Source organism: Dendrobates tinctorius, unplaced genomic scaffold, assembly GCF_039654945.1.
Source record: "Dendrobates tinctorius isolate UK_male_01 unplaced genomic scaffold, ASM3965494v1 ptg000177l, whole genome shotgun sequence".
Classification (NCBI taxonomy): domain Eukaryota; kingdom Metazoa; phylum Chordata; class Amphibia; order Anura; family Dendrobatidae; genus Dendrobates; species Dendrobates tinctorius.
In genome coordinates, this window is record NW_027361844.1 from 1430915 (window position 1) to 1719272 (window position 288358).

General features: G+C 45.0%; 1 protein-coding gene and 1 long non-coding RNA gene across 4 annotated transcripts; one reads left to right on the forward strand and one right to left on the reverse strand.

The window, feature by feature from the left end:
- The first annotated feature begins 2014 nt into the window (after positions 1–2014).
- On the forward strand, positions 2015–236825 carry LOC141054217 (aldehyde oxidase-like). 2 transcript variants are annotated; one of them, XM_073551448.1, is made up of 35 exons: positions 2015–2166; positions 13776–13833; positions 16975–17071; positions 17970–18078; positions 27144–27270; positions 31023–31084; positions 37972–38085; positions 39111–39191; positions 45846–45987; positions 49071–49163; positions 49245–49396; positions 50297–50390; positions 53001–53110; positions 53265–53449; positions 53643–53805; positions 53889–53963; positions 85442–85611; positions 87465–87591; positions 99501–99623; positions 107664–107760; positions 137360–137484; positions 183188–183321; positions 185896–185983; positions 189364–189450; positions 192915–193106; positions 199083–199310; positions 199712–199807; positions 199973–200101; positions 200230–200304; positions 225579–225631; positions 226222–226336; positions 226622–226687; positions 228436–228624; positions 229375–229542; positions 236444–236825. In XM_073551448.1, the coding sequence occupies exons 1-35, from the start codon at positions 2113–2115 to the stop codon at positions 236492–236494; spliced, it is 4029 nt and encodes a 1342-aa protein (XP_073407549.1). In that variant the 5' UTR covers positions 2015–2112; the 3' UTR covers positions 236495–236825. The 2 variants fall into 2 exon arrangements, with proteins under 2 accessions (XP_073407549.1, XP_073407548.1); XM_073551447.1 differs by having other exon boundaries at positions 49071–49396.
- Positions 189483–191947, reverse strand: LOC141054218 (uncharacterized). Of its 2 annotated transcripts, none has more exons than XR_012221382.1 (2): positions 191793–191947; positions 189483–190275 (listed from the first exon to the last, which is right to left on the reverse strand). It is a non-coding gene; the product is annotated as an uncharacterized lncRNA (long non-coding RNA). The 2 variants fall into 2 exon arrangements; XR_012221381.1 differs by having other exon boundaries at positions 191508–191947.
- Positions 236826–288358: the final 51533 nt, after the last annotated feature.

Here is a 288358-nt window from a genome sequence, read left to right on the forward strand (position 1 = left end):
GGTACTCCATGCAGGGAGGAGAAGGGATAAACAGAGGTATAGCAGATGATATTAGCACAAAGGGTGTGCTGGTTGAGGTAACAATTATAATAAGCAAAGCAACCGTTCATTAAGGGTTAATGTATCAGTCCGACGGTTTCCTAACTGCAGAGTCCTAGGTTCAAACGGTGGTGCCAACGCATTTGAGTCTGATGTCATCCTGAAGGCGTTGATGATCCGGTTCCTGGCGGGGATGGTGAGTCCTTGATGTCTTGTATGGGGTCCTGAGTCCAGGATTTGTCGTGCGGAGTGAAGTGCAGTCTCCAACATTGCTGGAGCTTAATGTAGCTCGACAGATGAATGCAGGTGAGAAAGGGCACAGTTCACGGTGAGTCACCCGGTCCTTCTTAAGCTGCACGCGTGCGGTACTTACTGGCCTGGAGCGTTTGGCAACTTCAGTTGCGGGAGCCAACGGGCCCATGGCACGTCTCTGGTCACAGTCTTTGTACTTGGTCACAGAGCCTCTGTAGCGCGGGCCTGCGCTGTCACAGTGCTCAGAGGATGGAGCCCCAAACATTGTCTGCTGCACGCTGCGTGCTCCCACCAAGTCCCTCTGCTCTTTTGCACGCTCAGGCTTTTTTTTTTTTTTTAACTTAGCCACGTCCCCTGCTGTCGAGTGCAAAGGTTAGTCCGGATTCCTAAGCTTTCCCCCGGACAACAAAGGTGACTGTTCCGTACCCGGCGCAAGAATGTTATCCCCGGTCCGGTTCTTCCTCTTACATATACACAAGAAAGAGACCTGTGAATCTGTAAAGCTGATTCTTCAAACTATATTTTCCCTGAAATGTACAAGCTTTCCAGAGTAAAACATATCTGGCTGCAATCATTCAGGCAGGCTCTGACTCATACAGCACATGGTTAGATAGCACATTCGATTGTCAGGTTCCCTTTAAATTATACGTCAGGAAAAGCTGCCAAAGTATAATTTAGACTATGCAGGAATAACAGGCATATCGCCTAAGGCCTCATTCAGACATCAGTGATTTTTCACATACACAAAAAAGCAGTCCTGAGTTTCATCTATGATTTTATCTGAGGTTCATCAGTGTTAGTGCATCAGTTTTTACTATCAGTATTTCATCTGTGATTTTCAGGCATGAAAATAAAAGCTTCTACATGTTGCAACGTTAATCACAGACAAGCACACGGACTGCACAGTGATGCCATACCTCTGGTCTCTGAAGTTTTACAAACCAGTAGACTTGTATGAGTAACTTTGTCTGTAATAGAAACAGACACGACTTTGTGATTTTTTTCGCGAACACGCGGTCTGCAAAAAGACTGGGACATGTGAATTGCTGAATAGGCTATAATAAGTATGTGTTTTATTTATGAAAATGATGTATAGAACACGTATGTGATTCATGGACGCCATACTATATACTTAATTCTATGTAACAAAAGAAAATAAGTAAAACATCAATACAACTATAAAGTTATCAAAATGATTTGTCCTTTTGAGGGCACAAATTATAAAAAAAGCAAAAATAAAATAAAAAACAATGGCAAAAGAATGATTACATGCCTCCAATCATATTCAAGCTTCTTTCCTCCTGACACCTAGGGCATGTCATTTATCATAAAATCTGAAAAAAATGCAGCTTATATTTTTCAGTTCTTATCTCCTTCTAAAAACAAAAACTTGAACATGAAAAAATGTTTTGTTTCTTTTTTTTCCCACCAAGTAATAGATCACAATTGGTAAAGAAAAGCAACTAATATTTGGTAAAATATGAATCTCTATTTGTTACAAAATAAAAAAAAATGTAAAAATTGCTGTAATATCCTAAAAGAATAAAAGGAAAAGGAAGGCTGGAAGACCAGTATATGCAAAACATATGAAAAAATGGCTCTGGTCATTATTGACCAAAACAGGTTGTGGATAAGTGGTTAAAGCAGCAATATATATGTATATCACCTTTCATTTTGTGTTGTTTCTTTAACTGAGGAATGTCCAGGACACTCCTGCCAATGGAAACAAGGGGGAGGCATCTAGCTGTTTTCCTTTATTTGCTCAGTTCCCGAAATGAAACTTCTAGTTGAACTCAGACACTCGGAGAAAACTCTGAAAACATGACAGGCCTTGCTGAATCCGACCAACTACTATTCTATGTCAATGGGAGGAAGGTAAGCCGAGGGTCCTATTACATGGGATGTTTTTTCTTCTCTTACATAGAGATTAATCATTAGTTGCAAAATCAAAGCTAGTTTCTTCCATACAATAAGAATACATATGTTGTGTACTGTAATGAGAATAGGGGTAAATCACAAGACTTCCCAGTATTAGACCAGTTTCAGAAAAGTATTTTACAGGTGTGTTTGTTCCGAATTACAGATACAAGTGCCGTCTTGCCCGCAGGTCTAGGGACCCATACTGAAAGCTTCATAGAACCTTCATAGATTCTTAGACCCACGGTTGAGATGAGATCTGCAAATGCTAGTGCCGAAAACCTATTTTACACATGAACCAATGGTCTGCGTTGAAAAAAAATCGCACCATGTACCAATCTGGTTTATATTATGGATCACAACAGTGCACGAAATCCAATGACCTCCTACACCAGCACATAGAGCTTCACATTGAGACAAGCTATCTTATTGCCCAGAGAACCTCAAATGCCCATCTTTCGTCAATAATGGTCCTTAATAGAGTTGAGCGATACCGTCCGATACTTCAAAGTATCGTATCGGATGGTATCGGCCGATCTTTAAAAAAAGTATCGGTATCGCCGATTCCGATACCGGAAGTCCCATTCAAGTCTATGGGACTTCCGGTATCGGAATAAGAAAAACCCTTTCCTGCCCTTGTACAGCCTCTCTGGGGTCTGTACGGGCCTTTCGGGGGGCTGTGCCGGCCTGCCAGGGGGTCTGTGCAGGCTCCGGTGGTCTGTGCCGGCCTGCCGGTGGTCTGTGCAGGCTCCGGGGGGCTGTGCCGGCCTGCCGGGGGGCTGTGCCGGCCTGCCGGGGGGCTGTGCCGGCCTGCCGGTGGTCTGTGCAGGCTCCGGGGGGCTGTGCCGGCCTGCCGGGGGGCTGTGCCGGCCTGCCGGGGGGCTGTGCCGGCCTGCCGGGGGGCTGTGCAGGCTCCGGGGGGCTGTGCCGGCCTGCCGGGGGGCTGTGCCGGCCTGCCGGTGGTCTGTGCAGGCTCCGGGGGTCTGTGCAGGCATCGTCCGATGGGACTACAAGTCCCATCGGGCGATGCCTGCTACCATGACAGTGATTGACACATTAGCCAATGATGGGACAGTAGTAGTCCCATCATCCGGCTAATGTGTTAAATGTAAAAAAAAAAAAAAAAAAAAAAAATTACATGCTACATACATACAACATGCATACTACATACATGCTACATTCATACTACATACTACATACATGCTACATTCATACTACATAAATACTACATGCAACATACATACTACATATATACTACATGCATGCTACATACATACTGCATGCTACATACATACCACATATATACTACATACATACTACATGCATGCTACATGCATGCTACATGCTACATACATAACACATATATACTACATGCATGCTACATACATACTACATGCTACATACTACATATATACTACATGCATGCTACATACATACTACATGCTATATACTACATATATACTACATGCATGCTACATACATACTACATGCTACATACATACTACATATATACTACATGCATGCTACATACATACTACATGCTACATACATACCATATACATACTACATGCATGCTACATACATACTACATGCATGCTACATACATACTACATGCATGCTACATACATACTACATGCTACATATATACTACATGCATGCTACATACATACTACATGCTACATACATACATATATACTACATGCATGCTACATACTACATGCTACATACATACTACATATATACTACATGCATGCTACATACTTACTACATGCATGCTACATACATACTACATGCTACATACATACCACATACATACTACATATATACTACATGCATGCTACATACATACTGCATGCTACATGCATGCTACATACATACTACATACATACTACATGCTACATACATACCACATATATACTACATACATACAATACATTCATACAATACATACATAGACATACAGTACATATAACATAGAGTAACATACTTACCAATACTTGTCACATTGTTCCCCGAAGCCATTGTCTTTTCCGGAATAAATATTAACATAACAAACCACAAAAATACTCACCCACGATCCGAAGCAGTCCACGAGTGTGTCCCACGACGATCTTGGGTAGAGAACTGCAGCATCAGCTGTTGCTGCCGTTCTCTACGGGCTGCAGGAATCCAATGACGGAAGGTAGGTATCCTTCCGCACTGTATTCCTCCGCCACTTAAAAAAAAAAAAGTCCCTAGTCTCACTTTATGCCATTGCTGTGTGGGAATTTCCCACGCAGCAATGGCATAAAGTGAGACTAGGGACTTTTTTTTTTTTTAAGTGGCGGAGGAATACAGTGCGGAAGGATACCTACCTTCCGTCATTGGATTCCTGCAGCCCGTAGAGAACGGCAGCAACAGCTGATGCTGCAGTTCTCTACCCAAGATCATCGTGGGACACACTCGTGGACTGCTTCGGATCGTGGGTGAGTATTTTTGTGGTTTGCTATGTTAATATTTATTCCGGAAAAGACAATGGCTTCGGGGAACAATGTGACAAGTATTGGTAAGTATGTTACTCTGTTATATGTACTGTATGTCTATGTATGTATTGTATGAATGTATTGTATGTATGTAGTATATATGTGGTATGTATGTAGCATGTAGTATGTATGTAGTATGTATGTAGCATGCATGTAGCATGTAGTATGTATGTAGCATGCATGTAGCATGTAGTATGTATGTAGCATGCATGTAGTATATATGTAGTATGTATGTAGCATGCATGTAGTATATATGTAGCATGTATGTAGTATGTATGTGGTATGTATGTAGCATGTAGTATGTATGTAGCATGCATGTAGTATATATGTAGTATGTATGTAGCATGTAGTATGTATGTAGTATGTATGTAGTATGTATGTGGCATGTAGTATGTATGTAGCATGCATGTAGTATGTATGTAGCATGCATGTAGTATGTATGTAGTATGTATGTAGTATGTAGCATGTATGTAGTATGTATGTGGTATGTATGTAGCATGTAGTATGTATGTAGCATGCATGTAGTATATATGTAGTATGTAGTATGTATGTAGTATGTATGTGGTATGTATGTGGCATGTAGTATGTATGTAGCATGCATGTAGCATGCATGTAGTATGTATGTAGCATGCATGTAGTATGTATGTAGCATGCATGTAGTATGTATGTAGTATGTATGTAGTATGTATGTAGCATGCAGTATGTATGTAGTATGTATGTAGCATGCATGTAGTATGTATGTAGCATGTAGTATGTATGTAGCATGCATGTAGTATGTATGTAGCATGCATGTAGTATGTATGTAGCATGTATGTAGTATGTATGTAGTATATATGTAGTATGTATGTAGCATGTAGTATGTATGTAGCATGCATGTAGTATGTATGTAGTATTTTTTTTTTTTTTTTAACATTTAACACATTAGCCGGATGATGGGACTACTACTGTCCCATCATTGGCTAATGTGTCAATCACTGTCATGGTAGCAGGCATCGCCCGATGGGACTTGTAGTCCCATCGGACGATGCTTGCACAGACCCCCGGACATCAGCACAGCCCCCCGGCAGGCCGGCACAGCCCCCCGGCAGGCCGGTACAGACCCCCACAGGGTGCACAGACCACCGGCAGGCCGGCACAGCCCCCCGGCAGGCCGGTACAGACCCCCACAGGGTGCACAGACCACCGGCAGGCCGGCACAGCCCCCCGGCAGGCCGGTACAGACCCCGGGCAGGCCGGTACAGACCCCGGGCAGTCAACACAGCCCCCCGGCAGGCCGGCACAGCCCCCCGGCAGGCCGGTACAGACGCCGGGCAGTCCACACAGCCCCCCGGCAGGCCGGCAGAGACCCCCGGAAGGCCCGAAATGACGGCGCATCATGATGCGCACACACAGCGCATCATGATGACGTCAGGCTGTCAATCAACTTTGAACTTCCGATTCCGATGCCGAATTCCGATATTGAAAAAATATCGGAAGTCGGTATCGGAATTCCGATACAGCAAGTATCGGCCGATACCCGATACTTGCGGTATCGGAATGCTCAACACTAGTCCTTAATAAATAACGATAAAGAAAACCATTTGCATACCAGATTCTATCACAGCTAATCAGGTTGATTAATTGATATTACGATGAATGTATTTAGATGGTGCGTCTGCAATGTCCACGACCACCGACAACTGGTGCAGCAGAACCAATTATAAAACCTAAACTACATGCCCCTCTCCCCCAACATACTTGGACTGTACCCGGTGTTCTCTATGGGTTCATGTGTAACAACATAGGACACTTTATGCCATTTATAACATCCAACATCCCTCCCTGTCAGATGTGGCCAGTCCCATTTCCTTCTTAGTTCTTGTTGCCCCAAGAGCATTCACAATGATGTTGATGCATGAACTACTAACCTGATGAGCAGCGAGTGATGACGGCTTCTATATAATTAATAAACAGTTGGGAACCCAATTTTTTAAATATTGTCTGTAGTGTACATTAATTACCAGTTTTAATAAAATATAATAAAAGTGGAGTTGCATTCAAACGTTTCGTGGATAGTGAGAGATTGGAATGTGATAACTTCGGACAATAAGTTTGGTATATGTACATCTTATCACTATCTTCAGGTCCACAATTTGATGCCTGAATGGAAACAATTTTGTGTACAATTTCAGATATGACTTGTCTGATTTTTAATACTAAACATAGAAAGTCAGTTCAGCACATCCATAAAATCCAGATTTTATTGAAGCATCTCGATTGATGCATTTCGAACTTTAAAAATTGTTTTAGTCACAGCTGTGATAAAAAATCTTTTTAAGCTATTCTGAACATCATAGAAGGTCTCTATCTGTGTATATATAAGAGGCATCGTGATTACTCGCTAATCCCGCCCCTGCACAGTAGCTCCGCCCCACCACATTACCACACATAATCCCGCCCACCACTCCATTACCACACACAATCCCGCTCCACCACATTACCACACACAATCCCGCCCCCCCACCACATTACCACACACAATCCGGCCCCCACCACATCACCACACACAATACCGCCCCCCCACCACATCACCACACACAATCCCACCCCCCACAACATCACCACACACAATCCCACCCCCCACAACATCACCACACACAATCCCGGCCCCCCACCACATCACCACACATAATCCCGCCCCCACCACATTACCACACGAGGCTCCCACCTCCCACCACATCACCACACCCAATTCTGCCCCCCACCACACCCAATTCTGCCCCCCACCACATCACCACACACAATTCTGGCCCCCCACCACATCACCACACATAATCCCGCCCCCCCACCACATTACCACACATAATCCCGCCCCCCCACCACATTACCACACATAATCCTGCCCCCCACCACATTAGCACACATAATCCTGCCCCCCACCACATCACCACACATAATCCCGCCCCCATCACATTACCACACATAATCCCGCCCCCCACCACATTACCACACAAAATCCTGCCCCCCACCACATTGCCACACATAATCCCTTCCCTCACCACATTACCACACATAATCCCGCCCCCACCACATTACCACACATAATCCCACCCCCCACATTACCACACGAGGCTCCATCCCCCCACATTACCACATGAGGCTCCGTCCCCACACATTAGCACACGAGGCTCCATCCCCACACATTACCACATGAGGCTCCGTCCCCCCACATTACCACACGAGGCTCCATCCCCACACATTACCACACGAAGCTCCGTCCCCACACATTACCACACGAGGCTCCATCCCCACACATTACCACACGAGGCTCCGTCCCCCCACATTACCACATGAGGCTCCGTCCCCACACATTACCACATGAGGCTCCGTCCCCACACATTACCACACGAAGCTCTGTCCCCACACATTACCACACGAGGCTCCGTCCCCGCACATTATCACACGAGGCTCCATCCCCACACATTACCACACGAGGCTCCGTCCCCCCACATTACCACACGAGGCTCCGTCCCCACACATTACCACACGAGGCTCCGTCCCCCCACATTACCACACGAGGCTCTGTCCCCCCACATTACCACACGAGGCTCCGTCCCCACACATTACCACACGAGGCTGCGTCCCCACACATTACCACACCAGGCCCTGGCCCCACAGATTACCACATGAGGCTCCGTCCTCACACATTACCACATTAGGCTCTGTCCCCACACATTACCACACTAGGCTCCGTCCCCACACATTACCACACGAGGCTCCGTCCCCACACATTACCACACGAGGCTCCGTCCCCACACATTACCACACGAGGCTCCGTCCCCACACATTACCACACGAGGCTCCGTCCCCACACATTACCACACGAGGCTCTGCCCCCCCCCCACATTACCACACGCAGAACTTTTTTCTATGTAATTCAACCACTTCAGCCAAGGTAAACGTACATTTAATTGCATCCGCATAGTATTATTCAGATTTTTAATGATTATTATTGTTATTAACTTCATTTTAATTTAATTTACTTTAGTTTAATCACAAGCAGCGTTAATTAGATAGCAATGAGCGTGCCGAGCGTTAGCTGGCTTCAAACAGCTAGTGTATTCATATTCAGTCAATTTGTTGTAAGAAAGACTGGGTCTTATGGATGTGCTGGAGTGAAGTCCTGTTTAATAAAGATGTCTTAGAAGTCACGGTGGAGCCTGTACGCTCCAAAGATTGCAAGTAACAATTTAAAGGAGTTGGTTGAGCACTTTACGATAGTTTGTGTGACAGCCCAAGGGGTGTTTTTGGTCAACGTGCACATTGACCAATGTTATTTACTGTGCAAGTGCGTATAAGCAATTTTCCACACGCATGTTAAAATGTGACAAACACATGACCATAAGCATTAACATAAACAAAGTAAAAACCTTTTTTTTCTTACAAATTTATGTTTTTTTCTACTAAAATAAAAAAAAAAATAGACAAGTTTGGTATTGGTATTGCCGAAATTTTATTGAGCTGGTGAATCATGATTCAAGGTCATTTTTACAGTTCATTAAAAAAGAAACCTGGAATCTGTCACCCCCAGGAGGTATATGACCTATTAATATGGGCATACAGGAAAATAGAAATGTTACACTAGTCCCACCTGTATGCCTCATAAGAATGGTATTGTTGCTGAGCAATCTTATATTCTGTCTTTATGTAAATGATTTCTTCCAGGCTCTGGAGCATGCAGTGCCTGGAAGAAATGAATGCCTCCTGTCTATGTCTACATTGTAATACTACCTCCCTCCCATCAGCGTCAATTATGGCCCCGAAATTCCGCGCCTGTACCCTGCATTCCCTGAGAAATATATACCTCATCCTCCCTTCTGTGGGTACTGCATTCAGGGATCTTCTGCGCAGGCGCCGGCAACTTTTGCTTCAGTGACCTCTGGTGTGTGCCCCGATAAGATGCTCTCCCCACAGTCATCACCATGTACACATGGTTCCTAGAAATGACTGTGCAGGGAGGAAGTGGGGAGAGCAGCTTATCGATGCGCACACCAGAGGTCACTGGAGGAGAAGTCTTTGGTGCCTGCGTAGAAGATCCCTGAATGCAGTGCCCACAGAAGGGAGGATGAGGTATGTATTTCTGAGGGAGCGCAGGCGTGGGATTCCGGGGCCATAACTGATGCTGATGGGAAGGGGGTAGTATTACAATTAGGGGAGGATGCAGGGATTTCTTCCAGAGCCTGAAAGAAATCATTAACATACAGAAAGAATATAATATTTCTCAGTATGCGCGCATCTAGGTATAAAAAGTAGCTGAGATTTTCAGCCAGAAAAGTTTGAGAGTGTCAGGCGAATGTCATGCGTTTTTTTTCTCATGTAGTCTCACCTAGCATCCATATGTCATGTGAGTGTGGAGCGCCCTCCCACGCCAGGGCTGTGGGGTACTCGGTACCGGGCCGGTTGATCTTCTCAACGGGAGTTGTCACGGCAGCAGTGACCCGGTCCGTGGCCCGGGGGCTCCATTGCAAAAGCCCTTATGGTGGTGAAAGTTTATAAGTGATTCGTGACGCCACCTTTGGTGTTCGGCAAGGAAGATGTTAAGCCGACGCTGCAAACAGCTCCTCTGGGACAGATGGTGTGGTGCAGCAATGATGTTATAGCCCTCCACAGGCAGGGCTGTAGTCCCAGGGCAGAGTAGGTTGTTATGAATGAGTCACCGTAGGAGGCAAAAGCAGAAATACAAGGTAAGTCCAGAAAACCAGAGAAGTTGGCAACTATCAGATTGCAGACCCCTGAACCTATCAACACAACTAGCAGTAGCCGTGGGGGGTTCCTACGATGCCCTAGACCCCTCGATCACAGCCGGAGAATTACATAGGCCTAAAGAAAGAAAGGGGAAATCTAAACTGCCCCAGAGCAGACCCCAAAGCAATAGGCAGCCCCCAACATATAATGACGGTGAAGCAAGATGAAAATACTAACACAGACAGAAAGATAGACTGAGCAAAGACGGGGCCCAAAACTACCTAGATAGGAAAGGACAGGAAGGCTGCTGTCTGCAATCTGCCAAAACCCTATCAAAGACATAAGCCAACAAGCTGATATGAAAAAGGCCCTGAAGCAGCTAGGCTTCAAAAACTAAATCAGCACTCAGGTATTTTCAGAAGACAGAGCTAAATGAATTCAGCACACCCCAGAAGGGAATGGCAGAAATCCAGAAAAACAAAGCAAAACAAAGTCAAAGCACCAAAGCAAAAGGCCGAGCAGCAAACTTAGCTTTAGAGGAGCAGGAATTCAGACTGGTCTCCAAGGATCCCACAGAGAAATCACCTGCAGGGCAGAAGGGCGTCGGCAGCCTTATATCCAGTCAGTAACTCCACTCAGCCTGTCATCATCATCAGCCTCAGGTGTTTGATAATCAGGCTCACTACCTTTCTTTACCAGAAGAGGGAGTTCCTCGGGCCTCAGTAATGAAGGGGAAAATGAACTCACAACAGTAGGTGAAGTGACACTTAAATGGTGTAGTGTCAGGCGCAGGAGTGATGTAGCAGTGCCAGGCAGGTTGACGCAGGAATAAGTGGAGGACACCAGGGTATGTAGTTCCAAAGCTTTACTCACAGTCTGTTGTGGTACAGGTGCCCGCATGAGTGCCGTGTCCTCCGGGTCAGGAGCTCCGCCAACTTCCAGGCAAGATGAAGTACTCCTTTCCAACACTCCGTCAGCATATGTGCCTTTTCTGAACGTCTCCCTCTTAGCGCCTTTTAGTGAAGTACTCACAGTACTTAGTTACACTGGAGTTCCTCCTGTCAGATGTTCCTAAGAATTCTACTTGTATGGCAGACAGCTGTAGCCTACTTCGGGGACTCCTTCTACCTAGTCCTGGCTCACACACGTTGCTGTTGTGCCCCCAAGTCTGGTGTGGGAATAAAGTGGTCACTACTTCTATTCCTCCGGTGTCTGCTACAGGACCATTAGTATCCATACAAACTCGGGGACCAGACCCCGGCCTTGCGCTTAGAACTTGGGAAGGGTTCTCCTCTAACCCTGGTCCTTGTTCTCTTCTTCTCCTCATGTTCTGTACTAATTCTCCCCTTCTTATGGAGTGTTAGGCTTTCTATCAATGTTCCTTTCTTGTGCCAGCGGACCCAGATCACTGAGGTCGGCTGCAGCACTTCCTTCATCCATCCCACTCAGGGGATCTCCTTTCACAGACTGACCTCGTCAGACTCCTGTGACTAACTGACTAAATCCTATCCTCTTCCCGCTCTTTTAGTGCAAACTAAACTCCACCCGCCTCCCAGCATGCTTCGTGTTCCAAGCAGGGAGCCACCAAAGGGTGCTTTGCTACACTACTATGTTGTGTGGTATGCAGGTGTTGGAGTGTGGTCAGGAGTCTCCACCTTACCTGAATGGTGGGTCACCACACCTCAGGAGGAGGTGCAGTACCTCTGTGGCGACCGAACCCTCAGGGGCGCCACAAGTGCAAGGTGAGTGTGCGTTTTTCTCTCAAATGGCATCAGCATGACATGCGTATGCAATCCATATGCAATGCTTTTTTAACATCAGATTTTGCATTCAGTAATTCTTTGTCATTTTAAGCTAGTTTTTGAACTAATAAAACAATCCTATATACAGATATAGATAGAAATATGTCAGTGATGTATATAATTTGTGCAGTGCGTGTGTAGATTACCGTACATGTATTTAGCTACTAATTAAAAAATTACGGTAAATAAAAGTGGCCTGGGGTCCCCCTTAATTCTTTTAACCAGTTGAGGGAAAGCCAACAGATGGGGACTTATCTATATAGTCTGTAAAGGGGGTAATGAAAAAATGAAGCTTCCCAGGCCATTAATATCAAGTCACAGCTGTGAACTTAGCCTTTACTGGTTATTAACAAGAGGTGACACCCAAAAAATGATGTGCGGTTCCCCCTATCATTAATAACCAGCAAAGGCTAGGCAGACAACTGCGGGCTGATATTAGTAGCACATGAAGGGGCCATTGATATTGGTTGTTCCCAGAATAAGAACATCAGCCCTCAGCCACCCTACAAATGGCAGATCCATTAGATGCGCCAATTCTGGCACTTTGCCTCCGCTCTTCCCACTTGCCCGGGTGTGGTGGCAAGTAGAGTAATAGTATTGGGGTTGATATCAGCTTTGTAATGTCAGATGACATCTAATACTATTGCTCCACTTGCCACCATACCAGGGCAAGTGGGAAGAGCAGATGTTAAGTGCCAGAATTATCACACCTAATAGTTGCTCCATTTCTGGGGCGGCTGAGGGCTGATGTTTTTATTCTGGGAGGGGGCCAATATCAATGGCCCCTTCCTAGGCTATTAATATCAGCCCACAGCTGTCTGTCTAGCCTTTGCTGGTTATTAATAATAGGGGAACCCCATATCATTGTTTTGGGGTGTTACATCTTGTTAATTACTATTAAAGACTAAGTAGACAGCTGTGAGCTGAAAAGAAAAAGCCTGGGAAGCACCATTTTTATTACCCTTTTCCCAGACTATAAACATCAGCTCCCATCTGTTGGCTTTCCCTCAACTGGTTAAGAAAATTAAGGGGGACCCCACACCATTTTTTCTTTTATTCTATCAATATAACTATTCTATTCTGATGTTTCACACTGTTAATTTATTGTACTTAATTGGATAAATTTTGGGTTTCCTATGAGATGGATATGTAAAAATCCCATGACACACATAGTCCGTGTGAGGTGCAATTGTTTTTCTCGCACCCATTGTTTTTGATTGCTGAGTCTCGGGTGTTTTATGCTGCAAATTTTTCCTCACCCCAATTCCAGGTGAGGAAAAACTTTCAGATGAGCACTGCCTAATTGAATAACATTGTAGCGAGTGCAATGCAAGGCTTTCTCACATTATGCTTGCTGAGTTTAAACTCTGATGAGAGCAAACCCTTAACATCATTTACAGCCAGTTATTAGGAAAAATATTTTTTTCCTGTTTTGAGTTTTTTTTAAATGCATCCAAAAAGATGCTGCACAACTTTACTGAAACATATTTTTCACGTAATATTAAACTGTTTTCCATAGATTCTTGAGAAAAATGCTGATCCAGAAGTCATGCTTTTGCCATATCTTCGTAAGAAACGTATCCTTCTAAAGCAAAATATATTTGTTATTTTTTTTGTATATTTATATATCTATTGGTCAAAAGCTACTGGTGTGGGTGAGGTGGAGTCACAGAGTCCTAATCTATAAATGCTGTTAATTTAAGGCTTCTTTAGTATGAATTCAGCTAAGTGCAGCTTCTTTAGTATGAATTCAGCTAAGTGCACACTACATGCATTAAGCTGAATTCATACTAACATTTTCAAAGGCTACATTCACCAAATGGAAGCTAAAAGAGTGTTATTTTGGCCTCTGGCTATAAAGTGCATATAATTTATTCAAATGTATAGGTGTATAGAGAAGAGAGCCACCACAAAAAAGTATACCGTGTGTTATACACTCACTGGCCACTTTATTAGGTACACCTGTCCAACTGTGTGTTAAGACTTAATTTCTAATCAGCCAATCACATGGCGGCAACTCAGTGCATTTAGGCATGTAGACATGGTCAAGACAATCTCCTGCAGTTCAAACCGAGCATCAGTATGGGGAAGAAAGGTGATTTGAGTGCCTTTGAACGTGGCATGATTGTTGGTGCCAGAAGGGCTGGTCTGAGAATTTCAGAAACTGCTGATCTACTGGGATTTTCACACACAACCATCTCTAGGGTTTACAGAGAATGGTCCGAAAAAGAAAAAAAATCCAGTGAGCGGCAGTTCTGTGGCCGGAAATGCCATGTTGATGCCAGAGGTGAGAGGAGAATGGGCAGACTGGTTCGAGCTGATAGAAAGGCAACAGTGACTCAAATTGCCACCCGTTACAACCAAGGTAGGCAGAAGAGCATCTCTGAACGCACAGTGCGTTGAACTTTGAGGCAGATGGGCTACAGCAGCAGAAGACCACACTGGGTACCACTCCTCTCAGCTAAGAACAGGAAACTGAGGCTACAATTTGCACAAGCTCATCGAAATTGGACAGTAGAAGATTGGAAAAACGTTGCCTGGTCTGATGAGTCTCGATTTCTGCTGCGACATTCGGATGGTAGGGTCAGAATTTGGCGTAAACAACATGAAAGCATGGATCCATCCTGCCTTGTATCAACGGTTCAGGCTGGTGGTGGTGGTGTCATGGTGTGGGGAATTTTTTCTGGGCACTCTTTGGGCCCCTTGGTACCAATTGAGCATCGTTGCAACGCCACAGCCTACCTGAGTATTGTTGCTGACCATGTCCATCCCTTTATGACCACAATGTACCCAACATCTGATGGCTACTTTCAGCAGGATAATGCGCCATGTCATAAAGCTCGAATCATCTCAGATTGGTTTCTTGAACATGACAATGAGTTTACTGTACTCAAATGGCCTCCTCAGTCACCAGATCTCAATCCAATAGAGCATCTTTGGGATGTGGTGGAACGGGAGATTCGCATCAGGGATGTGCAGCCGACAAATCTGCGCCAACTGTGTGATGCCATCATGTCAATATGGTCCAAAATCTCTGAGGAATGCTTCCAGCACCTTGTTGAATCTCTGCCACGAAGAATTGAGGCAGTTCTGAAGGCAAAAGGGGCTCCAACCCCTTACTAGCATGGTGTACCTAATAAAGTGGCCAGTGAGTGTATGTGTTTTACAATAAGCCCTATGGTGGCTCTTTGCCAAGGAATCTATCCACACTGTGTCTACTGTCAGCAGTGCCCTACTGGTAATATTTCAATTCTTCCCTGGAGGAAGATCTGGCTAGTCCCGTGTTTGAGACTCTTAAATGAGGCTCCACGGACTTTATTTGCATATTCGTATTTCCCAGGGAGCAATGCACCTAGGATTTCACTGACTGAGCGCCTTTGCCGGCTGCCGCAGTGTTTTCTTTGACTGGTCTCCCTGATGTCAGTGATTGTTTCGCGATATATTTAGAGGTGACGGTTGTGTTGATTTATAACCACTGTGACCAGGATTGCCATAATGCATAATTGCAGAGTCACATAATGCCGGGCCCTCAACCATCTAACCTGCACATATTGGTTCCTAATTTGGCAGTCTGATCGTAGCCATTAAATGACTTCTGATCAGAGATTCAGCGGTCGTTTTTTTCCCTGTTTCCCTGTTTAGACTTGCAGAATACACTTCCATACTTGTTAATAATATCTTTCTGTCCCCATTGAACATCATGTTCTCTGCATCACATGTCCTGTTTACACAGGACAATGTGCTGTCCAGATTAATAATTTTTAAGCAAGGTTAAAATTCATTTCACCCTGTGAGCGAATGTTTTGTAGGATTGAGAGATACCTCAGAATGCTGCCTGAGGCTGAATGTTTATCTCTCCACAATGGCAGATGCGGCCCTGATGGTCATTTATGGTCGGCACTGTAATGTTACTAACTGACTGGCATACGAGTGAATATGCACCAAATGTGATGTCTGTATCTTTGGTATATAATATTTATAGATTCTGATACATTTCGAGTTGCATTACATTTATATATTTACTCAGTGATGTAGGCGCTTTAGCAAATTGTCATCCATATCGCAGAGATTTGTTTTATACTTTATTTGATTTAAAACATGATAAAATGGTGCGAATGCTTGGACCTTTATCGATTTACTTTCTATACGCCATAACTGTGTATTGATTCTTATAATCATTTACTAAAACTATTACGATTGCTGAATATATCAAGTTTTCTTCAATTCTTCATTAGTGAGATATGTCTTGGGTACTATTAGCCAACCATTGTTGGATACCGCACTCTCCAAACCAATGTAGCCTGAGTGCCCCATGCGTGTGACCACAAGGATGGAACACATCTTCAAAGGTCGGCCAAGAGATGGCAGCACCATGATCTTCAAGTGCAAAATGGTACGTGGTTTATTTGAAAATCACGTTGTTCCCTATGTTTCGGCTCTACAATGAGCATATCACAATCTTAGGAAAGGTTCACTGAAGAGTCGAAACATCAGGCCCTTTGTGGTGTTAAATTAACCAGGCACAGTTTTGTTGTTGCCTCTTTTAATGCTCTTGGGCACTAATACATACTGTACTTATTCTAGGCACCGGTCTACAGGTTTAGCTATTACCATAGCATCTATACAATATAAATAATGTCAAATAATATCAATGATATCAATAAAAAAGTCAGTTTTCTATCATGTCCTCTGTTATTTCCTTAATTGATCTCTAACAGTCCTTCTTACTGGAACAAAATACGGTTGTGGCGGAGGAGGATGTGGTGCGTGTACTGTAATGGTATCTACAATTAATCCTGTTACCAAGAAGATTATGTATCCTTAGTTTCAAAACATCTATGAAAATTAAAACCTTAAAATAAACCTATTTTTAAGCTGCTGCTGACATAATATATTAAGAAGCAATAGTGTATGATTTTGACAAGTATATAATACAAATAATTCATCATAGTGCAAAAACATATAAAATATGTCCAAGTCATAAACATTTGATTTCAGTGTTGTAATAATGTAGAAGAAGACAATGAAGGCAACACAGAGCTCCTGTCAAGCTTGTGCTGCTTTGTCATTCTCAATGGTAGTGCCGGAGATAGCACAAAAGCAGCAGAGTGGAAATATCCAAGAACGGCCACTTTTAGCTCCATTCACTGTTTTCATCCAGATGCTGAAGGAGCTGCAAATAGAAAAAGAAATCTTGTTGAGTTGCTGGAGGACTGGATTGGCCACCCTGCTCTACGTGATTCAGGTGTTTCATATCTTTTCCTATTACTCTATGGCTTTAAACTGCACCACAAATAGAAAAATAAAAATTGAATTGGGTGGATATCTTGTATCAGGTCAAACAATCTTAAAACCCCAAAACTAGGAGATCCTCTATTTCTTATTAAGACATTTAAGTGGTTTTCTAATCTTCAATACTCTGTGCTAATGTTTGGCAGTGCCAACGTCACCAGTGCCAACGTCACTCCATTGGCCCAAGCTTTGCCTCTGCATCGGAGGAGCGCAGGGGCACTTTATGAAGACTGGAGTGTTTTTTTTTTTTAATAACAAATACATTGCAAAGATTACTATATTTATTGTAGTTTTAATGGTATAAGATGATGACAGCCCATTAAGTGACCTGATATGATTGCTGTTTAGTCAATCCTCCATTTCCAAGCTTCTTTATATGTGTGATTACACTTCTCTTCAGTTAATGTCTTAACATATCAAGCCATTACTCGGCCAATGCTTGCCTGCTTCCAGTATGCTGTCTTCACGGAGCTGCTATCACCACTGTGGAAGGAATTGGGAGCACAACCAGCAGGCTGCACCCAGTACAGGTAATTCATCACATTGTTTTTTACAAACACAAATTTGCAAATGAAAGAACTTCTCTCCTTATTGCATACTTGCTCTTTATCTGTGTAGGTTATACATGTAATGCATATTGTTTATGGCTGGAATTATACAGCTCTGGCAAAAAATAAGAGACCACTACCAAATGTTCAGTTTGACTGATTTTTCTCTTTATAGGTATATATTTGAGTAAAATATAAATTGTTCTTTTAGTCTATAAACTTCTGACAACATGTCTCCGAATTTCCAAGCAATACATTTTGTTGTTTTTTTTTCTGAAAAGGAGAAATGGTCAAATTTAAAAAAAACTCAGTGCTTTCAGACCTCAAATAATGCAAAGAAAACAAGTTTATAATCATTTAGAAACAACAATACTAATGTTTTAACTCAGGAAGAGTTCAGAAATCAATATTTTGTGGAATAGCCATGATTTCAGCTTTCATGCGTCTTGGCATGCTTTCCACCAGTCTTTCCCACTGCTTCTGGCTCAAAAATTTAAGCAGTTCTTCTTTGTTTGATGGCTTGTGACTATCCATCATCCTCTTGATTACATTCTAGAGGTTTTTAATAGGGTTCAGGTCTGGAGAATGGGCTGGCCACGGCAAGGGTTTTGATGTGGTGGTCTCTTAATTTTTGCCAGAGCAGTACATACGTGTGTGTATATATATATATATATATATATATATATACACACAGTGGGGCAAAAAAGTATTTAGTCAGTCAGCAATAGTGCAAGTTCCACCACTTAAAAAGATGAGAGGCGTCTGTAATTTACATCATAGGTAGACCTCAACTATGGGAGACGAACTGAGAAAAAAAAATCCAGAAAATCACATTGTCTGTTTTTTTTTTCATTTTATTTGCATATTATGGTGGAAAATAAGTATTTGGTCAGAAACAAAATTTCATCTCAATACTTTGTGATATATCCTTTGTTGGCAATGACAGAGGTCAAACGTTTTCTGCAAGTCTTCACAAGGTTGCCACACACTGTTGTTGGTATGTTGGCCCATTCCTCCATGCAGATCTCCTCTAGAGCAGTGATGATTTTGGCTTTTCGCTTGGCAACACGGACTTTCAACTCCCTCCAAAGGTTTTCTATAGGGTTGAGATCTGGAGACTGGCTAGGCCACTCCAGGACCTTGAAATGCTTCTTACGAAGCCACTCCTTCGTTGCCCTGGCGGTGTGCTTTGGATCATTGTCATGTTGAAAGACCCAGCCACGTTTCATATTCAATGCCCTTGCTGATGGAAGGAGGTTTGCACTCAAAATCTCACGATACATGGCCCCATTCATTCTTTCATGTACCCGGATCAGTCGTCCTGGCCCCTTTGCAGAGAAACAGCCCCAAAGCATGATTTTTCCACCACCATGCTTTGCAGTAGGTATGGTGTTTGATGGATGCAACTCAGTATTCTTTTTCCTCCAAACACGACAAGTTGTGTTTCTACCAAACAGTTCCAGTTTGGTTTTATCAGACCATAGGACATTCTCCCAAAACTCCTCTGGATCATCCAAATGCTCTCTAGCAAACTTCAGACGGGCCCGGACATGTACAGGCTTAAGCAGTGGGACACGTCTGGCACTGCAGGATCTGAGTCCATGGTGGCGTAGTGTGTTACTTATGGTAGGCCTTGTTACATTGGTCCCAGCTCTCTGCAGTTCATTCACTAGGTCCCCCCGCGTGGTTCTGGGATTTTTGCTCACCGTTCTTGTGATCATTCTGACCCCACGGGGTGGGATTTTGCGTGGAGCACCAGATCGAGGGAGATTATCAGTGGTCTTGTATGTCTTCCATTTTCTAATTATTGCTCCCACAGTTGATTTCTTCACTCCAAGCTGGTTGGCTATTGCAGATTCAGTCTTCCCAGCCTGGTGCAGGGCTACAATTTTGTTTCTGGTGTCGTTTGCCAGCTCTTTGGTCTTCACCATAGTGGAGTTTGGAGTCAGACTGTTTGAGGGTGTGCACAGGTGTCTTTTTATACTGATAACAAGTTTAAACAGGTGCCATTACTACAGGTAATGAGTGGAGGAAAGAGGAGACTCTTAAAGAAGAAGTTACAGGTCTGTGAGAGCCAGAAATCTTGATTGCTTGTTTCTGACCAAATACTTATTTTCCACCATAATATGCAAATAAAATGAAAAAAAAACAGACAATGTGATTTTCTGGATTTTTTTTTCTCAGTTTGTCTCCCATAGTTGAGGTCTACCTATGATGTAAATTACAGACGCCTCTCATCTTTTTAAGTGGTGGAACTTGCACTATTGCTGACTGACTAAATACTTTTTTGCCCCACTGTATATACAATCCACAGAAGTGGCAGCACAGCTTCTGTGGGTGCCAGATTGTCAAGGGTAAGGGTAAAGATAACCGGCTCACTGCTCTCGCCACAAATATCCAGAAGAAAATTTATTCAGCACATCCAGTTAGTGAAAAAAAGCCATTTTTAACTCTCCATGCATATAATACCACACCTATTAATGATAATTAGTTAGAACTGATTTTCCTGAGCACGTTGCATGTTCTAGCTAGACTGGCTTTAAAGTTACTGGAAGCGCTCCATCACATAGGTATTTCTTGATGTCTAAAAAAAATATGAAAGTACAGAATGACATTCCATTTCAAAATTCACTACCTACATCAACAAAAATAAATCTTCTTGAATTTCTATCCATTTTTAATTTCTTTCAATATTCTGTGGCAGAAAGTGCTATAGAGGACTAGTAATTTTTCAGATGTATCTATTCCATGACTTGGGTCAATACATGAGCAATGTGTGATTTGCTTCACTCTAGGTCTACGTTTTAGTACAAATGCATAGCTCAATTTGCAGCAATAAAATATTTGTACTTTATTACTTTCTTTACCTGTGCCCTGTCCATGGGTAAAGAGCAAGTCACTACATCATGTGGAAATCTTTAGAGCCAGTTAATCATTACTCACTGTTGTATTCAAGAAGCCCTATAGCAAATATGTGCATTGTATTTATAAAGATGAATGACTTATGGCCCCGTTACACATAACGATGTCCCAGCGATCCCACCAACGATCCGACATGGATGGGATCGCTGGGACATCGTTAGACTGATCGCTGGTGAGCTGTCACATAGACAGCCCCTCCAGTGATCAGGACCAGCGAGCAAGCTGGTTTCCAATGTAAACAGCGAGTATTTAAGAGCCGCGCGGCTCTTGAATACCCGCTGTTTACCCTAGATACCAACGTGCCCTGGTATCTAGGGTAAACAGCGGTATCCAAGAGCCGCGCAGCTCTTAGTTACCTGATGTTTATGTTGGACACCAGCGTCCAGCGTCGCTGATTGCTGGTCTCTCGCTGCCACACGCAGCGATGCGCGCTGGCCAGCGGGAGACCAACGATCAAAAAATGGCCCAGGATGATCCTGTACGATCAGCGATACCCGGAAGGGGGGCCAGTCGCTGATACATGTCACACACAGCGATATCGACGGAGAGATCGCTGATGCGTCACAAAATCAGCGATGTCGCTAGCGATCTCGCTGTGTGTGATGGGGCCCTTAGGCCTTCTCAGTATGGAGGTATCACATACACATTTCCCCAGGACATAAGAGGGCAAATGTAAGGGGTTACTTTCAGTGATGTAACTAGCGTCTGATGGGCCTTGATGCAAGATTTAGGCAGACCCCCCCTTCCTGAATAAATATAAAACTAATATATATATTTACACTGTGTTCCAAATTATTATGCAAAAAATATTTCCTCATATTTTCTCTAAATTACCTATATGAATTGCAGTCATTGTTATTTTCCAGTCATCTACTATTCTAGTATAATTGCAATGTTTTTGAACAAACTGCCTATGAAAACAGTATATTTTTAAAAATAAGAAACACTCAAAATGCATGTTCCAAATTATTATGCACAGCAGAGTTTTCAACCTTTATATTTTTATTTTGAACAAAAAAATGGTCAATTGTGAAATTATAAGCATTATCAGCTTATTACAAAATTAAATCAAACAGTTTTCAAGTCAAAACTTTATTCTAGGTGATGTTACATTTGCACATAGGACCCCTTGTTCGAAAGAAGCTTCTGAACTCTCTCGTCCATTGAATTTGTCAGTTTTTGGATGGTTTTTGCTTCAATTGTTTTGCATGTGGACAGAATACCCTCCCAGAGCTGTTGCTTAGATGTGAACTGCCTCCCGCCATCATAGACACTCCTTTTGATGATGCTCCAGAGGTTCTCAATGGGGTTGAGGTCAGGGAAGATGGTGGCCACACCATAACTTTGTCCTCTTTTATGCCCATAGCAGCCAGAGATGCAGATGTGTTATTTGCAGCATGAGACGGTGCATTATCATGCATGAAAATGATCTTGCTGCGGAAAGAACGGTTCTTCCTCTTGAACCATAGCAGGAAGTGCTGTTTTAGAAACTCCACATACTGTAGATTATGGAGTTCATCTTTACCCCTTCAGGGATCCTAAAGGGGCCGACAATCTCTCTCCCCATGATTCCAGCCCAAAACATTACTCCACCTCCTCCTTGTTGGCGCCTTAGCCGTGTTTTCATGGGGTGTCCATCAACCAGCCATCCTCCACTCCATCCATCTGGACCATCGAGCGTTGCACGACACTCATCGGTGAGCAAAACAGTTTGGAAGTCAGTCTTCATGTATCGTTTGGCCCACTGGAGTCGTTTCTGCTTGTGTGCAGTGGATAGAGGTGGTCGACAGGATGGCTTACGTACAGCTGCAAACCTCTGAAGGACCCTGCATCTTGTTGTTCGGGGGACGTTGGAGGCACCAGCAGCTTCAAAAACTTGTCTGCTGCTATGACAAGGCATTTTTGCAGCTGCTCTTTTAACCTGACGCAATTGCCTGTTGGAAAGAGTTCTCAATTTTTCCTTATCAGCACGCACACGTGTGTGCTGGGAATCAGCTACATACTACTTGATTGTGCAATGATCACGATGAAGTGTCTTGGCAATGTTGATTGTAGTCATGCCTTGACCTAAATACTCCACAATTTGTTGCTTCTCAGCAGCCGACACATCCTTTTTCTTTCCCATTTTGGCAAAAAATGTAGGCTGCTTAATAATGTGGAACAGCCTTCTTAAGTAGTCTTGCCTTTATTTGGACACACCTGCCAAACTAATTTGCACAGGTATCTGCAATTGCTTTCAGTGCTATAAAGAGCCCTGACACACGTCACCATCAATGAGTTTAAATGACAAACAAAAAGATTCTAACCTTATCACTCCTAAACTCTTTTTGCATAATAATTTGGAACACAGTTTATACATACAGTGTGTGTGTGTGTATATATGTATATATATATATATATATATATACGCACACAATTGAAACCAGAAGTTTACATACACTATATGACATGTGCTTTTCTCGATATATGACATGAAGTCAGAATAAACCTTTCCCGTTTTAGGTAAATTAGGATTGCCATAATTATTAATATTTACCAAATGCCAAAATAGTGAGAAGGAGGGAATATTTTCAGGCATTTTTCTTGCTGAAAGGTCAAAAGTTTACATACATTTCATTAGTATTTGGCACCTTCGCCCTTAAACTGAATGACTTGGGTCAAAAGTTTGGGGTCTCCTTCCACAAGCTTCTCATAATAGTTGTTCAAAAATTGGGCCCATTCCTCCTGACAAAACTGGTGTAGCTGATCCAGGTTTGTAGGTCGCCTTGCTCACACCGGCCTTTTCAGCTTTGCCCATATATTTTCAATAGGAATGAGATCAGGGCTTTGTGATGGCCTCTGCAAAACATTGACTTTGATATCCTGAAGCCACTTTGTTACCATTTTGGCAGTATGCTTCTGGTCATTGTCCATTTAGAAGACCCATTTCTGCCCAAGCTTTAACTTCCTGGCTGATCTTGAGATGTTGCTTCAGTATTGCCACATAATCTTGAAGTAAAAAAAAAATACAGCACTGTGAAGATTAAAATATATTCCTCTTTTTAATAATCCATTAAAAATTAGTAAGCGGACATTCTTCACTCCATTGACTTTGGTCTGATTGACCTTTACCCTTACTTTGTGTGTACTGTAGAATGTCAGTTTACTAATTTTTAATAGATTTTTTAAAAAGTTCTTTTTTGCCCTGTATGGCACTATACTGTAGGTTTAAAGATTTAAGTGTCACAGAATACATGAGTGTGAATGTTACTGAGGATGACAGTGACTCATCAGAAGAGGAGGCTATACCTGCAGACATACTCCAACCTTTATGTAGATTACAGTTAAACTATAACATTTGGTTCAAAGGTGAACGAGGAGTAAAATCTGAGACAATAAATGTGTAGTAAATGTCACAAGGTTCTTTTTACAACTGTATTTGCATTAGGTTAAAGGGGTTGTCTTGGGCTTTTTTTGTTGGTTTTTAATAACTTTATATCCTAATATTATTGTTTTTTATTATTATTATTATTATTATTTCTTATTAAGTTATCTAATAATAAGTATGTTATGTAGTATAAAGGACTCAAAGTGAAATCATTCAATGGACAAACTAAGACAGTAACTGACCCTGTATTTGTCAGCTACTAGTGCTTGATTTAGGGGTGGCAGTTTGCTATTAATATATTGCACGCTGCTGCTTCTACAATTTTTCATTACTTGTTGTCCTCTTCTTCGGTAGTCAGGAGAGACATGTAATAGATGAGAACTATCACAGATACAGAAGCGATTTCTAGATAGTTTAAAGAGAACCAGTCAGCTGCCTCATAACCGTTAGAGTATTAGTCAGGGCAAATCAACACCCCCACCACTACTCACCCACTTATTAGCATATCGCAAGCACATTTTTAAAATGTATTTTATTGTAAATCATGAAACAATAAAGCCATGAAAAGGGGCTTTTACAAAGTAGATATAGGGTTCAATAAAAGATGGTGATGATTTTGGGGGAATTAGAGCAGCTGAAAGCCTTTCCTTAGATAAGTTTTTCATTCAATGCCATTATTATCATTAGGAGCTTGGCATGCATCTATCTGTGTATCTTTCTACTAGCTAGCTCCATGTGGGGTGAGCCATGCTCTTGCTTTACAGAGGAACTTTCACCAAATTGTTCCTGTTGAACTGAACACACAATGTAACAGTGGCTGCAGAGCAGAATAGAATGTTTTGATTGTGTTTTTTTTTAAATTTTGCCTCTCTGTTGCAGAGCTACAGTATTAGCAATCAAAGTATTTGGCACCTAATCAGTTAACTTTTTTTAAAGACCAGGTAGGTATTATCAGACAGTTTTCACTGTACTTCTTCTCCCTGTATGATGTAGACCAATCATAAGCAGGTGGCAACACTCAAGGAAATAAGAACAATCCCCCACCATAGATTAACGTTTTACATGAGTCAGTATGGGGGGAGAGGAGGTGCAGCTGAGTTTAGCAGTGTCACATTCCAAACACTTATACCAGCTCTCCTGATCACTTATGTCTGCTGTGCTAAAGCAACTCTGGAGTGAGATATGGGCTGTCATTACATCTCACACAAGAGTGACCCGACTGATCTGGACTACTCCTGTTTGAGATATAATGACACCAAGCTCTTATCTCACTTCAGAGTGATTACAAGTTGAGCAGATATAAGTGTGCTACTGACACTTTGAGCTTTTATCTTCAAACAAGAAGTGTTGGGGAGGGTAAGTACAGTAGAGTTGACAATGTTATGAGAAGAGGAGAGCTAATAAAAAGGTTTGTAATGTGACACAGCTAAACTCAGCAGCTGTTCTGCCTTTCTTCCCACAGGGACCTTATCTGAAAATTGTTAGGCATCTGTGCTTTCTAATCATGCCTAAGGTTAGATGAGCTGATCAGGGCTGTCTGTCATGTATACAATACACTGAGAAATTTGATGTAAGATATGATGGGGGTATGTTCTTTTTCTGCTGTGTCATTGCCTGCTTTTGATTGGTCAAGATCATATTGGGAGAAGAAGTACACGCCCCCAGTGAAACTGTCTGCTAACACCAACTTGGACATTAAAAAAGTGAACTTATTAGGTGCCAAATACTTTGATGGCTAATATCTCCACAATGGAAAGGCAGGAAAAAATGGTGAAAGGTCCTCTTTAAAGCTGTGGATCCGTTCCACTGTGCACTATTCATCCAGTCACAGATACAGGAAGGAGAGCACATAAAGTAGAACTGAGGTGTTGTCCCAGTTTGAGTCACTCATTGGAAAACTCTCTGTATAATGGTTTGTCTGAGACTGAGCGTCACATGAGAGTATATACTGATAATGGTCGATCCATGAGGGCATAATTAATTAGGTGTATTAAATAAATACTACAGGGTGGGCCATTTATATGTGTACACCTGGGTGGGCCATGTGTATTGATACACCTAAATTAAATGGGAATAGTTGGTGACCAATGGGTGGTGATCATCGTGGCCATTTTGAAGTCGGCCATTTTGGATCCAACTTTATAAATGGCCCACACAGATGTATCCATATAAATGGCCCATCTTATAATCTTAGGCTATAAAGTGATTTAAATAACTTAGGTCCACTGATTCTTTTTTTATATAAAAATTAGTATACGGTGGTATTAAAACAACAAAGAACAGACACCAACCTACCAGGATTGCCAACATATTTTTTTTATTATATCAGGACACGTTCTCAAAAAATCACGGACAGCCCACATGTTGTTTCAGACACATTAGAAAAGCCATCATAAATCGTTAGTATTTTAAATGATATGTCTACAAGCCAAAGTTCTTATATAATGACATTAGCTGCATTCACTGTGAGCTATAAAATGAAAGTATCAAAATTATTTTTTGGACAGGGAAAGAAAGTGTTCATTTTTATGGACTATCCAGAAATGTCTGAATGGGTTGGCAACCCTGCCACCTACCGACCAGACAGGGGTCTGGTATCTGATTATTTCTTATTTATTGTTTTAATATCCTCACAATCACATTTTTTTTTAAATAAATCTATATAAAATGTAATGGTTAGCTTATGTAAATTAAGTATTGTGCATTTCTGTCTGATCACCTTCATTGTTGTTGATATCAAAGTAAATATTACCTACAGGAAAGAATAGCAAAAGCTCATGGTTCACAGTGCGGTTTCTGTACTCCTGGGATGGTGATGTCTATGTACAGCTTGCTGAGGAACCATCCACAGCCCACCATGCAGCAGATAAATGAAGCACTCGGAGGTATGACAATGGTAGCTTCTGACTTATGTTCCTATTAGGTAAAGCTCAATAATTGCTATAGGGACTCGCTCACATGACTTATTCATCGGACTATCTGATGTTTTATCGGATAGCATTCCGACCAATGTTATTCTATGGGGCAGTGCAGATCTTGTGTCTTTTTCTCATGCTGACTTGGCTCCGCAAATCAGACCATGTGCACCAATTCAAGTCTGAGTCATGAGTTCACTTGTAGGTGTGTGGATATCATCGGACTGCTCTCGGACATCATTTGAGTGCAGGACTATTTCCGCTGACTCACACAATGGAGAAGATGGAGACATTTTGTCCTCCATCTTCTCTTCACCTGTTCTACAATTCTCTCATCTGAGGTAATGAAATCACACTAAGGCCTCTTTCACACTTCAGTTTTTTACAATCAGTCACAAACCGCCGGGTTTTGAAAAAAATGGATCCTCAATTTTCTTTTGAGGATCCGTTTTTTTCCCCATTGAATTTCATTAATGGCGGATTGTGATGGATTGCCGTCCGTTGCATCCGTTTTTTTTGAGGATCCGCCAAAAGTTGCTGTCCGTCACCATCCTCAAAGATTTCAAAACGGAGCTTGCAACGTTTTTTTCTCTGGCGGATCCTCCAGACACTCATTTAACCCGAAATTCTTTCTGGGTGCCGGACAAAAAAAATCTCCCTCTCTCTCTCTCTCTTTCTCTCTTTTCCAGGCTGCGATTCCTTTCAAATTCTTCATTTGTCGGATCCGTCAAAAAAACGGACAGGTGGCATCGGATCCGTCATTTTGACTGATGCAAAAAACTGAAGTGTGAAAGAGGCCTAAGCTGGCACTACAAGCAAAGTCTGATCAGAGTTTGATTAGAGTGTCATTAACATAATCAATCTGATTGTCTTGGTGGAGAGAACATACGACCACGTGGTACCAGCCTATGACTGATCCTCGTATGTTGTGCGGACTACTAAACGGAAGTGGGGATGGGGAGGGGAGGCTTGATCATCGGGTAAACCCCTTCTTTATATCTCATGTTCAGGCTCAGTTGGTTGAAATACTAAGCCAGACCTGGCTCATTATACTTGTGCTATGACTTTTGGTGATCAGCATAAGCTCTGTGGTATACCACCAGCTCAGATGTAGACAGAAGATAACTGCTGCTCTTAGTTGACTAATTACACAAGTTCAGCCAGTTAAGTGAAAAGTTAAGTATAAATCAGAACAAGAAATTCTACCTACTTATAGTTCTCACTTATATAGCGCCATTAACTCCACAGCACTTTACAGACATCATTATCACTGTCCACATTGGGACGCACAATCTACATTCCCTATCATCGTGTCTTTAGAGTATGGGAGGAAACCCAAGCAAACACAGGGAGAACATACAAACTCATTGTAGATGTTGAACTTGATGGGATTTTAACACAGGACCCCAGCACTGCAATGCTAACATATCAGACTCTCACCTACCATCGAAACCTTCAAAAAGAGCCTGAAGACCCACCTCTTCCGACAAGCCTATAACCTGCAGTAACCACCGATCGACCAAACCGCTGCACGACCAGCTCTACCCTCGCCTACTGTATTATCACCCATCCCTTGAAGATTGTGAGCCCTCGCGGGCAGGGTCCTCTCTCCTCCTGTACCAGTTATGACTTGTATTGTTTAAGATTATTGTACTTGTTTTTATGTATACCCCTCCTCACATGTAAAGCGCCATGGAATAAATGGCGCTATAACAATAAAAAATAATAATAATAATAATAATAACCACTGAGACACCGTGCTGCCCTATGCTCCACATCAGTATAAAATACAAGATACATCCTGAGGTGATTTTTTACAATGTCATGTTGCTTATTACATTGTTCTCTCAAGAGGTTGATAATGACAAAGGAATCTTGGTTACATAATAGCAGATTAGTAATTCCTTCTACTTAAAGGAATCTGTTATTAGGTTTTGGCCTCCTAATCTGAGAGCAGCATAATGTAGAGACAGTAATTCCAGAGATGTGTCACTTACTGAGCTGCTTGATGTAGTTTTGATAAAATCAGTGGAGATATTACTCAAAGACTAGTAAACCTGCTGCCATGTAGTCCTCCACATTCTTGAGCTCTGTATAACCCCGCCCCCTCCACTGATTGGCAGGTTTTTGATTATACACAGTGTACACAGTGTAAAGCTGCCAATCAGAGGTGTGGGCGGGGTTATACAAAGCTCAGCTTTTTGTGAACTGGCACATCTGCGACAGATTAAGCAGGGATCTTATGAAAACTTGGGGTCTCTGCTGATCTGAGATTACATATCAAAAACTGACATGTCTCTGTGATTTTTGCACTGACACATGGTCTGTGGAAAAACACGGACAAGTTAATAGCACCATAAATTATAATCGGTACATATATCTGTGGAAAAAATGGATATAACACATATTGGAAACATAGACATCTTAATGAGACTTTTTTTAAATCTCTTCCCCATCCCTACTGTTCAAAGCTAACACCATGGCATTGTGCCCAGAGAAGCGCAGGCCTGCTCTAAGATCTGCTTGGTATAGAATTTGCTGTTATGTCACACTGGGTGCTGCCTGTACAAAACAAATCTGTTAGATAACAATCAGCTGCTTGTAAAGACAAGAATGCTGGCAGACATTGATCTCTTAAGGGGCAAACATCAGCTTCTTTTTAATGTTGTACTGACAATATTCCAACTACAGAGAGGTTTATACTTTTTGTCTTTAACCCCTAGTTTGAAAGTTATCCTCTATTCACATTATAGGGGAGAAATTTCTGTTTTTCGGGGATCCAAGTGCAGTGGCTTCTAGTCATCCCGAGATCCATCCAGTGCCCCGGCTGAATGGAGCGGTGGTTGAACATGTGCACTACCTCTTCATTCATTCTTAGTGGTGCACATGAACCACCTCCGATCCATTCAGAATCGCTGGGGATACAGGGTCGGACACCCTGTATATATGGATAACTTTCACACTTGAGAATACACCTCTAAGGATTTTTTTCCTCCTTCTTCTAAGCCTAACTTTCTAAATTTTCCCACCGACATTCCTATGTGAGAACTTTTTTTTTGCGGGATGAGTTGTAGTTTTGAATGATGCAATTAATTTTACCATACAGTGTAACAGAAAATGGGAAAAAATGACAATCACTTATGATCTGAAACGAGTTGCATATTTTGCACTTGTGTGATGTTCTTCTTTTTAAGTGGAATTCTGAATAAAGCCTTTTTTACTGGATTGTGGGAGCAGGATTTCCATTACGCTTCTAAATATAGCCGGCATCTATCGCATGTTGAGGGAGTTCTGTTCTTGAGCCCCATACACACATGGGAATTCTAGCAATGACGTACAGTTATGCCATATTTTGTTAAGGGGTTAAAATCACCCACCGTTCTTAGACTAAAAAGTGAATATATATCTCATGTATGGTCACCATACCTGGTGCCCTCCATCTGCCTCCCACTGCCTCCACCTCTCAGATTGGCGTTCCAATTGTCCTGATTGTAAGATCTTGCTCAACCTGGGGATTTCAGCAGTCACTCTAAACCACTCCTCCATTGCTTCTCCTGTCCTGTGAGGAGATGGAAAAGGTGGTGAAATGTGATCACCTTATAATTAGGAGAAATGGAGGGCATCAGGTATGATGATTTTACACAAGAAATTTGTAGTTATTTTTCAGTCAAAGGGGTGAAGGTTAATTTTACCTTTTGCTTACTCATGTATTTTGTTATTAGGTAATCTGTGCCGCTGTACTGGATATCGACCAATAGTTGATGGATGCAGAACTTTCTGTAATGTAAGTAAACAATTGAACAGAACATACATGAAGGAGTTTCTGCACTCCTCATAGAGCTTTCGCTTACTTATGTGTCCAAACATTGGCACGTCACTGGCTTATGTGATACCTTACGTAAAGATCAGTGACCCTGTTAAATACACCTTCGCATAATAAAGAATATAAGTATTTACTAAAGCAGACATGATTGGTATGGGCATACATAGAAATCATGGGGCCCAATAGCAGAAATTCTAATTGCCCCACCTCCCCCTCACCCAACAACAAAAAGTAATTAATATTCGGCAGGGTCACAGAAGAGTACATCTCATAACTTTGCAGCCTTTACAAAGTAATTTTCCTCCTACTGAAGTCCTAGATTCCCCCATTCATTGCACCCAAAATAGCCACACAAACTCTGTATGATACCTCCACGGTGAATTCCTCCGCAGTGCCATCCACACGCACAGTGTGATGACCCTATTGTACAGCACCTCAACTCCTCCTGCTAAGTATGGTGATTCCAACTCAGTATGATCCCCTCAACTGTGACCCCCACACATCCCTCCATGCAGTATAATGGATCTAAATGCAGCATAATGACCTCACACCTCACCACACTGTATAATAACCCCCACTAGTTCTCCAAACAGTATAATGGCTCCTCTAAGCCATGCATACAGTAAGATGGACCCCACACAAACCTTCACACTGTATAATTGCTTGCATACAGTATAATGGCCCACACATTGCCCTCCATAAAGTATAAAGGCCAACACATAGTTCTCCAAATATTAACAATGGCCCCTCATAGCCCTCCAAATATTATAATGCCCCCCATAGTACTCTATGTATTATATTAGCCCCCACATAGCACTACAAATAGTATATTGGCCCCGTATTTCCCCATACAGTATAATACACTCCCCATAGTCCTCCACACAGTATACTGAACTCCCCATAGTCCTCCATAGAGTAAACTGCACTCCCCTTAGTCATCCATATAGTATAATGCACTCTCCATAGTACTCCATTTATTATAATGCATTCCGCATAGACCTCCATATATTATAACACGTTCCCCATAGTCCTCTATATATTATAATCCAACCCATAGTCCTCTGTATATTATAATGCACCACATACTCCCCCATATAGTATAAAGCACTCCCCATAGCTCTCTATACAGTATGTCACACTCAGCATAGTCATCCATGCAGTATAATGCACTCCCCATAGTCCTACAGTATACTGCACTCCTAAAAGTCTTCCACACAGTATAATGCAGTCCCCATAGTCCTCCATACAGTATACTGCACTCCCCATAGTCTTCCATACAGTATAATGCACTCCCCATAGTCATTCATAGAATATAATGCACCCCATATTCCTCCATGTAGGATAATTCACTCCAATGTCCTTCATAGAGTATAATGCATTCCCCATAGACCTTCATATAGTATAATCCACTCCCCATACAATATGCCACAGTCCCCCATAGTACTCCATACTGTATTATGGCCACCACAATACAAAAAAAATACAATACTCACCTCTCCTGCTCGATCCCCCATATAGTGATGTCGATGTCATTGTGCCCACTGGGCTAAGATATCAGACGCCGAGGAAGAATGGTGGATTACCAGCTGTTGCTTCTTCCTCCATAATTTCTTTCAACTGTATCGGCAGGATGCCAAATGTGTGATGATGGGTGTGGGGGCCTGGTGGCGGCGCTCACGAGCCCCACAGCAGGCGCGTGACCTGCTGCCATTGGGGGTGTGCCACTCATGTCAGGGGTGGTGCCAGTTCCTTGCTAAGGTCATAATAATGGCCACAGTGAAAAATAGATTTTTTTTAAATAACATTTTTTTTGCTTTATGTAAATACTTTTATGTATTAGTATTCTAGGATATGAATGATATTTTCATTGGCAAACCAGAAAAATATATTTGCAGGGGTGTATATAGAAATCATGGGGCTCCATAGCAAAAGTCCAAATTAAGACCCCCAAACCCTCCCCCCCAAATAAGTCATCAGGGTCATAGTGCAGGAGAGGTTGGTTGGAAGCTTCATCAGACTCAGATACTTACAGTATCAGGTTTAGTGTAGTCAGGTGATGGGGCAATTCAGCAGCTGCATGCTCACCTCCATTGGAGATACGGCACTGCCCATGGTCTTCTACTGGCGGAAGGTGTGGCAATTCTATTGGCGCTTACAGATCGTCTACTGGCACTGAGTATGGATCTTCTACTTTTGCTGCTTACAAATTTCTACTGGTGTTGGGTGTGGATCTTCTACTGGCGCTGGTTGTGGTTCATCTTCACAGCTCTGACCTTCTCCGGCATCTGACTGCTCTCGGACCCTTCTGTGGCGATAGTGGCTTACAGCCACCAATCAGTCACACGACCTGTCCTGGTACAGGTTTTGGAGCCAACTGCCTCTTCTCGGCCCGGCCAGGCATTTTATAATTAGTACCTGCAACACAGCTGTCACCTGATCTGGTGTCATATTTTATCTCTTCCTGTGGGAACATAGGTTGCAACTAATCGGTTCCTACTACAGTAATTCTTTCTTTACTATCATTTTCACCTTTGATCAGCATATGGCAGTGTTAACTTACAATTACTCAGCTAGGCATCAACTTCAGCTGTAATCTTCTCTCTTGTCCACTTCCTTACATACACACATGCTACAATTATGGTATTCAAATACACTGCTCTGCTTTGTCCATAGCATACAATACGCAAAGACCTCTGCTGCAGGTGGATGAATTGGAGACATGTCACTGTAAAATAAACATGAAGCCGATCCCTCTATACACATGTGAGTGTCACATGGTCATAACTTCTCAGATCCTTTAGCAGGACAGCACACATAGCATGTGGAATTATTATTGCTGACATTCTGCTTTCCTGCTGCAGTAAGATCACTGATGGACATACAGTTGTGCTCAAAAGTAAACATACCCGGGCAGAATTTTTGCTTTCTTGGCCTTTTTCCAGAGAATATGAATGATAACATCAAAACTTTATCGCCACTCATGGTTAGTGGTTGAGTGAAGCCATTTATTGTCAAACTATTGTGTTTTCTCTTTTTAAATCATAATGACAACCCAAAACATCCATTAATATTCTCTGAAAAAAGGCCAATAAAGCAAAAATTCTGCTGGGGTATGTAAACTTTTGAGCACAACTGTATGTGCTAGCATTGCAGGTTGATGCTGTTACACATTACAAATAAGGCACAATGCTGTCACGCTGTGACTGTACATGATTCAGAAAGGAGCATTGAACCGTTATGACGGACTCAGCTTCTGCTGAGCCCATCTTCCTTTTTAGAGTGGGCCTTCTGGGCCGTGGCACCCACCCACCTAGGGCAAGCTGACCTAGTGAGAACCCACCCCCTGTACAGGGAGTGTCAGGGGCAAGACCAAGGGGGTGAGCCACCACGACTGCTGGGACCAGACGGCCGGCTCAGGGGTCCCTATTAAGTGTCTGGCAACAGGATGAGCAAGAAGCAAGACAAGACAAGACGTAGGTGCAAGGTATCTTCATTAGGATAACTTCAGAATCACATTCAGTGTAAAAACGTGAGAACAAGCAAAACGTGCAAAGTGCGCGGGCACACCAAGGTCCATAGCATGGTACGTGCCAGGTGGCACGCCTGGGTTCAGGTAAAGGCACAATGGCATCAGACTCCGGACCGCTGGCAACGATCGACATGATCAAGGCATCAGGCTGCGGACATCAGCTCCGGACATCAGGCCGCAGTCATCCAGCTTATGATTTCTGGCAGCGATTGGCAGGTTCTGGGCATCCGGCAGGCAAACCAGGGTTCAGGCAAGGAGGCACGTCAGATATCCAGGTATGGTGCGTGTTAGGGAACACGCCAAGGTCCAAGGCTAGGTGCAAGGCTAGGTGTGTGTGTGTAGGGGACACGCCAGGGTTCAAGGCTAGGTGCAAGGCAAGGTGCGTGTGTAGGGGACACGCCAGGGTTCACAAAATGAGACAGGGTGCATGTGTAGAGACATGCCAAAGCACAAGATAAGACAGAGTGCGTGTGTAGAGACACGCCAGGGTTCACAAAACGAGACAGGGTGCGTGTGTAGAGACACGCCAAAGCACAAGGTAAGACAGAGTGCGTGTGTAGAGACACGCCAAGGCACAAGGTACTAGACAGAGTCCTGCGCGTGCAAAGGGGCACGCCAGGGTCAGGCAAGGCAGAGTCCTGCGCATGCAGAGAGGCACGCTAGGGTCAGAGTTCCAGGACAGGGTTAGGGCCTGTGCGTGCAAGAGGGCACGACAGGGGACATGGCAAGGCCTGCGCGTACTTTTACAGAAGCACGGAGAGGTATGCCATGGGCAGGCGAGGGCCTGCGCGTGCTTTAGAGAGCACGCAGAGAACAGTGCGGAAACAGCGTGAAGTGCAAGGGAGCACAGAGGGCATGGCTGGGGCACTGGCTAGCTGATCGGGCTGCGGCACTGACAGCTGGGCAAGACTCCAGTGAACCCGGCTGAGGCATGGCAGGCGACACAGCTGTCACTGACCGACGAGCGCGGCTGAGGCACAAGCAGGCGGGCACGGCTAGGGCGGCACGGCTGAGGCGCAAACAGGAGGCTAGGAAGGCCAGGCGCATGCAAAGGGCACATGAAGAAACAGAGCAAGGAAGACAAGACGAGAAACAAGGCAGAGCTTAAACAGAGTACAAAACCAGGGACGGAAAAATAGGCAGAAACACGGAATCAGGTCAGAGCAAGAACAGAGCTAGCAGCGGAGCGGGCCAAGGGAGAACCTTGGGACTAGCCTAGAAACGTGCAAGAGAGCATAATAGGAAAGAGTCTAGCAGCGGAGCGTAGGCCGAAGCCCAGAGCTGGGCCAAGGCAGAGCCTTGGGACTAGACATCGAAAAGAGCACAAAAGGAAAGAAAGGAGGGATGGTGCGTGTGCCAGGGAGCACTACAGAGCACCATAGGAGAGAGCGAGGCAGAGCAAGCAAAGACTGAGACCATAGGGAGGAACAAGGCAGAGCAAGGCAAGGTACGAAACAAGGCATAGCGAAAACAGGCAAGGCAGAGAATAACAGAAGGACTACAAGTCCAAGCAGGACAAAGACGAACATGGCACAACGGACAAACATAAGACAAGGCACCGGACGAGAGATGGAGTACGAGCACGGAGCGTGTGCAGAGATGCACAACAGAGCAGAGTGCAAAGGCACAGAATAGAGGGAGCGCCCCACAGAACAAGCAGCCATGCAGGGACACCACACAATACTCATGCCCTGAGCATAGGAAGGGGAGGTCTAATATAGGGCATAGTACCTCCTCTTCCGGGTCAGGACCAGGGGAGAACTTCCTAGTTCAGAAGCTCCAGGATCACAGAGCGCAGTCACATGATCAGGGTTTCAGACATGACGAGATGATCACAGAACCAGACAGTGCAGGATCTTAGGAAACGTCACATGATCAAGGTTTCAGACATGACGAGATGATTGCAGAACCAGACAGTGCAGGATCTTAGGAAACGTCACATGATCAGAGTTTCAGACATGACGAGATGATTGCAGAACCAGACAGTGCAGGATCTTAGGAAACGTCACATGATCAAGGTTTCAGACATGATGAGATGATTGCAGAACCAGACAGTGCAGGATCCTAGGAAAGACATGATCAGGGATTCTAGACATGACGAGAAGATCACAGAAGGCAAAGCAGAAACGCAGGCATCTTGCAGCTCAGCAGACATGTGGTGAGTGTGCACACTGCTCTAGGGAACAAGCAGGATAGCAGACATGAGATGCACGTGCACACCGCTTCAGGGTCATGAGGCAAAACAGACATGGTGGACATAACAGACATGGCGAGCATGACAACCGTCCCTAGGACTGGGGCCCTAACTATCCCTGCTCCCGAAGGTACCTCTGAAGGTCAGGAAGGTTGGGCCACCAGCCTTACTATTCTCCTGTTATTCCTTAAGCTGTCCCCACCCCTACCCTAGGGGGCCTGGGACATATATGCTAGTGTATAAACACATAAGACAAACAGGTATAGCAAAAAAAACTAACATACAAAACACTCACTCAAGAATGTACAAACCCAATGGGAATAGGGCAATGAAGAAAGCATACACCCAAAAGCAGGATGCAACAATCTTCAGTCTCCAGCAGGAACAACGATCTCCAACTCAGCATAGTGACTCCAAGGAGTTAGGAAGCAAAACTTTCACTGGCAAGGAAGAGAAGGTCTGGCCAGTTTTTATACCAATAAGAAATGACCAGGTAAGTTTCTAACCAGCATAGAAAGAGTTGTTAACCTCTTCAGCACCAAAGAAAACAAAATCCATTTAATATGAAGCACAAACACCCAGGCTATATGGAATATCTGCAATTCACAATATGTAGTGATCTTCTAACCCCGGATCTCCCAGGAGGATGTGACCCACTTGTGACACGTGCCCCCCTAAACCACAAGCCCAATAGCAGCTGCTGTTGGTGATACACCACTATTTGTAAGTCAATAAAGATAATATTCTTAGAATACTTTTGTCTTTTTGAACATTAATGTGTTTTACAATAATTTTTCTAGCTAACAAAATAACATGAGATTTTTTGGTACTTTATTGGTTTTACAAATTGTTTGGTAGTTACAAACATAAAAGTCACAATCCCAAATTACATGAAACTCTTCTAGGGTATATGGCTATTCAGTGACACACATTGGAGCATCTGTTGGAAGGATACGTCAGGGAAGGCTTTCACATAACATGAACAGAGCCTAATCATAAAGCAAACCTTGGGATCAAAATCATCGGTATTATTAGTAAAACCTAGGCACATGCATCAGAAGTTATCAAAATATTATTACAATATCTATTTTTCATTTTGTAAGTTACATGAATTTGATTTTAAAGAGAGAAGATTGCTGTCAACTGAAAGAGAACGGAGCTTGTTACGTCAATGGCAACACAAACAAGAGTAATGGAGTCAATGGCCTCAATGAAGATCATGATTCAGGTTCAGCAGATGTAAGTTTTGTTCATTATTTAAACACCTTATAATAATAATAATTTTTATTTCTATAGCACCAACATATTCCGCAGCACTTTACATTTTAGAGGGGACTTGTACAATAAAGACATTTCCAAAAAATACATAAAATCAACAGATGCCAAAAGGAGCAAGGACCATGCTCACAAGGTACAATCTATGAGAAAATAAGTGAGACACGAAAAAGGAATGGTAAAACCTTCACAATATAATGAAGTTACCATTGATGTTTTAATTATCTTTATTTTGAGTCATTATTCCTTGTAACTTAAGCCCCCGTCACACATAGCGATCTCGCTAGCGAGATTGCTGCTGAGTCACAAGTTTTGAGACGCAACAGCGATCTCACCAGCGAAATCGCTGTGTGTGACACTGACCAGCGACCGGCCCCTCTGCCGGTTATCGCTGATCATCCTGGAATGGCCAGGACATTTTTTTGATCGCTGGTCTCCCGCTGGCCAGCACGCATCGCTGCATGTGACAGGCGGGAGATCAGCGAGCAGGAGCTGGTAACTAAGGTGCAGCGCTTAGAAACCCAATGTGTACCTTAGTTACCAGCGCGCTGGTGCAGGGAGCTGGTAACTAAGGTACACATCGGGTTTCTAAGTGCCGTGCGCTGCTTAGAAACCCGATGTGTACCTTGGCTACCAGCTCCCTGCACCAGCGCGCTGGTAACTAAGGTACACAGTGGGTAACTAAGCGACGTGCGTCGCTTGTTACCCTCCTGTCGCTGGTGCTGATCGCTGGTGAAGCTGCCTGTTTGGCAGCTCACCAGCGATCCTGACAAGGTAATATCGTTGTTGGGATTGCTGGTGCGTCGCTATGTGTGACGGGGCCCTTAGAGGAATATTTTCATTCCTGTACTTCAGTTCAGAAGATTAAATGCCACCATAGACAGTGAGAAGTAACAATGGAACAGGTTGTTCTTGTTCTTGATGAGCAGAGAACTTCGGGAAATCTGGGACTCGGCCATAATTTGTGTTTGTGTGCTTTTTTACTTAAGGTTTGTACAGGATTGTTTAAAGAAGACAACTTCCTGCCTTTTGACCCAAGCCAAGAACTGATCTTTCCACCTGAACTAATAGTAAGAAGTATTCTTACCGTTCGCAGTGACTTCTGTAGTTTACACTTGTCATACTGAGGAAAAAAGGAAAGGACCTTACCATCTGTGTAATATTTTGGTTAATGTTATAAGTGCTGTGTGATGTCATAGTTATTATTCTGCATGCATAGTCTATTGTCTATTTTCCACAATATCCTATTGTCTATTGCCAAATCTTTACTGGCATCCATCTTGAAATGTGAATATTCTCTCTTAATATAGTCTATATCCTTAGGGCCCGATTCATTATTGCTTTTGCTCTTTCTTTTCTGCTTATTGGTGTTTTTCGCCTGTTTGTCCTTTGCGTTTAATTCTTTTTTTTTTAATTTACACTTTTCTTAAAAGCCTGTTTTATTACTGCCCCCCTCTTTTAGTTTTAATGATTGCCATTGTGGGAAGTTTTTTGTTTCCAAATATTTGTCCCTGATTCATGAATTGCAACTTTTTAAAAAGACCCCCTGAAATGATTTTATATAGGTCTGTTATTTTGGAAATATTTTTGCAGCCACAAAAAGTTGCAGAACAGCGTAAAGAAGAAAATCAAATGAATTTTTTATTTTGCTACAAATGCTTGAACCGCATGTGCCATTTTGATGAATTTGGTACCAAAAACGTCAGTAAATACCACAAGGCTAAAACAGAAAAGTGACTTAAAAAATGGCAAATGAATTGGACCCTTAGTTTATGTTTATGTAGACATATTCTTAAAACAGCTATCCATGAAGGTGTTTTAAAAAAAGTTCAAAATACAATCAACGCTTATTATTCAGCAGCCTGTAGGTATTACATGGAAAAAATGTGAACATTTCGATACTCCTATATCCTCATTTAATGGTGACTTTTACATTTGTGCCTTATTCTTTATTTAAATTGTTCTTTTTTAAGTTTACTTTAATTGGCTTTGTCTGTTTTTTTATCGTTCAACAATGTGGGCATGGTTTTGTTTATTTAGATATTTTAGCTTAATACATTATTTTAGAAATGTAGCAAAATTTTTGTGCAGTTATTAGTGTTGAGCATTCCAATACTGCAAATATCGGGTATCGGCCGATATTCGCGGTATCGGAATTCCGATACTGAGTTCCGATACTTTTTGCATATCGAATACCGGAATCATAGAATAGAATCATAGAATCATAGAATCGTAGAGTTGGAAGGGACCTCCTGGGCCATCTGGTCCAACCCCCTGCTCAAAGCAGGATTCGCTAAATCATCCCAGTCAGATGTCTGTCCAGCCTCTGTTTGAAGACTTCCTTTGAAGGAGAACTCACCACTTCTCGTGGCAGCCTGTTCCACTCATTGATCACTCTAACTGTCAAAAAGTTTTTTCTAATATCTAATCTGTGTCTCCTCCCATTCAGTTTCATCCCATTGCTTCTAGTCTTTCCTTGTGCAAATGAGAATAAAGTTGATCCTTCTACAATGTGACAGCCCTTTAGATATTTGTAGACAGCAATTAAGTCAATTAAGAATCGGAAGTTCCCATAATGTTATGAGCCAGTTTGATTTGATTCAGCCAAAGAGGAATCCTAAGAAGTGTGGGCACATCCTGTTAGGCATGTAGGCATGTTAACTAATGGCATGGCTGTGATTGGCTGTGAGCAGACCACCCAGCTGCTCCTCCCCCAGACACACGCTGAACAGTGATCTATGGAAAGTCAAACTAGTGAGGAAGGAGGAAACAACAAGTTCTCATTTCAATGCCAGAACACCCCCCCCCCCTGGACGTTTATCTTAGAAGCAAGAGATGATATCTTGGAAACCGTGCAGACTAGCCACAGAAGGTAAATTACTTATTGTCAGCATTCTGCAGCCTAGATATGCACTGAGATTATGTGAAAAGCCCGGACAACCTGTTCTGTTATGTATTCCTGCCAAGTTGGATCGCCCGCCAGGGCTGGTGGGGTACTCGGTACCGGGCCCGTTGGTTTCAATGGGAGATGTCACTGTAGCTGTGACCCGGTCCGTGGCCCTGGGCGTCCATTGTAAAAGGGAAATGTTGAACGTGTGGATGATGATTAAAGTTTATGAGTGAATGATTCGTGACGCCACCTGTGGTGTTCGGCAATGAAGATGTTAAGCCGACACTGCAGACAGATCCTCTGGGACAGATGGTGTGGTGCAGCAATGATGTTGTGGCCCTCCACAGGTAGGGCTGTAGTCCCAGGGCAGTGTAGATGGAGAGATAGTGAAGAGACGTAGATGGTGCAGTGCAGGCACAGAGATGTAGCAGTGCTGAGTGTGTTGGCGCAGGAATAACTGGAGGACACCAGGGCACGTAGTTCCAAAGCTTTACTCACAGTCTGTTGTGCATACAGGTGCCCGCATCCATGCCGTGTCCTCCGGGTCAGGGGCTCAGTCAACCTCCAACTAGATGAAGCACTCCGTTCCAACACTCCGCCAACATGTGCCTTTTCTGAACGTCTCCCTCTATTGCTACACAACCCCTTTAATATACTCAATATCTTTGTAACTCAGAACGTCTTAAAAAAAATAAATTCCTGCTATTCCATTTGATTGGGCTAAACCTCTATGCCTTTAATGTCTCCTCCACCTCCCCCAATACATTCTACATTATTCTTAGTTGTTTTTCCTCATGTAGAATTAACCTACAAGGAAAGAAAGGGATTATTTTAATTCCGATATTTCTGTCCCATTGACTTGCATTGGTTTCCGGTATCGGAATCGGCGATATCCGATACTTTTTGGGTATCGGTCCGATCCCATCCAATCCGATATTTCCCGATATCGGAAGGTATCGCTCAACACTAGCAGTTATACTTCAGTTCCCCTTTGGAGATCAAAATCTGTCTAATTTTTCTGTATTTGATAAGTAATGTGCAAAATTTGATCATGTGAAATTAAAACATAAAAAGTTTCAAAGAAGCTAAAAGACAAAAATATGAGTGTCTTTGATTTTTGTGCAAAATTCATCAGCCCACATATATAATTCTGAAGAAAACAGCAACAAATATTACAAGATAAAAAACACAAATGATGAGTTTGGGCTTTAGTTTTTATCCCATGCTATTATACCCAACATCCTCCAGTTTTCCTGGCATCACTGTTGTCTCACCTTTCCAGATCTTAAAGGGAATCTATCATCAGGTTTTTGCTGCCTCATGTGAAAGGAGCATAGTGTAGAGGGAGAGATCCTGATTCCAGTTATGTGTCTTTGCTGGTTGCTGTAGTTTTGATAAAATCTCTGTTTTATCTGCTACGGATCCACCAGTTTTCTGAATGCTGAGCTTTGTATAACCCCGCCCACATCACTGATTGGAAGCTTTATGTGTATACTGTGCATAGGCAGAAAATTCCCAATCTGTGGTGGAGCGGAATCTTAAAGAGCTCATGAATATGGAGGACTACATGGAAGCAAGTTTGCTAGTCTTTTAGTAATATCTCCTGCTGATAAAGTAAAGACAGTCTCCTGTCCTTTATTTATGGGATGTCAGCAATCATATGAATCTTTCATTCATATCAATGATGGCACTCCAAATGTGACTAAGTCAGGCTCGCAGCCCTTCATTACCTGGTGCTGCACTAATATCCAAAAAGTTTGTGAAAACAGCCTCATCATGCAATAGGTCTGCCCTTACAAGATCTTTGATCATGTGTGTTAACTACTAAGTGCGTTTTTTTACATAAATTAATACATTGGACAGTATTATGGCGCCACAAACAACCCCTTTAATAGATTATTCACAAAATGGCAATTTTTTTTTTTTACAAAGTACATGCGTGACTATTTGTAATATACAGTACAAGCCCAACTTAAAGTTTATTTCTTGTACCTTGTTGTCTTTTTTCTACTTTGTATCCCCCCCAATACATCCTGCTTGACAGAGCTGAATCAGCCGTTCTACTCTTTCCTGCTCAAACTACGTTTCCCAGGGGTGCACTGCTTCTCCTCAATGCTTCAGCCCCCTCCCTCTGCTATTACATGTGCTTCTTGATATAGCGAGATAAGACTCAATATATAAATAGATGATAGAGGTAGAGAAAGAAAAAGAAAGAACAAGTGAAAGAAATAATGATCAACAACAGATCGACAGAGAGAGAGCCAGAATGAAAGAGCAAAAAAAGAAATGCTCTAAAGATGAGAGGAGGGCAGAGAAGAATGAGAGGAAAAGATGGGAAAGAGAAAAGTTGTGTAGTGGATCATGTTATTGTAATAGGTTACCATTATTAGTACAAACACGATTTTATTCAAATGTACTGATGCTACTTTTGCTAAAAATAAATATCCAGATTAAATAATCACTATGATGGGTAATCAAAGTGAAGGTTTGGTGTACAAACTTTGTATTAATATTTTCCTACTTACAATGTGCCCTTGGATGGTCCAGTAGTTAGTAAACAGGGAGAAAGGACTGGAACATGGCCAAGTTTTATTGATATGAATAAGGTGACCATTGATACTTTTGAATGTTGTGACTATGACCTGCTATATTACATTACTATTTGCAAACAACACATTCTTTGTTGGCTTATTTAGATTTTCCCAGCATTATCATGTTTTCTTCTGCATACAAGGCTCGAGCTGTGCTACTACCTGGCAGTCGGAGCAATGAGGATATAGAGGGATTGAGAATGTCTAGGGGCAGTGTTATTAGACACACTAATTAGGTGTATCTGTTTTTGAATACATTGTCTCTCCAGTGGGATCTTCAAGAGTACGATTATGCTCATTCGTCCAGGTGTGAAAAATGAGGATGAATGAACTCATGGAGATCAACATCCAACACTGCGGAGACACCATCACATGTTTCTCAACGCAGTGATTCTAGAGCACTGCCCCCATCCCTTATGGGAAATATGTAAAACATGCAAAACACAAGCCGCGGAGACACCATCACATGTTTCTCAACGCAAGCAATGACTAGCCAGGTCTTTCCCCGGGAAGGAACAACCACGGGAAGGGCAGTCTCCAATGAAGGAAACCACCTATGCCAAAACATGGTATCCATCCACAGACAGCTGTTTCGGGGTATTGCCCCTCATCAGTGTGGAGTAGGAAACTGGCTAGTAGGAGACTGCCCTTCCCGTGGTTGTTCCTTCCCGGGGAAAGACCTGGCTAGTCATTGCTTGCATTGAGAAACATGTGATGGTGTCTCCGCGGCTTGTGTTTTGCATTCGTCCAGGTGTAACAGAGCCGAGCATTGCATAGAGGATCTGATCAACAAGGGTGCAGTGAGAGTATCTGGGGCTCTTTTACTAGATAGGGTCAGTAGATGAATATGTTTTTCATGAATTAGGCAAGGCCCATAGTTTCATTTGTAGATGATAAATGCCTATAAGAAATCCCACTGGTGACCATCAACCCTGTAGTGAATTATCAACAAAACACCAACAAACCTGGTGAGTATTGGAATATGTAAAAATGGAAATCTAATCTTCATTGAAAAAAAAATTACATAAAATAGATTAAAGCTGGACAAACGGTAAGAATATGTATCTGGAGATAAGACAAGAATGTGCATTATAAAAAAGAGGAGGACCTCGTATATGTAGAAATCTTCTGTGCAAAAATGTCATAATATAGACCAAAGATAAACCAATGCAGTACCAATGTGAACCAATAGGATATACGATAAATCAGTCAGATAGTAAGGAAAGTGACAAAGGAGAATAACAAAAGGCAAAATTGTGATGGCATAAATCAAAATACTGAAAAGGAAGCACAAGAGGGATGCAAGATAAATATGGTGGCTGTAAAATACAACCTGCTGTAGAAAGCATTGAAAATCCAAACAAAGTAATATCCCCAGCGCAGTGGATCAGATAGAAGACATGATGTCCGCCTCTATCTGACTAACTAAGCTTCGTGCTAATCTTACTATTTGGCTAATTTATACACTATTCATTGACATTGGTACTGCAGTGTTTTTCTTTGGTCTTTGTTTTTGTACTTCTGCACAGATAATTTACACATTTTTGTTGCACTCCTTTTTATGTGGAAATTCTTGTCTCATCTCTAGTTATACAATCTTGATCTTTTTCAAGTTCAATGTATCCTACTGTATTTTTTTTTCTTTAATAAATATTGTCTTTGCAATTCTAAATCTTTCAGTACTCAGTAGTTTTGTTGCGGTTTTGGTATCAGTTGGATCCTCAGAGCCTAAATCATGCTCCCTCCCACTGGTATAACAGAGCTGAGTATAGCATAGCTGAGCTGTGCTACCACCCGGCTGTCACATTAATGAAAATACCATGTGAGTGTTTGGGGTCTCTTATTAGTGTTATTAGGTGCATCTGCACATGCTCAAACGACAGCATCAGAGCTACTGGAGGACTGATCCAGTGTCAACAGAGGGTAAAGAAAGCCCCGAGGGGGCATCAATAGAGAGTCGATAACTGCAAGTCAGTGCAGATTAAAAAATAGTTTGTATTAGGCCTCATTCTTACATTCTCATTGGCCTCACATATAATATTACGCTAGATGAGTGCAAGGGAATTCAATCATTTATTTGTAGATTTAAACTGCTCCTGTAGATTTAATGTTCATTTAAAGACTACAAATTATAGTATATGGTTCTAGTAAAGTAATAGGAAAGCTGCATAAAGTACAACACTTGTGATAAAAAAGTGAACATTATAATATATATGTTATATACTGTGTTTTCTGATCTGCAGTTAATGGGCAATGAGATCAAGAAGGAGCTGATATTCCGAGGCGAACGTATAACCTGGTTTTCACCGGCCAATCTCCAGGAGTTACTACACTTAAAAGTACAATATCCAAATGCTCCACTTGTTGTGGGGAATACAACAGTAGGTAGGAAGCATAAAAAAGTAAAAACAGCTGAATATGTAATGGTTATGGAATGGGGACCATAGAAAAGCAAAAGCACTTAATCACATTATCACACTAAATGTCTAAAGAAAGTGTCATTGCCCTCGGAAAATTCACTCCTCAACATAGAAATTGCAATACCAGGATGGAAAAGCTATAGAAATAACAGCATCAATAGACATGTTTCTGATAGGCAAATGATGAGAAAAAAACAGAAACAACTTTTTCAGAACATCTTGACTTATCCAGTATGAAGTATGAGCATCATCTGCAGAAATCTCCGCAATTATATGCCTTGGCATGATGTCAACAAGGTTGTTAATGATTGACAAATATTCTACCACGCTAATTGCATTTGGGCAACGGTTCATCAAGAGCCGCTGCTGGCAGCTCCATTTAAAAATGCTGACAAATAACGTCCCAGGTGTGTTTGATGGAAGACAAGTCCAGAGAAGCCTGCAAGCCATGGTAGAATGTTTAGGCCATGCAGGCTGCTCACAGCAGCATGAGCAATTTGCAGCATTGTTGTGCGCCAACGTATGCCACAGCATGTTGAAAAACTGCCCCAGGACACTTTGGAGAAATGACCTTACCACTGGTTCCACCTCCAAATTAATGTTACGCCAAGGTGTTAGTGTACCTGGAATGAAGACAATACGGGTCCAACTACCTACTTTATGCCATTCCACTCTATGATCCTGCAATAGGACTGGATTGACATTCCCTTGTGACGGCATCAGCAGACAAATTTATGGCTTTCATTGCAAGCAAGTGAAAACTGGGACTCATAGCTGATGTGATTAGACCTCCATCCATTGCCGTCATTCTCTGCACCATAATAGCCTTTTATAGTGGTGGTATGATATCAATGGAAAACCTGAAGCTTTATATCTGGCTCGTAGGCTATTGTCTTGCAAACGCATTCTGAAGATTTGTGTTGACACTGTTGCCTTAGGCTTGATATGCAGTACATAATGGATCTATCAAGGATCCAGTGGTACATCTATTTTTACAAAATGTTCCAGGAACTGTTTTTAAACACTACAACACCAATCTGCATGCAGGTTTTGCTACTGTGACCAGCCTGCATAGCCTACATGTGCTACTATGGTCTGCATTATCTCCGGACTTGTCTCCTTTGAGCACATCTGGAATGTGTGGTGTAGTGACCACTGTGTCTGCTAGGGGGCATCTGAGAGAGATGGGGCTGTCTTCCTGACAGCAAGTAAATGCTGTGTTTAATGGCTGCACGTGCCTGATAGTTCCCTGGAGGGAATGGACGTCTGTGGTGAGCTGAAGCAGCCATGAGAAGGGAACCCTGACGGGGTGAGATAACTGAGGCTGAAGAGCCTGCTTATAGAACATTGCATAACCTGTGTGACCACAGGCTGGACAGAGTGAGACTCTGTCATGGACACTATGCTGTTTTCTATTGCTTTGATGGTTTATGATGCATGAATAAACCGCATGGACTGAGATTGTTTTATGGAAAACCTGTGCCGGATTTGATTATTTGGCTGCCAAACAAGTGTCCCCTATCTGAATGACAGCACTACCTTACAAATGTAATTGGTCAACAATTTCAAAGGTAGCTGCCTGCAGGGAATTTTGATTATTTGCGAGCCTATATGCATTCAATGTGGCAGAACATTGCTAAGACAACCATTCATATCCTCATTGGTAGCAACCAAGGTGTGTATGTGCATTTATAAGTACATGTGGAGCTCATATTCTATACTAAATAAATCAAGTTATTTTATTTCCATTTTTTCATTATTTGCATACCAATAACATGTGTATTGATTCTGTGATTTTCATAACTCAATAACTTTTCCTTCTTTATTTCTTTTATTTCTTTTTATTTAATTTTAAATAAAGGTAACATAATAATCTACTCTATGATCTTCACCTGAGAAAACTTGTCACTCGGTCCGTTTTGCTAAGAGACTACAACTTCCAATTTAACAATTTACTGCAGTAAAATTAAAATGAATATGACGAGTATGAAGGTCTTTTATTCTGGGTCATATAAAAAATTACTTCTGTTTTCTGGGGAATAAATGTGGGTGATAACTATTTGGTTACTTTATTCTGACGCTGTAATTGTACTGCCAATATATACAAATTATCGCAGACAGAGCGTTTTATACCACTCCAGATTTCTTGGGCTCCATTTGACCTTTGTTGGTACAGGATGTTAATATTCACTAGATTTGTGTCCAATATCCAAAAGTCTGTTTATGTAGGTGAATCCTTTGATTTACCTCCAGTTATTTTTTTCCCTTTGGTTTAATCTGACGGTTTTGTGATTGAAACAACTTTTCATCCACAAAAGCAAAGATGTTATTAGCCATGTAGTATCCTTACCAATAGTAGTCAATTACTGAAAAAAATTTGTGTTAAACTTAGTTGTTCTTTGATTCAGGCAAGTGTACCGAACCATTCAGAGTCCCTACAGCCCTTTGCTTAGGAAGAAACTGTTTTGGTCACGGCTAGGCCATAGACATAACTCAGCAGAAAAATCTACCTATTAAATAGAATCTATCAGCAGATTTTTGCTATGGAATCTAAGAGTAGCAAGATTTAGGCACAGAGAGCCTGATTCCAGAGATGTATGACTTACTGGATGGCTTGGTGCAGTTTTGATAGAATACTTGTTTTCTCTGCTGTAGATCTGAGCTGTATATAACCCCGCCCACAGCACTGATTGGCAGCTTCCCGTGTACACTGTACATTGTCAGCTGCCAATCAATGATCGGGACTGGATTGCACAGATTAGCTGGACTGCTTGGCATGAGATGCCTAGTCCTACAGGTATAACACTGATTTTATTGAAACTACAGCAAGATACTTAGTTAGTGACACATCACTGGATCATGCTGCTCTCAGATTAAAACGCAAAAACCTGCTGACAGATCCCCTTTAAATAATGCAGCGATATTCCAAAACAGATATTACTAGGGTATGCTAAAGTCAGAATAAAATCACATTAGGTGCCAATGAGAGGTGTATGTCATGTGTGACTGAGAATACATTTTATTACATATTTTTTTATGTTTAATTAGGCCCAGAAATGAAGTTTAGAGGAGTATTTCATCCGGTAATTATCTTCCCTGCAAGAATTGTGGAACTCCACCTTGTGAGCGAGAGTGACACGGGTAAGGCCATACTCTGTATTATAGATGCAGTATTTTTTCCGTGCGTTTTTGTTAATCATTTCACTTTTTTTGTCTTTATAGGAATAACAGTGGGAGCAGCCTGCAGTCTGACAGTCCTGAAAGACACATTAAATAATGCAGTTTTGCGCCTGCCAGAGGAGAAGACCAAACTTTACCGAGCCCTCTTACAGCAGCTCAAAACTCTGGGAGGTGCCCAGATTAGGAACACCGCTGTAAGTGTCAGAGTCAGATATTCCACATTATATTTTACAGCAGGGACATTAAGACTAAGGGCACGACTCCGCAAAAAAGAAAAAAAAACTAAAAAAGACTTTTTATTAACAATAATTATAAACTAGAATAGTATAAAGACACACAAAAATGAGGCACTAAAGGGGAACAATGGGAAAAATCTTGAGGGGTAAGTAGGTAGAAATGATGCCTATATTGCCCTGAAATGCCCTATAGGTTGATGTCCTACCTATCAGCGGAGGTTGGCATGTGGCGCCCCCAATTCACCATTTGCATGTTTTTTAAGTTACTTTTTTCTCTCGTGGCATTCATTGATGTTTTTTGCACAAAATTCTTATAAATGGCGCACATTTTTCATGAATTTTTCACAAGATCAAAAATGCTCTTCTTTTTTGCCATTGACCTGTTTTGCAGCACTTTAGCACAAAGTCACACATTTCGTAAAATGGAAAAAAATGCTTCAAAATAACTGGAAGACATTAACCTCTTCACGACATGCTCTGTACATGCACTGTGCATGTCGTGTCTCTCCCTTTGATGTGGGCTCCAGCGCTGAGCCCACATCTTTTTCGGCACATGTCAGTGGTTTTGAACAGCTGACATGTGCCCCTAACAGCCACGACATGTTACCCTAAAAGCCACGGGTGGAATCGTGAACCATCTGTTGCTGTTAACATGTTAAGTGCCGCTGTCAATGCATTTAATGGCAAAGCCACAATGTTGTAAAAATCAGAAAGCTAACTAAACCCTAAAAGACACTACCCAAATTATTTGATGAATTTGTCGCTAATCAAAAAGCCACCAATTAAGAGGTATTTACACCAAAACATTGGCAAAATGACTTAATGAATTGAGCTCTAAATCTCTACTATTTCTTCTAGTCTATGGGAGGAAACATCATTAGCCGGGCTACAACATCTGATCTAAACCCAGTTCTGGCTGCAGGAGGCTGCGTACTAAACCTAGCATCCAAAGGTACATCAGCACATGAAATTCTATGGGGCTCTGATTACATTCCTGTAGTATGCTGTCATTACAGTTAAACCTGACACCTCTGACATGTCTACATTAGTAAATGCTCTTATAACCTTTATTAAGTACAACACGTAAATTCACATGATAAAAAGTGCTTAAAAAGGTGGAGAATTATACCTAAAAGTGAAGCTAGAAATAGATGGGAGAAATAAATCTAGGATCAGTGGTTAGCAGCTTACATATACCTTTTTTAATTATACAAGGGAAGACATATTGAATATTTTTATATACAAGTGGTAATGGCACAGAGCACTATGATGTTCAAATTATACATTAACCAGTCAAATATAGTCATGTTCAAATATGCAAAAAGGAGTAAAAGGTAACCAAGAATTGCCTAGAGGAAAACTGATATATCACCCTCATGTGGGAAAAGAGTAATAATATATAAAGTGTCAATCATTTACTTGAAAGTAATTTGCCCCTTTTGGAGAAACCATGGCGAAACGGGCATTGAGTGATTTATTGATTGTTTTACAATATGTAATTTGCACTTTCCTTATAAATGAGAGACCAATTATCTCACATAAGATTCACTGATATTTGACTTTGCTTGAAGGCTTTTACTCGGTGGCACATATCCGCCATTCATGACCTTACCTTCTGCTTTCTTGCGCACTTTAGATGTTATTTAGCGCCCAACGTGTTTCACCATTGGTTCTTCCAAGGGACGATTTTCTTTCAAGTAAATCATTGAAACTTTATATACTAAATCTCTTTTCCCACACATGGGTGAAATATCAGTTTTCAAAACCCATATGTATGCTGCTAATCACTGATCCTAGATGTATTACCTCCATCTCTTCTTATCTTCTCTGGTCCTTTTTTTAGATGTAGTCATTCACTTTTTGAAGCACTTTTTATCATGTATATTTAAATGTTGTGATTTGTAAAGTTTATTGTTATTATACATTGTGTGTGCAGACATTTTGATGGTTTTGATTAATTGTTGCTTATGACTGCATCAAAAGTAATTGCATTGTATATAGGTCCATTGACTTGCAGCCAAAATTTGTAGGTTTAAAATGCTTTTAAATTTTGCACAAATATTATTATTTCCTACTTATTTTTAGAACCAAGTCTTGTCTTGTTCCTTTTTTCACTTCCTAGAAATGAAAAAAAAATTGACAACTTGGCATTAGTATTTCCCTACTTTCAATAAGGTGTGTCTCTACACAGGAGTTGGGAGAGATATGTCTCTGTTATCAATTATTTGTCATTTTCATGCAACATATTAGGAGAATGGCACATTGTATAGTTTTTAAATTTTTTTTCATAGTTATTTTTCATGAAAAATAAAAGTATGTTTATTAAAACGGAAATATTGAGAGTTTTGATATGTTGCCTTTAAGTATCTGGTAATTTTTAGCATGAAGATCGCAATGGCTAAATGTAAATAGGGTTGTGTTACTAACAGCAGGCATCGCCAAGATCCCAGTCACCTGCCTCCATAGATTTCAGTGTGAATCATGTGCCAGGTGCTGTTTTCATGCTACCTGTTTGCAGTTTGACTGTGTTTTGTCAGCCAGATCGCTGCTTTAGCTTGTCTTGGGCCTCGTTCACACTATCAGTATTTGGTCAGCATTTTACATCAGTAATTCTAAACCAATATCAGGAGAGGAACAATCAGCGAAAAGTATAATAGAAACACGTCACCACTTCTGTATTTATCACCCACTCCTGGTTTTGGCTTACAATTACTGATGTGAAATACTGACCAAATACTGAACGTGTGAACGTGGTCTACGAGTTGCTGTTGCACAGCCATAGTCACCATGTAGCACCAGCTTTAGGATATGTACACATGGCATCTTTAAGACACCAGTATACCCACTGAGTTTTTCCTGCAAAAGACGCTTCAGGAAAAAACACTGTAGCATCGTTTCTGACAACTTTTGTGGCAGCTTTGCCTCCATAGTTTTTTTTTTAATAAATTTTATTTACGGTATTAATAATATTAATAATGAGTGATTTCCAAGCAGATGTTGCCAGAAGAATGGACCAGTCACTTAAGGCGGAATCAACCTTAAAAAGACATTGTGTGCACATGCTCTGAGAAATACTCATTGCAACAGTGCAGCCACTCACACGGTCTCTGATGGTTTTTCACTTGTCCAGCAGTGATGACTATGCTTATGCATGGCAGTCACTGCACTCAGCTGTGATGGTAGTACCATTGGCACAAGACCACTGAGGCCAGTGATTGGCTGCAGTGGTCATGTGGCATAGTTGGAATGTCATCACTGCAGGTTGAATGACACACTGTGGAGAATTGACAGTGTGAGTTCTTTTTTTTATATTCGGCCACTTGGTACTGCCTTCTGCACATTTGTTTATGTGCTTGGCAACTCCTTTAAACTCAGACATCTCTATCAAACACCATAAATCATTTAATATTTATTTCACAATATATTTTCTAGGCTTATAAAGTGTGAACAAAGCAGGAATTGTTTACCCCTGATTCAGCTGCTCAATATTATTAGCCGAAAAGACTTTTTTAATTTAATTTTGCATCCTAAATAAATGTATAAACCATGTCTTTTCTAACAGATGGTACCAGACAAGTTCCTTTAGATGAGTCTTTTTTTGCGACATCAGGAACCTCTTTCCCTAAGCCTGAAGAAATCTTGCTGTCTGTGCATATACCATATTCTAGGAAAGTATGTTCAATTTCTTTTTCTTTTAGACTTTTCTTTATATATGAGTTTGTTACAAAGTGAAGAAACCCAGCAAGTCCTACTACTTTGCCAGTTGTTATCAACAAATATCAATGTAACTTGACTTCCATATTGCACTAATATTTTGTTATATCAGGGGGATCATGTGCTGGCCATAAGACAAGCCCAACGTCAAGAAAATGCCTTGCCCATTGTCGTTGCCGGAATGAAAGTTCAGTTTGAAGAAAACACTGACATTATTAAAAACATTTGTCTGTTCTATGGAGGAGTGGGGGCAACGACTGTGAGTGCAAAAGAAACATGTCAACGGCTACTTGGAAAGTAAGTACGGTACTTGTAAATGTGCCCCAGTTGTAAAATTAGTGAAAATGTAATATTTGATTACTCCTGACGTGTCCTGATTAAGTGGGCCCTGCAGATCTGCAAATCAGACACTGCTTCAGTGATACAGATTACAGTCACAATTAAGACTAAAATACTCCTATGTCATACTCATGATTGTGGCATATTCTAGGCACTGGGATGAGGATATGCTGGGTGAGGCCTCCAAGTCTATTCTGGATGAGGTTCGCCTAAATCCGTCTGCTCCTGGTGGGATGGTTGAGTATAAGAGAACATTGACTATCAGCTTCCTTTTCAAGTTATACCTGGAGGTGCGGCAGGCACTGAACCCATTGGTATGAGTGTTTTCATTTACTATTAGATCAGCATTTTTTGCCAATTCATCAATCTTACCTAGTTCATGAATGATCTCTTACAGGATCCTAATAATCCAGATATTAGTGCTTTAAGAAAGTTTGATTCGCCACCTTCTGAACACATTCAGACTTACCAGGTAAATATGTGTGAGAAATAAAGAGGATTATTGTGGAATCTGAAGAAATTGTAAAGAAACACAGGATTAGCTAATAAGACGATTACGTATTCTATGGCGATAGTTAGGTATTTTCTCATTGCCGGTGGCTTAAACATATCATGTTCAATTCTTGGTTAATCCGATTAGATTCACAAAGGCACAGAACAGTTCAGATTTTACTATATATTATTATTATTATTATTATTATTATTATTATTATTATTATTATTATTAATAATGGTCTTCAGCTCGATTTCTAGCCATAGCGACTTGATGGATGAACGCTCTGTAGGAAGATCGATCTCGTGCAAGCCTAGATACGTCCACCAGGGTCTTCTCCACCGTTAATTACTGTAAATAGGGCTTCCTAAAAAAACACACACACAATTTTCAGGTGATTTTTTTATTTGAAGGATTTTTCAGACGATTTTTTTTAACAAGACATTTTATTTGAGAAGTACGTGGGAATAGACATATATACACGTGGTCAAAATTGTTGGTACCCCTCATTTATAATGACAGAAAAACCCACAATGGTGACAGAAATAACTTGAATCTGACAAATGTAATAATAAATAAAAAATCTATGAAAATGAACAAATGAAAGTCAGACATTGCTTTTCAACCATGCTTCCGCAGAATTCTACAATTTTTGAAAAAATAAAACTCATGAAATAGGCCTGGACAGAAATGATGGTACCCTTAGCCAAATATTATGATGCACAACCTTTTGAGGCAATCACTGCAATCAAATGTTTCCTGTAACTGTCAATGAGACTTCTGCACCTCTCAACAGGTATTTTGGCCCACTCCTCAAGAGCAAACTGCTCCAGTTGTCTTGTGTTTGAAGTTTGCCTTTTCCAGATGGCATGTTTCAGCTCTTTCCAAAGATGCTCAATAGGATATAGGTCAGGGCTCATAGAAGGCCACTTCAGAATAGTCCAATGTTTTCCTCATAGCTATCATGGGTGTTTTTAGCTCCGTGTTTTGGGTCATTATCCTGTTGCAAGACCCATGACCTGCAACTGAGACCAAACTTTCTGACACTGGGCAGCACATTTCTCTCTAGATTCCCTTGATAGTCTTGAGATTTCATTATACCCTGCACAGATCCTAGACACCCTGTGCCAGATACAGCAAAGCAGCCCCAGAACATAACAGAGCCTCCTCAATGTTTCACAGTAGGGGCCATGTTCTTTTCTTGATATGCTTCATTTTTCCATCTGTGAACATAGAGCTGATGTGCCTTGCCAAAAAGTTCTATTTTTGTCTCATCTGTCCATAGGACATTCTCCCAGAAGCTTTGTAGCTTGTCAACATGTAGTTTGGCAGATTTCAGTCTGGCTTTTTTATGATTTTTTTTAACAATGGTGTCCTCCTTGGTTGTCTCCCATGAAGTCCACTTTGGCTCATACAACGACGGATGGTGCGATCTGACACTGATGTTTCTTGAGCTTGAAGTTCATCTTTAATCTCTTTAGAAGTTTTTCGGGGCTCTTTTGTTACCATTCGTATTATCCATCTCTTTGATTTGTCATCAATTTTCCTATTGCGGACATGTCCATGAAGGTTGGCTACAGTCCCATGGAGCTTAAATTTCTGAATATTATGTGCAACTGTAGTAACAGGAACATCAAGCAGCTGGTAGATGGTCTTATATCTTTTACCTTTAACATGTTTGTCTATAATTTTTGTTCTAATGTCCTGAGACAACTCTTTCCTTCGCTTCTTCTGGTTCATGCTGAGAGTGATACACAACATGTCACTAAACAGCACAGCGAGTATCTGTAGCCCTCTATACAGGCCCACTCACTGATTCCAAGATTGTAGACACCTGTGATGCTAATTAGTGGACACACCTTGATTTAACATGTCCCTTTTGTCACATTATTACCAGGGGTACCATCATTTTTGTCCAGGCCTATTTCATGAGTTTTATTTTTTTAATTCTGTAGAGGCATGGTTGAAAAACAATGTCTAACTTTAATTTGTTCATTTTCATAGACTTTTTATATATTATTACTTTTGTCAGATTCAAGTTATTTCTGTCACCATTGTGGGTTTTTCTGTCATTAAACAATGGGTACCAACAATTTTGACCACGTGTGTAAAAAAGCCATTGACCCCAAAATGCACTAAGTGTGTATAAATGGCATAAAGACCATAAGCATTCTGGGTCATAATTATTAAGCTAAATTCTCTCATTTATTGCATCATATTATCTTGTGCTTTAGACAGTTTTTGTAACTTGTTCGATAAGGGGCAGATTTATGAATTTAGAGTAGACAGTTTTAAAATGCAGCAGATACAAGGTACATCATATATAGTGGTTCATGCTCTTTGATAAGTGCCCAATTAATCATTTGTAATTTCTTGAAGTCACTTTTATTTTTTTGTCTTGTGGTTTTTGCTGCCTTTATTTGCACCAAATTCTTCAACAGAATGTATAAGATTAATATATTTTGCCCAAAATCACAAATGCTTTTTATTTTTGTTCACAATTACTTTTTGCGATTTTCAGCAAAAATTCTTTAAAAAGTCTTATGTTTGTCTAAAATTGCAGCAAATTGAAAACTCCACCTGAAACTTTACTCCAGGGGGAAACTAGAGTGAGTTGCACCAAAAAATTTGATATTTGGTAAAAGTCGCATGTCATGAATCTGTCTAAATCAGGGAAGTCAAACTCAAATACACAGAGGGCCAAAATAAAAATCTTCGACTAAGTCACAAACCAACCTTGCTTTATGGCCAATATGAACATGCATTTATGTGCTGCATGTGCACCAACTCAAGCCAAGCTCAATTTTGGTGTTTTTTCTTTGTATTTTTGCATTCTGTGCAAGCCGGGGTGTGCCCTCCCTCTTTTGATCTGGAAATTGTATTTAAGGCTTCCCAAAACTCGTGTTCCACTGGTTGGGATCAGGTTCTTTTGTCTACCTTATTCACACACTGACATCAACTTTGACACATGGTAAGGTTTTTAATATTAGACAGTGTCGGACTCTCTCTGAGTCACCTTGTCGTTCGTGGGATGGCTTTTGTGCTATCTTTGATCAAAAACAGTATTACTAAGATCTCTGTGTTATTTAAATGCACTTTTGCTTTTTCCTTATTTATTTACAGCAGGGTTTTTGCTCATTTTGTCTCTTGTAGGATTTATAGTTCTCAATACAGTATAATGTCCACGCATAATCCTGCGTACAGTTAAATGGACCCTACATAGTCCTCCATGTACAATAAGGGCCCCACATTAAAAAAAAAAAATACTCACCTCTCCTAGTTGCCCCGCTGCTTCAGTCTTGTCAGCAAGGCTGTGAATCTCTTCACTGCTCGGCACGGCGGGCGGGCGTGAAATAGTGATGGCATCATGCCCGTTGACGACAGATGCAGAGAGAGAATAATGGAGGAGGAAATGTCAGTTGACGGTTTCCTCTTCCTTCATTACTTTCAACTGTGTCGGCATCCAGGATGCAGATACAGTTGAAAGTGCGATGCAGTTGAAAGTGCGAAACAGGCTGGGGGTTGGGAGTGGGGGTGCGTTGGCAGCATTGTAGGCGAAATATAATAACCCTGCGATCCAGATTAGGCCTACATGTCAGAGTTTGACATGTGTGGTCTAAATCATCTTCCAAATTTGTCACGGAAAAAAGTAAAAAAACACATTAAAAAGGACAACGTAAGAAGGGGTGCAAAGCATACAGAAAAAAAGGTGTTGATACTAAAGCGAATAAAAAGGAGAAACATGCTCCAGAAAATGATGAATCAAGGTCAAAATATCCAATTGATGTATATTAAGCGACCACCCAATACATTACACAAGAGGACTACAATTGTAAGAAATAATATAGTAAAATCATACTAATTGACTAATATATTTACACTTTAAAAAAATGTAACTGATGTTCTGCTTCTAAAGAAGATAAAAAAGTGTAACGTGCAAAGCAGTAGCACACACTAGTGACAACCTTAATGTATACACAGCTGTTATAAAAATTGAAAGTGCATTAGCCAGTAGTAACACAATGAGTTAATAATAATAATAATAATTATTATTATTTATATAGCGCTAACATATTCCGCAGCACTTTACAGTTAAGCGGGGACAATACAAACAATACAATGGATCACATTTTAAAGGGAACCTGTCAACAGTTTTTGAGCCTATGAACAAATGCCACCACCTTTAATTCCACAAACGTGTCTGTCAGCTCCTGACCCCTGTATGCCCCCAAAATACCCTTTGATATGCTCCCGCGATGTATGTAGATAAGAGTGGTCTGGTCCGATGGGCGTCTTTGCTGTGGCGTATGTCCCTCCTCTCTGCCCCTAATCGTGTCCTGCTTTGATTGATGTGATGCGTCATCCACATAACGAATTTGAGCTTGTGCAGTAGCCTCACAGGACCGGGCAGGCGCACTCTGCTCTGCCCAACTGTGAGCAGAGCATTAAACAGCACTGTGAAAGTGCATTGCGACATCATTTGAATGAGGCTACTGCACAGGCACAAGATCTCGGTTCGCCATTCACATCAATCACGACTATGCGCTTGTAAATTGCTATTTTATGCTCTGTTCACAGTAGGGCAGAGCAGAGTGCACCTGTGCGGTCCTATGAGGCTACTGCGCAGGCGCGAGCTCTAGGTTTGCTATGTAGATGACGCATCATATCAATCAAAGCAGGAGGACGCGATTAGAAGCAGAGAGGAGGACGTACGCCACAGCAAAGACGCCCATCGGACCGGGCCATTCTTATTTACTTACAGCGAGGGAGCATATCAAATGGTATTTTTGGGGGCATACAGGAGGGGGAGTCAGGAGCTGACAGACACAATTGCGGAATGCAGCGCAGGAGCAGTTAAAGGTGGTAGCATTTGTTCATAGGCTCAAAAACTAGTGACAGGTTCCCTTTAACATCTACAGGAGGAGTGAGGGTTCTGTTTGCAAGCTTACAATATATAAGGAAATAGGGGGACACAATAGGTAGAATGCACTTGTTATAATAATGATGGCTATACCATACATAATAGGGTTTTCATATTAAGCTGCATGATCCGGTCACCAGCCAGGATCTGTCTAGGCACAGTTACCAAGTGGTATTGAGTGCATGGAGGAAGTAGAAACAGATGAATAGGAAGGAGCAGATTATATTATCATTTATAAGGTGGGAACAGGGGAGAGTTAGGTTAGTGAGTTGAAGTGGTAGGCTTGTCTAAACAAATGTGTTTTTAAGGCATGGTGGCTAGATATCAGTCGGATCGTTTGGGGTAATGAATTCCAGTAGACTGGTGCAGCACGAGAGATGTCTTAGAGATGGAGGTGCGGGTTTCGGATTAAGGATGATGTTAGTCTTAGATCAGTTGCAGAACCGAGGTCATGTGTAGGGCAATAGATAGAAATGAGGGAGGAGATATAGGGTGGTGCAGAACTGTGGAGAGCTTTGTAGGTGAGAGAGATGAGTTTACAGTATGTTGAACTCTGTAGCGAATGGGTAACGAGTGCAGTGACTGGCACAGGGTCAAGGCATTGGTGAAGCGGCAGACAGAAATACAACCCTGGCTACTGGTTTCAGGATGGATTGTAGAGGAGAAAGTTTGGTTAGAGGTAGACCAATCAGAAGAGAGTTGCAGTAGTCCAGATGAGAGTGAATAAGAGCAACAGTAAGAGTTTTTTCGGTTTCAAAGGTGAGAAAAGGTCGAATTCTGTATTTAAACATTTTTATTAAAGTTTTTATAAAACTGGGAGGTGGACAGGGAGGGGGAACAAGAAAAAGGGAGGGGAAATGGGTAAATGTACATAGGAAAGGTAAGGGTCATAAAAAATAGAGAACCCTTGTAACAAAGTATACATTAATAAGTATACAGAATACTAATGTCAATAAGAGGTAAAATAATGCTGAACCTTTAATGAGGAGATGCAAGAAGGCGGTCTAGTCCAATCACTTAAGGAGGTGCATGAGAGAAATTTAAACTCGTCCAAATTTACTGTTCCAGAGTTTGTATTTAAATATTTTTATTAAAGTTTTTATAAAGAAAAGGTCGGATTCTGGAGATGTTAAGATGAAGGTGACATGAACGAGTGAGTGATCGGATATAGGGAATAAAGGAAAGTTGCGTGTCAAATGTGAACCCAAAACAGTGAGCTTGCTGCTTGAGAGTTATGATAGCACCACCCAAGGAAAATGAAATGTCGGGTATAGGTATGTTAGTTGAGGAAGGAAACACAAGGAGTTCAGTTATGGAAAAATTCAGTTTCAAATAGAAGGACAACATGATTTTAGAGACAATAGACAGATAATACCTGGTATTTTATATTAAAGTGAGGGAGATGTCAGGTGAAAAGGTGTATATTTGGGTGTCATCAGCATAGAGATACTGGAAACTAAATCTGATGGTTTGTCCAATGGGGCAGTATATTAGGAGAGGTGGAGAGGGGCCTAGGATTGAACCTCGAGGAACCCCGATAACAAAGGGAAGATTAGAGGATGAAGAACAAGCAAAAGATATTGTGAAGGAGCTTTTAAAGAGATAGAAGGAAAACCAGGAGAGAACAATGTCTTTGAGGCCTATAGAGTGGAGCATGGTGAGGAGGAGCTTGTGATCCACAGTGTCAAATACTGCAGAGAGATCCAGGAGAATCTGCAGGGATACTTTAGTGAGGGCAGTTTCAGTAGAGTATGAAGGGTGTAAACCAGATTGTAAAGGATCGAGAAGAGAATTATCTGAGAGATAGAAAGCAGATGAGACGGGAGTGGACCAAGCATTCTAGGAGTTTGGAGGTAAAGGGAAGATTTGACACTGGTCTGTAGATAGCTGCACAGTTCTTGTCCAGGGATGGCTTTTGAAGTAAAGGGGATATGATGGCGTGTTTGAGAGAAGAGAAAAAGATACCCAAAGAAAAAGAGAGGTTAAATATTTTAGTTAGGTGGTGTGGTGTAGTGACCACTGTGTCTGCTAGGGGGCGCTGTGTGGGTGTCCCAGGACAGGCGTATAAGCATTTCCAGTGTCCGGATAGGAGTAGGATGCTGAATGATTGTGATGTATCTCAAGGTGGGTGGCCTTGAGATAAAGGCTTGCTTATGTGCTGATCAGCAGAGCTGATGTTTCGTTCCAGTGTGTCAGGGAGAAGTCTTCAGGTAGCTGGAGAGACGGGCAGAACCAGCTACCTACAAATCCACCCAGGGGTGTGTCTAGAATGCCATACTAAAGAATGTATGAATGCTTGTAGGACCTGTGATGAGGTCATAGCCATGTGACCTGGTGGGCGTGGCTTTGGACCATATAAGGTGGCCAGGGTAGGTCACATGAGTGAATGCTTGGACCCAGTTGGTCCATTGTGGAAGGTCCCGCTGGGAGATGGGGCTTCCTGCCTGACAGCACGTGAATACTGTGAGTAATGGCTGCAAGTGTCTGACAGTTCCCAGGGGAGAGGGAATGAACGTCTGCAGTGAGCTGAAGCAGCCATGAGGTAAACCCTGACGGGTGAGATATCTGTGAGGCTGAAGAGCCTGAGTACTGGACATTGCGTAACCTGTGTGACCACAGGGATAACAGAGGGAAGCTCTGTCATGAACGCTATGCTGATTATATGAACTTTATGTTGCTGCTGTGTGTTTATGATGCCTGAATAAACCGCATGGATTTTTATTGTTTTATGGAAAACCCGAGCCGGACGTGATTATTTGGCTGCCAATCATAGAATCATAGAATCATAGAATCGTAGAGTTGGAAGGGACCTCCTGGGCCATCTGGTCCAACCCCCTGCTCAAAGCAGGATTCGCTAAATCATCCCAGTCAGATGTCTGTCCAGCCTCTGTTTGAAGACTTCCATTGAAGGAGAACTCACCACTTCTCGTGGCAGCCTGTTCCACTCATTGATCACTCTAACTGTCAAAAAGTTTTTTCTAATATCTAATCTGTGTCTCCTCCCATTCAGTTTCATCCCATTGCTTCTAGTCTTTCCTTGTGCAAATGAGAATAAAGTTGATCCTTCTACAATGTGACAGCCCTTTAGATATTTGTAGACAGCTATTAAGTCTCCTCTCAGTCTTCTCTTTTGCAAACTAAACATTCCCAAATCCTGCAACCTTTCCTCATAAGACAGGGTTTGCAGACCGGTCACCATTCTGGTCGCTCTTTTCTGAACTTGCTCCAGTTTGTTGATGTCTTTTTTAAAATGTGGTGCCCAAAACTGGACACATTCCAGATGAGGTCTGACCAAAGAGGAGTAGAGGGAAATAATGACTTCACGTGATCTAGACTGTATGCTTCTGTTAATACATCCTAGAATTGCATTTGCCTTTTTTGCTGCTGCATCACACTGTTGACTTGAAGCGAGTGTCCCCAACCTTGAATGACAGCGCTACCTTACAATTGGTGGAGAACACTATGGGCAGTGTTGTAGCCTTGTTGCTAGGAGCAACGGAAGAGGACTGCAAAATTCGGTTGCTAAGGGCAACGGTTTCCAAAGGCACATGGTGCAGTGCTGGCAACGCTGAGCCATGAGGGCTGACGGTAGTGAAAACAGTGTGATGTGCTGACCGGGGTCAGAGAAAGAGACTGTGGATTATGATAGGGTGCCTCTGTGGATATGAGGTACCCAAGGACCTGTGTGGCCGACACAGGTAACGGACAGGTGTTCGTGTTGTACTGACTGGGGTCAGTGAGAAAGACTTTGTACCTGGAGGGTTCAGTGAGCAAGGTCCTGGAGGGTCAGTGTTGGTAGGTCCTGAGAGAAGAATCAGATCCCTGGAGCATGTGGTATGACCTTGGACCTGGTGAGGTGTGAGTGTTGGGCAGTCTCAGGCGGAGATGGATGTCCTGAATAGCACCCGCTGAGCCCCTGGACCTGATGAGGCCGGTGTGTTGAGAGACCCTGGGAGGAGGGTCGGCTACCTGAATAGCACCCAGTGTGCCCTGTGTGTTGGACGGTCTCAGGAGAGGAGACTGATGTCCTGAAGAGCACACAGACAGGACACGTGAGTTTTGTGTTGCATGTGTTTTTTTTTATTTTCCCTTTCAAGTCAGCCTGCGGTGGCTTAGTGGGGGTCAAGAAGGTGACAAGCGGCTTGCTGTAACTTGGGGGTTACGAAGGTGACAAGCAGCTTGCTGTAACTCAGCGGGGTTTTGAAGGGGACAAGTGGCTTCCTGTAACTTGGCAGAGTTACGAAGGTGACACCAGTAGCTGTGTGAGAACGGCAGCCGGAGGTGTCAGAGATCGATGACAGCAGGAGCTGTGGTGGTGCCAGCAAGGACTTGTGTGGTATTGTAAAAGACATAGACTGTTTTGGTGTGAACTGCAGTCTAAGGAGACCGGTAAAACGGACATGGGGAAATCCCGAAAGGGAGCGGTGGCCCAAATTGGGGTGGTAGCCCAAAAGGGGGTGGAGTCCCAGAAGGGGGCGGTGACCCAAATCGGGGTGGTAGCTCAATAGGGGGTGGAGTCCCAGAAAGGGAGCACAGAATAGAAGAGCTAGAGAAAGAAGTCTCTGAGCTCAAAGTTCACCTGTCAACGTGGCAAAACTTGAACAAGACCCTTAGGGAAGAGATGGAAGAACTCAGAGGAGTAGTAAAAGGTCTTCTGCGGGAGAAGAGCTTGGATGGAGATGTACAGCGGCCGGGTCTGACTGCTGGTGGGACGGAGCTGCCGGTGCCCGTCTTGGCAGAGGGTCGTGAAGAGAGGAGATCTCGTGAAGTTGGGGAGCTAAGAACTGAAGAAGACAGTCATCCGGTCGGGTCAACTGTAGTGAGGGAAGTGTCCGTGGTAAAGCCAGAGCCTCCTGGCCAGGAAGAGAGCAAGGCCACGACCTTCAAGTCTGTGATTGACGTGCCCGAGGACATGCAAGAAGCCTGTGCTGAGGAAAGTGTGCATGAGGCTTTTAAAGAGGCAGTCAAGGCGTGTAAGGTGCACTGGACATCTAAGACTCGGCAGTTGGTGATAGTATCAGCCAGGGAAGACACAGCAAAGAGGGTAGCTGTCCTGAAAAACATGCATCTGCAATGTCTTCACACCAAAAAGTTGGTCAGGTGGAGAAATATGAAAGCTGCTCGACGCCTAGAGTTAGCAAGGGAGGCTATGGATCGGCTGGGTTTGCGGAAAGATGTAGTTCCGGTACCCAAAGGTCTGATTGGGAGAATCATTGGAAGATTCGGGAAGGTAATGCAAGACCTTGTGAATATCTCCGGTGTGGTGAGGGTGAGGATCCCTCCTGATGATGAAGACCAGGTATCCAGTGAAGAGGGTAGGATTCCCATCATGGTGGCTGGCTCCGTGGAAAGCCTGAGAAACTTTCGGATGCTCTTGGAGTATCGAGTGGGGTACCTGCAAGAGATTGAGCAGTTGAGGCTGGACCGTTGGCGGATCAATAAAGAGGTACGGAACACCAGGTAGCGGCTGCCTTCAACCCAAGATGTAAGGACCCGAAGGGTTCCTCCAAGTAGTGACATGGCAGGTGGCTGAAGAATGTCAGCAAGTGGCAGTTCGACGGGCCGTACGAGGCTGAGAGACCTTAGTTCCTGTGAGACGGTGAATGGGTCAGACTCAGGCCAGACAGTAGGCTCGATTAAGACTTATGACTGCACCAACCGGGAGAGCCGGTCAGTGAGAGAAAGGAGTGTGGTGACTAAACAGTGTCTGATGACGCAGACAGACTGTGACTGGAGGGCCAAAGATCAGGGCCGATATTCTGACCGCTGAGGGAGGGGGAGGCCTAACGTAGAGATAAGGCCGTATGACAGACGGAGACGGTTCTCTCGACCTGTGGGGCAAGGTGTAATGAGTGCCCGGTCTCGAGATCCCGGGGTAATGCTGAATGATCATAATATATCTCAAGGTGGGTGGCCTTGAGACGAAGGCTTGCTTATGTGCTGATCAGCAGAGCTGATCTTTCATTCCAATGTGTCAGGGAGAAGTCTTCAGGTAGCTGGAGAGACGGGCAGAACCAGCTACCTACAAATCCACCCAGGGGTGTATCTAGAACGCCATACTAAAGAATGTATGAATGCTTGTAGGACCTGTGATGAGGTCATAGCCATGTGACCCGGTGGCCGTGGCTACGGACCATATAAGGTGGCCAGGGTAGGTCACATGAGTGAATGCTTGGACCCAGTTGGTGCATTGTGGAAGGTCCCGCTAGGAGATGGGGCTTCCTGCCTGACAGCACATGAATGCTGTGAGTAATGGCTGCAAGTGTCTGACAGTTCCCAGGGGAGAGGGAATGAACGTCTGCAGTGAGCTGAAGCAGCCATGAGTTAAACCCTGATGGGGTGAGATATCTGTGAGGCTGAAGAGCCTGAGTACTGGACATTGCATAACCTGTCTGACCACAGGGATAACAGAGGGAAGCTCTGTCATGAACGCTATGCTGATTATATGAACTTTATGTTGCTGCTGTGTGTTTATGATGCCTGAATAAACCGCATGGATTGTTATTGTTTTATGGAAAACCCGTGCCGGAAGTGATTATTTGGCTGCCAAGCGAGTGTCCCCAACCTTGAATGACAGCGCTACCTTACAGTGGGTATTGACAGCTGAGAAGAGGGACTGACGGAGATGTGAGGGAATAAGGTCACTGGTTGTAGGATGAGAAGAAACAAGCAGCCTGGTCACTTCTTCGGTGACAGGCTTGAGATGGAAAGCAAACTTGAAGTGCGGGTGGGAAGGGGATTCAGACACTGAGGGGATTGAGCAAAAATGTCTAGACAGATTTGATTGATTTTATGTGGTAAATAAGTGGCCAGATCATCAGGACTGAGGTTGGTAATGGGGGCTTGTACTTTAGGGCTCAGGAGGGAGTGAAAGGTTTTAAAAAGTTGTTTTGGAAAGTAGGCTAGTGATGTGATGACTGTGGGGAAGTAGACTTGTTTAGCCAGAAGGAGTACAAAGTAATAATTTTTGAAAATTAGGAAGGGGAAAGGGAAATTTGTGCTCACCAAAATAGTCCTGTAAGCCAGTCGTGCCTAGGGATCAAATGGCTGACCACCATGTGTTGCAAACATGAAGAGAGAAGGAAGATCCGGCACTGGAGACTTGATAAAATCCACGATAAGTTTTATTCACATAATTTCATGATAAAACCATAAAGGGGAAAACAGACCCCCCACGCCTGACGCGTTTCGAACCTTACACCAGGTTCTTCCTCAGAGACATGAAACAAAACAGTTCACAAAATGATTATAAACATTCATAATCAGCAGAGGGACTCCACACATGTGTATAATCAAAGAGGCAGACAACTAAGCCCTCAAATCACTGGTGGAGTCACTCCCTTGCAAGAAGAAAGAAAAAAAAAAAAAAAAAGGAAAAGACCTATACAACAATGGACAAGACATAGAATAAATACAAACATGTGCAATACACACGTATAAATGCATAAATACATAGCAACTATCAAATGACAAACAAAAAAAAAAAAAAAACCCCCCAAAAAAAAAAAAAATATAAAAAACACCAAAAATCTCAGCACTCAATAGAAATACATAAGATCATTTCTATAATTTAGACCTTGCGGATATCGTGCATCAAGCGCAAGTATCCAGAAGGCTTCCCGACAGTGTAGTAAATGTTCCCAGTCACCCCCTCTGGGGGGTTTCAATACCGGTTCTATTCCCTTAACTTTAAGACTGCATAAATTACCCTTGTGTATTTCAAGGAAATGTTTGGACAAGCCAGACACATTCCTACGACTGGACATAGACTCTGGATTAGAAGCGGTGATGTGCTCACTTAGTCTCCTCTTCAGGCTGCGTGTGGTGCAGCCAATGTAATATAAACTGCACAATGTGCACTCTGCCATATACACTAAGTGTGTGGTGTTGCAATTCATGTAGGTTTTAATTTTGTAGGTTTGTTGTGTACTAAAATTAACAAATTTATCTGTAATATCCATATAGCGGCACAAACCACACAATTTTTCACCACACTTATAATTGCCCAGGTAATTTAACCACGTAGGTTTAGTGCAATCAGACAAATACAATGAGGGGGACAAAAAATGACTCAAATTTTTAGCTCTCTTTGGAACACACCTATGTCCACCAGCCAATATCTGCGATAAGACTGGATCTTGATGCAGTAAGGGAAGATGTTTATTTATAATTTTAATAACACCCTTGTAATCTGAACTGAAAGCGGTAGAAAAAGTGGGAATATTTTTATTTTGATTAGTGTGTACCATGTCATTCTGCAATAAACTACTCCTAGTTTTGTTATCCACTTTCTTAATAGCCCTATTTAACATCCAGTTCTTATAACCCCTTTTTGATAGCCTGGTGCAAATTTTACGACGCTCGGATTCATAAAGAGCGTCATTAGAGCATGATCTTTTGGCACGGATTAATTCACCCAACGGTAAATTTCGTATCACATGTGGCGGGTGACAACTATCCGCATGCAATATGGCATTACCACTGGTATCTTTTCTATATAGGGAAGTATATATATTCCCCGTTTTGACATCTCCCTTAATTTTAACATCCAGATATGTGGCACAAATGCCATGTATTTCGTGGGTGAATTTAATATTCAAAGAATTAGTCCCAATATACTCAAAAAACTTAAGCATGCCAGGAGAGGGAGATACATCACAACGATCAAACCACAATAGGATCACGTCATCAATGTATCTCCCCCACCACAATACATTGTCTAAATAGGGATTATCCATAGTATATATATATTTGTTCTCCCAAAAGGACATATATAAGTTGGCCAGAGTAGGAGAGAATTTTGACCCCATCGGGCAGCCACACACCTGAAGATAGTACTTAGTGTCAAATTTGAAAAAATTGGTGTTCAAAAGATGTTGTAATGCCATAATGATAAATTTTTTAAGATCAGAACTGAAATTACTTTCTTCAGTCAAAATGGTGGAAACAGCAGATAATGCCAAATCATGAGGTATACATGAATATAGAGCAACAACATCACATGTTATCCATGTGTGGTGAGGCCCCCATGCAACCTCCTGAAGTGCCTGCAGAAGCTGTTTGGTGTCTCTAATGTGACCTGGTGTTTTCAAAACCAAAGGTTGTAATTTTCTGTCTATCCACTCGGAGAGTTTTTCATTAACCCCTCCAATACCGGCCACTATGGGCCTGAAAGGTGGAGGAAACACGCCTTTATGAATTTTGGGTAAGGCGTGAAATACAGGACACACTGGTTTATCCACATATAAAAAATCAGCCATACGCTTGTCCAATACTCCCAAAGCAAGACCCTCCTGCAAAATCACAGATAAACCCTGCTGAATACAGCTTGTAGGATCATTGTTGAGAGGATGATATGTATTAATATCAGATAACATGGATAAAATTTCATTGCGATATAGTAGTGAGTCTAGAATCACCACTGACCCCCCCTTGTCTGATTGGCGGACCACTATATGTTTGTTCTTACTTAGTAAATGAAGCGCATGCTGCTCAATTGCAGATAAATTCATACAAGACTGCACATCTGAATCCAACAGAGATTTAACATCACGTTCTATTGCCCTCTGGAAAGTATCCATAATGGGCACTCTAGATATCAGGGGATAAAAAGTGGGGTTAGATATCTGTACATTTGTGTCACATTGTACTGCTGTATGTTGATTTGTGTTCTCCAAACTAGACAACATGTCAAACAAAATTTGATCTCTAACAGGAGCAGCAAGTGGCAACAAATCAACATTGTTTGAACTCAAGGATGATATATCAGAAAATTGATTACCAATACCAGAATCAGGAGTAAAGAAATGTCTCTTAACTGTTAATAATCGCACGAATCGATTGACATCACATAATGTTTGAAACAAATCCCCTCTACATGTAGGAACAAAGGAAAGTCCTCTCTTGGCATTACCAAGTCCAAGAAAAATAAGTTCCTGCGTGATCGCAGGGACTATGACTCTAATATGGTTTATGCTTGGAAACAATTCACTCCTTATAAGCCTAGATCTATTCTCAAGAGGAATCAATCATTCCGTAGTAACAACGTCAGTTTTTCCTCATGTGAACAGTCTTTTAATTCACCTACTACTTCTGAGGGTTCAATGGACTCTAATCGGGTGTTACCTTTAACATCACATGCAAAAAACGATCAAAGAAAACAAGGCGAGGTGGACGTCGACGTAAGAAGAAAGCATCATTATGGTCTGCGGAATGTGAATCATTGGAGGAAATAAACGGTAACATTGCTGCGTCTGATGAGTTTACAGTTATAAACATTTCAGCTACCATACTGAGTGAAGCTCAGCTGAGCGTTTTGAAGAGAGGACTTTCCTTTGTTCCTACATGTAGAGGGGATTTGTTTCAAACATTATGTGATGTCAATCGATTCGTGCGATTATTAACAGTTAAGAGACATTTCTTTACTCCTGATTCTGGTATTGGTAATCAATTTTCTGATATATCATCCTTGAGTTCAAACAATGTTGATTTGTTGCCACTTGCTGCTCCTGTTAGACATCAAATTTTGTTTGACATGTTGTCTAGTTTGGAGAACACAAATCAACATACAGCAGTACAATGTGACACAAATGTACAGATATCTAACCCCACTTTTTATCCCCTGATATCTAGAGTGCCCATTATGGATACTTTCCAGAGGGCAATAGAACGTGATGTTAAATCTCTGTTGGATTCAGATGTGCAGTCTTGTATGAATTTATCTGCAATTGAGCAGCATGCGCTTCATTTACTAAGTAAGAACAAACATATAGTGGTCCGCCAATCAGACAAGGGGGGGTCAGTGGTGATTCTAGACTCACTACTATATCGCAATGAAATTTTATCCATGTTATCTGATATTAATACATATCATCCTCTCAACAATGATCCTACAAGCTGTATTCAGCAGGGTTTATCTGTGATTTTGCAGGAGGGTCTTGCTTTGGGAGTATTGGACAAGCGTATGGCTGATTTTTTATATGTGGATAAACCAGTGTGTCCTGTATTTCACGCCTTACCCAAAATTCATAAAGGCGTGTTTCCTCCACCTTTCAGGCCCATAGTGGCCGGTATTGGAGGGGTTAATGAAAAACTCTCCGAGTGGATAGACAGAAAATTACAACCTTTGGTTTTGAAAACACCAGGTCACATTAGAGACACCAAACAGCTTCTGCAGGCACTTCAGGAGGTTGCATGGGGGCCTCACCACACATGGATAACATGTGATGTTGTTGCTCTATATTCATGTATACCTCATGATTTGGCATTATCTGCTGTTTCCACCATTTTGACTGAAGAAAGTAATTTCAGTTCTGATCTTAAAAAATTTATCATTATGGCGTTACAACATCTTTTGAACACCAATTTTTTCAAATTTGACACTAAGTACTATCTTCAGGTGTGTGGCTGCCCGATGGGGTCAAAATTCTCTCCTACTCTGGCCAACTTATATATGTCCTTTTGGGAGAACAAATATATATATACTATGGATAATCCCTATTTAGACAATGTATTGTGGTGGGGGAGATACATTGATGACGTGATCCTATTGTGGTTTGATCGTTGTGATGTATCTCCCTCTCCTGGCATGCTTAAGTTTTTTGAGTATATTGGGACTAATTCTTTGAATATTAAATTCACCCACGAAATACATGGCATTTGTGCCACATATCTGGATGTTAAAATTATGGGAGATGTCAAAACGGGGAATATATATACTTCCCTATATAGAAAAGATACCAGTGGTAATGCCATATTGCATGCGGATAGTTGTCACCCGCCACATGTGATACGAAATTTACCGTTGGGTGAATTAATCCGTGCCAAAAGATCGTGCTCTAATGACGCTCTTTATGAATCCGAGCGTCGTAAAATTTGCACCAGGCTATCAAAAAGGGGTTATAAGAACTGGATGTTAAATAGGGCTATTAAGAAAGTGGATAACAAAACTAGGAGTAGTTTATTGCAGAATGACATGGTACACACTAATCAAAATAAAAATATTCCCACTTTTTCTACCGCTTTCAGTTCAGATTACAAGGGTGTTATTAAAATCATAAATAAACATCTTCCCTTACTGCATCAAGATCCAGTCTTATCGCAGATATTGGCTGGTGGACATAGGTGTGTTCCAAAGAGAGCTAAAAATTTGAGTCATTTTTTGTCCCCCTCATTGTATTTGTCTGATTGCACTAAACCTACGTGGTTAAATTACCTGGGCAATTATAAGTGTGGTGAAAAATTGTGTGGTTTGTGCCGCTATATGGATATTACAGATAAATTTGTTAATTTTAGTACACAACAAACCTACAAAATTAAAACCTACATGAATTGCAACACCACACACTTAGTGTATATGGCAGAGTGCACATTGTGCAGTTTATATTACATTGGCTGCACCACACGCAGCCTGAAGAGGAGACTAAGTGAGCACATCACCGCTTCTAATCCAGAGTCTATGTCCAGTCGTAGGAATGTGTCTGGCTTGTCCAAACATTTCCTTGAAATACACAAGGGTAATTTATGCAGTCTTAAAGTTAAGGGAATAGAACGGGTATTGAAACCCCCCAGAGGGGGTGACTGGGAACATTTACTACACTGTCGGGAAGCCTTCTGGATACTTGCGCTTGATGCACGATATCCGCAAGGTCTAAATTATAGAAATGATCTTAAGTATTTCTATTGAGTGCTGAGATTTTTGGTGTTTTTTATATTTTTTTTTTTTTTTTTTTGTTTGTCATTTGATAGTTGCTATGTATTTATGCATTTATACGTGTGTATTGCACATGTTTGTATTTATTCTATGTCTTGTCCATTGTTGTATAGGTCTTTTCCTTTTTTTTTTTTTTTTTTTCTTTCTTCTTGCAAGGGAGTGACTCCACCAGTGATTTGAGGGCTTAGTTGTCTGCCTCTTTGATTATACACATGTGTGGAGTCCCTCTGCTGATTAGGAATGTTTATAATCATTTTGTGAACTGTTTTGTTTCATGTCTCTGAGGAAGAACATGGTGTAAGGTTCGAAACGCGTCAGGCGTGGGGGGTCTGTTTTCCCCTTTATGGTTTTATCATGAAATTATGTGAATAAAACTTATCGTGGATTTTATCAAGTCTCCAGTGCCGGATCTTCCTTCTCTCTTCATGTAATAATTTTTGAGCATGAAATTATAGGGGAAGAAGTCTTCTGCTGAAAGTGATTTTCTCCACAGATGCTTGGCACTATCTGAGCAGCACTGTAGAAAACATGCTTGTAGCGTGTGCCAGGGCTGTCGTCATCTGTGCTGGGTCGTTCTGCGTGTAGCAGGTGCTGCTTCATCCAGGGTGCTCTGAAATGTTTTGTTATAATGTGACAATGCTGAGTCTGGACAGGAGAGGGTGGAGATAGGAGCTAAAGATTACTGTATGATGTTCATAAGCTGCTGGGTATTGATGATACATAGATTTCTGTATGTGCGTTAAGTGGGGGTGTCATGGATATTTTGACAGTTCTTGACAGAGAAGGAAAGAAGGTTGTGGTAAGAGAGTGGAAGAAGAAAGTTAATAAAACCACTCAGTGAGCAGAGGCGGGAGACGACCAGGTCCAGAATATTCCAATCTTCATGTGTAGGAGAGTTGGAAAGCTGTGAAAGGCCTAAAGGAGGAAGTTAAAGAAAGAAGATGAGAGTTAGATGGGGAGAGCGAATCATCAATGGGATGTTAAAATCCGCCATGATGAGAGTGGGAGTATCACAGGATAGGAAGTGTGGAAGCCAGATGGCAAAGTGATCCAGAAACTGACAGGAGGAGTCCGGAGGGCGATACTCAACCGCCACTCGCAGGGAGAGGGGTCTGAAGAGTCTGCACTTCAAAGGAAGGAAACATAAGTGAGGGAACTGGGGTGATGACCTGGAAATCTAATTGTGATGACAGGAGCAGACCAACACCTTCATTTTTATCTATTCTCAGGTCTGGGGGTTTGTGATAACTGCAGTAAGATCCAGAACGTTAATGGAGTTAGAAAGGAAGACATTTTTAATGTAGGGGAGTTTGTTGCACGCTCACCGTGAGTTCCAAATCAGACAATTAAAAGAGACAGGAGAAGACAAGCAACAAATGTTGACTGGATTAGCAGGGTTTCCATATGCAGCAGGATGAAAGTTATGTGTAATAGTGGATGGAGGCCTAGGGTTGGGAGAGATGTTGCCAGCGACTAGGAGAAGGAGACAGATGGGAAAGTGCAGGTGGTTCAATGATTTGTGTGTTTAGTGCGCTCTGTGATGGTAGTGAATGGTTTGAAGTGATTGAGAAAAGTCAATAAGGCCTCAAAGCTGTACATGGGAGAGGGGAGCAGAGAGGGACTTATGTAGAGAGACTATAGAATATGTAAAAGGGCGGTAGAGGTGAAGGGAGGCAGCATCTAAAACATATATGTGTGAGATTGGGGACCTCCGGAGTGAACCCTCAGGACCACGACGACGAACCTCCCTCGGGCGAGCTGAACCAGGTGGACCACCCCCTATACAGGGAGCGTTAGGGGCAGACCCAAGGGAGACTATCGCCGTGGAAGCTGATACCTGGGAACAGCCGGGTAAGTAAGCAGGCAGGGAAATACAGGCGACCAGATGAGAGATGATGACGGCCACAGGGATGGCTGCTGAGACTACGGGAATGGTGGTGGATGGCAGACGAGACTGGCAATGGCGGGAGGCAGGAACCGGTACAGGACAAGACACGGGAGCAGGAGGATGGAAGCAGGAACGGACTGGATCTTGGAGGGAACACAGGAAAGTCACAAACAGGAAGAACAGCGGAGGCCACGGAGAGGTAGACAGCGCAGGAACGAAGAGGAACGCAGGAGCGCGTGGACCAGATACCACAAATGATAGTCAGGCAGTGAGCATAGGGTGAGACTGCCTGATCTAGGACATGCTAGAGAACTTCCGGGTCAGAGTGCAGCTGAACCATGGGACCAGGAGATAGGACGCCAAGTCTAGGGGGCGTATCTAGCAGTACGCCTGTGTGAAGGAGCAGGAGCCGGCCGCAGGAAGGATGATTGACAGGTGCCAGCAGAGGGGGCGGAGTGAGAGGAGCGGACGCGCTGGAGAGGCCCAGACGGCGTGGAGGCATGGGAGGCGGCGGGGACCGAAGGCGCCGCAAGCGGTGGAGCTGCGGCATCGGCAGATGGAGAGACCCGGGCAGAGGTAGCACAGACAGCGGCGGTCGGGACAGCGGCCGCAGAGCGGACCAGAGCCGGGGAGGTGAGCGTGCCAGGCGCCGGAGAGGAGGTGAGTGTGACAGTACCCCCCTCCTTACGCCCCCTCTTCTTAAGACCAGAAAGGAATCTGGCCAAGATACGAGGAGCCTGAATGTTTTCCCGAGGCTCCCAAGATCTCTCCTCAGGACCGAAACCCTTCCAATCAATTAAGACAAGGGTCTTACCTCTGGACTTTTTCATTGCGAGAATGTCTTTGACTTCAAAGACATCTTGTGCAGATACAGGCAGAGGAGGACAACCGGTGGTGGGGTGAAAGGTATGACAGGCTTTAAGAGAGAGACATGGAAAGAATTTGGAATCCTGAGCGAAGCGGGAAGTTTCAGCTTGTAGGCCACATCGTTGATACGAGCCGAGACTTCAAACGGACCTATATACCGAGGACCCAGTTTATACGAGGATTACGTCAGGCGGACGAACTTAGAAGACAGCCATACTTTATCTCCGGGCTGGTACCATGGGGAATCCAGGCGTCTCTTATCGGCATGTCTCTTGATCCGGCCTTGAGCCTGATCAAGCGCGGTTTTGGTCTCCTGCCAGACCCTGGAGAACTCCTCGGTCAGAAGATCGGCCGCCGGCACACCCGAGACAGGACATACCAGCAAAGGAACACCTGGATGTTGTCCGTAGACAATAAAGAAGGGTGACTTGGAGGAGGACTCACTGTAATGATTGTTGTAGGTGAATTTGGCCCATGGGAGCAGATTGGACCCGTCGTTCTGGTGAGCATTGGAAAAATGCCGAAGATAGGTCACGAGAATTTGATTTGTTCGTTCTGCCTGGCCGTTAGTCTGAGGATGGTAGGAAGAGGAGAAATCCAACGTTACCTCCATCATACGGCATAGGGCCCTCCAAAACCGCGAGGTGAACTGCACCCCTCTGTCGGAAACGATATGCTTGGGGAAGCCATGAATCCGGAAGATATGGGTGACGAAAATCCTTGCTAATTCAGGTGCGGAGGGTAACCCTAGCAACGGAATAAAATTGGCCATTTTGGAAAATCGATCCACCACAACCAAGATGACGGTGTGACCAGAAGATCGTGGCAGATCAGTAACAAAGTCCATTGCGATGTGTTGCCACGGGACCGAAGGAATCGGAAGCGGGTGTAAGAGACAAGACGGTAGATGCCGAGGAACTTTGTTTCTGGCACACGACGGGCAGGAGGCGATAAAACTTCAGACATCCTGAAGAAGAGATGGCCACCAATAGAAACGAGAGATGAGAAGGAGTGTCTTCTTGAGATCCACGTGGCCGGCCAACTTGGAGGCATGACCCCAGTGTAACACTCGCTTTCTCTCGCTCTCTTGCACAAAGGTCTTACAGGATGGCAAAGAAGTCAGGTTAATGGGTGCAACCATGATGACTTTACCAGGATCTACGATGTGTGATGGCTCTTCCTCAGTATCGGAGACCAGAAAAGACCTGGATAGAGCGTCAGCTTTCAGATTCTTGTCACCGGGACGGAAATGAAGCTCAAAATCGAACCGGGAAAAGAACAGCGACCATCTGGCTTGTCAGGGGTTAAGTCTTTGTGCTGACTGGATGTATGCCAGATTCTTGTGGTCGGTGTAGATCTTAAACGGATGAACAGCTCCTTCCAGGAGATACCGCCACTCCTCCAAAGTAGCTCTCTGTCACCAATAGTGTAGTTCCTCTCGGCGGTGGAAAACATTTTAGAGAAAATACTGCAGGTGAGTAGCCGACCGGAGGAAGATTTCTGGGAAAGAACTGCCCCGGCTCCTATTGCTGACGCGTCCACCTCGAGAATGAATGGATTGTTAATTTCAGGACGATGTAGGACGGGAGCGGAAGCGAAAGCTTGTCTCAGCGACAGAAAAGCATCTTCGGCCTCCAAGGACCAGAGGTGAGTGTTGGCTCCTTTACTGGTCAAGGCGGAGATAGGAGCGGTCAGAGAAGAAAAGTGTGGGATGAATTGCCGGTAATAATTAGCAAACCCAAGGAATCGTTGGATCACCTTGACTCCCTGAAGACGTGGCCATTTGAGCACGGCGGACACTTTTTCAGGGTCCATGCGGAGACCTGAGTCGGAAATGATGTATCCCAAGAATGGCAGGGATGACTGCTCGAAGGCGCACTTCTTGAGTTTGGCGTAGAGACGCTGCTTTCTTAAGTAAAAGTTGGCGAACGTCTTTTCTGTGGGAAGCCAGGTCCACGGAGAACACAAGGATATCGTCCAAATACACCACCACACAGGAGTAGAGAAGGTCTCGAAAGACGTTGTTGACGAACTCCTGGAATACCGCGGGAGCATTACACAGGCCAAAGGGCATGACTAAATATTCATAGTGGCCGTCTCGGGTATTGAAGGTGGTCTTCCATTCATCTCCGGGGCAAATGCGGATCAGATTATACGCCCCTCGGAGATCCACTTTAGTGAAGACTCGTGCTCCGCGTAGACGGTCGAATAGCTCCGGAATGAGAGGCAATGGATATTTGTTTTTGATGGTGATATTGTTGAGACCCCGGTAATCAATGCAGGGACGAAGGGAACCATCCTTCTTCTTGACGAAAAAGAACCCTGCTTCTGCCGGTGAAGATGATTTGCGAATAAATCCTCTGGCCAGGTTCTCTTGGATGTATTCTGTCACGGCCAGGGTCTCGGAGGGAGACAGAGGATAGATCCGACCACGGGGTGGAGTAGAACCAGAGACCAGGTCGATCGGGCAATCATAGGGCCGATGCGGGGGTAGAGCCTCCGCCTCCTTCTTGTTGAAGACGTCCGCGAAGGCCCAATAGGCCGAAGGTAATCCTATAGGGACTGGAGTGGAAGGCTTGACGTTCTTTGGTTGAATGGCAGACAGACATTCGGCTGGACCCGACTGTCCCCAACGCAGGATGTCCCCAGAGCGCCAATCCAAAACAGGCTCATGAGTTCTTAACCAGGGCAGGCCCAAGAGGATGGTGTGAGATAAAGAAGGCAGAACATAAAAGACTATCCTCTCACGGTGTAAGGCTCCAATCTGCAGTTCCACTTCTTCAGTGACCTGAGTGATGGACATCCGCAGGGGTCGACCGTCGACCGAAGCAATCTGCCGAGTATTCTCCAGGGATTGGACAGGGATCCGAAGTCTTTTACCCGCCTCAAACTGAATAAAATTTCCGGCAGCACCCGAATCAATGTAGGCCCACTCAGAGGAGCGTTTGGAGCCTACATGCAAAAGAACAGAAAGAATCAGGGGTAGAGAGGAATCACAATCACCTAGGGAGGCCTCTCTTACCTGACCTAGGCGGAGGCGTTTCCCGGGCGTATGGGACATGAACGGAGGAAGTGGGATGCACTCCCACAATAGAAACAGAGCCCCTGATCAATCCTCTCTCTCCGACGCTCCTCCATCGGCTTGAGACGATCCACTTGCATGGGTTCCGGTGCAGAAGCCGCCGAGGACGTCACTGAGCGGGAGCGAGGTGGACTTCGAGCGGCTGGCAGGACGCGAGGCCTCCTCTCTCTAGCAGCCTCTCGGGACCGCTCCTGAAAGCGGAGGTCGATACGGGTGGCCAAGGAGATCAAATCCTCCAAGGAGGCTGGAGTATCTCGTCCCGCCAGCTTGTCTTAGATTCGGCCAGAGAGCCCCCGCCAAAAAGCTCCTACCAAGGCCTCGTTATTCCACCCCAGTTCAGAGGATAGGGTGCGAAAGCGTATGGTGTACTGGCCTACCGAGAGCGTGCCCTGTTGGAGATTAAACAACGCTTCGGTAGTGAAGACCAAACGTCCCGGTTCATCAAACACCTTCCGAAAGGTGTCCAAAAAATTGGAGAGTTAGGAGACAATCGGGTTGTCTCGCTCCCAGAGAGGATTTACCCAGGCTAGAGCCTCCCCCTCCAAATGAGATACAACAAAGGCCACCTTGGCCTGATCCGTAGGGTACTGCAGGGAAGACAGCTCGAAGTGGAGCAGGCATTGGTTTAGGAACCCTCTGCATAATTTGGGATCCCCATTACACCGTGGAGGTCTTGCCAAACAGGGTAAGGGCTGGGGGGTTACCGCCTGGACCGGAGCAGAGGCTGCGGACTGGAGGGCCAGGAGATGGTTATCCACCGAGGCCATATAATTTAAAATATGGGCCTGAGTGTCGCACTGCTGAGCAAGCTCCTGCTGGAGACCTGCCATTTGGGAAGCGCTGGTGGGATCTGAGGACTGAAGGGAGGACAGACGAGACTCCATAGACTTAAGGAAGGACATTTTCCTCGTCTGATTCTCTCGCAGGAACAGGAGTTCCTTTTGAGTCGGGGTCGGGGTACCAGCGGGGTCCATGGACTGACTATACTGTGAGATTGGGGACCTCCGGAGTGAACCCTCAGGACCGCGACGACAAACCTCCCTCAGGTGAGCTGAACCAGGTGGTCCACCCCCTATACAGGGAGCGTTAGGGGCAGACCCAAGGGAGACTATCGCCGCGGAAGCTGATACCTGGGAACACCCGGGTAAGTAAGCAGGCAGGGAAATACAGGCGACCAGATGAGAGATGATGACGGCCACAGGGATGGCTGCTGAGACTGCGGGAATGGTGGTGAACGGCAGACGAGACTGGCAATGGCGGGAGGCAGGAACCGGTACAGGACAAGACACGGGAGCAGGAGGATGGAAGCAGGAACGTACTGGATCTAGGAGGGAACACAGGAAAGTCACAAACGGGAAGAACAGCGGAGGCCACGGAGAGGTAGACAGCGCAGGAACGAAGAGGAACGCAGGAGCGCGTGTGTTATGATTGAGTCACCGAGGAGGAAAAAACAAAACACAAGCTCAGCCCAGAAAATCAGAGGGGTTGGAAACTAGCGGATTGCAGACCCCTAATCCTATCACACAACTAGCAGTAGCCGTGGAGTGTTCCTACGGTGATCCTAGACACCTCGTCACAGCCGGAGATCTACATAAGCCTAAAGAGAGAAAAGGGAAAAACTGACTGCCCCAGAGCAGACCCCAAAGCAATAGGCTCGATGAAAAGCACGCACCAATCTTTCGGCATGAATATCTGAGGCAGAGACCCAGGAATTATCCTCCTGACCATAACCCTTCCACTTAACCAAATACTGGAGTCTCCGTCTAGCCAGACGGGAATCCAGTATCTTCTCTACCTCATATTCCATGTTACCTTCAACCAACACAGGGTCAGGAGGTGCCACCATAGGAACCACTGGTTCAACAAACCTCTTCAACAAGGACTTATGAAACACATTATGAATCTTAAATGTGCCAGGAAGAGCCAACCGAAAAGAGAAAATAATCTCCAAAATCTTGTAAGGTCCAATAAATCTAGGTTTAAACATTGGAGAAGCCACTTTCATAGAGATATTCTTTGATGACAACCACATCATATCACCCACCTTAAACCGGGGACCAATGGTCCTATGCCGGTTAGAAAACCACTGGGCCTTTTCCTGGGAAAGAGACAACTTATCCACCACTTGGTCCCAAATCTGCTGCATTCTTTCCACCACAGTGTCAACCCCTGGATAGGCAGAGGACTCCACCTGCCCTTTAGAAAATCGAGGATGACACCCAAAGTTACAGAAAAAAGGTGACATCAAAGTGGCAGAACTAGCTCTATTATTTAAAGCAAATTCGGCCAAGGGTAAAAATGAGACCCAATCATCCTGATCAACAGATAGAAAACATCTCAAATAAGCCTCCATAGTCTGGTTTGTTCTCTCCGTCTGCCCATTGGTCTGAGGGTGAAATGCAGAGGAGAAGGACAACTGAATTCCCAACTTGGAACAAAAGGTCCTCCAGAATCTAGAGACAAGCTGAACTCCTCTGTCCGATACAATGTTCTCAGGAATCCCGTGCAAGTGAACCACCTGTTGCAAAAACAAGGGCACCAACTCTGAGGAAGATGGCAACTTAGGGAGTGGTACAAGATGGACCATGTTAGAGAATCTATCACAAATCACCCAGATAACAGTCATCCTCTGAGAGACAGGCAGATCAGAAATAAAATCCATTGAAATATGGGTCCATGGCCTCCTGGGCACCGGCAAAGGCATCAACAACCCACTAGAACGAGAACAAGGCTTAGATAGGGAGCAAGTCCCACAGGACTGCACAAAATTTCTGATATCACGAGACAAGGCAGGCCACCAAAAAGACCGACTCACCAAATCTCTAGTACCAAAAATACCTGGATGACCAGCCAACGCGGAGCAATGAACCTGAGACATCACTTTCCTCCTCCACTGGTCTGGAACATATAACCTACCACTGGGACAACGCTCAGGCTTATCCTCCTGAATCTTCTCCAGAGCACGTCTCATATCAGGCGAGATGGCAGAAAGAACCACCCCCTCACCTAAGATGGTAGCAGGCTTGGTCACAATAGGAGAATCGGCCAAAAAAACTCTTAGAGAGGGCATCAGCCATAACGTTCTTAGTGCCGGGGAGAAAGGAGACCACAAAATCAAAAGGTGTGAAAAACAAGGCCCACCTGGCCTGTCTCGGACTCAAGCGTTTAGCCGACTCAAGGTAGATCAAATTCTTGTGGTCAGTGAGGACCACAACTTGATGTCTAGCTCCCTCCAATCAATGTCTCCACTCCTCAAATGCCCACTTCATGGCCAACAGTTCTCGATTCCCCACATCATAGTTGCGCTCCGAAGGAGAGAACTTTCGGGAAAAGAAGGCACAGGGGTTCATTTTAGATGTTACAGGATCTTTTTGGGACAAAACAGCTCCTGCACCAGTCTCTGAAGCATCCACCTCCACCTGAAATGGAAGTGAGACATCGGGTTGTCGCAAAACCGGAGAAGAAGTGAACCTCCGCTTCAGCTCCTGAAAAGAAGAAACAGCCTCTGGAGACCAATTCAGCAAATCAGCGCCCTTCTTAGTCAAATCAGTCAATGGTTTGGCAATAACAGAAAAATTGGCTATAAACTTACGATAAAAATTAGCAAAACCTAAAAACTTCTGGAGAGCCTTCAAAGAAGTGGGCTGCACCCAATCATAAATGGCCTGTACCTTGGCTGGGTCCATTTCAATAGTTGAAGGAGACAAAATAAATCCCAAAAATGAAATCCTCTGTACACCAAAAAGACATTTTGATCCCTTAACATACAGGGAGTTTTCCCTCAAAATCCGGAACACAGTCCGAACATGTTCCACATGAGAGTCCCAATCCCTGGAAAAGATCAAAATATCATCCAAATAGATGATCAGAAACTTATCCACAAAGTCCCGGAAAATATCATTCATGAAGCACTGGAAGACAGAAGGGGCGTTAGTGAGCCCAAAAGGCATCACCAGGTACTTAAAATGTCCCTCCAGAGTATTAAACGCTGTCTTCCATTCATCCCCATGCTTAATGCGAATAAGATTATACGCCCCCCTGAGGTCAAACTTAGTAAACCAGCAAGCACCTTCAACTCTAGAAAATAGGTCAGAAATCAGGGGTAACGGATACTGATATTTAACAGTAATTTTGTTAAGGGAGCGATAGTCAATACAGGGTCTTAATGAACCATCCTTCTTGGCCACAAAAAAAACAAACCAGCACCCAAGGGTGAAGAGGATGGTCTAATATGACCCTTCTCCAACGACTCCTTAATATAAGAACGCATAGCCTCATGTTCGGGTACAGATAAATTAAAAAGTCGACCCTTGGGAAATTTACACCCCGGACTCAGCTCAATTGCACAGTCATAACTCCTATGAGGAGGCAAAGACAGAGACTTACTCTCACTAAACACATCATAAAAATCAGCCAACTAGTCAGGAACCTCATGCGACTGGGGAGAGGTGGAGAAAACAGGAGTGTCACTAAGAGCACACCGACAACCCCAACTCACCACAGACAGTAGTATCTTTTACGGTTTCTGACAAACCCTTCCGAAAGAGAGCTGCCAAGGCACCATCATTCCAAGTGGTGAGGACTGCCCACTTTCGGAATTTTTGACAGTACAGTTCTGCAGAATCTTGACCCTGGCTCAATGCCAACAGGGTCTTTTCAGCTTGATCAATCGCATTAGGTTCATCATACAACAACCCCAAGGCCTGGAAAAATGCGTCCACATTAGTTAGAATAGGATCATCTGGTACTAAAGAAAATGCCCAATCCTGGGGATCGCCGCGCAGCAAGGAGATGACAATTTTAACCTGCTGAGCAGAGCTCCCCGATGAGTTGGGCTTCAAGGCAAGAAATAATTTACAATTATTCTTAAAATTCAAAAATTTAGACCGATCCCCAAAAAACACATCAGGAGTGGGGATTTTTGGTTCAGCAACGTGTGAATGAGCAAGATAGGCGGAAATTCCTTGCACTTCAGCAGCAAGCTGCTCCACACGATCAGACAATTGCTTAAACTCCATCAGAAAAAAAAAATATTCCTCCTATGGCCTCAGAGAAAAAGAGGAAAAAATATACACCAAAAAAAATAAATTCTGACACCTTTTTTTTTTAAACAAATCCTTCCTGCTATTGAGTACCCTAGAATCTGCGGTATGGCTGGTGATTCTGTTATGATTGAGTCACCGAGGAGGGAAAAACAAAACACAAGCTCAGCCCAGAAAATCAGAGAGGTTGGAAACTAGCAGATTGCAGACCCCTAATCCTATCACACAACTAGCAGTAGCCGTGGAGTGTTCCTATGGTGATCCTAGACACCTCGTCACAGCCGGAGATCTACATAAGCCTAAAGAGAGAAAAGGGAAAAACTGACTGCCCCAGAGCAGACCCCAAAGCAATAGGCAGCCCCCAACATATAATGACGGTGAAGCAAGATGAAAACACTAACACAGATAGAAAGAGAGGTTGAGCAAACAATGGGGCCCAAGCTAACTAAAAAGGACAGGACAAAAAAGCTGCTGTCTGCAATCCGAGAAAACCCTGTTAAAAATATTACCAACACAACTGATAAGCAAAAAGGACCCTGAAGTCACTAGACTTCAAACCCTATATCAGCACTCAGATTATTCTGGAAGCAGAGCAAAAGAGAACACTGATCAAGGAAAAAGAATCCAGCACACCCCCGGCCGGGGATGGCTGAACTCCAAAAAACAAAGTAAACAAAACCAAAACTAATAAGTTCAATAGCAGAGCAAAAACTTATCTTTGGGAAGCAGGAATCAGACTGGTCTCCAAGAATCCAGCAGAGAAATCACCAGCAACTCAGAAGGGCGTCGGCTGCCTTATATCAAGTCTGAAGTTCCCGTTACCCAGTCACCATCCACCTGATCAGGTGTTTGGTTTCTTTCATCTAAATCAGCCTTCCTTCACCAGAAGAGGGAGATCCTCAGACACAAAAGATGAATGAACAGATGAGCTCACAACACGCGTGGACCGGATACCACAAATGATAGTTAGGCAGTGAGCATAGGGTGAGACTGCCTGATATAGGACATGCTAGAGAACTTCCAGGTCAGAGTGCAGCTGAACCATGGGACCAGGAGATAGGACGCCAGGTCTAGGGGGCACATCTAGCAGTACGCCTGTGTGAAGGAGTAGGAGCCGGCCGCAGGAAGGATGATTGACAGGTGCCAGCAAAGGGGGCGGAGCGAGAGGAGCGGACGCGCCGGAGAGGCCCAGACGGCGTGGAGGCACGGGAGGTGGCGGGGACCGAGGGTGCCGCAAGCGGTGGAGCCGCGGCATCGGCAGATGGAGAGACCCGGGCAGAGGTAGCAGAGACAGCGGCGGTCGGGACAGCGGCCGCAGAGCGGACCAGAGCCGGGGAGGTGAGCACGCCGGGGAGGAGGTGAGCGCGACAATATGAAGCAGAGAGGTATGAAACTTAGATGGTGTAGTGCAACTGAATGAGAAGCATGTTTGTTTGAACATGTGGCACAGCTTACCTGTTTCCTGCCCTGTCCATCTGTCATGTTTAACTGGCAAGACACTTTGAAAATATTACACTTATAAATAAATTTCACATGTACCCCAACGCACACATGCTTTTGAAGCCAGATCTGGATATATTGGAAGTTTCTGCTGGGATGTAGGACCAGTTGGCCTTGTTGAATATTTAGGCAATTAGACTATAGCAAGCATTACTATACAAGATACACAAACATCCACACTGGACAAAAAAAGCATAAAACATAAAGTGAAAGAGAAAGATGAACATTCAGAAGCAAGCATAGGAACAAGTAGTAAATAGCGAGGTAGAAATCTTGTGACGTCAAGGGCGATGTTCACACTTGAGAGATGTAACCCAATCACATTAGTGAATGTTAATTAGTGAGTTAATGTGAGTAAACGGATCTCAATGTGCCACTAAATTTAAGACTCCCTAGTCTATGTTAACACCAATTTTGGTTTCCATATATTGTACCAAAAATGTGTGCCAAAATCGTAGAACATTTTTCGGTGCATTGTGTCCTCATGATAGTCCACTACCCTAAAGGAGAGATCTGTCAATCAGATGCAGCAGCGCTGTGAATAGTGGGCCAGGGGCAAAGCCCAACTAGTCAGGTCTCTGGTTATGTTTCCCAGCCGGATCTTCAAAGCCAGAGCGTTTCAGAGAATAATTTACTTGGCTGTAAATGTGCAGACAGGCTGTGATTGTTGCTGCCTGTAGTTGGGGCAGCATGACTCAATTGACAAGTTCCTTTTAAACTCGCTTAATCCTGTATATTTTATTTCATACATTTAGATACATCACTTAGCAACTATTTGTGGCCTGAAGCTTTTTCATTAGGCACAGTTCTCCTAACCTTATTTTTCTTATGTTATACATGTATTAAACCCGCACTCCCATCAAAGTTTTCATCCTATATATTAATATTGCAATCATCATATTATATAGCACTGCGCACTTACAATTAGCTATTTTGCCTTTATACTCTGCTGGAAGTTCTTCTTTAATTATTTCATTACTTGATTTATTATGTTTTGCTTATATAGCGCTTTCATATTCCACCACGCTTTACAGACATTATCATCACTGCCCCATTGGGGCTCACAATCTAAATTCCCTATCACTATGTCTTTGGAAAGTGTACGAAAACTGGAGAACCCAGAAGAAACCCACGCAAACATGGGGAGAACATACAAACTCCTTGCAGATGTTGTCCTTGGTGGGATTTCAATTCAGGACCCCAGCGCTGCAAGGCTGCAGTGCTAACCACTAAGCCACAATGCTGCCCATGAGTTTTTTTACAATGTGTTTATAATGAAAACTTTATTTATGTAAAATGTTGCATTTCTTATTATATAGTACCATGAATTATGTTTTTTTTTTAAATGGTTTACAATCTTATGTTTAATTTTTAATTGCTTTAATTTAACTTGATATAAAATTTACATATTATAAAGTTTAGGAAACTTTTTTCAATTTTACCAGAATGTACCTGAAGATCAGCCTGATCGTGACCCTGTTGGACGACCTATTGTGCATAGATCTGGGCTCAAGCATGCCACAGGGGAAGCCATTTACACAGATGACATGCCCGCTGTTGATGGTGAATTGTATTTGAGATTAGTCACCAGCTCTAGAGCTCACGCAAAGATTGTGTAAGTTAGAAAGTCCATGAAGTTTGGTGTTATACATACGTGTGTATGGTTTAGATTATTGGGAGACCACATTATAAAGTTGTAAGTTGGAAATGTGGAAGTTTTATGCAAATAATATTAATTTTTCTAATTATTTACATTGTTTATTATTAAAAAAAACTCCATTTCATGCTCACATTTGTTAAAATACATATGGACCGTAGCTCTCAAATGTACTCTGGTCTCTGCACTGCAAAGTGCTCCACTGACCGCATGGTCAAAGCTGCTGACGGATTCTCTTAAGAAGACAAATTACAAAACATGTTTTGTTTGATGTTTTAAATATTGATTTCCAAACAATCTGATTTGTTCTCATTTGATAACAAGTCAAATCTTGCAAATCTGGAATTGGTGTAAAGGTACTGTCACACTTAGCAATGTACCAGCGATCCCGACCAGCGATATGACGCGGTCAAGATCGCTGGTACATTGCTAAGTGGTCGCTAGTGAGCTGCCAAACAGGCAGATCTCACCAGCGACATCGCAGGGGTCAGGGGTCGCTATTTACCTGTCACTCTAGGCGAACCTGACGTCCTCCCACCCGCATCCACGCTGGTCGCTCGTCTCTCCACAGGAAGCCCAGCAGGAAGCTGACGACGAGATACAGTCCAGGACGTTCTTGCGCGATCAGCGATAACCAGCGGGGGAGCGGGTCGGAAGTAAGTATCAGACATAGCGATATCGCTAGCAATATCGCTATAACGTCACAAAAATCAGTGACGTTATAGCGATATTGCTAGCAATATCGCTTAGTGTGACAGGCCCTTTAATTTCGAACTGAACAATGTCCATGCCCAAGAGTCATAGGAGCTCTTGATACAGTGGTGGATTTTTTATGATGCTATTAAATAGAAATGGTGTTAGCAATTGTGAATTTCCTAACTTTAGCATTTGTCTACACTATTGCCCCTGTGAGGCCTAAAGGTGGCCACTAGTGATAGCGTCTTATCCGAGCATGCTCGGCTGTTATCTGAGTATCTGGGAGCACTCATATATTATGTTCGAGTCCCTGTGGCTGCATGATTTGTGACTGTTAAGGTACTGTCACACTAAGCGATATCGCTAGCAATATCGCTATAACTTGTGACGTTATAGCGATATTGCTAGCGACATCGCTGTGTCTGATACTTACCTACGACCGCTCCCCCACTAGTTATCGCTGATCGCGCGAGAATGTCCTGGACTGTTTCTCGTCGTCAGCTTCCTGCGGCGCTTCCTGTGGAGAGACGAGCGACGAGCGTGGATGCAGGCGGGAGGACATCAGGATCGCCTAGTGTGACAGGTAAGATGTCGCTGGTGAGATCTGCCTGTGTGACAGCTCACTAGCGACCACTTAGCGATGTACCAGCGATCCTGACCGTGTCATATCGCTGGTCGGGATCGCTGGTACATCGTTAAGTGTGACAGTACCTATAGACAACCTGAACACATGTAGGGGTTTCCTGTTTGTTACATCATCCCCACATGTGTTGTGCCTGTATAACAGCCGCAGATTATGCAGTCACAGGGACTCGAACATAATATAGGAGCACACCCAGATAAATCTGCATTTTGAGGTAGATTACAGCAGATTATCTAGATTGGTTGATTACCTAATATGTATGAATGATCCCTGATTATCCCCTGATGACAGATGTTGGAGGGTGAAGAAGTTCAAGACATGTTGTATTTCAGCATGCTAATCCCCTGTTCTTGAGGGACAGGAGTAATACTAGATGGCTCTCGTTCGTAATTCACATTGAAATAATATGCTCCATTATGATGGATTCTAAAAAAAACTGCACCTGAACATGCTTTTTTTTTTTAACTTGTAGTTCTATGGATTTTTCGGAAGCTCTAGCCCAGCCAGGGGTAGTAGATATTATAACAGCAGATGATTTTCCTGGCACCAATGAGTGTACAGTTGATGATGGGACAATTTCAATAATGGCGCGTGGAGAGGTAAAATGTTTCAGGTTTTTTTTTAATAACTCTAATTTTTATTGAGATTTATAAAGTTTAACACATCATAAACACAATGCAATCACATATTATATATATATATATATATATATATATATTGTAAGGTAGCGCTTGTTATTAAGGTTGGGGATACTCGCTTTGCAGCCAAATAACCAGATCCGGCACGGGTTTTCCATAAAACAATAACAGTCCATGCGGTTTATTCAGGCATCATAAACCAAAAGCAATAGAAAGTTCATATCAAACAGCATAGCGTCCATGACAGAGCTCCACTCTGTTAGCTCTGTAGTCACACAGGTTTATGTAATGTCCAATACGCAGGCTCTCTAGCCTCACAGTTATCTCATCCCGTAGCCAGGTTACCTCATGGTTGCTTCACCACACGGCAGACGTCCATTCCATCCTCTGGGAACTCTCAGACACGTGCAGCCATTACACACAGGCACTTCAGGAAGGCAGACACATCTTCCAGCGAGACCTTCCAAACGGACCAACCGGGTCCAAGCATTCACTCATGTGACCTACCCTGGCCACCATATATGGTCGGTAGCCATGCCCACCGGATCACATGGCTATGACCTCATCACAGGTCCTACAAGCACACTCACATAGTCTTCACTATAGGCATTTTTAATCACAAACCCCTGGGTGGATTTGTAGGTAGCTGGTCACACCCGTCTCACCAGCTACTTGGAAAGCTCTCCCTGACACAGTGTAGCAAAAGCTCAGCAGTACCTCTGCTGATCAACACACATATCCAAGCTTCCATCCCAAGGCCACCTACCTTGGGATACATAACGATCATTCAGCATCCTGCCACTCATCCTCTCTCCTAGGACACCCACACAGCGTCACTACACCACAATATATATATATATATATATATATATATATATATTTGGAATAGAGTACATTAAGACTTATCTCAAGGACCCTAGGGCCCTCTAGTAGCCCCTATACATTTTGCATGGAAAATCTGCAATGGAAAATTGAAGGTCTACTCAACTCTCGTATGAGAGTTATCCACTGAGCCATTTAAACCAGACCCCATCCAGTTAATCGAAACAGAGTATTCTTTATAACATTTGACAGACAAAAGGCACACACACATTGAAGAAATGAAAGGGAGGAATCAATAAACATGGAGATCTTAATTATTAAGTTGAGCCCAGAAATAATCCCAGGGAGCCCAAATGGATTCAAAAAGGTCTACCTTTGTATTCAGTAAAGCTATCAAATATTCCATTGTTCATATGTCATAAATTCTGTTTAACAAGTTCTGATAGGAAGGTGGGTTGGACTGTTTCCACTGAAGAGTAATCAGGCACCTAGTAGTCATTAATATATGAAATTACCATTTAGATTAGGTTTTCCCCATCTCTCTAGGGGTAATGTTGAGAATATATATTGCAGGATCTAGCAAGTTCTGCTGAGATCTAAGGGTGAACCATCGCTGGCTCCAAAGTATTTGGGATTAAAGGTTGATAAATGAAGGACATCACTAGAGATTTGTCATAAATGGCTGTGTTGTCATAAATGGCTGCACATCCACTTGGAAGAATGTCTCAAGTGGGGTAACACATGGCTCTGTTCTGGGCCCTGTATTGTTCAACATCTTTATCAATGATTTAAATGAAGAAATTGAGGGTAAACTGATTAAATTTGCTGATGACACAAAGCTAGGAGTGATAGCTAATACTAGAGAAGAGAGAAAGGATTCAAAAAGATATAAACAAACTGGAGCGGTGGGCAGCAACTATCAGAATGGTTTTTAACATGGAAAAATAAAAAAGTACTACCTCTGAGCAATAAAAATGAAAAAAGCATATACAGAATGAGAGGATTAAGGCTAAGCAACAGCACATGTGAAAAAGACTTGGGTATACTAATACATCATAAGCTAAACATGAGTCAACAGTGTGATGCAGCAGCAAATAAGGCAAATGCAATTCTGGGATGTATTAGCAGAAGCTTACAGTCTAGATCACGTGAAGTCATTATACCCCTCTACTCCTCTTTGGTCAGACCTCATCTGGAATACTGTGTCCAGTTTTGGGCACCACATTTTAAAAAAGACATCAACAAGCTGGAGCAAGTTCAGAGAAGAGCGACCAGAATGGTGACCGGTCTGCAAACCATGTCCTATGAGAAATGTGTAAGGTAACAAGCAGGATTGCAGGATGCAGTGATGGGACGCAGGCACAGCAAGGATTAACAGGTTTATTTACAGGGGAATACTCCATGCAGGGAGGTAAAGGGTTAAACAGCATGAATGGGAGACAAAAGGTTATACAGGGGAGACAAACAGTACGTTAAATCAAAGCATAATTTTAAGGTGAAGAACAAGGGTTCAAAATAACGGCAGTACAGTAGCACAGATGTCAGGAAGTCCTTAAACTGCTGCTCTTGCTGCGAACTCAATGGTGCCGGCAATGGCCGACGCGGTGTCCTTATTAATGGGGTCCAGCAAGCCCTTCTTCTGGTAACAGTGGTCGGTCTCCGGTACCTTCCACTGCCCCTAGTTCATATACTGTAGATGCCTACAAGGGTACGGGCCACGGTACTGTCTAAGCCCGACGTGACTCTTGCACAACTCTCAGTCAAGCGGGCACAAGTGTCTGATGGTAATACGGGTCATGGTCTTGTACGAGCCCAATGTGGCTTGGCAGGTGTTTAATGGCTCAGTCAGGGTGCAAGTGTCTGTCCTGTCCCCGGTCACTCTTATGGGGCATGTGTGTTATACTCACGGACACGGAGTGTTCTGCGCCTTGCTTTCTGGCAGCCACTGGGCTTACACTGCACGTCACCTTCTCTTTGATCCCCGTTGTTGGCGGCGGGCGACAATGGGCACTGGCTTGCACACTGCTGGTGCTCCCAGCTGACGCACTCCTCTCTGTGGCTGCTGCATCACCCCGCTCAGCTCTCTTCTGTGTGTATGGCTCTGCTCTGAATTGCTGCTGGGCACATTGCTTCCCTCACTGCAGCAGTCCCTGTCCGTCTGGTCGACTGCTGCACAGCCAGTTGCAGCGCCGATACTCCGTGTCAGGATGGGGAGTGGAGCGCACTGCTCACCACACTGCGAGCTGCTCTAACCTGGTGCCAAACTCTCCTCCTTCGTGCGCTTTTCCTTCTCATACTCCTGTGGCTGCGTGCTCTTTATAGGTTCTCCCCGCCCCCTCCTGTCAGCAGAAAGCTCTGTCTCTCTCTTCCTTCCCTCCTGCAGCAGGGAAAGGTCCTCCTCTCTCAGGTTCCCCCCCGGGAACAGAGGATGCAACCTTCCTAGTTCCGGACCTGGCATGCAGGTACTCGTAGTCCGGTCTATTTCCTTACAAATGGTTATAGGATTTGGGAATGTTTAGCTTGCAAAAAAGAAGACTGAGAGGAAACTTAAGGTCCCGTTACACACAGGGACACTCCAGCGATCCCGACAACGATACGACCTGGAAAAGATTGCTGGTACGTCGCTACATGGTCGCTAGTAAGCTGTTAAACAGGCAGATCTACTCAACAACGCAGCAACGATACGACGATCCGTATAACGACCTCAGCGATCGTTGGGAACTTGTCAAACAGCAGCTATTATGACGACTGACGCCTGCGTCCCTGAGTTCTGCGTCACAAATGAGGTCGCTCCTCGGCGTCAAACACAGTGATGCATCCTGGCCAGTGGGACGCCAACGATCAAAAAATGGCCTAGGACATTCGAGCACGATCAACGATATCCAGAGGGGGGGCAGTCGCCGCTATGTGTCACATGTAGCGAGATCACTGACGAGGTTGCTGTTGCGTCACAAAACCTGTGACGTTTCAGCGATCACGCTAACGATCTCGCTATGTGTGACGGGGCCTTTAATAGCTGTCTACAAATATCTCAAGGGCTGTCACATTGTAGAAAGATCATCTTTATTCTCATTTGCGCAAGTAAAGACTAGAAGCAATGGGGTGAAACTGAATGTGAGGATACACAGATTAGATATTAGAAAAAATGTTTTGACAAGGTGATCAGTGAGTGGAACAGGCAGCCACAAGAGGTGGTGAGTTCTCCTTCAAAGGAAGTCTTCAAACAGAGGCTGGACAGACAACTGTCTGGGATGATTTAGTGAATCCTGCTTTGAGCAGGGGGTTGGACCAGATGACCCAGGAGGTCCCTTCCAACTCTGCGATTCTATGATTCTATGAGATTTGAGGGAAGCCAAACCAAAATGTCTCATGCAGGTGAGCCAGATTTCTCATGTAAACTGCATAGGCACCAAAAGAGAGTATGATAATTTGTTAGGCCGAGTTGACCACAAAAGGGAGCTTGGATGTACAGGGGCCAGCCACAGCTTTCCAATCTCTGTTCATTTATAATATGCCCATAATGTTGCCCACAAAGATATAATTCTTTAGTGAGTTGCCCAGTAATATTTAATGATATCTGGGACTGAGAAGACCCCCTGTAGTTTATGAGTAGTGAGAATTTGTTTGGAAATTCTTTGAATCTCATTATAGCAGCTTGCAAAGATTTAAGTTCCCTCAGAGGAGCCCTGACAGGGAAAACCTCAAAGTAGTAGATTAGCTTAGGGATGAGAGACATTTTCGCCAAGGCTAAACAGAGAGAGAGAGAGAGAGAGAGAGAGAGAGAGGGGTTTTTTTTTGTCCGGCACCCAGAAAGAGTTTTGGGTTAAATGAGTGTCTGGAGGATCCGCGAGAGAAAAAAACGTTGCAAGCTCCGTTTTCAAATCTTTGAGGATGGTGACGGACATCAACTTTTGGCGGATCCTGAAAAAAAACGGATGCAACGGACGGCAATCCGTCACAATCCGCCACTAATGGAAGTCAATGGGGAAAAAAACGGATCCTCAAAAGAAAATTGAGGATCCGTTTTTTTTCAAAACCTGCCCGATTGTGACTGATTGCAAAAAACTGAAGTGTGAAAGAGGCCTTAGGGGAAATATTCAAAGGTAATGCTTCAGTGTATCCATAAGGTTAGGGACAGTTATCTGAGGTTTAGTAAGGGTTAGTAAGATATCATCCGCAAATAATGAAATTTTTAATATCCTATTTTTAATTTCCAGCGCTGAGATGTTAATGTTCTGACTGATCATTGCTGTCAAGGGTTTAATACACATTCCAAATAAAAGAGGAGAGAGGGGACACCCTTGTCTCATGCCATTAAAGGTGTTAAAACTAGGTGAAATATGAAAGGGAAGATTTATAGAAGCCAAGGGGGATTTGTATAGGGCCCATAAGACTGTAAGAAAAGCGCCTGAGACAATCCATCATCCTGAACAGAAAGAACCAGTTAAGGTGATCAAAAGCCTTCTCTGCATCCAGGCTCAAGACAAGGGCCTATCTTTTGCTTCTGTTGGACTGGTCTATCAAGTCTATCATCCTTCTAGTGTTATCCTACCCTGATAAAAAGGCCCAAAACCCACCGGTTGAGGCAGCTAATAATTAGATCTGTTAAGGTACTGTCACACTTAGCGATGTACCAGCGATCCCGACCAGCGATATGACGCGGTCAGGATCGCTGGTACATCGCTAAGTGGTCGCTAGTGAGCTGCCACACAGGCAGATCTCACTAGCGACATCGCTGGGGACGGGGGTCGCTACTTACCTGTCACACCAGGCGATCCTGCGTCCTCCCACCCGGCTCCACGCTTCGCTCGTCGTCACAGCAGGAAGCGCCGCAGGAAGCTGACGACGAGAAAAAGTCCAGCCTGTTCTCGGCGATCAGCGATAAGCAGCGGGGGAGCGGGTTGTAGGTAAGTATCACACATAGCGATATCGCTAGCAATATCGCTATAACGTCACTAGTTATAGCGATATTGCTAGCGATATCTCTTAGTGTGACAGGCCCTTTAGCCAAAGGGCACTGTAATATTTTCAAATCCGAGTTTAGTAATTTTTTTTGGTCTCTAATTAGAGCAATCTAAAGGGTCCCTGCCTGGTTTAGGAATGAGAATTAGATAAGAATGTGATAAAGAGTTTGGTATGGGTGAGCCTTCCCTAACTGAGTTAAACAATCTAGTCATATATAGGGTAAGCACCTCAGCAATTGTTTTGTAATACAGGTATGTCAGGACATCTGACCCTGGGCTCTTACTCAAAGGCAGATCTTTCAGAATGTCTGTTATCTTTTCCTGAGTAATCAGTAGTTTAGAGATTAAGTAATTTTTCAATAAAGTGTCTAACGTTTCTGACTCGAACAAAGCATCTCTTGGAGATTGTATAATTTTTTTGTAAAAGTTGTAAAATATATTCATTATATTCGTGGAATTTTATTGGACTGAGCTCTCCACCTCCTGATATCTCGAGGCTATAGTGCGTTCTTTAAGCTGATGGGCCGGTAGAGTGTGAGCCCTTTTGCCTTTTTATTAATATTTTTGTTGAGAGTAGAGGAGCTATCTCTCAATCATTCGTATAGATAAATCTTTCAGTATATCTCTGGTCACTATCACGTTTCTTAGTTTTCTCTTACATGGAGAAGTGGTTAATTGACGTTCCAATATTTTAAGTTGGGAGTTGAGTTTGTAAGGAGATAGACCGGACCGCGGGTACCTGCATGCATGCCGGGTCGGGAACTGAAGAGGCTGCATCCATTGTTCCCGGGGGAAAGCCTGAGTTGGATGGACCTTCCCCTGCTGCATGAGGGAAGCATGAGAGAGACGGGGCTTCCTGCTGACAGGATGGGGCGGGAAGAGCCAGAAAAGGGCGCACAGCAGCAGGGAGATAAAAGGAAAAAAAGCGCTCGAAGCAGAGCAGTTTGGCGCCAGGGCAGAGCAGCGTGCAGAGCAGTGAGTGGCGCGCTCTGCTTCCCTTGTCCCTTGAATGAAGCACCGACACTGCGAGGGGTCGCATAGAAAGGGCCCCGTCACCTACAGAGCCAAGCGTGTATAGTAGCACGCCAGAGAGAGAGACCGCTGCCAAGCAGTGTAAAGCGGAGCCGAGCTGTGTTCATAGAGCTGAGACATGCACACTGAGTAGAGCTGAGCCAGCCGTGCAGCAGCCAGAGAGAGAAGTGCCAAGCCCTGAGAACATCGACAGTGTGCAAGCTAGTGCCCGACGTCACCCATCGCCAACAGCGGGGAACAGAGAGAAAGGGACGTACAGCGTGAGTCTGGTTACTGTCATAAAACAAGGCACAGAATGCTCCGTGTCCGTGAGTATAACACACGTGCCCCATACAAGTGACCGAGGACAGGACAGATCCTTGTACCTTGACCGTGCCGTTAACTTCTGAGCCACGTGGGGCCCGTACCAGATTATTACTCCTCTTACCATCAGCCAATTTGGGCTTGCTTGACCGAGACTGTGAGGAGAGTTGTGCAGGAGTCTCGTCGAGCTTAGACAGTAGTCGTGGCCCTTACCTTTGTAGGAAACTACAGTATATGGACTAGGGGCAGTGGAAGATACTGGAGATCGACCACTGTCACCAGAAGACAGGAATATTGTTGTCTGCTTGACCCCATTAATGAGGACACTGCGTTAGTCGTTGCCGGCATCATTGAGTTCGCAGCAGGAGCTGCTGTATTGACTTCCTTAGGCCTGTTTCACACTTTAGTTTTTTCTGTCAGTTAAAATCCGCCAAAATAGTGGAAAACGGATCCGCAGGCGGACTGACAGAAACGGGGGTCAGCGGATCGGCGGATGTACGGATTCGCCGAAGGGAAAAATTTAAAGGAACCGTGCCTGGGGAAAGGAGGAGAGAGAGAGAGTTAGTTTTGTCAATTTTGTCCAGCAGCCAGACATAAACGTGGGTTAAATCGGCAAATAGCGGATCCGGACACGAAAAAAACGTTACATGCTCCATCCGGGCCGTTGAGCGGACGCCAAAATCTTGGCAGATCCGTACAAAAACGGATCAAATGGACAACCATCCATCAAGATCCGCCGATAATGCACGTCTATGAGGAAAAAAACGGATCCGCCAAGAAAAATGGTGGATCCGTTTTTTTTCCAAATCGGCGGATCTTGACTGATGGTCACAAACGGAAGTGTTAAACAGGTCTTATACGTTTGCTAATATTTGAACTGTTGTATTGTACTGTGCCTTTAATACTGTTTTCTTTAATACTGTTTAATAATTTACCTCCCTGCATGGAGTATTTCCCCTGTAAATAAACCTGTTAACCCTTGCTCTGCCTGCGTCCCGTCACTGCATCCCATGTTCCTGCTTGTTACTCTTACAAGTTTAGTATATAAAAGGTTAGCATTTTTTTTTAAATTCTAGTCCACTCCTTAATACAGTGATCTCTCATCACTGCGTTATAAGCTTCCCATAGGATGTAGGGTTGGACACCAACCCATCGTTAGGTTGGAAAAAAATCAGAAAGAGGATTAAAGTTTTCTTAGCATTAGGGTCCTTGACCAAGAATTCATTCAAGCCCCAATGACAGCGAGTTGAAGAGTGAGAAGTAGTGTTGAGCATTCCGATACCGCAAGTATCGGGTATCGGCCGATACTTGCTGTATCGGAATTCCGATACCGACTTCCGATATTTTTTCAATATCTGAATTCGGCATCGGAATCGGAAGTTCAGTTGATTGACGGCCTGACGTCATCATGATGCGCGGTGTGTGCGCATCATGATGCGCCGTCATTTCGGGCCTTCCGGGGGTCTCTGCCGGCCTGCCGGGGGGCTGTGTGGACTGCCCGGGGTCTGTACCGGCCTGCCGGGGGTCTGTGCCGGCCTGCCGGTGGTCTGTGCACCCTGTGGGGGTCTGTACCGGCCTGCCGGGGGGCTGTGCCGGCCTGCCGGGGGGCTGTGCCGGCCTGCCGGGGGGCTGTGCTGATGTCCGGGGGTCTGTGCAAGCATCGTCCGATGGGACTACAAGTCCCATCTGGCGATGCCTGCTACCATGACAGTGATTGACACATTAGCCAATGATGGGACAGTAGTAGTCCCATCATCCGGCTAATGTGTTAAATGTTAAAAAAAAAAAAATACTACATACATACTACATACATGCTACATACATACTACATGCTACATACATACTACATATATACTACATACATACTACATACATGCTACATACATACTACATATATACTACATACATGCTACATACATACTGCATGCTACATACATACTACATGCATGCTACATACATACTACATATATACTACATGCATGCTACATACATACTACATACTACATACATACTACATACATACTACATACATACTACATACATACTACATGCTACATACATACCACATACATACTACATACATACTACATACTACATATATACTACATGCATGCTACATACATACTACATGCTACATACATACCACATATATACTACATACATACAATACATACTACATACATACTACATATATACTACATGCATGCTACATACATACTACATGCTACATACATACCACATACATACTACATACATACTACATACATACTACATGCTACATACATACTACATGCATGCTACATACATACTACATATATACTACATGCATGCTACATACATACTACATGCATGCTACATACATACTACATACATACTACATGCTACATACATACCACATATATACTACATACATACAATACATTCATACAATACATACATAGACATACAGTACATATAACATAGAGTAACATACTTACCAATACTTGTCACATTGTTCCCCGAAGCCATTGTCGTCTACGGAATAAATATTAACATAACAAACCACAAAAATACTCACCCACGATCCGAAGCAGTCCACGAGTGTGTCCCACGACGATCTTGGGTAGAGAACTGCAGCATCAGATGATGCTGCCGTTCTCTACGGGCTGCAGGAATCCAATGACGGAAGGTAGGTATCCTTCCGCACTGTATTCCTCCGCCACTTAAAAAAAAAAAAGTCCCTAGTCTCACTTTATGCCATTGCTGCGTGGGAATTTCCCACACAGCAATGGCATAAAGTGAGACTAGGGACTTTTTTTTTTAAGTGGCGGAGGAATACAGTGCGGAAGGATACCTACCTTCCGTCATTGGATTCCTGCAGCCCGTAGAGAACGGCAGCAACAGCTGATGCTGCAGTTCTCTACCCAAGATCGTCGTGGGACACACTCGTGGACTGCTTCGGATCGTGGGTGAGTATTTTTGTGGTTTGTTATGTTAATATTTATTCCGTAGACGACAATGGCTTCGGGGAACAATGTGACAAGTATTGGTAAGTATGTTACTCTATGTTATATGTACTGTATGTCTATGTATGTATTGTATGAATGTATTGTATGTATGTAGTATATATGTGGTATGTATGTAGCATGTAGTATGTATGTAGTATGTATGTAGCATGCATGTAGCATGCAGTATGTATGTAGCATGCATGTAGTATATATGTAGTATGTATGTAGCATGCATGTAGTATATATGTAGCATGTATGTGGTATGTATGTAGCATGTAGTATGTATGTAGCATGCATGTAGTATATATGTAGTATGTATGTAGCATGCATGTAGTATATATGTAGTATGTATGTGGTATGTATGTAGCATGTAGTATGTATGTAGCATGCATGTAGTATATATGTAGTATGTATGTAGCATGTAGTATGTAGCATGCATGTAGTATGTATGTAGCATGCATGTAGTATATATGTAGTATGTATGTAGCATGTAGTATGTATGTAGCATGCATGTAGTATATATGTGTTATGTATGTGGTATGTATGTAGCATGCATGTAGCATGCATGTAGTATATATGTAGTATGTATGTAGCATGTAGTATGTATGTAGTATGTATGTAGCATGCATGTAGCATGCAGTATGTATGTAGCATGCATGTAGTATATATGTAGTATGTATGTAGCATGTAGTATGTAGCATGCATGTAGTATATATGTAGTATGTAGCATGTAGTATGTATGTAGCATGCATGTAGTATATATGTGTTATGTATGTAGCATGTAGCATGCATGTAGCATGCATGTAGTATGTATGTAGTATATATGTGGTATGTATGTAGCATGCAGTATGTATGTAGCATGCATGTAGTATATATGTAGTATGTATGTTGCATGTAGTATTTATGTAGTATGAATGTAGCATGTATGTAGTATGCATGTTGTATGTATGTAGCATGTAATTTTTTTTTTTTTTTTTTACATTTAACACATTAGCCGGATGATGGGACTACTACTGTCCCATCATTGGCTAATGTGTCAATCACTGTCATGGTAGCAGGCATCGCCCGATGGGACTTGTAGTCCCATCGGACGATGCCTGCACAGACCCCCGGAGCCTGCACAGACCACCGGCAGGCCGGCACAGCCCCCCGGCAGGCCGGCACAGCCCCCCGGCAGGCCGGCACAGCCCCCCGGCAGGCCGGCACAGCCCCCCGGAGCCTGCACAGACCACCGGCAGGCCGGCACAGACCACCGGAGCCTGCACAGCCCCCCTGGCAGGCCGGCACAGCCCCCCGAAAGGCCCGTACAGACCCCAGAGAGGCTGTACAAGGGCAGGAAAGGGATTTTCTTATTCCGATACCGGAAGTCCCATAGACTTGAATGGGACTTCCGGTATCGGAATCGGCGATACCGATACTTTTTTTAAAGATCGGCCGATACCATCCGATACGATACTTTGAAGTATCGGACGGTATCGCTCAACTCTAGTGAGAAGATTTCAGATTTATCAGTAACTCAGTTTTTTAAAAAAATAACTGTCCCCAGCATCTACCAGAAGCAACCATATTGTAAGCTGGACTATCATACATCTGTATAGGTAGCCAGTCAAAGAAAAAGTTGCATAACGGAACAATGAAACTTTAAAAAATTAATTCACTTCACTTATGAATTGTGTTTTAAATGTACCATTTGTACTTTTTTCCATTCTAAGAAATAAATTGAGACTTTCACATTTACCTTAAACTTCTTTCTGCCTCGCAGGTGCTGTGCGTGGGTCAGATTATCTGTGCAGTATTGGCCGACACTCCGGCTCAAGCTAAGAAAGCAGCGGCCAAAGTCAATATTGTCTATGAGAATTTGAAGCCAGTTATTCTGACTATTGAGGTGTGTTGTTGTAATCTTTCAGGGTTTGAATACTAGAAATGAAAAAACAACTGTAGGCTAGAAAATATTAGCCAAATGGTGGCCACACTCCTGTCGGTCATACAAAAGGAACGATAGGACCTTACACAGAATACAGCAGACTCATGGTTCACTGTATTCACGAGGGGAGCACTGATCCCCGTTCTACCCCTTCCCAGCTGTGTATTCGGCAGCATATTATGGTGAAATATCTACTTTAAAAAATCAAGAATACATTTTTTTTTTGGCATAGAATCAAGAAAACTAGCCTTCTATCATTAGCCAATCTGCTAAAGAATTCTCATAGATATTTAAAACTGGATTTTGTATTTTTAACATGTCAGTAATAACTGTCACTTTTATATCTGGCCATTGTAATTGATTCATGGAAGTTAAAAATCTGAAGTGTGTTATACAATCAAGGGTACTGCAATAAATATCTCATGTAGAATATGATAACAGTAAGGCTATGTGCGCACGTTGCGGATTTACTTGCAGAAATTTCTGCCTCTCTTGGCAAAAAATGCTGTAGAAATTCCACTCGCTTTTTATGCGGATTTTATGCGTTTTTTATGCGGATTTACATGTGCATTGATATATGGATTTGCTTGCGGATTTTTGTTTTTGCTAAATAAAGATATATTATTTAAAAAGTAAAAAACTGATATCATTTTCATGTCCAATCTCCATTGTTGATGTGCTTCAACCAAGATGGGCACTAGATTCTCCGCCCACAAACTCTTCCTGCCTCTGACATAATTTCCTTTGCCAAATCTGCGTTTTTGGCGCCAAGTCAGCAGGAAATCCGCAAACTTTTTTACACCTGCGTTTTTGCTGCAGATTTGAGTGACTCAATGTAAGTCAATGGGTGAAAAACACTGCAGAGCCACAAAAAGAATTGACATGCTGCAGAAAATAAAACGCTGCGAATCAGGATGGAATTTTCCGCATGTGCACAACAATTCTGGATTCCCATTGATTAACCTTGCTTTAGTAATCCTTTGCATTTTTGGTGCATTTCCATGCTGAACAAAGCGCTGCGGAAAAACAACCAATCCGCATCATGTGCACATAGCCTTAAATGGTTGTACTACCATCATATTTACATTTATTATCAAGAAAACTGTATTTTTTGAACTTTTTTCAGTATACGTATATTAAAATTAATACAAGATTATAAATATATTCATGCTTCATCATAAGAATGATTCCAGAGAGTGATAGTAATAATATTAATAATGCCTGCAAAGTGATTCTGTTCACGTATATGTTCACGTATATGACATTTTCCTGGCTGGCTCTCTGAGTGCAGTAAAAAGCCGCGGGTAATATGTACATGTGGCTGAGCATGCGCAGTCAATCATTATTTATCACTTTTATTGTGGTCAACTGAAAAGTACATTTTCCATCCTGGCTGGCTCTTTTCTGGTGCAGTAAAAAGCTGGAGGTTGTACGTACAGATCCGAACGAGATGGAGGAATCCAGTTGAGTGCAGCTACCATGAGAGATTGACTGCGCATGCTTAGCCAAGTCTACATACTACCCGCGGCTTTTTCATGCACTATAGAGAGCAAGCCAGGAAAATGTCACAACTGCAGTGACTGAGGAATGATTGACTGTGCATGCTCGGCCACCTAACAGTTACATACATAGAACCACATTGCAGACATTATTAGTAACACCATAGAAATATCTGTGAAACAATTCATTAATTCGAATAAGTAAAAAAGGCAAAACCAAAACAGAGAAATTATGCCAGGACAATAATTTTTGAAATGATTAAAAAGAATCAATTTTATTAGATATAATCTAAAAACATATAAAATTCCAAGAAACCCAATTGGATAGTGATGACCCTGAGAGTTTTTTTAATGCATGATTATAAATTGACAAATTGTATACTTAGTATAGAGAGATATCTCCAAATGACTAAAATAAGGAAGAGGAACAGCATCCGGTCTGGGTGAAAAATTGTATCAAAGATTTATTCTGCCAGTAACGTTTCGGCCATATTGTGGCCTTTTTCAATATGGCCGAAACGTTACTGGCAGAATAAATCTTTGATACAATTTTTCACCCAGACCGGATGCTGTTCCTCTTCCTTATTTTGGACTATTGTTCATTTGGGTCCATGAACCTTTGAACTGGCATCCATTCCTCCGTTGTGCTGTCGGCTGCTTTTTGCTATCTCCAAATGACTAGTCATATGTTCACCATAAAAGTTATACTTATCAACATCAGAAAAGTAAAAAGTAAATCCCACAAACACAGATGGTATGGTACATTACTTTACTGAGTATGTAAAATGCAAGGAATCATGATTTAAAAGGATACAGATGCCCAAATATATCAGTTGCAGAGTATATTGAATGTAAATTATCCCTGCTTATGCTTTTAATCTGGCATAAAAAAAACTCCCAGGGTCCCCACTAATGAAATAGGTTTTCTCACCCACCGGGCTGTTTTTTATGTGTGTAATTCTTGGAATTGTTATGTTTTTTTAGTCAATAAAATTGATACTTTTTGATAATTTCTTAAATTATTCTCTTGGCATAATTTCTCTGTTTTGGTTTTGCTATGGTTGTTAGTACTATATATAATATATATTATATAGAGAGAGAATAGAAAAAGTACAAAAAGATCAAAAAAGTAGACTTTATTATTATTTAATAAAGTCCACTTTTTTCAGTTTTTTCATCTTTTTGTGCTGTTTTCCTTTTTTATTCTATCACTAGAAACCATTGCATTACTGGTTGGGAAAACTTTATATATATATATATGTATATATATATATATATATATATACAGTATATATACTGTGTGTGTGTGTGTATATATATATATATCTACAGTATGTGTGTATATATATATATATATATATATATATATATATATATATATATATATATTAGCTGAAGAGCCCGGCGTTGCCTGAGCATAGTAACCAACTGTGGTTAGTTATAACAAATTATAATGATTATATTGCACATAAAAACATTTCACATCATATATTCAACGCTACAGATTTGCAACACAAATTAACTAAACGATTACCCAAGTATTGATAGTATTTTATTTTCAACTCATTCAAGACACTTTTAATAATAATAATAATAATATAATAATAAATTTTATTTTTATAGCGCCGACATATTCCGCAGCACTTTACATTTCAGAGGGGATTTGTACAGACAATAGACATTACAGCATAACAATAATCACATACAGTAGATTATAACAAATACCAAGAGGAATGAGGGCCCTGCTCGCAAGCTTACAGTCTATGAGGAAAGAGGTAGACACGAAAGGTGGGTGGTAACAGTTGCCCTGATTGTATGGACCAGCCATAATGTTAAGTGTGTAACAGTACAGACACAAAGGGCTAATGGATGCATAAAGCATGTGGGAACATGATGCTGGGAACCTGGTTATGGTAAAACTTTTGGCTCTGCCACACAGGGATAGGTTAGGTTAATGTGTTGAGGCGATAGGCCAGTCTGAATAAATGCGTTTTCAGGACACGCTTAAAATTGTGGGGATTGGGGACTAATCGTATTGACCTGGGAAGTGCATTCCAAAGAATTGGCGCGGCACGTGTAAAGTCTTGGAGACGGGAGTGGGAGGTTCTGACTATTGAGGATACTAACCTCAGGTCATCAGCAGAACGGAGGGCGCGGGTAGGGTGGTATACTGAAACAAGGGAGGAGATGTAGGGTGGTGCTGAGCCATGGAGGGCTTTGTGGGTGAGGGTAATAAGTTTATACTGAATTCTGGAGTGGATGGGTAGCCAGTGTAATGACTGGCACAAGGTAGAGGCATCGGTGTAACGATTGGTGAGGAATATGATCCTGGCTGCAGCATTCAAGACAGATTGGAAAGGGGAGAGTTTTGTAAGAGGGAGACCGATTAGAAGAGAGTTACAATAGTCGAGACGAGAATGAATAAGAGAAACAGTAAGAGTTTTTGCAGAGTCAAAAGTAAGAAAAGGTCGAATTCTAGAAATGTTTTTGAGGTGCAGATGACAAGAGCGAGCCAGTGATCGAATGTGGGGGGCAAAGGAAAGCTCGGAATCAAGTATGACCCCAAGACAGCGGGCATGTTGCTGGGGAGTAATAGTGGAACCACAGACGGAAATGGCAATGTCGGGTGTAGGTACATTAGTAGCGGGAGGAAACACAAGGAGTTCAGTCTTTGACAGGTTCAGTTTCAGATATAGTGAGGACATGATATTAGACACAGCGTTTAGACAATCGCCAGTGTTTTCTAGAAAGGCTGGCGTGATGTCAGGAGAAGAAGCGTATAATTGGGTGTCATCAGCATAGAGATGGTAATGGAAACCAAATCTACTGATTGTTTGACCAATAGGGGCAGTGTACAAGGAGAAGAGGAGGGGGCCTAGAACCGATCCTTGAGGAACCCCAACAGTAAGGGGAAGGTGAGAGGAGGAGGAACCGGCAAAAGAAACAGTAAAGGAGCGGTCGGAGAGATAGGAGGAGAACCAGGAGAGAACGGTGTCCTTGAGGCCAATGGAATGGAGCATAGTGAGGAGGAGCTGATGATCCACAGTGTCGAATGCTGCAGAGAGATCCAAGAGAATTAGCATGGAGTAATGACCATTTGTTTTAGCTGTTAGCAGATCATTAGAGACTTTAGTGAGGGCAGTTTCAGTGGAGTGTAAAGAGCGGAAACCGGATTGGAGAGGGTCGAGAACAGAGTTTTCTGAGAGATAGCGGATAAGACGGGAGTGGACCAGGCGTTCCAGGAGTTTAGAGATGAAGGGAAGATTAGAGACAGGTCTATAGTTAGCGGCACAGTTTTGTTCGAGGGATGGTTTTTTAAGTAGTGGATGTATGATGGCATGCTTAAATGAGGAGGGAAAAATACCAGAAGAGAGAGAGAGGTTAAATATTTTAGTTAGGTGAGGGGTGACAGCAGGGGAAAGGGACTGGAGGAAATGTGACGGAAATGGGTCACTGGTGCAAGTAGTTGGGCGAGAAGATGCAAGGAGCCTGCTTACTTCTTCTTCTGTGACTGGTTCAAAATCAGAGAGTGAGTTAGATGCAGTGGGGGAGGGAGGACAGTGCATGGTATGAGGGGATTTGGAGATAATTTCCTGTCGGATCTGGTCAATTTTTTCTTTGAAGTAAGTGGCCAGATCGTCAGCTCGGAGCTCCGTGGTTGGGGCCTGTACTCTTGGATTGAGTAGGGAATGAAAAGTGTCAAAGAGACGTTTCGGGTTATTGGACAGTGAGGTGATGAGGGTGTTGAAATAGGTTTGTTTTGAGAGGTGAAGGGCAGTGTTGTATGTTCTAAGCATAAACTTAAAATGGATGAAATCTTCGTGTAGATTGGATTTTCACTTTTGATAAACAACATGTGTATCTGTGTATCTAACCCTATCCTGTGTGATAATGTCTGCTGAGCTGTGTACCTAATCCTCTCCTGTGTGATACTTTCTGCTCAGCCGTGTATCTAATACTATTCTGTGTGATACTGTGTGCTGAGCTGTGCACCTAAACCTTTCCTGTGTGATACTTTCTGCTCAGCCGTGTATCTAATCCTATCATGTGTGATACTGACTACTGAGCCGTGTACCTAATCCTATTCTGTGTGATACTGACTGCAGAGCCGTGTATCTAATCCTATTCTGTGTGATACTGTCTGCTGAGCCGTGTATCTAATACTAATCTGTATGATACTGTGTGCTGAGCTGTGTATCTAATCCTATCCTGTGTGATACTGTCTGCTGAGCCGTGCATCTATTCCTATCCTGTGTTATACTGACTGCTGAGCTATGTATCTAATCCTATCCTGTGTGATACTGACTGCTGAGCTGTGTATCTAATCATATCCTGTGTGATACTGGGCTCCCCCTGCAGTCTGTGTCAGAGGGTGGTCTGAGTTGGCACGGTAATAAATTGTGTTATTTCCAGCTTTACAGAAGGACGATAACACCATAGAAATGATAAGAATAATAGGCAAAATTTTTGATGAATTGGAACGCGAGCTGTGTATCTAATCCTATTCTGTGTGATAATGTCTGCTGAGCTGTGTAACTAACCCTTTCCTGTGTGATACTTTCTGCTCAGCCGTGTATCTAATCCTATCTTGTGTGATACTGACTGCTGAGCCATGTATCTAATCCTATCCTGTGTGATACTGACTGCAGAGCCGTGTATCTAATCCTATTCTGTGTGATACTGTCTGCTGAGCCGTGTATCTATTCCTATCCTGTGTGATACTGACTGCTGAGCTGTGTATCTAATCCTATCCTGTGTGATACTGACTGCTGAGCTGTGTATCTAATCCTATCCTGTGTGATACTGACTGCTGAGCCATGTGTCTAATCCTCTCCTGTCTGATACTGACTGCTAAGCTGTGTATCTAATCCTATCCTGTGTGATACTGGGCTCCCTGTTATGAGCTCATTTTCTGCTCCACCAGTTCAGAGTTCTCCTTCCGTTCTCCCTCTGGTGGTGACAGGCGGTAGTGAGGTTGGTTTAATTGGTAGTGATCTGCCACCTGGTGAGGAGGATAATGATTGGATCTCTGGAGTATCAGACTGGATATAAGACAGCTGACGCCCTATGCTGGTGCTGGTGATTCAGTCTGCTTCTCAGGTCTTAGACTCAGCTCTGTTCCAGTCTTCTCAAGTTAAGTTTGTTTTTGCTAATGTTTACACTTGCTCTTGTTGTTCAGTTCAGTTGTTTGTGTGGTCAGCCAGCCCGGCTGGGTTGTGCTGAATTTCCACTTTTATTTATCTGTATTTGCCAGTTTGCTTTTTTTTGTCCCATATTAGATTGGTCTCTTTTTGCTCTGTCTCAGAATATTTCAGAGTGCTGATATAGTGGGAGAAGTCTAGTGACTTCAGGGTTAATTTTGCTATCAGATGTGTTGGACACTATTTTTGGTAGGGTTTTTGGCAGATTGCAGACAGTATCTATCCTTTCCTGTCCTTTCTAGTTAGTTTGGCCCCATCGTTTGCTCAGCCTATTTTCCTGCCTTTGTATGTGTTTTCATCTTGTTTCACCGTCAATACATGTGGGGGGCTGTCTTTCCTTTGGGGTCTGCTCTGGGGCAGTTAGTTTTCCTCTTTTCCTGCTTTAGGCTTATTTAGCTCTCCGGTTGTGACGAGGCGTCTAGGACCAAAGTAGGAACGCTCCACGACTGCTGCTAGTTGCGTGGTTAGAATCAGGGATCTGCAGTCTGCATAGTTACCAACCTCTCTGGTTTTCTGAGACTTGGCTTGTGTTGTTTTTTTTCCTCGGCGACCCATTCATAACAGCTCCCCCTGCAGTCTGTGTCAGAGGGTGGTCTGTGTTGGCACGGTAATAAATTGTGCTATTTCCAGCTTTACAGAAGGACGATGACACCATAGAAATGATAAGAATAATAGGCAAAATTGTTTGGTGAATTGGAACGCGCGGGGTTAAAATTTCGCCTCACAACATAACCTATGCCGCTGTCGGGGTCCAGACGTGTGACTGCAAAATTTTGTGGCTGTAGCTGCGACGGTGCAGATGCCAATCCCGGACACACAGACACATACATACACACACACATTGAGCTTTATATATTAGATATATATACTCACCCAGCAGTGCCAACCCTCGCTCTCTCAAAGCTGTCGCTATCCCTGCAGCCACTCATCACTGGCTTCATTCTCCTCTCTTACGGATGTAATTGACATCCGGAAGACATGATAGGGCATTGTCTCTAGATGTCTTGATTTGTCCGAAGGCGAGGAGAGTGAAACGAGCACTGATTGGCCACATGGATCACTTGACATAACAATGTTATGCAAGCTTCGGAAGAGTGAGTGCTGCCACCGCTGGAATGACGTCAGCATTTTCATCCAGTAAAATATGTGCTGTTATTTTACTGGATGAAACATAGGCATTCCGAAGGGGTTGTCCGAGTAGGGAACAACCCTTTAAACATAGTATATAGCTTGTTAGTTCAAATTTAGCTGTAGATGTTCTATTTATAGAGGTACTTTTTTTTATTTTTTTTTTAATGCAGGAAGCCATTAATAACAATTCATTCTATCAACCAAAAAGACAATTGGAGATGGGAAACGTGGAAGAAGCATTTCAGACAGCTGATCATGTGCATGAAGGTAAGGCCTTTGACACCATTAATACAGTAGCTTCTGTACTGTGCAACTTCTGTTTAGCAATGAGTCTCCTGAGATAAAGCATCAGGCAGGTATATGTATTGTAAATGTAAGTGTATTGTAAATCTGTCATTTAGATCACTGACAGATTTTATTATCAGCTTTCTATGCTTTAGTAAAATCAGCTTTCTATGCTTTAGAAGTACTGACCAAACCTGAGTGCTGATGCAGAATAAACTAGTCTTTATAGCAATGATAAAGAAAATGTATTTGCAAGTACAGTAAAATCCCTTTTGCAGAGGAACCGTTATCTACGGGTGTTGGGATGTGGATATTCTTGCCTTCATAGAAGTTCATCGCTCAGCCGGTTTCAAACAAAGCTCATATTTATTTTGCGCAAAAAAAACATACAACACAAAAGCAAAATAAATATTCTGCCCACATGCACACTGATGACAGCCATGTTTCATCAGCGTGACAGGTACCGGCACCTGGGAAGAAGTGGTACAGTTCTCGCTGATCCCAGGCGCCGGTTGCTGAGCTTTCATCATTGTTGCTGGGTCTCCCTGAAATCAGTGCAACCAGGTGACAATGATGGGAGTTGTATTCAGCACCTGCTGTGTCCCTCCTGTCAAAAATAAAGAATTACATTTTTTTAAAAATGGCATGGGCTCCCTGCTGAATACAACGGCATCATTGTTGCCTGGTTGCGCTGATCTCAGGGACACCAAGTGACAATGATGAGCACTGCCGTCAGCGGCTGGTGCCTGGGATCAGTGCGAACTGTACTGCTTCTTCCCAGGCGCCGGTATGTGTCACACAGACAGCACATGGGTGTGAAACACAGACACACGGATGTCACATACATACATACAGATGGCACACGAAAAAGGGCCACAGATCTCACCAGTATTGGTTTTTAATCTACACGAATCATCAAGACGTGTGAAGGAGACCTAGCTTGACCAAGTCCACCACATTTTCTCCCACATGCCCTTAAATACAGATTATTCCATTATCCAGAATCACATTGTCTGAAAGGCAGTCAGCAGTACTTACTGGCGTCCGCGGTTGCGACGCCGTATGCACGGTAGGTCTAGAAGGACGCTGACCCTGTGTCTTGAGCCCGAGTCCTGTGACCATATACCGTGCATGCATTCCGCTGGGACCTGTGAGCTTCCAAGCTGAAGTGGCCTGATAAGACACTCGTCCCTGTGTTCTGGAGGGGTTTGGCAGAGCATGTCAAAGATGCTCTAGCTACCAGGGAGGTTCCGGTAACTGGAGGAGCTGATTGCTATCTCCACCCGCATTGATCTGTGTTATACTGAGCGCGGGCTAGAGCGAGCTCAATCCAGACAGAAGGTTAGGTTGCCTCCCACCTTCTCTGAACCTCTTGAACCCATGGAGGTGTCTTGCACCGGTCCCAAGTCGAGCCCGGTGCGAAGCTCCACACGCTGTTACCAGTGTCAACAGTCTGGTCACCCGGCTAACAAGTGTCCGCAGTGGTTGAAAAAACAATCATGTACAGTGGTAGTAGGGGGGTCTATCTGATATGAAACCTTTCTCCCCCAAACCGGTATTCTGAGGGACGTTAGATAGCGGTGCTTCCACCTGGGAGGTAGAGGTCATGGTGGACTCCGGAGCAGAAGGAAACTTCATGTCCTCGGCCTTCGCCCAAAAGCAAGCAAAACCGCTGGTGCTACTGCCCCACCCCGTGACCATCAGGGTGGTCAACGGTTCGGCCTTACCATCCCAGATTACCCACCAGACAGCACCCCTTGGACTCTCAATCCCACCATCTCACCACGAGACGTTGTCCCTGCTCATTATGCCAGAGGGCATTGACCAGGTGCTTCTCGGAGTTACGTGGCTCCATTGCCACTCCCCTCATATAGAGTGGTCTTCGGGGAGTATACTGGGTTGGAGCAAGGACTGTGAGGGAAGGTGCATGAGGGGCAGCGTTCAAGTAGCTTCCATGGAAGTGCTCGCGGATCTCTCCGCGCTTCTCAGACACTACCAGCAGTACGCGGATGTCTTTTCCAAAAAATCAGCAGAGACGCTTCCGCCGCACCGTCCTTACGACTGTCCGATAGACCTTTTGCCAGGCGCGGAACCTCCTAGAGGCCGCGTGTATCCTCTATCTCTCCCGGAGACGGAGGCCATGTCACAATATATCCAGGAGAACCTGGCAAGAGGTTTTATCAGAAAGTCAATGTCGCCAGCTGGTGCAGGGTTCTTCTTCGTGCAGAAGAAGAGTGGAGAGCTGCATTGACTACAGAGGTCTCAATGCCATTACAGTAAAAAAACCAAATACCCTCTTCCTTTGATCTCTGAGTTGTTTGACAGGTTGCGAGGGGCCTGGATCTTCACTAAGTTGGATCTACGGGGGGCGTACAACCTGATCCGCATACGTAAAGGAGATGAGTGGAAGACAGCCTTTAATACCAGGGATGGCCACTATGAGTACCTGGTCATGCCCTTCGGCTTCTGTAATGCGCCTGCTGTCTTCTAAGACTTTCTAAACAACGTCTTTCATGATATGCTCTCCACCTCGGTGGTGGTCTATCTGAATGACATCCTCATCTTTTCTCCAGATTTGGCCACTCACCGGAGAGACGTCTGCAAGGTCTTTGACCGTTTGCGGGCAAATTCTCTCTTCGCCAAGTTGGCGAAGTGCCAATTTGAGCAGGAGTCCTTGCCATTCCTGGGTTATATCATCTCGGCCCAGGAGTTGGCTATGGATCCTGCCAAACTGCAGGCGGTAATGGACTGGCAGAAGCCCCATTCTCTTAAAGCGGTGCAGCGCTTTTTGGGGTTTGTTAATTACTACCGCCAGTTCATTCCCCACTTCTCCACACTGGTAGCTCCTTTGGTGGCCCTCACCAAAAAAGGAGCTAATCCCAAGGTTTGGTCAGAACAGGTCTCCATGGCCTTCTCGTCTCTGAAAAACCATTTTGCTGGCACTCCTATTCTACACCGTCCCGATGTGGATAAACCTTTTATCCTAGAGGTGGATGCCTCATGCGTCGGTGCAGGAGCAGTCCTTTTCCAGAAGGATGCTCAAGGTCGGAAGCACCTCTGCTTCTTCTTCTCTAAGACCTTCTCACCGGTGGAGAAAAACTACTCCATTGGGGACAGGGAGTTGCTGGCAATGAAATTGGCCTTTTCCGAGTGGAGACATCTCCTGGAGGGAGCCCGGTTCCCCTTTCAGGTGTACACTGACCATAAAAACTTGGTCTATTTACAAACGGCCCAGTGCTTGAACTCTCATCAAGCTAAGTGGTCGCTCTTCTTCTCCCGCTTCCGCTTCACCTTGCACTATCTGTCCGGTGAGACAAACGTCCATGCTGATGCCCTCTCTCGCTCGGTGGTCTTGGCGGAGGAGGAGGCTGAGCCTCGGCTAATCGTCCCCACTGAGAGTCTGAGGACCATGGCCCCGGCTGCTCTCGAGTCAGTGCCGCTGGGCAAGACCTTTGTCCCTCCTCGCCTGTGGCCGGAGGTTCTCACGTGGGCACACGCGTGCAGGGTAGGTGGGCACTTTGGCAATAAGCTGACCACAGAACTCCTGGCAAGGTTTTATTGGTGGCCGCACATGGCTCGGGACACGAAAGAATACATTCAGGCATGCGTCTCTTGTGCTCGGAACAGGTCCTCTAGGCAGAGGCCGGCTGGGTTACTGTATCCCCTGCCAGTGGCAGACAGACCCTGGGAGATGGCCTGCATGGATTTTGTGGTCGGCCTGCCCAAGTCCGGTGGCAGCACTGTCATCTGGGTGGTCACCGACCATTTTTCTAAAATGGTGCATCTGGTGCCACTCGCGCGGCTGCCTTCCGCTCGAGGTCTCGCTGCACTGTTCATAAAGCATGTATTTCGTTTGCACGGTATGCCGGACAAAATAGTTAGTGACTGAGGTCCCCAATTTGTGTCTCGGTTTTGGAGGGAGCTCTGCAGTCTACTCAGTATCGAGCTAAACTTGTCCTCCGCCTATCATCCCGAGACGAACGGGTTGGTTGAGAGAGCCAACCAAACTCTGGTCACGTACCTGCGACATTTTGTCTCTGCCAGGCAGGATGACTGGGCATCCTTACTACCATGGGCCGAATTTGCCCTGAATAATGCAGTGGCTGATTCCACTGGTCAGACTCCGTTCCTTCTTAATTACGGCCAGCATCCACGTGTTCCCGTCCCGATGCCAGTGTCTTCCACTGATTCCTGGGTGGTAGACTGGGCAGTGGAGGCTCGCGACATTTGGGATCGCACCCAGGTTGCCATTCGAGCCTCTAAGGAGAGAATGAGGGCATCCGCCGACAGACATCGGCGCCCCGCTCCAACTTTTGCCCCTGGCGACTTGGTGTGGCTTTCTGCCCGAAATATCAGGCTGCGGGCCGAGTCCACCAACTTCGCGCCGTGATACATTGGTCCCGTCAAAATCCTCGAGCGGATCAGCTCAGTGGTCTACCGTCTGGCTCTTCCACCACACTTGGCCATCTATGATGTCTTCCACGTGACCCTTCTCAAACCTAACATAGTAACATACAGTGGGGAAAAAAAGTATTTAGTCAGTCAGCAATAGTGCAAGTTCCACCACTTAAAAAGATGAGAGGCGTCTGTAATTTACATCATAGGTAGACCTCAACTATGGGAGACAAACTGAGAAAAAAAAATCCAGAAAATCACATTGTCTGTTTTTTTTTCATTTTATTTGCATATTATGGTGGAAAATAAGTATTTGGTCAGAAACAAGCAATCAAGATTTCTGGCTCTCACAGACCTGTAACTTCTTCTTTAAGAGTCTCCTCTTTCCTCCACTCATTATCTGTAGTAATGGCACCTGTTTAAACTTGTTATCAGTATAAAAAGACACCTGTGCACACCCTCAAACAGTCTGACTCCAAACTCCACTATGGTGAAGACCAAAGAGCTGTAAAAGGACACCAGAAACAAAATTGTAGCCCTGCACCAGGCTGGGAAGACTGAATCTGCAATAGCCAACCAGCTTGGAGTGAAGAAATCAACTGTGGGAGCAATAATTAGAAAATGGAAGACATACAAGACCATTGATAATCTCCCTCGATCTGGTGCTCCACGCAAAATCCCACCCCGTGGGGTCAGAATGATCACAAGAACGGTGAGCAAAAATCCCAGAACCACGCGGGGGGACCTAGTGAATGAACTGCACAGAGCTGGGACCAATGTAACAAGGCCTACCATAAGTAACACACTACGCCACCATGGACTCAGATCCTGCAGTGCCAGACATGTCCCACTGCTTAAGCCTGTACATGTCCGGGCCCGTCTGAAGTTTGCTGGAGAGCATTTGGATGATCCAGAGGAGTTTTGGGAGAATGTCCTATGGTCTGATGAAACCAAACTGGAACTGTTTGGTAGAAACACAACTTGTCGTGTTTGGAGGAAAAAGAATACTGAGTTGCATCCATCAAACACCATACCTACTGTAAAGCATGGTGGTGGAAACATCATGCTTTGGGGCTGTTTCTCTGTAAATTACAGACGCCTCTCATCTTTTTAAGTGGTGGAACTTGCACTATTGCTGACTGACTAAATACTTTTTTTCCCCACTGTAGTAATTAAGGTTGAAGGGAGACTTCACATGTCCCGGTTTTCCGAGTCATCTGACGGGACATCAGACTGGTTTTCGGACGAGTTTGAGGTCAACGCCATTGTGGGACGCAGGTTGTGCGTGGCAAAAATTATTTTTGGTGGGTTGGAAAGGTCATGGTCCAGAGGCCCGGACCTGGGAACCAGTGGAGAACATCCACGCCCCTTATCGCGACATTTGAGCGTAGCGAGGTTCAGAGGGGAGGGGGCCCTAGGAGGGGGGTAATGTTAGGCGTCGGGTTCCTGCAATTGCACAGCAGGGATCCAGAGCCTCACATTCAGTGGTCTCCCATTCTCCATCAACCGCAGAGGAGCCTGATTAGCAGTTCCATCATTCCTACGCTCTGCTCAGACCAGCTCTGTAGGTCAGGTTGTTGCTGCCACCTCTGGGCCAGCAATAGCAATGCAGGCTGCTCAGCAGCAAGCCGCGCCAGAGGCTAAGTCCTTCCGTCGCTCCACCGAGCATGCTCACGAGATGATCTCCCATTGGAGATCGGGAGTCACATGCACAGGTCCTTCTCCAGATCTGATTGGTCCATCTCAGGGATCTGGAAGCTTCCGGAAGGTCCTGGCTATAAAAGGTTCGCATGGCCGAGCGGCCATGCGCTAGTATAGACTCTAGTTGCTACCTGTGTGAATGATGACGGATGCATGGATTTGCAAATGGCTCATTAAGATTCCCCTCCCTCTGATGTTACGTGTGTGGATAGGGAACTAGTGATAGAGTCAGCGCCAGTCAGTGGCAAGCTACAGGCCACAGTGCATATCTTCCACGGTACTAGCGTCCGACAGTGTGCCTGCTACCGGGCATTGTCGTCTTGCGGCAGTGTCTGTCGCCACGCTGCAGTCAGCAGTACTTACTGGCGTCCGCGGTTGCGACGCCGTATGCACGGTAGGTCTAGAAGGACGCTGACCCTGTGTCTTGGGCCCGAGTCCTGTGACCATATACCGTGCGTGCATTCCGCTGAGACCTGTGAGTTAACAGGCTCAGCATTTGTGTTTAACGCCTTGGCGTCTCTGTGAATTAACAGAGTCCACCCAGCGCACTCCGGGTGACGTTCAACCCGTGTGCGCAATATCGCCATATTGTGCGTCAGCCATTACATAGCAGCAGTGTAACACCTCAGAACGGTGGACCCCGGGCGGCGAACGCACTTTCTATTATTTATTATTTAGTGCATTCCGCCGTCCGTAACACTCTTCTCCTTAGCATACCTGCATCTCTAGATCTATCTTCACCCGGGCACTTTCCAGGCCATAACGGTCCCTCTTCTAGGTGACCCCCATCAATGGAGACACAGTCCGAGACAACTTTAACACTTTCTTTGTTTAGGATTTGGCACGTTACATCCACAGTTGGTACATTATGACATTTGCTTGCTTCCTCATCTTGCCCTTGTTTGTTGCCACTTCTGTGCAGTAGACGCCCGGACCGGACTGTCCTAGATTGCTTCCCAGTTCCTTCCTGGCCTGACCTCAATATAATGACATTTCCTTCAGCCTGTTTCACCCCAGACACGAATTCATCAATCACTACGTTTGGTGGCCCCTGGTGAAGCATCTGGCCTGTCTGCACCAATCTCATTGAAGCTCCAACTCCTTTCACCTCCTTAGTCCAGCCAACTATAGACCTAAAAGCACTGGCCCAGGCAGTAAGACGCAACATCTTCCTTTTCCTGTTCTGACCCACTACTAAGACATGCAGTGGCCGTGGGTAATGTGGGCTATAATGACTTAACGTTACGTGACTGCCGAGCAGTCCTGGCCTATAGCCCGGGCCTATAGCCCATGTGGACACTTGGGCACCCTGGCCCCTTCTCACTAAACCACTCTTCATCACTAACCTTAACTCTCAGCAGCCCCTCCTACAATTAACCCTCTATGAACATCCTATCAGGCCCCACTAGTATCCCCCCATCTAGTGGCTCGCAACATAATTACATCTGGTCTATGGGGGAACTATATACTAAAAGTGCCCTCCTCTAATGTCCCAAGAAGGATACACTAACTTTCCCTGACTGTACATGTACAAAGGACACATAATATATATGCAATACTATAATAAAAGAATACAAGACAAGATATTACAGTTTTCTATATAATGGTAACACATTCAAGTGGCAATACCATAAGCAATGAGCGGTAATACATAGTTATACATGTAGCAGTACCGCAGGCAATTATCATAAAACACATCTGCAAACATCAAGAACCTGAAGACAATCAGAGGGAAGGGAAGCATGAAAGACATTATATCTTACCCCCTTACATCGGTGTGCAATACTGGATCAGTTTCTCTGAAGCAAATATTAGCAACAAGCCTGAGTCCAAAATATATAACAAGAGGAATGTACTCTAGAATACAGGACTGTACATTAAGGTTAAGCACCATAATAAACAAAGGCAAATAAAAATGAGTGCAAAAAAAAAAAGATAAATAAATAATTTTTAATATTAAAAATAAGCAGTATGTAGTTCATTTCACCTCATGATTGTCATTTGATGTGACATGTACTGTGAGCTTTTATATAGACAGGTGTGTGCCTTTACAAATCAAGTCCTATCAGTTTTATTAAACACAGCTGGACTCCAATGAAGGAGTACAACCATCTCAAGGAGGATCACAAGGAAATGGACAGCATGTGACTTAAATATGAGTGTCTGAGCTAAAGGTCTGAATACTTATGACCATGTGATATTTCAGTTTTTCTTTTTTAATAAATTTGCAAACATTTCTTCATTTCTGTTTTTTTAGTCAAGATGGGGTGCAGAATGTACATTAACCCCTTAAGCCCCAATGGTGGTTTGCACGTTCATGACCGGTCTAATTTTTACAATTCTGACCACTGTCCCTTTATGAGGTAATAACTCTGAAACGCTTCCATGGATCCCGGTGATTCTGACATTGTTTTCTCGTGACTAGTGTTGAGCGATACCGTTCGATACCCAAAAATATCGTATTGGATGGTATCGCCCGATACGAAAAAAATATTGGATATCGCCGATTCCGATACCGGAAGTCCCATTCAAGTCAATGGGACTTCTGGTATCAGAATTTAAAAAAACCCTTTATTTCCTTGTTGGCTAATTCTACGTAATTGAAAACAAATAAGAATCATGTAGAATATATTGTGGGAGGTGGAGGAGACATTAAAGGCATAGTGGTTTATTCAAACCACATGGCATAGCATTAATTCCAATTTTTTTTTTTCAAGACGTTTGGAGTTAAAAAGATATTGACTATGTTAACTTTTTTATATTTTGTCAGATATGTATGTTTCACAACTTCCATGCTCTTCACCTTCTTTTGTACTTCTCCCACACTTTCTCCTTCATGATCCGCAGCAGTAGCATTTTTTCATCAACTTTTTCTTCACCTTATTCATCTTCTTCACCTTCTTCCCATTAATTTTTTTTTTCCATTCTTCATATTCTTCTTATTCAGCTATTATTAATTTTCATATGCTATTTCTTCATCTTCTTCCTATTCTTCTTTTTCTTCATTTTCTTATGGTGACAGGCATTCCTGTAGTACTTATCTATAAAAGTTATAAGATTACAACTTACGTTCTGCCTGTCACAAAAGATTTACAACAGGATTTGTCCGCGTTCAGTTTGGCCTGCAGCAGCAGGCATTTTCCAGGGGCACCACGAGGAGGAACGGACTCACCCCCATTTACTGCTTAGTCGTCTTCTGCTTATAATTTTGATTTTTTCTATGCTGATTTTTTGTCTTATGCTTAATGTTCTTCTGCTTTCTGTTCTTCTGCTTTTGCTTCTTTTGCTTCTTGTTCTTCTGTCTTTTGTTCTGTATCTTGGTGGTTGTCTTCATGTTCTTTGTCCTCTTGGTCTTATTATTTAGGGTCATATTTCTGGTCGTCTTTGGTGTGGTCTTCAGGGTCGTCGTCATGGAGATCAATAAGGATTACCAAAGACAATCCACCAAGGACAACATCTGCAAGGAGTTTGTATGTTCTCCCCGTGTTTGCGTGGGTTTCCTCCGGGCACTCCGGTTTCCTCCCACACTCCAAAAACATACTGATAGGGAATTTAGATTGTGAGCCCCATCAGGGACAGTGATGAAAATATGTGCAAAACTGTAAAGCGCTGCAGAATATGTTAGCGCTATATAAAAATAAAAGATTATAAAAAGCTTGATCTTGGAAATGTAGCAGAAGGTACAAGAAGGCTGAGAAACTGGCGAGAACCAGCTGACAGTACTGGATCCCCTAGTGGCAGCAGAAGGAACAATAGCCAATGGCACTACAGAGGAACAGCTGACGGTGCTGGACCCTGGTTACTATGCAGGAGGTACCTGTGCTAGAAACCACTACCAAGGACCAGCTGACATTGCTGGACCTCGGATACCGAGATGGAGGCACCTAGGCCAAAGGCTCTGGCGAGAACCAGCAGACAGTGCTGGAACCCGGATGGGTAGCAGAAGGAACAAGAGCCAATGGCACTACCGAGGACCAACTGACGGTGCTGGATCACGGTTACTAAGCAGAAGGTACCTGTGCTAAAAAGCACTACCAAGGACCAGCTGACGGTGCTGGACTTCGGATACCGAGATGGAGGCACCTAGGCCAAAGGCTCTGGTGAGAACCAGCTGACAGTGCTGGCACCCGGATGGGTAGCAGAAGGAACAAGAGCCAATGGCACTACCGAGGACCAACTGACGGTGCTGGACCACGGTTACTAAGCAGAAGGTACCTGTGCTAAAAAGCACTACCTAGGACCAGCTGACGGTGCTGGACCTCGGATACTGAGATGGAGTCACCTAGGCCAAAGGCTCTGGCGAGAACCAGCTGACAGTGCTGGCACCCGGATGGGTAGCAGAAGTAACAAGAGCCAATAGCACTACCGAGGACCAACTGACGGTGCTGGACCACGGTTACTAAGCAGAAGGTACCTGTGCTAAAAAGCACTACCAAGGACCAGCTTACGGTGCTGGACCTCGGATACCGAGATGGAGGCACCTAGGCCAAAGGCTCTGGCGAGAACCAGCTGACAGTGCTGGAACCCGAATGGGTAGCAGAAGGAACAAGAGCCAATGGCACTACCGAGGACCAACTGACGGTACTGGATCACGGTTACTAAGCAGAAGGTACCTGTGCTTAAAAGCACTACCAAGGACCAGCTGACGGTGCTGGACCTCGAATACCGAGATGGAGGCACCTAGGCCAAAGGCTCTGGCGAGAACCAGCTGACAGTGCTTGAACCCGGGTGGGTAGCAGAAGGTACCCATCCAAAGCAAAGTAGCCAGCCGGCCGCAGTTACCGAAACCCACAGTCCTACAGGGGGTCCATGTCCCATTGGCACTACGGATCCAGCCTTCAGTGCCAGTTCCCGCAGCCCACATAGGAGTCACCTAAACTGCAGGCACTGACAGTGCTGGAACCCGGTGTCTCCACTCTGTTTCCAGGATTTCACGTGACCACCAACACCGCCAGTTTATGCGTACAGTAGCCGTCTGCCCAATCCACACGTGTTCCTGTGTTACTGGGGTTCTGTAATGTCAGCAGATCCCCTGATGTGTGTCTGCCACTGTCTCCTGCTCTGTCCACATTCCCACCACTTGTAGTGGGAAGGTGGACAGCGCAGGAGACAGTGCCGGACACACATTGGGGGATCTGCTCACGTAACAGAACACCAGGAACACAGGAACAAGTGTGGAATGCGTGGACGGCAACTGTGAGCAGGAACTGGCGGTGATGGAGATCAGGGGAGATACTAGAGACAGAGTGGAGACAGAGGCCAAATCAGAGAATGTTTAAATCTGAAGTAGCTACAATTTGGAGGCAGCAGCAGTTTGCCCTCCACACAGCAGGGGATCAGCTGATGTTACCGAACCCCACTTTCACATGAACGAGTGTTTTTTTCTGTGTGGACAGCACTTCCGAGCAACAACTGACGATGTTGGAGCCCAGGGATAGTCATTTTGTAGGCTGAGACCTACTTGGAGGCAGTTTAAGATAAGACGTTGTTTGAATTTGGAGGCAGCAGGAGAGTTTGCCGTACACACGGCAGGGGATCAGCAGACGTTACCGAACCCCACTTTCACATGAACGAGTGTTTTTTTCTGTGTGGACAGCACTTCCGAGCACCAACTGGCGTTGTTGGAGCCCAGGGACAATCATGGTGCAGGCCGAGGCCTACTAGGAGCCAGGTGTAAATCGGAGGTATTTTGACTTTGGAGGGAGCAGGACACATTGCACTCCACACAGCAGGGGATCAGCTGACATTACCGAACCCCACTTTCACATGAACAAGTGTTTTTTTCTGTGTGGACAGCACTTCTGAGCACCAACTGGCGGTGTCGGAGCCCAGGGAAAATCAGGTAGTAGGCTGAGGCCTACTTGGTGGCAGTTTTCGATTGTTTCTACACTACTACTAACTATCAACGTACTCCAATTAGGCCTCTGGTGGCTTCACTCTGTTTCGAGTATTTCCTCTGGCTTCCAACCACGCCAGTTGCTACTCTGAAATGCCGTCTGCACAACCAACACTTGTTCCTGTGTTACTGGGGTTCTGTAACAGCAGCTTCTCCCTAGAGGTGAGTCAGGCAATGTCTCCTGCTCTGTCCACTTTTCCACTACAAGTAGTGGGAATGTAGACAAAGCAGGAGACATTGCCGGACTCAACTCTGGAGATGAGCAGATGTTACAGGACCCAGGTAACACAGGAACAAGTGTTGATTGTGCAGACGGCACTAGAGAGCAGAAACAGGCGGTGTTGTAGGCCGGAGGAAATACTCAAAACAGAGTGGAGACAGAGGGCAAATCAGAGAACATATTAAATCAGAGGTAGTCAGAAGTTGTAGGCAGCAGGAGAGTTTGCCGTACACACAGCAGGGGATCAGCTGACGTTACCGAACCCCACTTACACATGAGCGAGTATTTTGTCTGTGCGGACAGCACTTCTGAGCACCAACTGGCGGTGTCGGAGCCCAGGGAAAATCAGGTAGTAGGCCGGGGCCTACTTGGAGCCAGGTGTAAATCTGAGGTACTTTGACTGTGGAGGGAGCAGGACACTTTGCCATATACACAGCAGGGGATCAGCTGACGTTACCAAACTCCACTTACACATGAGCGAGTGTTTTGTCTGTGCATACAGCACTTCTGAGCACCAACTGGCGGTGTCGGAGCCCGGGGAAAATCAGGTAGTAGGCCGAGGCCTACTTGGAGCCAGGTTTAAATCTGAGGTACTTTGACTGTGGAGGGAGCAGGACACTTTGCCATACACACAGCAGGGGATCAGCTGACGTTACCAAACCCCACTTACACATGAGCGAGTGTTTTGTCTGTGTGGACAGCACTTCTGAGCATCAACGGGCGTTGCTGTAGCCCAGGTAATAAAGTTCAGGTCTTAGAAACATGAACACAACAGTAGACCTGGATCCTGTTGCCAGCCAATGATTTATTCTGGAAGAGGACTGGCAAATTCAGGTGAGATCCAGGCCTTGTTCTTTTTCACAAAAGTAAGCCGGTCAACATTATCGGCGGATAGTCACGTGCGACGGTCTGTTACCACACCACCTGCAGCACTAAAGACACGTTCCGATAATACACTGGCAGCAAGGCAAGCCAGCACCTCCAATGCATACTGGCTGAGCTCTGGCCATGTATCCAGCTTAGAGACCCAATACTTGAATGGGGAAGAGCCGTCTGGGAGTACACTAACAGGACAAGACAAGTAGTCTGTCACCATCTGACGGAAACGTTGCCTCCTGCTGACTGGAGCCGTCTGTGATGGTGTAGCCGTTTGTGGCGGTCCCACAAAACTTTTCCACATTTGGGCCATACTGGCCTTGCCTTGTCCTGCGGCACTGCCTCTGCTACCTCTTTGTGCAGAGCTTCCTCCACTGCCTCTACCCACATGGCTGCTTTGAAAAGCACTACCAGCAACATTTGCGGGGGGAATGGAGAACATGATGGCCTGCACAAGTGTTTCTTGGTACTCCCGCATTTTACGCTCCCGGTTCAACTGTGGTATGAGGCTTTGTAAGTTGTCCCGGTAGCGAGGATCTAAGAGGGTGTACACCCAATAGTCAGCCGTGTGGAGAATGTTGGCGATGCGGCGGTCATGTAACAAGCACTGCAGCATGAAATCAACCATGTGCTGCAGACTGCCAACTGGACCGGAAACGCTGTCCCCAGCTTGAGGCAGCATCTCAGCCTGCTCAGCATCACCCCACCCTCGCTGTACACACTGACTACTAGAGCCTGGTGTACCTCCCTCCTCTGGAGAGATGTGTTCCTCCTCCTCCATTGACTCCTCGTCATCCTCCTCACTAAGTGTCCCCTGCCTGGGCCTTTGTGTGGAAGCACGTTGCGCAGACTTGCCAGAAGCAGATGGCATTTCTGACTCCTCATCCTCGACCTCTTCAAAAACCTCCTCACTTAGTGCTTGTAAGGTTTTTTGAAGCAGACAGATAAGCGGGACAGTCATGCTGACTAGTGCATCATCTGCACTGGCCATCCGCGTGGAGTCATCGAAGGCATGCAAAACTTGGCAGAGGTCCCTCATAGTGGCCCACTCAGTGGTGGTGAAGTGTGTCCGTCGCACAGTGCGACTTGTTTGTGCCTGATGCAGCTGGTACTCCATTACTGCTGCCTGCTGCTCACACAACCGCTCCAACATATGTAAAGTTGAATTCCACCTGGTGGGGAGGTCACATATGATGCGATGTTCTGGCAGGCGGAATCGGCATTGCAGAGATGCAATGCGCGATCTTGCCATGCTGGAACGCCGCAAGTGAGCACACTCTAGGCGAACCTTGTGCAGCAGTGCATCAAGATCCGGATAGTCCCTCAGAAAGCTCTGCACGACCAAATTGAGCACGTGTGCCAGACATGGTATGTGAGTGAGGTTGCCTAGGCCCAGAGCTGCCACTAGATTTCGGCCATTGTCACTCACTACCAAACCTGGCTGGAGATTCGCTGGCACAAACCACACATCGCTCTCCTGCTTGATGGCATTCCAGAGCTCCTGTGCTGTGTGGCTCCGATTCCCCAAATAAATTAATTTAAGGACGGCCTGTTGACGTTTGGCCACACCTGTGCTCATATCTGGCCTAACAGGCTCATGCAGTGCTGATTCCGAGGAACTAGAGTAGGAGGAGGACTCAATATGTACAGACTGCATTCCTGCAATCCTTGGAGTTGGCAGAATATGTACAGAGCCACTCTCCAGAACTGTACCCGGCTCCACAACATTGACCCAATGGGCAGCGAGGGAAAGGTATCGTCCCTGTCCATGGCTACTGGTCCATGCATCGGTGGTCAGGTGGACCTTGCTACTGACGGCGTTTAGTAGCGCATTTTTAATTTTTCCCTCCACATGCTTTTGCAGGGCAGGGACGGCTTGCCTGCTGAAATAAAAGCGGCTGGGCACATTGTATTGTGGAACTGCCAATGACATCAAGTTCCGGAAGGTGTCAGTCTCCACCAGCCTGAATGACAGCATCTCAAGGGCCAGTAGTTTGGCAATGCCGGCATTCAGAGACAGTGCTCGGGGATGGTTTACCGAGTATGGCCGCTTTTTCTCCCATGCCTGTGCTACCGATTGCTGGTGAGTGGCCTGGGAGTGTGCTGATGACTGAGAACGTGGTTCAGTGGGTGGAATTTCACTGGGTCTCTGGACAACAGTGGCAGAAGTTCTTCCATGGCGTTCCAGTGAGGAAGCCGAACCAGCTGTGTGTGAGCTGGAGGAAGAGGCCCCAACACGAGCTGAAGAGGTGGTAGGTGCTACTGAAGGTTGGCCTACATCTTCAGTGTGTCTGTGTAACTCCACCTCGTGCTTGGTACGCACATGTTTCCACATATTTGTGGTATTGAGGTTGCTCACATTTTTCCCTCGTTTAACTTTCTGATAACACAGCTTGCATTTGACAAAGCAAATGTCATCTGCAACTGTGTCAAAAAAAGACCACGCACTGCAAGTCCTGGGAGCGCCCGTTTTCTGTTTTGGAAGAGGATTGCTCCTCACGGGTGCCAAAGTGGAGGCTACAGGCAACCAAGTCTGCCCCCGCCCTCTCCCTCCTCTTTTGGCCATTCGGGGAATCTTTTCCTCAGAGCTGCTCCCACCACCTTCCTGTGGCTGACGCCATGATGGGTCAAGGACCTCATCATCTCCACTCCCCTCTTCAAGCACCGGCTGGTCCTGGGTTGTCTCGCCAGCACCGTACGCACCAGAAATTGGCAACTGAGTCTCATCATCATCAGATGAGTACTGAGGTGTGCTGACAATAGGCACTGGCCCACCCGCCTCTTCAGATTCAGAGGGACAAAGCAGTTGCGCATCACTGCATACTCCCTCTTCTTCACGCTCTAGAATGCTGCTTGGCTGGCCACCTCTTTCCAAGCCAACAGATTCTGAGAACAGAAGTAAAGATTGAGATGGCTCCTGTCCAGGGCTCTCAGACTGCCTGGGCAATTTGGCAGGTGGTGAAGAGACAGATGGTTGCTCTCCAGTGCTCTGGCCCTGGGAGGATGCGGAAATCATTGAAGTGGATGCGTTCGCTGCCATCCATCCGACAACGGCTTCAATTTGTTCGTCACGCAGCAGTGGGGTACGGCGAGGTCCTACAAAGCTGCGCATGAAGGACTGTTGCCTGGTAAAAGTGGGGGATGTCGGGTCACTGGTGGCCGCAGCAGACACCGAATCCCCACGGCCTCTCCCTGCTGAATCCCCCCGTCCTCTCCCTGCTGAAACTCCACGGCCATGACCATTTGCCTTACTCCCTGCCTTCTTCATCTTGGTAGACTGATAAAGATAGGCAGAAAAGTAAAAAAGGGGGGCTTAGTGTTCTTATTCCTGAACACCTGCTAACCAGTATAAGAAACACTAATTTTGCTAAGAGTGTGTGTACTACACTTTAATATGATCTAATGTGGCCTACACAACTCTAAAGTGGAGTGTTTGGTGAACTTTTATTTCCCCCCCCAAAAAAAAGGAAATAAAGGATGTGACCAAAGTTTGAAAGCTATAGTATCACAAACTTTTTGGAGCGATTACAATGCAGGAAGCTAACCTACAATGCAATTGATGAGGCTCCAAAAAATAGGGTGATACTAGTCTGGCTGGCCCTGAAGGGCACAAGCCAGCAAGAAGGCTCCTCTATCTAATCCTATATAGTGTTTGCAACCAACCAATGACAATGGATGCGGATGGAAGCACACTAATATTGGAGCAAAAATCTGGACAAATTAGCTGCAAAAAAAGGACTATGTATGAAGCAGTGACGCACGCTGAGCGGACTACAACCAGCGGTGGCTGTAGAACACACTGCAACGTGAGCTGCACTCACACACAGAGAGACCTATCAGACAGCCAAAAACAGTGCAGAGAAATGGGCTATAGCACTGAAAGGCTGCTGAAAGGCTCCGCTGTCCACTCCTTTAGTGTTTGCAACCAACGTATATGGATACGTATGGAGACACACTATACAGGAGAAAAAAAAGCAGCAATAAAAGAAAAATGTGTATGAGGCAGAGACACGCGCTGGGCGGCCTACAAGCAGACGTACCTGCAGGACACACTACACAGCGTGGGTCTGCACTCACACAGCCCTTGCAGACAGCTATTAAAACAGCGCTGCTGGGCTACAAAAATGCTATAGTGGTGGATTATGTAGCCTGGGTAGAGCAATAGATATGTTTGATGATCGCTATTTCTAACTGTCCCTCACAGTCTTCAACAGCAGCCTGTCCCTAACTGAATTCACAGCAGAGTGAACCCGAAATGGCGGCTGCTGCGGTTTTTATAGTGCATCATGACATCATGTCAGCAGCCAATCACAGCCATGCCAGTAGTTAACATGCCTACATGCCTAACAGGATGTGCCCACACTTCTGAGGATCCCCATTGGCTGAATCAAATCGAGCGGGCTCCTAGCATTATGGGAACTTCCGATTCCGGTATTCGATATGAAAAAAGTATCGGAACTAAATATCGGAATTCCGATACAGCGAATATCAGCCGATACCCGATACTTGTGGTATCGGAATGCTCAACACTACTCGTGACATATTGTACTTCATGTTAGTGGTAAAATTTCATTCAAATGACCAGCGATTTCTCATTTTTGCAACACCATTTTATTTTTCCGGACCACATCACATTTGAAGCCACCTTGAGGGGTCTATATGATAGAAAATACCCAAAAGTGACACCATTCTAAAAACTGCACCCCTTAAGGTGCTCAAAACCACATTCAAGAAGTTTATTAACCCTTTAGGTGCGTCACAGGAATTTTTTGAATATTTAAAAAAAAACGAACATTTAACTTTATTTCACAAAAAAAATACTTCAGGTTCAATTTTTTTTATTTTACCAAGGGTGACAGGAGAAAATGGACTGCAAAATTTATTGTGCAATTTGTCCTGAGTATGCTGATACCTGATATGTGGGGGGGAACCACTGTTTCGGCGCATGGCTGAGCTCAGAAGGGAAGGAGCGCCGTTTGACTTTTTCAATGCAAAATTGGCTGGAATTCAGATCGGACGCCATGTCACGTTTGGAGAGCCCCTGATGTACTTAAACAGTGGAAACCCCCCACAAGTGACCCCATTTTGGTAACTAGACCCCCAAAGGAACTTATCTAGATATGTGGTGAGAACTTTGAACCCACAAGGGCGTCACAGAAGTTTATAACGTACAGCGGTAGAATTAAAAAATCATATTTTTTCCACAAAAATGATCTTTTCACCCTCAATTCTTATTTTTCCAAGGGTAACAGGACCATAAAAGCTATTGTGCAATTTGTCCTGAGTACGCTGATACCCCATATGTGGGGGTAGACCACTATTTGGGCGCATGGCAGAGCTCGGAAGGGAAGCAGCGCCATTTGACGTTTTTGGCTGGAATTGAGATCGGACACCATGTCGCGTTTGGAGAGCCCCTGATGTACCAAAACAGTGGAAACCCCCCACAAATGACACCATTTTGGAAACTAGACCCCCCAACGAACTTATCTAGATGTATGTTGAGCACTTTGACCCCTCCAGTGCTTCACAGAAGTTTATAACGCCCGGGCGTGAAAATAAAAAAATCGTACTTTTTCCACAAACATGATCTTTTAGTCACCAATTTTTTTATTTTCCCAAGGGTACCAGGAGAAATTGGACAACAAAAGTTGTTGTCCAATTTGTCCTGAGTACGCTGACACCCCATATGTGGGAGAAAACTACTGTATGGGCACACGTCAGGGCTCGGAAGGGAAGTAGTGACGTTTTGGAATGCAGACTTTGATGGAATGGTCTGCGGGTGTCATGTTGCTTTTGGAGAGCCCCTGATGTACCTAAACAGTCGAAACCCCCCACAAGTGACTCCATTTTGGAAACTAGACCCCCTAAGGAACTTATCTAGTTGTGTGGTGAGCACTTTGAACCCCCCAGTGCTTCCCAGAAGTTTATTACGACTGGGCGTGAAAATAAAAAAATCGTATTTTTTCCACAAGCTTGATCTTTTAGTCCCCTTTTATTTTCCCAAGGGTAACAGGAGAAATTGGACCCCAAAAGTTGTTGTCCAATTTGTCCTGAGTACGCTGACACCCCATATGTGGGAGAAAACTACTGTATGGGCACACGTCGGGGCTCGGAAGGGGAGTAGTGACGTTTTGGAATGCAGACTTTGATGGAATGGTCTGCGGGTGTCATGTTGCCTTTGGAGAGCCCCTAATGTACCTAAACAGTGGAAACCCCCCACAAATGACCCCATTTTGGAAACTAGACCCCCTAAGGAACTTATCTAGATGTGTGGTGAGCACTTTGAACCCCAAAGGGCTTCACAGAAGTTTATAATGCCCGGGCATGAAAATAAAAAAATCTTGTTTTTTCCACAAACATGATCAATTAGTCCTCCAATTTTTTTATTTTCCCAAGGGTAACAGGTAGAGTTGAGCGATACCAGGCGATACTAGAAAATATCGGATCGGAATGGATCGGCCGATCTTAAAAAAAAAAGTATCGGTATCGCCGATTCCGATACCGGCAACCAATGCAAGTCAATGGGGCCAAAATATCGGAATTAAAAAAAACCCTTTCTTTCCTTGTAGGTTAATTCTACATGAAGAAAAACAACTAAGAATAATGTAGAATGTATTGTGGGAGGTGGAGGAGACATTAAAGCCATAGAGGTTTAGCCCAATCAAATGGAATAGCAGGAATTAAACTTTTTTTTTAAAGACGTTAGGAGTTACAAAGATATTGACTATGTTAGCCTCATTTATATTTTGCCAGACATGTATGTCTTCTTCTTCTTTCTTCTTTCTTCTTCTTTCTTATTCTTCTTCCTTTTTTTACCTTCTTCTTCTTAATCCTTTTTTTACATTCTTCTTCTTCTTCTTCCTTTTTTTACATTCTTCTACTTCCTTTTTTTACATTCTTCTTCTTATTCCTTTTTTTACATTCTTCTTCTTCTTCCTTTTTTTAAATTCTTCTACTTCCTTTTTTTACATTCTTCTTCTTCTTCCTTTTCTTACATTCTTCATATTCTTCTTATTCAACAATTATTATTCTACATATTCAACTTCTTCAATCTTCATCTTCTTCCTATTCTTCTTCATCATATTCTTTGTGTCAGGCATTCCTGTAGTTGTTATCTAGAAACATTAGAAGTTTACACCTTCCGTTCTGCCTGTCACAAAAGATTTACAACAGGATTTGTCCGCGTTCAGTTTGGCCTGCAGTAGCAGGCCTTTTCCAGGGGCACCACGAGGAGGAACGGACTCACCCCCATACACTGCTTAGTCTTCTTCTGCTTATAAATAAGATAATATCATTTGCTCAGAGTATTAGTCTTATGCTTAATGTTCTTCTGCTTTGTTTTTTTATGCTTCTTTGTCGTCTCTCTCTTGTTGTTCTGCATCTTGGTGGTTGTCTTCCTGTTCTTTGTCCTCTTGAACCAGCTGACGGTACTGGCACCCGGAAGGGCAGCAGAAGGAACAAGAGCCAATGGCACTACCGAGGACCAGCTGACGGTGCTGGAACCCGGTTACTAAGCAGGAGGTACCTGTGCTACAAAGCACTACCAAGGACCAGCAGACGTTGCCGGAACTCGGATACCGAGATGGAGGCACCTAGGCCAAAGGCTCTGCCGAGAACCAGCTGACGGTGCTGGAACCCGGATGGGTAGCATAAGCTGCAAGAGCAAATGGAAATAGCGAGGACCAGCTGACAGTGCTGGCACCCAGAGGGGCAGCAGAAGGAATAAGAGCCAATGGCACAACCGAGGACCAGCTGACGGTGCTGGAACCCGGTTACTAAGCAGGAGGTCCCTGTGCTACAAAGCACTACCAAGGACCAGCAGACGTTGCCGGAACTCAGATACCGAGATGGAGGCACCTAGGCCAAAGGCTCTGCCGAGAACCAGCTGACGGTGCTGGAACCCGGATGGGTAGCATAAGCTGCAAGAGCAAATGGAAATAGCGAGGACCAGCTGACAGTGCTGGCACCCGGAGGGGCAGCAGAAGGAATAAGAGCCAATGGCACAACCGAGGACCAGCTGACGGTGCTGGAACCCGGTTACTAAGCAGGAGGTACCTGTGCTACAAAGCACTACCAAGGACCAGCAGACGTTGCCGGAACTCGGATACCGAGATGGAGGCACCTAGGCCAAAGGCTCTGCCGAGAACCAGCTGACGGTGCTGGAACCCGGAGGGGCAGCTGAAGTTACCCCTGAAAAGCAAAGTTGGCATGCCGCAAGCTGGTCGCTGTTACCGAATCACACAGTCCTACAGGGGGTGCTTGTCCTACTGGCACTATGGAACAAGCCTTTCTTACCAGAACCCGCAGTCCACATAGGAAGCACCTAAACTGCTGGCACCCTAGCTTCGGCTAACCCAACCGCAACACGACATGGCAACTTGGGGTGGCAAACTGACATTGACACTTCCCGGAAACAGCAGGCAGGGCTGGAACCAAGCTGGGCAGGAGGGAGTACCCATGCCAAAGTCAGTTATGAGCAGCAACTGGCAATGTTGGAGCCCAGGGACAAGCACTTAGCAGGCTGAGGCCTGATGTGCTGTCAATTGGGAGGCAGCAGGACAGATTGCCATCAAAACAGCAGGGGAACAGCTGACGTTACTGAACCCCACAAACACAGGAGCTAGTGTTTTACTCTGTGAAGACGGCACTTCCGAGCAACAACTGGCTGTGTTGAAGCCCAGGGACAAGCACGGAGCAGGCTGAGGCTGCATTGAAGAAATTTTAAGATCGGTTGTAGACTTCTACTAATTTTAACCGTGCTCCACTTAGGCCTGTGGCTTTCACTGATTTTCGTATTTCCCCTGTCCTCCAACCCCGCCAGTTACAGCTCCGAAGTGGCGTCTGCACAATCCACACTTGTTCCTGTGTTCCAGGTGTTCAGTCCGGTCAGTTAATCCCCTGATGTGTGTCCGGCAATGTCGCCTGCTCTGTCCACATTCCCATAACTGCTGCCTGCTGCTCACACAACCGCTCCAACATATGTAACGTTGAATTCCACCGGGTGGGTAGGTCACATATGATGCGATGTTCCGGAAGGCCAAATCGTCGCTGCAGAGCGAGGCGCGATCTTGCCGTGCTGGAATGCCGCAAGTGAGCGCACTCTATGCGGACCTTGTGCAACAGTGCATCAAGATCCGGATAGTCCCTCAGAAAGCTCTGCACGACCAAGTTAAGCACATGTGCCAGACATGGGATGTGTGTGAGGTTGCCTAGGCCAAGAGCTGCCACCAGATTTCGGCCATTGTCACACACTACCAAGCCCGGCTGGAGATTCGCTGGCCCAAACCACACATCGCTCTCCTGCTTGATAGCATTCCAGAGCTCCTGCGCTGTGTGGCTTCGATTCCCCAAAGAAATTAATTTGAGTACAGCCTGTTGACGTTTGGCCACGGCTGTGCTCATATCGGTCGTAACAGGCTCCTGCTCTGCTGTTTCTGAGGAACTTGAGTAGGAGGAGGAGTCTGTGTACAGACTGGAGTCCTGCAATCCGTGGCGTTGGAAGAACACGTACAGCGCCACTCTCCAGATCTGTACCCGGCTCCACAACATTGACCCAGTGGGCAGTGAGGGAAAGGTATCGTCCCTGTCCATGGTTACTGGTCCACGCATCGGTGGTCAGGTGGACCTTGCTACTAACGGCGTTTAGTAGCGCATGTTTTATTTTGCCCTCAACATGTTTCTGCAGGGCAGGGACGGCTCGCCTGCTGAAATAAAAGCGGCTGGGCACGTTGTATTGGGGGACTGCCAATGCCATTAAGTCCCGGAAGGTGTCAGTGTCCACCAGCCTGAATGACAGCATTTCAACTGCCAGAAGTTTGGCAATGCCAGCGTTCAGAGACTGTGCTCGGGGATGGTTTGCCGAGTAAGGGCGCCTTTTATCCCATGCCTGTGCTACCGATGGCTGTGATGGATGGGAACGTGCTGCTATGGGTGGAATCTGACAGGGTCTCCGGACAACAGTGGCAGAGGTTCTTCCTTGGCGATCCTGTGAGGAAGCCGAACCAGCAGTGTGTGAGCTAGAGGAAGAGGCCCCAACATGAACTGAAGAGGTGGTAGGTGGTGCTGTACGTTGGCCTACGTCTTCAGGGTGTCTCTGCAACTCCAACTCGTGCTTGGTGCGCACATGTTTCCACATATTTGTGGTATTGAGGTTGCTGACATTTCTCCCTCTTTTTTGACTTTCTGATGACACAGCTTGCATTTGACAAAGCAAATGTCATCTGCAACTGTGTCAAAAAAGGACCACGCACTGCAAGTCTTGGGAGCGCCCGTTTTGCCTTTGGAATGAGGAATGCTCCTAACGGGTGCCGAAGTGGAGGGTACAGGCAACCAAGTCTTCCCCCTCCCTCTGCCTCCTGTTTTGGCCGGTAGGGGAATCTCTTCCTCCGAGCTGCTCCCACCACCTTCCTGTTCCTCACGCCATGATGGGTCAAGGACCTCATCATCTTCCCTCCCCTCTTCAAACAGCTGCTTCTCCGGGGTTGCCTCGCCAGCACCGTACGCAACAGAAAGTGGCAACTGAGTCTCGTCATCATCTGATGCGTACTGAGGTGTGCTGACCATAGGCACTGGCCCACTCGCCTCTTCAGATTCAGAGGGACAAAGAAGGTGCGCATCACTGCATACTCCCTCTTCTTCACATTCAGGAATGCTGCTTGGCTGGCCCCCTCTTTCCAAGCCAACAGATTCCGAGAACAGAAGTAGAGACTGTGATGGCTCCTGTCCATGTCTCTCTGACTGCCTGGGCACTTTGGCAGGTGGTGAAGAGACAGATGGTTGCTCTTTGGTGCTCTGGTCCTGAGAGGATGCGGAAGTAATTGAAGTCGATGCGTTAGCTGCCATCCATCCGACAATGGCTTCAATTTGTTCCTCCCGCAGCAGTGGGGTACGGTGAGGTCCTACAAAGCTGCGCATAAAGGACTGTTGCCTGCTAAAACTGTGGGATGCTGATCCACTGGTGCCCGCAGCAGGCCCAGAATCCCCACGTCCTCTACCTGCAGAATCCCCACGTCCTCTCCCTGCAGAATCCCCACATCCTCTCCCTGCTGAAACTCCACGCCCACGCGCACGCGCCTTACTCCCTGCCTTCTTCATCTTGCCAGACTGCTTAAGATAGGCAGAAAAGTACAAAGGGGGGGCCTTAGTGTGCTTATTCCTGAACAGCTGGTTACAGGTACAAGAAACACTAATTTTATGAAGTGTGTGTGTGTGTGGACTACACTTTAATAGGAGCTGATGTGGCCTACACAAGTTCCAAATGTAGTGTTTGGTGAACTTTTTTTGTGGTTTCTTTGTTGGAAACAAACTCAAAGTATGTGAACAAAGAATTGAAACTGATAGTATCACCAACTTTTTGGAGCTATTACAATGCAGGCAGGTAACCTACAATGCAAAAGATGAGGCTCCAAAAAAATTGGGCAATACTAATCTGGCTGCGCCGGCAGGGCACAAGCCAGAAAAAAAGGCTCCTCTATCTACTCCTATATAGTGTTTGCAACCAACCAATGTTGATGGATATGGATGGATGCACACTAATAGGAGAAGAAAAAATGAGCAGCACTCAAAGACAAATATGTGTGAGGCAGTTACGCACGTTGAGCGTCCTACAACCAGACGTAGCTGCAGGACACTCTACTCAGCGTGAGCTGCACTCACACACAGTCAGAGACCTCTCAGACAGCTGTGAACAGTGCAGCTAAGTGGGCACTGGCACTGACAGGCTGCAGAAAGGCTCCGCTGTGTACTCCTATATAGTGTTTGCAACCACCGTAGATGGAGACGTATGGATGCACACTAATAGAAGAAAAAATGAGCTGCACTCAAATACAAATATGTGTGTGGCACTGACGCACGCTGAGCGTCCTACAACCAGACGTAGCTGCAGGACACACTACTCAGCGTGAGCTGCACTCACACACAGTCAGAGACCTCTCAGACAGCCGTGAACAGTGCAGCAAAGTGGACACTAGCACTGAAAGGCTGCAGAAAGGCTCCGCTGTCTACTACTAGTGTTTGCAACCAACGTATATGGATACGGATGGAAGCACACTAGATTGAAATTATGTAAAAAATGCAGCTCAAAAATTAAAAGATGTATGAGGCAGCAGTGATCACACTGGGTGGCCTACAGCCTGACGTGGCTGCAGGACCCACTCCACAGCGTGAGCTGCACTCACACAGCCCTTGCAGACAGCTGTGAACACTGCTGCTAGGGCAAAGAAGGCTACAGTGGTGGTTTATGTAGCCTGGGTAAAGCACTAGAAGTTTGGTGGAATCGCTATTTCTAACTGTCCCTCACAGTCTTCTACAGCAGCCTGTCCCTAACTGAATTCACAGCAGAGTGAACCAGAAATGGCGGTTGCGGTGGCTTTTATAGTGCATCATGACATCATTTCGGCAGCCAATCACAGCCATGCCAATAGCTAACATGCCTACATGCCTAACAGGATGTGCACACACTTCGGAGGATTCCCATTGGCTTAATCAAAGCAAGCAGGCTCATAGCATGATGGGAACTTCCGATTCCGGTATCCGATATGACGAAACTATCGGAAGTCAGTATTGGAATTCCGATACCGCTAATATCGGCCGATACCCGATACTTGCGGTATCGGAATGCTCAACACTAGTAACAGGAGAAATTCGACCCCAAAAGTTGTTTTGAAATTTGTCCTGAGTAGGCTGATACCCCATATGTGGGGGTAAAACACTGTTTGGGCGCATGGCAGAGCTTGGAAGGGAAGGACCACCATTTGACTTTTTCAACTCAGAATTGGCTGGAATTGAGATCGGACGCCATGTTGCATTTGGAGAGCACCTGATGTGCCCAAACAGTGAAAACCCCCAATTCTAACTCCAACCCTAACCCCAACACACCCCTAACACTAATCTCAGCCCTAACCCTAGCCCTAACCGTAGCCCTGGCCCTAACCCTAGCCCTAACCCTAATGGGAAAATGGAAATACATACATTTTTTCTATTTTATTATTTTTCCCTAACTAAGGGGGTGATAACGGGGGGTTTGATTTACTATTTATGGCGGTTTTTATGTTTGGCAGCTGTCGCACGCTAAAAGACGCTTTTTATTGTAAAAATAGTTTTTGCATCACCACATTTTGAGAGCTATAATTTTTCGATATTTTGACCCACCGAGTCACCTGAGGTCTTATTTTTTGCGGAACGAGTTGACGTTTTTATTGGTACCATTTTCGGGCACGTGACACTTTTTGATCGCTTTTTATTCCAATTTTTGGGACGCAGAATGAACAAAAAACAGCGTTTCATGAATTTCTTTTGGGGGGGTGCGTTTACACCGTTCTGCGTGCGATAAAATTGATAAAGCGGCTTTATTCTTTGGGTCAGTACGGTTACAGCGATACCACATTTATTTCATTTTTTTATGTTTTGGCGCTTTTATGCAATGAAAACTATTTTATATAAAAAATAATTATTTTTGCATCGCTTTATTCTGCGAGCTATAACTTTTTTATTTTTTCGCTGATGATGCTGTATGGTGGCTCGTTTTTTGCGGGACAAGATGACATTTTCAGCGGTACCATGGATATTTATATCCGTCTTTTTGATCGCGCGTTATTGCATTTTTTGTTCGGCGGTATGATAATAAATCATTATTTTTTGCTTAGTTTTTTATTTTTTAAGGGGTTCGCTAAAGGCGTTAACTAATGGGACAGTTTTATAGGGCAAGTCGTTACGGATGCACCGATACCAAATATGTGTACTTTTATTTATTTTTTTTTTTTATTTCCAAAAAATGAATTTATTGGGGGAATAATTTTTTTTTCTACTTTATTTGGCGATTTTGTAAAAATTATTTTAACACTTTTTTTTAACTTTATTACATTGTCCCAGGTGGGACATCACTGTCCTGTGACAGATCACTGTGACAGATCAGCGATCTGTCACAGGCAGTGCGGCAGGCTTCCTCGTGCCTGTGCTTTGCAGGCACTGAGGAAGCCAGCTCCCTGCAGGCCCCCAAAGGTCCCCGTCACCATCTTGGATTCGGGGGCCTGCAGGGAAGGAGCCCCCCGCAGCAGCGCTGCACATTGCGCTGCTGGGGGGGCTAAGGGAAGCACGGAGGGAACCCCCTCCCTGCCGATGCTTCCCTTTAACCCCCGGTACACCGCGCTCGTGTTTGATCGCGGTGTGCAAGGGGTTAACGTGTCGGGGACGGTCCGTGACCGCCCCTGACACATTGTGCCTGGTGTCAGCTGTGATAATCAGCTGACACCCGGCCGCGATTAGCGGCGCTCACCACGTGGGCGCCGCTGATCGCTATGACGTACTATCCCGTCCCTGGGAGTTAAGTCCCAGGGCACATGGATGGGATAGTATGTCATATGGGATTAAGGGGTTAATGAGAAAAAAAATGAACTTTTTTGATTTTACCAAATGGCTGCAATGAAACAAAGAGTGAAAAATGTAAAGGGGCCTGAATACTTTCCGTACCCACTGTATATAGTTTTTTGGGAAAAGATTCAGTATAACCTGTAGTTTAATTATTTAAACCTCTGCTCTTTCTGGGATTTTCAGTCCGATCAATTATTGACAGTTTTCTTTGTTTAAGTGGGCATACGGAGATTGCTGTCAGTCACTGATGGGACCGCCCACTGGATCAAAAACCCTGAAGCAGCATAGGATTAAATGATGAAAACACAGATTATACTGAATCCTTTCTCACAATATTATTTATCAATCTATTTTGCTCTCCTGGCTCTATAATATGATGCCTGCAGGTTGAACTGCATTTTTATGATGACAAGTTTCCTTTAAGTCCCCCATATGCTTTGGATAGCCGTTCGGGCAATCTTTCACCTGGCAGCTGTCTTGCCTGACTCTCCCATACACAAGAGCCAAGTGCTCCTGTGTTCTCTATTAGAGAGCTACTTCCAGACTGCTTTGATGATGGCTTATCTCTCAGAGAACAAAAGGATCAGCAGTCTGCAATTGGACAAGTTGGACGCTTATCTTCCTGGACAATCATCTCTCGAGCCTACATACACATTATAGTCTCGGCCGAACTCATCAATGTCGAAGGTTTCAGCTGATGTTAATCTAAAGGCCCCGTCACACACAGCGAGATCACTGATTTTTGTGACGTCACAGCGATCTCGCCAGCGACATCGCTGTGTGTGACACACATCAGCGACCGGCCCCCCTGCCGGGTATCGCTGATCACGCAGGATCGTCCTGGGGCATTTTTTGATCATTGGTCTCCCGCTGGCCAGCACGCATCGCTGCGTGTGGCAGCGGGAGACGAACGATCAGTGACACTGTACGCTGGTATCTGAGGTAAACAGCGAGGTTCTAAGAGCCGCGTGGCTCTTGGATACCCGCTGTTTACATTAGAAACCAGCTTGCTCACTGGTCCTGATCGCTGGAGGGGCTGTCTGTGACAGCTCTCCAGCGATCAGCCTAACGATGTCCCAGCGATCCCATCCATGTCGGATCGTTGGTGGGATCGCTGGGACATTATGTGTAACGGGGCCTTAATGTGGATGTTTGGCCTGAAAGGGAACCTGTGAGCAGGATTGTGCACAGTAACCTACACACAATGTCAGGTCGCTGCCGTTATACTGATTACAATGATACCTTGGTTGATGAAATCCGTCTTGTGGTTGTTGTTTAATCTTTATCTTCAGTTTTGAGTTAATGATATGCCCGTGCTCCGGGGCGGCCTGTGGGATCTTTATGTGGTGCTCTGATTAGGTATTGATAATGCAGACTGCTGACAGGTCACTGATCCCTCACTGACCTGCCCCCTAGTTTTCATAACGAATATCTGTACTTACATAGAAAAAAAGCCATCTGCAGCAAAATTACATGTTTCATATGCCAATAATACATTTGATTCATGTTATTCAGCTTGAAAAAAAAAATCAACTTGAAAATGCCACTCACCTCACCTGCGCAGTAGCTGTTATCTGTGTCTATAGCTGTGATCCGATAGCTGCTACTGCTCATGCATCAGTGGTGCCAACTTAATGGAGAAGAAAAAAAAATTCCTCCTCCAAGATGGCGCCGCAGGGATAGCTGACCTGACACTTTGTGCAAGTTAGTGTACACAATCCAGCTGACAGGTTCCCTTTAATACTCACTGTGACATCAGAAAAGAGCTTGATCCCAGGGATCCACTTTATGAGCAGCGGTCTGAATGCTGAGCCCTGTATAACTCCTCCCACACCATTGATTGACAGCTTCTGTGTACTTTGTATATTGACAGAAAACTGCTTTTCAATGATGGAGGCATGGTTACACAGAGCAGTTGACCAGCACACATGAGACACCAAGTCCTGCAGCAATAGTTTATTGCTGATAAAACACTGATTTTTATTGAAACAACGCACAGCCTAGATAGTGACACATCACTGTAATCAGTATCTCAGCCTATACATCATGTTGCTCACAGATTACATAGAAAACACTTGGTAACAGATGACCTTTAATCTTTTTTCTCCTTCTTGTGATGATTGCAGGAGAAATCTTCATGGGTGGCCAGGAACATTTCTACATGGAAACCCAGAGTATCCGAGCTGTTCCTAAAGGAGAAGATGGAGAAATGGATGTGTATTTGGCAACCCAAGATCCAACTCAAACACAGGTAAAATAACATTAACCCATTTACAACCAATGATGCATGTACAGTAATACGTCATGAATGAATGTCAGTACACCCATACCATGACGTGCTATGACCGTCATGACTTTAAACTGTCACTGCATGTTAACACTCCAACACAAAAATAAGGGTAGGGTGCACCACTAAATACAACTAAATATAGAAAACAATATGGGCAAGGGTGTTACAAATGTAAGGAGACTGTGGTAAAGTAACCAATATCAACAATACTCAAAAACCTCCGTGAGAAGCGGCAGCCATGGGACAACCCAAGAGGGACTCCAGGTGTTTGTCCTGTAAGTCCCTATCAAAGGCAAGGTCCCGTGTGGGATCAAGACCCAAGATGGAAGACATAGGTAAGTGGTGTCATGAGAAAGGGGTGTGGGAAAGCCCCACGCATATTGCTGCGGTGCAGCTTCGTCAAGGGAAGGTGTTGGTAGATGAACAAAGCAGTCTATAAATAAGAGACAAATAGTGATTAGATAATATGTTACCTGTTGTCAGCTCATCTGTTCATTCACCTTTTGTGTCCGAGTATCTCCCTCTTCTGGTGAAGGAAGGTAGTAAGGCTGATTTGGATGAAAGAAACCAAACACCTGATCAGGTGGACTGTGACTGGGTAACAGGAACTTCAGACTGGATATAAGGCAGCCGACGCCCTTCTGAGTGGCTGGTGATTTCTCTGCTGGACTCTTGGAGACCAGTCTGCTTCCTGCTTCCCAAAGATAAGTTTTTGCTCTGCTATTGAACTTATTAGTTTTGGTTTTGTTTACCTTGTTTTTTGAGTTCAGCCATCCCCGGCCGGGGGTGTGCTGGATTCTTATTCCTTGATCAGTGTTCTGTTTTGCTCTGCTTTCAGAATATTCTGAGTGCTGATATAGGGTTTGAAGTCTAGTGACTTCAGGGTCCTTTTTGCTTATCAGTTGTGTTGGTAATATTTTTAACAGGGTTTTCTCGGATTGCAGACAGCAGCTTTTCTGTCCTTTTTAGTTAGCTTGGGCCCCATTGTTTGCTCAACCTATCTTTCTATCTGTGTTAGTGTTTTCATCTTGTTTCACTGTCATTATATGTTGGGGGCTGCCTGTTGCTTTGGGGTCTGCTCTGGGGCAGTCAGTTTTTCCCTTTTCTCTCTTTAGGCTTACTTAGATCTCCGGCTGTGACGAGGTGTCTAGGATCACCGTAGGAACACTCCATGGCTACTGCTAGATGTGTGATAGGATTAGGGGTCTGCAATCCACTAGTTTCCAACCTCTCTGATTTTCTGAGCTGAGTTTGTGTTTTGTTTTTTCCTCCTCGGTGACTCATTCATAACAGAATCACCAGCCATACCGCAGATTCTAGGGTACTCATAAGCAGGAAGGAATTGTTAAAAAAAAAAGTGTCAGAATTTTTTTTTGTGTATATTTTTTCCTCTTTTTCTCTGAGGCCGTAGGAGGAATATTTTTTTTTTTCTGATGGAGTTTAAGCAATTGTCTGATCGTGTGGAGCAGCTTGCTGCTGAAGTGCGAGGACTTTCCGCCTATCTTGCTCATTCACACGCTGCTGAACCAAAAATCCCCACTCCTGATGTGTTTTTTGGGGATCAGTCTAAATTTTTGAATTTTAAGAATAATTGTAAATTATTTCTTGTCTTGAAGCCTAACTTATTGGGGAGCTCTGCGCAGCAGGTTAAAATTGTCATCTCCTTGCTGCGCAGCGATCCCCAGGATTGGGCGTTTTCTTTAGTACCAGATGATCCTATTCTAACTAATGTGGATGCATTTTTTCAGGCCTTGGGGTTGTTGTATGATGAACCTAATGCGATTGATCAAGCTGAAAAGACCCTGTTGGCATTGAGCCAGGGTCAAGATTCTGCAGAACTGTACTGTCAAAAATTCCGAAAGTGGGCGGTCCTCACCACTTGGAATGATGGTGCCTTGGCAGCTCTCTTTCGGAAGGGTTTGTCAGAAACCATAAAAGATACTATGGTGGGATTTCCTGTTCCCTCTGGTCTTGACGATTCTATGTCATTAGCCATTCAGGTTGATCGGCGTTTACGTGAACGTAAAATTACACGGGAAATGCTGCCACCTGTTGAACAAATGTTTGAACCTATGCAATGTGATAGAGTTTTGTCTAGGGCGCAACGTCAGGAGTTTAGAAGGCGTAATAAGCTGTGTTTTTTCTGTGGAGATGCCTGTCATATTATTTCTGTCTGCCCTAAACGAGAGAAACGTTTTGCACACACATTTGCTGTAGGTGGTGTACAACCTAAGTTTCTTCTGGCAATTACACTTATCTGCTCCCTGTCCACATTTTCTGCTAAAGCCTTTGTGAATTCAGGAGCGGCCTTGAACCTAATGGATTTAGATTTTGCTAAATGTTGTGGTTTCCCTATGACACCCCTGCGGACGCCTATTCCTTTGAGGTGTATTGATGCTACTCCTTTGGCGAAGAATAAACCTCAGTTTTGGACCCAGGTGGTAATGCGGGTCGCCCCAGACCATCAGGAAAATTGCAGATTTTTGGTGTTGCATAATTTGCATGATACCATCGTGCTGGGGTTCCCCTGGTTGCAAATCCATAATCCAGTTTTGGATTGGAAATTTGTGTCTGTGGTGAGTTGGGGTTGTCGGTGTGCTCTTAGTGACACTCCTGTTTTCTCCACCTCTCCCCAGTCGCATGAGGTTCCTGACTATTTGGCTGATTTTTCTGAAGTGTTTAGTGAGAGTAAGTCTGCGTCTTTGCCTCCTCATAGGAGTTATGACTGTGCAATTGACCTGAGTCCAGGGTGTAAATTTCCCAAGGGTCGACTTTTTAATTTATCTGTACCCGAACATTAGGCTATGTGTTCTTATATTAAGGAGTCGTTGGAGAAGGGTCATATTAGACCATCCTCTTCACCCTTGGGTGCTGTTTTTTTTTTTTGTGGCCAAGAAGGATGGTTCATTAAGGCCCTGTATTGACTATCGCTCCCTTAACAAAATTACTCTTAAATATCAGTATCCGTTACCCCTGATTTCTGACCTATTTTCTAGAGTTGAAGGTGCTTGTTGGTTTACCAAGCTTGACCTCAGGGGGGTGTATAATCTTATTTGCATTAAGCATGGGGATGAATGGAAGACAGTGTTTAATACTCTGGAGGGACATTTTGAGTACCTGGTGATGCCTTTTGGGATCACTAACGCCCCTTCTGTCTTCCAGTGCTTCATGAATGATATTTTCCGGGACTTTGTGGATAAGTTTCTGATCATCTATTTGGATGATATTTTGATCATTTCCAGGGATTGGGACTCTCATGTGGAACATGTTCGGACTGTGTTCCGGATTTTGAGGGAAAACTCCCTGTATGTTAAGGGATCAAATGTCTTTTTGGTGTACAGAAGATTTCATTTTTGGGATTTATTTTGTCTCCGTCAACTATTGAAATGGACCTGGCCAAGGTACAGGCCATTTATGATTGGGTGCAGCCCATTTCTTTGAAGGCTCTCCAGAAGTTTTTGGGTTTTGCTAATTTTTATCGTAAGTTTATAGCCAATTTTTCTGTTATTGCCAAACCATTGACTGATTTGACTAAGAAGGGTGCTGATTTGCTGAATTGGTCTCCAGAGGCTGTTTCTTCTTTTCAGGAGCTGAAGCGGAGGTTCACTTCTTCTCCGGGTTTGCGACAACCCGATGTCTCACTTCCATTTCAGGTGGAGGTGGATGCTTCAGAGACTGGTGCAGGAGCTGTTTTGTCCCAAAAAGGTCCTGTAACATCTAAAATGAACCCCTGTGCCTTCTTTTCCCGAAAGTTCTCTCCTTCGGAACGCAACTATGATGTGGGGAATCGAGAACTGTTGGCCATGAAGTGGGCATTTGAGGAGTGGAGACATTGGTTGGAGGGAGCTAGACATCAAGTTGTGGTCCTCACTGACCACAAGAATTTGATCTACCTTGAGTCGGCTAAACGCTTGAATCCGAGACAGGCCAGGTGGGCCTTGTTTTTCACACATTTTGATTTTGTGGTCTCCTTTCTCCCGGGCACTAAGAACGTTAAGGCTGATGCCCCCTCTAAGAGTTTTTGGGCCGATTCTCCTATTGTGACCAAGCCTGCTACCATCTTAGGTGAGGTGGTGGTTCTTTCTGCTATCTCGCCTGATTTGAGACGTGCTCTGGAGAAGTTTCAGGAGGATAAGCCTGAGCGTTGTCCCAGTGGTAGGTTGTATGTTCCTGACCAGTGGAGGAGGAAAGTGATGTCTGAGGTTCATTGCTCCGCGTTGGCTGGTCATCCAGGTATTTTTGGTACTAGAGATTTGGTGAGTCGGTCTTTTTGGTGGCCTGCCTTGTCTCGTGATGTCAGAAATTTTGTGCAGTCCTGTGGGACTTGCTCCCGATCTAAGCCTTGTTCTCATTCTAGTGGGTTGTTGATGCCTTTGCCGGTGCCCAGGAGGCCATGGACCCATATTTCAATGGATTTTATTTCTGATCTGCCTGTCTCTCAGAGGATGACTGTTATCTGGGTGATTTGTGATAGATTCTCTAAGATGGTCCTTCTTGTACCACTCCCTAAGTTGCCATCTTCCTCAGAGTTGGTGCCCTTGTTTTTGCAACAGGTGGTTTGCTTGCACGGGATTCCTGAGAACATTGTATCGGACAGAGGAGTTCAGTTTGTCTCTAGATTCTGGAGGACCTTTTGTTCCAAGTTGGGAATTCAGTTGTCCTTCTCCTCTGCATTTCACCCTCAGACCAATGGACAGACGGAGAGAACAAACCAGACTTTGGAGGCTTATTTGAGATGTTTTATATCTGCTGATCAGGATGATTGGGTCTCATTTTTACCCTTGGCCGAATTTGCTTTAAATAATAGAGCTAGTTTTGGCACTTTGATGTCACCCTTTTTCTGTAACTTTGGGTTTCATCCTCGATTTTCTTCAGGGCAGGTGGTCTTCTGCCTGTCCAGGGGTTGACACTGTGGTGGAAAGAATGCAGAAGATTTGGGCCCAAGTGGTGGATAAGTTGTCTCTTTCCCAGGAAAAGGCCCAGCGGTTTTCTAACCGGCATAGGACCATTGGTCCCCGGTTTAAGGTGGGTGTCAGGACTCTGAATATTTTTACCTTTTTGCATTACTGCCCTTTTCCAAAATGGTGTCCTTGGTCTCATGTGCATTGTGTCCTCCTGCTATAAAACTCCACCCCAGCCTTCAGTCTGTGCTTGAGTATTCTGCCTTGCATCCAGCTCCTGACCTCTGATTGCTCCCTGGCTATATACCGGCTCCTGTGAACCTGTGTGGTGATCCTGCTGCTCTGCTCTGAGTTCCTGCTGCATACTCCAGTTTCCAGAACTCTTCTTCCTCTGCTGCTCGTGTTTCACTTCCATCTGCATTTGCTGGACATGTAAGCTGTTGCTGCTCTGCAAGAGCCTGAGACTATTTTCCAGGCCTCCCTGGTCAAGCTAAGATAAGAGTTGAACTGCCTTTTAAGCTTACCTATCTGTGTCTGGACTGACAAGGATTTATTCATGCCAAGTATCCTCAAGAATAACTGTGCTTCATAGACTTTCTGCTTGATTGCATTTTCCTCTGAAGTTTCCTATAGACTGCTAAGCTGCTTCTTATATTTGCTCCAAGTGTTGTGGACTTGAGTTTCTTTCTGCATCTGTTGTATCACCGTGTGTTAATATAGACTTTACCACTTATAAAGCTGTGTCCTGTAGTCATCTTGTTCCACGCACAGAGTCTCCTGAGTTATCCCCTATAATTATTACAGTGGGTGATATGGTCTGGTTGTCAAAGAATATCTCTATGAAAGTGGCTTCTCCAAAGTTTAAACCTAGATTTATTGGACCTTACAAGATTTTGGAGATTATTAATCCTGTCTCTTTTCGGTTGGCTCTTCCTGTCACATTTAAGATTCATAATGTGTTTCATAAGTCCTTGTTGAAGAGGTTTGTTCAACCAGTGATTCCTATGGCGGCACCTCCTGACCCTGTGTTGGTTGAAGGTAACATGGAATATGAGGTAGAGAAGATACTGGATTCCCGTCTGGCTAGACGGAGACTCCAGTATTTGGTTAAGTGGAAGGGTTATGGTCAGAAGGATAATTCCTGGGTCTCTGCCTCTGATATTCATGCCGAAAGATTGGTGCATGCTTTTCATCGGGCTCATCCTGATCGGCCTGGTGGCTTGGATGAGGGTTCGGTGACCCCTCCTCAAGGGGGAGGTACTGTTGTGAGCTCATCTGTTCATTCACCTTTTGTGTCCGAGGATCTCCCTCTTCTGGTGAAGGAAGGTAGTGAGGCTGATTTGGATGAAAGAAACCAAACACATGATCAGGTGGACTGTGACTGGGTAACAGGAACTTCAGACTGGATATAAGGCAGCCGACGCCCTTCTGTGTCGCTGGTGATTTCTCTGCTGGATTCTTGGAGACCAGTCTGATTCCTGCTTCCCAAAGATAAGTTTTTGCTGTGCAATTGAACGTATTAGTTTTGGTTTTGTTTACCTTGTTTTTTGAGTTCAGCCATCCCTGGCCGGGGGTGTGCTGGATTCTTATTCCTTAATCAGTGTTCTGTTTTGCTCTGCTTTCAGAATATTCTGAGTGCTGATATAGGGTTTGAAGTCTAGTGACTTCAGGGTCCTTTTGCTTATCAGTTGTGTTGGTAATATTTTTAGCAGGGTTTTCTCGGATTGCAGACAGCAGCTTTTCTGTCCTGTCCTTTTTAGTTAGCTTGGACCCCATCATTTGCTCAACCTATCTTTCTATCTGTGTTAGTGTTTTCATCTTGTTTCACTGTCATTATATGTTGGGGGCTGCCTGTTGCTTTGGGGTCTGCTCTGGGGCAGTCAGTTTTTTCCTTTTCTCTCTTTAGGCTTATTTAGATCTCCGGCTGTAACGAGGTGTCTAGGATCACCGTAGGAACACTCCACGGCTACTGCTAGTTGTGTGATAGGATTAGGGGTCTGCAATCCGCTAGTTTCCAGCCTCTCTGATTTTCTGGGCTGAGTGTCATGATCCAGGACGGGATTTCGCTTTGACCCGTCCTGGTTAGACTATGGGTTAATTGTGCTGCCTCTCTCTGGCAGCAGGAGGCTATTTAGTGCTCACTGGACCTGGGTCCGGTGTCAGTTATACTCCTGCCCTCGGCTGAGTTAAGTGACCTCTTGTATACGTGTGCCTTGTGCCTGATATCTTGCTTGTTTGGTTGTGATCTGGTTCTGTCCCTGTTACGAGTTCTGCCTGACCCTCTTGTACTGTGCTACCTCTCGTGTATGACTCTTTGCTTTTGACCTGACTTCTCTCTGTTCGTTCCCTTGGTACCACGTCGCCCTCTTGTGTATGACCTGTGGCTCTGTCTGACTACCCGTCTGTTCGTCCCTCCTGTACCTCATTTGCCCGTACTGCTGGGACCTCGGTTTTGCCTGACTCTGAGTTGTTGTATGGTGTCCTGTCCTATCTGAATACAGGACGCTAAGCCCCGCCCCCTTGCAGTCACATGACCATAGGTCCCGTGCACATTATTCAGTTTGTGTCCGCAGGTCCTATGCCTCTTTACCTTCCAGCACTGACTGCACCCTGACACTATTAGCCTGAAGCACGCATGGTCACCTCTGCTGCCCTGCTCCCCAGGTATCTTTTAGCACTGCTTCTGTTCTCAGGACACGCGCACTGGCTCTATGAGCAAGTGCAGTGCGGTGTCTCTGACATTATAACTGACCCTAACTTACACCTGGCCACCAACTCAGAGTCAGGCAAAACAGAGGTCACAGCAGTACGGGCAAATGAGGTACAGGAGGGACGAACAGACGGATAGTCAGACAGAGCCAAAGGTCATAAACAAGAGGGCGACGTGGTACCAAGGGAACGAGCAGAGAGAAGTCTGGTCACAAGCAAAGAGTCATACACGAGAGGTAGCGCAGTACAAGAGGGTCAGGCAGAACTCGTAACAGGGACAGAACCAGATCACAACCGAACAAGCAAGATATCAGGCACAAGGCACACGTATACAAGAGGTCACTTAACTCAGCCGAGGGCAGGAGTATAACCGACACCGGACCCAGGTCCAGTGAGCACTAAATAGCCTCCTGCTGCCAGAGAGAGGCAGCACAATTAACCCATAGTCTAACCAGGACGGGTCAAAGTGAAATCCCGTCCTGGATCATGACACTGAGTTTGTGTTTTGTTTTTTCCTCCTCGGTGACTCAATCATAACAGTTACCTGTATGTTGAGTGTGCTTGCCATGGTCTGCGCCGGAAGGAGGGATGGATCATTGAACAGTTGAGTCCGGAAGGAAAGCACCACGCAAGCGCAGTCATGCGATGAGAGGAACCCAGTGATGTGATCACAAGAGACATGCACATGTAAAAACCAAGAGCAGGAAAGGATAATACCGGTGTGCGGTCTGCTGTGGAGTGCATGCGCTATGTGCGATCGCAGCACAGTGAATCCAAAGAGGCACGCACGTGCAAAGCCCAGGCATCGGGAAGGATAATACCGGTGTGCAGCCCACTGTAAAGCGCATGTGCGATCGCAGCACACAAAATAAATAGGAGAACCAAGTTGTAAGTGAGAGTAGTCTCAGAGTGCTCCAGAAAAGGAGCCAACGAGTGGTAAGGGCATTGTCTTAATATGAGTTAGTGCTGCATAAACCTGAAAACACATGAATAGTGTACATCAGGATTGATGTACATATTTACAGTGTGTCCGTAAAGTCATGGTGGACTTTTGACCAGTCACTGGAAAGCATCAAAAGACAATAGAAATGTGAAATCTGCTCCAAATAAAAGAAAAACTCTCCCAGTTTCATACCTGTTTAGTGCAGTTCGATTTGGGCTCCATTTGTTGCCTCACAAATCCAAATAATAGTGAAGTTCTTGTCACACACGGGTAAGGACGTCTGGTTTAACAGAGTGAATAAAGTCTGTGATTCTCTGTTTTAAGTGATTAATGTCATTGATACGTTCAATGTACACAATGTGCCCTCCCTGACTTTTATGGACTTTATTATTGTATTCTGTATACTTTCCTGTGCACCATGACTTTATGGACACACTGTATTTTAGCATAGAAAATGTTTTGTGAAGAGGGGATAATATATGGAAAGAATATGTACAAAAACAAAATTAGAAAAAAGCAAACAAAAAAACACTCAGTGACCGTTCAGTGCTGACAGCTGTCAATCAGGGCTCTGTGATAGATTACTTAATCTGACTGATCGATCTCAGCGTGATCATGACGTGTGCCAGAGGCCGTGGGATACTCTGTACCGGGCCGGTCGTCTTAAAGGGATGTGTCACAGTGGCACTGACCCGGTCCATGGCCCCAGGCGGTCATGTAAAAGGGGAGTATTGATTAGGGATAAAGTTTATGTAGTGATTCGTGACGCCAGTTGGAGTGTTCGACTGTAGTATAGCCGGCACTGCAGATGATCCCTGGAGGAGTAGATATTAATGGCAGTACAGATGTTTAACCCTCTCCAACCAGGGCTGACCCCCAGAGATTGTGATGGAAGTAGAAGGCACAGAGTAATCAGGCAGGAGACAAGGAAAGTCACTTTATCATTTACTGTAGTTCAGGTGCAGTTCAGAGGAGATATTACAACTCTCACCAGGTTACAGTCTGCTCTGGAGAATAGGAGTTATCCTTCACTCTGCTGTGACTTGGTGTAAGCTTCCTGCTATTATAATCCCTTCAGGGACCAAGGCTTCCCAGAGTTTGGAAGTTCTAGTATAGCCTCTACTCACTGTGTTTTCCTCCTCGGGCAACTTGTAGCTTGGATCCCGTGTGAACCTCATGTTTCTTCTTGCACAATCCTCACTGATCCTAGTTTGCTGCTGTAATCCCGGGGAAAACACTGCGCTGTTGGTTGTATAAACTCACACAGTCTCTCAGCTTACGACCCTGCTCTGAAAGCATGGATGGCCTAGGGGCTGATACCCTGATGCTTATTAGCTTTACTCCTGAGGGAGCACATGTCATCATGGCTTCTAGGAGCGTTCTTCTCCTTCTTCTTCACAGAAAACAACAACTCTTGACTCCTCCCCCTCCCAGTTAGGGCATGTCTGCAAAGCTCCAAGCTTCAGACAAGTAATGGAGTGAGGTAAATTGTGTGTGTGTGTTGTGGTCTCTAGCAGAGAAAGCATAACTCCCATTGCTCACAAAACACATACAAAAACAGTACATATTTAACCCTTTTGTGGCGGTAAAAACGCAGGGTGCCACAATCACACAGGAGCTGCTGAAATATCAGCTCCTCCCGCACGATCAAAGCAGAAGCTCGGCGCTCCTAGTTGCCAAGCTCCTGCAGTAACAGCCAGAGACGGCGCCAGCACCGCCCCTGCCCGTTTAACCACCTAAATGCTCAGATCATGGTTTAAGGTGCAGTATAGATAGGCATAATGCATTGTAATGCTGGTTCCTAAAACAATGTTTTTGTAAATTTTATTGGAAAATAGGAAATTGCTGATCAACTTTTAACCATTATAACTTTCTAACAAAAAAAAAAAATGTTTTAAAAATTGTGCTGCTGTAAAATAGAGAGGTTGGAAATTTTATTAACTATTTTATGTGACATAACTCTCTGGTTTAGGGGAATACAAAATAAAAGTTTGAAAATTGTGAAATTTTCGCCAAATTTCCGATATTTTTACAAATAAATGCAAGTTATATTGAACACATTTTACCATTATAATGAAGTATACTATGTCACGAAAAAAACAGTATCAGAATTACTGGGATACGTTGAAGTGTTCCAGAGGTATCTCATAAACGGACACTGGTCAGATTTAAAAATCTGTCATGAACCTACAAAATAGCTCAGTCTTTAAGGGTTTAAGCTGGCCTTCCATATTTGCTCATAGTGTATTACAACCACACAAAATATTGCTGCCTTGTCACCAATACCCCAAAACCTCTGTTGAGGCCACAGCTTAGAGACACTGTGGACTATAAGATGCATGGACTTTTTTGTAATGAGACCCGCGTGTCTCAAACAGTGCCTTCCCCCCTCCCACCAGTCCCGTAATGAAAACACAGACAGGCCTAGATGGGTTGAACAGGTCGGTCACAGTTTATTAATTTGGTAAGCAGAGAAAGGCACTTACATCTCATAACTGGCTCATCGCCGAATGCCCTGTCTTCGACAGACAGGCGATCAGGCCAATTAGTGATGACAAAACTCTGCCTTTCTCCACCATTTCCGCCACGGAGAATCATGTATATGACCTACACAGGATTCCGATCCCCACACATCAACATTAGGGTCTGCTCGACTCCTTCCTGTAAGCCGGACAGAAATATGTCAAGACCAATGTCTGTGAGGTGATCTTCATCTGATCTTAATAGTGCCGAGTTATCTCCTTCCAGCTGGTGGTGGCGAACCACAATACCATATCTTCCCCTCACAAATGTCGCCATCCGCATATTGATCTTCCTCCTTGATGGCCTTAGCATCCCTTGCGCTGTACCAGACTCATTGTGGTACTATCTCTGTCCTCACCAATAACATATCCGGGAGGACACAGGTAAAATGTTGAATGTGTCATCACAGCGATTTTGTGTTTGCCCAAATCATTGCCACTGGCGTGTAACACTAATATCACTGGCTTTTGGCCCACTTGGAGATGTCAACTATCTTTGAGAAAACCTGTTGCTGTTGGAGCCCTCTTATGCCTCTCCAGTTGACCTCTAGTCTCGGGAAGCCTAGATTTTTTCCTCCAGGCCGAAACTTGGCCCTTTTTGCCGCCCAGTAGACATATGAATGACCTAATACCCAAACTGCGGGCTTACAGTCGCCTGTAAGAGACACAATGTGTTATTTCAGCAAATCAGGTCTTATATATCTGGCGAAGCATGCGGATTTCCAATGACCCATTCTCTGCACTTTGGCCTCCGATACTCCTGCCCTAGCTGCTTCGGTGGCTGCCCCAATTCGGAAAGAATGTGTCCCGTATTCCTTTTGATTAGCACAGGTTTTTCGCTAAACAGTGCTTGAAAATTGACTGAAATTGATACTTGGTAAGAGGGGACCCCTCTGTATGTGAGAGAAAAAAATCTGCTTGTGTGTCTTATTGTCGTGTATTGTTTTAGTAGTTTTAGTGGGCATACTGGGTCATCTGATGAGTTAACCAGGACCCACGTGCCCCTACCGGCAGGATTGCACTTGGATTTTTGCATGCGAATTCGCAGAGCCTCTCTGCATATGTCTAAGTCCTCTTTGATTAAGCTGCCTTCCATCACTGTTTTTGATCGCTGCAACAAGTCGCTAATGCGCAGCGCCCCAAAAAAAGCGATAGCGAAGGCTGCTGATATGAGGATCGCCTCGTATTGCGACTTGCATATTGATTGGGATATTAAAATAATGTCATGCAATAATCTTAATGAAATGGAGAGATGACATTCCTGACTCGGTTGAAGCCTCTTCCAGTCTTTAGTGGCTTGTTTGATGAAAAATAACTTTGTAACGTCCACCCACCCCATTATTTGAAAGAAAAATGCTATTCCTGATAAATGCCGTTGTGCTCATGTACCTGATGCCCCTCTTTCTTTGAGCCAAATCAAAAATTCTGTTGACATTTCGCATCTCGCTCAGTCGCACTTATCGACGAGCCTACCATGAACTAGGGAGCATCACTACTCCCAAGCCTTACCATAGACATGCCAGGTAGCCGGACTATCAGAGGTGCATATTAATGGCATCAATGATTGGCCACTGTGTCCCATATGGGTGGAGGACACTGGACACCTGATGGTTGTGCATTGGGGAGAAGGACTTTTAAGGCCTGCCAATCGGAAGATAACAGTGAGTTAATGAGATTATCGTCTACATCTGCCACTAATCTGGCTAGGCACCTGATGTTGTTTTTCAAGCATAGTAGTGCTAGCCTGAGTAAAGGTACTGTCACACTTAGCGATGTACCAGCGATCCAGACCAGCGATATGACACAGTCAGGATCGCTGGTACATCGCTAAGTGGTCGCTAGTGAGCTGCCACACAGGCAGATCTCACTAGCGACATCGCAGGGGACGGGGGTCGCTATTTACCTGTCACACCAGGCGATCCTGCGTCCTCCCGCCCGGCTCCACGCGTCGCTCGTCTCTCCACAGGAAGCGCCGCAGGAAGCTGACGACGAGAAACGGTCCAGGACGTTCTCGCGCGATCAGCGATAACCAGCGGGGGAGCGGGTCGTAGGTAAGTATCAGACACAGCGATATCGCTAGCAATATCGCTATAACGTCACAAGTTATAGCAATATTGCTAGCGATATCTTAGTGTGACAGGCCCTTAAGAGAGCGAGTAAGGGTGGAGATGCAGAAGACATATGATATAAGCTCCTTACAGTTCTCAGATTTTTTGTTTGAAATCGAATGTTCGCATTTCTCAACTGTGTTACCTATAGCTCCACTGATGATACTATTGCGAAAATTTCTAACTGGGCTGGATCACATCCCCAGCTTGACCTAGTCCATAGCTCTGGCCAGCTGCCTTTGCACCATTGTTTTTTGTAGATTGCTGCAAAACCCTCTTTGTACCATCCTCCTACCGCGATCCCTAGGTCCTTGCTTGACATCTCTTTTGCCATGACGCAAGTATGGCCATTGTAGGATTGTAAAAACATTTTCCAGACTAGTAAGTCTGCTTTTAACGAGCGAGTGAGCCTAATTCTGTGGGCAGGCTTGGAAATGCCCTTTGTTGCTAGTGATAATCGGCGAGAGAAGGCTCATCCGACCGGCATTGCACGGTTGGCGAATATCAGCAGCCCAGCAAGGACTGCATCTGTTGAAGAGAGACCTTTTTAACCTCACAGAAACCTTCCAACATGTGTCGTGTTTTCTGTATTTTTTCTGCTGGTAAGCGAAAAACCATTGAATTGGTGTTTATTTCGATGCCAAAGGAAAGGCAATACATTACATGGTCTGACTTTATTCGGGTGATAGCGGAACGTCGAAATGCCGTGATATAATTTAAAATTTTTTGAGAAGGAAGAAGCAGAGTTTTGAATTTCTGGGGCTGACAAACAAAAAATCGTCGAGGTAGTGAATCAGAGAATTGCTGCCTGTTTCATAATGGACTTCCCAGTCCAGGAAAGTACTGAATAGTTTGAAATAGTGACATGAAATGGAACATCCCATGGGCAGGCACCTATCAAAATAATCGTGCTGATCCACCTTGCAACCTAACAAGTGGAAGCACTCAGGGTGCACGGGTGATAGACGGAATGCCGACTGTGTCTGATTTTGCTAGGAGGGCACCAGGCCTGGCTGTGCAAACTAATTTTACCGCCTTGTCCAAGGATGCATATGTCATGGAAACGTCTTCTGGGGGGATAGCGTCGTTAACCGATTCAATGCCCTTTGGGTGTGACAGATGATGGATCATACGATATTTTCCAGGTTCCTTTTTAGGAATAATACCTAACGGCAATATTCTTATATTTTTGAAAGGCAACGATTGAAAGGGGCCCGCCATTCTGCCTGGTTCAACCTCTTTTTTGATTTTTTGGTGCAAAATTTCAGCGAGGGGATTTTAGATTATCAGCCAGGGTTGGTGTTCTACTGAATTTGGAAGGGATAAAAAAAATCATCTGTAAAGCCGAAATGTAAATGGATTCAAACAACTTTACAGAATTTGTCGGGTGTCCCTACTGTTGGCAAACAACTTTCTAATAAGGCATATATATATATATATATTCATAACTATTTCCAGATTGGTAGAGGTGTAAGGAGGAAGACCGTACTGCAGGTACCTGTATTGAGCTGGGTCCGGAACTGTCGAGGCTGTGTCCCATGTTGCCCGGGGGAAGGAATGGGGGACCGGACAGGCTCCATGACTCCAAGACTGAACTTCTTCTGCACCCGCTGTCTACTAACCTCCCTAAATCTGACATTTCCCTTTCCATGGGTGACACCACAATAACACCCCGGAAGCAGGCGCGCTTTCTGGGTGTTATGTTTGACACCAATCTCTCCTTCACATCCCATATACAATCTCTTGGCCGCTATTGCCGCTTACACCTAAAGAACATCTCTAGAATCTGCCCTTTTCTTACCATGGAAACATCAAAAACCCTCACTGTAGCATTGATCCACACCCGCCTGCTACTGCAACGCTCTATTAATTGGTCTCCCCGTCACTCGACTATCCCCTCTCCATTCCATCCTTAATGCAGCAGCCAGGGTTATCTATCTGGCTAATCGGTACTCGGACACATCCGCTCTTCTCCAATCCTTACATTGGCTGCCCATTCATTATAGGATCCAATTCAAAGTACAGTGCCGGCTAAAAAAAAATTAACACTTGCGCAGTGTCAGGAACACCACACTACACTCACTCACTGAGCCAGTGCGAGTGTCCTGAGTACAGAAACAGTGCTAAAAGATACCTGTGGAGCAGGGCAGCAGAAGTGACAATGCATGCTTCAAACTATTAGTGTCAGGGTCCAGTCAGCACCGGAAAGTAAAGAGGCACAGGACCTGCGGACACTGAAGTTAGCAAGCTGGCACAGGACCTATGGTCAGGTGACTGCAAGGGGGCGGGGCTTAGCATCCTGCTTACAGATATGACAGGACACCATACAACAACTCAGAGTCAGGCAAAACAGAGGTCACAACAGTACGGGCAAACGAGGCACAGGAGGGACAAACAGACGGGTAGTCAGACAAAGCCAAAGGTCATACACAAGAGGGCGACGTGGTACCAAGGGGACGAGCAGAGAGAATTCGGGTCACAAGCAGAGAGTCATACACGAGAGGTAGCGCAGTACAAGAGGGGCAGGCAGAACTCGTAACAGGGACAGAACCAGATCAAAACCAAACAAGCAAATAAGATATCAGGCACAAGGTACACGTACGCACAAGGTCAACTAACTCAGCCGAGGGCAGGAGTATAACTGACACCAGAACTAGGTCCAGTGAGCATTAAATAGCCGCCCTCTGCCAGAGAGAGGCGGAACAATTAACCCCCAGTCTGATCAGGACGGGCCAAAGCGAAATCCCGTCCTGGATCATGACAGTACCCTCCTCTCAATGGGGGGCCACCGGACCCCCAGGTCTCTCAGGGTACTTGGCGTGAAAGGCCCGGACCAACTGATCCTCATGGACTGATCGAGCAGGAACCCACGACCATTCTTCAGGACCGTAGCCTTTCCAATGTATCAGATATTGAAGGGCACGACGGACCAACCTAGAGTCAACGATTCGTTCCACCTCGTACTCCGACTGCCCGTCTACTAAAACCGGTGGTGGGAAAGCTGATGATCCCTCCCCACAGGACCTCACAGGTTTCAAAAGGGCCTTATGGAAAACATTTGGGATCCGCAGAGATGGCGGGAGCCGCAACCGAAAAGCCACCGGGTTAACTGCTTCGGTAATTACATAGGGACCTATAAACTTGGGTCCAAGCTTCGCAGAGGGGACCTTGAGCCTTATATTCTTGGTGAACAACCATACCTTATCCCCAATCTGAAACACCGGTCCTGTGGATCATTTTTTGTCAGCAAAAAAATTAAATTTGTCCTGGGCCTTCGTAATGTTACTCTGGACCTCCCGCCATACCTCCCCCAACCGCTGGATCGTCTCATCCGCCCCAGGACACCCAGACTTCAAACGGGAAAATTCTCCAAAATGAGGATGAAACCCATAATTACAGAAAAAGGGAGATGTACCCGTAGACTGGTTATGCGGTTGTTAAATGCAAACTCGGCCAACGGTAACACAGAACACCAATCATCCTGTCGGACTGAGGTCAAGCAATGCAAAATTTGCTCCAGAGATTGATTGGTCCGCTCGGTCTGCCCATTAGTCTCAGGATGATAAGCGGATGAAAAGGACAGACCAATGTGAGCCTGTTTATCAGGAGAGTAGATCAATATATCATCCAAATATACCACCATAAAACGTCCAATGAAATCAGAGAACACATGATTAATGAAATTTTGGAAAACCGCTGGAGCATTGGTCAGACCGAAAGGCATGACCAAGTTTTCAAACAACCCTTCAGTAGTGAGAAAAGTGATTTTCCACTCATCTCCGTCCCGGACTCGGATAAGGTTATACGCTCCCCGTAGATCTAACTTTGAAAACCACTTAGCTCCGGACGACTGATTGTATAAATCAGGAATAAGTGGAAGGGGATACGTATTCCTCACAGTTATCTTATTTAACTCATGAAAATCGAGGCATGGGCGTAAACCACCGTCTTTTTTCTTTACAAAAAAGAACCCCGCCGCTACGGGAGAAACAGAAGGACGAATGTGTCCCTTATGGAGACTCTCGGAAATATATTCTTTCATCGCCGCCCGTTCTGGACCCGAAAGGTTATATAAGCGGGCTTTGGGCAATTTAGCACCTGGACCAGGTCAACGGCACAATCAAATGGGCGGTGTGGTGGTAAAACCTCAGCCTCCTTTTCGGAGAAAACGTCCGTATAGTCTTTCAGGCACTCCGGAATACCTTCCAGAGCCACGGACAACACAGACACCGTAACAAGACATTTTTCAGAACAATAGGGACCCCATTTAACAATTTCCCGATATTCCCAATTAATTACAGGATTATGCAATTGTAACCAGGGGAACCCTAACACCACTCCCGCAGGCAGGTTGTCCATAACAAAACATGAAATATGTTCCTGGTGTAAGGAACTCATTTTAAGGGGAACTCTTCAGTGCGAAACATAACGTTATTCTTAACCAGTGGTGTTTTGCCAATGGCAACAATGTGAATAGGAGTCTCCAACCTAACTGTCCCTAACTTACACCTGGCCACCAAGTCCGAGTCAATAAAGTTCAATGATGAACCGCAATCCACGAAGGCAGAAGTGGATGTAGAGACACTCCCACAACAAAGTTACACTTGTAACAACATTTTAGAGAAGGCAGAAAAGGGTACCTCCATGACAATCACCCAGGCTCAGTCGCTTGTTGCTCAGTGGACCGGAGGGGCAATCCTTTTTCCAATGTCCAGAATCGCCACAGTGAAAACAGCATTTTCCCACGTGCCATTGTCTCCTTTCATTTTCTTTGAGGTCGATGGTTCCCATCTCCGTGACTTCCAATGTATGACTGGCTCCCCTTCCTTTGGAGAACAGCGATTTCTCAATTTGCACCACTCCCCTCGCCCGTAGCCTGCGATCCATTCGGACGGCCTGTGTCATAGCCTCTTCCAGGGAATCAGGCAGAGGGTGGAGAGCCAAGGCATCTTTCAGATGTTCAGACAGGCCTCTACGGAACAAACCCCAGAGAGCGGCATCCTTCCAGCAGACCTCAGCAGCCCAGCGTCTGAACTCTGAGCAAAACCACTCGGCTGAGTGCTTCCCCTGGCACACACTCATCACCGTGTCCTCAGCCATACGCATTTGATCAGTCTCATCATAAATATGCCCCAGGGCTTCAAAAAATGCATCCACATTCATACGCTCAGGGGTCGTGGTCGGAAGGGAGAAAGCCCAAGCTTGGGGGGCTCCCCTTAACAGAGACATAATGACCCCTGTTATGATTGAGTCACCGTAGGAGGCAAAAACAGAAATGCTAGCTAAGTCCAGAAAACCAGAGAAGTTGGCAGCTATCGGATTGCAGACCCCTGAACCTATCAACACAACTAACAGTAGCCGTGGGGGGTTCCTACAATGCCCTAGACCCCTCGATCACAGCCGGAGAATTAAATAGGCCTAAAGAAAGAAAGGGGAAATCTAAACTGCCCCAGAGCAGACCCCAAAGCAATAGGCAGCCCCCAACATATAATGACGGTGAAGCAAGATGAAAATACTAACACAGACAGAAAGATAGACTGAGCAAAGAGGGGCCCAAGCTAACTAAATAGAAAAGGACAGGAAGGCTGCTGTCTGCAATCCGTGAAAAACCCTATGAAAATAAGAGCCAACAGACTGACAGTGAAAAAGGCCCTGAAGATGCTAGGCTTCAAAAAAGCTATGTCAGTACTCAGGAATATACTGAAGACAGAGCTACAGGCAAAAGGAGATTCAGCTCACCCCAGCAGGAAATGGCAGAATACTGAAAAGCAAGGAAAACAAAAAACAAAACAAAAAGCTAACAGGCAAAACAGAAACTTAGCTTTAGAGGAGCAGGAATCAGACTGGTGTCCTAGAAGTCCACAGAGAAATCACCCGCAGGGCAGAAGGGCGTCAGCAGCCTTATATCCAGTCCGTGACTCCACTCAGCCAGTCATCCTCATTAGACTCAGGTGCCTGATAATCAGGCTCATTACCTTCCTTTACCAGAATAGGGAGTTCACCAGACCCCAGTGACGAAGGGGAAAATGAACTCACAACAGACCCCCACTCTCTGACCTTCATCCCCAGAAGAGTGTGGTCTCAATGAAAAAAAAAAGCTTACAGCCCTCCTTGAAAACTCTGAATTTCCTTTTATCTCCAGAAAAGGTATCTGGTAGCTTAACCGGAGACTCAGGGGAAACTAATGTAACATTCTGAGCCCCCGATGAGAATACCCCCTGCACAGTGTCAGCGATCAGCTGCTGAGACTGAGCCAGGACTCGTTGTTCTCCAAGGAGTTTCTGAGACATCTGATTCAGGTGCCTCACCTGCTCAGAAAGAGCGTGCATAGATCCATCACATACACAGGAGAATGGGAGCAGAGAAAAAAAATGGTATGGTCAGTTATAATGTCAGGAACACCGCACTACACTCGCTCACTGAGCCAGTGCGCGTGTCCTGAGTGCAGAAACAGTGCTAAAAGATACCTGTGGAGCAGGGCAGCAGAGGTGACAATGCGTGCTTCAAACTATTAGTGTCAGGGTCCAGTCAGCGCCGGAAAGTAAAGAGGCACAGGGCCTGCGGACACTGAAGTTAGCAAGCTGGCACAGGACCTATGGTCAGGTGACTGCAAGGGGGCGGGGCTTAGCGTCCTGCTTATAGATATGACAGGACACCATACAACAACTCAGAGTCAGGCAAAACGGAGGTCACAACAGTACAGGCAAACGAGGCACAGGAGGGACAAACAGACGGGTAGTCAGACAAAGCCAAAGATCATACACAAGAGGGCGACGTTGTACCAAGGGGACGAGCAGAGAGAAGTCGGGTCACAAGCAGAGAGTCATACACGAGAGGTAGCGCAGTACAAGAGGGGCAGGCAGAACTCGTAACAGGGACAGAACCGGATCAAAACCAAACAAGCAAGCAAGATATCAGGCACAAGGCACACGTACGCGCAAGGTCAACTAACTCAGCTGAGGGCAGGAGTATAACTGACACCGGACCTAGGTCCAGTGAGCATTAAATAGCCGCCCTCTGCCAGATAGAGGCGGAACAATTAACCCCCAGTCTGATCAGGACGGGCCAAAGCGAAACACCGTCCTGGATCATGACACGCAGCCATAAAAAACTTTACATATAAAATCCACATCATAATTTCACTTTTTAAAAGTGTACACAATGGGGGAGATAATAAAAAATTGTCTAATATTAAAGTTGGCTTTGTTGCAAATATCAACCAATCAACGCTAAGTTTTCACTTCTCTGGTAAAGCGAAAGCTGCACTCTGATTGGTTGTTATGTGCAGCTGTGCCAGTTTTGCTATTAGGCAGTCTTTTATTATCGCCCTCAGTTTTTTATTATCTCCCACAATGGGTCGAAAGAAGCTTAAAATGGAAGAGAAATCCCGTGCATTGGCTCTGCTCGAGAAGGGGGATTCGGTGATTCCTGTAGCTAGAGATCTGGGAGTGTCAAGACAAGTAATTTATCAACTGAAGTGGTCGGCGGCATCATTGCCTCCTGGGATGATACCGCAGAGGAAGTCAGGCTGTGGCGCACCTAAGAAGACTTCACCAAGGACTGATAAGCTTCTCAAGCGTGAAGTGATGTCACATCCTTCTATAACTGCTGTTGAACTAAAAAACAAGTACCCTATGCTCCTCCAGAACATCGCAACTAGGACAATTCGTCACCGCCTGCAGAAGGACCTGGGTCTACCAAGTAGCCGTGCCGCAAAGAAGCCCCTGCTCACAGCAGCAATGAAGAAGAAAAGGCTTGCCTTTTGTAAGAAATATCAAGACTGGACATCTGAAGAGTGGAAAAAAGTGAAGTTTAGTGATGAGAGCACTTTCAGGCTGGTCAGGGGAGGCTCAAAGGTTGTGCGTCGTCCGAGTACCGTGTCACGGTATGACCCAAAATATACAGTTAAGGCTGGTTTCACACTTGCGTTTTTTTTTGCGGGATTTTAGCGCTAAAAAACGCATGCCATTTTTTTTCCTATACTTTGCATGGGATGCGCTTATGTGCGCATACACATGCGTTTGTATGCGTTTTTCCGCGCATGCTTTTTTTTGCGGTATGCGCTCGGGCGCACAAAATGCATCCTGTTGCATTTTTTGAGCGTCCGACTTGCCTCAAAAAAACGCATGCGCACGCAATGCGTTTTTTTTTACAGCAAGACACCCATTATAAGTCTATGGGTGCGCATATGTGCGCATTGGCATGCTTATGTATGCGTTTTTTTGCGCATGCGTTTTTTTTATTTACCATTAGTTGGACAATGGAATTTAGGGGTTTGGGTAAGAGTTAGGGTTAGTTAAGGGGGTTTAGGGCTAGGGTTAGGGTTAGCTAGGGTTTAGGGTCAGGGTTAGGGTTAGGGTCAGGGTTAGGGTTAGGGTTAGGGTTAGTAAAGTCATGGTTTGGGTGTGAGGGGCCACCTAATGTTGGAAAAAAACGCAAACGCGGTAAAAACGCATACAAACGCATAAAAACGCTGCGGTTTTTTCATGCATGCTCATAAAAATGCTTGAAAAAAACGCAGCATTTGTATGCGGTTTTTCTATGCGTTTTTTTGCGCTAAAAACGCGCTGGAAAAAAAAGCAAGTGTGAAATTAGCCTAAGACTGTTAAACACCCTGACAGTATGATGGTGTGGGGTGCATTCAGTGGAAGCATGGGCAGGGCAGGTTTGTACTTCCTTCCCAAGAATGTAACTATGAAAGCAAGCAATTATATTACTGTTTTGGAAGAACACATGCTTACTTTTTGGGTCATCCTTGAAGATTGTGAGCCCTCGCGGGCAGGGTCCTCTCTCCTCCTGTACCAGTTATGACTTGTATTGTTTAAGATTATTGTACTTGTTTTTATGTATACCCCCCTCACATGTAAAGCGCCATGGAATAAATGGCGCTATAACAATAAATAATAATAATAATAATACATCAGTGTGATTACTTTATGCATGATGGAGCCCCTGTCCACAAAGCCAAGGCCGTGAGAAAGTTTCTCAGTGACCATAACATTAACATTTTAGAGTGGCCAGGTAATTCCCCTGACCTTAACCCCATAGAAAATGCCTGGAATTTAATGAAAAACAAGGTTCAAGAGACACGACCCAGCAGCATCAACAATCTAAAGGAGGTGCTGAAGACACTGTAGGTAAACATGGACTCCACATACTTAGCCAGCCTTGCTGAATCCATGCCTAAACGACTGCAGATGGTGATAAAATGTAAAGGTGACATGACAAAATACTAATTGTAATAAAATATCCACAATAAAACACTTGAATCCACTTGAATATTAAGATTTTGTGGTTTCATTGAACTTGTAAAGATTTTTTTTGCCAGCACTGTACTTGTTCTCACCCACAAAGCTCTCCACAGTGCAGCACCCCCCCTACATTTCCTCCCTCATTTCTGTCTATTGGCCTAACCGACCACTGCGCTCTGCAAACGACTTCGTTTTCCAGGTCCCTATTCTATGCCAATCCTCACTAAGACTGTAGTCTCCATCTGAATGGGAACCTATGAAAAAATCCTCTGTTAGGACTGAAGTCTATATCTCTGTGGAGGGGAAATGGCCCTGGTTTGATTAAAAACGCAGGCAGCTAACAGGTGGAGTGCTCAGTCAGAAGGTAAATGAATACAAATTTCAAAAACTGACCGTCACATCCATGCATAAGCATAGTGTGAACAGGTGCTTAACCTGGAGTCACCAACTCATATACATTCAAGCAAAAAAGGAAGCAAAAAAGGAAGCACGCCGTAGCGCCAAACCATGCAAACATGAAAAATGAATAATGAATTGCATTACTGCATTAGAAGTATGAACAATTGAGAAAGTTTAGCGCATAAAATGGCCAAGTTATGTGTACCTGGAAGCCACGTTAAGGCATTTAAAAGGGAGTTCAGGTCGTTCAGAGAAGGATGCAAGCTTTTTTTTTCTCTGAGGCCCCGCTCCACCGGGGATGAGTTCCAGAGAGTAGGGGGTCATCATTTCATTACTTTGGGGGGCTCCACAGGCATGGGCTTTCTCTCTCTCTTCCTCTGCTCCTGAACGTATGTCTGTGAATTTGTTCTTTGAGGCTCTGGGGCACATTTAAGCCACGTTAAGGCATTTCTCATTTTCCAGGTCCCTATTCTATGCCAATCTAATATATAAAGCTCAAAGTGTGTATGTATGTGTGTATGTATGTGTGTGTGTATGTGTGTATGTCCGGGATAGGCATCCGCACCGTCGCAGCTACAGCCACAAAATTTGGCACAGTCACACGTCTGGACCCCGAGAGCGTCCTAAGCTGTGTTGTAAGGCGAAATTTTAACCCCGTGCGTTCCAATTCACCAAACAATTTTGCCCCTATCTACATACTGGGGGAAAAAGTGTGTGTGTGTGTCAAGCCACGCCCCTCATTATGATGTCATAATGCCCCTATTTGCATACTGGGGAAACAGTGTGTGCGTATCAAGCCCCGCCCCTCATTGTGATGTCACAATGGTTGCCATGGTGACGCTGATGTCATCATGGGTTGCAAGCCCCGCCGCCGCTCATTATAATGTCATAATGGTTGACTATGGGATGGAGGATGTGTGATGGGTATATGGGCACTGGACTATGGGATGGAGGATATGTATGACGGGTATATGGGCACAGGACTATGGGATGGCGGATATGTATATGGGCACGGGACTATGGGATGGAGGATATGTATGATGGGTATATGGGCATGGGACCATGAAATGAAGGATGTGTGATGGGTATATGGGCACTCGACTATGGGATGGCGAATATGTATGATGGGTATATGGGCACGGGACTATGGGATGGAGGATATGTATGACGGGTATATGGGCACGGGACTATGGGATGGCGGATATGTATATGGGCATGGGACTATGGGATGGAGTATGTGTGATGGGTATATGGGCACTGGACTATGGGATAGAGGATATGTATGACGGGTATATGGGCACAGGACTATGGGATGGCGGATATGTATATGGGCATGGGACTATGGGATGGAGGATATGTATGATGGGTATATGGGCATGGGACTATGAAATGAAGGATGTGTGATGGGTATATGGGCACTCGACTATGGGATGGCGAATATGTATGATGGGTATATGGGCACGGGACTATGGTATGGAGGATGTGTGATGGGTATATGGGCACGGGACTATGGGATGGAGGATATGTATTACGGGTATATGGGCACGCAACTATGGGATGGTGGATATGTATATGGGCACGGGACTATGGGATGGAGTATGTGTGATGGGTATATGGGCACTGGACTATGGGATGGAGGATATGTATGACGGGTATATGGGCATGGGACTATGAGATGAAGGATGTGTGATGGGTATATGGGCACTCGACTCTGGGATGGCGAATATGTATGATGGGTATATGGGCATGGGACTATGGGATGGAGAATATGTATGATGGGTATATGGGCATGGGACTATGGGATGGAGAATATGTGTGATGGGTATATGGGCACTCGACTATGGGATGGAGGATATGTATGATGGGTATATGGGCACGGGCCTATGGGATGGAGGATAATTATATTTTGTTATAACTAACCACAGTTAGTTACTATGCCTGGGCAGCGCCGGGCTCTTCAGCTAGTTACCTATAAATTTACGATAGAAATTAGCAAAACCCAAAAACTTCTGGAGGGCCTTCAAAGAAGTAGGCTGAACCCAATCATAAATGGCCTGTACCTTGGCCGGGTCCATTTCAATAGTCGATGGAGATAAGATAAATCACAAAAATGAAATCCTCTGTACACCAAAGAGGCATTTCGATCCCTTAACAAACAGGGAATTCTCCCTCAAAATCCGGAACACAGTCCGGACGTGTTCCACATGAGAATCCCAATCACTAGAAAAGATCAAAATATCATCCAGATAGATGATCAAAAATTTATCCACAAAGTCACGGAAAATATAATTCATAAAGGACTGGAAGACAGAAGGGGCTTTAGTGAGCCCAAAAGGCATCACCAGGTACGCAAAATGTCCCTCCGGAGTATTAAACGCCATCTTCCATTCATCCCCGTGCTTGATGCGAATAAGATTATACGCCCCCCTGAGGTCAAGCTTAGTAAACCAGCAGACACTCTTAACTCTGGAGAATAAATCAGACATCAGAGGTAACGGGTACTGATATTTAACCGTCATCTTGTTAAGGGAACGATATTCAATACACGGTCTTAATGAACCATCTTTCTTTTCCAAAAAAAAAAACCCAGCACCTAAAGGTGACGAGGATGGTCTAATATGACCCTTCTCCAATGACTCCTTAATATAGGATCACATAGCATCATGTTCGGGTACTGATAAGTTGAAAAGCCGACCCTTGGGAAATTTACACCCAGGCATCAACTCAATTGCACAGTCATAACTCCTATGAGTAGGCAAAGACGCAGACTTGCTCTCACTAAATACATCAGAAAAATCGGCTAAATAATCAGGAATATCATGAGACTGAGGAGAGGTGGGGAAAACAGGAGTGTCCCTAAGAACACACTGACAACCCCAACTCACCACAGACCCAGATTTCCAATCCAAAACTGGATTATGAGTTTGCAACCAAGGAAAACCCAGAACAATAGTATCATGCAAATTATGCAGCACCAAAAATTTACAATTTTCTTGGTGGTCTGGGGCAACCCACATCGTCACCTGGGTCCAAAACTGAGGTTTATTCTCCGCCAAAGGAGTAGCATCAATACCCCTCAAAGGAATAGGCGTCCGCAGAGGCGTCATGGAAAAACCACAACGTTTAGCAAAGTCCAAATCCATCAGATTCAACGCTGCTCCTGAATCCACAAAAGCCTTCGTGGAAAATGTGGAAAAGGAGCAGATCAGTGTAATTGCCAAAAGAAACTTAGGTTGTATACTGCCCACAGCAAATGTGTGTGCAAAACGTTTCTCTCGTTTTGGGCAGACAGAAATAATATGAGAGACGTCTCCACAGAAAAAACAGCTTATTACGCCTTCTAAACTCCTGATGTTGCGCCCTAGACAAAACTCTATCACATTGCATAGGTTCAGATATTTGTCCAAAAGGTGGCAGCGCCTCACGTGTAGTTTTGCGTTCACGTAAACGCAGATCAATTTGAATGGCTAATGACATAGAATCGTCAAGACCAGAGAGAACAAGAAATCCCACCATAGTATCTTTTACGGTTTCTGACAAACCCTTCCGAAAGAGAGCTGCCAAGGCACCATCATTCCAGGTAGTAAGGACCGCCCACTTTCGGAATTTTTGACAGTATAACTCTGCAGAATCCAGACCCTGGTTCAATGCCAATAGGGCTTTCTCAGCTTGATCAATAGCATTAGGTTCATCATACAACAACCCCAAAGCTTGAAAAAATGCATCCACATTAGTCAGAATAGGATCTTCAGGTGTCAAAGAAAACGCCCAATCCTGGGGATCGCCGCGCAGCAAAGAGATGACAATTTTAACCTGCTGTGCAGAGCTCCCCGATGAATTAGGCTTCAAGGCAAGAAATAATGTACAAATTACAATTATTCTTAAAATTCAAAAATTTAGACCGATCCCCAAAAAACACATCAGGAGTAGGGATCCTTGGTTCAGCAGCATGTAAATGAGCGAGATAGGCGAAAATTCCCCGCACTTCAGCAGTGAGCTGCTCCACATGATCAGACAATTGCTTAATCTCCATTTAAAAAAAAAAATCCTCCTACGGCCCCAGAGAAAAAGAGGAAAAAATATACATATAAAAAAAAATATTCTGATACTTTTTTTTTTTACAATTCTTTCCTGCTTTTGAGTACCCTAGAATCTGCGGTATGGCTGGTGACTCTGTTATGAATGGGTCACCGTGGAGAAAAAAGCAAACAAGCTAAGCCACAGAATACCAGAGTGGTTGGTAACTATGCAGATTGCAGATCCCTAATCTTACCACACAACTAGCAGTAGCCGTGGAGCGTGCCTACGATGAACCTAGACGCCTCGTCATGGCCAGCGGACTACATAAGCCTAAAGCAAGAAAAGGAAAAACTAACTTCCCCAGAGTAGACCCCAAAGGAATAGATAGCCCCCACACATGTATTGATGGTGAAACAAGATGAAGGCACAAACACAGGCAGGAATATAGGCTGAGCAAATGATGGGGCCCAAACTAACTAGACAGGAAAGGAAAGGGAGGACACTATCTGCAACCTGCAAAAAACCCTACAAAAAATAAGGTCCAACACTTCTGATAGCAAAATTAACCCTGAAGTCACTAGACTTTTCCCACTATATCAGCACTCTGAAATATTCTGAGACAGAGCAAAAAGAGACCGAACTAGTAAGGGACAAAAAGCCAATTGGCAAAATACTGATAAATAAGAGTGGAAATTCAGCTCAGCCCCCAGCCGGGGCTGGCAGACCACACAAAAAACTGAATAGACCAACAAAATCAAGTGTGAACGTTAGCAGAAAAACTTAGCTTTAGATGACTGGAACAGAGCTGAAAACCAAGAGCTGACAAGCCAGAAGGAATCACCAGCAACTGAATAGGGTGTCGGCTGTCTTAAATCCAATCTGAGAATCCTGAGATCCAATCGTCATCCTCATTCTCAGGTGGCAGATCTCCACCGATCAAACCAGCCGCACCACCTCCCATCACCACCAGAGGGAGTCCAGAAGGGGAACTCACAACTGGTGAGAATGAACTCACAACAGTCTCCCTTTTGCACCTATAGTGAAGTACTCACAGTACTGAGTTACACTGGAGTTCCTCCTGTCAGATGTTCCTATGAACTCGTACGGCAGACAGCTGTAGCCTGCTTCGGGGACTCTTTGCTACCAAGTTCTGGCTCACTATCATTACTGTTGTGCCCCTAAGTCTGGTGTGGGAAGAAAGTGGTGACAACTTATATTCCTCCGGTGTCTGCTGCAGGACCATTAGTATCCATACAACCTCGGGGACCGGACCCCGGCCTTGTGCTGTGAACTTGGGAAGGGTTCTGCTCTAACCCTAATCCTTTGTCCTCCTCTCCTTATGTTCCGTACTAATCCTTCCTTCTTATGGAGAGAGTCAGGCTTTCCATCAATGTCTCTTTCCTGTGCCAGCGGACCCAGGTTACTGAGGTCGGCTGCAGCACATCCTTCATCCATCCCACTCAGGGAATCTTCACTCTTCCACTGACTCTGTCAGACTGACTAAATCACAAACTTTTCCTGCTCTTTTAGTGCCAACTAACTCCACCCGCCTCCCTGCATGCTTTGTGTTCCAAGCAGGGAGCCACCAAAGGCTGCTTTGCTACACTACTATGTTGTGTGGGATGCAGGTGTTGGAGTGTGGTCAGGTGTCTCCACCTTACCTGAATGGTGGGGTACCACACCTCAGGAGGAGGTGCAGTACCTCTGTGGCAACTGAACCCTCAGGGGCGCCACACTTTTACTGTGGAGCCTCTGGACATTGGAAAAGGAATTGCCTCTCCTGCCCTTCTTCAGAGAAACGACTGAGTCTGGGCAACAATCGAGGAGGTTGTCCAGACTCCCAGGTACATTTTTTCTCACATACAAAAATGGTGCTCCAGGTTGAATTGGAACTTGCTGGCGGTCCTGTTATGACCACCGCCTTTGTTGACTGTGGTTCCTCCATTAATCTGATTGATGCCCAAGTTGTGACTCTTAATAAGACAGGGACAGTCAGGTTAAAAGACCCTGTTAAAATTGTGGCTGTGGATTCATCCCCTCTTACCCGTGTTGGAATTTGTTTTATGTCTGAGGTTTTTTCTATGAAAGAGGGTTCCACTCATGTGGAAAATTTAAGTTGTTTCATTATGAATAATCTGCCTGCAGGACTGGTATTGGGAATGCCCTGGTTGCAACGCCACAATCCTCTTATTGATTGGGTGAAGGGGGAGATCACCCGATGGGGATGTAATGATAATGGTCTGTGTTGTAACCCGGTTCCTTTTGTCAATCTGATAAAATCTGTATCTGTGTCATCTGTCGGTCTGGAGGATATTCTGGAGTACCTGAGAGACTTTGAAGATGTGTTTTCCGAAAGTGAGGCTGAGGCGCTCCCACCACATAGACCATATGATTGTGCTATCGATTTAGTACCTGGAGCCAAATTACCCAAGGCTCGTTTGTTTAATTTGTCCGGGCCTGAGCGCCAAGCTATGAAAGAGTACATCAAAGAAAGCCTTCGCAAGGGGCATATTCGGCCCTCGGTCTCACCCATGGCAGCGGGGTTTTTCTTTGTAAAGAAAAAAGATGGTGGGTTGCGACCGTGCCTCGACTTTCGGGAACTAAACAAAATTACTATTAAGAACACGTACCCTCTCCCGTTGATTCCTGATCTATGCAACCAACTCACGGGGGCCAAATGGTTTTCTAAGCTCAATCTATGAGGGGCTTATAACCTTATAAGAATCCGGTAAGGGGACGAATGGAAAACAGCGTTCCTGACAACTGAGGGGCTGTTTGAAAAACTGGTTATGCCCTTCGGCCTCACTAGCGCTCCTGCTGTTTTTCAGAACTTTATTAATGTTATTTTTTCTGACTTGATTAGACGTTATGTAGTCGTTTACCTGGATGACATCTTGATTTACTCTGAAGACAGTCAGTCACACTTACACAATCTACGTATGGTTCTTATGAGACTCCGGGAGAACCATTTGTATGCTAAGCTGGAGAAGTGCTCATTTTTTATGCAACAACTATCTTTTCTTGGTGTAATTGTATCCAGGGAGGGATACAGCCCCTGTGTTGGTACAACCCGATTCGTCAAGACCTTTTATCGTCGAGGTCGATACTTCGGAGGTGGGGGTGGGGGCAGTATTGTCATAGGGCCCCCCTACCTGACTAACCTCAAACCCTGTGCCTTTTTCTCTAAGAAGTTCTCTTCGGCCGAGAGAAACAATGATGTCGGTAACAGGGAATTGTTAGCAGTTAAATTGGCCTTCGAAGAATGGAGGCATATTTTGGAGGGGGCTGCTCATCCCAATAGGGTCATCACTGATCATAAAAACCTGGCCTATATCGAGTCTGCTTAGAGATTGACCCCCAGACAGGCTCGTTGGGCACTTTTTTTTTTCTCACTTTCATTTTACCATCATGTTCCGACCAGGGTCTAAAAATGTAAAGGCGGATGCCTTATCCCGAAGTTTTGATTCTGTGTCCCCTCCAGAACTTCCTTCCTCCATTCTTCAGTGGTTGTAGCCGAAATCTCCTGTGAGCTACAGAGAGAGATTCTGGAAGCACAAGCACAAGATCCCAGGAATAAACCCCCAGGTAAATTGTTTGTACCCGAACAATTCCGTTTCACACTCCTTCAAGAATTTCATGATTCTGTGTTAAGTGCACACCCTGGTATTGCAGCTATCCAGGGGGCAGTAGCTAGGGGTTTTTGGTGGCCCTCTATGGGTACTGATATAAAAAGGTTTGTGAATACTTGTGGGGTGTGCGCTCGCTCTAAAAGCTCTCAGGTCCGGCCGGCCGGGGAATTGGTGCCTTTGCCAATTCCGGATAAACCATGGTCACACCTGTCCATGGACTTTATCACTAATCTTCCATCTTCCAAGGGCAACTCAGTGGTATGGGTAGTGGTTGATAGATTTTCTAAGCAAGCCCACTTTGTGCCATTACCTGCATTACCATCTGCTGAAACCTTGGCCCTCTTGTTTATACAGCACATTGTTCGGCTGCATGGAGTGCCTGTGAACGTGGTGTCGGACAGGGGTGTGCAATTTGTCGCCAGGTTTTGGAGAGCGTTTTGTATGAAGTTGGGTGTCACGTTGTCATTCTCCTCTGCCTATCACCCGAAATCCAACGGACAAACTGAACGCACCAACCAGTCATTGGAGCAGATTCTGAGATGCCTGGCCTCCCCCAGACAGAAAGACTGGTGTGAGGTATTACCCATGGCAGAATTTGCATTCAACTGTCGGATTTATCAGTCTACCGGAAAGTCTCCCTTTCAGGTCAATTATGGGTTTGTTCCACAGTTTGGGGAATTTTCCCATATGGATTCGGATTGCCCTGGTGCCAAGGGGATGGTGCAACAGTTAAAAACCCTCTGGAAGGAGGTGCAGGGGAACATCTCCAAAGCCCAGAAGAAGTTCAAACATTTTGCAGACAGGAGGAGGGGAAAAAGTCTGGTTGTCCACCCGTAACATCAAACTTAAAATACCCGCTATGAAGTTGGGCCCCAAATTTATTGGCCCTTACAAGATTGTAGAGGTGATCAACCCGGTGGCATACAGATTACAATTGCCCACCTCCTTCAAAATCTCTAACGTCTTCCACAGGTCCCTGTTAAAACCTGTGGGGCCAGTTAGAGAAGATCCCTCATCCATGGCTCCACCAGTGTTGGTAGAGGGTCAACTGGAGTACGAGGTAGGGCGCATCGTTGATTCACGGTGGGTGCGCCGGAGACTTCAGTACCTTATTCATTGGAAGGGATATTCCGTTGAGGATCGGTCATGGGTTCCGGCCAGTTCGGTGCACGCTGATCGACTGGTGTGGGCTTTTCATGCCAGATACCCTGAGAAACCTGGGGGTCCAGTGCCCCCCCCTTAAGAGGGGGGTACTGTCATGGTTAGGACATGGTTAATGTCCTGTTCTGACAGGGTTAACTTTTGCCGACCTCTATTTGGATCTGGGAGGGGTATTTATACTCACTCCAGACTAGGATTCCCTGTCAGCTATACTGTTATTCTGGCTGTGTGTCTGACTCCCCTGGTGTGCGTGGATACTGCATTGCTTGTTTGATTCCCGTGTATGGCCCGGTCTGTCCCCTCACTCTGAACTCCGTCTCTCGTTTTGGTACCATTTTCTTCTCCGGTTCTGACCTCCTGGCTTGGCTATTGTTACTCCGTTACAGTTTGTCCCTATTGTACCGTCCATTGCCCGTTCTGGTTTTCTGATCTATTGCTACATCCTGACTATTCGCTCTGTCTAACCCTTTGGTTATCTCGTGCTTTGACCCCGGCTTGATCTGGTTTCTGTCTCTGTCTATGCCCCTTGGTAAATTGTCCCGTTGTTACCTTTCTAGGAGTTTCCCTGCAGCTCCTAGGTCTATGGGGCTTAGGTCACGCCCCCAGCAGTCACGTGCTTCAGGTCCTGATAGTATGAAGCACGTATCGTCACCGCTGCTGTCCCGCTCCACAGGTATCTTTGAGCACTGTTTTTGTACTCAGGACACGCGCACTGGCTCAGTGAGCAAGTGCAGTGTGGTGTTCCTGACAAGATATAGACTTCAGTCCTAACAGAGGATTTTTTTCATAGGTTCCCATTCAGATGGAGACTACAGTCTTAGTGAGGATTGGCATAGAATAGGGACCTGGAAAGCGAGAAATGCCTTAACGTGGCTTCCAGGTACACATAACTTGGCCATTTTATGCGCTAAACTTTCTCAATTTTTCATACTTCTAATGTAGTAATGCAATTCATTATTCATTTTTCATGTTTGCATGGTTTGGCGCTACAGTGTGCTTCCTTTTTTGTCTGAGCAGAGACAGGCCCGTGGACTCTGTTAGGCTTAGGGCCGCGCTCGTGCAAAAAGGTGTGGGCTGCGTACAGGACCTGGTGCTGAGGTCCCCTTTACTGTTCCACATACCAGAGACCTCATTTGATACCAGGGGTTTTTCCAGGAGCAATTCACTGCTGTGGGACAGGACTGAACGGGTTAAATGCATGTTAAAGATGCATGCCGTGACCCCTGCTATGCAGGTAGAGATTGCTCTGATGGCCCTGGACGGTGGAGCTAGGTGTTCTGTAATGTTCCACCCCCCTCATGAATGGGACATGTTGACCAAGGTATTCCAGATCCTAGAGGAAATGCATGGAGATCCCACTGATGTTAGGGAACTGCGGATGCGCTTGTTCAGTCTTGTCCAAACGGAGGGGGAGTCCATGACGCAATACATTAATGCGCTGCAGGAAATACAAGCGCATATCGCCCACTGGGATGATGTGGGGGTAATTGGAGCAGGGGCCCCCTGATGTGATATTGAGAGACCAGTTTGTGGCGGGCCTCAGAGACAAGCTGCTTAAGCACGCCAAAACGTAGCCACAAACTGCACACCACGATCAGACACCACATTCAGGGGTACCCCATGCAACCGGATCACATGCTGCACAAACCACCTGGACAACGTCTCAGCTGACGGTAGTGCGGACAGGGGTACAAAATGAGCCTGCTTAGAAAACCTGTCCACCACTACCCATACCACTGTATTACCCTTAGATGGAGGGAGATTGGTAACAAAATCCATGGATAAGTGAGTCCATGGTCTTTCGGGCACTGCCAAGGGCATCAGCTCCCCTGCCGGCCAGCTATGAGAGCTTTTAGAACGAGCGCAGACCCCACAACCACCAATGAATTATTTATGTCCGAACCAAGGGTAGGCCACCAAAAGATCCTAGCCACTGCCAGATGTGTGGCTTAAATACCAGGGTGAGCACTCAGCTTGGATTCATGGAACTCCTGCAAGAGTTTCAAGCGAAGTTGCTCTGGGACAAATAACTTCCCCTCCGGCTTGGCCGCCGGGGCCTGCGACTGGGCCCCCTGAATCTCCTGTTCCAATTCAGATGAGACCTCTGCTATCACAACCCCAGGGTGAAGAAAGGAGGACGGTGGCTCAGGGGGGCGACACCGACTGAAAACTGCGCGATAAGGCGTCAGCCTTGACATTCTTAGACTCTGGATGAAATGTAATCGTAAACTGAAAACGGGAAAAAAAAGTGACCAACGGGCCTGTGTGGGCATTAGTCTTTTAGCAGACTCAATGTATGACAAATTTTTGTGATCCGTGATCACCGTAACCGGGTCACTGGCCCCCTCCAAAAAGTGCCTCCATTCTTCAAACGCCAATTTGACCGCAAGAAGCTCTCTATTGCCTACGTCGTAATTTCTTTCCGTAGCAGAGAACTTCTTGGAAAAGAAAGCACATGGTCTAAGGTTGGTTAGAGTGGCAGGCCCTTGGGACAACACCGCCCCCACCCCCACCTTGGAGGCGTCCACTTCCACGACGAATGGTTTGGACGGATCTGGCTGTACTAACACAGGAGCAGACATAAAGCTTCTTTTCAGGGTCGCAAAGGCCTCTTTTGCGAGCGAGGACCAGTTTCTCACATCCGCACCTTTACAAGTAAGATCTGTGAGTGGTTTGACCACCTGTGAAAACCCCCGAATAAATTTGCGGTAATAATTGGCGAACCCCAAGAAGCGCTGAAGACCCTTAAGGTCTCAGGGTTGCACCCAATCCGCAACGGCCTGCACCTTCTTGGGGTCCATACGAAAACCCTCACAGGACACAATTAATCCCAAAAAAGACAATTCTTGAACAAAAAACACATTTCTCCAATTTGGCATACAGATGATTTTCCCTCAGTCTTTGGAGAACGGTTCGTACTTGATTCAGATGAGATTGACTGTCGTGTGAGTATATCAGAATATCGCCTAAGTAAATGACAACAAAACGACCAATGAGATCCGAGAATACCACGTTGATGAAATTCTGAAATATGGATGGGGCATTGGTAAGACCAAACGGCATGACTAAATTTTCAAACAGTCCCTCGGTCGTGAGGAACGCGGTTTTTCATTCATCCCCCTCCCGGACCCTTATCAAATTATATGCCCCCCGAAGATCCAGTTTGGAGAACCATTTTGCCCCTGAAAGTTGGTTACACAAATTGGGAATCAACGGAAGGGGGTACGTATTTCGTATAGTAATCTTGTTCAGCTCATGAAAATCGAGGCAGGGACGTAAACCACCATCTTTTTTCTTAACAAAAAAAACCCCTGCCGCCACAGGTGAGACTGAGGGACATATGTGTCCTTTGCGAAGACTCTCAGCAATGTAATCTTTCATGGCCAAGCACTCAGGGCCAGATAAATTAAACAGACTGACTTTAGGCAATTTAGCCCCCGGGACTAACTCGATAGCGCAGTCAAAGGGTCTATGTGGCGGCAACGTCTTGGCCTCGCTTTCAGAGAACACATCTTCGAATTTTTTCAGGTACTCCGGAATACCTTCCAGCTCGACAGATGACACAGATACAGATTTAACGGTTCAACCAATAGTGCAGACTTATCACATAACATCAAATCATTAAACCCCCACTGAACAATCTCCCCCGTTTTCCAGTTAATGACTGGGTTATGGCGTTGTAACAAGGGCATGCCCAACACCAATCCTGCTGGTAGATTGTCCAGAACCAAACAACTTAATTTTTCCACATGGGTAGCGCCCACTTTGAGTGAAAACAAGTCAGACATAAAGAGAATTCCCTCTTTAGTGAGGGGGGAGGAGTCAATGGCCACCACTTTGATCGGAACCTTAAGTCTAACTGTCCCTATCTTACAGCATGTGACCAATTGGGAGTCAATGAGATTGAAAACGAGGAAAAGGGTACCTGAGGGTCTGAGTAGTCTCCCCGCTGACTACCCAGACCTAGTCGTTTCCCATCCACCGGGTTGAGGATGGACAATCACGACACTCCCTTTTCCAATGTCCCATTTTACCACAGAAGAAGCATAACTGCTTTTCTCTCCGGCGTTGTCTCTCCTTTTTCTTCAGGGAGAGAGCCCCTACGTCCATGGGTACAGAAACAGTCTCTTTTCCACTAGGGAACAATGGAGTCTCCGCCTGCATCACCCCCCTGGCCCGCAGCTTGCGGTCCATCCGGATGGCCTGGGTCATGGCGTCCTCGAGAGAGTTAGGTGGGGGATGTAATGCCAAGGCATCCTGTAACTGCTCGGACAAGCCTCTGCAAAAGAGTCCTCGGAGTGCGGCGTCGTCCCAAGAGACCTCTGCGGCCCAGCGGTGGAATTCTGTGCAAAACCACTCAGCCGAGTGTTTCCCCTGACAGACACTCATCACCATGTCCTTTGCCAATCGCACTCGGTCCGGCTCATCATATATGTGCCCGAGGGCCTCAAAAAACGCATTCACAGACACTCTCTCAGGGGCAGTGGGAGGAAGGGAGAAAGCCCAAGCTTGTGGGGACCCTCTTAACAGAGACATAATGACTCCAATCCTAACCTTCTGACTTTCGTCCCCAGAGGAACGTGGCCTCAAACTAAAGAACAGTTTGTACCCCTCCATGAAGACCCTGAACTCCTTTTTGTTCCCAGAAAATAAAACAGGCAGTTTAACAGGTGGTTCTGGGGACACCAAAACAACATCACTCGCCCCAGCCCCCAGAGACCCAGCAGCTAAAGCCCCCCACACTGTCTCAGAAACCTGCTGCTGAGAACGAGCCAGAGCTTGCTGCTCCAGAGATAAACCCTGAAACATCTAACACAGATTTTTCATTTGCTCAGCAAGAGATTGTATGGGATCCATATTTCTCAGCAGAGAAGAAAAAAAAACAAAAACAAAAACTTAATGGTCAGTTATAATGTCAGGATCCTGTCAGCGCCGGTGTGCAGCCTCCGCTGAGCAGGGACTCACCTGCACTGTAGTGGTACCGGGGTCAGGTACAGCCAGAAAGTACCGATGCACAGGACCTGTGGATGCTGAAGTTTAGCAAGCAGACACGGGACCTACGGTCATGTGACTGCAAGGGGGTGGGGCTTAGCGTCCTGTTAGTGAGATGGAAAGACACTATACAGAATTACTCAGTCAGGCAAAACGGAGTTCATACACAGAGATAGCAGTAACGTACTAGGGATGAGACAGAACGGATAGTCAGGGTCAAGCAGAAGTCAAAACCAAACGGACATAGAAGGTACCAAGCAGAATCCAAAACAATATCCAGAGCACAGACCGAGTCATACACAGATAATCAAGCAACCAGAACACAGCACAAAGACACTCAGGGGTCACCACACTATGCCAAGGGCGAAAGTAAAACTGACAGGGATGGGAGCGTCCTGAGGCTATAACAAGCCTCCCAGAACCAGGGAGAGGCCACAATCATAGCCCCAGGTGTGCAGGTAAGCCTGCACCGGGATCACAACCTTTAACCCCAGAAATGCCAGTCATCAGCACTGGTTCCAGACATTAATCCCACATGTGCGAGTCAAACCCGCACTGAGATCATGACACCTGGTCGTATATTTCCCATCCCATATTGCTCTAATTTAAAGCTCTCCTGAGCTAGCACTAATCCCAGAAATTCACCATGTATGGAGTAGGATATCAGTGATGCTAGGCTTGAATTTGGCCATTATACTAAGTCTGGCATGCTACTAATGTAGTGAAGAATGCATTTAACTGTAAGAGCCTAGTTTAGGCTGGAGCTATGATGTGTAAAGCTAATTGCTTAGAATATTTTAGCCACTTTAAAAGCCAAATCAGACAGCCGTCAGCCACAGCTATAACTAGGTAAAGGTCTGTAACCGGTAGTAGCATCTTGCAGTATGCTGCTACGTTTGCACTGTTGGCCTGCTAAATAAAATACTTGGACAGCTATTCCACATGGTATCTTTGGCCTTTGTAGTGTAAATAATTTGAAATGAGAGTGAGATGAACTGCAGATAAATGTAGTTAGGACATAGTTGAGGGATCAGGAAAAAGTAATTGTCATTTTAAAGGTCAGCAGGTTTTTTATATTTAATTTGAGAGCAGCATAATATAAGGCAAGTGAGCCTGATTCGAAGGATGTGTCACTTATTAGGCTGTGTGTTGTAGTTTTAATACAATCAGCATTATCAGCACAAGACTATCACTGCCTGACTAGGTCTCACAAGCACAGCAGTCCAGCTAACCTGTGTAACCCCATCCCCATCACTGATTGGCAGCTTACTGACAATGTACAGTGTACACAGGAAGTTGCCAATCACTGGTGTGGGTTTTACACAGCTCAGCGTTATGATTACTGCTTCATCTACAGCAGAAAAAACAGGGATTTTATTAAAATTACACCAAGCAGTCCAGTAAGTGATACAGTACATCGTTGGAATCAGGCTTTCTTGAACTATATTATGCTGCTCTCAAAAAAAATCTGTTGACTGATTCCCTTTAACTGGCACATGTTGCAGTATGTAACAGTTCCACTAACAATTTAATTTCATTGATACATCTTGCCACAGACAAGAAATTTGAACCCTATTTTAATTTTGACAAGTTCAAGAAGTGCAGTTATGGTTTCAATTCTTGTGTTAGCGTGATCTCTAACCATATTGATACCTAGATATTTGAATTGTGTTACCACAAATAAGTCATTATTTGAGTCTTGGTTCCACTCACCAGCATGTAGTTTATATATAAGACTATAAAATATATATTACTTACAACATAGCTGTAACAGGTTCTTTTTGTCTATTCTGTTTAAATGAACAAAAACATCTAAGGATATGAAACTTCTCTATAAAAGGCAAAAAAAAATCTTTATTATACAGTTTTAAAAAGACATATATAAAACCAATATCATACTAGATCAACAAGAATGGAAGAAACAAGTACAGGAAACAAAAGGGTGGGTAGACTGGTGTATTATAGCATATAATACACTGTATAGTCCATATGAAACCGATAAATACACATAAGCATTGTGCCATAAAAAACATAGTGTTCATATGGAAAATCAGAAGAGGTGCTAGTTAAAGCGTGAATATGTAAATAAGACCCCTGGAATAATTATTTAATTGAGAAATGCACGTCAGGTGTGCTGGATCCCTGGTTCCATACACTGCAGGTAACATTAGCTTTACTTTTAGTCCTGTATTTGTGGTCTATATGTTGCTAATGTGATGCAGTAACCTCTGTTACAGCTAGGGGGTGCTGTGTGTGCACTTCAGGATGCTCTTGGAGGTATAGTTATGATGGTGAATTAGAGACTGGCATTATTGTAAATGGCCGGTATGTGTCGCAGTGGTTCTCTGCGCTGTAAGGCAAAATTATATGGTTATGCTGGGACTTATAGTTCCACAAGTATTTGTGTATTACTTATAAGGGTGGGTTATAGAGTTAGTCAGAGAGCTGGGTGGGATTTGACTAACCACACATGTACCGCCCATCCATGGGGTGGTTACAACCATATAATGTGACTGAGGTCTGGTCACATGGACGGAGTGTGTGTACCTGAATGGTTCAGTGTGCAAGGTCCTGGAAGGTCTGTGTTGGAGCACGTGGTGAGACCTTGGACCTGGTGGCCTGGGAGTTGGACAAGTGTCCTGAATAGCACCCTGACAGGCCACATGTGTGTGCGGAGCCTGGGATGGCCACACATGGAGAAAGATGCTGTCCTGTTGAGGATCTTGGACTGACGAGGAGTCAGCCTGTGGAGCAGGAGCTCCTGAGAGGTAACCCCGGTTATGGGGAAAGAACTTTGTGCATTGATATTGGTCTGTTACTGAACTGTGCGGTCACCCGGTGACTGGAGAGACTCCGGCGTGTCAAGTGAATGCTTTGTAAAGCTACATGTGATGAAGTAATGTGTAAGCCGGTGATGTGAAACCTTGCTTACTGTGCGGTCTATGACATTTAAATAAACCGTATGGACTGTTTTGTGTGGAAAAACCTGTGCCTGAGTATGTTAATCTGCTGCCAAGCAAGTGTTTCCTGTTGTGAGCTCATTTTCGGGTTTGCCTCTGGCTTCTGGTGAGGGTTATGGAGCTGGCTGTGCTGACAGAGGAGTAGTGAGTTCTCTATCTGGACTCCCTCTGTTGGTGAAGGGAGGTAATGAAGCTGATCTAAATGGCAGAAACCGGCCACCTGAGGAAGAGGACTGTGATTGGACATCAGGAGTTTCTGAGTGGATATAAGGCAGCCGACGCCCTGTAGGGTTGCTGGTGATTTATCCTGCTCTGAGGTCTGGCCTCCAGTTCAGTTCCTGTCTTCTAAAGCTAAGTTTTGCTCTGCTATTGTTCCATGAGATTTTGTCTGATTTACTTAGTTTTGTGTTCAGCCAGTCCCGGCTGGGGCTGTGCTGAATTTCCATTTTTGTCCCTGATCGGTTTAATCTCTTTTGGTCTGTCCTCAGAAAATATCGGTGTGCTGATATAGGGATTTTGAAGTCTAGTGACTTCAGGGCCGTTTTTCCTATCAGACGTGTTGGGACATTTTTGGTACAGTTTTTGCGGATTGCAGCCAGCATCTTTTCTGTCCTGTCCTATCTAGTTAGTTGGGCCCCATCGTTTACTCTGCCTGTCTTTCTGTCTGTTTGTGTTTTCATCTTTTTTCACTGTCAATACATGTTGGGGGCTGTCTATTGCTTTGGGGTCTGCTCTGGGGCAGTTTAGATTTCCCCTTTCTTTCTTTAGGCTTATTTAGCTCTCCGGCTGTGACGAGGCATCTAGGACCACCGTAGGCACACTCCACGGCTACTGCTAGTTTTTGTGAATAGGATCAGGGGTCTGCAATCCGCTAGTTACCAACCTCTCTGGTTTTCTGGACTTAGCTTGCCTTTTTGTTTTTTCCTCCTCCGGTGACTCATTCATAACAGTTCCCCAACACACAGATTCAAGTTTTGCACACTTTACCTAGCACGTCCTCTGATTTGCCATATTACCCAAGTGCACCCACCCTTTTGTTTCCTGTACTTGTTTCTCCCATTCTTGTTGATCTATTATGAAATTGGTTTTATATATATGTCTTTTTAAAGGAAGCCTGTCAGCATGGTTGTGCTGAGTATCCTACATTGTCAGGTTGGTGCCGTTATACTCTTTAATAAATACCTTATTTCATGAAATCCGTCTTGTGGTTCTTGATTAATCCTTATTTGTAGTTTTCAGTTAATGTTATACTCATACTCCAGGTTGGCCTATGGGGGGGTCTCTATGTTGTGCTCTGCTTACGTATTCTTATGTATGGCTTATGACAGGTCGTTGATTGCTCACAAATTACCCCCTAAGCCACCGCGGAGCACAAGAATCTCATTACCCGAAAATTACAAATAAAGATTAAACAACAACCACAAGACGGATCTTGTCACCCATGTATCATTTTAATCAGTATAACAGCACCAACCTGACATTGTGTGTAGGTTAATTTACAATAAAGATGTTTTTTTAACCCTTTATAAAGAAGTTTCATATCCTTAAGTGTTTTTAGCTGTTTCATGCCTCTTTTCAGCTGTACTGATAGTGGGTTGAGAAATTTTGGTACTTATTTAAATGAACAAATTGAATTCATGTGCAAAACTGCTCCATTGCATTACTGAGGTAACCCTATGCAGAGGGAATCCATTGATTACTGTGTCCGTCTGGGTATGATTATGTGGCAGTTTTTAGAATGGCCATAAAGTTCTGCATGCTGTGCTTCTCTTTCTTTCTCAAAAGTAGATCAGACAACAGAATTTGAAAATGGAATTTAAACGTAGCCATAAACTATTATTATTATCACCATACTGTTACTCAACAAAATCCAGTATACCAAGACCAAAATTAACAATAAACCCAATAATACCAAGACCAATATTACCATCCATATTGCAATGTAGGAGACAAATAATACTGACAGACCATAACCAAATATTATCAACATATACAGCAGTTTTTGAATAATACCACCATACTAATCATTAAAGATGTTTTCTCATCATCATAAATGGGTAAAGATTAGAGTTGAGCGATACCGTCCGATACTTCAAAGTATCGTATCGGATGGTGTCGGCCGATCTTTAAAAAAAGTATCGGTATCGCCGATTCCGATACCGGAAGTCCCATTCAAGTCTATGGGACTTCCGGTATCGGAATAAGAAAAACCCTTTCCTGCCCTTGTACAGCCTCTCTGGGGTCTGTACGGGCCTTTCGGGGGGCTGTGCCGGCCTGCCAGGGGGTCTGTGCAGGCTCCGGTGGTCTGTGCCGGCCTGCCGGGGGGCTGTGCCGGCCTGCCGGGGGGCTGTGCCGGCCTGCCGGGGGGCTGTGCCGGCCTGCCGGTGGTCTGTGCAGGCTCCGGGGGTCTGTGCAGGCATCGTCCGATGGGACTACAAGTCCCATCGGGCGATGCCTGCTACCATGACAGTGATTGACACATTAGCCAATGATGGGACAGTAGTAGTCCCATCATCCGGCTAATGTGTTAAATGTAAAAAAAAAAAAAAAAAAAAAAAATTACATGCTACATACATACAACATGCATACTACATACATGCTACATTCATACTACATACTACATACATGCTACATTCATACTACATGCAACATACATACTACATATATACTACATGCATGCTACATACATACTGCATGCTACATACATACCACATATATACTACATACATACTACATGCATGCTACATGCATGCTACATGCTACATACATAACACATATATACTACATGCATGCTACATACATACTACATGCTACATACTACATATATACTACATGCATGCTACATACTACATGCTACATACATACTACATATATACTACATGCATGCTACATACATACTGCATGCTACATGCATGCTACATACATACTACATACATACTACATGCTACATACATACTACATATATACTACATACATACTACATGCATGCTACATGCATGCTACATACATACCACATACATAACACATATATACTACATGCATGCTACATACATACTACATGCTACATACATACCATATACATACTACATGCATGCTACATACATACTACATGCTACATACATACTACATATATACTACATGCATGCTACATACATACTACATGCTACATACATACTACATATATACTACATGCATGCTACATACATACTACATGCTACATACATACTACATATATACTACATGCATGCTACATACATACTGCATGCTACATGCATGCTACATACATACTACATACATACTACATGCTACATACATACCACATATATACTACATACATACAATACATTCATACAATACATACATAGACATACAGTACATATAACATAGAGTAACATACTTACCAATACTTGTCACATTGTTCCCCGAAGCCATTGTCTTTCCGGAATAAATATTAACATAACAAACCACAAAAATACTCACCCACGATCCGAAGCAGTCCACGAGTGTGTCCCACGACGATCTTGGGTAGAGAACTGCAGCATCAGATGATGCTGCCGTTCTCTACGGGCTGCAGGAATCCAATGAGGGAAGGTAGGTATCCTTCCGCACTGTATTCCTCCGCCACTTAAAAAAAAAAAAGTCCCTAGTCTCACTTTATGCCATTGCTGTGTGGGAAATTCCCACGCAGCAATGGCATAAAGTGAGACTAGGGACTTTTTTTTTTTTTAAGTGGCGGAGGAATACAGTGCGGAAGGATACCTACCTTCCGTCATTGGATTCCTGCAGCCCGTAGAGAACGGCAGCATCATCTGATGCTGCAGTTCTCTACGCAAGATCGTCGTGGGACACACTTGTGGACTGCTTCGGATCGTGGGTGAGTATTTTTGTGGTTTGTTATGTTAATATTTATTCCGGAAAGACAATGGCTTCGGGGAACAATGTGACAAGTATTGGTAAGTATGTTACTCTATGTTATATGTACTGTATGTCTATGTATGTATTGTATGAATGTATTGTATGTATGTAGTATATATGTGGTATGTATGTAGCATGTAGTATGTATGTAGTATGTATGTAGCATGCATGTAGCATGCAGTATGTATGTAGCATGCATGTAGTATGTATGTAGTATGCATGTAGTATGCATGTAGTATGTATGTAGTATATATGTAGTATGTATGTAGCATGTATGTGGTATGTATGTAGCATGTAGTATGTATGTAGCATGCATGTAGTATATATGTAGTATGTAGTATGTATGTAGTATGTATGTGGTATGTATGTAGCATGTAGTATGTATGTAGCATGCATGTAGCATGCATGCAGTATGTATGTAGCATGCATGTAGTATGTATGTAGCATGCATGTAGTATGTATGTAGTATGTATGTAGTATGTATGTAGCATGCAGTATGTATGTAGCATGTATGTAGTATGTATGTAGCATGTATGTAGTATGTATGTAGTATATATGTAGTATGTATGTAGCATGTAGTATGCATGTAGCATGCATGTAGTATATATGTAGCATGCATGTAGCATGCATGTAGCATGCATGTAGTATGTATGTAGCATGCAGTATGTATGTAGCATGTATGTAGTATGTATGTAGTATATATGTAGTATGTATGTAGCATGCATGTAGTATGTATGTAGCATGTAGTATGTATGTAGCATGCATGTAGTATGTATGTAGCATGTATGTAGTATGTATGTAGTATATATGTAGTATGTATGTAGCATGTAGTATGTATGTAGCATGCATGTAGTATATATGTAGTATGTATGTAGCATGCATGTAGTATGTATGTAGTATGTATGTAGTATGTATGTAGCATGCAGTATGTATGTAGCATGTATGTAGTATGTATGTAGTATATATGTAGTATGTATGTAGCATGCATGTAGTATGTATGTAGCATGTAGTATGTATGTAGCATGCATGTAGTATGTATGTAGCATGTATGTAGTATGTATGTAGTATATATGTAGTATGTATGTAGCATGTAGTATGTATGTAGCATGCATGTAGTATGTATGTAGTATTTTTTTTTTTTTTTTTTTAACATTTAACACATTAGCCGGATGATGGGACTACTACTGTCCCATCATTGGCTAATGTGTCAATCACTGTCATGGTAGCAGGCATCGCCCGATGGGACTTGTAGTCCCATCGGACGATGCTTGCACAGACCCCCGGACATCAGCACAGCCCCCCGGCAGGCCGGCACAGCCCCCCGGCAGGCCGGTACAGACCCCCACAGGGTGCACAGACCACCGGCAGGCCGGCACAGCCCCCCGGCAGGCCGGCAGAGACCCCGGGCAGTCCACACAGCCCCCCGGCAGGCCGGCACAGCCCCCCGGCAGGCCGGCAGAGACCCCCGGAAGGCCCGAAATGACGGCGCATCATGATGCGCACACACCGCGCATCATGATGACGTCAGGCCGTCAATCAACTGAACTTCCGATTCCGATGCCGAATTCCGATATTGAAAAAATATCGGAAGTCGGTATCGGAATTCCGATACAGCAAGTATCGGCCGATACCCGATACTTGCGGTATCGGAATGCTCAACACTAGTAAAGATACAAAAATCTCATAAAAACAATCAACTAGCAAATCTTCTCTTATTATACATCTTCTCCGTTCACAAAAATTTTAATTCTGTTTTTTTTTCTGAGTGGGCTAATAACCACCTCTGTAATCAGAGGTAATCCATTTCTTAGGCAAGTAGAGCACTTGCAAGATCTTTTTATGGACCTTGCAAACATTGATCTGATGCTGAATGGTTTTTGGATCCTGCCAGTTTCAGTGCCCCAATGCTCCAGAGGTGAATCATCCTCTGATTGCAGCATCGGAGAGAGCCCAGATCAGACTAGTGAACTGGCAGTAACCAGAATGGTACTGCTTCCCTAGCAGCAGGAAGCCAGCTTTGGGGGCATTGGCTACTGAAGAGCAAAGATGAGAACAACCGTTTTACAAAAATTACTGTACTAAGACTGATATGATCACATTACAGTGAGTATATTAAAAGTAATAAATCATGATTATCATTTGCATGCTCTATAGGGCCTTGTAAGTGCAGCATTGAATATACCTGCCAACAGGGTTGCATGTCATGTGAAGAGAGTTGGTGGTGCATTTGGAGGAAAAGTTACAGCTCCAGGATATCTTGCAGCAATCACTGCAGTTGCTGCCAACAAGTAAGTGATTTTGTTTGTAATTATGTGTATTTAGGTTGTGCAGACTAATCCCGATGCAGACAAAAGGCCTGATTCATCAAAACTTCCATGCCAAAATGTTGCGACTTTTAGTGTTTTCACACCAGTTTCTCCTAGCTCCGCTAAAATGGACAGAGCTGGGGCAGGACAAGTGTGTGGCAGGAGGCGTGACGCCATAGCCCAACCAAAAAAAAAACCCTCAGCAGATTACATAGAGGAGCATGCGGAATAAAATTAGAGCAAAAAAATACCAGTTTTCACAGGTCTCCTTTAGAGCAAGACTCCTGGTGAAACAGATAAAGGTTTGGGTTTTTTTCTGGGTGCAGGGCTATGTAGGTGCTTCATATTATATACATTCTCTTCTTGGTATTATGAAATATGTTACACTAGCTATGGCATAGTGCGTATGTATTGTCTTAGGGTATTCTATACTTTAATCGTAAGAAGTACTGTATTGTTTGGACTAGAAGACGCACTTTTTAACAAAAAAAGCTCTTGCTAAAAAGTGTGCGTGTCTTATAGTCCGGCGCACCTTCCTGTGATGGAGGAAAATGCTGACGCCGCTTCCTTCCAGATCACAAAGATAGCTGCCCTCTCTCCTCCTGTCTGACACTAAACTATGTGATAAGTAGAAGCTTTCTGGATCCTGTACGGAGGTTGAGCAGCTGAAGGGCCTTCCACCTGATTTAATCAAGGACCTTTCAGGTCACGTGACTGATCACATTACCTGAAAGGTCCTTGAGTTAATTGTGTGGAAGGTCCTTCAGCTGCTCAGATCATGCGGCCTCCAAACAGGTCGTGATCAGGAACTGCAACAGAAGAGCTGGACAGACCTATATTTAGCATTTTGGGGGTGAGTATCTGGAAGAGTAGTACCTGTGTAGGTATGTGTGCCGACTGGGGGGTGGTCCCTTTTGGCCATGGAACAGACTGGAGGCAGAGGCAGAAATCCATTCAATCAGGTCCAAACTTTATTTGGTGTCCTCTTGACATCCACAGCAGACACATCAGCTCCTGCTCCCTGGCCTGGGTAGTTGTCGCCTTCCTTCTGCTATGATTGGCGAAGACGCTCCGGGCTCTCACCATGACTGCCGTTAGGCCCACGGCCACAGCGCTTCCCCCTGGCTAAGTCTGCCTGCTGTACACCTACTCACTCTTCAGTGTCCCAGCCATCCGGTACCCAAACCTTCCGTCAGTCACTGTCGTCCCTTCCTGCAGCTGCCTCCTCAGGGCCACCCCCTTCTTTGAGTAAACGTCTCTGGTTCTCCTCTGTCCTTCCTGAGCTTCTTCTCTCTCCGTCCTCTCCTGTGCTCTTCTCACTTCTTTCTTCCCAGTGGGTATCTCTCTGCCCTGCCCCTGGGACTCTCCTCTCTTATATCTCCTCTCTCTGGTAATCCCCTTCTCAGTCCCGTAACTCCGCCCACCATGACTATGCAGTTTCCCCAGCCTAAGGCCTGCTGTTAAGTCCTTTTCTCACTGCTCTCTGTCTCCATCTTGTGGCCAAAACCCGGTACTACGTCACCCTGCACTAATTCCCAGCTGCTAACCATACACATACAATAAAGCATAGTGCACATCATCCTTTACATGTTCTTTCCATCTCAGACAGGTCCATGGGTCAGTCCACCCCCTACATCTGTTTGCTTCACTAAGTAAAATAAGAACTTATAGATGCAGATGATGAGCTAATAGAGCACCACTCATACTACAAGGGCTAAAAATACTGGCTGTGAAGGAGGATAGATTGTGCTGTACTGTGCGGGCCTACACTGAAGCAGTCTAGGCTGAATTACTGTCCACTTGAGCTAAGTTAGCTCTTTGAGAACTGTGTGTATGTAAATATGCATATAGCAGACCTGTGTGTGTCTACCTGTGCATATGCAGCAAAGCTGTGTGTATGTATATACATTATACTAGAACTCTGTATTTATTATACACACTGCAGAGAGACACTACCAATAGATTTATTACCTCCCTTTTCTGCCCAGGATATTAAAATGAGAAAATGAGTGTTAATGACCCCTACACTTTACACCCCCGAGGTAAGTTTTAAATACATTTTTCCTGTTTTCTGCTCTCTAAACCTTGGGTGCGTTTTATGGTAAGGTGCATCTTATAGTCCAAATAATGCAGTATATTAAAAAATCTTGAGAATGTATTTCACATGAAGCATATTCATTCCAGTTATTATAATTTATGCAAATTTACAATGAATGGATTGGACATCTTTTAGAGACACCCAACTAGTAGCACATTGCACCTCATTTCATCTTCAGAAATGCAACAATTCATTGTGGCATTGATTCCACTAGATCCTGAAATCATTCTGTATTAATATTTGTCCATGCGCACAGGACAAATTCCCGCAGTTGCTTCAAATTAGATGGAGGCACTGACATGCTTAGAAGATCCTTTCCTATCTCGACCCAAAAATAAATTAAGATCTTGGGATTTTTAATAAGCAAGGAAGATTCACTGTCATATTCTGGGAACCATGCCATGACTATTGGGGCATTGTTCTGCTAAAAATCTACTTCTGCTATAATTACATTTTAGGACAAAGCGTGCAGTACGTTGTGTTCTGGAACGCGGGGATGATATGCTAATTACAGGAGGACGACATCCATATCTTGGGAAATATAAAGTAAGTTGAAGTTGTTTATCTCCTGTTTTTATAAACAGAGAAAACTTAAAGTTGCTCTCTGGTGTATATATATCTATATATAGAAAGAGAAAATCAAAAAAGATAGAGGCAGCACACCATATGGAATTAGAAAAAAGTGCTTTTTAATAGCCCATGTGGCGATGTTTCGGTCTCAAGTGCAGAGAAAGGTCTGCACTTGAGACCGAAACGTCGCCACATGGGCTATTAAAAAGCACTTTTTTCTAATTCCATATGGTGTGCTGCCTCTATCTTTTTTGATTTTCTATTTACAAGGACTGGTATGTACCTGTGAGGCTTTGCACCCTACTTTTTCCTGTGGTGTTGTTCTCTATTTTTTATATATAGAGAGAGATATATACAATGGGTACGGAAAGTATTTATATGAAAGTGCGCATAGAGTTTGATAAAATACACATGAAGGACTCCCAGACTATGAGAACTAAGATTCTCTGGTCTGATGAAATGAAGATAGACCTTTTTGGTGATAATTCTAAGCGGTATGTGTGGAGAAAACAAGGCACTGCTCATCACCTGACCAATACAATCCTAACAATGAAACATAGTGGTGGCAGCAACATGCTATGGGGGTGTTTTTCAGCTGTAGGGACAGAACAATTGGCTGCAATTGAAGGAAATATGAATGCAGCCAAGTACAGAGGTATATTGGATGAAAGCCTCTTCCAGAATCTTCTGGACCTCAGACTTGGCCAAAGGTTCAGCTTCCAAGAAGACAATGACCCAAAGTACAAAGCTAAAATTACAAAGGAGTGGCTTCAGAACAATTCTGTGACCATTCTTGACTGTCCCGGCCAGAGCCCTGACCTAAACAATTGAGCATCTCTAGAGAGATGAAAATGGCTGTCAACCAATGTTCACCATCTAACCTGATGGAACTGGAGAGGATCTGCAAGGAAGAATGGCAAAGGCAAAGGATACCCAAATCCAGGTGTGAAAAACCTGTTGCATCATTCCCAAGAAGACAAGAAGACTCATGGCTGTACTAGCTCAAAAGGGGCTTCTACTCAATACTGAGCAAAGGGTCTGAATATTTATGACCATGTGATATTTCAGTTTTTCTTTTTTAATAAATTTGCAAAAATTTGTCCATTTCTGTTTTTTTCCAGTCAAGATGGAAAAAGCCATCTTGACTGGCTCCCCAGGCAGCAGTTCCTTTAAAATTCTTCCTTCGACGGATCTGTCAAATGTACATTAATAAGAAAAAAAATGAACTTTTTTAAATTTGCCAAACGGTTGCAATGAAACAAAGAGTGGAAAATTTAAAGGTGTCTCAATACTTTCCGTACACACAGTATATAACTAAGTATATACAGTCAAGGTCGTAACTACCACGGTCGCAGCAGTTGCCACTGCGACCGGGCTCGGGGGGAGTCAGGGGCCTGGCAGGCATATCTCCCAACTGTCCCGATTCTCACAGGACAATCCCGTTTTTGACCCCCCAACCCACGTCCCGCCCGGGAGTCTATTTTTCCTGCACTGCACTGAGCCGCCATGCCCCCCCATGCACCGACCCCATCCTTGCCCTCCCAGACAGACCCACCGGTCACCGCAGCCCCTCACTGATGATTCTCAGCAATGACATTGCTGAGATGTTCTGTGCACACAGGACCTGTGATGAGGTCACAGGAGGGGAGGAGTCAGGGATTACATGATCAGGGGCCTCGGTGTCTGCAGGACCCTGCTGTGCTGGTTGCCATGGTGCTGGATGAGGGTAAGTTTATGTGTGGGGTCAGGAGGGGATTACAGTGTGGATGTAGCAGAGCTGTGTGTGTACAATTTTGGACGGAGCAGAGTCGTGTGTGTACGAGGTGTAGTGAGCGGAGCCACGCGTGTACGAGGTGTACAGAGCAGAGCCGTGTGCGTATGAGGTGTACGGAGCGGCGATATGTGTGCATTTTGACATGGGGGGCCCCATTTGAACGTTCCCACCGGGGCCCATAACTTTGTAGTTACGCCACTATATACAGTATACTTGTGTGTGTATATATGTATGTGTATATATATATATATATATATGTGTGTGTGTACACTTCAAATACTTAAAATAAAAGATGTTGGCATATCATATCCACCTTCTTACACCCCAGCAGATACAGTAAAGGTCATTTTGGAGTTCTATATTTGTTTTCAAATTTTCAAATTAAAAAGCAGATCTGCGATTGGGCAACAGTGATCTTCTTTCTGTAAGATAGTTTGAAAATGAGACTCAAATATTGTATAATTTTTACAGGATAGAAAGGGAGATATACCGTACTTGTAAGTATTGCAAGTTTAATGGTATAATGAATGTCACTCACTGGTAATTAAAACAATCACCCTGGTCCATCTATCAATTGTTTGAGGGATTTTTGCTTCCATTATATATACATATTGTCTAATTCATTGTAAGTCATGAAAAACAAATGAAGGATTCATATTTTGGAACCGAGTAAGACTTCATTCACACTTCAGTTTTTCTAATGCGATTTCTGTGTTTCTCTCTGATAAAACTTGCATCTATTGTTATCTATGGAGCTGTTCACATGACTGTGTATTTTTTCCGACTGAGTGGTCCAAACAAAATCATGAAGACTTAAGGCCTGTTTCACTCATCAGTTTTTCACCATCAGTCAAAATCCGCCGTTTTGCAAAAAAAATGGATCCGCCATTTTGGTTGGCGGATCCGTTTTTTTTCCCATTGAGTTACATTACCGGCGGATCTTGACGGATGGCCATCCGTTGGATCCGTTTTTTACGCATCCGCCAAAATTTTGGCGTCCGCCAACATGCCTGGACGGACCATGCAACGTTTTTTCGGCCGTCTGGATCCGCATTTTACATTGCGCATGCCCGGAGGATTTGCCTCAGCCGCAAATTTAACCCTAAACCCTGTTCTGGCGGCAGAAAAAAAAAATTCTCTCTCTATCTCTCTCTCTCCTCCCCAGGCAGCGGTTCCTTTAAAATTCTTCCTTCGACGGATCTGTCAAAACAATGGTCCGCTGCCAAACGTTGTGGTCAGTACAGGAACGGATCCGTTGTCAGCCATTTTAGCGGATTTTAACTGACACAAAAAATTTATGTGTGAAACAGGCCTTTGCAACTTTGACCCGAATCTCATATAAAACTCACTAATGCAAGTCTATGCATTCATAAAAAAAAAAATCAACACCCGAATGCCATCTGTGTGCTATCTGTTTTCACGGACTGTTTGATATGAGAATATTTTCATTCAAGTAAAACTTTAGAAACTCCGCCCAGACTCAGATGGTAAAATTGACATATTGACCAAACTCTGACACCCTGATCAAATACATTGATGAAATGCTGATTTTCTTGTAATGTTAACAAAATGTGTCTTTCAGGTTGGGTTCATGAATGACGGACATGTAACTGCCGTGGATGTTTCTTATTTTAATAACGGTGGATCAACTTCCGATCTCTCTGTCTTGGTGAGTTAATAACTGCGTCCCATACCAAAAAGCCTAGGCTATTACATTTATCAAAAGAAAAAACATTATCATATTTTTTACAGAAGAGGTCACACATGTACATGCATTCATTTACATCTATTTGACACTGTGAGGCATTTACTAAAACTGTCATATTTTTTGAAATTGTTAAACTCAAATGAACAGCGGTAAAGTTGCACCAGATTTGTCACAGTGGTTCATGCTAGATGTAAGCTTCTTGAGAATTTCTAACCTAAGTCTATGCCACCTATTAGTTGGCTTCTTTGTGTTAGACATTTGGCTAAATGTTTTGGTGCACAGTGGCGCATCTTAAGCCACGCCCTTTTTATTGGGTTGTCCCAGCTTGTAATATGGGTAAATTTGCAACGTGCTTTCAATAATAAGCAACTTTGTAATTTGCCTCTTATTAAAAATCCTCTCTGTTCGCAAGAACAAAGGGAGGGATGATTTTATAGTGTACTTTTCAATCCGTAGATTACTGGCCACCACTGCTGTCTCTCAGAAGGGGTCAGTTTCCTAGCCAAGGAGGCTGACTTACAAGTTGTTTTCTACACAGCTTGAAAGCACAACTCTGAAGCTGGCCAGATCCCTGAATTTGTCCAGCTTTTTCTTCTGCACTCTTCTGGTCCTTCAGAGGCAAAGCTGCCTATGCTTGCAGGATGGGGGAGCGCACAGTTCTGACCAGCGGCACTGCCATTCTACTTTGTCTGAACCATCAGTTTTAAGGAGATCACCATCCGTTGCCACGCAGGAAGCTGGGAGGCTTTGGTGCAGGGCATTCCTGAAGATAGATAATGAAAGTCCCTGTAAGTGAAGACATGCCAAATTATCACTTATCCTCAGCCATTATAATGTAAACCAATAACTGGAAAAGTAAACACATATCAGTATCATATAAATAACAGGTCTTGGAAGTACCCAAAATGCAACATATCAAACCTATTATCACCAAGTACTACAGTAAATAAGGTCTACTAAATCAAACTAATTTTTCTAATCTCAAACACTATTATTAAATCAATTAAACAATACTACAAACAGTAAAAAAAATAAAAACAGAGACAATTAGAATGTGATAAGCTTCAGATGTCAGCATCGATTCCTTTATAACATCTATGCAAAGTAAGAGACCAATGTATACACACCATATGTCATTGTGTAATTAGACCACACTGCTCAGTACCTCTAGATTCCTTAGATTCAGGGGGTCTGACAACACTGCACACGAAACGTGCGTAGGGTTAATGAGCAGTGTGGTCTACACTATGGCATATGGTGTGTGTACATTGGTCTCTTACTTTGCATAGATGTTCTTAGGGGGAAGTACCTGAACTATAGGACAAATTGATATGTATTGATGTAATACTGGCCTTTGTTTGTTATAAAGGAGTCTATGCTGACATCTGAAGCTTGTCACATACTATTTGTATATCGGTGGTTAGACTAACCCTCATTGAGCAATTGTCATGATCACGTGTGTCAGGACGCAGATGATACCGCAAGGCGAACCCATAACACACGTGACCCTGGATACACCGCCTCCAGTGGGGCGCATTTAAATAATAAAACGTGCAGGTGGATACGCCGCCTCCACCTGGCGAATTTGGGTATTACACGTTATATACATAAAATCTGGAAACCCCGCCTCCAGTATGGCGAATTTAAATAATAAAGGGGAAACCTGGGAAACTTTAACAATGGTGGGCCCTGCAATAGGGAAAAGGGAATTGGAGATCTCCTGAGCTCCCCTGAGCCAGTGTCCCTGCACTCCTAACGTTCCCTATGCCGGTTTCGCACCGGGCGCCGCACGCGTACCTTAACGCCCTTGCTCGCCCTGAACCTAAACCCTCACTAGGGAATGGGTCGGTGCGGAGACTAATCCCACCACTGCACTAATAACACACATGAGGAAAGAGACAATACAGGGGAAACACCACTTAGCTTTGCTCTGTTGCGTGCGCTCCTAGCAACAGAGCCCTCCACCTGAGTGCATCTTCTCCTCCACCTGGATCCATCACCATAACAGGACCCTTCACCTTAGTGCAGCCTTGGAGCAGAGTCCAACACCAGTTGCAGCTGCTTAGAACCAGAGTCCCAAGGATGAGTTCAGCTGCTGACACGAAGTCGAGCATGCTTGAGTCCAGCTCAGCGGCCAAGTCCCACATGGTGAGTGCCACTCTCCATAGTCGCCACTCCACCAGCCCATGCAGACACTTCCCGCTGACACCATCACTGCGACTCCACCACGCCATGCCAGCCCTTCGTCCAGACACCATAGCTGAAACACATCCCCCCTGGCTAAGCTGCGCAGGACTCCTCACCAGCTCCATCCTTCCTCCAGGCTCTCCAAACCAGAGTGAAACAAACTCATAATATCACAGGCAGTGATTGCACACCTCTAGCACACCTTTATAGGGTGTGACACCTGATACCTAATTAAGTGCACAAAAACCCAAAGTGCAATACCACAACCACCACCGGGGACAGTCAAAACACCTTTGAACTTAACCAAAGTAAAAAAAGTTCACTTTGTGCTTTTAATACAGCCAGATCCAACACTGGATCATGACAGCAATATTCATATATGCTCTATGTAAATGTCTGGCTAATGAGAGTATATCTACTCCTCTGCACTTTATGATATTTAATTTTTGTTGTCCAAATTACTGATGTGCCTGTAATCATGTACGAGTATAACCACACTGCCCTCTTGTCTCTGTTTTGAAGGGTTTTTTATGGTTTTTATTTCATTGTTTGTAGTGTTCTATTTCATTGATTTAATAATAAAGTTTCAGATTATAAAAATTAATTTGATTTAGTAGACATTATATACTGTACAACTTGGTGGTATTAGGCTTTATCAAGCGATTGTCAAAAATACACAAAAACATGAGGCAAAGCACGTAAGACAGTTTTTGGTGCATTTAGCTGTATACCTCTACAGTACTGTGTTCTTCGACTTTTTTGTTTAAAAAACAAACTGACTTCAGAACTAGTTTGGGCTGTAGATTGTACATTGAAAAGTAATATATTTCTGTTTTTTTTTTTGTTACAGATTAAAAAATGTTCAGTGCCTGTTCTAGAAATGAGTGGATCGATTCATGGAACTCTGGTCCAGCATACAGGCCTGTGGTACCTGCAGGCTAGACAGGATACCTGCCCCCTTACCTTCCAGGGTCGCTGGGGCGTCAGGTTATCTGTCAGGTCTGGTGCAACGTCATCTGTGCATCACATCATACAGATGATGTTGCGCCAGTCCTGGCTATTCAAAAGCTGTATAGGGGACAGAGGAAGGTAAGAGTTTTGCAGGCCTCCCGTCTAGCTGACAGGTACCACTGACCTGGATGATGGACCAAACTCCCACAAATAAATCTTCTCATCTCTAGACAGTTTCAACCACAGAACAGTAATCAATTCTAGATATAATCCTTCTATTTTTTAAGGTAATAGAGGTTGTTTTGATGAACATGGACAATGCTTATAAAATACCCAATTTGAGAGGCAAAGGCAGTGCCTGCAAGACTAACTTACCATCAAACACCGCCTTCCGGGGATTTGGCTTCCCACAAGGTGCTTTTGTGACTGAAACCTGGATGAGTGAAATAGCTATTAAAATAGGACTCCCACCAGAGAAGGTAAGTAGAATAGATTCTGGTATATACCGTATATTCCCCATCTTGGTATATATGTCCATTATCTTGGGCTCCATCCTGATATATATTTCCCGTCCTGGTATATATGTCACTTATCCTGGGCTTCATCCTGGTATATATATCCCCCATCCTGGTATATACTGCTGCAGGAGAGGAAGAATCCAGGCTTGGACTGAGCCCTTTTCAGATTTACCTTTTTATGTGTAGTTTATTTTTAAAAAAGGTCTCATTCCAAGTCTGAAATGCATAACAAAGCGACATTCACATGTTCAGTATTTGGTCAGTATTTTACATCAGTATTTGTAAGCCAAAACCAGGCGAGGAACAATCAGAGGAAAAGTACAATAGAAACATGTCACCACTTCTTTATTTATCACCCACTCCTGGTTTTGGCTACAAATACTGATGTGAAATACTGACCAAATACTGAACGTGTGAACGTGGACTAAAACTACTACCCCAGAGTCTGGATTCTTGCTCTCCTACAGCAGCATGGTCATTCTAACGCTTCTCCATTTCAATGTGCATTCCTCATGTACACACACAAGACAGTGTATTCTGAAAAGTTACTTGAAAGCAGTTACCTTTTAACAGGGGTGAACCTAGCCTCTCTGCTGCCTGTGGCAAACCGCAAAATGACGCCCCCTCCCCGCACACAAAGTAAATTTTCATATCTATCCTGTAAAATTGAGTACAATAGTGGACATTTTGATTTAGATGAATAGAAAAAAAAGGTGTCCAAACACAAGGATGTCAGCGCCATCACACGCACATACAAGAACAACACAAAAGTATCCAGAACAGAGGTCATTAATGGCAATGGTAGGCCTGGCACAGGGCCGGACTGGGACAAAAAAGCAGCCCTGCCGCACAAATCCCACCAGCCCACAAACTATAACACTCCTCACCCCGATCAGTGAATTTTTGCTATACTTTGTCGTCCCCTCATCACTCTCTTTAAGGAGTTATTTGAAGAGCCACATGTGAATGGCACCACAGTGCGTATGATTATCCACAGCTCCATTTACATGGTGCTCTTCAAAGCTACGTTTCCTAGGATCATGGGGGTCCCAGCAGTCAGATCCACAACAAACAGAAAGTCATCCCCTATCCCCACATAATGCTCCATACAGTATTATGTGCCCCATATATTACTGCATACAGTATAATGGGCCCCATATATTACTTCATACCGTATAATGGGCCCCATATATTACTTCATACAGTATAATGGGCCCCATATATTACTTCATACAGCATAATGTGCACCATATATTACTGCATACAGTATAATGGGCCCCATATATTACGTCATACAGCATAATGGGCACCATATATTACTTCATACAGTATAATGGGTCCCATATAATTCTCCCCAAACCCCGCTGCTCTGGTATCCTCAGTGTACTCTGATCCTCTGCACTGCTTGGAACAGGGACATCATTAACTTTACGTATATAATTGTCCACTTGGACTGATAGCAATAGTGATTTGTTTGTACCCTGTTCTCTGGGGCTGGCCCACTTTATGGGGGTGCTCAGGGCATATGATTATACACCAGTAAAAAGTATGAGAGGCTCAATGTGACCACTGCCACCTAGTTTCCTACCCCTCTTATTCTACTGGTACTGTGGGCACACTGACTGTTACTGAGGAAAAGAAAGAACAGAGAGAAAAAAGAAAACAGAGAAAGAAAGAAAGAACAGAGAGAGAAAGAAAGAGGAGAAAGAAAGAAAGAAAGAAAGAAAGAAGAGAGAGAGAAAGAGGAGAAAGAAAGAAAGAAAGAAGAAAGAAGGAAAAAAACAGAGAGAGAAAGAACAGAGAGAGAGAGAAAGAAAAAAGAAAGATTGGAGAGATAAAGAAACAGAGAGAGAAAGAAAGATTCTATAAAGATACTATAGCAGCCCGGCTCCCACTGTAGTGCCCACCTGAGCCTCCCAATGCAGGACATATCATGATCCGCTCACATGGCCGGCATCCCCGAGTCCAAGGCGATCCTGCTGTCCGCGCTGTTGGAGAAGGACACGGTGATGGATCTGAAGCATTCCCTGAAGTTCCTCCATGGTTCCATCACAATCTCCTCCCGAAATTACCTCATTTCCGGTCAGCTACTAGCACGTCACTTCCGGTGGAACGTCACGTGCAAATTTTACAGTGCTCCTCGGGGCTCCGCCGTGTACTCCTGTGTCCGTGGGAAAAGTAAGCTCCCAGCCGGGGCAGTGGGGCAAAATCGGGACTGTCCCGCTGGGAAGTATGAATGCTCCCCACCACACACCTTGTACACGTATGGCTCCGCACACATCATACACACATGGTTCAGCTTTTTGTGCCTCGTACACACACGGCTCAGCTCTGTACACCTCACACACACACGGCTCCACTCAGTACACACATGGCTCCATTCCGTAAACCTCGTACACATGCGACTCCGCTCTGTACACCTCGTACACACACGACTCCGTTCCGTACACCTCGTACACACACACGGCTCCGCTCCGTACACCTCGTACACACACACGGCTCCGCTCCGTACACCTCGTACACACACACGGCTCCGCTCCGTACACCTCGTACACACACACGGCTCTGCTCCGTACACCTCGTACACACGCGGCTCCACTCCATACACCTCGCACACAACTCCGCTCTGTACACCTAACACATTCGTGGCTCTGCTCCGTACACCTCGTACACACACACGGCTCCGCTCCGTACACCTCGTACACATGCGAATCCGCTCCTTACACCTCGTACACACACAGCTCCGCGTTGTACACCTCACACACTCGCAGCTCTGCTCCGTGCACCTCGTACACACACACGGCTCCACTCCGTACACCTTGCACATGCGTGGCTCCGCTCCGTACACTCCGCACACCTCGCACACACGTGGCTCCGCTCCGTACACACACATAGCTCTACTCCATACACATCTCTGCCCCGTACACCTCGTACACGTGCAGCTCCGCTCCGTGCACTTCGTACACGTGTGGCTCTGCTCCGTGCACCTCGTACACACACACGGCTCCGCTCCGTACACCTCATATACACATGGCTCCGCTCCGTACACCTCATACACACACATGGCTCTGCTCCGTACACCTCGTACACACGGCTCCGCTCCGTACACCTCGTACACACACAGCTCCGCTCCGTACACCTCGCACTCGTGCCGCTCTGCTTCGTACACCCTGTAACCCCCCCCTGACCCCATACATAAACTTCCCTCATCCAGCACAATGACAACCAGCACAGACAGCAGAGTCCTGCATAAACCAAGGGCTGATGCGCACAGGACCTGTGATGAGGTCACAGGAGGGGAGGAGTCAGGGGTCACATGATAAGGGGACCCTGACTCCTTCCTTCCTGTAACTTCATCAATTACAAGCCTCTTGCACGACCGCAGCACCAGCGTGCAGAGGCTAAATTGTAGGTGCTGCAGGTAGAGGAGCGCATATTGCCGCCCCCTGCTGCCTGCCACTTGAGCTGAGCAGCTGGCTGAAATCGCCTCATTATAACTGCGGCCCTGCCCTTTAAATTGCAGAACACATTTAACATGTACAATATATGCAACATGATATATGCAGAACATGAAGAAAATCAGAGAAGTAACACATTCATTACAGATTGGCTGGCATAGCTTGTCTATTTAAAGAGTAACCATCATCATGTGAAAAGTAGCAACTCTGTTATATATCTTATTATAGAAATCTTCTTGTTTCTCCACCAGGAATGATTTTTTAATCTCAAAATTCTCAATTCATAGTTAAAAGAGACTTTTACATTACTGAGATACAAGTTGACAGTTGGTGTTTATAAGATTCTATGTAGTCCAGAGGGTGAAGGAGCGCTACCTCTAGCTCCTCCTCCTCTTTCCTCCTCCCCTCTCATCAGTACCAATTGTCATCCCCCATCTTAGTAATGTAAAAATCTGCATTAGCTGAATGCCGATTTTACTCATGAAATGAGAATCCTAAGAATTAATAATTAGTCCTGGGAAAAGAAGCAGATTTCTCTGATAAGATATATTTCAAAGTAGCTTATTTTCACATCTACATGATTTACAAAATAAAAAGTAAAATTATGATTACTCTTTAACCTCTTTTCGACGTTGGATGTAATAGTTCACCCATGTCGGACTCCCTCTGTTTGGTGCGGGCTCCATTGCTGAGTCCGCATCTCTCTGGGCACATGTCAGCTGATCTGTACAGCTGATATGTGCCCACAACAACTGTGGGTGGAATTGCGATCCACCCGCAGCTGTTATCTAGTTAAATGCCTCTGTCAATCTGACAGCGGCATTTAACTCATGCTTAATGGAAGCCCGTGCCACGGGTATCACAGGTCACCAATGGATAGGCATGACAACCAGAGGTCTGAAGCAGACTTCTATGGTTGTCTTTACCAGATTTCTAAGAGCGCCACCCTGTGGTTGGCGCTCATAGCAAGTGAGCATTTCTGCTACACACAGGCAATATGACCATCGCCTGTATGTAGCAGAGGCGATTGAAGTAGATCAGCTTCTAGTCTCTCATAGAGACTATTGAAGCATGCAAAAAGAAAAAAAGTTTTTAAAAATATTAAAAAATATAAAAATTCTAACCAGCCCCTTTCGCCCCATTAGAAAAAAAACAATAATAAAAAAAATCAAATATACGCATATTTGGTACTGCCGCGTTCAGAATCACTTGATCTATCAATATAAAAAAAGAATTAACCCAATCGCTAAATGGCGTAATGAGAAAAAAATTCAAAATGCCAGAATTACATTTTTTTGGTCGCCACTACATTGGAATAAAATGCAATAATGGGTGATCAAAAGATCGTATCTGCATCAAAATGCTATTAATAAAAATGTCAGCTCAGTGCACAGAAAATAAGCCCTCACCCAACCCGAGATCATGAAAAATGGAGACGCTACAGGTATCAAAAAATGGCGCCATTTTTTCAACAAATTTTGGAATTTTTTTTCACTACTTAAATAACAAAGAACATAGACAAATTTGGTGTCTGTGAACTTGTAATGACCTGGAGAATCATAATGGCTGGTCAGTTTTAGCATCTATTGAACATGGTAAAAAAAAAATAAATCTGTGGAATTGCACTTCTTTTGCAATTTCACCACACTTGGAATTTTTTTTCCTGTTTTCCAGTACACGAAATGTTAAAACCAATGGTGTCATTCAAAAGTACAACTTGTCCTGCAAAAAACAAGCCCTAATATGGCCATATTGACCAAAAAATTAAAAAGTTATGGCTCTGGGTAGAAGGGGAGCAAAAAACAGATATTCAAAAACTGAAATACCTCTGGTTGTGAAGGGATAAATATAGTTTTCATTTGAAATTATAATGTGTGAGAATCTTATTGGCTTTTGTTTTTACTCCTTAGCAATATAAAAAATAAAGAGAATTAAAACATGGTTTTAAGGTTAATAATTGTAATGTCAAATCAAGGCTGTCTTATTATTCAAAAAGTAAAGTTACATTTGCCCCCCAATGTTGCCTTTGAGCCAGAAAAAGTAGCCACTATATACTGTGTATTATTAGCCACAAATTCCACTGCTGATTACAGCTGATTGCCTGTCGTTCACACTATTAACCAAGGCATCTGTGTATTGTATTACAACACTGAAGAAAAAATGGAGTAGGCCAGGAGCCACCAGAAAATGGTATATAAAGAAAGATAAATTTTATTGAAACATTAGATTAAAAACTTACTGCATGAAGAATAAATTTCAAGAATCAAAAACTGTGGACTTCATGGCCTACTCCATTTTTCTTCGGTGTTGTAATGCTTTCTAGAGTACTTCACTACTTTGTACCTTTTTACATGTGGAGAGCAGTACTTAAACATGCTCTCAGCTCTATTACACAAACTGTGCTCTTTGGTTATCATTTTATCTAATCTGTATACTGTAGTAAAATAATATGCTGGCGTACATCAACTCTATTTTTCAGGTCAGGGAGATAAATCTGCACAGAGGAATTAGCCAGAACCATTTGAAACAGGAGATAGATGCCAGAACGTTGATTATGTGCTGGAATGAGTGCATGGAGAAGTCTTCTTACCACAACAGAAGGATGGCCATTGAAGATTTTAATAATCAGAACTATTGGAAGAAGAAGGGGCTGGCCATAATACCTTTGAAATATCCCATCGGATCAACTGCAAAATTTTTTGGGCAGGTAATGTTAATTAGCCATGGCATGTTTTTTGTTCTAGATTAGAACAGTGCGTTCCATTATCTCCTAAATCTGTTCCACCATAACTTAGTGTCAAGCTTTAAAGCAAAAGCTAATTCAGCAGTGTCAGTGTTTCTCCATGTATGTATTCCCATCATATGCCATATTATCAAGGAATTACCAGAGATCCTAAAAAATTACCATCATACAGCCAATGTCTTTCATTTTTATTATTTCCCTAAAAATTGTCATCTTTAGTAAAAGCAAAAACTAAAAACTAAAAAAAAATGAATGAAAAGTTTAGTTCAGTAAACCAGGGAAAGATTTTTTGTGTGGATTTTTTTTTGTACTAACCACCGATTATACTCATTATTTTACACAACACTCACTGTCCTCGGTTATAGGCGGCTGCTCTTGTCCATATCTACTTGGATGGATCGGTCTTGGTCAGTCATGGAGGTGTAGAGTTGGGGCAAGGTGTCCACACAAAGATCACACAGGTACACCATTGAATTAAATTTGACTTGTTTAATCCATGTAAAGAGTGTTTAAATATAAAAAATGAGATTTATGCAAGTGCCACAATTTACAGATTGTTGCCGCAAAGTATTTCCATTGAGATAAAAATACTTGCGTTTTATTTACTCGTGTTTTGCTTTTTTTAGATTGCAAGTCGTGAACTTGAGATTCCAGTATCGAATGTGCATGTGGTAGAAACCAGCACAACTTCTGTTCCTAACACAATACCTTCTGGGGGATCTCAAGGAACTGATGTCAATGGCATGGCAGTTAAGGTGATCCCACATACAGTATTATAATATTTATCTGAATTATACTTCTATGAATACTATAAAAATGTATTGGACTTGTTTAATAATTTGTGGTTCTATGAATCAGTATTTTGTTTCATTCGATTTCACAGAGTGCATGCCAGAAACTCATGGAACGTCTGAAACCCATTAAAGAGGAAAATCCTAAAGGTTCATGGAAGGACTGGGTAAAAAAAAAAAATCTAATATATGCTAAATAATATCACTGTAGTAATCCCATGGTGCAGGTCCTCCTTAACCTCTTAACAATGAACAGCGAACATGTACGGCCCTGTTTGGCATGGGATGAATGGAGAGGGCTAAGCTAAGGAGCTATTCTAACCATTCATCAGCGGCAGGTTGTTATGACAGCCATGGATCCTGAAGACTGAGAAGTTAAATTCAGCTCACCATAGAAGACATCTAAGGTTTGTCTGGAGCTTGGAAGAATGCTGAGCCAAAGCGTGAAGCAATCCAAAGAAGGGGAATACAACTCAACGGACTGTGAAATGTATTTATCACATAGTGCTCAGTGGAGGATAAAATGAGGCATCAGCGATACAGCTCACATGAAGGCGATATCTACGTATTTCAGGTGACTAGGATGCCTAGTCAGGTGATTAAGCATGCCTAGTCACCAAAAAGCATAGATATCGCCTTTATGTGAGCTGTACCGCTGATGTCTTGTTTTATCCTTCACTCCTCCACTGAGCACCATGTAAATAAAGCCATTTCATAATCCGCTGAGCTGGATTCCCCATTGTCCTGGAGACTGCAGCGCCTGTCATGATGATACTCCTTTGAAAGCTTTTGCTTGGCATTCATAGGAGACCATGATTTTTGCTATATACAGCAATGCAATAGTATTGCGGTAAAAGCACAAAATATACAGAAAATGGTGGAAGTAAAAGATTTGAAAATATACCGTATATACTCGTGTATAAGCTGAGATTTCCAGCCCATTTTTTGGGGCTAAAAGCCCCCCAGCCCCCCCCTCCCCTCTCGGCTTATACACGAGTCATATACCTGGGGGTCGGCGGGGGAGCGGGGAAGTCAGAGATCAAACTTACCCCCTCTGGCCCGGTCTCTGCAGCCCCCCCGCTTCTCCACGGTCTCCCTTCCTGCCTTCGGTGGTCACATAGTACGGCTCATTAAACTCATGGATATGCGCATATGCGAATATGTGCTGCTTGCCGCTGTCGGCTGCATCCTGTGTCAGTGACGTTTAGGCAGCAGAGGGCGCGATGATGTGGTTAGTGCGTGCTGTGTCCTCTGCTGGCTGAAGATTCACTGACACAGGAAGGGCTGACAGCGGTGAGCAGCGATGGACCCCGGACAGGTGAATATCTCAGGTGCCGTGTCCTGAGCAGGAGAGGTGAGTATGGCATTTTTTTTTTGTAGCAGCAGCATATGGGGGCATAATATATGGAGTATCTTAAGGGGGCAGCATATGGGGGCGTATTCTATAGAGCAGCATTTGGGGGCATATTCTATGGAGCAGCATATGGAGGCATATTCTATGGAGCAGCATATGGGGGCATATTCTATAGAGCAGCATATGGGGGCAGCATATGGGGGCATATTCTATGGAGCAGCATATGGTGGCATATTCTATGGGGCAGCATATGGGGCATAGTCTATGGAGCAGCATATGGGGGCATATTCTATGGGGCAGCATATGGGGGCATATCCTATGGGGCAGCATATGGGGCATAGTCTATGGGGTAGCATATGAGGGCATAGTGTATGGGGCAGCATATGGGGGCATATTCTATGGGGCAGCATATGGGGGCATATTCTATGGAGCAGCATATGGGGGCATATCCTATGGGGCAGCATATGGGGGCATAATCTATGGAGCAGCATATGGGGGCATATTCTATAGAGCATTTTATAGGGGCATAATCTGTAAAGCATCTTATTGGGGCATAATCTATGGAGCATTTTATGGGGGCATAATCTATGGAGCATTTTATGGGGGCATAATCTATGGAGCATTTTATGGGGGCATAATCTATGGAGCATTTTATTGGGGCATAATCTATGAAGCATCTTATTGGAGCATAATCTATGGAGCATTTTATGGGGGCATAGTCTATGGAGCATCTTATTGGGGCATAATCTATGGAGCATTTTATTGGGGCATAATCTATGGAGCATTTTATGGGGGAATAATCTATGGAGCATCTTATTGGGGCATAATCTATGGAGCATCTTATTGGGGCATAATCTATGGAGAATCTTATGGGGGAGAATCTATGGAGCATCTTATGGGGCATAATCTATGGAACACCTTATGGTGTCGGAAATGGAGACACAAGCATTTTTTTTAACAAATTTAAAAATCTTCATAATATGCATGTTTGGTACTGCCGGAATTGTACTGACCCTATTATCATCTTTCCAGGTCATTTTAACTACACAATGAACACCTTAAAAACCAACCTCAAAACACAAATGCGGAATTGTGTTTTTTTCAGTTTCACCTCACATGGAATTTTTTTTCCACTTTCCATTACATTATATGGTAATATGAATGATGTCCTTCAAAAGTACAACTTGTCCAATAGAAACCATATGGTTATGTGGGTGAAAATAAAAAAAGTTATAAAAAAGTTATGGCTCTTGGTAGAAGGTGAGAATAAAACGAAAGAGCAAAAATGAAAATCACTTGGTTTTTAAGGAGTTTAAGAATTATTTTTTGTAATATTTCAGACTATGAAGTAGCGTATATACACGTGTAGAAATTGAGATTTTCAGCCCATTTTTTGGGGCTGAAAGTCCCCCTCTCGGCTTATACACAAGTGAGTGTAATGAGCGGTACCACGTGACCGCTGAAGGCAGGAAGGGAGACCATGGAGAAGCGGGGCTGCAGAGACCGCACCAGGAGGGGGTAAGTAAAATGGCGGATCTTAATAGGGGCGGATGGGGCGGTCGCCCCGGGCCCAAGGTTTTTTGGGGGCCCAGGGGCAGGGGCGGGCTGGGCCGGGTGGCAGAGAGGCAAATGCCCCCCGGACCGCTCCCCCAGCACCTGTACAGGGCCGGCCGTGCCCTGTGCTGTGACGCCGCCGGCAGCAGACAGCCGCCCGCATCACATTCTATGAGGGGCCGGGAGCTGTGCACGGCCGTCACCTTGACGGCTGCTCAGCTCCGGCTCCCTCTGGCTGTACTTCCGGGTCAGATGTCGGGCGTGCGCGATGACGTCATCGTGCACGCGCCGACATGTCCCGGAGGATGCTGAAAGCAGAGGCACTGCTGGGGAGTGAGCCGGCTGTGAGGTAAGTATGGGGAACTGTTTTTATTTTTTTTATTTATAAAATGAATTAAATGGGGGAGGGGGTGAGTGGGGGCTGTACACAATGAAGGGGGGGTGACTGGGGCTGTATATGATGAAGGGGGGGCGACTGGGGCCTGTATATGATGAAGGGGGGGTGACTGGGGGCTGTACACAATGAAGGGGGGTGACTGGGGCCTGTATATGATGAAGGGGGGTGACTGGGGCCTGTATATGATGAAGGGGGGTGACTGGGGCTGTACATGATGAAGGGGGGTGACTGGGGCCTGTATATGATGACGGGGGGGTGACTGGGGGCTGTATATGATGAAGGGGGTGACTGGGGGCTGTATATGATGAAGGGGGGTGAGTGGGGTCTTCACATGATGAAGGGGGGTGAGTGGGGCTACACAGGATGAAGGGGGTGAGTCGGGGCTACACATGATGAAGGGGGTTGAGTGGGGCTAGACATGATGAAGGGGGTGAGTGGGGTTGTACAGGATGAAGGGGGTGAGTGGGGGCTTCACATGATGAAGGGGGTGAGTGGGGCTGTACAGGATGAAGGGGGGTGACTGGGGTTGTACAGGATGAAGGGGGTGAGTGGGGGCTTCACAGGATGAAGGGGGGATGAGTGGGGGCTTCACATGATGAAGGGGGGTGAGTGGGGCTGCACATGATGAAGGGGGGGGTGAGTGGGGCTGCATATGATGAAGGGGGGGTGAGTGGGGCTGAACATGATGAAGTGGGGGATAAGTGGGGCTGCACATGATAAATTAAGGGGTAAGTGGGACTGCACATGATGAATTAAGGGGTAAGTGGGACTGCACATGATGAATTGGGGGTAAGGGGAACTGCACATGATGAATTAAGTGGTAAGTGGGACTGAACATGATGAATTGGGGGTAAGAGGGACTGCACATGATGAATTGGGGGTAAGGGGGACTGCACATGATGAAGTGGGGGTAAGGGGCACCGCACATGAAGTGGGGGTAAGGGGGACTGCACATGATGTGGGGGTAAAATTAACTGGACATGATGATGGGGGAGTGGGGCTGCACATGAAGTTGGGGGGGAAGGGGACTGCACATGATGAAATGGAAGGGGGGATAAGGGGCTGCAAATGATGAAGCGGCACTGCAGATGAAGTGAGTGGGTGATAGGGGACTGCAATGGATGAAGTAAGGGGACTTCAAATTAAAGTGGGGACATTAAAGTGGATCCCCTATGGCCAGGATCACGTTGGGCGATTTTGTGCGTATTGGCCGTAGGCCTACAGCTTATGTGCAACGTCCTTTTAGGCCATGTCCACACGTGGTGGAATGGTGGCGGGTTTTCCGTATGGACCCGCAGCAAACCAAGTGCTGCGGTCCATACGGCTGTCAATTCCCGCACGGGGACCGCAGCGCTCAGGTGGGAAGGGGGGTACAGGGGCCCAGGTTTTATGAACAGCCCCGGGCCCATAGTCCACTTAATCCGCCACTGGGTAAGTATAGCGATATTCACCTGTCCCGAGTCCATCGCTGCTCACCACTGTCTGTTGCGTCCTGTGTCAGTGACATTTAGCCAGCAGAGTGTGCGGTGACATGGTTAGTGCGCGCCGTGCCCTCTGCTGCCTGAACATCACTGACAGATGATGTGGCAGACAGCGGTGAGCAGCGATGGACCAGGGGACAGGTGAATATCTCAGGTGCCAGGTCCTGAGCAGGAGAGGTGAGTATGGCTTTTTTTCTTGCAGCAGCATATGGGGGCATAATATATGGAGCATCTTATGGGGGCAGCATATGGGGACATATTCTATGGAGCAGCATATGGGGGCATATTTTATGGGGCAGCATATGGTGGCATAGTCTATGGGGCAGCATATGGGGGCATATTCTATGGAGCAGCATATGGGGGCATATTCTATGGAGCAGCATATGGGGGCATATTCTATAGAGCAGCATATGGGGGCATATTCTATGGAGCAGCATATGGGAGCATATTCTATGGGGCATAGTCTATGGAGCAGCATATGGGGGCATATTCTATAGAGCAGCATATGGGGACATATTCTATAGAGCAGCATATGGGGGCGTATTCTATTGAGCAGCATATGGGGGCATATTCTATGAAGCAGCACATGGGGGCATATTTTATGGAGCATATTACGGGGGCAGCATATGGGGGCATAATATATGGAGCATCTTATGAGGGCAGCATATGGGGGCATATTCTATGGGGCAGAATATGGGGGCATATTCTATGGAGCAGCATATGGGGGTATAGTCTATGGAGCAGCGTTATGAATAAGTCACCGGAGGAGGAGAAGACAAAAATACAAGCTAAGTCCAGAAAACCGGAGAGGTTGGTAGCTATCGAATTGCAGACCCCTGATCCTATACACCACAACTAACAGTAGCCATGGGGGGTTTCTACGGTGCCCTAGACCCCTCGTCACAGCCGGAGAACTACATAAGCCTAAAGAAGGAAAGGGGAAATCTCAACTGCCCCAGAGCAGACCCCAAAGCAATAGACAGCCCCCAACATGTATTGTCGGTGAAATACAGATGAAAGCACAAACACTGACAGAAAGACTGGCTGAGCAAACGATGGGGCCCAACTAACTAGATAGACAGGACAGAAAAGATGCTGGCTGCAATCCACCAAAAACCCTACCAAAAATGTCCCAATCGTCTGATAGGGAAAAAGGCCCTGAAGTCGCTAGACTTCAAAATCCCTATATCAGCACTCAGGTATATTCTGAAAGCAGAGCAAAGAGATAAACTGATCAGAGACAAAAATGGAATTCAGCCAGTCCCAACCAGGACTGGCTGAATATAAACACTAAGGAAACCAGACAAAATCTCATGGAATAATAGCAGGGCAAAAACTTAGCTTTTAATAGACAGGAACTAAACTGGATGCAAGAGCTCAGAGCAGAAAGGATCACCAGCAGCCCTGCAGGGCGTCGGCTGCCTTATATCCACTCAGAAATTCCAGATGTCCAATCACACTCCGCCTGTTCAGATGACAGGTTCTTCCCATCCCAATCAATTTCACTACCTCTCTTCACCAGCAGAGGGAGTTCATCAGACATCAAAGGTGAAGGGGAGAATGAACTCACAATAGAGCAGCATATGGGGGCATATTCTATAGGGCAGCATATGGGGGTATATTCTATGGAGCAGAATATGAGGGCATATTCTATGGAGCAGCATATGGGGGCATATTCTATTGGACAGCATATGGGGGCATAGTCTATGAAGCAGCACATGGGGGCATATTCTATGTAGCATCTTATGGGGCAGCATATGGGGGCATATTCTATGGGGCCAAATATGGGGGCATATTCTATGGAGCAGCATATGGGGGCATATTCTATGGAGCAGCATATGGGGCATATTCTATGGGGCAGAATATGAGGGCATATTCTATTGGGCAGCATATGGGGCATATTCTATTTGGCAGCATATGGGGCATATTCTATTGGGCAGCATATGGGGGCATATTCTATTGGGCAGCATATGGGGGCATAGTCTATGAAGCAGCACATGGAGGCATGTTCTTATGGGGCAGCATATGGGGGTATATTCTATGGAGCAGCATATGGGGGCATATGTATGGAGCAGCATATGGGGGCATATTCTATGGGGCAGCATATGGGGGTATATTCTATGGAGCAGCATATGGGGGTATATTCTATGGAGCAGCATATGGGGCATATTGTATGGAGCAGCATATGGAGGCATATTCTATGGGGCAGCATATGGGGGCATATTCTATGGGGCAGCATATGGGGGCATAGTCTATGGAGCATCATATGAGGGCATAATCTATGAAGTATTTTATGGGGGCATATTCTATGGAGCAGCATATGAGGGCATAATCTATGGAGCATTTTATGGGGGTATAATCTATGGAGCATCTTATGGGGGCATAAGCTATGGAGCATCTTATTGGGGCATAATCTATGGAGCATCTTATGGGTGCCTCATCTATGGAGCATTTTATGTGGCATAATCTATGGAGCATGTTATGGGGAAATAATCTATGGAGCATCTTATGGGGCCATAACCTTTATGGAGCACTATATGAGTCATATTATTCTATGGAGCATCTTATGAGGGCATTATTAACCTTTGTGCAGCATTATATGGGGTGTATTTTGTATGGAGCATCTTATGGGGCCCATCATGAACTGTATGGAGCATTATATGGGGCTCCTGATTCAATATGGATATTCAAAAACATTTAACCTACTGATGTCTCAATTCATTTTACTTTTATTGGTATCTATTTTTATTTTTTAAATTTACCAGTAGCTGCTGCATTTTCCACCCTATGCTTATAGTCTATACGTTTTCCCTGTTTTTTGTGGCAAAATTAGGGGGGTCGGCTTATACACGGATTGGCTTATACATGGGTATATACGGTACTTTAGATGGGGTGGAAAAGGCTACAGACTTTTTTTTTTTTTGCTAAATTTTAACCATACAGTGGCATTTAAAAGTTTGGGCATCCCTGGTCAAAATTACTGTTATTGTGAACAGTTAAGCAAGTTGAAGATAAAATGATCTCTAAAAGGCCTAAAGTTAAAGATGACAGATTTTCTTTGTATTTTATGCAAAAAGAACACCGTTTTTTTGGACTATAAGATGCACCTAAGTTTTAGAGGAGGAAATTAGGAGAAAAAAAAACTGAAGCAAAAAATGTGGTAAATTCTGTACTTAATATCCCCTATCCTGGTAAATATGGTCCCCTCATCCCTATCCTGGTAATTATGGTCCCCTCATCTCCATCCTGATACACATGGCCCCTCATTCCTACCCTGATATGCATGGCTCCCTCATCCCTATCCTGGTATGCGTGGACCTCTTATCCCTATCCTGCTATGCAAGGCCCTCATCCCTATTCTGGTTTGTATGCCTCCTCATCCTTATCCTGGTATGAATGGTCCCCTTCATCCTTATCCTGGCAGGAATGATGGCCCTCATCCCTATACTGGTATGTAGGGTCCCCATTTCGTCCAAGTATGCATGGCCTTATCCCTATCCTGATATGCAGGGCTCCATCCTTAACCTGGTATGATTGGACCCCATCCCAGTCCTGGTATGCAGGGCCCTATCTTTAACCTGATATGATTGGCCCTCATCCCGGTCCTGGTATGCATGGCCCCATCCTTATCCTGGTATGATTGGTCCCATCCCAGTCCTGGTATGCATAACCCCATTCTTATCCTGGTATGATTGGCCCCATCCCTGTCCTGGTATGCATGGTCCGATCCTTATCCTAGTATGCATGGTCCCATCCTTATCTTGGCATGATTGGCCCCATCCTCATCCTGGTATGCATGGTCCCATCCTTATTCTGGTATGATTGGCCCCACCCCCATCCTGGTATGCATGGCCTCCATCAGAAAAGATTTAAAAAAAAACCCATTAAACTTACCTACCCGGTGCTCCCTCGCAGTGTCCCAGCAACTGCTTAATGTTTGCAAGCAGTGCATGGCAGAGACGTCATGCGCTGCCCACAAGCAGAGCACAGCTGCCAGAATGCTAACCAGGACTGTTCATCGCAGAGAGCAGTGAGTATTCATTCCTCTTCAGTAGCGCGCAGTGTCAGCCACTGGCTTCCTGCTGCTACCGGCGGTCACGTGTGCCGATACTTAAGAGAAATGAATATTCTGAATATTCATTTCTCTTAAGTATTGGCACACGTGGCCGCCGGCTGCAACAGGAAGGCGGTGGCTGACACTGCGCGCTACTGAAGAGCAATGAATAGCTGAAGATCTGCTAGCAATGGAGCAGGACACTGCGAGGGAGTGGAGGAAGGTAAGTGTAATGGTTGGTTTTTTTAAATTTTCTGATGGGGCCATGCATACCAGGACCGGGATGGGACCAATCATACCAGGACAGGGATGGGGCCAATCATACCAGAATAAGGATGGGACCAATCATACCAGAAACGGGATGGGGCCAATCATACCAGGATGCCAAAAAGAAATGAATATTTATTGCCGTGGCATGGAATGCGGTGAATATTCATTTCTCTTTAGCAGCGGGCACAGGAGTTAGCGGCAGCTGCCGGCTCCTGCCTCTGTGACCCGCTGCTCCGCTGAAACCGCTTCCCCACCTCCCCACCACAGCCAGAGCCAGTACATCCAGACTATAAGATGCACCCGCCAATTTTCCTTCACATTTTGGGAGGAAAAAAGTGCGTCTTATAGTCCAAAAAATACGGTATATTTTTTATATTATACATTTTAAAAATTGAAAAACCGAAAGTGGGTCGATGCAAAAGTTTGTGCACCCTTGGATTTTTGTGTGCTCAGATAACTTTGACCAAGGTTTCAGACCTTAATTAGCCTGTTAGTGTTATGACTTGTTCACTATCATCATTAGGAAAGGCCAGGTGATGCAAATTTCCCAGCTTTATAGAAACCCAGCCTCCTCTAACCTTGTGCCAAAAAATAGCAGCCATTGGTTCTTCTAAGCAGCTGCCTAACAATATGATAATGAAAATGGTGGAGGCCACCAGGAGAAGGCTATAAGAAGATAACAAAGTGTTTAACACGCAAAATTTCAGTGAGCTGCTCGTAAGATTTCTGGAGAGGCAAATCAGAACCCCCACTTGACTGCAAAAAAGGCCTTCAGAAAGACTTAGCAGACCCTGAAGTTGTGGTATGTTGTTCTACTGTTCATATTTGTGCAAGGGGCTTTGATCTTCATGGAAGAGTCATCACAAGAAAACCTCACCATAAAATTTTGAGTCAGAAATATGTACAAGAACATCTAAACAAGCCTGGTGTATTCTGGAAACAAATCCTGTGGACCAATGTGGATAAAATAAAACTGTTTCACCACAATGATCAAAGGTATTTGCGGAGACAAAAGGGCACAGAATTTCAGGAAAAGAACATCTCGTCAACCATTAAGCATGGGCGTGGATCAATCATGCTATGAGGTTGTGTTGCAGACAATGGTGTTGGGAACATTTCACAGGTAGAGGGAACAATGGATTCTATGAAATTTCATCAAATTCTTGATGCAAACATAACACCATCTGTAAGAAAGCTGAAGTTGAAAAGAGGATGGCTTCTACAGTTGAATAATGCTTCTATAAACACAAGTCAAAATCCACAATAGACCACCTCAAAAGGCTCAAGCTGAAGCTTTTACAATGGCCGTCACAGTCCCCTAATCTGAACATCATTGAAAATCTGTGTCTAGACCTCAAAAGAGCAGTGCATTAAGATAACCCAGAAATCTCACAGAACAGGAAGAATTTTCCAAGTAAGAATGGATGAAAATCCCTCAAACAAGAATTGGTAGGTGATCAAATGCTTAAATATTGTGCATTTTTCACATGTATATGTGAAATATTGCAATAAGAAATGAGATGTTGCAGTTCTAATACTGTATGCCCCTGAGGATGGGAAAGTACCACGGGTAGGAAGGAATCGCCTTGTCTGAAAGTTCAGCCATTAATGCTTCGGTTAGTCAGATCTAACAGTACACACTGTTAGGCGTCGGGTTCATGCAGCGGCTCAACAGGAATCCAGAGCCTCACATTCTGCGGTCTCCCATTATCTTTCGACCGCAGAGGACATTACTCAGCAATCCTGGCGTGTGTTTGAATGATGATGGATGCATGAACCTGCGAATGACTCATTAAGATCCCCTCCCTCTGATATTACAAGTGTGTATAGGGACTTAGCTCTGGAGTCAGCGCCAGCCAGTGTCAAGCTATAGCCACAATAAGCATCTACACAGTAGCATATTCTATGGGGCAGCATATGGGGGCATATTCTATGGGGCAGCATATGGGGGCATAGTCTATGGAGCATCATATGAGGGCATAATCTATGGAGTATTTTATGGGGGCATATTCTATGGAGCAGCATATGAGGGCATAATCTATGGAGCATTTTATGGGGGTATAATCTATGGAGCATCTTATGGGGGCATAAGCTATGGAGCATCTTATTGGGGCATAATCCATGGAGCATCTTATGGGTGCCTCATCTATGGAGCATTTTATGCGGCATAATCTATGGAGCATGTTATGGGGAATTAATCTATGGAGCATCTTATGGGGCCATAACCTTTATGGAGCACTATATGAGTCATATTATTCTATGGAGCATCTTATGAGGGCATTATTAACCTTTGTGCAGCATTATATGGGGTGTATTTTGTATGGAGCATCTTATGGGGCCCATCATGAACTGTATGGAGCATTATATGGGGCTCCTGATTCAATATGGATATTCAAAAACATTTAACCTACTGATGTCTCAATTCATTTTACTTTTATTGGTATCTATTTTTATTTTTTAAATTTACCAGTAGCTGCTGCATTTTCCACCCTAGGCTTATAGTCTATAAGTTTTCCCTGTTTTTTGTGGCAAAATTAGGGGGGTCGGCTTATACACGGATTGGCTTATACAGTCATGGCCAAAAGTTTTGAGAATGACACAAATATTAATTTTTACAAAGTCTACTGCTTCATTTTTTCTAATGGCAATTTGCATATACTCCAGAATGTTATAAAGAGTGATCAGCTTAACAGCAATTACTTGCAAAGTCAATATTTGCCTAGAAAATGAACTTTATCCCCCAAAACACATTTCAACATCATTGCAGCCCTGCCTTAAAAGGACCAGCTAACATCGTTTCAGTGATTGCTCCATTAACACAGGTGTGGGTGTTGATGAGGACAGGGCTGGAGATCAATCTGTCATGATTAAGTAAGAATGACACCACTGGACACTTTAAAAGGAGGCTGGTGCTTGGCATCATTGTTTCTCTTCTGTTAACCATGGTTATCTCTAAAGAAATACGTGCAGTCATCATTGCACTGCACAAAAATGGCCTAACAGGGAAGAGTATCGCAGCTAGAAAGATTGCACCTCAGTCAACAATCTATCGCATCATCAAGAACTTCAAGGAGAGAGGTTCCCTTGTTGCCAAAAAGGCTCCAGGGCGCCCAAGAAAGACCAGCAAGCGCCAGGACCATCTCTTAAAAGTGTTTCAGCTGCGGAATCGGGCTACCAGCAGTGCAGAGCTTGCTCAGGAATGGCAGCAGGCAGGTGTGAGTGCATCTGCATGCACTGTGAGGCGGAGACTCTTGGAGCAAGGCCTGGTCTCAAGGAGAGCAGCAAAGAAGCCACTTCTCTCCAGGAAAAACATCATGGACAGACTGATATTCTGCAAGAGGTACAGGGAGTGGACTGCTGAGGACTGGGGTAAAGTCATTTTCTCTGATGAATCCCCTTTTCGATTGTTTGGGACATCTGTAAAACGGCTTATTCGGAGAAGACGAGGTGAGCGCTACCACCAGTCTTGTCTCTTGCCAACTGTCAAGCATCCTGAAACCATTCATGTGTGGGGTTGCTTCTCAGCCAAGGGAATGGGCTCTCTCTCAGTCTTGCCTAAAAACACAGCCATGAATAAAGAATGGTACCAGAATGTCCTCCAAGAGCAACTTCTTCCAACCGTCCCAGAGCAGTTTGGCGATCAACAATGCCTTTTTCAACATGATGGAGCACCTTGCCATAAAGCAAAGGTGATAACTAAATGGCTCAGGGAACAAAACATAGAGATTTTGGGACCATGGCCTGGAAACTCCCCAGATCTTAATCCCATTGAGAACTTGTGGTCAATCATCAAGAGACGGGTGGACAAACAAAAACCTTCAAATTCAGACAAAATAAAAGCATTGATTTTGCAAGAATGGACTGCTATCAGTCAGGATTTGATCCAGAAGTTGATTGAGAGCATGCCAGGGAGAATTGCAGAGGTCCTAAAGAAGAACGGTCAACACTGCAAATATTGACTTGCTGCATTAACTCATTCTAACTGTCAATATAACCTTTTGTCACTCATAATATGATTGCAATTATATTTCTGTATGTGATAAAAACATCTGACAAACACACATAAAAACCAGAGGGCAGCAGATCATGTGAAAATATAACATTTGTGTCATTCTCAAAACTTTTGGCCATGACTGTACATGGGTATATACGGTACTTTAGATGGGGTGGAAAAGGCTACAGACTTTTTTTTTGCTAAATTTTAATCATACAGTGGCATTTAAAAGTTTGGGCATCCCTGGTCAAAATTACTGTTATTGTGAACAGTTAAGCAAGTTGAAGATAAAATGATCTCTAAAAGGCCTGAAGTTAAAGATGACAGATTTTCTTTGTATTTTATGCAAAAAGAATACCGTTTTTTTGGACTATAAGACGCACCTAGGTTTTAGAGGAGGAAATTAGGAGAAAAAAAAACTGAAGCAAAAAATGTGGTAAATTCTGTACTTAATATCCCCTATCCTGGTAAATATGGTCCCCTCATCCCCATCCTGATAAGCATGACCCCTCATCCCTATCCTGGTAATTATGGTCCCCTCATCTCCATCCTGATACACATGGCCCCTCATTCCTACCCTGATATGCATGGCTCCCTCATCCCTATCCTGGTATGCATGGACCTCTTATCCCTATCCTGCTATGCAAGGCCCTCATCCCTATTCTGGTTTGTATGCCTCCTCATCCTTATCCTGGTATGAATGGTCCCCTTCATCCTTATCCTGGTATGAATGGTCCCCTTCATCCTTATCCTGGCAGGAATGATGGCCCTCATCCCTATACTGGTATGTAGGGTCCCCATTTTGTCCAAGTATGCATGGTCTTATCCCTATCCTGATATGCAGGGCTCCATCCTTAACCTGGTATGATTGGACCCCATCCCAGTCCTGGTATGCAGGGCCCCATCCTTATCCTGGTATGATTGGTCCCATCCCAGTCCTGGTATGCATAACCCCATTCTTATCCTGGTATGATTGGCCCCATCCCTGTCCTGGTATGCATGGTCCGATCCTTATCCTAGTATGCATGGTCCCATCCTTATCCTGGCATGATTGGCCCCATCCTCATCCTGGTATGCATGGTCCCATCCTTATTCTGGTATGATTGGCCCCACCCCATCCTGGTATGCATGGCCTTCATCAGAAAAGATTTTAAAAAAACCCATTAAACTTACCTACCCGGTGCTCCCTCGCAGTGTCCCAGCAACTGCTTAATGTTTGCAAGCAGTGCATGGCAGAGACGTCATGCGCTGCCCACAAGCAGAGCACAGCTGCCAGAATGCTAACCAGGACTGTTCATCGCAGAGAGCAGTGAGTATTCATTCCTCTTCAGTAGCGCGCAGTGTCAGCCACTGGCTTCCTGCTGCTACCGGCGGTCACATGTGCCGATACTTAAGAGAAATGAATATTCTGAATATTCATTTCTCTTAAGTATTGGCACACGTGGCCGCCGGCTGCAACAGGAAGGCGGTGGCTGACACTGCGCGCTACTGAAGAGCAATGAATAGCTGAAGATCTGCTAGCAATGGAGCAGGACACTGCGAGGGAGTGGAGGAAGGTAAGTGTAATGGTTGGTTTTTTAAAATTTTCTGATGGGGCCATGCATACCAGGACCGGGATGGGACCAATCATACCAGGACAGGGATGGGGCCAATCATACCAGAATAAGGATGGGACCAATCATACCAGAAACGGGATGGGGCCAATCATACCAGGATGCCAAAAAGAAATGAATATTTATTGCCGTGGCATGGAATGCGGTGAATATTCATTTCTCTTTAGCAGCGGGCACAGGAGTTAGCGGCAGCTGCCGGCTCCTGCCTCTGTGACCCGCTGCTCCGCTGAAACCGCTTCCACACCTCCCCACCACAGCCAGAGCCAGTACATCCAGACTATAAGACGCACCCGCCAATTTTCCTTCACATTTTGGGAGGAAAAAAGTGCGTCTTATAGTCCAAAAAATACGGTATATTTTTTATATTATACATTTTAAAAATTGAAAAACCGAAAGTGGGTCGATGCAAAAGTTTGTGCACCCTTGGATTTTTGTGTGCTCAGATAACTTTGACCAAGGTTTCAGACCTTAATTAGCCTGTTAGTGTTATGACTTGTTCACTATCATCATTAGGAAAGGCCAGGTGATGCAAATTTCCCAGCTTTATAGAAACCCAGCCTCCTCTAACCTTGTGCCAAAAAATAGCAGCCATTGGTTCTTCTAAGCAGATGCCTAACAATATGATAATGAAAATGGTGGAGGCCACCAGGAGAAGGCTATAAGAAGATGACAAAAGTGTTTAACACGCAAAATTTCAGTGAGCTGCTCGTAAGATTTCTGGAGAGGCAAATCAGAACCCCCACTTGACTGCAAAAAAGGCCTTCAGAAAGACTTAGCAGACCCTGAAGTTGTGGTATGTTGTTCTACTGTTCATATTTGTGCAAGGGGCTTTGATCTTCATAGAAGAGTCATCACAAGAAAACCTCACCATAAAATTTTGAGTCAGAAATATGTACAAGAACATCTAAACAAGCCTGGTGTATTCTGGAAACAAATCCTGTGGACCAATGTGGATAAAATAAAACTGTTTCACCACAATGATCAAAGGTATTTGCGGAGACAAAAGGGCACAGAATTTCAGGAAAAGAACATCTCGCCAACCATTAAGCATGGGCGTGGATCAATCATGCTATGAGGTTGTGTTGCAGACAATGGTGTTGGGAACATTTCACAGGTAGAGGGAACAATGGATGCTATGAAATTTCAGCAAATTCTTGATGCAAACATAACACCATCTGTAAGAAAGCTGAGTTTGAAAAGAGGATGGCTTCTACAGTTGAATAATGCTTCTAAACACAAGTCAAAATCCACAATAGACCACCTCAAAAGGCTCATGCTGAAGGTTTTACAATGGTCGTCACAGTCCCCTAATCTGAACATCATTGAAAATCTGTGTCTAGACCTCAAAAGAGCAGTGCATTAAGATGACCCAGAAATCTCACAGAACAGGAAAAATTTTCCAAGTAAGAATGGATGAAAATCCCTCAAACAAGAATTGAACAATCAAGGTTGAACTCGTTGGTCTTTTGTCTACCTTCAACCATAAAAACTATGAAACTGTGAGACTAGCATTGCAGAAAATTACTATACTCATTTACATCCTGATTTATATATAAATTCCTAAAATTTAGATAAAACACTTAAAAGGTTTGTCCAGTCTGAATGTTTGCCCCATCAAAAGAAAAACACCTATGCTCGTCTACCGTGCTGGCGCCGTTCCAGCGATGTCGGTATTTGGATTCGTGAATTTGTTACATTACTTGAGCCCTGCGTGCAATCAGCGCTGGCATCATTGTTCCCCCCTTCAGACAAATAAGTAATCAAGATGAAATCAGAGCTCTCACTCCCTCTTGATTACTTATGCGAATGAAGGCGCGGACAGTGACTCCACCGCTGACTGGGCGCAGGGCTCACGTGACGTAACAACCTCATGTGAGCTCTGGGAACATTAGTGCTGACACCACTGGAACGGTGATGGCAAAGGAGGTGAGTGTATGTGTTTTTAATTTAATGGGCGCAAACATTCAGACTGGACAACCCTTTTAAGTGTTTTATCTAAATTTTTGGAATTTATATATATAAATCAGGAATAGGGACTCGCCAAGTAGTGGGCAACCCCTTTAATCTGCAAATACGGAGTGGCTTTTTATTACATGCTATAATGTGTCGGCTGTACTTTAGGTGCTTTCTGGCATTCTTACCTTACTTACTAGACTTCTATGTTTTGCCACACTATGCATTATAGAAATTAGAGGGGTTATTGCCTTTGTAGGGGATTAAGGGCAAAATTGTAAGGTTTATGTATTGTGTGTGTTAGGGACGGCAGAACGCACTAAATATAAAATAACGTAAAGTGCGTTCGCCGCCCGTGGTCCACCGTGCAGAAGGTGTTAACACTGCTGCTAGCTGATGGCGGACGTTCAATATGGCGGTATAACACACGCGGGTTGAACGTCACCCAGGTGTGCTGAGCGATCTCTGTTTTACTCACAGAGATGCCTTAAGTGCAAAACACAAAAGGGCTGAGCCTGTTAGCGTCACAGGTCTCAGAGGAGTGCACGCACGGTATATGGTCACAGGAGCTGGGCCCTAGGCAGAGGATCAGCGTCCGTCTAGACCTACCGTGCGTGCGGCGTCGCAACTGCGGACGCTAAAAGGAGCTGCAGACTCTAGCGAGGCGACAGACACTGCCGCTAGTCTACAATGCCCAAGAGGGGGCGCACTGTCGTACGCTAGTACTGTGTAGATGCTTATTGTGGCTATAGCTTGCCACTGGCTGGCGCTGACTCCAGAGCTAAGTCCCTATACACACTTGTAATATCAGAGGGAGGGGATCTTAATGAGTCATTCGCAGGTTCATGCATCCATCATCATTCAAACACACGCCGGGATTGCTGAACAATGTCCTCTGCGGTCGAAAGATAATGGGAGACCGCAGAATGTGAGGCTCTGGATTCCTGTTGAGCCGCTGCATGAACCCGACACCTAACAGTGTGTACTGTTAGATCTGGCTAACCGAAGCATTAATGGCTGAACTTTCAGACAAGGTGATTCCTTCCTACCTGTGGTACTTTCCCATCCTCAGGGGCATACAGTATTAGAACTGCAACATCTCATTTCTTATTGCAATATTTCACATATACATGTGAAAAATGCACAATATTTAAGCATTTGATCACCTACCAACTAGCAAGAATTCTGGCCCTCACAGACCTGTTAATTTTTTTTTAATGCTCTGCACTCATTACCTGTATTAATTGCAACTGTTTGAACTCGTCACCTGTATAAAGACACCTGTCCACACACTCAATCACCCTCCAAGACCAAAGAGTTGTCTAAGGACACCAGGGACAAAATGGTAGACCTGCATAAGGCTGGGATAGGCTACAGGACAATAGGCAAGCAGCTTGGTGAAAAGGCAGCAACTGTTGAGACAATTATTAGAAAATGGAAGAAACACAAGATGACAATCAATCTTCCTCATTCTGGGGCTCCCTGCAAGATCTCGCTGCTTCGTGAGGTAAGGATGATTCTGAGAAAGGTCAAAAATTAGCCCAGAACTGCATGGAAGGACCTTGTCAATGATCTAAAGAGAGCTGGGACCACAGTCTCAAACATTACCTTTAGTAACACACTCTGCCGTTATTGATTAAAATCCTGCAGGGCACGCAAGGTCCCCCTGCACATGCCAGCACATGTCCAGGCCCATTTTAAGTTCTTCAATGACCATCAGGATGATCCAGAGGAAGCATGGGAGAAGGTTAGGTGGTCAGATGAGAGCAAAATAAAAAATTTTTGGTATTAACTCCACTCGCCGTGTTTGTAGGAAGAAGGATGAGTGCAAACCCAAGAACACCGTCCCAACTGTGAAGCATGGGGGGTACATCATAATTTGGGGGTGCTTTTCTGCAAAGGGGACAGGACTACTGTACCATATTGAAGGGAGGATGGACGGGGTCATGTATCACAAGATTTTGGCCAACAACCTCCTTCCCTCAGTAAGAGCATTGAAGATAGGTTGTGGCTGGGTCTTCCACCATGACAATGAGCCAAAATACACAGCTAGGGAAACTTAGGAGTGGCTCCGTAAGAAGCATTTCAAGGTCCTGGAGTGGCATAGCCAGTCTGCAGAACTGGACTCAATAGAAAATGTTTGGCAGGAGCTGAAACTCAATGGTGCCCAGCAACAACTCCAAAACCTGAAAGATCTCGAGAAAATCTGTATGGAGGAGTGGGCCTAAATCCCTGCTGCAGTGTGTGCAAACTTGGTCAAGAACTACAGGAAATGTCTGACTTCTGTAATTGCAAGCAAAGGTTTCTGTACAAAATATTAAGTTCTGTTTTATAATATATCAAATACTTATTTCATACAATAAAATGCAAATTAACCCGTTATCGACCACCAATACGCCTTTTAACGGCGGCAGTTAAGGGTACTTAAAACACAGGGCTGCTATTTAACGGTGCTGAGGAGTAAGGGTATAGCACTCCCCAGAGTCAGAATTTCTCCAGGGGTAGCTGAGACCCCAGAGAACATGATTCGGGTTGGTTTTTACCGATCCCGGTATTGCAATCGCCGTTATAAACAATATAACGGTAACCGCAAAAAATAAGAAAAGTCATATTTTCCATTTATTTTCTCTCTCCTCTGATGTGATCACACATCAGAGGAGAGAAAAATACGGTCCCCCGATCCCCCCTCCGATACCTCCGTTGTCCCTGGATCCTTCTGCATCCCCTCGTGAAGTCACCCGAGCCGCTGGCATCTTCTTCCGGGAGAAAATGTTGGGCGCATGCACCTGCAGAGATCTGCTGGCCGGCACACGGCAACAATAGGAAGTTTTTCCTCTTGGTTCATTTTGATCACTATAAGGCTGGTTTCACATTAGCGCTTTTTAAGCGCACGCACGGCCGGGGGTAGCTCCGCCCCCGAGCTGGCTCTCTGCCCGGTGTGCCCGCCCCTTGCTTGTAGCGCCGCCTCCTAGCGCACAGCGGCGCCTGCGATCGGAGCACCCTATCTTTAGCATAGGGTGCGCAGATCGTGCGCAGGCCGTGCGCTAGTTGCGCTTTGACCTGCGCTGCGCACTTTTGACGGTGCGCCGTGCGCGCCAAAATCCGAAAAGTTTGATTTTGGCGCGCACGGCGCACCGTCAAAAGTGCGCAGCGCAGGTCAAAGCACAACTAGCGCACGGCCTGCGCACGATCTGCGCACCCTATGCTAAAGATAGGGTGCGCCGATCACAGGCGCCGCTGTGCGCTAGGAGGCGGCGCTACAAGCAAGGGGCGGGCACGCCGGGCAGAGAGCCGGCTCGGGGGCGGAGCTACCCCCGGCCGTGCGTGCGCTTAAAAAGCGCTAATGTGAAACCAGCCTAATAGACCTTATCACACTGATCAAAATAAAAAAAGTAAATCAACCCCCCTTTTATCACCCCCTAAGGCTAATTTCACACTTGCTTTTTTTTGCAGCGCGTTTTTCCCGCAAAAAAACGCATTGAAAAAACGCATACAAACGCATACAACTGCTGCGTTTTTTTCAAGCATTTTTATGAGCATGCATGAAAAAAACGCAGCGTTTTTATGCGTTTGTATGCGTTTTTAGTGCGTTTTTACCGCGTATGCGTTTTTTTCCAACATTAGGTGGCCCCTCACACTAACCCAAACCATGACTTTACTAACCCTAACCCTAACCCTGACCCTAACCCTGACCCTAACCCTTAACCAAACCATACTTAACCCTAACCCAAACCCTAACTAACCCTAACCCTAACCCTGACCCTGACCCTAACCCTTAACCAAACCATACTTGACCCTAACCCTAACCCTGACCCTAACCCTGACCCTAACCCTTAACCAAACCATACTTAACCCTAACCCAAACCCTAAACCCTAACTAACCCTAACCCTAACCCTGACCCTAACCCTAACCCTGACCCTAACCCTAACCCTGACCCTAAACCCCCTTAACTAACCCTAACTCTAACCCAAACCCCTAAATTCCATGGTTAACAAAAAAAAGCGCATGTGCAAAAAAACGCATACATAAGCATGCCAATGCGCACATATGCGCACCCATAGACTTATAATGGGTGTCTTGCTGTAAAAAAAATGCATTGCGCCCGCATGCGTTTTTTTGAGGCAAGTCGGACGCCCAAAAAATGCAACAGGATGCATTTTGTGCGCCCGAGCGCATACCGCAAAAAAACGCATGCGCGCAAAAACGCATACAAACGCGTGTGTATGCGCACATAAGCGCATCCCATGCAAAGTATAGGAAAAAAAATTGCATGCGTTTTTTAGCGCTAAAATCCCGCAAAAAAAAACGCAAGTGTGAAACCAGCCTTAGTTAGGGAAAAATAATAAAGTAAAAAAAAGTATTTATTTCCATTTTCCCATGAGGGGTAGAGTTGGGCTAAAGTGAGTTGGGCTCAAGTGAGTTGGGCTAAAATTACGGTTAAGGTACTGTCACACTAAGCGATATCGCTAGCAATATTGCTATAACTTCTGACGTTATAGCGATATTGCTAGCGATATCGCTGTGTCTGATACTTACCTACGACCCGCTCCCCCGCTGGTTATCGCTGATCGCGCGAGAACGTCCTGGACTGTTTCTCGTCGTCAGCTTCCTGCGGCGCTTCCTGCGGAGAGACGAGCGACGAGCGTGGAGCCTGGCGGGAGGACGCAGGATCGCCTAGTGTGACAGGTAAGTAGCGACCCCCGTCCCCAGCGATGTCGCCTGTGTGGCAGCTCACTAGCGACCACTTAGCGATGTACCAGCGATCCTGACCGCGTCATATCGCTGGTCGGGATCGCTGGTACATCGCTAAGTGTGACAGTACCTTTAGAGTTGAGGCTAGGGTTGGTATTACAGTTAGGCCGGGGTCACACTGGCGAGGAATACGGCCGAGTGAGAGGCACTAAAAGCACGCATTAGACATGGACCAATGATTATCTATGGGGTCCCTCGCACCAGCCGTATAATTCTCATCCGTATTCTACGCTCCGTGCCAATCGCAGCATGCTGCGATTGTCAGCATACTACGCCCATAATACGCCAATGCAAGTCTATGGGTGCGCAAAAAATACGGATTACACACGGACCACACGTGTGACTTGCGAGATATACGCTCCCGGTGTCTTTTAGAAAAGTCGGCAATTCAGTGCGCGATACAGTAAACTCACACTGACAGGTTTAATAAAGAAACAAAATAATAGATATGTACACATAGAATACATATATATATATATATATATATATATATACATATATACATTCTATGTGTCTATATCTATTCTTTGGTTTCTGTTAGAAACCCTGTCATAGGGCTCCATTATATGTCCATTTTGCAAGCCTGCGAGAAAATCTCGCCATACGGATTACATACGGATGCTTACATGCGCAAAATACGCGACCACACCTTGATTACGGATGACATACGGATCACTGTTTAGGGGCCATTCATCCGTATTGCGCATGTAAAATACTGACCGCATTTTGCGTTGGTTAGTGTGACCCCGGCCTTAGGGTTGAGATTAGAGTTAGGGGTGTGTTAGGGTTAGGTTTGTAGTTAGGGATCTGTAAGATGGTAAGCAGTTTATCAACAATGAATCATTACTAGTTCAAAACAATTTTTCATCTCAAGACTTTAGGCTATTTTTAAAATTAAAAAAATACAGATTGAAATTCTTGAGGAAAAAATCCTTTATTACAGAATTTACTAGTATGCTATTGTGCAATCCCGATAATAAAAAATATTGGAAAACAAAAAATATATATGATATTTTGAACTTGGATTTGGAGGCTGAGAAGACCATATTTATGCTTGATTGGAAGAAGGATCTTAGCATTTCGGTTTCTTTTGAGCAGTGGTATAGTGCCTTGAAACTAACGTACTTCTCAAATATATGTGCCTCTCTACATGTGTCTTACTATAAAATAGTATCGAGATGGTACTTTCCACCCTTTAAATTGGCTCGAATATTTCCAAGTAAATCTCCTGATTGCTGGAGAGGTTGTGGCTTTGTCGGTGATTTGCTTCATTTATTTTGGGAATGTCCTAAAATTAGGCCGCTTTGGCTAAAAATTTCAAAAATAGTCAACAAAATTACTAAACAAAAAATAGTTTTAACGCCCCAAATGGCCTTACTATCATTGGAGCTGGTTGAAATCCTCTCTTCTCATAAAGCTACAATTATCCACCTATTTCTCGTCACCAAAAATGCTATAGCAACTCTGTGGAGAGAAGATTCTATTCCTTGTATAAACGATATTCTCGATAAAATGAAGTTGCATAATTCATACAAGAAAAGTCACGCAATAGCAAATTATTATTATGCACCATAATATAAAAGGTGGAGATCATGGTCTGATTTCGCTTCCTGAATTTACTTTTTTGTTTTTTGCTGTATTTCTGATCTCTCTTAATTTTGGATTGAAGCTGATTTTATTGGTTATGCGAATGTAATCCCTAACCACATTATAAAGTTGTAACACAATGCTGCTAATTTTTGTTATTCCCTACCCCTCCCTTTTCCTTTCCTTACTTATTCTCGTATAGTTTCCCAATAAAGCAAGAGTTTCTCCTACTTTTCCTCGATCCCCTTCCCCTCTATCCTTTCCTCCACCTATTTTATATGTTAAAAATTTGAATAAAGCTGTTTGAAAAAGGGTTAGGTTTGTGGTTAGGGTTATGTTAAGATTGGGATTAGGGTTAGGGGTGTGTTGGGGTTAGGGTTGTGGTTAGGGTTATGGATAGGGTTGGAGTTAGAATTGGGGGTTTCCACTGTTTAGGTACATCAGTGGGTGTCCAAACGTGACATGCCACCACCATTGATTCCAGCAAATTTTGCGTTCAAAAAGTCAAACGGTGCTCCTTCCCTTCTAAGCCCTGCTATGCATCCAAACAGTGGTTTTTCCCCACATATGGGGTATCGGCGTACTAAGGAGAAATTGCACAATAAATTTTGTGGTCCATTTTCTCCTGATACCCTTGTGAAAATAAAACAAATTTGTTACAAATTAATTTTTTTGTGAAAAAAGTAAAATGTTCATTTTTTTCCTTCCACATTGCTTTAGTTCTCGTGAAGCACCTGAAGGGTTAATAAACTTCTTGAATGTGGTTTTGCACACCTTGAGGGGTGCAATTTTTAGAATGGTGTCACTTTTGGGTATTTTCTGTTATATTTACCCCCCAAACTCAATTCAAATGTGAGATGGTCCCTAAAAAAATTGTTTTGTAAATTTTTTTGGGAAAAATAAGAAATCCTACAGAAAAAAAGTTCAGAATGAAATAGTCATGAAAACGGCTCCTAAACAAAAACTAATTCTAAAAATGCATGTACTTTATTATTATTATTAAAACCATAGAACATCCAAAAATCACCAAGCAATTTATTGCTGATCAGCATTGTAACCCTAGTCACACAAATGAAAAGTATAGGATAGTGGGATCAGTGTCCTAGTTACCCCTAAGTGACCCTTTACTTCCCCCTACCTAGCAGCGGAGGTTGGCACCCTCTTGAAGCGCAAATGGCGCCCCTGCTCCACGGTGGCTATCCCTACTCACCCTGTTAAATACTGTTCTCAGGGGAAAAATCATTCAGAGTAAGGAAATATATAGGAAAACAGGATATCTGGTCAATAATGTAGACACAGTCCAATAAATATAATTCCAATAAACTTAAATCATCACAAACCACCAGAAATTACTATAAGACAAGGGGGAGGGGTGTGCAAACAGTAACCGCTAAAAAATTATTTTATGGGAGAAGACAAGGAAAAATTTGGCCTGGATTCCCTATTTTCAACAGTCCCTGCCTTCCAGCGGAGCTTTTTCACTCTACTTTGTACTGGTGCCCCCGCACCACATTGACTGTCCCTTACTAGCCCTAAATACCCCTTACACATACATGTGATAACACATAGGGAATGTGGGACAATGGATTATATAAGAAATCGCTGGTCAACTTTTGTCCCTTATAACATCCTAACAAAAAAAATTATGCTTCCAAAATTGTGCTAATGTAAAGTAGACATGTGGGAAATGTTATTTATTAACTATATTGTATATGACTCTCTGATTTAATGGTACAAATATTAAAATTATGAAAATTGCAAAATTTTCAAAATTTTTGGCAAATTTCTGTTTTTTTCATAAATAAATGCAAGTTATATCGAATAAATTTTTACCACTGACATGAAGAACAATATGTCATGAAAAAACAGTCTCAGAATCAGTGGGATCCGTTAAGCTATAACCTCATAAAGTGACAGTGGTCAGAATTGTTAAAATTGGCCTGGTCATTAAGTACCAAATTGGCTCTGTCACTAGTGGGTTAATTATGTAAAAATCATACAATGTGATTTTAAGTATTTTTTTTTTAAAGATTCTGTCTCTCACAGTTGAAGTGTACCTACGGTAAAAATTACAGACCTCTCTCTCCATTCTTTGTAGGTGGGAAAACTTGCAAAATCGGAAGTGTATCAAATACTTATTTCTCCACTGTATTATATATATATATATATATATATATATATATATATATATATATGATTATTGATATTTATATATATATTTTTTATATGGGTAGAATGGGATGATTTAATGATTTTTCAAGAAAAGCACTTACCCACACCCAAATAGCAGATCTACCATCCATTGACCAACTGTAAGATTTCTAGATTAGCATTTTGTGAGCAGAGATTTATTCACTGCAGCAAGTTCTCCTGAATAGTTTTTTTCTTCCATTAACACTGATTGATTTTGTTTGATTTCTTTTGCTCTCAGGTGAATGAAGCATTTTTGCAGTCAATAAGCCTCTCTGCTACAGGCTTTTTCAGGTAAATGTGTTCTTCTAACCTTGTTTGCATTTGGAGTTTGATAGTAAATGATTACCACCAAAGGAACCTCCTGAGAATGATAACTCCCACAGCCACCCATGATGCCCCCCAAAATCCTCCGCTCAGTTTGACGGCCCTCACAACCCTGACACAGCTTTATGGCCATCACAGATCACTACTCAGCATGAATTATGGGGACCACACTTTCCACAGTACGATTGCCCCCACAGCAGCACATTCTCTATACTGACCCCTGAAGCCCACCCCCCTTCAGTATGATGGTGCCATAGTCCCCATACTTAATTTATTGGCACTACAAATTAAACATCCATGTCATAGCAAGTCATGTCAGTGTCTAATAGATAGTCAGTCTATAATCTGCATGGATTTTGGAGAAAAGTGAATTGCTGGCATTGTTATTGTCACACCAGTGAGACACAGCAAGAATGTTCAAAATGTTCATCAACTCCAGTCTGAAACTATCTTGAATCTCTTTGGGCTCAATGCAAAATCTGTACCCCACCTCCAATCCAATCTTACACCTAGGTGTCAAATAAAGGAGTTATTTTCCCTTCATTTTATCCCTACAGGGGATTTGACAGAGAAATGAACTGGGACACAGGAGAGGGTAACCCCGCTCACTACTTTATATTTGGAGCCGCTTGTTCTGAGGTTGAAATTGACTGCTTGACAGGAGATCACAAGGTATAGAGATCATGATGGACCTTGCATTATTATAACCCCTATATACTTCTTCTTACCACTGGTTATGTCATTTTTTGGTGAAATGAATATTTTACATAAACTCTTCGGTGTTCATCTGACTCATATTATTATATTATATAACAATTCATCTTATCTATGGAAAATAAAATAAAGGATAAAATCCTCTCTGAGTATTTCTGACATTCTTGTTTCTAAACAATTCTATATCCTTTTATAAGTGACCTTGTTCCTTAAGATTTTGTAAATATATCTCTTTTTTACTAGAATCTCCGGACAGATATTGTTATGGATATTGGTTGCAGTATAAACCCAGGGGTGGACATCGGACAGGTACGATATATAATTATAAAACACAAAGATGTCACAAAGTTACTATTACTAGAACTATGTAATATATACTCAATGTAAGGCTTGGTCTAACTATTCCAATAAGTTTCATTCTCATGTTAGTCGTTATTGGCATTTAAATAAATTTAAAGGGAATCTATCAGGAGGATTTCATCCCCCAAACGATTTATATGTGCATGTTGCCCTTACAAAGACAAGTCCAGCAATACCATTTACATGGCCAGTCCGTTACTCCATTACTGAGAAATCATTGTTTGAACTGATATGCAAATGAGATTGAAAAACTATGGTAGAGCTGAAGCCTCTGTCACTCCAGCTCTATTCCCTGCCCAGCCACCTCTTCCTACTTTCTACAAACTCTTTACTGTGTACTTCAAGCTATGGAACCGTCAGTCATGCAGGAGGAGGCAGCTCGTCTTGTGGAATAGAGCTGGAGTGACAGAGGCTTCAGATCTACCATAGCGCTTTAACCTCATTTGCATATCAATTCAAAAGCTGATTTCTCAGTAATGCAGGAATGGACTGGCCATGTAAAGATATTTTTGGGCTTGTCTTTGAAAGAGCTATATGGAAATATAAATACTTGGGTGTGTCAAATCCTGCAGACAGATTTCCTTTAATCCCTTTCCTACATCGGGCGTATATTTACGCCAATGATGGACACCCTCCCTTTGATGTGGGCTCCGGCAGTGAGCCCACATCTTTCCCCTGACATGTCAGCTGTTTTGAACATCTGACATGTGCCCGCAATAGCCGCAGGTGGAATCGCGATCCACCTGCGGCTATTAACTAGTTAAAAGCCGCTGTCAAACGCTGACAGCGACATCTAAATCGCACTTCCAGCAATCGCATCACGTGATCGCGGGTCACCAGTGTGTCGGCATGACAACCTGAAGTCTTCTGAAGACCTCTATGGTTGTCAGTGCCAGATTGCTGTGAGCACCACCCAGTGGTTGGCGCTTATAGCAAGTCAGCAATTCTGCTACATTCATGTGATCTGATCATCGCCTGTATGTAGCAGTGCCAATTGGGTTACGGCAGCTTCAAGTCTCCTATGGAGACTATTGAAGCATGCCAAAAGTAAAAAAAAAAGTGCTTAAAAATATTAAAAAAATATAAAAGTTCAAATCACCCCATTCAAAATAAAACAATAAAAATAAAATCAAACATACACATATTTGGTATTCTGCATTCAGAATCGCCGAATTTATCAATAAAAAAAGGTTTTACCTGATCGCTGTAGTGAGGAAAAAAAAGTAAAAATGCCGGAATTATGTTTTTTTGGTTGCTGCGACACTGCATTAAAAATAACGGGCGATCAAAAGATCGTATCTGCACCAAAATGGAATCATTAATAAACTCAGCTCAGCAGGCAAAAAATAGGCCCTCATCCAGCCCCAGATCACGAAACATAGAGATGCTACGGGTCTTGGAAAATGGTGAAATTTTTTTTTTTTTTTTTTTTTTAGCAAAGTTTGGAAGACAATGGTGTCTTTCAAAAGTACAAGTTGTCCCGCAAAAAATAAGCTCTCACATGGCCATATTGCCGGAAAAATAAAAAAGTTATGACTCTGGGTAGGGGAGCGAAAACAAAAACGAAAAACCGAAAAAAGCTCCGGGGGTTAAGGGGTTAAAGGCTACTTTAGTAATCAATGTAGAATAGTAATGATACAGATTTTATTAGTATTCTGTGCTGAGATATTTGCTTTTTTCTTGATTTATATTTTCAGATTGAAGGGGCATTTGTTCAAGGGCTTGGTCTTTTCACCATTGAAGAGCTTAAATTCTCTCCTCAAGGCATACTGTACACCCGAGGCCCGGCTCAGTATAAGATTCCTACCTTATGTGACATCCCAGAACAGTTCTACGTTTCCTTGCTCACCGATGTTCCAAACCCCCATGCCATATACTCTTCTAAGGTACAGAATATAAGTATCCAGTGCTGCGCGATGTCCGTATGGCTTTGCCTGGCAATGCTGGCGAGCCCCATTCAAACAGATCACAATGGGCTGCAGTATCATTCACCCCTGCAGAGAATGAAGATGATGCTCCAGCAAATGCCTCATTGTCTTAGTTCTGTTGATTGCACTCATACGGGGGAGAGGAGAGTTATAGGAGAGAGTTGTATTTCCGGAACACTCGAATGTTGTCTGGACACTGCCAGTCTGAGCAGTTCTGATAGAAAAAAAAATACAGTTAACTGTAATTATTTCTGCCACCACTTGGGGGCGCTCACTGCATATGAATATATAATTTAATTCAATGAAAAAAATCCTTTATTGCAGTGAGCGCCTCCTAATGGCATCGTCAGGAAAATGTATCTTAGGGGACTCGGTGAGCCTTGACCTTTCTAAGAATTCTCAATTAATGTATGAATATCACTACTAAGCCCTGTATGATCCTAAACAATATAATGGTAGGGATCTATAATAATATAATTACACTAAATATTTGTTAACCACTAAAGAACAATAGGGATGTTAGATTAAATATTAACAGCATTGTATGATGGATATCAATTCTTCTTTGCCGTCAACCAGTAAATCGCTCTGGACCACCAGGAGTATAATAAAAAAGTCCAACGCTTTAGTTTAGTCATTTGAACCATTATGATGTTTGTTGAGAACTTTTTTGTCTGAATGATGGACTGTTTGTGCTGCTTTCTGCAGGGTGTCGGAGAACCTGCTTTGTTCTTGGGTTCCTCTATATATTTTGCTATAAAGGATGCTATAACATATGCCCGAAAAGAGAGAGGGATGTCCGAGCTCTTCACCTTGAACAGTCCAGCCACACCAGAAAAGATAAGGATGGCCTGTGGAGACCGGTTCACCAATATGGTAGGTATTCTTCTAGTAGCAAGTTCTAGTGTACAGATCAGGAGCATAATCTGATGTAGCTTATATAGTAGTATAGGGGCAGAGGCATATCATTGGTGCAACCCGTGTAGCTGCACAGGGGCCCAAAAGGTGAGAGGACACCTTTCCAGCTGGAATTGTGCATTATGATGAGCTGTTGGGCTCCCAGGGGCCAATGTACTGTTCTTCTCCAGGAGCCCTCTTCTGCCTATGTCCACCAGTGCACAAAGGTCACCCGAAACATAAAACCTAGGTCAGCTCATTGTGAAATACAGCAGCACAGTCACTTGTGTACAACCATAGCAAAGTGCTTGCAGGCATAGCCCCCTCTTTTTCTTATATGAAGGAAGAATGTGATGTATGTTACACACACACTGTAAGTTGCCAACACTGCATATTACACACACTGTATGTCACAAATTCTCACACGATGCATGTTACATACATACACAGATTAATATATTACACAAATACACATCAGTATACAACACACTTACACACATCTTCACATCGTTCATACTCCCGTAATGTGAAAGACCTTTGTTCACGTGATTATGTCACCAAAGGTCTCTCTGCACTTCTAACCTCAGAATCTGCCCTGATAATGCTGGACTGACATTGTCTGTGCAGTCTCTGGCCTTTAAAGACTGTGGTCCAAAGGCTTAGCTATGAGTTCTGCACGGGGGAGGGCATTATCTCCTCCGAGTGGGCCTCTAACCTAGGTAACTGGGTCGCCCTTCCAGGGCTGTGGGGTACTCGGGAGATGTCACGGCAGCTGGGACCCGGCCCGTGGCCCTGGGCACCCATTGTAAAAAGGGGAAAATGTTCATTGTGCTTATGATGATTAGAATGAATGAGTCGTGACGCCACCTGTAGTGTTCGGCAATGAAGATGTTAAGCCAACACTGCAGACAGATCCTCTGGGACAGATGGTGTGGTGCAGCAATGATGTCATAGCCCTCCACAGGCAGGACTGTAGTCCCAGGGCAGGGTAGGTGAAGTGACACTTAGATGGTGTAGTGTCGGACACAGGGGATGTAGCAGTACCGGGCAGGTTGTCGCAGGAATAAGTGGAGGACACCAGGGCATGTAGTTCCAAAGCATTACTCACAGTCTGTTGTGGCACAAGAGCCCGCATCCATCCATGCCGTGTCCTCCGGGTAGCATATATAGGAAGGAAAGAAGTGATTATAACTTTCTTTTTATTCCATAAGCTCTACGCGTTTCGTGTACACACTGTACACTTCCTCAGGAGCAAAAGTTCCGGGCAGGTTGTCGCAGGAATAAGTGGAGGACACCAGGGCATGTAGTTCCAAAGCTTTACTCAGTCTGTTGTGGCACAAGAGCCTGCATCCATGCCGTGTCCTCCGGGTAAGGAGCTCAGCCAACTTCCAGGCAAGATGAAGTACTCCTTTCCAACACTCCGCCAACATATGTGCCTTTTCTGAACATCTCCCTCTTAGCGCCTTTAGTGAAGTACTCACAGTACTGAGTTATACTGGAGTTCCTCCTGTCAGATGTTCCTATGAACTCTACTTGTACGGCAGACAGCTGTAGCCTGCTTCGGGGACTCCTTACTACCAAGTCCTGGCTCACTATCATTGATGTTGTGCCCCCAAGTCTGGTGTTGGAATAAAGCGGTTGTCAACTTCTATTCCTCCGGTGTCTGCTGCAGGACCATTAGTATCCATACAACCTCGGGGACCGTACCCCGGCCTTGCGCTTAGAACTTGGGAAGGGTTCTCCTCTAACCCTAATCCTTAGTTCTCTTCTTCTCCTCATGTTCCGTACTAATCCTTTCCTTCTTATGGAGAGTCAGGCTTTCTATCAAAGTTCCTTTCCTGTGCCAGCGGACCCAGATCACTGAGGTCGGCTGCAGCACTTCCTTCATCGATCCCACTCAGGGGATCTTCACTCCTCCTCTGACTCTGTCAGACTGACTAAATCCTAAACTCTTCCCGCTCTTTTGATGCAACCTAAACTCCATCCGTCTCCCAGCACGCTTTGTGTTCCAAGCAGGGAGCCACCAAAGGGTGCTTTGCTACACTACTGTGTTGTGTGGGATGCAGGTGTTGGAGCGTAGTCAGGTGTCTCCACCTTACCTGGATGGTGGGGTACCACACCTCAGGAGGAGGTGCAGTACCTGTGTGGCGACTGAACCCTCAGGGGCGCCACAAAGCCATGCTTACAAACGTGGGGGCGCATCCAAATCACAGTGGGTAAAGCTGAACCACGCTGTTACTAAGAAAATAATCAGTATAAAAAACAAGATCGACATTACTGCCAACAGTGACCATATAGTGGGGCATACCATTTCTGCAGAATATTTTAAGTGATCACAGTATAGTTATACATTCACGGATGAAAGTGTTGGCACCCTTGAAATTGTTCCAGAAAATGAATTTTTCGCAGAAAATTATTGCAATTACACATATTTTGTTATACACATGTTTATTTCATTTGTGTGTATTGGAACAACAGAATAAAAACTGAGAAAAAAAGGCAAATTGGACATAATTCCACACAAAACCCCAAAATGGGCTGGCCAAAATTGTTGACACCCTCAACTTAATATTTGCACACCCTTTGAAATATATAACTACAATCAATTGCTTCCTATAACCATCAACAAGCTTCTTACACCTCTCTGCTGGAATTTTGGACCACACTTCTTTTGCGAACTGCTCCAGGTCTCTCATATTTGAAAGGCACCTTCTCCCAACAGCAATTATAAGATCTCTCCTAAGGTGTTCAATGGGATTTAGTTCGGGACTCATTGCTGGCCACTTCAGAACTCTACAGCACTTTATTTCCATCCATTTTTGGGTGATTCTTGAAGTATCTTTGGGGTCAATGTCCTGCTGGAAGACCCATAACCTAGAACAAACACAAACCAAGCTTTCTGACACTGGGCACTACATTGCGACCCAAAATCCTTTGATATTCTTCAGATTTCATGATGCCTTGCAGACAGTCAAGGCTCCCAGTGCTAGAGCCAGCAAAACAGACCCAAAACATCTTTGATCCTCTACCATTTTTGACTGTAGGTACTGTGTTCTTTTCTTTTAAGGCCTCATTCCTTTTTCGGTAAACAGTAGAATGATGTGCCTTACTAAAATGCTCTATCTTGGTCTCATCTGTCCACAAGACGCTTTCTCAGAAGGCTTTTGGCTTGCTCAAGTACATTTTGGCAAACTGCAGTCTAGCTTTTTTATGTCTGTGTCAGCAGTTGGGTCCTTCCGGGTCTCCTGCTATTGCGTTTCATGTCATTCAAATGTCGACGGTTAGCTCGCGCTGACACTGATGCACTCTTTGCCTGCATGACAGCTTGAATTTCTTTTGAACTTAATTGGGACTGCTTATCTACTATCCGGACTAGTCTGTGATGCAACCTTTTATTAATTTTTATCTGTCGCCCACATCCAGTGAGAATAGCTACAGTGCCATCGATTGTAAAATTCTTGATTATGATGTGCACTGTGGACAAAGGAACATCAAGATCTTTGGGGATGGACTTTTAACCTTGAGATTGTTGATATTGTTCAACAATTTTGGTTCTCATGTCCTCAGACAGTTCTCTTCTCCTCTTTGTTCTCCATGCTTAGTGTGGTGAACACAGACCCACAATGCAAAGATTGAGTCAACTTCTCCCCTTTTTTTTATCTGGTTTCAGGTGTGATTTTCATATTGCCCACACCTGTTACTTGCCAGAGGTGAGTTTGAACGAGCATTACAAGCTTGAAACAAAGTTGCACCCACAATTAGAAAGGTGCCAACAATTTTATCCTGCCTATTTTGGGGGTTTTGTGTGAAATAATGTTCAATTAGAGTTTTTTTCTTTGTTTTTCATGTTCCAATACACGCAAAGGAAATAAACATGTGTATAACAAAACATGTATAATTGCAATAAATTTCTGGGAGAAATACTTTATTTTCTGAAACAATTTCAACGGTGCCAACATTTTTGGCTATGACTGTTCTGAGACAGTGACTGGTGTCACAGGTAGGGGTTGCTGTTTGTGCTCCCAGGATGCGCAATGAGGCATATTGAGTTCATGAGGGGGCATTTCAGTCGCAGGTGTAGCTGTGATTTCAATGGTGAAGTCACATGTAGGGGTCACTGTGTGCTCTCCCTAGGTTGTGTATGGAGGCGTATGAAGTCCATAGGAGTGCATGGCAGCCACAGGCATAGGGGTGACTACAATGCAGACTAGAAATAATAAAAATAAGTGTAGTCTTGGACAGACTAGTGTCCTAGGCAGATGTAGGAAAAACCTGTTCTGGGATGTTGTATTGTGAAACCGACTGCAAGATGGTAGTCATGCAGTCAATTTCATTCCAGGGCCGGGTTTTCCATGTGGCTGAAAGTCACAGGTTTCTTTGTTAAAAGCCCTGCAGGAAAGGGTTTGGGTGTGTCAGGTGTAATGTCAGTGTGACTCTGGTGTTCGGCGGGAGTGCAGCGCAGGAGCCCCTGCAGAGCGCTAGCTGTGTGTGACGTGACACAAGCAAGCGGAGCCAAACAGCCAAGGCAGCTGAAAGGTCTAGCACCCACAGGGTACACAGCAGTGCAGATGCCCACAGCAACAGGTCAAAGGAGGACTGGTGTGTTTAGTGCCAGCAAACAGGTGGATATGAATCCCAGTTGTGATCCGGATGATATCATGGACTGTGTTATGCTGTGATAAAGAGACATTAACACGATGGTGTAGTCGCCCACGGTAACTGGTCAGAGGAAGACTGGCGTGTTTAGTGACTGCAATCTAAAGAATATTGTGTACCGTGTGAAGACATTGACACGGTGGTGCAGTCGCCCACAGCAACTGGTCAAAGGGAGGTCCAGCATGTTTAGTGGCTGTAGTCTAAAGGATGCCGTGTAGTATGTAGTGCTGTGAAATGGACGCTAATATTATATGCATTTGTGTGTGAATTGGACATTTAATGCCACGGAGTAACGCATTTAAGAGATTTTGTGCTGAAATTTTGTGGGTCACTGCCTCATCACTGCTTAAGTGTGCAACTGCTGCACTACACTGTATATTGTGACTTACAGGTGACATTCTTTCTGATGGAGTCGTTCTGATGGAGTCCTTCCTTTTTCCCATCTTTTCCATCAGGCACAGACAGCCATGACAACTTTTTCCAGCCATGACTCATATGGACAGCTTACAACAATGACATATTCGACTTTTAACTTGTGCAGCACAATTCCCATCTATTTCCAGCCTATACAAACTAACCATACTATTGGTACCCCAATGCTGAACGGCTCCTTCTGTGCTTCTCCCTGTTACTGCAACTGCTATGTGTCCCTTACAAAGTAAAAGGTCCCCTTTTTGCCTTCTAGATGGTAAAATTGCTTCCTAGAAAATATTAAAGCCCTCTGTTTGTCCCCTAGAATGTAATAGTACCTCATATGTGCACCCTTGACACTTAAGGCCCTGAGTGCCCCTAAAATGTAATAATGCCACCTTTTAATATTGTCACCTGAAAAGTTGATGCATCAAAACCCCCCCTATACATAGTATGATGCCCCCTACAACTCTTGATATGCAGTCAATGAAGCTCCCACTACTCTCTGTATATAGTATGAGGCTTCCTATATAATATGGTGGTCACACAATTCCCTATATACGGTATGGTTAACCCACAACTCCCCATATGCAATGTGAGGCCCCCAAAACCCCTTATATACGGTATGATGCCCCCAAATTCTCTTTTATACAGAATGATGGCATCCGAAAACTTGTATTTACAGTGTGAAACTCACACAGTATGATAGCACCACTATAGTCCCCACCACGCAGTAGAATGCCCCCACAGTCACCTACAAGTATTGACTAAACACTATATACTCACCTAACCTTGAATTCTTGAGAGTTAACTGGCACAGTCAGTGTATGTTCCGTGCATACTCTCGCTGTTCTGTAGGCTGCAGGCCTAAAGCAACTTGCAGCCTACACAACGGAGAGCGGTGGGGCTTGGAAACCATGGTTCCCTGCCATACTGCAGACTTATAGCTACAACTATAACAGCTGCTGTTCAATTGGATCCAGTTGTAAGTGGTGATTGCTCCTGGTGGGCCTCACCATGTGAGTGAGTGACTGCTCACTGGTAGCTAAGTTACTGTAGGGGGCTTTGTTAGAGATAGACAATTGATTAGTTTGCCTCATCCATTCCCCAATGCAAACCCTGCATGCTTGAGATCAACTTTTGCGTCAAATCCTGACTTATGGTAGTCCATTGTTGCCTAATCAGTACTTGGTGCTTAACACAATTCATTTTTTGTTCATGCTGGAAAAAGTATTGTTCATCACCAAACTGCTTCTAGATTGTTGGGAGAAGTTGCTCTTGGAGGAGGTTTGTATCCCATTCTTTATTCATGGCAGTATTCTTAGACAAAATTGTGAGTGAGCCCACTTTATGGATGAAAAGCCCCCACACATGAATTGTCTCAGGATGCTTTACCTTTGGCATGACACAGGACTCTTGGTAGTGATCACCTTTTTTTCTCCAGACAACCATTTTCCTGTTTACCCAAATAGTCTGAAGGGGGCTTCATCAGAGAAAATGACTTTACTGGAATCCCATGCAGTAAAAACCATGTACTTCCTGCAAAATTACTGTCTCTGGTGAAGCCCCCTTCAGACTATTTGGGACATCCGGAAGAATGATTGAAAACCAAAATTTGTGCCAGTCTTAAAAATGTTGACCATGGCAGTATACAATGGTATATATATTTAGAGGATTTTCTTTACTTAGATGTTTTAGTTTGAGATTAGTCCACATCATGTTTTGTTAGTTTTCACATAGATTGTGAACTGTAATTAGATATGTGACACATCATTTTTTATTATTTAGCCTTTTACCTCTTTGTTTGTTGCAGATCCCAAGAGATGTACCTGGATCTTACAACCCTTGGGCCATCGATGTATGAAGAGATGTACAGCTATGCAATTAACCAGCTGTCTTTTCTCAATATTTTATCAGCTTGAAAGTTTTCTATTTTATTGTCGGTCTTAAATTTTATGAGAACTTTCTCTTGCTTGTCTATTTTATTGAAAGAGCTTTTCCTTTTAAGCTTTCACGAGCCGAAGCATAGATTATCCTAATTGACCATGGGTGGATGCAGAGTCTTTCTAATATCTAGATCTGTATAAGGTGAAATAATTATTACCGAAACATAACTTCAGCTTAAATGGATCGAAAGCAAAATGTGACAATTGCATTGCCAATCAATAAAAGCAAACAATGTAGAAATAGAAAAATGTTCTTATCATTACATAGAAATTTTTAGGGGTTAGTGAGCTGCTATTATGTGAGGTGCGTGTCTCCTACCGTGCCATACTGTAATGTGTCTCTACTCATCAGGTTATTTATAGAAAAGTCTGGTTAAAGTGTATATGGACCCTGCACAATGGTTTTGCTAGAAAATAATGGAGCATGCCACAGTTTTTCCTTTTGGGTTCATATAGAACACAACAGACTCTTATGTCTCTGCATGATATTGAAAGCATGCTGACATACAGAATAGACAAAAAAAAATGACCATTTTTAATTACTTATTGCTTTGTTCAACTATAGGGTTGTGCAGCAATGTAATATACTGTATGTATGACCCGTGAGCAGAGAATGGTTATTACCTTTCTGCTGCTTAGTTTCTCCATTTATTCTGTCCCTGTGCAGTATAACACTAAATGCAGTAATGTAAGAAAAGCTTTAAAGAGGACCTTTCACTGGATTTTTGAATTTAACCACTTTGTGTATCCTGCCGTACATGTATGTCACAGCTTTGCATAGGGCAGATGCCGAGATTGCTGCTGTTTAACTATTTTAAGACTGCCTTTTACAGAATTTTGGGTTATGATGAACTAAAAATTCTAGTTCATAACATTTTTTTGTAATTATTTCTTTCCACTCCATTGTGGAGATTTATTTCACCAAAGTAACTGGTGCCTTAGAGGTTAATTTATTTATCATCCAACTGGGCGGTTTATTTCAGACAACTCCATGGGCCTACACTTTCCACCCACTCTGATGCTGCCCAGTCATAACAAGGCAACGTCATAGCCTGTGGAAAGTGTGCACCCACAGTTCTGACCTAAGTAGCTGCAGCAGCGTGCGCACATGACACTTCATCTCACACGACTGCGCTGAACACGACCAACACTAACAGTGTCATTAACAGGATTGCCAGGATCGGAGCTTCTGGTCAGTGACTGGCTGCCAACAGAGAAATATGCAGCATCAAGCCTATAAGGCCGGGGTCACACTAACCGACGCAAAATACGGTCAGTATTTTACATGCGTAATACGGATGACAGACCCCTAAACAGTGCTCCGTATGTCATCCGTAATCAAGGTGTGGTCGCGTATTTTGCGCATGTAAGCATCCGTATGTAATCCGTATGGCATCCGTATGGCGAGATTTTCTCGCAGGCTTTCAAAATGGACATATAATGGAGCCCTATGACAGGGTTTCTAACAGAAACCAAAGAATAGATATAGACACATAGAATGCATATACTGTGTGTGTGTATATATATATATATATATATATATATATATATGTATTCTATGTGTCTATATCTATTCTTTTGTTTATTAAATCTGTCAGTGTGAGTTTACTGTATAGTGCACTGAATTGCCGGCTTTTCTAAAAGACACCTGGTGCGTATTTCTCGCAAGTCACACGTGTGGTCCGTGTGTAATCCGTATTTTTTGCGCACCCATAGACTTTCATTGGCATACTACGGGCGTAGTACACTGACAATCGCAGCATGCTGCGATTGGCACGGACCGTAGAATACGGATGAGAAATATACGGCTGGTGCGAGGGACCCCATAGAGAATCATTGGTCCGTGTCTAATGCGTGCTTTTAGCGCCTCTCACTCGGCCGTATTCCTCGCCAGTGTGACCCCGGCCTAAGGAGTCAAGATCAGCGAGGAGCATCCCTATCAGCTCAAGACCCATGATGTCAGACGTAGTACTGGGAAACAGTGCACCCCCACTCACCCAATTATCCTACTTAACTGCTTGTACTACAAAAAAAAGTGTGGCAAAAGTGCAAAAATTAAAAATCAGTTTCCAAAAGTGTTAAACTGAGTACCTCCACCTGTTTCCGCAGGTCCTCTGATTCTGGAACACTTGCTCATTTTCTTCTGGGTCCCTCTGTTCCAAAGTTATATTCTTCAGTAACAGAGGCTCAAATTTTCCCTTCAGCCAATTGGGCGTATTCCACTTCTATGTGGGCTGGGTCATGTTTTGATTGGCCAACACCAAAGGAAAAAAGGCAAACGCCCACAGAGAAGTTCTATGGTGTACTCCTAATTGGGGAATAACTTTACAACAGAGGGGTACAGGAGAAAAAAAACAAACTGCTGCAGAATCAGTGGAACATCATCATTTGGAGAAGGTACTCAATTTAAATTAAAAAAAATCTAGTGAAAGGTCTTCTTTAAAGGGAATCTGTCACCACGTTTTTACATCCCATCTGAGAGCACCACAATGTAGGGGAAGAGATTCCAGCGATGTATACTGAGCTGCTTGCTATCTTTTCTATATAATTTGCAGATCTACCAGTTCTCTGAATACTGAGTTCTATATAACCCTGCCCATACCACGGATTGGCAGCTGTGTACACTGTGCATAGGCAGAAAACTGCCAATCACTAATGGAGGTAGGGTTATGCAGAACTCAGTAATATGGAAGACTACAAGGCAGCAGGTTTACTAGTCCAGTAATGATAATCTCCTGCTGATAAAACATTGACTTTATCAAAGCTACAGCAAGTAGTCCAGTAAGTGTCACATCACTGGAATCAGGGTCTCTCCCTTACTCTTTGCCCCTACATTATGTTACTCAAAGTTTAGGAGGCAAAAGCCTGGTGACAGATCACCTCTAATGTTTCATCCAAAAACAGAGGGGACAATTTTCAAAGTTAACACACCAGCCTCATCAGGGCTAAGGGATCTATTTGTAATATATGTAGTTTCTTTTGTGAAGTCTTGTGACTAGAGTTGAGCGAAACGGGTCGAAAAATTTCAAAAGTCGCCGACTTTTGGTAAAGTCGGGTTTCATGAAACGAAACCCGACCCTAAGGTGAGGTCGGTCACGAGCTCGGCGACTTTAGCTCCAAAGTCGCGTTTCAAAAGTTTGTTTTCCGCCCTTTTTCAGCCAATCAGGATCCACGGACACTGTGGGCAACGTGATGACATAAGCAGGGGTCACCACCATCTTTGAGAAGGGCATGCAAGTGATTGGCTTGCTTTGGGGTGCGTCACAGGGGGTATAAAAGGGCGTGCACGCCGACCGCCATGTTACTCATGCTGATCTCAGAATAGGGAGAGCTGCTGCTGCTGATTCTGTAGGGAGAGTGATAGGCAGGGAAGAAGACACCAAAAACTGCTTCTGCTGCTAGCGATTTTGCCTGTACAACACACCAGTCACTGTGTGTGCAGTGCAAGTGGAGGCTATATTTTGCTGGATCAGCTGTGTTGGTTGTTAGGCTGCCTTATAAGGCTTCCTGATAGCTGCATTGCTGTTTTCCCACTGCTCTGCAAACTGCTTTTTGAAAAGCAATCCAAATTTTTTTTTTGTCCTGGTGAGGTACTGAGCATGCATTTTTTCACACCATACAGCGGTGTACGCTCCTCACACAGTATCGTGTAACGGCTGTTATCACGGCCACAGTGAAGCTATCTGTGTGTGACTCTGTAAGGATAAGTCGAGGACATGTTCCGTTCTTACAGACCTCCACCTACTAGTTTTGTCTGGTTTTCAAACAGTTAAGTATATTTGCTGTTTGATCACATTCAAAACTATAGAGAGACAGCGTGTGTCAGTCCGTATACTTAAAAAACACGGAGCTTGACAATTTTACGGAAACCGGACAGCGGTGTACGTGCACGCTCCTCTCTCAGTACCGTGTAACGGCTGTTATCACGGCCACAGTGAAGCTATCTGTGTGTGACTCTGTAAGGATAAGTCGAGGACCTGTTCCGTTCTTACAGACCTCCACCTTCTAGTTTTGTCTGGTTTTCAAACAGTTAAGTATATTTGCTGTTTGATCACAGTCAAAACTATAGAGAGACAGCGTGTGTCAGTCCGTATACTTAAAAAACACGGAGCTTGACAATTTTACGGACATGCTCCTCTCTCAGGACCGTGTAACGGCTGTTATCACGGCCACAGTGAAGCTATCTGTGTGTGACTCTGTAAGGATAAGTCGAGGACTTGTTCCGTTCTTACAAACCTACACTCTAGGGAGATTCCTATTCTGCCCAATTCTATATACACCTTGTAGTTTGTCATACACTAGCCAATTTCTGCCTGTGACATAGCGGTGTGATATTCACTGGGCCTCACACAATCCAACAGTGTCCACAAGTGTGTTCAGAAATTCTACATCTCCCCTGTCCTATAGTGACATTTTTCACACCTATGACATTGAGCCTGTGACATAGCGGTGTGATATTCACTGGGCCTCACACAATCCAACAATGTCAACAAGTGTGTTCAGAAATTCTACATCTCCCCTGTCCTATAGTGACATTTTTCACACCTGCGACATTGAGACTGTGACATAGCGGTGTGAGATTCACTGGGCCTCACACAATCCAACAGTGTCCACAAGTGTGTTCAGTAATTCTACATCTCCCCTGTCCTATAGTGACATTTTTCACACCTACGACATTGAGCCTGTGACATAGTGGTGTGATATTCACTGGGCCTCACACAATCCAACAGTGTCCACAAGTGTGTTCAGAAATTCTACATCTCCCCTGTCCTATAGTGACATTTTTCACACCTGCGACATTGAGCCTGTGACATAGCGGTGTGATATTCACTGGGCCTCACACAATCCAACAGTTTCCACAAGTGTGTTCAGAAATTCTACATCTCCCCTGTCCTAGAGTGACATTTTTCACACCTGCGACTTTGAGCCTGTGACATTGCGGTGTGATATTCACTGGGCCTCACACAATCCAACAGTGTCCACAAGTGTGTTCAGAAATTCTACATCTCCCCTGTCCTATAGTGACATTTTTCACACCTGCGACATTGAGACTGTGATATAGCGGTGTGATATTCACTGGGCCTCACACAATCCAACAGTGTCCACAAGTGTGTTCAGAAATTCTACATCTCCCCTGTCCTATAGTGACATTTTTCACACCTGCGACATTGAGACTGTGACATAGCGGTGTGAGATTCACTGGGCCTCACACAATCCAACAGTGTCCACAAGTGTGTTCAGTAATTCTACATCTCCCCTGTCCTATAGTGACATTTTTCACACCTACGACATTGAGCCTGTGACATAGTGGTGTGATATTCACTGGGCCTCACACAATCCAACAGTGTCCACAAGTGTGTTCAGAAATTCTACATCTCCCCTGTCCTATAGTGACATTTTTCACACCTGCGACATTGAGCCTGTGACATAGCGGTGTGATATTCACTGGGCCTCACACAATCCAACAGTTTCCACAAGTGTGTTCAGAAATTCTACATCTCCCCTGTCCTAGAGTGACATTTTTCACACCTGCGACTTTGAGCCTGTGACATAGCGGTGTGATATTCACTGGGCCTCACACAATCCAACAGTGTCCACAAGTGTGTTCAGAAATTCTACATCTCCCCTGTCCTATAGTGACATTTTTCACACCTGCGACATTGAGACTGTGATATAGCGGTGTGATATTCACTGGGCCTCACACAATCCAACAGTGTCCACAAGTGTGTTCAGAAATTCTACATCTCCCCTGTCCTATATACACCTTGTACCTTGTTTTACATTACTATATAGTTTGTGGGATTTTGTGTACATTTTTACCAAAAATGAGGAAGGCTGGTGGAAGAGGCCGTGGAATTGGGTGGGGGTTGCCAGCTGGTAATGATGGTGTTGGTGGTGGATCTGATGGTAGTGGCAAAAGCAAAATAGGACCGAATGCAGGAGGTGTTGAGCATGCGTCATCGTCTGGCTCCACAAGGCCTCGAAGGCTTAGTTTTCTAGGAGTTGGCAAACCGCTTTTAAAGCCAGAGCTTCAGGAAAAAGTTTTGGCTTACATTTCTGACTCAGCCTCCAGCTCTATCGCCTCCTCTTCTGAAGTTGTAAAAAATAAAAGCACTGAGTTGTCATTGGAGGCTCATGTTCATGAACCACACCTTTCCTTGTGTCTTTCACCCCAACCAAGATTGAAGGATGACGCAGGCCATGCAATTGATTACTCCATGGAGCTGTTTTCACATACCATGCCTGGGTTATCAAGTGAAATGGTGAATTACCCAGGCCAAGATGAATCTGACATGGAGTGCACTGATTCACAGCCACTGATAGATGATTCTGCTGGTACATTCACTCAGAGCACTACATTGTCCTTGCAGTGTAATGAGCCAGATTCTGACCCTGATGAGACTCAGGTGCCCGTTCCCGCATACAATACCACCATACACGGAGACACAGAGGAAGGTGCACATAACATTGAAGAGGAGGTGATGGATGACCCAGTTGTTGACCCAGATTGGCATCCATTGGGGGAAGAGGGTGCTGCTTCCAATAGCTCAGATGAGGAGGAGGAGCATCCACAGCAGACATCGACATCGCAACAGCTGTTATCTGGCAGGCCCGGAGCACTCCAAAGACAGGTTCCAAAAATCAAAAGAGTTGCTGGACAGCTTGTCCAGACGGTCAAAATAGCACAGCGTGCTAGGCCGCAAAATGTCTTCCAAAGTAGGAAGAGTGCAGTGTGGCACTTTTTTGAACAAAATCCTCATGATCAGGCCAAGGTTATCTGTAAGAAGTGCGCAAAGACCTTTAGCCGAGGGAAAAATCTGAAAAATTTGAATACCAGTTGCATGTTAGACACTTAACCAGCATGCACTTGCAAGCGTGGACACAACACCAAAACTCAAGTACCACATGTGCAACTGATCACAAAGAAGGTAGTCAGCAACGCTACATTGTTTCTCCCACTGTAAGCCCACAGGTTAGCACAGCAGCAAATGTTGAGGTGTCGTTGCAAGGCCAAAGCAGTCAGGGAATCCCACTGTTATATCAACGAAAGACTGAATATAGGCCATCAGAAAGAACACCAACTCCATCACCATCATCAACCCTCTCTCAGTCCACCCTGTCCACCGCTAGTTCCACCATATGCAGCTCTCAAGTCCAGCTCACCCTCCCAGAGACTATGAGTAGGTCAAGAAAGTACTCAGTCTCTCATCCGCGTACACTGGGTTTGAACGCCCACATTGCCAAACTAATCTCGTTAGAGATGATGCCCTATTGGTTGGTGGAAAGCGCAGCTTTCCACGAACTCATGGCCTATGCAGTACCACGCTATGACCTACCCAGTCGCCACTTCTTCTCTCGCAAAGCCATCCCAGCCCTCCACCATCATGTGAAAGACCGCATTGTCCATGCACTCAAGCAGTCAGTGAGTGGAAAGGTGCACCTCACAACAGATGCATGGCCAGGGCCGTTACGTGTCCATCACTGCGCACTGGGTTAATGTGGTGGATGCAGGGTCCACAGGGGACAGCGGTGTTGGGACAGTGCTGCCTAGCCCACGGTATAGGAAACAGTTGGCTGTAGGCGTTCGACCCTCCTCCTCCTCCTCCAGAAGCGAAAGCTCGTCCACAGAGCGCAGTTGTACGAGCACTCCATCTGCAGCTGCCACTGTTGCACACGAGGTGTCCCCCTATTGAGCAGCTAGTGGAAAGCGTCAGCAGGCTGTGTTGCAGATGATGTGTTTGGGAGACAGACACACCGCGGAGGTGCTGGCCAAGTACTTTCAGCGACAAACTGAGTCATGGCTGGGCAGTATACATCTTGAGGCAGGCAAGGTAGTTAGTGATAACGGCCGTAATTTTGTGGCAGCTATAGCCATTTCAAAACTCAGCCACATACCTTGCTTGGCTCACACCTTGAACCTGGTGGTGCAGTGCTTCCTCAACAATTATCCGGAGTTAACAGCCCTGCTCCAGAAGGTGCGAAGACTGTGCGCGCACATCCGCCGGTCGCCTGTACACTCCATTCGTATGCAGAAGCTGCAGCGATTGCTCCACCTTCCCAACCACCGCCTCATTATCGACATTGCAACAAGGTGGAACTCCACCCTGCACATGGTTGAGCGGCTGTGCGAACAGAGGCAGGCCATAATGCATTTGTGGGAGGATACATGGCCAGGCACTTTGAGAGCAGACATGGAGTTGACAGGTGTGCAGTGGTCGAAGCTGAAAGACCTCTGTAAAGTCCTTCAGTTTTTTGAGGAATGCACACGGCTGGTAAGCGCAGACGACGCCATCCTAAGCATGAGCATCCCACTTATGCGTCTGCTCATGCAAACTTTGACGCACCTTAAGGAGCAGGCGTCTGCAGCCAATGTTGACGAGGAGGAAGAGGAGGAGGGAATCCTTGAAGACATTCAGCCATTGTCTGCTCAGGGACCTCTCCTGGACAAGGTGGAGGAAGAAAAGGAGGAGGAGGATGATGATGGGGATGATTACTTAGGGGAGGAGGATGCATCTCGTGGGGCAAGTGAAAATGTTGGCGTGGCAAGGTCTGGTACAGGGTTTGTGCGTGACTGGAGGGATGTGGATTTACCAGAAAGTGCTCCTCCAACCAGCACTCGCAGTGCATCATTGACACTGGGAACATTGGCCCACATGTCAGATTATGCCTTGCAGATCCTAAAAAGGGACCCCTGCATTGCCAAAATGATGAACGACGACGATGAACCTTGACCTAATATTGGCTAATAAACAAGCAACTCTGGTAAACCGGTTGGTTGAGGCATTCACAGCACACAGCAGCGGTGATGGTTCTCACACGAGCCGTACGGGCCGGGGGCAGCTTGGCAGAGGTGTTCGTGGTGCACACAGCAGAAGTGGCGTTGGAGACAGGGGTTTCATGACAATGTTGTGGACTGATTTTTCAAGTACCACTCACACAACTGGTAATACTGCATCGATGGAAAGTGACAGGAGACAGCAGTTGTCAACTATGGTTACAAACTACTTTTCCTCCCATATCGATGTTCTCCCGCACAGGTCATTCCCCTTTGACTATTGGGCCGCTAAACAGGACACCTGGCCTGAATTGGCACAATATGCCTTACAGGAGCTCGCTTGCCCAGCTGCAAGTGTGCTATCGGAAAGAGTCTTCAGTGCAGCTGGATCAATCCTGACAGAAAAAAGGACCCGTCTGTCAACCCAAAATGTGGATGATCCAACCTTCATTAAAATGAACCATGCATGGGTTTCCAAGGGTTTTGTCCCACCTTCCCTTGATGACACATAGGTTGCCAGAAAAATGGCTTGCTTTGGTCCTCCTCCTATTCCGCGAACTTGACCTATTTCGCCTTTTGCAGCAGCTGAATGTCCCACATCAACATATGCCACTTTGTAAACCGCCCTAACTGGGCTCCCCCCCCCCATGGCCAGGGTCACCACCTAGTGCACGCAACCGTGCGAGTGCCGTTGCCCTGGACAGGTGGGTAGGCCAACTCTTGGGCGCGGGCACTGACACAGGGTCCCTCCTAGTGCAATCAAGTGTCTCTGACGGTGGTGGTGCACACCCACCATCAGACACACCGCCGTACTATGAGGGGCCCAGTGCCAGTACTGACGCCCACGAGTGTGCCCCCCTTGCTTGGGCAGGGCCCCAGCATTTGCAATGTTTACCTCTCCCTGCTCTTCCGCTGTGTAGTCTGGGCTGTCAAATCCTTCACTGGGAGTGCCACTACAAATTGATTGAACTGAAAGATGATGGTTAAGATGTAGCTATGCCCTGTCCTGCTGGCCGGGCTCTAGCTCCAGATGATCGATGGCTTCCATTTCTTATGGACGTCGACTCACAATGACATGCAGTGGTGGTTTATCATCAGCTTTCACAGATTTCCTACTCACAAACGTGTGACATTCCGGCGCACATTTTAAAATGTGCCCTCTCATGCCAATCAAATAGAATCGCCTACGGCCTGTGGCTTCTGTCTTTTGCACTCCAAAGTTACGTGACAGATCATGATAGCCAGTGAGCACCATGTTTACATCGCTCCCTGTGATAAAAATTTGATTGAGATGAGTAACAGTGATGGAATCAACGGAAGTGCGATACAGCAAGACTTTATTCACAAAAAATGTTTTCACTGTCTCAACACACAAATTAATTGAGGGTCAGCATCGCCTATGAGAATTGTGATGGAAGTTTTTCCCGTGAATAGTATTTCCTAGATTTCTGCAATCACTAGCCTTTATGTCAGTAATTGTATGCATCTCATTTCCTATTGCGGAGAGGCTGGACTGTATTACTGAGACAGAAATATATATGAAGATTTAAAAATAACACCAAAAGTATATAGTTGTGTATGCCTCAAATGCATTTCCTTTTTTCCACTTTTTAGATTGCTGTGTAATCCATACTGAGAACACGGAGATTTTACATGTTTAAACTATGCTATATATACCTGCTATCCAGTGATAAAGTACCCTTTCTCAACTTTGTACAATCCGGTCAAATCCATACTGGGCCTGAGAACATCTGAGTCTGCCTCCTGATCTATAGACATATATTTTTAATGTGTAAACTAGGCTACATATATACGTGTTTTCCGGTGAAACTGTACCCTTTATCAACTTTCTACAATGTTGTTGAATCCATACTGGGCCTGAGAACGGCTGCCGAGCTGTTAAGCAAGCTACAGCACCTGTGGTTTGGACACGTATTTTTTTCAGGAATGACGGTTAGGCCTAACTCCGGAATTGCTGTTGACCTGAACTTACTGGGAAATCATCGTTCGCGGGGAATAATCTGAATCCCAGATCCCCATCACTAACTGAGTTCAGCAGATTATCTGCACCTGTAAGCGACAAAAGCTGGTCCTTTCAGTGTAGCGTGCATGCAGCCCTGGACATGTACGCGAATGCTAGACCTGTTATTGCTCGATCTCACGTGCCAGAGCCTCGCTTATCCCTCTAGTAAGCTTGACGCATACTGCGGGGGCATGCCGGAGTCTCGGTTGTTAACGGAATAAAGCTGAGAAATCGCTAGCACAACTACAAACACACATACCACACCACACACAGAATCGACAAAGCTTTCAAAGTGTGCATCTTTTCTTTAGGTGGCATGGTTGTGGTTTCCCGGGTGGAGTCCAATTAAGCCACAGGCTCCACTCCTGGTGGTGCCCTTTTGGACATTCCTTTAAGGTTCAGCTTTGCGATCATACTGCCCCCGGAAACCAAAAACTTTGCCTTCATGGATGCTGTTTGGAGGTTCGTGGGAATAACGCCGCCCGATCAGCAGTCGGCATATGGGTCGCCCTCCCATGGCTGTGGGGTACTCGGTACCGGGCCGGTGTCAATGGGATGTGTCACAGCAGCGGTGACCCGGACGGTGGCCCTGGGCGCCCATGTAAATGGCGTGGTATAATGGTAAAGAGTTTATATAGATAGTTTGACGCCACCTGTGGTGTTCGGCAACATAGATGTTAGGCCGACACTGCATGCAGATCCTCTGGGACTGATGGTGTTGTGCAGCAAAGATGGTGAAGCTCCCCACAGGTGGAGCTGGAGTCCCAGGGAAGTGTAGATGTAGTGATGGGGGAAAGGCACAGGCGGTGTAGGTGCTGGTACCCAGATGTAGCGGTGCTGGAATAACTGTAGGACACCAGAGCGTGCAGTTCCAAAGCTTTACTCACAGTCTGCAGGTTACACAGATGCCTGCCTCCGTGCTGTGTCCTCCGGGTCAGGACCTCAGCCAACCTCCGGGACCAAAATGGAAAGCTCCCTTCCAACACTCTGCCAACATGTACCTTCCTGAACGTCTCCTTTCTAGCGCTTGTGGGGGAAACACTCACAGGACCGTGGTTCACTGAAGCGCCTCCTGTCTAACAGATGTTCCTCAGACTTTACTTGTATGGCAGACAGCTGTAGCCTTTTCCTTCTGGCTCCCACACATCGATGCTGGGGCCTCCGAGCCTTAGTTGGGTGCAGAGCATTTATAGCTGCTACTTCCCCCGCTTTCTGCTGCAGGAACGTCAGTGTCCCTACAAACTCTGAGACCGGAATCGGGACCATGCGCGCTCCAGCTAGGAGTGAGCCTTAACTCTGCTCATCCTCCAGCTCCCCTTCTCACCTCCACACACTTCCCCTTCCCTGCACAGAGTGCCCTAACTTACCTCCTCCCGACCACAGAGAGCAGCTCCTCAGCAGTCAGGTTCATAGGTCTCCCTGCTAGCCTGGATTGGGAAATGTGTTGTGTGTTGGTTTCACTGCTAGAGAGATCCTTCGTTGCTCCCAAGCTTGACAACACACTCCCTAGGAGAAAGGTAATGCCACAGTGGCGACCGTACTCTTGGGGACGCCACAAGTGCACTGAGGCCCAGCCACTGCTGGATGATGCTGCTGGTACATTGACCCAGACCACTACATTCCCCTCGCACTCTACACTGCCAGAATCTGACCCAGAGGAAACTCAGGTTCCCCTTCCCACATACTATACCACCTTACACGGTGACAAAGAGGAAGGTGCAGATGAAAGTGCAGGTTCCTTGAGCAGGTAGGGGGGGCATACTCATGGGCGATGGCACTGGCACAGGGCACCGCATAGTAAGCAAAAGTGTCTCTGCCGGTGGGAGGGCCTAAACAGCCATGTGCAGTGAGATGGAAGATGGGGACGACAAGGAGTTCAGAGTAGTGCAGGGATTCCCTAGCAAGGAGACTTATGTAATTGTTTTCAATGTTGGGACAGCAATTTTTGGGGAGCACTATACTCTGGTGAATGATATATGGGGCCCACCATACACTGGAGCATTCCAAAGGTGGACATCAGACACTGGAGCAGCATTTACAGGACCCATTATACACTAGAGCAGTAGAAATGGGGCCCATTATATATGGAGCATTATTTGGGCCCATAAGACAGTAGAGCTTCATCCATTGGGACCAACATATACTATAGCATTGTATGGAGCTCATCATATACGGTTTGAAACATTATATGGGATCAATGATTCCATATGGAGAAATATATGGGCCTCATTACTCTGTATAGCGCACTAAGCGCTGGCCATAATACTGTATGGAGTTATACACTGTCCGTTTTTGAAGGTATTGGAGAATTTAAAATGGATATCAGTCATGAGATGTAAGAAGTGAAGTATTTTTCATTGTACTATACTGCTATTTCTCTGCCGTATCGGAGCATCATGAGTTGTGGTATGTGTTAAAGGGGCGCTCTTTGGCCCTGGGCCCACGAAAACCTGGAGCCAGCCCTACCCCCCCCACAACTGTAGCCAAATAACCCCCATTTTTCAGTGCGTAACTAGTATTATGAAGTAAATTAAGGTTGAGAAGCTTAAGTAATAAGAATTGATGCTTTTGGCATTCAAATGTGCACTGTAGGTGTGTTTCCTGTCCTCCTCTCACTGCCGACTTTAATTCCCCATTGACTTACATTGGGTTTCGTGTTTCAGTCGGACCCCCGACTTTTCCCTATGGTCGGCCGATTTTGCTCGACCTGACTTTTGGAAAAGTCGGGTTTCATGAAACGAAACTCGACCCTAAAGAACCAAAAGTCGCTCAACTCTACTTGTGACAGATATGCTTTAAGTTTAATTATTTTCTCAGCTGTATCTGTACAATACCTGAGAGATCTCTATACCAATTCATGGCAATCTTCGCACAATGCTGGGACACAGTGCTGTTTGGCAAATATCACTGTTTATGGTCAAAGCCAACAATTGGATGTCACTGTGCTTTCCTAGATAACGATGTAACTAAGAAACATCTGAGGAGAACCTTTACAATGCTGTTCTGTAGACAATATGTACTTCCTTTGTTTACTATTTGATAAAGCAGATTTATCAATGATGAAGCATGCTGTAAATTAGTTGGAGGGCATAGATGATAACCCATCTGTGCAATCCTATCTTCAATAGAAGTGTACTATATTGTATTGCATTAACAGATAAGAAAACAGGCAAAAAATACAGAATAAATTGTAATTGAGAAACATCTTACATAGCCTGTAATTATGCATAAGTAGACACAGGGAGCATGCACCGATGATGAATAATTTAAGCTCTAGGTGAGAATTAATACTGATAGCAATTGTCGTCTTTTATTTTCTGTTGGTGAATAGTGTTGAGCATTCCGATACCGCAAGTATCGGGTATCGGCCGATATTAGCTGTATCGGAATTCCGATACTTAGTTCCGATACTTTTTTCATATCGAATACCGGAATCAGAAGTTCCCATAATGCTAGGAGCCCGCTCGATTTGATTCAGCCAATGGGGATCCTCAGAAGTGTGGGCATATCCTGTTAGGCATGTAGGCATGTTAACTACTGGCATGGCTGTGATTGGCTGCTGAAATGATGTCATGATGCACTATAAAAAGCGCTTTCTGGTCACTCTGCTGTGAATTCAGTTAGGGACAGGCTGCTGTTGAAGACTGTGAGGGACAGTTAGAAATAGCGATTCTAAAAACAATATTGTGCTTTATCCAGGCTACATAAACCACCACTATAGCTTGCTTTTCCCTAGCAGCGCTGTTTTCACAGCTGTCTGCAAGGGCTGTGTGAGTGCAGACCCACGCTGTGTAGTGTGTCCTGCAGGCACGTCTGCTTGTAGGCCGGCCAGCGTGTGTCTCTGCCTCATACACATTTTTCTTTTATTGCTTTTTAATTCTCCTGTATAGTGTGCTTCCATACGTATCCATATACGTTGGTTGCAAACACTAAAGGAGTGGACAGCGGAGCCTTTCAGCAGCCTTTCAGTGCTATAGCCCATTTCTCTGCACTGTTTTTGGCTGTCTGATGGGTCTCTCTGTGTGTGAGTGCAGCTCACGTTGCAGTGTGTTCTACAGCCACCGCTAGCTGTAGTCCGCTCAGCGTGCGTCACTGCCTCATACATAGTCCTTTTTTTGCAGCAAATTTAGCCAGATTTTTGCTCCTATATTAGTGTGCTTCCAACCGCATCCATTGTCATTGGTTGGTTGCAAACACTATATAGGATTAGATAGAGGAGCCTTTTTGCTGGCTTGTGCCCTTCAGGGCCAGCCAGGCTAGTATCACCCTATTTTTTGGAGCCTCATCAATTGCATTGTAAGTTAGCTTCCTGCATTGTAATCGCTCCAAAAAGTTTGTGATACTATAGCTTTCAAACTTTGGTCACATCCTTTCCTTTCCCCCCACCCAAAAAAAAAAAGGAAATAAAGTTCACCAAACACTCCACTTTACAGTTGTCTAGGCCACATTAGATCATATTAAAGTGTAGTACACACACTCTTAGCCAAATTAGTGTTTCTTATACTGGTTAGCAGGTGTTCAGGAATAAGAACACTAAGCCACCCCTTTTTTACTTTTCTGCCTATCTTTATCAGTCTACCAAGATGAAGAAGGCAGGGAGTAAGGCACGTGGTCGTGGCCGTGGAGTTTCAGCAGGGAGAGGACGGGGGGATTCAGCAGGGAGAGGACGTGGGGATTCGGTATCTGCTGCGGCCACCAGTGACCCGGCATCCCCCACTTTTACCGGGCAACAGTCCTTCATGCGCAGCTTTGTAGGACCTCGCCGTACCCCACTGCTGCGTGACGAACAAATTGAAGCCGTTGTCGGATGGATGGCAGCTAACGCATCCACTTCAATGACTTCCGCATCCTCCCAAGGCCAGAGCACTGAAGAGCAACCATCTGTCTCTTCACCACCTGCCAAATTGCCCAGGCAGTCTGAGAGCCCTGGACAGGAGCCATCTCAATCTTTACTTCTGTTCTCAGAATCTGTTGGCTTGGAAAGAGGTGGCCAGCCAAGCAGCATTCTAGAGCGTGAAGAAGAGGGAGTATGCAGTGATGCGCAACTGCTTTGTCCTTCTGAATCTGAAGAGGCGGGTGTGCCAGTGCCTATGGTCAGCACACCTCAGTATGCATCAGATGATGATGAGACTCAGTTGCCAATTTCTGGTGCGTACGGTGCTGGCGAGACAACCCAGGACCAGCCGGTGCTTGAAGAGGGGAGTGGAGATGATGAGGTCCTTGACCCATCATGGCGTCAGCCACAGGAAGGTGGTGGGAGCAGCTCTGAGGAAGAGATTCCCCGAACGGCCAAAAGAGGAGGGAGAGGGCGGGGGCAGACTTGGTTGCCTGTAGCCTCCACTTTGGCACCCATGAGGAGCAATCCTCTTCCAAAACACAAGACGGGCGCTCCCAGGACTTGCAGTGCGTGGTCTTTTTTTGACACAGTTGCAGATGACATTTGCTTTGTCAAATGCAAGCTGTGTCATCAGAAAGTGAAACGAGGCAAAAATGTGACCAACCTCAATACCACAAATATGTGGAAACATGTGCGTACCAAGCACGAGGTGGAGTTACACAGACACACTGAAGATGTAGGCCAACCTTCAGCAGCACCTACCACCTCTTCAGCTCGTGTTGGGGCCTCTTCCTCCAGCTCACACACAGCTGGTTCGGCTTCCTCACTGGAACGCCATGGAAGAACCACTGCCACTGTTGTCCAGAGACCCAGTGAAATTCCACCCACTGAACCACGTTCGCAGTCATCAGCACCCTCCCAGGCCACTCACCAGCAATCGGTAGCACAGGCATGGGAGAAAAAGCGGCCATACTCGGCAAACCATCCCCGAGCACTGGCTCTGAATGCCGGCATTGCCAAACTACTGGCCCTTGAGATGCTGTCATTCAGGCTGGTGGAGACTGACACATTCCGGAACTTTATGTCATTGGCAGTTCCACAATACAATGTGCCCAGCCACTTTTATTTCAGCAGGCAAGCTGTCCCTGCCCTGCAAAAGCATGTGGAGGGAAAAATTAAAAATGCGCTACTAAATGCAGTCAGTAGCAAGGTCCACCTGACCACCGATGCGTGGACCAGTAGCCATGGACAGGGATGATACCTTTCCCTCACTGCCCATTGGGTCAATGTTGTGGAGCCGGGTACAGATCTGGAGAGTGGCTCTGTACGTATTCTGCCAACTCCAAGGATTGCAGGAATGCAGTCTGTACATATTGAGTCCTCCTCCTACTCTAGTTCCTCGGAATCAGCACTGCGTGAGCCTGTTAGGCCAGATATGAGCACAGGTGTGGCCAAACATCAACAGGCCGTCCTTAAATTAATTTCTTTGGGGAATCGGAGCCACACAGCACAGGAGCTCTGGAATGCCATCAAGCAGGAGAGCGATGTGTGGTTTGTGCCAGCGAATCTCCAGCCAGGGTTGGTAGTGAGTGACAATGGCCTTAAATCTAGTGGCAGCTCTGGGCCTAGGCAACCTCACTCACATACCATGTCTGGCACACATGCTCAATTTGGTAGTGCAGAGCTTTCTGAGGGAATATCCGGATCTTGATGCACTGCTGCACAAGGTTCGCCTAGAGTGTGCTCACTAAGGCGTTCCAGCATGGCAAGATCGCGCATTGCATCTCTGCAACGCCGATTCCGCCTGCCAGAACATCGCATCATATGTGACCTCCCCACCAGGTGGAATTCAACGTTACATATGTTGGAGCGGTTGTGTGAGCAGCAGGCAGCAGTAATGGAGTACCAGCTGCATCAGGCGCAAACAAGTCGCACTGTGCGCCGGACACACTTCACCACCACTGAGTGGGCCACTATGAGGGACATCTGCCAAGTTTTGCGTGCCTTCGATGACTCCACGCGGATGGCCAGTGCAGATGATGCACTAATCAGCATGACTGTCCCCCTCATCTGTCTGCTTCAAAAAACCTTACAAGCACTAAGTGAGGAGGTTTTTGAAGAGGTCGAGGATGAGCAGTCAGAAATGCAATCTGCTTGTGGCAAGTCTGCGCAACGTGCTTCCACACAAAGGCCCAGGCAGGGGACACTTAGTGAGGAGGATGACGAGGAGTCAATGGAGGAGGAGGAACACATCTCTCCAGAGGAGGGAGGTACACAAGGCTCTAGTAGTCAGTGTGTACAGCGAGGGTGGGGTGATGCTGAGCAGGCAGAGATGCTGCCTCAAGCTGGGGACAGCGTTTCCGGTCCAGTTGGCAGTCTGCAGCACATGGTTGATTTCATGCTGCAGTGCTTGTTAAATGACCGCCGCATCGCCAACATTCTCCACACGGCTGATTATTGGGTGTACACCCTCCTAGATCCTCGCTACCGGGACAACTTACAAAGCCTCATACCACAGTTGAACCGGGAGCGAAAAATGCGGGAGTACCAAGAAACACTTGTGCAGGCCATCATGTTCTCCATTCCCCCCACAAGTGTTGCTGGTAGTGCTTTTCAAACCAGCCATGTGGGTAGAGGCAGTGGAGGAAGCTCTGCACAAAGAGGTAGCAGAGGCAGTGCCGCAGGACAAGGCAAGGCCAGTATGGCCCAAATGTGGAAAAGTTTTGTGGGACCGCCACAAACGGCTACACCATCACAGACGGCTCCAGTCAGCAGGAGGCAACGTTTCCGTCAGATGGTGACAGACTACTTGTCGTGCCCTGTTAGTGTTCTCCCAGACGGCTCTTCCCCATTCAAGTATTGGGTCTCTAAGCTGGATACATGGCCAGAGCTTAGCCAGTATGCATTGGAGGTGCTGGCTTGCCCTGCTGCCAGTGTATTATCGGAACGTGTCTTTAGTGCTGCAGGTGGTGTGGTAACAGACCGTCGCACGCGACTATCCGCCGATAATGTTGACCGGCTTACTTTTGTGAAAATGAACAAGGCCTGGATCTCACCTGAATTTGCCAGTCCTCTTCCAGAATAAATAATTGGCTGGCAACAGGATCCAGGTCTCCTGTTGTGTTCATGTTTCTATGACCTGAACTTTATTTCCTGGGCTACAGCAACGCCCGTTGTTGCTCAGAAGTGCTGTCTGCACAGACAAAACACTCGCTCATGTGTAAGTGGGGTTCGGTAACGTCAGCTGATCCCCTGCTGTGTGTACGGCAAACTCTCCTGCTGCCTACAACTTCTGACTACCTCTGATTTAATATGTTCTCTGATTTGCCCTCTGTCTCCACTCTGTTTTGAGTATTTCCTCCGGCCTACAACACCGCCTGTTTCTGCTCTCAAGTGCCGTCTGCACAATCCACACTTGTTCCTGTGGTACCTGGGTCCTGTAACATCTGCTCATCTCCAGAGTTGAGCACGGCAATGTCTCCTACTTTATCTACATTCCCACTACTTGTAGTGGAAATGTGGACAGAGCAGGAGACATTGCCTGACTCACCTCTAGGGAGAAGCTGCTGTTACAGAACCCCAGTAACACAGGAACAAGTGTGGGTTGTGCAGACGGCATTTCAAAGCAGCAACTGGCGTGGTTGGAAGCCAGCGGAAATACTCGAAACAGAGTGAAGACAGAGGCCTAATTGGAGTACGTTGACAGTTAGTAGTAGTCTAGAAACAATCGCAAACTGCCACCAAGTAGGCCTTGGCCTACTACCTGATTTTCCCTGGGCTCAGACACCGCCAGTTGGTGCTCAGAAGTGCTGTCCGCACAGACAAAACACTCGCTCATGTGTAAGTGGGGTTCGGTAACGTCAGCTGATCCCCTGCTGTGTGTATGGCAAAGTGTCCTGCTCCCTCCACAGTCAAACAACCTCAGATTTACACCTGGCTCCAAGTAGGCCTCGGCCTACTACCTCATTTTCCCTGGGCTCCGACAACGCCAGTTGGTGCTCGGAAGTGCTGTCCGCACAGACAAAACACTCGCTCATGTGTAAGTGGGGTTCGGTAACGTCAGCTGATCCCCTGCTGTGTGTACGGCAAAGTGTCCTGCTCCCTCCACAGTCAAACAACCTCAGATTTACACCTGGCTCCAAGTAGGCCTCGGCCTACTACCTCATTTTCCCTGGGCTCCGACAACGCCAGTTGGTGCTCGGAAGTGCTGTCCGCACAGACAAAACACTCGCTCATGTGTAAGTGGGGTTCGGTAACGTCAGCTGATCCCCTGCTGTGTGTACGGCAAACTCTCCTGCTGCCTACAACTTCTGACTACCTCTGATTTAATATGTTCTCTGATTTGCCCTGTCTCCACTCTGTTTTGAGTATTTCCTCCGCCCTACAACACCGCCTGTTTCTGCTCTCAAGTGCCGTCTGCACAATCCACACTTGTTCCTGTGGTACCTGGGTCCTGTAACATCTGCTCATCTCCAGAGTTGAGCACGGCAATGTCTCCTGCTTTGTCTACATTCCCACTACTTGTAGTGGAAATGTGGACAGAGCAGGAGACATTGCCTGACTCACCTCTAGGGAGAAGCTGCTGTTACAGAACCCCAGTAACACAGGAACAAGTGTGGGTTGTGCAGACGGCATTTCAGAGCAGCAACTGGCGTGGTTGGAAGCCAGCGGAAATACTCGAAACAGAGTGAAGACAGAGGCCTAATTGGAGTACGTTGACAGTTAGTAGTAGTCTAGAAACAATCGCAAACTGCCACCAAGTAGGCCTTGGCCTACTACCTGATTTTCCCTGGGCTCCGACACCGCCAGTTGGTGCTCAGAAGTGCTGTCCCCACAGAAAAACACACTCGTTCATGTGAAAGTGGGGTTCAGTAACGTCAGCTGATCCCCTGCTGTGTGTATGGCAAAGTGTCCTGCTCCCTCCACAGTCAAACAACCTCAGATTTACACCTGGCTCCAAGTAGGCCTCGGCCTACTACCTCATTTTCCCTGGGCTCCGACAACGCCAGTTGGTGCTCGGAAGTGCTGTCCACACAGAAAAACACACTTGTTCATGTGAAAGTGGGGTTCGGTAACGTCAGCTGATTCCCTGCTGTTTGGCGGGCAAACTGCTGCTGCCTCCAAATTTTAGCTACTTCAGATTTAAACATTCTCTGATTTGGCCTCTGTCTCCACTCTGTCTCTAGTATTTCCCCTGACCTCCAACACCGCCAGTTCCTGCTCAAAGTTGCCGTCCACGCATTCCACACGTGTTCCTGTGTTACTGGGGTTCTGTTACGTCAGCAGATCCCCCAATGTGTGTCCGCCACTGTCTCCTGCACTGTCCACCTTCCCACTGCAAGTGGTGGGAAGGTGGACAGAGCAGGAGACATTGGCAGACAAACATCAGGGGATCTGCTGACATTACAGAACACCAGTAACACAGGAACACGTGTGGATTGGGCAGACGGCTACTGTACGCATAAACTGGCGGTGTTGGTAGTCACGTGAAATCCTGGAAACAGAGTGGAGACAGATGCCTAATTGGAGCACGTTGACAGTCTGTTGTAGCCTACAAACAATCTAAAACTGCCACCAAGTAGGCCTCGGCCTGCACCCTGGTTCTCCCTGGGCTCCAACAACGCTAGTTGGTGCTCAGAAGTGCTGTCCACACAGAAAAACACACTCGTTCATGTGAAAGTGGGGGTCAGTAACGTCAGCTGATCCCCTGCTGTGTGGAGGGCAAAGTGTCCTCCTCCCTCCAAAGTCAAAATACCTCAGCTTTACACCTGGCTCCTAGTAGGCCTCGGCCTGCACCATGATTGTCCCTGGGTTCCAACAACGCTAGTTGGTGCTCGGAAGTGCTGTCCACACAGAAAAACACACTCGTTCATGTGAAAGTGGGGGTCAGTAACGTCAGCTGATCCCCTGCTGTGTGGAGGGCAAAGTGTCCTGCTCCCTCCAAAGTCAAAATACCTCAGCTTTACACCTGGCTCCTAGTAGGCCTCGGCCTGCACCATGATTGTCCCTGGGTTCCAACAACGCTAGTTGGTGCTCGGAAGTGCTGTCCACACAGAAAAAGACACTTGTTCATGTGAAAGTGGGGGTCAGTAATGTCAGCTGATCCCCTGCTGTGTGGAGGGCAAACTGCTGCTGCCTCCAAATTCAAACAACGTCTTATCTTAAACTGCCTCCAAGTAGGCCTCAGCCTACAAAATGACTATCCCTGGGCTCCAACATCGTCAGTTGTTGCTCGGAAGTGCCGTCCACACAGAAAAACACACTCATTCATGTGAAAGTGGGGTTCGGTAACGTCGGCTGATCCCCTGCTGTGTGGAGGGCAAAGTGTCCTGCTCCCCCCAAAGTCAAAATACCTCAGCTTTACACCTGGCTCCTAGTAGGCCTCGGCCTGCACCATGATTGTCCCTGGGTTCCAACAACGCTAGTTGGTGCTCGGAAGTGCTGTCCACACAGAAAAACACACTCGTTCATGTGAAAGTGGGGTTCGGTAACGTCAGCTGATCCCCTGCTGTGTGGAGGGCAAACTGCTGCTGCCTCCAAATTGTAACTACTTCAGATTTAAACATTCTCTGATTTGGCCTCTGTCTCCACTCTGTCTCTAGTATTTCCCCTGACCTCCAACACCGCCAGTTCCTGCTCACAGTTGCCGTCCACGCATTCCACACTTGTTCCTGTGTTCCTGGTGTTCTGTAACGTGAGCTGATCCACCAATGTGTGTCCGGCACTGTCTCCTGCGCTGTCCACCTTCCCACTGCAAGTGGTGGGAATGTGGACAGAGCAGGAGACATTGGCAGACAAACATCAGGGGATCTGCTGACATTACAGAACACCAGTAACACAGGAACACGTGTGGATTGGGCAGACGGCTACTGTACGCATAAACTGGCGGTGTTGGTAGTCACGTGAAATCCTGGAAACAGAGTGGAGACAGATGCCTAATTGGAGCACGTTGACAGTCTGTTGTAGCCTACAAACAATCTAAAACTACCACCAAGTAGGCCTCGGCCTACACCATGATTGTCCCTGGGTTCCAGCACCGTCAGCTGGTTCTCGGCAGTGTCTTTGGCACGGGGACTCCCTGTTGCCCAGCCTGGTTCCAGCACGCCTGCTGTTTCCGGGTAGTGTCAAGGTCACTATGCCACCAATCAGTTGTCCTGTCATCTTGCGGCAGGGTTAGCCGACTCTACGGTGCCTGCAGTTTAGGTGACTCCTATGTGGGCTGCGGGAACTGGCACTGAAGGCTGGATCCGTAGTGCCAATGGGACATGGACCCCCTGTAGGACTGTGGGTTTCGGTAACTGCGGCCGGCTTGCGGCCTGGCTACTTTGCTTTGAATGGGTACCTTCTGCTACCCACCCGGGTTCCAGCACTGTCTGCTGGTTCTCGCCAGAGCCTTTGGCCTAGGTGCCTCCATCTCGGTATCCGAGGTCCAGCACCGTCAGCTGGTCCTTGGTAGTGCTTTCTAGCACAGGTACCTCCTGCCTAGTAACTGTGGTCCAGCACCGTCAGCTGTTCCTCGGTAGTGCCATTGGCTCTTGTAGCTTTTGCTACCCATCTGGGTTCCAGCACCGTCAGCTGGTTCTCGGCAGTGTCTTTGGCACGGGGACTCCCTGTTGCCCAGCCTGGTTCCAGCACGCCTGCTGTTTCCGGGTAGTGTCAAGGTCACTATGCCACCAATCCGTTGTCCTGTCGTCTTGCGGCCGGGTTAGCCGACTCTACGGTGCCTGCAGTTTAGGTGACTCCTATGTGGGCTGCGGGAACTGGCACTGAAGGCTGGATCCGTAGTGCCAATGGGACATGGACCCCCTGTAGGACTGTGGGTTTCGGTAACTGCGGCCGGCTTGCGGCCTGGCTACTTTGCTTTGAATGGGTACCTTCTGCTACCCATCCCGGTTCCAGCACTGTCTGCTGGTTCTCGCCACAGCCTTTGGCCTAGGTGCCTCCATCTCGGTATCCGAGGTCCAGCACCATCAGCTGGTCCTTGGTAGTGCTTTTTAGCACAGGTACCTTCTGCTTAGTAACCGTGGTCCAGTACCGTCAGTTGGTCATCGGTAGTGCCATTGGCTCTTGTTCCTTCTGCTACCCATCCGGGTGCCAGCACTGTCTGCTGGTTCTCGCCAGTTTCTCAGCCTTCTTGTACCTTCTGCTACATTTCCAAGATCAAGCTTTTTGAAATTGTCTTTGGTAATCCTTATTGATCTCCATGACGATGACCCTGATGATGACGACCCTGAAGACCACACCAAAGAAGACCAGAAATATGACCCTAAATAATAAGACCAAGAGGACAAAGAACATGAAGACAACCACCAAGATACAGAACAAAAGACAGAAGAACAAGAAGCAGAAGAAGCAAAAGCAGAAGAACAGAAAGCAGAAGAACATTAAGCATAAGACAAAAAATCAGCATAGAAGAAATCAAAATTATAAGCAGAAGACTAAGCAGTAAATGGGGGTGAGTCCGTTCCTCCTCGTGGTGCCCCTGGAAAATGCCTGCTGCTGCAGGCCAAACTGAACGCGGACAAATCCTGTTGTAAATCTTTTGTGACAGGCAGAACGTAAGGTGTAATCTTATAACTTTTATAGATAAGTACTACAGGAATGCCTGTCACCATAAGAAAATGAAGAAAAAGAAGAATAGGAAGAAGATGAAGAAATAGCATATGAAAATTAATAATAGCTGAATAAGAAGAATATGAAGAATGGAAAAAAAAAATTAATGGGAAGAAGGTGAAGAAGAGGAAGATGAATAAGGTGAAGAAAAAGTTGATGAAAAAATGCTACTGCTGCGGATCATGAAGGAGAAAGTGTGGGAGAAGTACAAAAGAAGGTGAAGAGCATGGAAGTTGCGAAACATACATATCTGACTAAATATAAAAAAGTTAACATAGTCAATATCTTTTTAACTCCGAACGTCTTGAAAAAAAAAATTGGAATTAATGCTATGCCATGTGATTTGAATAAACCACTATGCTTTTAATGTCTCTTCCACCTCCCACAATACATTCTACATGATTCTTATTTGTTTTCAATTATGTAGAATTAGCCAACAAGGAAATAAAGGCTTTTTTTTAATTCCGATACCGGAAGTCCCATTGACTTGAATGGGACTTCCGGTATTGGAATCGGCGATACCCGATATTTTTTTCGTATCGGGCGATACCATCCGATACGATATTTTTGGGTATCGAACGGTATTGCTCAACACTATTGGTGAAATATATTCACATGAATGTTATTGTAGATTCTGATATGCAGAAAGATTGAAATGGGTTTGGTTAATATTCCTTTGAGTAACATTTCCTTGAATAAAAAAGAGTGATGGGAATAGAATAAATTTGAATTAAGGGCCCGTTACACACAGCGATCTCGCTGGCGAGATCGCTGATTTTGTGACACATCAGCGATCTCTCCAGCGAGATCGCTGTGTGTGACATCCAGCAGCGATCGGCCCCCCCCGCGGGGTATCGCTGATCATGCTAGATCGTCCTGGCCCATTTTTTCATTGCTGGTCTCCCGCTGGCCAGCGTGCATCGCTGTGTGTGGCAGCGGGAGTGAGCAATGAGCGGCGCTGCATGCTGGTTACCAACTAGAGATGAGCGACTTTGCCTTTTTTCGGGTCGAGTCGGGTTTCATGAAACCCGACTTTCTCAAAAGTCGGGTCGAATGAAATCGGCTGATTATCGTGAAAAGTCAAAGGCCGACTGAGACACGAAACCCAATGCAAGTCAACGGGGAAGAAAAGCCGGCAGGGAGTGGAGGACAGTAAACACACCTACAGTGCCCATTTGAATGCCATAAACATCAATTTTTATTACTGAAGCTTGTCAACCTTAATTTACCTCATAATAATAGTTACGCACTGAAAACTGGGGGTTATTTGGCTAAAGTTGTGGAGGGGTAGGGCTGGCTCCAGGTTTTCATGTGCCCTGGGCCAAAGAGCGCCCCTTTAACACATACCACAACTCATGATGCTCCGATACGGTAGAGAAATAGCGGTATAGTACAATGAAAAATACTTCACTTTTTACATCTCATGACTGATATTGATTTTAAATTCTCCAATAGCTCCAAAAACGGACAGTATATTACTCCATACACTATTATGGGCACAGCACAGTGCGCTATACAGAGTAATGAGGCCCATATATTTCTCCTTACATAATCATTGGTCCCATATAATGTTTGAAACAGTATATGATGAGCTCCACATAATGCTACAGTATATGTTGGTCCCCATGGATGAAGCTCCATTGTCTTATGGGCCCAAATAATGCTCCATATATAATGGGCCCCATTTCTAATGCTCCAGTATATAATGGGCCCTGTAAATGCTGCTCCAGTGTCTGATGTCCACCTTTGGAATGCTCCAGTGTATGTGGGCCCCATATATCATTCTCCAGAGTATAGTGCTCCCCAAATATTGCTGTCCCAACATTGAAAACAATTAAATAAGTCTCCTCGCTAGGGAATCCCTGTACTAGTCTGGACTCCTCATCGTCCCCATCTTCCATCTCACTGCACTTGGCTGTTTAGGCAGAGGGTGTTCAGACGTGATGTCATTGCGCTCTCTGATCAGAATATCACTGTCAGGACACGTGGAAGACGTCATGGCGGTGGAGCAGGGAGAGGTAAGTATTTCAACTTTGCAAGTGCTGTGACCTGGAGCAAGCAAGGGGGCCCACTCATTGGCAACGGCACTGGCACAGGGCCCCTCATAGTACGGCGGTGTGTCTGACGGCGGGTGGGCCCTCCCACCGGCAGAGACACTTTTGCGTACTATGAGGGGCCCTGTGCCAGTGCTGTCGCCCATGAGTATGCCCCCCACCTGCTCAAGGAACCTGCACTTTCATCTGCACCTTCCTCTTTGTCACCTTGTAAGGTGGTATAGTATGCGGGAAGGGGAACCTGAGTTTCCTCAGGGTCAGATTCTGGCTGTGTAGAGTGTGAGGGGAATGTAGCGGTCTGGGTCAGTGTACCAGCAGAATCATCTAGCAGTGGCTGGGCATCAGTGCACTTGTGGCGTCCCCAGGAGTACGGTCACCACAGTGGCATTACCTTCCTCCTAGGGAGTGTGATGTCATGCTTGGGAGCAACGAAGGATCTCTCTAGCAGTTCAACCAACACACAACACATTTCCCAATCCAGGCCAGCGGGGAGACCTCTGAACCTGACTGCTGAGGAGCTGCTCTCTGTGGTCGGGAGGATGTAAGTTAGGGCAATCTGTGCAGGGAAGGGGAAGTGTGTGGACGTGAGAAGGGGAGTTGGAGGATGAGCAGAGTTAAAGCTCACTCCTAGTTGGAGCGCATGGTCCGGATTCCGGTCTCCGAGTTTGTAGGGACACTGACGTTCCTGCAGCAGAAACCGGAGGAAGTAGCAGCTGTAAATGCTCTGTACCCAACTAAGGCTCGGAGGCCCCAGCATCGACGTGTGGGAGCCAGAAGGAAAAGGCTACGGCTGCCTGCCATACGAGAAAGTTCCAAAAGAGAGTCAACAGGGGGAACTTCATTGAACTCAGCACTGCGAGTACCTCAGATAAGCGCTAGAACTGAGGCCACACTATCTATCTGCAGAGAGAGAATTCAAAATTGGCTTCCAGGCTGACCAACTCCTTCTCCATCTGTACTCTGGGTCCTGGATGGCACTTACCAAGTACAGATAAAGGAACTGCACGACTGTGTCTGTCATCTTTCTCCTGCGCCTGGCGCACGGCTCTGCTACATCCAGCACTGCACTCCATCTACCAACTCTTTCATCTGCCCTGCGACTACGGCCATACCTGTGCAGGGCTTCTACATCTTAGCTGCACCACAACATCTGTCCCAGAGAAACCCATGCATGGTTCATTTTAATGAAGGTTAGATCATCCACATTTCGGGTCGACAGATGGGTCCTTTTTTCTGTCAGGATTGATCCAGCTGCACTGAAGACTCTTTCTGATAGCACACTTGCAGCTGGGCAAGCGAGCTCCTGTAAGGCATTTTGTGCCAATTCAGGCCAGGTGTCCAGTTTAGCGGCCCAATAGTCAAATGGGAATGACCTGTGAGGGAGAACATCGATATGGGACGAGAAGTAGATTGTAACCATAGATGACAACTGCTGTCTCCTGTCACTTTCAATCGATGCAGTATTACCAGTCGTGTGAGCGGGACTTGAAAAATCAGTCCACAACTTGGTCATGAAACCCCTGTCTCTAATGCCACTCCTGATGTGTGCACCACGAACACCTGTTCCAAGCTGCCCCTGGCCCCTACGGCTCGTGTGAGAACCATCACCGCTGCTGTGTGCTGGGAATGCCTCAACCAACCGGTTTACCAGAGTTGCTTGCTTGTTAGCCAATAATAGGTCAAGGTTCTCCTGTGGCATTATGTTTTGGAATTTGCCTTTATAGCGTGGATCCAGGATGCTGGCCAACCAGTAGTCGTCATCGTTCATCATTTTGGCAATGCGGGGATCCCTTTTTAGGATCTGCAAGGCATAATCTGACATGTGGGCCAATGTTCCCGGTGTCAATGATGCACTGCGAGTGCTGGGTGGAGGAGCACTTTCTGGCAAATCCACATCCCTCCAGTCACGCACAAACCCTGTACCAGACCTTGCCACGTCAACATTTTCTCTTGCCCCACGAGAAGCATCCTCCTCCCCTAAATAATCATCCCCATCATCATCCTCCTCCTCCTCCTCCTCTTCCTCTTCTTCCTCCACCTCGTCCAGGAGAGGTCCCAGAGCAGACAATGGCTGACTGTCATCAAGGCTTCCCTCCTCCTCTTCCTTCTCATCTAACTCGGCTGCAGATGCCTGCTCCTTAATGTGCGTCAAAGTTTGCATGAGCAGACGCATAAGTGGGATGCTCATGCTTATGATGGCATCATCTGCGCTTACCAGCCGTGTGCATTCCTCAAAACACTGAAGGACTTTACAGAGGTCTTTTAGCTTCGACCACTGCACACCTGTCAACTCCATGTCTGCCCTCAAAGTGCCTGCCCGTGTATCCTCCCACAAATGCATTACGGCCTGCCTCTTCGCACAGCCGCTCAACCATGTGCAGGGTCGAGTTCCACCTTGTTGCAACGTCGATAATTAGGCGGTGCTTGGGAAGGTGGAGCAATCGCTGCAGCTTCTGCATACGACTGGAGTGTACCAGCGACCGGCGGATGTGCGAGCACAGTCTTCGAACAATATGGAGCAGGCCTGTTAACTCCGGATAATTATTGAGGAAGCACTGCACCACCAGGTTCAAGGTGTGAGCCAAGCAAAGTATGTGATAGCATGAGAACAAAGAGCCAATGGTGTCTTAGAAAAAAGTAACAAACTTTATTTTTTTTATAAATAATTCATAGAATTCAAATGTACAAGTGATACACAAATACCAGTCAAAATGCAGAGGAGGAAGCTACCCCAAGGTGCCACAGTTGCTCTCAGAAAGATTGGAAAACCGGCGCATAGTTGCTACCAGCAAGGTAAGCCAAAGTAAACCAGAGCAGTCAGTGTTAAGTGAAGGAGAAATCACAGTGAGAGTAGCGCTAAACGCATCGGGCGTTCAGTAGAATCAGATGAGTCCAGCGCTGGTTTACTTTCGCTTACCTTGCTGGTAGCAACTATGCTCCGGTTTTCCAATCTTTCTGAGAGCAGCTGTGGCACATTGGGGTAGCTTCCTCCTCTGCATTTTGACTGGTATTTGTGTATCACTTGTACATTTGAATTTTATGAATTATTTATAAATAAATAAACTTTGTTACATTTTTCTAAGACACCATTGGCTCTTTGTTATCATGCTATCATCTGCTTTTGAGCTGGTGCTTCTTCTCTCTTGTGTTTCTGTCGAGTTTTGGCTATCCGAGTGATGTATTGGGATTTTTGTGTGATAACAAGCAAGGTATGTGTCTGAGTTTTGAAAGGGCTATGGCTGTCACAAAATTCTGGCCATTATCACTAACTACCTTGCCTGCCTCAAGATGTAGACTGCCCAGCCATGACTCAGTTTGTCGCTGAAAGTAGTCGGCCAGTACCTCTGCAGTGTGTCTGTCGCCCAAAAACATCATCTGCAAAACTAGCTAATCGATAGGGGGACACCTCGTGTGCAACACTGGCAGCTGCGGATGGAGTGCTCGTGCGACTGCGCTCTGTGGACGAGCTTTCGCTTCTGGAGGAGGAGGAGGAGGGTCGAATGCCTACAGCCAACTGTTTCCTATACCGTGGGCTAGGCAGCACTGTCCCACCACCGCTGTCCCCTGTGGACCCTGCATCCACCACATTAACCCAGTGCGCAGTGATGGACATGTAACGGCCCTGGCCATGCCTACTGGACCATGCATCAGTTGTGAGGTGCACCTTTCCACTCACTGATTGCTTGAGTGCATGGGCAATGCGGTCTTTCACATGAAGGTGGAGGGCTGGGATGGCTTTGCGAGAAAAGAAGTGGCGACTGGGTAAGTCATAGCGTGGTACTGCGTAGGCCATGAGTTCGCGGAAAGCTGCACTTTCAACCAACCGGTAGGGCATAATCTCTAACGAGATTAGTTTGGCAATGTGGGCGTTCAAACCCAGTGTACGCGGATGAGAGGATGAGTACTTTCTTGTCCTACTCATAGCCTCTGGTAAGGTGAGCTGGACTTGAGAGCTGCATATGGTGGAACTAGCGGTGGACATGGTGGACTGAGAGAGGGTTGATGATGGTGATGGAGTTGGTGTTCTTTCTGATGGCCTAGATTCAGTCTTTCGTTGATATAACATTGTGATTCCCTGACTGCTTTGGCCTTGCGACGACACCTCAACATTTGCTGCTGGTGGTGTGCTAACCGGTGGGCTTACAGTGGGGGAAACAATGTAGCGTTGCTGACTACCTTCTTTAGGAGCAGTTGCACATGTGGTACGTGAGGTTTGGTAGTCCGTCCACACTTGCAAGTGCATGGTGGTTAAATGTCTAAGCATGCAACTGGTATTCAAATTTCTCAGATTTTTCCCTCGGCTAAAGGTCTTTGCGCACTTCTTACAGATAACCTTTGCCTGATCATTAGGATTTTGTTCAAAAAAGTGCCACACTGCACTCTTCCTACTATGGAAGACATTTTGAGGCCTTGCACGCTGTGCTATTTTGACCGTCTGGCCAAGCTGTCCTGCAACTCTTTTGGTTTTCTGTAACCCGTTTTTGGACTGCTCCGGGCCTGCCAGATAACAGCTGTTACGATGTCGATGCCTGCTGCGGATGCTCCTCCTCTTCTGAGCTATTGGCAGCGGCACCCTCTTCCCCCAATGGATGCCAATCTGGGTCAACAACTCCTCTTCAATGTCATGTGCACCTTACTCTGTGTCACCGTGTATGTTGGTATAGTATGCGGGAAGGAGCACCTGAGTTTAATCAGGGTCAGATTCTGGCTCAGTATACTGCGAGGACAATGTAGTGCTCTGAGTGAATGTACCAGCTCATAAATCTAGCAGTGGCTGTGCATCAGTGCACTCCATGTCAGATTCATCTTGGACTGGGGAATTCACGATTTGACTTGATAACCCAGGCATGGTATGAGAAAAGAGCTCCATGGAGAAATCTGTAGTGTGGCCAGCCACATCCTTCACTTTTGGTAGGGGTGAAGGACACAAGGAAAGGTGTTGTTCCTGACCAGGAGCCTCCACTGACGATGCAGTGCTTTTATTTTTTTAAACTTCAGAAGAGGAGGCGATAGAGCTGGAGGCTGTGTCAGCAATGTAAGCCAAAACTTGTTCCTGAAGCTCCGGCTTTAAAAGCGGTTTACCTACTCCCAGAAAAGGGAGCCTACGAGGGCATGTGGAGCCAGACAATGACGCCGGCTCACCACCTCCTGCCTTAGGTGCTATTGTACTTTTTCCACAACCAGCAGAAGCACCACCACCAACACCACCATCAGGACCAGCTGGCAACCCCCGCCCACTTCCACGGCCTCTTCCACCATACTTCTTCATTTTTTTTTAAAAAGGTACCCAAAATAACAACAGCTATATTGGACTGTAAAACAAGGTAAAGGGTCTATAGAGTATTGGTGAGAATTTGAATCTCACTGTAGATTGGAGGACACTGAACTATTGTCTCAGGCCCAGTAGATAATACACCACAATGTGACAGGCAGAAATTGGCTGGTGTATGAGAAGACAGAAGCTGTATAGAGTATTGGTGAGAATTGGAATCTCACTGTAGATTGGAGGACGCTGAACTATTGTCTCAGGCCCAGTAGAGATTACACCGCAATGTGACAGGCAGAAATTTGCTGGTGTATGAGAAGACAGAAGCTGTATATAGTATTGGTGAGAATTTGAATCTCACTGTAGATTGGAGGACGCTGAACTATTGTCTCAGGCCCAGTAGAGATTACACCACAATGTGACAGGCAGAAATTGGCTGGTGTATGAGAAGACAGAAGCTGTATAGAGTATTGGTGAGAATTTGAATCTCACTGTAGATTGGAGGACGCTGAACTATTGTCTCAGGCCCAGTAGAGATTACACCGCAATGTGACAGTCAGAAATTGGCTGGTGTATGAGAAGGCAGAAGATGTATATAATATTGGTGAGAATTTGAAGCTCACTGTAGATTGGAGAACGCTGAACTATTGTCTCAGGCCCAGGACAGATTACACCGCAATGTGACAGGCAGAAATTGCCTAGTGTATGACTAACTACAAGGTGTATATAGAATTGGGCAGAATTAGAATCTCCCTAGAGTGTAGGTCTGTAAGAAGGGACAAACTCCTCGGCTTTTCCTTACAGAGTCACACACAGAGAGCTTCAATTTGGCCGTGATAACAGCCGGTACACGGTACTGTGTGAGGAGCGTACACCGCTGTATGGTGTGTGAAAAAATGAACGCTCGGTAACTCACCAGGACAAAACAATAAAATTTGGATTGCTTTGAAAAAAGCAGTTTGCTCAGCAGTGTGAAAACTGCAATGCAGCTCTCAGGAAGCCTTAAAAGGCAGCCTAATAACCAACAGAGCTGATGCACCAAAATATAGCCACCCCTTGCACTGCACAGTAACTGGTGTGTTGTACAGGCAAAATCGCTAGCAGCAGAAGTAGTTTTTGGTATCTTCTTCCCTGCCTAACGCTCTCCCTAAAGAATCAGCAGCAGCAGCAGCAGCTCTCCCTATTCTGAGATCAGCATATGTAACATGGCGGTCGGCGTGCACGCCCTTTTATACCCCCTGTGACGCCACACAAAGCAAGCCAATCTCTTGCATGCCCTTCACAAACATAGTGGTAACCGCTGCCTATGTCATCACGCCTCTGCCCACAGTGTCCGTTCTTCCTGATTGGCTGAAAAAGGGCGCAAAAGCATCTTTTGAAACACGACTTTGGTGCGATGGTCGCCTACCTCGTGGCCGACCTCACGCTAAGGTCGGGTTTCGCTTCATGAAACCCGACTTTGGCGAAAGTCGGCGACTTTTGAATTTTTTCGACCCGTTTCGCTCAACTCTACTACCAACGTAAACATCAGGTTTCTAAGGGCTGCGGGGCCCTTAGAAACCCGATGCTTACCCTAGATACCAGCGTGCACTGCAGGCAGGGCGGGAGGTGGAAGCAGAGCAGCGCACAGACCGGAGTAGCTCTGCTATCTGCTACTCCAGATCTAATTTTGTGAAGATCCGTGCTCCCCGTAGACGGTCAGATAGCTCCGGAATGAGAGGAAGGGGATATTTGCTTTTAATGGTGATATCGTTGAGACCTCTGTAGTCAATACAGGGACGCAGGGATCCATCCTTCTTCTTGATAAAAAAGAACCCGGCCCCTGCGGGTTAGGATGACTTGGGAATAAAGCCTCTGGCCAGATTCTCCTGAACATATTCGGTCATGGCCTGGGTCTCGGAGGGCGACAGCGGATTGATGCGACCTCAGGGTGGAGTGGAGCCGGAGACAAGGTCGATGGGGCAATCATATGGACGATGTGGAGGCAGGCTCTCTGCTTCTTTCTTGTCAAAAACGTCAAAAAAGGCCCAATAAGCAGAAGGTAGCTCTGCTGATGTCAACGTTGAACGTGAGGACTTCTGAGGCTGGACGGTGAGCAGGCACTTATTTTGGCAAGGCTGACCCCAATGCAGAACGTCACCGGAGCGCCAGTCTAGAGTAGGCTCGTGTGTTCTTAGCCAAGGAAGGCCTAAAATGATGGTATGGGATAATGAAGGCAGCACGTAGAATACTATCTTCTCCCGGTGTAAGGCTCCAATCTGAAGTTCCACCTCTTCGGTGACCTGAGTAACGGACTCCCGCAGGGGTTGGCAGTCGACCGACGCAATCTGCCTAGGGGTCTCCAGGGATCTGACAGGAATCCGAAGTCTCCTAACCGCCTCTAGTTGAATAAAGTTTCCATCCGCCCCAGAATCTATATAGACCCATTCAGAAAAACGGGTAGAGAGGAGTCACAATTACCTAGGGAGGCCTCTCTTACCTGACCTAGGCGGAGGCGTTTCCCAGACATATAGGACAGGAACGGAGGAAGTGGGAAGCACTCCCACAATAGAAGCAGAGCCTCTGTTCGACCCTCTCTCTCCGGCGCTCCTCCACCGGCTTGAGACGATCCACTTGCATGGGTTCCGGTACTGGGACCGCAGAAGCCGACACTGGATGGGAACGGGGCGGACTACGAGCGGCCGGAGGAACACGAGAAGGTCTTCTCTCTCTAGCTACCTCTCGGGATCGCTCCTGAAAGCGTAGGTCGATGTGGGTGGCCAAAGAGATCAGATCCTCCGGGGAGGTTGGAGTATCTCGACCCGCCAACTCATCCTTGATTCGACCTGAGAGGCCCCGCCAAAAGGCTCCCACCAGGCCTCATTGTTCCAACCCAACTCGGAGGACAGGGTGTGAAACTGAATGGTGTACTGGCCTACTGAGAGCGTGCCCTGATGAAGATTAAACAGCAATTCGGTGGTAGAGGCTAAGCAACCCGGTTCATCAAACACCTTACGGAAGGTGTCCAGAAAAAGGGGAGTTGGGCGACTAAGGGATCATCTCGCTCCCAGAGAGGGTTAACCCAAGCTAGAGCCTCCCCCTCTAAATGGGACACGATAAAGGCCACCTTGGCTCGGTCGGTGGGATACTGTTGTGGCAGCAACTCAAAATGTAGCTGGCATTGATTTAAGAACCCTCTACACAATTTGGGGTCGCCACTGTATCACGGGGGCTTCGCCAAACGAGGTGGTGGGTGCGGAACCACAGCCTGAGCCGGGGCTGCGGCTGCGGTCTGGAGGGCTAGCAGGCGGTTATCCACCGAGGCCATGTAATTCAAAATGTGGGCCTGAATGTCGTGCTGCTGGGTGAGCTCCTGTTGGAGGCCGGCGGATCTGGGAGGCACTCCCAGGATCCAAGGCCTGCAAGGATGACAGACGGGACTCCATGGATTTGAGGAAAGACATTATCCTCATCTGATTTTCCCGTAGGAACAAAAGTTCCTTTTGGGTCGGGGTACCAGCGGGGTCCATGGCCTGATTATTCTGTGAGGCTAGGAAGACTCCAATGGTGAACCCACAGGACCGCGATGACGAACCTGCCCCCGGGCGAGTGGGCCAGGTGTACCACCCCCTATACAGGGAGCATTAGGGGCAGGCCCGGAGGAGACTATCGCCGCGGAAGCTGATACATGGGGACAACAGGAGGATAGATCTCTCACTATACACACAGGGAGAGGCCTGTCATTTGAGGATAGTGTGTGGGGAGAAGCCACTGGGGACGCACCTCTCCAACTAGTCTCTCTTGTGATTTGATCCCTGGCGACAATTTAACTTTCTTTTAATTCACATCCTAATTGGAATAAAGGTTTAGGAATTATGGCTTTTTAATTTGTAGTTGCATCATTTTAAAGCCACCAAAAGTAATTGGACAATTATCTCAAAAGCTTTTCAATGGGCAGCATGAGCTATTTCCTTCTTAATCCATAATTAATTAAGCAGGTAAAGGGCCTGGAGTTGACTCCGGGTGTGGCATTTGCATTTGGCAGCTGATGCAGTATGCCCACAACGGAAGAATAACAGGCCATCATTAGACTGAAAAACAAAAATAAATCCATCAGATAGCAGAAATGTTTGGAGTGGCCAAATCATCTCATGAGTGATCACAAAATCCTTTCCATGGTGAAGAGACACCCCTTCACAACATCCACCGAAGTGAAGAACACTCTCCAGAAAGTCCGTGTTTCAGTCTACCACAAAGAGAAGGCTTCATGAGAGCAAATGCAGAAAGTTCACCACAAGGTGCAAACCATTAATCAGCCTAAACAAACAGAAAGAACAAAGAGAGAGAAGTGTTCACATCGGCTCACCAGATCCAAGCAAGAAATCCACAATGGGTGCGGTGCACGAAAGAAACCTTGGGATGGCTCCCAGGTCAATAGAAATACTTTAGCATATATTGGACAATTTGTCAGATTTGCACATTACATAACAATATAATAGTGAATATAGAACCCAAGGTCATGCACTAGTAGATGTATAGATCATATAGAAAAATGGTGCTGGAGAGACCATAGTATGAGAAGTAAAAGATAATAAAGATTTATTAACAAAATAGCAGTAAAATATATTAACAAGTAACAATCAGCTGAACTAAAAAAGTAAGGAATAAGTCACAGTACATGGCATGTAAATAGATATTGTAACATTGCTTCTTTTTTGCACAGGCAATATATAAATAATATTAGCAAGTGGGAGCTTGAATAGGTGTGCAATTAGCACAATAAGTGACTGGAACTAACTGGGAAAATAAGGTAAGTAAGGTGCAAGTACAATAGAGGCAGGTGTTAAGGAAAAAAAGGAGTACAATTACCCGAGCAGAGAAAGTGTGCCAGGTACCCTACACGTGTTCCGGCACTTGCCTTCTTCTGGGGGGCCTTCTGAAAATATCCAGCTCCCTGAGAACATTTTTTTTTTCTATAATGCTGACTGGCACTTCCAAGCTGGTGCCAACTAGAAGCAGCTACCTCCATATAGAATAAACAAAACAAAGTTGCACTCTGTAGTGCTAAAGCATGTGAATGTGAAATATATGAAATATGAATAGCAATACGTCTTCTGGATACTAGGAAAAAATGAGATGCTTAGCAAATAATTTGGCCAATTTATGCATACCCATCAACCAACGACAAGGTGGTCTCAAAACTGATGGGTCCTAACGTGTCTAATGTGAATACCGATGTGCCAAAGTGATTCTTAAAGGGCCGGCGCACCAAAATGAGTCTTAAAGGCCGGCGCGCCAAATCGAAAGCTGAGTGACCCCAGGCTCCAAATCGGAGGCTGATCGACCCTGACCTACAAATCGGAGGCTGAGCCACCCTGGCCTCCAAATCGGACCCAGAGTGGCCCCGCTTACCAAATCAGACCCAGAGTGGCCCCGCCCACCAAATCGGACCCATAGGGGCCCCGCCCACCAAATCGGACCCAGAGGCCAAAGTGGCCCCTGAGAGGCACCCACAGTTAAAACGGATCCTGAGTTGAAAGTCTTGCAGGGGCAGCAGGCAAGTCTCTCTTAAAGGGTCTGGGCACCATTTCAAAGCACTATCTGTACTTCCTTCAGGAAATACACATCTAGTTCTTTTTATTATTCAGTTGATTTCCGCAATTAATGCCGCCCGAACCACTACACGCACAGACTCCGTTGAGGTGTCGCTTCGAAGCCAGCGTCCATGAGAGGTTGGCAAAGTATTTTTCATGTCAATTGGATCTGAAGTTTTTGCGCAATTTGCGTTTGAAAAAACATTTTCCCGTCATTAGAATGTATTGTCTCAATGCTTTTCAATGGGAAAATTTTGCCACAGAGAAAACATGCCCTGAGGCGATTCAAATGGCAGGTAAACTCAATGATATGCCCAGGCACACCCAGTTACTATGCCAACGCCTACAAACTTCACATGACCCCTCCAGGACACAGATTCTGCCAGATAATATCAGCTCTTAAAGTGAAACCCATAGCACAAATGCAAATCTAGCTTCATCACATGACGCATGCCCCTGAGAGAGAATGTGCACCACAGTGGATTTAGAAGCCCAGTGCACAAAACTGGCTCTTAAAGGGCCGACACGCCAAAGTGATTCTTAAAGAGCCGATGCACCAAAATGAGTCTTAAAGGGCTGGCACGCCAAATCGAAAGCTGAGTGACCCCAGGCTCCAAATTGGAGGCTGATTGACCCCGACCTACAAATCGGACCCAGAGTGGCCCCGCCCACCAAATCGGACCCAGAGTGGCCCCGCCCACCAAATCTGACCCAGAGTTGCCCCGCCCAGCAAATCGGACTTTGAGGGGCCCCGCCCACCAAATCTGACCCAGAGTGGCCCCGCCCACCAAATTGGACCCTGAGGGGCCCTGCCAACCAATTCGGACCCAGAGTGGCCCCGCCCACCAAATCGGACCCAGAGTGGCCCCACCCACCAAATCGGACCCAGAGTGACCCCGCCCACCAAATCAGACCCTAAGGGGCCCCACCCACAAAATCGGACCCTGAGGGGCCCCAGCCACAAAATCAGACCCAGAGTGGCTCCGCCCACCAAATCAGACCCTGAGGGGCTCCAGCCACCAAATCGGACTCAGAGTGGCCCCGCCCACCAAATCGGACCCAGAGTGGCTCCGCCCACCACATCAGACCCTAAGGGGCCCCACCCACAAAATCGGACCCTGAGGGGTCCCGTCCACCAAATCGGACCCTGAGGGGCCCCGCCCACCAAATCGGACCCTGAGGGGCCCCACCCACCAAATCAGACCCTGAGGGGCCCCACCCACCACATCGGACCCAGAGTGGCCCCGCCCACCACATCGGACCCTGAGGTGCCCCGCCTACCAAATCGGACCCAGTGTGGCCCTGCCCACCAAATCGGACCCTGAGGGGCCCCGCCCACCAAATCGGACCCTGAGGGGCCCCGCCCACCAAATTGGACCCTGAGGGGCCCCACCCACCACATCAGACCCTGAGGGGGCCCGCAGGCCAAAGTGGCCCCTGAGGGGCCTCGCAGGCCAAAGTGGCCCCTGAGGGGCCATACAGGCCAAAGTGGCCCCTCAGGGGCCCCGCAGGCCAAAGTGGCCCCTGAGGGGCACCCACAGGCCAAAGTGGCCCCTGAGGGGCACCCACAGGCCAATGTGGCCCTTGAGGGGCACCCACAAGCAAAACGGGTCCTGAGTTGAAAGTCTTGCAAGGGCAGCAGGCAAGTCTCTCTTAAAGGGGCAGTCCGGGCACCATTGCAAAGCACTATCTGTACTTCCTTCAGGAAATAAACATCTAGTGGCTTTTGAAATTTAGGAAAAGCACATGAGATGCTTAGCACAAAATTTGGCCAAAAAATGGGAGCCCATTCACCAACGTCAATGTGATCTCATTGAATGGGTCCCTGACCTGACTGCCTAATGTCAACACTTACCTCTGGCTAATAACTTGGTAAAGCCTGTATTTATAATAAGGTCAGAACCAAATGTGATTTGATGGAATTAAAATCGCAGCATGGTGAAGGGTGGAGTGTTCAGTCAGAAAGCCTGAATCCAAAGGGAGTTTGTAGCTATATTCCGCGCTGCCGCTTTAGACAAATTCCAGGAGAATGCTTTATGATTGCAGTGGTTTTATTCTACGCGTTTCAGGGGTCTCATGCCCCCTTCATCAGGAAATACCACAGGTATAAACTCCCTTTGGATTCATGATTTCTTTGGTCGCTGAAGACCTGTGGATCTGCAGCAGCCGCTACCTACACGCTCTTATCTCATCCTAACCAGGTGAGCATATTTCATGATATACTGTCTCTTGTAACGTGGATAAGACCCTATTGCGCTTTTTTGTCTCCCCCTTTTTTTTGCAACAGTCAGAAAGCTAGCATACAAATTACAGAAAACTGACGGCACATCTAGAACTAGTCTGAACAGGTGCATTCAAAAAAACAGCTTACATATCAAAACTAGGAAATGGTTGCACTCAATTGCATTAAGGCATATCAATGTGAAATACAAGAAGTGTGAATAGCATATTGGCTTTTGAAGTTTAGGAAAAACACATGAGAAGCTTAGCATAAAATTTGACCAAAAAATTTGAGCCCATTCACAAACGGCAAGGTAATGTCAAGGATCGAATTGCAAAAGCCATTACGCTATTCATACTTCATGTATTTCACATTGATATGCCTTAGACTACTTTCACATTAGCGTTTTTTTAACACAGCGCTTCGTGCGCAATAGAAACGCATGCAAAAAGCGCATCATGTGTTTTGCATGCCTTTGCGTTTTTTAGGCGCATGCGTTTTAACCAATTTCTAGCCATGTTAACTCTTAAAATGCATGCGTTTTTTAACGCAGGCGTGCACATGTCCATGCACATGCCTGTGTTCCCATAGGCTGTAATGCGTTATTCTGTCTCATTACGTGCGCATGTGTTTTTTTTACGCCGTTGGACAGACCCAAAAATGCAACAGGTTGCGTCTGGCGCGCCTAGGCGCACACCTTAAAAGAATGCATGCGCACAAAAACGCATGCGAATGCAAGACCATGCGCCCCTCATGTTAAACGTAGGTGCGCATAACGCATGCGCATGGATGCGCACGATGCGCTGCGCAAAAAAGCGCCAATGTGAAACCAGCCTTAATGCAATTGAGTGCAACCATTTCCTCATTTTGATATGTAAGCTCCTTTTTGGTATGCACCTCTTCAGACTAGTTCTTGATGTGCCGTCAGTTTTCTGTTATTTCTGTAGGTATCGCAGGTACGCGGGATGCAGTGACAAGATGGGAGTCGGAGTGAACTTAGAATGTAACTTTTATATATATATTTATATCTGTAAGGGCTATCTTGCTATCTTGAGCAACCGACAAGCTAACAACAGTTATCCTCACAGGGATCAGAACAATAATACACAGGTAACACGATCACGACTACCCGGTCGAAACCGGTAACTATGGGGCCGCAGTATAGCCGACTACAGGTCCAGAAAACTACAGGCTATCAACTACAACGTGTCACTTATCCTCCTCTGACGTCCGGCAGAGTGGTGGCCAATGTCTCTTAGGCGTCCTACCCGCTAGGCTCAGCCGATGAGGATCTGACGCAGGCTTCTGGCGTTCCTACGCCCAGGTGAAGTGTGGGCACAACAGGCCCCTGTAGAGTTCCTCTGCATTGCGCCTCCCGGCGGAGGCGGGATGGCGACAGCCGGGGCCCGAGCAGTGTGGGCCACAGCCGCGGGCTGGGGGCGGACAGAGGCAGCAATGTGTGGCAGTGGACAGGCCGCAGCCATGGACTGGAGTCAGACACGGGGGACACGGGCGTTGGCGAGCAGACCGTAACCACGGGCTGAAGACTGCCGGTGGCGGCCGCGGGTGGCGACGGACGGGCCGCGACTGCGGGCTGGATCTGGTCAGCGGTGGCCGCGTGCGGCAGTGGGTAGGCCGCACCCGCGGGCTAGATTCAGGCAGTGTCGGCTGCGGGAAGCGTGGTCGTGCAGTCGGGGTCCCTCTGCTGGTCGGCTTGGTGCCGTCTCCTTCCTGCCCATGGTGAGCTTCTCTCCAGTTCCTGTAGTCGTTACTCTCTCCTTCTAGCTCTGGCTCTCTGGCACCCTCCAGTCTTCCTGCTCCTTCTCTCCTGCGCTGACAAGCACCCTCTGCTGTCGTCCTCAGCTCCTTTTATATTGGCCCCTCCCCCCGCTCCTTCTAGAACTCTCCCCAGTCCGTCCTCTAATTATGCCCCCCAGAAACAGTTTCCCTAGGAACCTTGGTGACAGTCCCCTGGGTTCCGGCCCAGATACACATTGGGGACTCCCCCTCCTACATTTGTATGTTGTGAATTGGCCAGCATATATCAGCTGCTGGGTTCCCTTTAAAGGGAATCTGTCAGCAGGTTTTTGCTATGTAATCTGAAGACAGCAGGAGACCTGAAACACAGATTTCAGCGAGGTGTCACTTACTAGACTGCTTTTGTTTATTTGCAATGAAGGTTTTATCACCAGGACATTATCACTGCCTGGACTACAGCTTACGTACTTGCTTGATTGACCACACCCTGTCCTCTGAGTAGCAGCATACTGTCAACATACAATGTACACAGAAAGCTGTAATGAGGACAGGGGCAGCTTTTCAGCTCTGCTACATCTGAAAACTCTGATTGTGTCACAATTGCTTCACCCAGTAAACTAAGTGATACTTTCACTATCCCTGGGGACTATTGAAGGTAGAGAGGCCTGGGTCTCCAACCTTACTATGCTCCTGAATGTACACTGAAACTATTCCCTCCCCCACCCAGGGAGCTATGGGACTGAGGTGAAATGGAAAGCAGAAATGGGACAGACAGGGGTAGCAGACTGGGATGAAAGGAAACTGCAAACAAGCAAAAATGTCCAAGAAACAACAAAGTGGAAAACAAGGGAACAGTAGGAGTGACCAACCAAAGGGGAAGAAATAAGGAAATGCACACACCACCAAAACTTCTACAGAAAACACAAACTGTTAGGGTATGTGCACACGTAAGCATTTTTTTTCACGTTTAAGCATTTTAATGAATTCTGCACTTTTTGTGGAAAAAAACGCATCGCGGTAAAAAACGCAGCATGCTCATTAATTTCATGGAACAATCCGTATTTCTAACTATTTTCTATGAGACTGGGGATGCTCCAAAAAAAACCCATAAAAAACGTGTGGAAAACGCACGAAAAAAAAACACGCATTTTCTGGGAAGGAGTCCGGTTTTCAGTCAGGAATTTTCTACATATGTGTGCACATACCCTTACAGATGGACTACTCCTTCACCACCAAACTGCGTAGTTGTAATCTATTACCAGCAGGGAACAGAGGTAAAGCTATGGCCACACTATCAGTATTTGTTCAGTATTTTTTTTCTCAGCATTTATAAGCCAAAACCAGGTGAGAAACAATCAGAGGACAAGGTATAATAGAAACAAGTGCACCAATTCTGCATGTCTGACCCACTCCAGGTTTTGGTTTACAAATGCTGACGTGAAATACCGACCTCGCCAGCGATCTCGCTACATGTGACACGCAACGGCAACTGTCCCCCATGCTGGATATCACTGATCGTGCTTGAATGTCCTGGGCCATTTTTTCATTGTCGGTGTCCTGCTGGCCAGCGCGCATCGCTGTGTTTGACCCCGACGAGCGACATCGTTGGCGACGCAGAACTCAGGGACACAGGCGGGAATCGTCAGAATAGCTGCTTTGTGACAAGGTACCAACGACTGCCGAGGTCGTTATACGGAACGTCGGATCGTTTCTGAATAGATCTGCCTGTTTGGCAGCTTACTAGCGACCATTTAGCGATGCACCAGCGATCCTTACCAGGTCGTATCGTTGTCGGGATTGCTGGTGCATTGCTAAGTGAAACGGGACCGTAAGAGTGAGGTTTACATAGAAGTCCTGTATTGTGGTCAGATAGGCCAAATATCAAATGGAACACACCTGCTGTTAGAAAGGAGCAGGGCCGCCATCAGGGCATTACTGCCCAGACTGGCATATGGGGCCCGGTGGGCAGAGGTGGACCGCATCGGGCCCGGTCTCCTCTGCTCACCAGGACCTACCAGCACGCTAAACCGGGCCCTCGGCGCTGCGGCAGTTGATCACTATTGACATGCGGGACCTCGCCCGCACATCAATAGTTAACAGCCGCCAGTCAATCGGAGGCTGGTAGCTGTCGTCTGCCGCAGCGCGCACCTCGCCAGCGTCTGTCATCATTGTCAGTCGCAGGCAAGCGCGCGCTTCTGCATGAAGAGACGGAGCTTCGCAGCTGGAGCGCGGCCAGGTAAGAAGAACTTGTGTTTTTGTTTTTTTTTGTTTTTATTTATTGAGAGCGGCGATCCGGGGGGCAACGGGGCAGCTGGCAGAATTCTGGACACAATGTGGCAGAATGCTGGACACGATGGGGCAGAATGCTGGTGACGATGGGACAGAATGCTGGACACGATGGGGGCAGAATGCAGACATGATGGGACAGAATGCAGGACATGATGGGTCAGAAAGCAGGACATGATGGGTCAGAATGCTGGACACGATGGGTCAGAATGCTGGACACAATGGGTCAGAATGCTTGACACGATGGGGGCAGAATGCTGGACACGATGGGGGCAGAATGCTGGACACGATGGGGCAGAATGCTGGTGATGATGGGGCAGAATGCTGGACACGATGGGGCGGAATGCTGGACACGATGGGACAGAATGCTGGTGACGATGGGGCAGAATGCTGGACACGATGGGGCAGAATGCTGGACACGATGGGGCAGAATGCTGGACACGATGGGGGCAGAATGCTGGGCACAATGGGGCAGAATGCTGGTGACGATGGGGCAGAATGCTGGGCATGATGGGGCAGAATGCTGGACACTATGGGACAGAATGCTGGTGACGATGGGGCAGAATGCTGGACATGATGGGGCAGAATGCTGGACACGATGGGGGCAGAATGCTGGACACGATGGGGGCAGAATGCTGGGCATGATGGGGCAGAATGCTGGGCACGATTGGGCAGAATGCTGGACCCGATGGGGCAGAATGCTGGACACAATGGGGCAGAATGCTGGACACAATGGGGGCAGAATGTGACAGTGAGACACAGGAGGGGTCAAAATGGACACGGGGGCAGAATGTGACAGTGAGACACAGGAAGGGGCAGAATGAGATACGGGGCATGATTGGAGACACGGGGCAGAATGGAGATACGGGCATGATTGGAGACATAGGGGGCAGGATCAAAGCAATGGAGGCATGACTGGAGACACTGGGGGCAGGGTTTGAGACAGATCGCGCAGGATCATGGGGCAAGATGGATACGATGGAGACAGAATGTGGAGATCATATGGAGCAGAATGGATACTCATGAAGGTGGGATGGGAGTACGTATGGCTGAAGCCAGGAATGAGACACATGGGGGCTAGGATGGAGGATATTATTACCACAGAGTCTAATTAAGGGATATTATTACTGCAGTGATGTATTTATTTTATTTTTTGAGTATACTGTTTTAAATGGGGGGGTGGTCCTGTTACTGTGTAGAGCATCACTATGTCACCTTTTTTCTTCATGTGATGTAATGTAGAAGTTGGCAAAAATAAGTAATGTGTTCTGCAAGCAGAGCTCTAGGTAACTGTTATTTCCTGCAGAGACAAGCCCTGGCTGGAAAAAAATGATGGCGATCTGTGATGGATGAAAGATGAAAAACAAAGATGAAGGACTTCACCTAGAGACGTCACTGGTGAGTTAGTGTGTTACTTATACACTGACTCTATACACTGTATAGAGGCCCTGTGTATAATGTCATTGATCACTGTATTACCTGTTGTGATTGGGTCACAGAGGAGGAAAACAAGACCTAGCTAAGCCACAGAAAACCAGAGAGGTTGGTAACTAAGCGGATTGCAGACCCCTGATCCTATCCGCACAACTAGCAGTAGCCGTGGAGCGTACCTACGATGATTCTAGACGTCTCGACACAGCCGGAGGATTAAATAAGCCTAAAGCAAGAAAAGGGGAAATCTAAACTGCCCCAGAGCAGACCCCAAAGGAATAGACATATATTGTCGGTGAGACAAGATGAAAACACAAACACAGGTAGGAAAATAGGTTGAGCAAATGATGGGGCCCACACTAACTAGAAAGGACAGGAAAGGAAAGATGCTGTCTGCAATCACGCCAAAAAACCCTGCAAAAATTTCCAACACTTCTGATAGCAAAAAACCCTGAAGTCACTAGACTTCACCCACTATATCAGCAGTCTGGCATATTCTGAAAACAGAGCAAAAAGAGGCCAATCTAATAAGGGACAAAAAGCAACCTGGCACAAACAGTAACATAAGGATGGAAATTCAGCACAGCCCCAGCCGGGGCTGGCTGAGCACACAAAACTGAATAGACAAAACCAAATCAAATGTGAACAATAGCGAAGAACACTTAGCTTGAGAATGCAGGGACTGAACCGGAAACTAAGACCTCAGGAGGCAGGAAAAATCACCAGCATGGACAGAGGGAGTCAGCTGTCTTAAATCCAGTCAGAGACACTAGATGTCCAATCGTCGTCCTCATTATCAGGTGGCAGGTCTCTGTTAATTAGATCAGCTTCATTACCTCCTGCAACCACCAGAGGGAGCCCGGAAAGAGAACTCATGACTCCTCTGTCAATACAACCAGCTCCACCACCCTCACCAGCAACCAGAGGTAGACCAGAAAGTGAATTCATAACAATTACCTGTACACAGACACTGCATGCTAAGTACAGATCTCCTGTGTATAATGGTACTTATGGTGATAGTATCATGTTTTTTTTATTACTGATCAGTATTGTAGTATTCAGTCACTATGTCGTGGTAATATGTGGTCTGGACATGGTGTTGCGGTATTTGTTCCTTGTATGTAATATTATTCTGTCACTGTGGTGGTAATATGTGGTCTCATCATGGTGTGGTGGTATTTGTTCCTTGTATGTGGTATTATAGGTCAGTATGTGATGGTAATATGTGGTCTGGACATGGTATAGCGGTATTTCTTCCTTGTATGTGATATTATTGGTCATTTTAAAAATTGAAAAATAAAAATATACCTAAATTGTATCACATATTTTAACAAATATTTAATAGATTACAGTAGATTAGGGCACGGCCAAAAAAGTCTACCGTGTTATGGTGGTGGCTTAAAAAATCTTTTGGCTAAAACAAAAGCTGCCGGCTATATGTGTGATCTGGTGATCGGAACTGTTAATGTGTGATTGGTGAGAAATGGAGTTTTTCCAAGAGAGAGCGGTGGGACTTTGGACAGTTTGAAGGGTGGAGGCGGGGCTGGGGTGGAGCCTGGGTGGAGTCTCAAGGGGGCCCAAAAAATTTTACCAGTATGGGGCCCCGAAATTCCTAGTGGCAGTCCTGGAAAGTAGTGGACAAAAAGACAAAGGGTAATCAGTACCTAGATCTCCAGTGGCTCAGCGGATAGAGATGCTGGCAGACTAACACACAGTTGTCATGTGGTAAGGGCCAGGATAGGGGGGTGGACCACTGCTTACCCCGTCCGGATGACACAGACACCAGGCGATGTAAGGACGAGGCGGAGACAGATTTCAATAATAACAGTTCCAGATTTATTCGTCGCCCTCCTGACGACCACAACCATGCACCGCAGCCTCTTTACAGTTCTCTGTCTCCAGGCCTGGGTACCTGCACCTTTGCTCCAGTCGAAGTAACGTCCCTCGCTGATCTTTCGCTGGGGCTGTCCTAGACCAATCTACCACCAGCGCTTCACCTGTCCGAGGTCGTCGTTCAATCGGTACCCACAGGGCCTCGTCTGTCCTGCGGTCCGTCGGGTCAGGGCCACCCCCCTGGCTGTCTCTTTGCTGTTCATCCCCTGGTTGAGCTCTTCCTTCTTCACTGTCTTCTATCGAGCTCCTCCGTAGACTAGCCTGCCTGGAACCCTACCCTGTTCTATTTATCCCCTCTCTCACCGGGAATTTCCCTCCTGGGTTCCTATCTCCCCGCCCCCATGACTAAGCGCTTCTCAAGCCGTAAGCTGATGTTGAGTCCTAAGCTACTCCCCCTGCCATCTTGTGGTCATTTCTGGGTACTGCACTCTCCTATCCACCTTTCCCAGCTGTCACCCTTCTATCCTGTCAATCTCCGTCTCTTGTGCACAAACCGTCCCCTCCTACTACCAGTCATGTCTGTCCGTCAAGTCACCTTCCCCACAGTCAGAAGAATCCTGAGGCATGACAGTTGCATTGCTGAAATCACAGTCTCTCTTCCTATGCAATTCTGCTCTCAGATGAGGTAGCAAAAACCTGGTGACATTCCCTATAAGTAAAGGTACCACAGGAAATATAAATACCCCAATACTTTCCTGTAAACAGATACAGGTTGCCTGTGCTGCTTGTTCACACAGTGCTGTCTGTGATAAAAAGGATGGACTGCGCTCGGACCAATGTTATAAAATGGCACAGTGCAAATGAGTGATTTTTTTCACAGACAGAATCTGCATGTGAAAAATGTGCTATAGGGAGCCACAGTGTAGCATCCATTTTTTACAGATACATTGCAGTTCTGTAACATAGGAAACTGTAAATGGTCCTGTAAATGACTAATAGCTGTTGCTGCAAAAAAAAAAACAGATGGCTTAGGCCCCTTTCACACGTCAGTTTTTTGCCATCAGTCACAATCAGTCGAATTTTGAAAAAAACGGATCCAGCGACCGATGCCGCTGGATCCGTTTTTTCTCTTTGACTTGTATTAGCAACGGATTGCAACGGATGGCCGCACGTTTCGTCCGCCGTCCGACGGATCTGGCAGAAATTCTTTGTCCGTCTGCTAGAGACGACGCACAAAGGAACATTTTTTGTCTTTGTCGAAAAGTCGGACATCGACGGATCCGTCGCCGTCCGTCGTCTGCTAGAATGTACGCCTATGGGTAGTTAGTGAGGCTGCCCGGAGTCCCCCGGGTGACCTGATGTGAACTGATGAGCGTGGGAAAAAGTTAAGAAACTTTCCCACGCTCATTAGTTCATCTCCAGTTAGCCGGGGAGGCTGCGCAGACATGAACTAATTCATTTATACTATTTTTTATTCAAAGACACAGCGCCCCAGACTATTTTTTAGTTGAACCGAGCTATATGTTAGAGAATTACAGATGCTTCTCACAAAATTAGAATATCATCAAAAAGCTGATTTATTTCAGTTCTTCAATACAAAAAATGAAACTCATATATTATATAGTCATTACAAACAGAGTGATCTATTTCAAGTGTTTATTTCTGTTAATTTTGATGATTATGGCTTACAGCCAATGAAAACCCAAAGGTCATTATCTCAGTAAATTAGAATAAACAACAAAAAACACCTGCAAAGGCTTCCCAAGCATTTAAAAAGGTCCCTTAGTCTGTTTCAGTAGGCTCACAATCATGGGGAAGACTGCTGAAATGACGAATGTCCAGAAGGCAGTCATTGACACACTCCACAAGGAGGGTAAGCCACAAAAGGTCATTGCTAAAGAAGGTGACAGTTCACAGAGTGCGGTATCCAAGCATATTAATGGAAAGTTGAGTGGAGGGAAAAAGTGCGGTAGAAAAAGGTGCCCAAGCAAACGGGATAACCACAGCCTTGAAACGATCATTAAGAAAAGGCCATTCAAAAATTGCGGGGAGATTCACAAGGAGTGGACTACTGCTGGAGTAATTGCTTCAAGAGCCATCACACACAGACATCCAGGACATGGGCTACAAGTGTCGCATTCCTTGTGTCAAGCCACTCATGAGCAATAGACAATGCCAGAAGCGTCTTACCTGGGCCAAGGAGAAAAAGAACTGGACTGTTGCTCAGTGGTCCAAGGTTGTATTTTCAGATGAATGTAAATTTTGCATGTCATTTGGAAATCAAGGTCCCACAGTCTGGAGGGAGGAAGAGTGGAGAGACACACAATCCAAGCTGCTTGAGGTCTAGTGTGAAGTTTCCATTTTTCGTGATCTCGAGTTGATTGAGAGCTTATTTTTTGCGTGCAAAGCTGACGTTTTTAATGATACCATTTTGGTGCAGATATGATCTTTTGATCGCCCGTTATTGCATTTTAATGCAATATCGCGGCGACCAAAACAATGTAATTCTGGGGTTTTGAATTTTTTTCTCGCTACAGCGTTTAGCAATCGGGTTAATGCTTTTTTTATTGATAGATCGGGTGATGCTGAATGCAGGATACCAAATATGTGTATGTTTGATTTTATTTTTATTGTTTTATTTTGAATGGGGCGAAAGGGGGATGATTTAATCTTAGTTTTTTAATATTTTTAAAAACTTTTTTTTACTTTTGGCATGCTTCAATAGCCTCCATGGGAGGCTAGAAGTTGCCATAGCCTAATCGGCTCTGCTACATACAGTATAGGCGATGAGCAGATCGCCTATATATAGCTGAATTACTGCATTGCTATGAGTGCTGACCACCAGGTGGCATTCATAGCAATCTGTCAACGACAACCATAGAGGTCTCCAGGAGACCTCAGGTTGTCATGCCAACACCCCGGTGACCGCCGATCACATAATGGGGGTCACCAGTGTGCGTATTTCCATCCCGATGGCCAGAAATGAGCGTTAAATGCATTTAACTAGTTAATAGCTGCGTGCGGATCCCGATTCTGCCCGCGGCTATTGCAGGTACATGTCAGCTGTTCAAAACTGCTGACATGTCCCGGTAAAGATGTGGGCTCAGTGCCAGAGCCCACATCAAAGGGAGTGAAGCAACCTCCGCCGTACTAGCACGGCGGAGCTTGTGAAGGGGGTAAGAACAAACATTTTGCAGTTTATTATATAATACACTATAGGAACAGAAAAGCGCAATAGGATCTTATCCAGGTTAATATTGAAATAATAAAAGAAATAAACTCACCTATTATAGGAGAGATCGGGCATATATGATCAGTGTCAGCTGCTGCACGTCCAATGGTCAGACAAGTAACCGCTGCTATATCAATTCTTACGGAATTAATTTTTGGACTTTCTATGCGCTGCTCGACAAAATCCAGTTAGGATTGAAGATTAATCATTTATTCCCAACGCGTTTCGAAGTGAACACCACTTCTTCCTCCGGGGATGACATTTTTTGGTGACAATAGTCACATGTTCTTTTTTTAAATTAATGTGATATGATAACAAAAAAATATTTTTTATTAAGCTGGAAGAGTCATCCAGATATTTGGACAATCTGTTTCCCTATATTTCCACCTTTCATCATGGACACAAAAGCACCTGCCATGTTCTCAATTCCTTGTACAACAGTCAATTTAACCAGCGATGCTGTCACAAGGGGAGAAGAGAAATGAGATGATTCCTGAATGCAGGCAGAAGGAAAATGGTGGACTCCACCAGGGGCCTACAGTGTGTGTACGAGGTGTACAGAGCGAAGCCGTGTGTGTACGAGGTGTACGGAGCAGAGCCGCGTGTGTACGAGGTCTACGGAACAGAGCCGTGTGTGGACGAGGTGTACGGAGCAGAGATGCACGTGTACGAAGTGTATGGAGTGCAGCCCTGTGTGTATGAGGTGTACGGAGCGGAGCCCTGTGTGTATGAGGTGTGCGGAGCAGAGCCGTGTGTGTATGAAGTGTACGGAGCGCAGCTGTGTGTGTACAAGGTGTACAGAGCGGAGCCGCGCTTGTACGAGATTTACGGAGTGGAGTCGTGTGTGTACAAAGTGTACAGAGCGCGGCCGTCTGTGTATGAGGTGTGCGGAGTCGCATGTGTACGAGGTGTACGGAGAGGAGATGTGCATGTATGAGGTGTACGGAGCAGAGCCGTGTGTGTGCGAGGTGTACGGAGCAGAGCCGTGTGTGTGCGAGGTGTACGGAGCAAAGCCACACGTGTACGAGGTGTACGGAGCGGAGCTACATGTGTACGAGGTGTACGGAGTGGAGGTGTGTGTGTATTTTGGCATGGGGAGGCCGCATTTGAAAGTTCGTACCGGGGCCCATAGTTACGCCAGTGCATTGTATACTAGTGACATGAATCCATTATTTTTGCACTGTATACTAGAGATCTAAATCCATTACTTTTGTCCGGTATACATGAATTGGTTTATAATTTCCTTATTGTCTACACATTGTTTTTATGCATTGCTTGTGTTCTGCCTTCCTCCACGTATGGTACGATGTGGATTTCAGCATACAGCTAAACCTCATCCACTCCCCAGTAAACAGACTGTATGGATGCTTAAGTTTATATTTATTGAGGTTATGATGTGAACTTGATAACAGTGAATGGTGGACAATATAAGATGATCACGGTAATGGACGATATAAGATCACAGAGTGGACGGTAATGGAGTGGACAATATGAGATGGTAAAAACTACAAGGAAATAAACAGTGTATCAGTACTGGCAGATAACAGAGACAACAGCATGATACAGAAAGCAATTACATGAATAACAGGTACATTACAGAGATAGCCCATAACACAGCATAGCACAGAGATACAGCTAACATGGCTATCCAGAGCAAGTTCAGGCTGCCAGCATTGTACTACTTATACACAAATGCATCTATCTGCATACAGAGAAAACAATATGATACAAAGCACAACATGCCTAACTACACAGAATGCTACACGGTGACTGCATAACTGTTCTAACACAAACATGTACAGTAAGTACATTTGACCCTCACCGGAATCCGCTTGTCAGGAGCAGCGATTTGTAAGGAGAGAGTACCAGAACTGGTATG

Bases quoted from the DNA above. Each gene is read 5' to 3' on its own strand.
- LOC141054217 (XM_073551447.1), top strand. From the start codon at position 2,113: ATGACAGGCCTTGCTGAATCCGACCAACTACTATTCTATGTCAATGGG. The intron at 183,322-185,895 runs GTAAGTGATTTT...ATTACATTTTAG, and splicing joins ACTGCAGTTGCTGCCAACAA to GACAAAGCGTGCAGTACGTT. The intron at 200,102-200,229 runs GTGATCCCACAT...TCGATTTCACAG, and splicing joins TCAATGGCATGGCAGTTAAG to AGTGCATGCCAGAAACTCAT.